General features: G+C 41.4%; 4 protein-coding genes across 12 annotated transcripts in view; 3 read left to right on the forward strand and 1 right to left on the reverse strand.

Moving 5' to 3' along the window:
• Positions 1-5977, reverse strand: part of asrgl1 (asparaginase and isoaspartyl peptidase 1) — a 6845-nt gene extending 868 nt beyond the window's left edge. Inside the window, exons 1-5 of one of the 3 annotated variants that reach the window (XM_012875015.3) lie at positions 5897-5977; positions 3433-3628; positions 1853-1995; positions 1470-1624; positions 894-1015 (exon numbers count right to left, since the gene is read on the reverse strand). In XM_012875015.3, coding sequence (XP_012730469.2) covers positions 894-1015; positions 1470-1624; positions 1853-1995; positions 3433-3619 — 607 coding nt within the window. In that variant the 5' untranslated portion in view covers positions 3620-3628; positions 5897-5977. Of the gene's footprint in view, positions 1-893; positions 1016-1469; positions 1625-1852; positions 1996-3432; positions 3629-3742; positions 3835-5708; positions 5794-5896 lie in introns of those variants that run through there. The other 2 variants (XM_021322783.2, XM_012875013.3) reach the window with 2 other exon arrangements.
• Positions 5978-9334: 3357 nt separating this feature from the next.
• Positions 9335-128672, forward strand: LOC105934839 (regulating synaptic membrane exocytosis protein 1). 6 transcript variants are annotated; one of them, XM_036125836.1, is made up of 34 exons: positions 9335-9521; positions 14224-14298; positions 49405-49612; positions 53759-53770; positions 74963-75028; positions 75340-75602; positions 76774-77453; positions 84326-84366; positions 85360-85473; positions 85554-85653; positions 85788-85911; positions 87921-87938; positions 90059-90105; positions 92776-92891; positions 92974-93104; positions 93293-93464; positions 96199-96346; positions 96625-96681; positions 98041-98206; positions 98498-98602; positions 99667-99726; positions 105308-105397; positions 108021-108104; positions 112274-112339; positions 115250-115359; positions 116022-116137; positions 118988-119148; positions 119233-119447; positions 122175-122207; positions 124213-124378; positions 124844-124956; positions 125087-125188; positions 125319-125458; positions 127314-128672. In XM_036125836.1, exons 1-34 carry the CDS (start codon positions 9361-9363, stop codon positions 127527-127529), a joined length of 4476 nt encoding a protein of 1491 aa, XP_035981729.1. In that variant the 5' UTR covers positions 9335-9360; the 3' UTR covers positions 127530-128672. The 6 variants fall into 6 exon arrangements, with proteins under 6 accessions (XP_035981729.1, XP_035981730.1, XP_012730465.2 ...); XM_036125837.1 differs by lacking the exon at positions 105308-105397 and adding an exon at positions 111953-112009; XM_012875011.3 differs by lacking the exon at positions 74963-75028 and adding an exon at positions 111953-112009.
• LOC110369309 lies at positions 66022-70820 on the forward strand. Of its 2 annotated transcripts, XM_021322791.2 has the most exons (3): positions 66022-66280; positions 69712-69783; positions 70064-70820. In XM_021322791.2, exons 1-3 carry the CDS (start codon positions 66126-66128, stop codon positions 70488-70490), a joined length of 654 nt encoding a protein of 217 aa, XP_021178466.2. In that variant the 5' UTR covers positions 66022-66125; the 3' UTR covers positions 70491-70820. The 2 variants fall into 2 exon arrangements, with proteins under 2 accessions (XP_021178466.2, XP_021178467.2); XM_021322792.2 differs by lacking the exon at positions 69712-69783 and having other exon boundaries at positions 66025-66280; positions 70064-70819.
• Positions 128673-144679: 16007 nt separating the features above from the next.
• LOC105934841 (B-cell lymphoma/leukemia 11A) lies at positions 144680-210677 on the forward strand. The gene is made up of 3 exons (XM_036126789.1): positions 144680-145050; positions 148325-148777; positions 203536-210677. The coding sequence occupies exons 1-3, from the start codon at positions 144996-144998 to the stop codon at positions 205770-205772; spliced, it is 2745 nt and encodes a 914-aa protein (XP_035982682.1). The 5' UTR covers positions 144680-144995; the 3' UTR covers positions 205773-210677.
• The last annotated feature ends 77681 nt before the right edge of the window (positions 210678-288358 follow it).

Below are 288358 nucleotides of genomic sequence, written 5' to 3' on the forward strand. Positions count from 1 at the left end.
GACTCTTGAGAAAGCAGAGCACTCAGCTATAAAAACTTTAGAGCAGACTGCATTTATTGTTTTACAGGTACAGGAACAAAATAAACCAATTTTTTTTATTTTACTTTACAGTCCTAGCTAAAAGAAAGTACAGCCTCTTAAACTTCTCAGAGTTTCACATCTTGCATTGTTACCATGTTCTCGACTTATTTCCTCCTGCTGATGATTTATCAAACAGCCAAAATGGAAGCGCTGTGTCAAAAAACAGGTGTACCCTTGCTACCTCAGACCAATGGAGGATGGAAAGTAGCAGCCAGGTGATGCTGACTGAATGCATTTGATCACTGATCAGTGGAAGCAGCTCTATAGTTTAAGCAGTTGGCTGCTCTGGAGCACACAGGTGTGTGTTAAAGCAATGTCAAGATAGAAAGGTACCAGCCATGATCTTAGAGAACGTGGGAAATTCTGTATCTACAGCTTCTGGGCACTTTGCAGTCATAAAGTCAACCATTAAAACCTCCGTATAACAACGTAACAACGGATACAAATGCTATGCATCTGTCTCACTAGTGAAGGCTGGCCCAAACTGGGTCATCGACAACCCAATGATTCCCAGCACAGCAACAAATTCTGCAGCAGAATGACTGAAACAGAAAAGAAAGAAAGTGTTGCAAATGGTCCAGTCAAAGTCCAGAACTCAAACTGACTGAAAAGCTGTGGTGGGACCTTGTGCAGGAGCAGATATATGAAAATCCCCTTAAATGACGTAAGAAACTAATGAAGGCAGACAGCTTCCCAGAGTTAGCTGGGTAATCGTTCCAGCTAACTCTGGGTGGCTGATCACATCAGCCTTTTCCTTCTGAATTCATCTTTGCTCGATGAAAACATTGTCGACTGCAGGTGTGCGGACTGACCTATGCAGGGGGTGTCACCCACCCGGCCCTCCATCTTGTTCAGCATTCCCCCGGTGGAGGTTGCACACGCCACGTTGCCATCGCCATCGACCGCCACCGCTCCAACTGTGCCCATCTTCCCCCTATCAGCAGAGATTTATTTAGGTTTGGAGAAAAGTTTAAGCTACGGACACTCCACATAATTTTTACATCAGGTTCAAATGACGAAAGGAATTTTCTTTTTTTTAAACAATCGCATAAACATCAAAATTACTGTTATTATCCCTTAATTATCATCACTTTCATCTGAATGAATGTTAAGAGGCGGGAGCAGCGGGAGATATTTCTTATGCTTTTAATCTGTTGCAGTGCATGACTGTAGATTATGTTAAAGTCTATCTTTACTATGTTAGTCCAAGGCCTCGGTTTTGCATTAAACCGCACAGCAGATGTGGCGGAAAACAATGCAGCAACAGGAGATTTTTGAGTTTCCCCAAACACAGATGAATAAAATGAAATCATTATTTACTACGCATGTGGTTAAATGGTATCCCTACATTTGCTTTTAATGAAAGGTAGAAGAGTGTCTAGTTTTACATTTGGCACTCCACAGGGTTGGCGTCCGGTGCCAGGTTCTTTTTCCAGCGCATGCGGGAGTAGTCGGTGATGAGGGACTCCAGAGGCACCTCAGGGACACCCATGGAGCGAGCAAACCGGCTGGCACCTTCAGCCGTCAGACATGCATGGCTGGTCTGAGGGAGGGATCAAAGATCGCATTTGGTAAATACGTTTGCACAGTAAATGATTGCTGAACACACAGACGGGACTTTTAGGCCTGTGCCCCAACAATGCTGCAGCCGTGGCGCTCCTTCTTTCTCTCTTATTTGAAAGAAGATGCAGCATCCCTTTACAGACTCAGTGTAATAAAGTTTTGTTTTAAGCACTATATAAAATAAATAGAAGCACACAGCTGACATCACCTTCTCCATGACGAGCCTGGCCAGCTGAATGGGGTTAGCTATGTTGCGGACTGCAGACACCGCTCCGCTGCTCAGCGTTTTCCCCTCCATCACCAGGGCATCCATCTCCACCTCTCCTTTGACATTCAGCACTGAGCCACAGCCTGGACAGATTGTTTGAGAAGTTACTAACTTTGGGGACAAATCTGCTGCCAACCGTCAAAGGTTCAGGAGGGACAATAGTTTCTTTTTTTTTTTTTAGATTTTAGTTGGCTGCAGGCTCGGATTTCAGTGTTTTAAACCTTGTCAAATGGTGCTCCTTCATGCTGGAACATACGGCAATCATTATCGCAAGCGTGTTGTTCCTCTTGGAGGACATTATGATCCTTGTCTTTTTTCATGGCAGGAGCAAAAATGGAAAGAAGTCCACACCCATGGCTGAAAACCAACCCTGCACATGGATTTTGTCCTCTTTGCTGGTTTTATCAACACAGGGCCGTGGTCGAAAAATCTTGACTTTTCTGTTTCTGGTTTTGATGTTAGTCAAGCTCTGCACTGGTGGCCACAATATTCTATAATAACTCACTCCTAAGAAGGAGACCGAGTTGGAGCTTGTGTTGGAGTTTGCTGTGTTGGAGCTTGCTGGAATCTGTTGGACATCTAGAAGCTTCTCCACTACAGCTTCTCTCATCTTGATGTAGGGCTGGCCTATAAATCGATTTAATCAATTATTCGAACTTACAATGTTTTAAGATTTATTTTTTTGGAAAATCTGAATTTTATTTTTGCCAATGCACTCGCTGGGCTTCAATGAAGAGAACAGCTTGCAATGCTGAATATATGTTTGGGAAAATATATTGTCAAAATATTGTAAAGAGGGAATCTTTTTACCATATTACGAGACACTCCCTCACACATTCCCTCAATTACTTATTTTTTTAAGTTAGTTTGAAGTTACACAAGTAAAGTGAAGCCTGTTTTTACCTCATTGTGTAAAACCACTAGCAGCAAACATCGTTTACAATGCCATCTTGTTTTGTAAGCATGTTTCACAGATTGTATTTAATCGCACTTTAAATTCAGGTCAACTCCCAGATGAAATGCTTCACATAAAAAACAAATAATTTCCTTAATTTCCTTTTGTGAAACAAAAAAATCGATTAATCATATTTGGTATAATAAAACTGGACATTTTATTCTTAAGCCATATCACCCAGCCCTACCTTGAAGCCGTTGATACATATTTTTAGCAGAAAATCCTTGCATGCGAGGCCGCTCTGATGCTAAGCAATAATAGGGTGTAATTATTGAGTACACAAGATGTGATTATTCAAATAAATCCTTCCGTTAATTCAGTGGATGGAGTGATTTTAGCTCTAATACTCTACACACTAAGTGTAAAGCCAAAGCTGAAAGTTTGCAACTGCCACTGGCCAAACTTTGGTCTTTATTTAGATAATCCAACATTTGATAAAGGGTTTTCATCGGGATGGATCAGAGTACACTGCACAAGTTTCTGCTACACAGATAAATAAAATGAGGTGCACAAACAGTTCCTCAATGCATTTAGCTTGTTCTAGTTCTCATTTTTATTAGAATACCTGCATTAAAAGATGGATTATTCTCCAGTAGTGTCACAGCCTCCACCACAGCATCCATACTGCTGCCCCCTCCCTTCAGGACTGCATATGCTGACCGCGCTGCAGCGCATACTCCGGAGGTGGACCGTTCTGAGCGCTCTTTGGGGATGTGACCTGCCCCCCCATGGACCACCACTACTGGCAACATGACGGTCCTCTGAAAAAAAAAGTTTAAAATATCATATTGCAAACTTGTTAAAATTTGTTTTTAAAAATGGAAATTCAGTGACGAAAAAAAAAAAAAAAAAAAAAAATCAAACAAAACAAGCACCTTGCAGTAAAGCAAAGTATCCAAGAGTCGAATGGGAGATGAAGGCTTAGTTCATGCGAACAATGATCCCAAAACACACAGCTATCAAACAACAGCATAGGTGAAAATATAGAGAATGGAGGTGTCGCAATGACCCAGTCAAAGTCCAGAGGTTATCCTGACTGAGCAGCTGGAGCAGGATCTTAAAGGAGCTGCACACAGAAAATCTCAATTTACTCAACCTGCATTGTAAAGAGGACTCACACTCCTCCAGAACGAGATATTGAAGAGGTCACAGAGAAATTTGACTCAAATTACAACACGCAGCCAGGTTGTACAAAAAAATGTGCATCTCAATAAAGAAAATAAAAAAATCTATTTATTTCATCCTTATAAATTCTTTACACAAACATTAATTGTTTATATCTATTAATGATTATAGCTAAAAACCCAATGAAAATCCCAAATTGTGTTACATAATATTCCTTTAAAATCTTCCTTAAACAGAACTTTTACTTTATGGCCACGTTACAGCTTACATAACCACAACTAAGACTAGTTACCAGCAGACCGTCAGTGGCACCCTCCACAAGGATGGCATGCTGATGTACACAAAGCATATTTATGGAAAGTTGGGTGAAAGGAAAACGTGTGACTGAAAAGGGTGCACAGCTAACGCCGATAACCGCAGCACTGAATTAATATGTGCCTACGATGCACCTGTCCTGTACAGCCTTGCAGATCTCTAATTTGCACTTGTTTCGAGTAACCCCTTACTGCAGACCGCAGATCGGGTGTGCCAGTATGTTGAGGGCGTGGCTCAACGTTGAGCCCCACTTGACTCCATTTCGGGCGCCATCTGGTGGCGGAGACCATTCAGCACATTCAGAAACAGCAACGCATCACCTATGGCCAATTTATTTTTGGAATTAGAATACATTTTTTTTTCAGACAGACCAACTAATTCCACCAACTAAAAAAAAAGTGATCGACAAAATTACAAAAAAATCACAATCAATACATGCATATTCATTGGTATGGGCACCAACGCCACCTTACATATCTATATATGAACTTGAAGATAAATAGAAAGTACTAATAACAACAAAAAGATGAATTCCATTTTATAAACCTGAAGTATAACCTCAGATGTGACTTTGATTAGATATATTTTCATATATAGATCTCTTTCTCTCTCTAAAACAATATTTAAAACAAAGTTTTATAGCTTTAGGCTTTGGTCTTGTGGGTTTTTAATTATTCAATTTATGCATATCCCCCCATATGTAGAGACACATAAGTATATTGTTGGATGGTGACACCAACAGTGACTAAATGCACCAACAGCGGACTATTCCACTGTCCCTTCTGCAGCTACAAGGCTGCAAAACCAGTGATGGACAACCATATGAAAGACCATTCCTCAGTAAAATGAGTGGGTAAGTTCTGGTCAGGCCCATTATATAAGCATTTTATTTATTTATCCTTCCTTATTCAGTTTCAGATTAGTTCCAAGTGTTTATGCTTGCTTTCAAAAAGTTGATGGTACTTTTATTTACGTACGCTTATTCTTTGTTCAGACACATTGCTGAAAGCCTGTCCGATGAATATGCATGTCAATTTTGCAACGTTAAGCCACGCCCCGATCTGCAGTCAGGGCAGGGTACCTGCTCGTTTAGGCAGGTACCCTGCTTAAGTCGGAGTCTTTTAGCCGGAGGACGTGGGTTCGATCCCAAAAAGGCGAACCCATGAAGAAAAACCCTGCCAAGCCTGTGTGTGAGTTAGAATCACTTGCTGCGGCTACCCCCAACTAGGAGCAGCCGACAGAACTCGCTTGTTTCGGCGACAGCGGACACACGTCCGCGGTGCATTCAATTGAATCCAACTTCAGCACAAAACGAGACGGTTCCAGCGTCAAGCCGAATATTTGGGCAAAACAATCAAGTTAAATAAAACAAGAACGAGTGATCTGCAATGCAAACCTTACACCAGACTGAAGACTGTCAGATGAAACCTTCCTCTGGGGTTTGACCTAATTCCTTCAGAGCTCCCAAGCTGCAGCGTGATGCGATGCAATAACTGCAGCTCTGCAAATGTTTACATCTACACGAACATAACCTTTAAATATTACCAGACGGGGGAGAATATATATAAATATAAAAAATTTTTTCTTACCAGAAAATTCCAGTGACTGGGAAATTAACCAGCTGGCAGCGCCACATCCGGAAAACCCAATACGGAGGCTTTAAAAATAAAAGCCTTCGGCATCTGGTGCAACTTTTATTTTGTTAAGTGACAAGTTGCTCCTAAGACAAGTTTGTTGAGACAGGGAAAAAAAGTCAGTGGACTTTTTGACAAAGCTGTGCGACTGACTGCTGTAATGTCATACTGTGAGGCAGGAGCAGCACAGTAATCTTCTGTTTAATGTCAGGTAGGGACTAGGTGAGTAAATAAATGAAAATTAATAAATGAATAACAAAATATAACAAGCAGAGGTGCCAAAAGTATTCACATCTATCACTCGAGTAGAAGTATAGATACTGGGGTTTAAAAATACTTATGTAGAAGTATCAACTCAAACCTTTTAAAAAGTACAAAAGTACCGGGTATAAAAAGTACTTAAAGTATTCTATCCTATAACTGTATAGTATGATGTTAACATTGAAAAAAAAAACAGGGATTGGCTGTTTCTTAATTCGTTTAATCTACAAGTCTAAGCTATTGACTTTCATTCGCTTTCAACCCTATCTATGGCCTAATACAAACCCTATCCTAAACCTTGTCATTAACCTTTGAAAAAAAGTCAGGATGACTTATAAAAAATCTTATTTTCAGCGTAGTGTAAAAATATCCAAGAGGACTTTACCAATATCGTGTAATGCAACTTGTTGTATTGTTAAAGTACAAAAATAGCAATTTTCCTTTACGGCTGAAATCTATTATGGATTAATTTTTGTTGATGTCTTCTTCTTTTTATTTGAGTCACCAAGTGCAAACTAAAGCAATACAAATATCTAGAACAACCTCAAGATTGACCCCTGGAAATGCCAAGTTTTGGAGGAATCCTGCGTCTGCATACTGAGCTGACCATGGTGCTGAAACTAATTTCATATAGGGACATTTTCGGCCTGCACTTTGAACTTAAAGCTCTGACCACAGTCATGTGACCAAGAGTTTTAACAGTGGCTAAACACATCAAATTGATGATAAGCCAATATTTAACGTATTTACCTCATGCAATTCTTACATGTCTTGAGCCCCTATGGCTATAATTCACAGCCCAGCTTTAATAAAGTTGTTGACAAGGTAACACTAACACAAATTTAAATCCAAGTTGTTTCATTGTAGTTAAGCTGTCTGGAATCAGAAACTTTTAACTAATTTGTTGGAAATTTTAATCTTTTTAGGTCCATGCATATTGCTACCTTAATTATTTAAGCTAAGCTAAGATTTTAGTGCCACACTCCATACATTATGAACTAACCATCTATCCAATTTCTGTAACCTATCATTTTGCATAAGGGCAATTTAGAACCAAGTAACCTAACAGTCATGCTTTTGAAAGTGGTAGGAATCCAGAAAACCCACATATGGGAGAGGGAGGACATGCAAACTGTGCAATCTGTGCAGAAAGAGCTGAGACTGGGATTTGAACCCAACACCTTTTTGCTGCAGGGCAATGAAGCTAACCCCTGCACCACTAAGCATCTGGGCTGAAATTATAATATTGCTCAGTGACCTACTGTAAATGTCATCCTATGGCCATACTGTATAGTTATCTGGAAAAACCTCACGCTCTCTTTAGAGTAGATTTTCTGCTAGATGAGGAAACGAGTGTACGAGCAAGAGGTTGCTAAAAGGATGAATGGAAAGAAAAGAATAAAAAAGAAGAGAGGGTGGTAAAATGAAGAGGGGAAAAGGGGGATGCGTGTCACCCCAATACACAACGACTTGTTGGAGACAGAGGATTAGATTACATACACTTTTACTCAAATAGGGTTCATACAATAGAAGATAATAATTTAGACTTGTGTTTATTCTTTTAATAAAACATTTTGTCAGTTTACAACTTTTCATATATGTTTTTTATCTTATGTTTCGTATTCACTGCTCGATTGATTCGTAGAACCACCTTTTCCACCTCTTAATATTCTCCAACTTCTTTTGGCTTTCTCCAAACATGATTATTATGGACAATTATTATGGTCTGATCTGTCCAAAATGACCTTTTTCCAGCGGTCCTATGGTTCCTGTTTGAGACAGACTAACACAACATAATGCAGAATTGTGAAGTTTTAGAGACTAAAAATACATGGTTTTGATTTTTTTAGGCAAACGGGTTGAATATGTCTCTATTTACTCCCAATTAATATGATATATTTATATAAGATCTAGTCCAGACGTCAGAAGACTAATTAATATTACAGAACATAACAGAATTGAAACAAAAGCACAAAGGAATGAACTAAGATGAAAACATCTAAGACCCAAGTATCATAACAACATAATACGCTTCACTTAGTTATTGAGTTACTGAAACATTTTTTCTCTTTCAATAATTTTCTAATTCATGGAATTGGACGTTTATAAGACTTTGACATACTTTTATAAGCCTGCGTTGCACTTGTTATTTTTTACCTTTTTTTAAAAAAAAAAAAAGACCAACACTGTTTACTAGATGTGAATAATTTAATCTTATATCCCAGTAAAAACAGAATTTTCACGCAACCTATAGGATAATATTAGAAACCTTTATATAATAAAATATAATAATTTATAATACGAGACTTGTGCGTTGATTTTAGTCCATTGCTTTCATTTCGTATGCTACTGCGCTCTCCAAGCCTCAGCGCATCCCTGAGGTACCACGTATTTCCTGTGTGTGCGCTGGAGACCGCCGGGAGCGCGCATCCTGACGGTGAGTGGAGCCCCCATTCTCAAATGAGGGCTGCGCGCTCCCGCGGCGTGGGAAGTGAGCGCGCTTGAGGGGCTGCGGTCCCATTGACGGTTCCGTCTCCCTGACAGCAGCATCAGCATCAGCATCAGCAGCAGCAGCGGCGGCGGCGGAGCTGCAAAACAAGAAGTTGCCGCCTCGCCCCGCAGCCACAGGAGCCAGCCGAGCGCGCCGATCTCCCCCCCCCACCCTGCCCAGAGCCGTCTCCAGGGACCCCTCCTCCCCTCTGCCTGGCCACAAGGACGGAAACGAGGTCCTCTTCCCCGTGTGCCAGCGTCCCGACTGACCGCCGGAGACATGGGCTCCCCGTAAAACGGAGGTGGTGGAGGGGAGAGGCGGGCGGGTGGGCGGTGGGAGGGGGTGGGGGGAGAAGGCAGCGGAGCAGCAAGAGGGAGGAGAGGCTGAAAACGGCAACAGGAACCGAAGCGCTAAGGCCACAGTCACCGCAGCTAACGCCACCCCGGGTGCCCCCGCCACCGCCATGGGAACTCCGCATCAGCCGCTCCGACCGCCGCTCCATCCGTGGGCCATGTCGTGATCCGTGGGCTCCTCCAGCGGGTTTTTTTATCCGTGATCCCGACCGAGGCGAGAGGAGGGAGGAGAAGGAGGAGGAGGAGGAGGAGGAGGAGAAGGAAGGAAGAGGAGCCGGCAGTGAAGAAAGGTTGTGGTGTTGGTGGCAGGGAAGATGTTCGCCTCGGTGGGCCCTCGGGGCGGCCCGCGCCCACCCGCCGCTCCGGCCATCCCGGAACCGGACCTCAGCCATCTGACGGCGGAGGAGAGGGACATCATCATGGCTGTGCTGGCTCGGCAGCGGGAGGAGGAAGCCAAGGATGAGGCCATGTTAAAGTAAGGGAGGGAACAAAAAAAAAAAAAATCTGTGTGAGTGTGTTAATGTCATTCTGAAGAAGTCCACTACATCAGATCTCCACGGGATGGAAGGTTTCATTCGGGATGGAAGACTTCCACGCTGAATCTATCCACGCATGTGTGTGTGTGTGTGTGTGTGTGTGTGTGTGTGTTCTGCCGAAAACTCCACAGAGAACTCACTGACTCACAGGCTCTCATAGGCTGGAGCTCTGCGCAGGAGGAACCCTGCACGGGGCAGATGGATGCAATCAGGTTCCCGTACCTTTATCCAGCTCGTGAAATTGGCCCCAGTGAGTGCTGGGAAACATTCAACTTCACTTGCAGGTGTACAGCACGGCAGAGGCTGAGGGTCTGCATCTACTCCACGTTTTTTTTTTTTTTTCTTAAAAAAGAGGCAACATTTCTCATTTGTACTTCTTCTCCTTCCGAACAGCCTCAGTCAGGCCCGGAGTAATTGGGTAATACCTCCGCTTTGGATGCTGCGGGGTTGTTGCGGGAGGCTAAGTGAAGCCTGGCATGAAGAACAGTAAAAGTAAAATCTCCCCTCTGTTGGCTTTTATCTGTGCAGCATCCATCTCAACAGCTGCTGTTCTCAGCTCTGGGGTGCGGCTGAGCCTTTCTCAGCCTCATGCACCGTATGTAGGCCAGTGCTTTTGCAACAGACATCTCGCAAGCTGCCACAGAGACCGTCGGGCCTTTAGGCAGCCGTGGGAGAAGGTACCAGAGAGGTCTGATTTTTGAATAAGCGCACCGCTGCAAAATCCACGTAGAAAAGTACGCCGACTCGCAGTCGACGCGCGGAGCTGCAGCCGAAACCGCCTTCTCCTCCAGCGCCAGAAAATCCGGCTGACTGAAACACAGCCTCTCCTGCACAGTCGGCGTACGAGCTGCATGCATAGATGAGCAGATAGAAAGCTAGAACGAACCCACCTTAGTGAGGCGCTCCTCGAGCTCTACGTCCCTGTTCTATTTTAAGCCCAGTGTACGGACTGATGGCCCCGGCACTGGAACAGGAGATCGATTCATTGCATCTAAAGAAGGAAGTGTCCAAACACATAGCTCTCGCTCTAAGTAGCCGTGCATCATTGCCACTTCTGTGTTAAAGAAGCCACGCATGGAGTCGTGTCACAGTGTAGCAGCTGCAAATGAGGCAAGGCCGTCGGCACGTACATGTCCTAACCCCACATTAGCGCCGCCACTGCGTGCTGTCACCACTTTTTTTTTTTTTTTTTTTAGATGGAGATCGCGTCTGCATGTGTGATCGGAAACCGTGTCGGCATTGAAAGGATGCGCTGGTTGGCTAACGTATGTGTGCTGAACACACTGGCTTGTACGGTAGCGTGGGCTGTGATGCAGAGAGGCAGAGTTTACACTACACTCGGCCAGTTGCTATTACATAAAATGCAGGGCTAGCTTACTATAGGGGATTTCGGCTAGGTCACAGAATAGAAATTGCTGCGTGTGGACGTGAGCGTTTTTCTGTTGCTAATTGTCGTGCAGTCAGATAAAGATGAGCCTTAAAAAGACGCCGTAGTTGATCTTGTACTGTACATTGCTACTTTGAAGGGGATGGTTTGGTGAGGAATCTGTCCGGGTCAGCCACACGCCCGGCAGAGTTGAGACACCATGCTCACTCTTTGCTACCCAGACAAGATAAAGGTCAGATCGAGCTGATAGGATAACCTAGGGAAGGATCTTAAATGGTTCTGCCAGCCTTACTTTCAGACCTAACCTGGACTGGGAGCTTCACCTGGGTTCTTTGATGTTAACCCACACACCATGGTGATGGTCTTTCCTAGATTGAGGGGGATCTCAGGTTGTCTATAGTCTCGCTGCCTCACTCCGGGACCCTGCACAAATGCCATCTACGTCTTTCACTGCCTGACAATGAACCCTTCTTGTATCATGGTAGGCTTTTTGCCTACTTTAGTCTTTAGTCTGGGCCAAGCGACTCACCAAACACACCTCTTCCAACATCTGGCTGCTTGTGTAGGTCAGACGCAGACCCCCTTCAGTCTTTCCGCTGTTGAGGTTATGGTTTGCACAGCTGTTACTAAAATCTGGCAAATCTATGGTGACAGTCTTAAGCAGCTTCTACTCTACAGCGGACGTTGAGAATAAAGACCACTGCGGAGTTGGCACAGTCCTAGGTCTCTACGTGCCTGTCAGTGGATCAGGGTTCTGGTTGGCTTTGCATCTCTCCATCTCTGTCCCGTGCTGCTGGTGGAAGGCGACAGTTTTTGATATGGCCTCTATGGCTCACAGCCCAGGACGGCATGGTGTCAGGGGCGGAACAAGTGCTTGCAAAAAAAAAAAAAAAGAAGAAAAAGTAAATGTTTTGCTTATTTACATCTTGACAGGGGAGTACCCAGTCCCTTATTCTGTACAAAATGAAACTACTAACAGAAAAAAAACCTTATGGCTTTACATCTCGGGTGTTTTAGTAAAGTTTGTATTTGCTTCTGGATTCTGATTTGTTGCTAAATTAAAAACAGGACTGCATTTTATCAGCTGGCCCGACCTGAAGTAAATAATTCCACTCCGAGCAGAGATTATTTCGTCCCTATTTCAAGATTTCTGAAACTTTTATACTATTTGTCAAATCAGAAAAAGTCTAATCTCATTCCCGTGACCCTAATATTAAAAGCATTACATCGCACCACCATGAAGGGGCTTGCTCAACGTGGCATTCATGCCAGAACCAACCACTGCTTTTGGAACTTGGGTGTATCTGGGTAACTATAGTGTGGAGGCTCTTTAACCAAGAGCCTCTTTCTGCTTTTAGCCCTACACTGGGCATTAAATATGGGTCTTAAACCACAAGCATTGTTTTGCCATCTTTATGATGCCTGCCATAGCTGTCTCTGTAAGAAGCTGTGTACATGGCGTGGCATACTTCACTTGCATATTTTTTTTATGTTTGTGGATTTCCGAATATCCAAAAAGTTGATGTATACAACCATGCAAGGGGTTGATAGCATCCATTTCAAAATGGCATTGAACATTGCGTTGAACTAAACCATCTCTTATGTTACCATACCTTCTGTTAGTCTCTTTATGTGTGACCCGTTTGCTTCATTTAGAGCATTTTGAAGTGATACATTTGTGCTGACTCACCAAAGAATAATGCGCAAACTCTCAACACTCATTCCTGTATTTTGGTGGATGGATACGAAGTACCGGCCCGGTGCAGTTAGTGTCAGTTACTGTTAATACACACATCCTTGTGAGAACCAGAGCTGTTTTATTGGTGGCACCAGGAGTATTCCTGCACATTTAATGACTACTCATGAATGAACCAGCATAACTTACCTGTAATCAGGAGTTCATTCGCTCTGTATAAAACTCCCTGAGCAGGATCCTTTGGTACGTCTAAAGTTGCTCAAACAGTTTCATAATGACTTAGTGGGTATACCCTCAGTGCTGACAATAAAAAGACACGTCTTCTGTTTTAGACAGCGTGGGTGTTGGCAGGGAAATCTCTCCTGAGTTCCCTCTGTGATCAGACTAATCAGAGCCCGCTGCTCATGTTTATTGATGAGATAGTTTTGAATCACATTGCGAATGTGTCAGTGGACATATTGGGATCGTGCAATTGTTGTCCAAGGCCTGTCGGCGACACCTGCAAGTGTTCCGGCGTTGCAATAGGATCAAAGGGAGTTGGTTTTGTTTGCTTTTTCACACGACAGCTTACAAGGAACGGACGACACGATCCAAAACACCATCACCGATCAACCCCCGATCAAAGTTTTGTGGAAAAAAACTCAGAAGAGTCAGATTTGCAGTCTGTGCATAGTGATGTTGAACAGGTAAAAGGTAAAAAGACTTGTTGTTCTGAACTTAGAAAGGTTCATGTTGCTTATAGGCAGAAAAAAGACGTAATGTACAAAGTGTAAAAGACAGGAGGCCCTCTGATGTCTATAAATAACAATGAAAGACGAAAGAGCTGTGTTATTAGCAACGTAGAAAATACATCTTATACAGCGTGGAAAAAACAGCTATGTAAAAAGTATGTATGGATGTATGAATGTGATTGAAAAGCTATGGTGGTAAGGCTGATAGAGAAACAGCCATTTCTGGCAGAAAGTGTAAAAGACGCCTAAAGGACCGCTTCCACTGATGTCTGAAAACTGTTTCAAAATAAAGGTCTCCAACAATATAGAAAAAAGGCTTCTTGTGAAACAAAGCAAAAAATGATGTCTGCATTAGTAAATGTGGTAAAAAAGTTGAAGTGGATAAGCTGTTTTATTAGCAACATAGGAAAAAAAACCATTGTGCATACATAGAAAAACAATTCCTTCCAGGAAAGGCTGTTGAAGAGTGGAATGTGAGAAACTGGCATTAACCGCATAGTGAAGAGATTTTGCTTATACAGAGGAAAATTCAGATTATGTTGAGACGTAGTGATGAAAAAAAAAGAACTGAAATAAACCTGGATAGACTCATCACACAATCATTCAGAGGACCAGTAATGTAATACTGTAGTTGGACTAATACGGGCATAGAAAGTTGCCTCTGGTTCTCAAAAAAGCTTTAACAGACAATTAATGACAACGAGAAAAACCTGCCCTGTAGTTTGTGTTGAGCTTAAATCCTTCACCATTGTTGTTTATCTTTCGTTAAAAGGACCAAAAGTTACACCGCCGCCCTGACCGTATTTCCCAAAACTTGTGTGTTTCAGAGAAGAGAAGCCGATTCAAGCGAGGACCGTGAACCTGGTAGGACAGAAGAAACCTCCACCGCAAAATGACGTCAGGTGAGTGGCAGAACCTCATCAGCTGGCCACTTTGTACCCACTCAGGTGATGCTTGGCTGTGAAATCCACTTTATACCTCAGGTGAATGGAACATGAGGCCTGTGTGTTTGGTATAAGTACATGCACCTCTAGTTTTTTGCTGAAGCTGCTGACAAAGATCCTCTGAAAGCTGCTCTTCTTCCAACCATCTGATTGGCTTCTCCTATTCTGAGTACTTCCCTGTTCAAGTCGCTGTCTGTCATCTGTTAGACAGCAGCTACAGGACCCCTCTTGCTGAGTTGGACACGGTCAGTGTAGTGAGTCTAGTGCTGGTCCTGCTGAGTCATCAACACCAAGCCAATGCCTTCCTGTAAAGTAGCTGGGTTGAGATCTGGGCTTTCTGTAAGTTTTTCACGAAAGAACAGAAAGAGCTTTGGTCAAGTGTTGGATTACTATGACTGGTATTCCTGGAAACTTGTTTCACATCCGGTTTTAGGGCTGTTCCAAAATTCTCTGAAGATCCGTTGAGTGTTGGGTTGTAAACAGACTAAGTTAAGCGTAGTAGGCTGTTGAAAGAAACCACATCAAAGTATTGACGGGTTCTGTTAAGGAGTGTATCTATGAACCTACGAAGCATTTTTATGTTCTACCTTCTGGTCATGGTTTAGTAATACTACATAACTGGTGAGTCGCTGTGTTTCCATTAATGTTTTTTATGCACATTTTAAAGTATCACATTCGCAAAGGTTTCACTTTCACTTGAGTTTTTTTTTGTTTTGTTTGCCTTGCCGAAAGAAATTAATGCAAAAAATGGGAGATGGAAACACATTTGTGAAATAAGTTCTGATGTGCTGAATATTTTCCTCACATGACTGATCAACTGTTTCCGCTGGCCTCCTGGATTTTCCCATAATGCCCAAAAACACGGCTGGAAGCAATGGCAGTGATTCTCCTGTCCACGGACAGCATGTAACATCGGCAATTCTAGTAGACATGACAGAGCAACTGAAACTTGCACGATAGCAACAAATTCCGGAAAACCTCTAAATTTCTTGCAATTTTTAGGTTGCTAGTTTGAAATATCTACTTCCTGTTTATTACAGCCATGCGTAATGTCATCATCTGATGAAATTCTGATTAGCATAACCTGGTTAATTAGCTCCAAGGCAGTAGATGGAAACACGCCTAATTTTCATTCTTTCTTCTTTTTTTTGCCGTCATTTAAAAAGTTTGTTTAAAATTCACATGACAATTGGATGGAAACGTAGCAAACGAAGAAACATTTCCACTGTTTCTATCCACAATTTTTACATTTTAAATGCTGGTAAGACCTGTGCCAGCTTTCTGTTCCTCACATACACATGAATAGTCGTTCTTATTTCACCATTCCAACCATATTGATTGCCTGGGGATCTCAAAGGTATACATACCTCGTGATAAAAAAACAAACAACTGCTTATGCTTTCCACTTACAGTACTTTTTAACCACTGGCGCCTCCAGAAGTTTTCGAAAAGTTGATAAGAATGGGGTCACTGATCATTTTGGGCCAGCAAAGCAAAATCTAAAGGCCATGACAGAATTTAAGGAGTTATTTTAAAAAAAATATATAGGGACTGTCTATGTGAATTAGCTAAAAGCTATATTGTGGCACGACTTGACATGAATGTTTATGTTTTATGGCACTAGGAGCCGTTATCTGACAGGGAACAGGGTTAAGACAGAGGAGGAATACATGCGGCAAAAGTCCACGTCCTGGGACTTGAACCTGGGACTGGCACATCGACTACTGAGTCATTCGAACATTGGTCGCTCTACCCCTGTGCCACTGCTCCTCCCCATGTTAAAGTTTTAAATTGTCCCTTTATAAATCAAGTCAAAGTTTCTCAAATGAAGTCAAAACCCTAGGATTCCTCAGGGCCACAGCGTTGAAAAAAGAAAGGATCAGCTTTCCACGTGTGTAACGTTTTTTTGTAGCGCATCATGAAAAATCTACTCATGCTTTCTACTTACTGTACTTCCTATGTGGCAATGTGGCTCGCCGCCCAGGGCGCCATCCTTTCTGGGGACAGTAAAAGTATTAAAACACATTTTTATAAAAGCTATTTCAACTGTAAACGAACAAGTATGAATTGCATTATTCACTTGTCAAGTCTACAAGGAGTCGTAGCCTGCCTGTTTTGTGCTCCGTGTAGATCCTGTAAGAACACACAGCCGTGTGTCACGGCTAAATAGTGAGCCTGGAGCTGGTATTGATTTAAAGTTCACAATTAGAACCTAAGCTCAACTTTCCCGTTCATCTGTCAGCTTTCCTAATAACATTACACTTCAGCTTTGAGGTTAGGCCTTCTCTGAAATAAAGCCTCCATCTTTGTTCCAATTAGTCGAGATGGATGCTCGATGTTTTGGTTAGAAGCAATTATTTATTAGGGAACCACTCAGTGATACTCTGTCCTTTACCACTGTGTGTGCACTCTTACGTTAACACAGTTTTTATATCAGTGGTCAGAAATAGAAACTTGATTTGCCAGAGATGCTTGACTCTGATCCTGTTGTTTTGTCCTTTGATGCTGGTCTGTTTGAAGACTCCTGGCTCTTCCAGCTCATCTGTGAATTAAAATGCACGTATCTTTGCATTTTCTTGAAGTGACTCTTATAGCTAGAAAGGAACTTTTTCTACTACTGAATAACAAAGGGTGACAGTTTTATTTATTTTTTATTTTGTTTGAGCTATATGACATTAATGCATAGTTTTAAAAAAAGATATATATTACAGGATAAATTAGATGGTACACATCTTTTTCCTAGTTAATCTCATCATATGGATTATATTTATTTGCTTACGAAAGCTTTCCTGAAAACATTTGCCATGTTTCAACAAACAGTTCAACAAACTGCTGCAGCCTTCAGGTTATAGTGTTTGTGCATGAGATCTTATGCTTATTAGTGTTATGTAGTGTCCTACAAAATTACAAATCACACCTGATAACGATGCGCAACAACCCTTTAAATTACTTTATCACCTTTTTTCAGAAGGATAATGTCATCCTGAAAATTAATTTCAGAAAAAAAACACATTTGAGTGCTTTAATTTAGAGGTGGTCAACTTTCATAGCGGCTTTAAAAACATTTTCTTCAAAATTGGAAAGACTAGAGATTGTGCCTTTCCAAGTTAGGCAGACGTGTGTTGATCTTTATAAACCAGGAAACACAAAGATTTTGATCTGATATAATTGAAAAGTTAATTTCTTACAGTAATTCAATTAAAAAATTGAAACTTATATAATAAGTACAGTGGGTGCACCCAGGCTGACATATTTTGAGTATTTTTGTCCGATAATTTTGATGATTATAGCTTAATCAGAAAGTTATTATATAGGACCAATACAAACAGATGTTTTATACACATGTATTTTATAGTATTTATTTAATTATTTATTTATTTTTATTCATTTATTTTTTATTTTTTTATTTTTTTTGCTTGTAAATAGCTTTATTGTGATTCCTGCAGGGAGAATTTCAAATTATATGGACATTACAATGGGAGAGTAAAGGAAGAACAAGAAGTGAGAGAGAAAGAAAAAAAAGAGTAGAGGTGAAAGAAAGAAGAGATAAAAGGGAGAGAATGATAAAACCTTCTCCGTCTGCTCCATCACCTGGAAAGAGAGATGCAAAAAGAACAGCACAGCCAACAGACATAAAGCAACAGATACAATCGAATAACACCTAGATGCCATTGCTAAATCATATATATTATTATGTAAGCTGACATGTGTAATGTGATATCTGAAAAAAGAAAGTGAAAGAACATAAATAAATAAATAAATTATAAGCTTACTGTATATAAGTCTGTTATAGTATTTAAATAAAGCATTTGTTTTTGAGCAGTTGAGCCAGAAATTACTCACAACCCTGACAGATTTAGATTGAACATAATCTTTGGATTAAAAAAAAAAAAAATCTTTTGGTTTGACCAGCATGTTTCTTATCATTGAGAGTTCTGTTAAAGCAAGAGTGCGATTTTTTTTTAAATTTCCCAAAGTTACTTTTTGAATAACTGCGCATGTGCAAGACCGTCTTGCCAGACTCTGCCGCTCTTCAGGGGGATTGTGTGAATTTTCCCCCCCAAATCCACTCTGGTCTTATTTATTTCTACTGAGGACTTCCTCTTCTTCTCATAAACATGAACGTGGTTCGCGTCTTGTGACTCCTAGCCACGCTCAAAGTCTACGGTGAAAGCAGTGGAGCTACACTGAACGCCTAACCGCTAAGCTAATTGCTAACCTAGCCTCTAAGCTAACCAGATACATGAACACTAGAAGTGCACATGCACAGCCAGCAAGCGGAAACCAACAAGGAAAGACCACAAACACTAGTGTTACGTGAGCGCGTCAGAATGATTGCCATGTGGGACAACCAATAGATAAGGTGATACCCCCAGAACTTGAGGGACAGAGGAGGGTAAGAGAGCAGGACCAAAACTCTGACAAATCTCTGCCCTTCGGACTGAAACTGGTTCACGAAATTGGTTAGAGTTTTAACAGGGCTGCAGCTTCCACAGAGAACAATTCTAACCTCTTTTTTGTGATTAAATAATGTATTAAATGCTTTCAGGATGGAAGGATGATTTTACCCAGTATCACAAAAAGTATTTCTGAACAGGATTACCAACTATAGCCTTAATGTTTCGGTGTCACCCAGCTAGAATGGGTTTGAAATGAACTTTTATTTTAGCCACGAGAGATCTCGCATTAACAGCTCATAATTCAAATTCAAAGGAATCAAATGCTATATCTACTCAATCTATTTATGTTTCTTCAGAGTCATTTTAGAAGGTGATGGCTGTAGCGGTCTGTTTCACAGACATTGTCGAATATTTGGCTCACTTTGCAAAAAAAGTAGAAAAATAGCATGAAATGAATTGATTATGTGTTGCATGAGTTGTACTAGTGTGCAAAGATATAGTTGGCATGTCAGTCGTTTCAAGTTAAGCTGGTTCAGAGCTATGTCTGAAGAACGCCTGACACAGTCGCTCGCAAGCTAACAGCTTTGCAGTTGTCGTCACTGTCTGAAACTCCTGCTTTAGAGCTTGTAAGAAGACACAGGTCTTTGTCTATCACACGGAGATAGCTTGGCTTCAGGAGGGAGGATGTTGGACAAGCCAGCCCGGTCCGGCAACTACTGTATGTGAGATAGTGGTTACCATGAAATACAGCGGCACAAAGCACCAGTTTCATCTTCCCAGAACAAATCACTGGAATGAGCGGAGACAATGTTACTGTTTGCAGACAATCCGCTCTCCAGACTAACACACAGGTGAGGTTAAAATGCAATAATGACTTGTACAATAATACACAGAGATTTGATGTTATTCACAACAAGACAACTTGATGTTATGTCTGAAAAGGGGTAGGAAGAAGCATTATCTTTTTAAATCCTTCCCCAGTACCTCAAAATCAAAACTGTCCTTGTCTCAACATGTCGATGGATCCGTCGGTAGCCCCTGGGCTTTACGCTTGTGTTGAAACATTCAGTGTTCAGCGACAAAATAGGTTCACTATGAAGTTACAAGTTGCTAGTTATATTATTTTTCTACACATACATACAATGAATGCACACACTGTAAATAACACAGTGTACACGTACATATCATACAACAGATGTGAAGACATGACCATGAATAAGTCAGGCCCTCGTGAAAGAAATACGATTTTAGTGAAATATCTTTAAATCTTTTTTTTTTTAACCCTGGGTGTCTCTCTGCTCTGAGACCTTTCCACAGTTTCACTGCTCAGATAGTAAGACAAAAAATGTCATGGCTGAGATTCCAAAGATTTGATTTACTTCTGAGATCATGGCCTCCATCTCTGTCTGAAAACAGTTTCTGTATATTTACAGCCAACAGGCTGTGTCATACTTTCTACAACATTCGTGCACTTTTATGTTTCACCAGATCTACAAACTTTAAGGAATTTAATTTATAAAATAGAATATTTGCATGTTCACCATAGCCAGCATCATAATTAATTCTTATGGCTCTTTTCGGGAGTTTCTATAATGGTTCAAGTGTTGACTTTTTTATAGATTGCTCCTAACTTCTACACGGTACTCCTGATGTGTTATATAAAGTAACACAATATTATTGACTGTGCTGTTTTTTTCCCCTTTTCATCCCTTTGAGTGGTATCGTTAAAACTTTGGTCCAACAAGAACTGTTTTTAGATGAGATTTTTTTTTTAAATCAATGATGTCCTGAATGATGTCCAATTTTCATCAAAATCTGGAAATAAAGTTTTTTTCTTTCATAATTTCACCAGCGTTTACTATAAAAAAGTTGTTATTAAAAAACATAAGTAAATAATTTTCAGCTGTTTCATCGGGAAGATAAAGCTTGGTACTAAATAAAGAACATGACGTTTGGCTGAATAAAAGGGACTGTTACAAATCAATTTGCTAACCACTAAAAAAATACTAAATAATCAGCAAAGATCATTTAGTGAATGTATATCGCAATATGTGAAAATGTTTTTGAAATTTAGAGATGTTTTTAAATTGATTTTTGATCAGAATGTTTTGCAGGTTTTCTTGTAAATTAAGGAAAGTAAATTATCCCAGACGTTTAGCTTTTAAAACAGAGATACTAGATGTGTTCATTTGTTTTATCTACATATAAATATATCTATATCTATACATATATACATATACCTTTGCTAACAATCCTGCTGAGAGAAGCTACTTTTTTTTTTTAATAAACACAGGCGCTTTACAAAGTCAACTCAGTTGAATCGCCCAAACAGGTTGGTTACATTGATTTCTATCTAAGGAAACCCAGCAGATGGCATTGAGTCATTGATTTTCAACATTCACTCCTCCTGGATGAGTGTGTGGCCACAGTGGACAGTCGCTTGTATTGTGTTGTTGACTCTGCAGCAATCCCTCATACCGAGCATGCATGTGGCGACAGTAGAGAGGAAAACTCCAGCAGAACCAGGCTCATTGTGAATGGCCATCTGCCAAGTCGGCAGAGCAGAGACACAAAGGGAGCTCAGAAGCACTGATCTAGGAGTGCTTTCTATGTTAGAGAAAAGAAAAAGGGCAATGGCAGTACTAGCTCCAATAGCTCCAATCAGAAACACTGTGAAGCAAATAAGCTCTACGGCACTTTTCAGGTGTAGAGGATGAACGAGAGCACTAATAGTAAGTCCTAGTAAAAGCTCAGCCAGTAGCTATGTCTATGAATAAACCAGGGCTAAAACACTGAAAGAAAGAGGAAACTGTATCATCTATATGAAAACACGCAGTTGTTGGCAGCAGATGTTATCACAGCAAAACAGAACACCAGGCCAGATGTAGCTACTACGAGAAAAAAAGGAGACACCATGAAGTTAAAAGCTGAAATAACAGCAAACAATACAAAATTGGAGAGTAGTAGGAAAAGGTAGCAGAGTGAGGGAAAGTGTTCTTTATGTCCTACAGCAGGCTAAGCCTATAGCAGCATAACTACAGATATAGCACGGGATAATCTAAACCCCTTTAACTATAAGCTTTCAGTCATATGTAGTGCCTTTTCATATTTCTTATAAACATACATCAGGAAGAGATCAAGTATGTTGCATCTCAACGCGTATTACTGAAGGTCTGGTAATGATTCACAGGCGAGCTTCCTAACGTCTAAGAGATAATGTGGGAAGCAAAAACCTGGATGCCGATAGTCCTTTCCTGCCAAGCGTTTGTCCAGCTGATCGGCACAGTACAGACAGAAGCAGACCTCTTTTGATCTGTTGACTAAGCCGTTGGTAGCCCAAGAGGACCATGAGAGAACACGGCTTGTTTTAAACTTCACCCCTCTGTACTTTTCGGACTTAATCTCAGTGGGTTTCAACTTTTAATAGGAGCAAAACTTCTGGAAGTTTGTCAGTGTGTAGGAGAGCGTGCGTTACTTTAGCCGCGGCCAATCTCCATGCAAAGGCTTTGAAAGACATATTTTAATTGACTGACTGCAGTCTTAATAATTACCCTGTTTATATCAAAGGAGCTTTTCTGAAACGTTCTTTTTTTTTTTTTTTGAAGCTCAAACAATATAAGCCACTGCATTCAGAAACAAAAAAGAAAAATCCTTTTAGCAGGATGTTGACAATCCTGCTCTGGTTATGTCTAAAAAAACATTGCAGCAACCCTGATGATCAGTTAACATGTCCTCCTTCCTTCTGAGCTCATGTAAGGGCAGCGTGGTTGTACTGCAGCGGAAGGTTCAACAAACGTGATTTGCCAGGTGTCTCCTGATAGCAGGGTACCATGGCGACGGCCCAGCGGCCCTGTAGTAACCTCGGCGAGCCTTGGGATTGGCGAGGAGTCACTTCCTCCCTTCCTTCAGGAATTGGCTGCGATCCTGGCCTTCCCACGAGTTTCGGCTCCAGCTGGTATCTGGAAGACACTTGACCAAACTCTCCGTTTGTACTTCTAAAGGGTTTGAGTTCCATCGTTGGTTACTGGAAAATATACAAATTAGGTTTTACATATTGTAATTTTTTTTTTTACGCCAGCATTTTCCTACTGAGGAGAACGCAATAGCTTTGATTCTAAATTATATTGTCATCTAATTATACATTCATTTAAGCATTGTTGTCTATCAGCTATAGCCTCATCACAGAATCTGCAGGCGGGTTTGTTCACATTACTGAATTGCACTTAAAATTCCACCTGCAATCTCATTACACTGTCGTCAGCTGTATGCCATGAAATTTCGTTCTGTGTGCACTCTGTACACACAAAATGACAATAAAGTTGTTTAAGTAAAATGTTGCGTGTTAACTGTGAGAAGCAGGGAATTGTTTATACAACTGCTCCTGGGAGGTTGGACCTTGGATGATCCTACTTTGTGCCTTCCAGATGAAGCAGTCTGTCGCTGAAGGAGCTTCCCAGTGAGGTTATCATGTCCTGTAGGGGGGTGAAAGATGCCCACCTTTGATGATGATGTCTTGGCCGGCAGCCACCTGTCAGCTCCCACTGCTCTGGGTCAATGAGGCGTCCCAGGAGACAACTGGACTCCTAGATCAGTTTGCCACCTTTCTTCCTCTCAGCTGTTTAATAAGCCCCTAATCTGTGACAAAATGTTGTTACCACAACAGAGTAAAACGGAGCTTCCTGCATTTCAAAATCTGCTTTCACCTTTTCTATAATTACTATTATTTTTTTTTAGTTCAGTCCAGTTTTTTGTTCTTCAAATTAACCCCCATATATTAAGAATCTATGGTCTCACTGTCTCCAGAAGGTTCACCACCGGCTCCTCCTTCGTTATCTCCAGGCATGTCCGGTGGTTCCACTGGCACCAGTACGGTGGCCTGCAGGTGCAAATGTGCACCAAACGGCTCAACGTGCCACAAACTGCCAACACGCTGCACACACAAACTCCAATATACACAACTAAAATCCAATTTATTTCTATAGCACAGTTATATAGAATGGGCCAAAGTGCTGCACAAAAAAAGCAACAAATTATAACAATAATTCAAATGTAAAAACAATTAAAAACCTAAATGTGACAAAATAAGACTATAAAGGGAATACCCCAAAAAATCTAACCTCACTGGATAAAAAGCCACAGTGAGTACAAATGTGTTTTAAGAGACTTAAAAACGCCAAGAGTTGAAGCCACAAACACACAAAAAACAACAAATGCTGCAAATACCAAAAAGTAAAAAAAACAAAAAAAAAACGGAATTGTGCCAGGCCACTAGGGGGAGTGACCAAATTTCCAATAAAGACAAATGCACTAACATTATTCATATAAATATGCTGATGTTCTATAATATTGTAAAAGATTACAGCCACAGGTTTTAAAAAGACATGAACGAAATGTGCCGTTCGTTTCTCCCTCTAACTTTCTTCTAGGTATCACGTAAATCTCTTGACTGTGGATCTTGTCCATATTTATTCATATTTGCATCATCAAATACATATCTGGACTAGCTTTCGCTGCAGGTTTTACGCTGCAGGTTTTACACACAGCATTTTGTGTGTAAAACGAAAAAATTGGAACCAAACTAACCCTCATAAAGGTAGAAATGAAAAAATTTGTATACAAAATATACATTATGTCAACTGATCCTATGAATTGTAAACATATTACATATTGCCCATTGTGATGTAATTGAAGCTAGATATAATGCTTGAAAATACACCGCATGAAGTCTCTTAATGGACATAATGAACTTATCGGCTTCTCGAAAGATTGGCCCATTTCGCTTGGATGCATTTTCACCACTTCCGATCACAGCTTAAAAAGAATCTACGCTGGAAATCTGGGAGTAGTAGTCCCAGAATGTAATCCTTCACACCGCTCAGTTCCTCCTAATGAAACTGGAACAGAGGCCAGACACGGCCCGCCCTTGTTTTCCAGCCCAGCGAGATAACTGATGCCCTAACATATGAGATAATAAATTGCATGTCAGTATCACAGACAGTACGGAATTTGTTTTAGTTTAGATTGTAGTGAGTGGGTACACTGTACTCTGTAAAGGCGTGGGTACATGGTAATTAATGTGTGAACACGCACTACCTGTGAAAATTTCGTTTGTTTGTGCGGGGGTATATTCGGGCCCATGCATGTGCATATACATGCTGTGTCTATGTGTGTTTGCATGGCGTTGCCAGGCCATATGGAGCGCTGTCTGGGGAGCACACTACCCACTTAGCTCTGCTGTTGGCTCTGGTGCTCTCTCCATCTGTCCGTTCCTTCTCTCTCCTATCTCTTCTTCCATCGCCTCTTCTTTTATTTTCATTTCTTACAGCTCGGCTGCTTTTTGCACTCTTGCTCGCCCTCACCCGTCAACATCCCGCTTCCCGTTTTCTGTTTGATCACAGCTGCCCGTGTTTGTATGTTAACATTCAAGCATTAGTGACAGAGTCGAGTCTCTCCTCGTCGCTCTTTTTGGATGTCTTGTTGCGATCCGGTACTCCCGTGCATTTTGAGCATCGCCGACGCGCAGATCTGCTCCAGCACATTTCATTGGGCCCTAGGCAGCTGCTGGTCTATTTATATAAGGGCCAGATTGGGAGTTTGGGAACAATACTTACTTAAAAGCCTTAGTTGGGGGAGCCGTTGTTGTCTCATCAACAACAATCCTCTAAGGTTACCTCATAACTGTGAATATCAAACTTTTTAGACTGAGTCCTGCATTCAAGGAATAAAGATTTTCAGGCCCCTCCTTGACTAAACAAGACAAAAATATAGCGGGAAGTTGGATTTTCATTAAAGGAGTAGTAGTGATGCTTTTGTTTACCCTTTCATACATGTTCCAGCTCTAACCTGGGATCATACGATATTGATCATGGCTGATCTTAGCCTCAAAGATAAGGGGATAAGGTTGGTGTCAAGTTGTTTCTTCTGCTTATCAAAAGTAGTCACTCGTGGCTGTTCAAGCATGATCAGGGTGCCTCCTTGGCGCCTCCCTTTGGATATCTTTTACATATCTCCTATCGTTAGACGGAAGAATCAGAACTCGCTTGCTGGGGAGATGTCTGGGTTTCTGTCTTGTACTTTTACCTCCGCGACCTGACATTGGATAAGCAGAATACAGAAATGGTTAGATAGGTGGATGGATTTTCTTGTTTTAGTACCAAAATAAAAGTCCTTTAGTCAAACTTTTTCAAAGCAGAGGACGATTACATAGGAACAACACGTTGCCAAAACAAAACTAGACTGCTCCATTTGCTCTACCTTGTCAGAAATGGCATTAAAATAATGAATGCTAACATGTTTTAGGAAGCATGAAGGTCATTTGGCTAATACATTTGTAAAGTTCAAACACGATTTTATTCCCTAAACCAGTTTAATTGTTTGAAGTGTCACAAAAGGACTGCTACCTGTTTGTCAAGGGGCGAGAGGCAGAGTGTGACAGCTCAGCATTTTGCCTCGCTGTTCCGTCACCATGGAAGCAATAAATTTGCCGATTGTGGAATTAAGAAATAAGTTCAGGTTGCAAAACTGAGAGAGTAAACATTAATATAACTCAAAATATTTTCATGACCTAAAATAAAACATTCAAATGTACAATGACTTCTGATGACGACTTGACTTCTAACAGATTTAACGTAAATTTCGTGCAGTTAACTCACATTTTTCTCACTACTCAGGTGTAAATGTGGATCAGTGTGTAGAGTAGTGGTCTTATCGGTGTGATGCACTGAAGCCCAGGGCGCCTACTGATCTGCATGTTCGGTGTAGGGATGTTTGCGCGTTGGGGGGGGTGATTTGGTGATTGAGGGTCCTACAGACACAGGTGACTACTACATCAATGCGGCCTGCCTACCACTGCTGCTTTGGGGCTAGATTGAGTTTGGATTCAATAAAGTCAGTCAGGATTCAGTCTTCAGGTATCTGTTTTGTAGAGCAAAACTGCCCTGGCGCCTGTTGGCAACTAGTGTTTCTAAGTGGTTTACCTGAAATGTTGTGTCAGGACACATGAATAAAGAAAAGAAGTATGTGTGAAGCGCTTTAAACGGTCTGGAAAAGCGTTGTATGAATTCAAAATGTACCTTTCTGTTTAGTTTTTATTTTCCATTTTACGTCCGAACTATTCTTAATCCTTAGGATCTTTTCTCACATACAAACATAAAAAGCAGTGAAAAGTCCATCCAGCTGGAAAGTTGTATTTTTGGGCAGTTGAGCCGAGTCCTTGGCGACTGCGATGCTGCAAACACTGGAACTACAATAATTATAACTATTCAATTTATCGTGCAGCTCTGAATTTCACTGTTTGAATCTGAACTACCATCTAGACTGGTTTTGAGGAAATTCAAAAGAAAATCTTGGTTTGGTAGAGGAAAACTGCAAGTGTTCAACTTGACAGCATTGCTAATTAACAGTGCTACATATAGGTCTTCTTTAACATCCTCGCATCCATCTGGGATTTCTCCATTGGAGATGTATCTCAGAAGGAGGGGCCTTATTAATAATCCTTGCATATGATTGGATAAACCACTTGTATGTCATCTTTACTGATGTGCTACTTCAATCACTCACATCAAAACCAACCCGTGACGCTGACGATTGTGACGGCAAACCTGGTCGGGCGAAGGGCGAAACCATCGTTTCCACTAACAAAAGCCTTCAAGGCCGTTCTCTGATGTTCTTTTAAAGAATTAATATTCTGTAGTTTGGACAACACTGATGAAATAGCAGCATCAATGTTACCTCTTGCTTCCTCGCTGCGAGCCGCCATTGTTGTCTAAATCCAAACAGTCGCTCCTCTGTCACATCTATGAAAATCCCGCCCGGTGATCCTGATTGGCTCATCCATTTTATGTGGTACTGAAATCCCTCCCAATGGCAGCGAGTCCAGATGGATGTGTGGAGCCCGTGTGGAGCTCGGCGGAACGACGTCCATCTGGCGAGAGTCGGGCTAAAACTGGACATCTTTTGGAGTGAATGTTCATCAAGTGCAGAGAAAGTCGATCCGATTGGTCATGTGTTATCGGTATACAAACTGCAGTTCGGATATAGCACCACACCAACTATTGCATTCAAGCAGTCCTTGTTGTTGCGATTTCACGCTCATTGAGATTGTGATGACTGCAGCTCGGTAGATTCTGCAGCTTCATTTGGTCATCCAGAATTTCTAGGAGGTGTGCAGACCTGAAAGCTGTGGCCGTTGTGCCGCGTCAGCGTGGACGATGCTCTAGCAGCGTTCTGACATGTCCTCGCGGAGAAGATCTGTGGGCAGAACTGGGAAGGTATGCGACTGAGGTGACCTACACACGTTTGGTAATCCTAACCGATCAAAAAAAAAAGTTACATCACGGACGTCCTCCCAACAGGCGTGGGTCATAAGATTGTTACGTCTGGAAAAGAGAAGAATAAATGTGACGGACCGAAATTGCTCTCTAATCACTTTTAAAGTTATTAGTAAATAAATGTCTTTTTTTTTTTCTGACAACAGTAACATCTACATCTGCACACTTCCTGACGTTAGGGTGAGCGTGGCTTCAAAAGAGAGTGGTGGAGGGAAAGAGAGAGAGAGAGAGGGAGAGAGAGGAGTGAGAAATGGAGAGAAAAGGCGAGGATGAGCAGCGAGTGGGTGGAAAGGCAGTCAGAGATGTATACTGAGAGGAAGGGGGAGGTGAGAAGAGTAGAGGGAGAAATGAGGAGAAAAGCAAAGTCTGCATGACAGAGATGGTTAGCTAAGAAGCATACACTTGCGCTATTGTGTGCGAAATTACTGCTGTCAGTTTCAGCATGAGTCATCATCGTTCCTTTTCTAATGGGGTTCCCCCGAATCCTGCGTGTGCTCCTCTTCGGTGGCTTTCTACGGGAAACGCTTGCAGCGCTGTAAATCTCCTCTCCAGGTACCCCGGTTCTCCCATCAGTCAGAGCATGATACAGAAGGAGCAGCGCTTTGGCACACCGACAGAAAACTATCGAGTGAGAGAGGCTGCACGTCCACGCACCCATACGGCGAGCAGCCAGGCCACATCGCAACGCATACATGTACAAATGGAGAGGAAAGCGAGCAGCAGAGAGAGAAAAAAAAACAACAACATTTGTTCTAGCTTTGGTTATCTTGTCAGAGAGAGCATTAATCCAATGATCTGTGTCCAAATAAGTGTTTGAGTCTCATTATACTGGAGCTGTGCATCAATACACATAAAATATAAGTCAGTTACTGAATACTCAAAATTAATTCAGATCCTAAACACTGGTTTTGACATATAATTCATTTCATTCAATTCGGTTTATTTGTTTGGTGCCAAATTACAGCAAATTTCATCTCAAGGCACTTTATAAGATAAACAGATTCAATTCATGCGCAGAAATACATAGTCAGATCAGTCCAATCTAATTATACGGGCAGTTTGATCCCAGTTATAATGCAATGGTGTCAAATTCAATTTTAAATCCCACTTGATAAAAAAAGTTGTCTGTCTAAGGAAGCCCAGTCATTGCACTGAGTCATTGACTTTGCAGCAATCCCTCCAACTGAGGAAGCAGGTGGCAGATGCGGGCGGTTGTTTGCACTGATTTGTTAAGATGAGGAAGGTACATTTCAGTGGAACACCACAAAACATGTAATAATAATAATAATAATAATAATAATAATAATAATAATAAAAGAAATTGAGGTCTTTACACCTCAGTTTTCCATTTTTGTAAATCTCTGTGTGGCCACCAGAAGGGCTGTGGCCTCTGTGGTCTATTTACCTTTTTTAATAACCTTAAAGGCCTTTTGTGCTTAATTGGTGTGATAATTGGTTAGACAGGACCTGAAGCTTGGTGTCAGACGGGAACCCACACCACAACTCAGGAAACGGGAACCCATGCAGCAGCTTAGGGTATTTAATATCATGGAGAGACCCTGGGTGCTTGGAGTCATGATAAGGTCTTAGGTGCAGAGACTGTTGAAAAAGCTCACGACAGACCTCAGGGATTGCAGGCAATGCTGCTTTGGTACCCACCTCGAAGGATTCAGGAACGTGGACTGGAGGCGGGTCCACCTGGACTCCCTCCTTGGTGAGCTCAGGTATGTGAACATAATCTGAGGTATCCTCCGGACCCCCAATGACCAGAACAGGTCCTCCGGAGGAAAACAGAGCAATCTGAATGGCTTGTAAAATATGACGCAAAAAATATAAATAAAGCTTTGCAGCAACTGGACAGACTACATTCAAATTTTCTGCAATCCTAGAGACTCCACATACATACCAAAATAGTTTCAAGGGCCAAAAAAGTGGATTTTACATAATATGTCCACTTGAATGTTGACCTAACATGAAAAAAAAGCTTTCTAAATGCTCTTTTATGTGTACCTGCAAATAAAATAAAGGTTTCATTAACCTCTAACTATGTTGTCAAACAAACAGTGTTCAGTGAGGAACAATCCACTTCAGGCTGGATCTGGAAAGGTAGTTTGGAAGTGTAACTACCGCATTTTCCGGACTATAAGTCGCAGTTGTTTCATAGTTTGGCCGGGGGTGCGACTTATACTCTGGAGCGACTTATGTGTGAAATTATTACACATTTTTACCGGTATATCATTACACCTGTTATTTTCACACCAAACCACAAGAGGGCGCTCTAGGCCTGTGTTGAATCAGACGTAAGCGACGTAGAAGCGGAAGTGCCGCATCTTCTACCTCCAGAGTTAACGGAGTTATTTGAAAGTGACACCGAGGATGAAGATTTCACTGGATTTTAGTTATTTGGAGTGACACGGGTGCTTTGGTTAACTTCTTCGCATGTTATTTATGCTATAGTTATCTGAATAGCTTTTAATATGTTATGTTAACATACCAGGCACGTTCTTAGTTGTGTCGTGTAGCGTAAGCTAACCGTACAATTATTCAGCCTGTTGTTGCCTACGTTCTATTTTTATTTAAAATTGCCTTTCAAGATGACATGTCCCCAAAAATGCGACTTATATTCCAGTGCGCGATATATATATATATATATATATATTTTTTTTTCTTCTTTATTATGCATTTTATGGCTGGTGCGACTTGTACTCCGGAGCGACTTATAGTCCGGAAAATACGGTACATATGTTACATATGTTTAGTCAATATCACTTTAAAATATCATAAATTTAGTACTAAATGCTAATCATCCAACAGTAGACATGCATATAAGCAATGAGAATCACACCTGGAGTCCAACTGTCAGGTTAACCACCCCCTGACTGCATAACGCCCTGGGAGGTGAGCCCTATAAAAAAAATAAATAACAATAGTTTAGTTTGTTTAGATCAGAAAGATTCAAGTTCCATTCCTCACCATCAGACATAGCAAGTTGTGGCGTGTTTAATGACCAGAACGAAACTGGACCGCCCCAATGTTAAGCACTGACTGAGGCTAATTTTGTTGAGTTGTATTTGACAGGCCTGCTTTATTGTCCTGGTCTCATTGCTAGGTTTATTATTTAGGAAAACTAAATAAGGAATAAGGAAGGGTTGAGAGAGAACCATGTAATATGGAAAGCTAAAATTCATTAATACCTTAATTTTGTTACTCTGGACAGTTTTAGATAATAGTTGTTTTTTTTAATTAGTATTTAGTTTACACTAAATAAGTTATCAATTTGTTTGCAACACATATTTCAAGGTCTACTGTCCATGCTTTCAAAAGCATGTTTGATATGTTATTTTTTTTTCTTTTTCAACACTAATGATGATTGGAAATGCTTAGTAAGGTTATTCAAATTACTGCATGAACAGAGTGTTGCCTTGTATTTTTGAATGCATCCTACTTATTCTGCTTGAGATTCAGCGTAAAAGCTCCAATTCCTCTGATTTTGTCTTCTCTGGACAAAACAGGAGCCCAGAGCAGGGTGCGCTTTTATCAATAACTGTCCGGTATGGGAGAAGTTTTCATAATAATCTGAGTCATCAAAGATTTCTATCAGCCTGCAGAGGCGACAGACTGTTTTCTGCAAATAATGAGGTGCTAAAAAGAGTTGAGGAGGCTCTCCATTGCATTCCCACAAACACCTTTTCGGTACGCACACACAGCTGCTGCAGACCAGATCCCTGTTTCTAATTCTGGCTCATATTTTACCTTCCATTCAATTTCACAGACAGCACGAGAGGGAGGAAACTTTTTTAATACTCGTCTATTATGGGACACTCAGCGAGTGGCAATCAATCTCCAAGATGACTTGTCCGCATTAGGTGTTCCTGCGCGTGTATGTGTGCGCGCTAGATTGGAAATAGGAGTGAAATGAGGTTGCGGGAAGAAACATACAATGCTGACACCCTGATAAGTTTGAAAATTGGACGTGGCGGAGTCTGTGGTGGGGTCAAAAGTGAACTTGCTGCTGGAGAACTAATGAGACAGAAAAAAGTTGGTGTTCCGAATTTCTTAATGGCTGCGAGGTGATTTTCTCTGACACCGGCTCATTGTTATTTGATTCATGTCTGCCCGCTTTTTTGAATATCGATCCCGGAACTGGAGGAGTGACTCATACTCGGCCAAAGAGGCCTGAGTCACCACAGGGAAAGGGAGGAAGCTGGCTCCCGTTCCCAACCCGCTGCCGCTCTGCTTTATGAATGCCTGGGACCGGAAGAGGCCTCGCCAACATTTGGCCCTTAAACAACAACGACGCTCAAGGACTTTAGGACTCAGCTATTTTATCTGCCTTATTTTTAGACCCATTAACTGTCACATCAAGTCAGGGGGATCTTTAATGTTTTGGCGGTGTTTTAAGCATAAGTGCACACTTTAATTCAGGAGGCAAGCTGTGGTGGAGGAGGGTCCAAAGCTATTTTGGGAGATTGGAGAACAAATTAATTGTGAGCCTCTTAGAAAGTGGTGAGATGGAGTGGACACACAGTGATGATTATTGGCTCCAACTAACAGCGTCTTCATTAAAACGGAAAATTCACCTAATATTGTTTTGCCATAAGTGAAATGTATCGTGTGCTGTATGAAGACGCATCACTGCAAACTGATTGACTTAAGAAACGACTGACAAAGTAAGTCCAAATTCAGTTATTGCGGATTTGTTTTCAGCTGTACATAAATCTAGATTTGGGCTTTTCATTATCAGGTAATTTGGTCTAAAGTCTTTACTTCCCCTGGGGTTGTCAAAATCACATCTTTAGCTTTTAAAACTATTGAATTATAGTCAATAAATGTGGTCTCTGTGTTCTCTGTGAAGCTAACTGGATAAAACCCCCCAAGGGATGCCTCAAATCAACTGCTGATCAAATGTATCTATTGGCTGATCTTAAATCATCTCTGGAAAAAATCGATTGATTCATTGCAACTGGATCTTTTCAAAATCGAAGTAGAACACTCAGCTGAAGATTCTAAATGTAAAACATGGACACATTCGAAGACCAGTCGGGTCAGTTTGACCTAGTTTTCCAATATTAATTTACTGTTCAATTGTCTGTATCAGATCAGACACATCCGTCCGTCCGTCCGTCCATCCATCCATCTATTAAAGCAATATTTTATTTTTACTAAAGGGTTTCCAATATTTATGTATTGAAATTGCACACTGTCCCCTGCCCAATGTCCCTCTTCCAGATCAAATTTATTCAGTATCAAACTGGTCAATTCAGTTAAGCGGATATAGACTTTGGATGGATGGATGGATGGATGGATGGATGGATGGATGGATGGATGGATGAGGTTTTGTCTGCAGTAATGAAGGGGCCGCTATTCACTCTGATCATGTGGATCAACAATAAACACTGAAAAAACACCTAATCTTATGCCATGACATTTACAGCGCCGGCCGATGTTCACTAATGTCTGCTACATAGATGTGCTACAAAGCCTTTTCCCATCTACTTTAGTACTTTAATTGGTATTTTCATCCAGTGAAGTTCACCAAATTTGCATTTTTTATGTTTATTAGCACTTTTATACACACCCTCTTTATATATAAAAAAAATCCTTGCTCATTTATTCACACCTGCCTAATCCTAGAAGCAGGGTACATCCTGTACAAAACATCACAGGGAAAGATACAGGACAAACAGCCATGATCACACTCACGTCTATGGGTAATTTTGGAGAGACCAATTCACCTAACAGTGGGATGAAGCAACGGCAGCTGGAGAGAACCACCAACACAGATGGACAGAAAAAAACAAGCACACTCCATGCAGAGTGACCCTGGAATGGGATTTTAACCCAGGACCTTCTTGTTGCAGGGTGAGAGGGCAACCAACTGTGTATTTTAAATACAGTCTCTTAAAATTATCAGCCCCCTTTCCATTCAAAGGTTTTTGAGAAGTATAGGACTTTTAAAATCCCAGGTAGGGTGTCCATATACATTTACCCGGCTAATTTCACTTTCCTGGGGCTTTACTTTCTTGGGGCTTTACTTTCCTGGGGCTTTGGTCCCTCAAGCGACCCAGTACTTTGCTCTGGTTTGCCGGGGCTTATTGAGGGGGAAGGGTTGCGTGCAGCAAGAAAAAAACTGTCCGCCACAAGGAGGAAGTAAGCCACAGTAAGTAGCTGACTAGTTTACAAACCTAGCAATTTTATAACTGTAATTTATCACAATTATTTTTCAATGTTTTAGGTGAGAAAGCACACATTAAAATTTCATATGAGTAGTCAGTTCATTAGCATTATGAGTCAATTTTAATTGGTCTCTCCGAGGGGAAAGGCCGCCCCTACTGCGTGTAGTCGCCCAGACCATTTGTGATTTCCCCGCAGACTGGATCTGTTGTGGCTGAAAAGTTAATACAAAGAGTTAACTAAATTTGTGGGGAATATCAAAATATACCAGATATCAAATGTGAAAATCTTGGGTGGATGTTTTTGGCATTTACGTTAATTATAAACTGTTTTACCACGGAGGCCTTTTATTTTCTGTGTTCAGAAACAAATAAATTTCCCTAAGCAGTGACTGACTTTTCATCTAAACATAAATTGGTGGACTGTAAACTCTTTTACTATTTACAAACCGCAGATGGGCGCCCTGTATTTAATAACCTAAATCAGATCGGCACAAGCTGGCTCTGCTTTTTTTCTAGGGCAGGAGGAGTAGAGAAAGCAGAGCTGAATCTGCTCAGCACATATAGCTTATACCTTTCAATGTAGTTTGTAATGGAAAAGGGGCTAATATTGACAAAAATTACCTTAATATTAATCTTTTTAGGTCCAAATCATCATTCTCTTGCTTATCACATTAAATCAAATTGTATCATATCGGCTGATGCAAAACATTCTGGATCTGACTAAATTGAGTGATTAACTGAATCGTATGGGATCGGGGCTTGTTGCTCGTGTGACTTTAATGAATTGGATCTCTTGCAGTTTATTGAGATACCACACTTAACATACTGGTCACACAGCAGAGATATCCAAACCTAGTCCTGGATTGTAGACACTGAAATGGTGTGTTGTAAAACTGGCCGATAAAGATTAGCTATATTCTTTAAATCTTTATAACATGTTATGCTTAGCTTTCAAATGACAAATTATTGCTTATCCTGGTGTGTGTTAGATAATCTGGTGTTCTGTCCATATTGGACTATTGCTTCTGTTTTGTTTTTTAACATGTCGTCTCCATGTTTATTCTCATTTACTGTTTTATTGCAGTCAGTTGTGCCTATTTGCTGTTATTTCATCCACCATCAGGGAATACCTGACTGATGATTTTTTCCATGTAGCGTTTTTAAGATTCTCAAAAACAGTCTCTGGTTTCCAAAAGCCACCAAGAATGAAATCATAACCACTACTTACTGCTGATGTCAGTGAAAAGTGTGTTTGTACTGTAAGGTTGACATGTTGATTTAGCTCAGCTCTCACTACAGCTAACACACGCAGTGTTCATCTGAACCCGTCTGGTGAGCGGGCGACTCGGTCAGTGACCTACATAAACGCTCCTTTCTGCACCTCCATCCAGCTGTGATCACCAGCTGAAGTAAAAAGAAGAACCCATACACCAAAGTTGCATCGTAATCACTCCTGCTTTCTGTTGTGTTTTTACAAATGTCAGAAACTGTACCTTGCAGAATTGCAGAATTGTTCATACATGTGGATCTTGGTCAAATTTTGTCACATTTTAAGTCGATTCAAGTCAAGTTTTTTTGTAGCACATTTCAGAAGCAAGGCAGTTCAAAGTGCTTCACATCATGAAAACATAAAAAACATCATAAACACACTGAAACCATCACTAGTTGTGAGACCTGTACCAAATATGAAATAGTATCAGGTGAATACATCAATACACATCAAATATGTTGGTCAGTGTTCCTGTTACTATGAGCTGAAAGCAACTCTAAACAGGCTGATTTCAGTCTGATTTAAAGGAACTGAGTGTTTCGACCAACTTGCAGTTTTCTGGAAGTTTGTTCCAGATTTGTGGAGAATAGGAACTAAATGCTGCTTCTCCATGTTTGGTTCTGGTTCTGGTTGCAGAGAAGATCCAGAACCAGAAGATCTGAGTGTTCTGGAGGGTTGATGCAGCAACAACAGAACTTTACTGTATTTTGGTGCTAAGCTGTTCAGTGATTTATAAACTAATAGAAGTATTTTAAGGTCTATTCTCTGAGTTACAGGGAACCAGTGGAAGGACTTTAGAACCGGGTCGATGTTCTCTAGCTTCCTGGTTCTAGTGAGAAATGTTCTTCAGGTGGTAGAAGGCTGACTTTGTGACTGTCTTTATGTGTCCCTGAAGGTTCAGATCTTAGGTGATAGAGCAACACAAAGTAGCACATCATTATGACTTGGAAGGAAGATGCCATAGGATTTTTCTTACAAACCCATATAGAGTTTGTCCATTTGTGTTCAGCCCCCTTGAGTCAGTCTCTAGACCATCTTCCCAGTCTCAAGTCTATTTCAGAATCCAGTGGGTTTTCTTACAGTATGGCCCTATGTTTAGCTCCATCCATCTTCCCATCAGCTTAGACCACATGTGTCAAACTTAAGGCCGGTGGGCCGAATCCGGCCCGCCAAGGCAATTTATCCGGCCCCCAAGAGCCAAAAAAAGGCATACCATGTCATAAAGTAGAGTCGTATATCCTTTTAAATTGTATAAAGTAGCTAAAACTGTTCCTCCTGTAGCGAATGTTGATTTTTTTTAACTGTAGTAACAGCCTCCTACCACTAGAGTTTTCCCACAACACATTAAAACAACCCAGAAATGTCCAAAAAGAGAAAAAGTGATGCAGAATAATGAGAGTTTAAAGTGTAACTCACCCCAATATCAAAGTTTTTGCAGATAAACTGTATAAACTGGGCCTAAGGGTGCTACTTTTGTTACTGTGCGTTTTTTATATATATTTCTATGTGAACTGAAATTAAATTCTGAAATCAAAAGTATCATCTCTACATGTGCAACTGGCCCCTTTAATGACCTCATGATGCCAAAGTTGCCCAATACAGAAATAAGTTTGACTCCCCTGGCTTAGATCATTCCTCTCTCCTAGCTGATGCCCCTTCACCCCAAACTTGTTTTATCATGATGTTTTCAAGGTGATGTGCACCGTTGGTTTTCAGAAAAATAAAGGTTTTTATATTTTTTTGCATAAAAAGTTACATTATTTATCTCACCTGGCCAGAGCTTCTTTCACACGCTTATCGCATCCATTTCATGGCTTGTGCCAAACGTTAAAACAGTAATCCTGTGACTTTCTCTCAACAATGCCTTGTTCTTGCCGCTCCTCTGTAAAGGCCAGATTATCCCACCCGAGCTTTGGATCTCTGCAGCTCCTCCAGAGTTGCCATGAGTCTGTCTGGTGCCTTTCTGCTTAATTAATGCTCTCCTTGCTGTCAGTACAGGTGGATGGCTCTCAGCTGTTCCATACCTTTTGGCGGCGTTATAGACTAAACAGCTGGGGGTTCTCTTTTGAAACGGTTTCTTGCTTTTCATGATGCCCTACGTTAAATACAGGAGGACTCTATTTACAAATTATTAACTTTTAAAGGCAACTATTTGCACTGGATGTTTTACAGATAGCATTTCAGATTTTTTTTCTTTTGCACTATGATGCACACTTACAGTATCTGAGCCACATGTTTGTAGTACGTGCACCGCACATTGCAGACTTAAAGAGAAAGTGTGAACTAATAAAACTTCAACACTGAAAGCCCGGTGTGTCGTCTTGGCTGGTCCTTGCCACTAAAAAGGCCTCTGTGGTGTCCAGGTATGAGTTACAGCTGGTCGCAGGTTCTGTCACGGTGCTATAAACGTCCCGCTGAAGCTCTTCCCCTTTCGCTCCCACATCCTTCTTCGCTGCAGCTCCATCCATCTTCTGGAGTATTTCTTCCTTCAAACCCACTTAATATCCTGAAACCAATATATCTCTTTCTTCTGTGCCACAGTCCTGCACTGTCATCCATTAAACCATTAAAAAAACCCACTAGCGGGTCACACCGAGAAAAACTGGGTAAATGGTAATAGACTAGTTTAAAGTGACTCAGTGGCGTGCAGGCTATTGTGCCGCTGTGAATAGTGACCAGAGATAATGTGTTAATACATGGCTCAGGTGGTCCACTGTCGATGCAGCTGTTTTTATTTCTTCCTGCAAACGTTCCTGTGCCACAGGCGCAGGTATTTGTTGAACCTTTTTTTTTTTAAACTGACTTGAAAACAACTTTAAGTTTATTCCATAAATTAATTTGCTAAAAAAAGAATAAGAGTGAAGGATCAAATGTACCCTTCACACTTATTGTATTTGCACCCCTGGGAAAGATCTGTAAAAAGACTTGAATTCATTTATTTTATTTTATTTATTGCTGCAGCAAAAATCTTACACTGAAAATAAAAATTAAAAAACCCAAACTACAGAACATCTGTTCAATGTGGACTAAATCACAATAAATAATATTTACAAAATCACCGCTGACACACTGGTTCTGACGATGTAACGCAAATGTTTTTTTAAACTGTTGCTTTAATTTTAGATCGATCGCGTGTAATTAGTAATCCACGAGTTAGGGTTGGGAGTTACATTTGTTTCCCTGAGATGTAAAAGGGAAGTGACGTCAATATATATATATATATATACACACACATATGTATTGACATATATCCAGGTGGTGATAGCAGCATAAGTCACTTCTTCAGGATTATTGCACAGGTTATAGCACAGTGTATTGAATAGATTATTGCACATTAGTTATTGCACATGCAATAAAATGGACATGGACAATCTGGACATGCAAATGTCCAGAAAACCCTCAGAATAGCTTGGTCTTTGCTATACATTTTAAATGAAAATCTTCTGGCCTTAGCCATAAAACTGGAAATGGATCATTAATGGCCTTTTCGTCGAAACACATCCGAGTCAACCAGAAAAGCTTCACCGGACACAACGTCAACTTTCTTTCATGGCAATTTCTGTCTTCAGGTCTGAGTCCAGGATAAAATTTGCGGGGCAAACTGCAGAGAAGGGCTCATAAAGAACGACCCAGGACTCGGATTTTGCCAATGAGACTAAAGACAAAACGATTTGAAGCCTTCAGATTTGAAGGCTTTTTCATCTTTTCCAGGGTTGTCAATAATCAATTAGCGCTGTAAATACTACCTGTGCTATGATAAATATCCAGCTTTTCGTTTCAAATCAATAGAAAGTACAGAAATTAAGGGTTGCTTATTTCAACTACACCTTTTGCGTCATTTATTTTGAGCCAACACAAAATTCTATACATTAGACCGGGTTAGGGTTACATCATTTAAACCAGTCCATGCAATCTAAAAATAAATGGAATGATTCTTCACTAAGGAATTTAACAATTTTCTACAAAAACTAAAATCAATCCAGCATTAGGAATAGACTGTTTTAGGAAATATTTGGCAGCTCAAATGTTCATAGTGTATCTGTCAACCACAGTAAGATACACCATATAAATATGAAATATTATTTCCATGCTGAAATAAATCAGCTGTTTCAAACATTATCCTCTCATTGTAACCCGGACCAGTTTGCATCATCATGGATCAAACTTTTTCTTTTTTTCTTGTGTGTGTGTGTGTGTGTGTGTGTGTGTGTGTGTGTGTGTGTGTGTGTGTGTGTGTGTGTGTGTGTGTGTGTGTGTGAGAGAGAGAGAGAGAGGCCAGAGCGCAGCGCTTCCCAGCTTCTTTCCAGCACACTTTATGCTAATGTTCTTAAATCATGTGGGCTTTTGTTTGAAAAGTGTATAAAGTCCTGGCACGCACACACACGACCGCTTTGTTTCCAAGCAAGTGAAAGCATCAAAGATTTAGTTGAGAAAGTGATGAGGTTTGTTTGTGTTTGTGTAAGAAACTGAGTAATTATATTCACTTTGCTTTAACCTTGTGCCTTCATTTGAATATACATATTTTCTAGATTTTTTTTTTTAACGAGCTCAGTTTTTTTTTGTTTCTTTATGCCTTTCTCTTTCTGATGTTGCCCTTCTTTCCTTTTCCCCTCTCCTTCCCCTCCCTCCACCCTAATTAAAATCGGCCCCACCCTCAAACCATACATTTCTAGAAGCTGCTTCTCTGCAGCAGAAGATCAGATGGCTTGTTGTGGTTGACTGATCTGTGTCGGGGCGCTTGATGTGTTTCCTGCCTCTGTCAGTTTAGATAGTCTCATTAAAAAGAGCCTTTACGCCATTAAGCATCGGTAAATAAAACTTGCCACCATGTCAAAACATGTTTTGCTTATGCATGTTTTTGACATAGCTTGAGCTTCAGTACAATACTTTGCTATGCTGAAGAGATCATACTCTGAATACAGCGGTCAAATTGACGTTCGGTCTGGAGAATCAGGGAGAAGTCAAACTTAAAGCCCCTGAAAAGAAAACCCAATTCTGTGGCCGATTTCCGATCCGATTTTTGTAAAGCTCTGACCTCCTGATACTGATTTCAGCAATAACGATAAAAGAAAATAATTTAAATTAATAATTTAAATTAGGAACAAGGGTGCTGTCACAGTGCATGTCTGCGTGTTTGTGTAAGAACGAGAGAGTGTACTGTAAGACGTGATTAAGGATCTGACGCTTTAAACTGTTGTTGGCTTCTTAAGTTAGCAATTAGCAAGGCTGGCAATTCCAAACTAGCTGTCGTGAGTTGTGCTTGTCGGCGTTTTGCATTCTGCCACGCCCACCTGCTCCGTTGCAATCAGCTTAGCCTGGACAACTTAAGCAGTCCACAGCCACCATTGGTTCAGTGCCAGATCATCAAAAACGTTTGTCAGTAGGCGTCCAGGATTCGGTCCGTAATCAATCACCAGGTTACCACCTCGATGCCACCTCCTCGATTTCCCTGCCTTGCCTTATCCCTATCAGACTTCTACCAAGCTTCTGAAGCCTTGCCCAGTGTTGGGATGTGTCCGTGCTTTTCTGATTACCTGTGCACGGCCCTCGCCTGTCCCCTCACTGCAAAAAGGGAACTAAAAGTAAGTAAAAATTTCTTGAAATTAGTGTATTTTTCCTTGATTTGAGGAGCTAAATAAGATTATTTGCCATTGGAATGAGTATTTTTACCCCTAAAATAAGATCATTAGATATCCTGCACTTAAAACAAGATGATGGAGATGAAGTGTTCTTATTTTAAGTGCAAAAATCTTATTGCATTGGCAAATAGTCTTATTTACCTGCTTCAATCAAGGAAAAATTTACTGATTTCAAGAAAATTTCACTTACTTTTAGTTCCCTTTTTGCAATGGATCCCCATCAAGCCCTAGTCGTTCTGCCTGATGCCTCTGCAGTGAGTGAAGCCTGTTTTTGCCACCACTAGGCTGTTCCAGCATGCTCCTACAGAGGTTACCTGCCTGCATCCAGCTTTCTGTTTTGAATAAACCAGGCTAGAATTTCAGGTCCACACTCTAGGTTTCTAGACGACAGCAGCTTCTCTGTTCATCCACTTCTGGATGCAGATCCCGATCTTAGTTCTGAGATTTTTAAAAGGCTGCCAAAGAAGTTCAGCAGGATAAAACTGAGCAACTTTGCTGTCCTCCGTTTAGCTTTCCGGTTCTCTGCTGAACGTGTCGCTCTTTCTTGCAGCCTAAATAAACCTGTCTCAACATACCATAAAGAATCCAGTTTACTTTTAACCAGCAGAGTTGTTGGGACTAAACCTACTTTCCTACTTCCTACTTTTTATCTGAGATCTTGGCAAGGAAGTGTCGGAAAAGGCGTGTCCTTTTCTGGAGGAGCCTGTATACTGGAGTCCAAATCCACAGAAATCTCTGTCGGGAGCGGCTGATCAGACCACGATTAAATGTCTGGATTATTACATTTTCCAGTATTACCGTTTTTCGCCGCTTTTCTAACCCAACAGGACACTTTCAGTTCTGAACAATTTCTTTGGGCAGCTCCTTGCTTTTATGCCAACGGCAGCTTTCTAATGCAAAATCTCTCTGAGGTATCTATATGTCGCGCTGTCAGGAATGGTACTGTTGCCCTCAGTTGTAGTAGAGTTTAATGGTGTTAGAGACCCACAAGTCAGAGACCCACAAGCTTATGAATATCAACTACATGAAATGGTTTACACAATGATGTCATGGCACCTTTAAGGGCACCATTTTCAAATGAAACCTGTTACAGAAGTTTTTTTTCTTTCTCTTTAGAGACTATACACTTAAAATAGGGGACTACATTGAAATAAAACACAGTGTGTACACAAGTTCTATATATTTCATAGTCCTATTATCACAAATGCCTCATTGGTTCACCTCGATTTACACACCTTTCAGATTGTGTTTCAGTTTAGCTGTTTCTTTTCCACAACAAGCTTGAGCAGCCCCCTCATTACTGCAGGCAAAACCTCATCCAACCGCTCATCCATCCATCCATCCGTCCATCCATCCATCCATCCATCCGTCCGTCCATCCATCCATCCATCCATCCATCCATCCATCCATCCATCCATCCATCCATCCATCCATCCATCCATCCATTTCCCACTCCTTCCTGCCATCACTTGTAAATGAAACATCAAGTTACTTAAAGTCATCTCCTCCAAGCAGATATTCATCCCCTTTTTTTTAGACCGAGAACCATGTCCTAAAACATGGCATGAGATGTTTCCTCTGTCAGGTGCAAAATCCATGCGGACATGTATGTGAACATAATACGTTCTGTGGGAGTTAATTTAAAGAAAATAAAAAAATAAGTGGAAACCGTAACAACAAAAGTGCAGCATAAGGTTTTGGAAAAAAATTAAAGGACTCAATGAACCCAAGCGGAAAATGACATTGAGGAAGGGCTTCGGTGCCTCTGTGACTGACTTTACTTACATCCAGCCGCAGTGGATTTATTAGGCCTAATACTAGAAAAAGCCATTTTGGATTAAAGCCACGGCATCAGCATAACGCCTCTGAGACAACAAAGAAGCTATGAACCTTCGCAGCAAAACGGCAACCGACCAGACTCAGATCAGGTCCAAGCTATTCCTTGGGCAACCCTTGTAATATTCACCAGTTCAGCTACAAACATACAATCAATCACACAGGGTCCATATATCAGGCCTGGAGTTTATTGAGAGTTAACTCTATTAGCAGCTGAGCAGAGCCGGTAGTTGGGGAATACTCAGCGAGAGTCATGGATCAGGAAGCGATTCCTGCTGAGCTGCAGCAGCAGGTCACCTCTTCGTGACCTTATCTCTCCCAGGAAGTGTTCATCCCTGTGTGGGTTTTGCAGGTTTGCATTTTGTTTTTGTGTTAGCTTTATAAGAGTGTGACAAATGTGTGTGTGTGTGTGTGTGTGTGTATGTGTGCCACTAAGGTGTTAACTCTTCTGGCGGTAGCTTGTATTTTGCCCATTGGATTCTGGGCGTCTCTGAAAGCTGCATTTAGAGGAACGGTGTGGCCTGCTACGAGTACAGCACCAATGCTGAAAAAGCCGAGCTAACAGCTGGATGTTGGATTTTATTTCCTCTCACCTCTGATGCTGGGATTTGTAGTTTTGATTGGCTGAGGTGATGGGCGAGGAGTCGGCACCGCTGAGCCCCAGCCTGTAAGTACTCAACAACAGTGGCTCTGTGAGATTCAGACAAAGATACGAAGGGATCAGGATGGGATCGAACGTCTAATCATTTCTCATGTCTCTCTTTTCGAGGTTTTGTACTCATAAGAAAACACATCCTCATCTCGAGCTAACATGGTTTAAATAGGACTTGGAACTACTCAGCTGTGTTACTCAACTGTGCGTCAGCACAAAGAATTTTACGGGTTGTTTGAGGAGGCTCAGACAAGCTTAGCATGAGATGTGAGGAAGCTTGGTCCAGTTAGTCGCCTCAACGTTTCAGTAAAAACTTGTTGCTCTTTCTTTCCTTTCTCTTTGTCCTCCCATCTGTATTTACTGTCTCCTCAACCTCCATACCATGGAATCCAATTAATCAACTTACTGTAATGCTACATAAAACCAACCAATACACCCCCCTGCCTTTAATATCGATTTGGGGAGTGTCTGCAACGTGGCCTGAAGCAATTTTACACACAAAACAGATTGCATGGAACATTTATATGAAACTGATAATTGTCAACGTGTGATAAAGTGCTATACAAGCATAGGGCATTTACCATTTTACCATTGTCAAAAATAGTCATATTATTATTATTATTATTATTATTATTATTATTATTATTATTATTATTATTATTATTATTATTATTATTATTATTATTATTATTGTTGTTGTTGTTGTTGATTAAGCAAATACATTAGCATTCACATGATGTGTTAAGATCATGTTAAAATGTAGGGTATTTAATGTAAAAGAAATGTGACCATGATAAATAATTCAAAACTTTCTCTAAATTAAACTCAACATATATCCTTTGCTATTTCAACTGAAAAAAAAAAAACTAAACAAAACATATTAGAGGAAAGTATATAAAACAATAAAAACGAATACTGTGTTGAACCACATTTTGATTTAATTTTGAATAAACCAATAAGAAAACATCCAGGTTTGACTAAAAGCTCCTAAAACCTTGCAGAAAAAAACTGTTTTTATCTGATCTAAACCGACTTCAGCTTTGGGTCCCATTTCTAAAGGATACGTTTGGCACAAATAACCCGGTGCCAAAAAGATCAGTATACCCATTGTGAAACATGGTGGTGGCAGCATCATGATCCGGGGTTACTTTTACTCAGGTGGAGCTGAACATCTTCAGTTTTCTGCCAAAGTGCTTGAGATAGAAAGTAATTGTATTTATTAGCATCACAATGAGTACAAAGATACCACCAAGTCAAAGACACATTATCTTCATGAAGGGGAAATAAACGTTTAGTAACTAAAGCTCATAGAAAAGCTGTGGTTTCACCTGATGTGGGCTGTGGACCAGAGATGTCCTCACAATCTGTTTAATTAATTATTATTTTTTTTTTTTAATAAATCTGTTTAATTTAGAGAACTTTTTCCCATTGAAGAGGGTAAACATAACAAAGCAGAGATGTGCTCCAGTTGACACCTACCGAAAAAGACAGAAAGAATGCTGAAACTAATTCAAAAGGTGCTTCAGTTAAGCAGCAGATTAAGGGTGTGCGCATTCACGCAACCAGGTGTTGTAACGTTTTGGTCTTCTTTTTTTCATTTAAATGCTTCATGTGAAAAGCGATTTGAAATCATTTGTCACTTACATCTCAAAAACTTGCCATTTTAACTGGGATGTATCATCATTTTTTAGGGATCGTCATCTTTTATTGCTGTCATGATTCTATGTTTGTATTTTTATGCGTATTTAGATTCTGTTTTGTGCCTTCTTCAGTTCCCTCCCTTAGTCTTTCCCTCAGCTATCGGGTATGCTGTTGATTATTACTCACTGGAAATTTTATGCAGTTGATCATTTCTGTGGTATTTAAGTTCCTGGTTTCTGTTTCTTCCTTGCTGGGTTCTTCATTGTTCTGCCGTTCTGTTCCTCTGTTCTGTTGCTTTCTTCCCAGCTCATGGGTTTCTGTGCTCATTATAAGCTTTTTTCTGCTTATAAATAAATTATATCCATTCATCATCATGGCTCTGCCTCGCCACAGTCGCACATTGGGTCCGCATCAATAGCGGTTCATGACAGTCCCATAATCCCTCAATAAAACTGAATTTCTGACGTTTATTTGACTGTATTTATTCACATGAAAAAAATCCCGCTTTATGTAATACCTCAAGAACAATATGTCTCAAACATTTTCCTAACGTTTTATATGGCTTTTTGTTTCAAAAGCATTGAGGGCCCATCTCTGTTTGTCACTGACGAGAATATGCCAGATGAGTGTTTGTAAGACTCCTTGCTTATATTAACTGTCAGAGCAATAACTAATAAGTTTAAAACTGGAACTGACAAGCAAGGCTGGGCAAGGACCCAAGTTTAACTTGTTAACCATGCAAAGTGAGCAGGATGGCACAAAAAACCTTTAAAATTCACTGCATCAATGAGTTGTATCTATGAGTAATCATCATAGTAATGGTTGACTTTAAGGCACTTTGCACATCTCTAAAAGAAGTGCCCAGGATGTTGGAGAGCTCTGTAGACATTATACACCTTCATTCTGAGACTGTGTTCTTGTGGCTGAATGGCCAAAAGTGAAAGTTGAGGACATGTCATAGGATTTACTTTCAAAACTCACTCCACATCATTAAGAGTAATGCAAAGCCCCCCACAATATTGGATTGCAACAAATTTAAATTGGACCATATCTCAAAATATATAAAAATATATTCAGTTGAATTTGTCCATTAAAATTCAACTTCAGCTTAATTCAGTACCTTTAATCCACAACTGCAAAATTCCACGGAAGAGCAGTATGAATAGTTTTTGATATAAACAACCGTAGCCCTTTTTCCATTGCCACTCAAAAGCTTTGGGCTTTTGAGAGGCCTGGGGCTTCTCCAATTCACAGGTAGAGTTTCTATATATATTTACCTGGCTAATTTCACTTTCCTGGGGCTTGGATCCTTCAAGCGACCCAGTACTTTGCTCTGCTTTCCTGGGGCTTGTTGAGGGGGCGGGGTTGCGGGCTGCAAGAAGAACAGTCTGCCACAAGGGGGCGAGTAAGGAACAGTAAGGAGATGAGATTTTTACAAACCTACCTATTTTATACCCTTAATTTATCTCAAAAAGTAGTTTTAAAATGTTTTCAAAGGAAGTACACTTCCTAACTTCATCTGTGCAGTCAGTTCATCAGGATTATGTATGAGGGGCCGTAAGGGACATTATTCTGAATCTGCTCTCACATACACTACTGAAACGCTACAGGCTCTTAAACTCCCTACTGAAATACTTACTCATAACCTACTGAAACGCTCTCACGCATGCTACTGAAATGTTTTCAATTTATTTCAGAGTATATAGATGGTGTTTCATTAGAAATAGAAGTTGTCTCAGTAAAAATTGAATTTGTAAGGGAAACAGGAAGAGAATGGAATTTAAAAGAATATTAGGAAAATAGAATATAGTAGGTTGAAGATATAGAGCTACACACTCTTGTACAGCTATGCCCCTTAAAGTTGTTATATTGTATAATATTAGGAACAGACAAGGATAGGGAATAAATTGTGATTATTAATAAAGCATTGTTTTCATTTTTACATAACACTAAATCTGAAAATATAATTTAGTACGTGGAACAAATAGAGCTACACTGTCTTGTACAGTGATGGTAAACACCTTTATAATTTTTTTTGCAATCTGCCCATACAAAAGAAGAAGAAAAATCGGACGTTGTCTCAGTAATAATAATTGAACTTTATTGATCTCACAATGGAGAAATTCACGTCTGCATCTTAATCCATCCCCTTGGGGAGCAGTGGGCTGCCACTGTGCGGCACCTGGGGAGCAATCAGGAGTTAAGCGTCTTGCTCAGGGACCCAGAGTTGCCGTGACTGGGCATCGAACCGGGTACTTGCATACTTCTCTGAGTGCAAGCGTGCTGCTCTAACAACTCGGCCATGACCCCCCCTAAATGTAATATCCCTAAAGTGCCACACCGGGTTGTAATCCTGCGACCTCTGGATCCTCTGGATCCTGCGACCTCTGGATTGCTAGTCCCACCACTTAACCAGTGGACCAATCCTCAGCCACTTCTATTACAAGTAGTAGAAGTGTGTGCTTTAACTACCTAGCGATGAACTAATTCTGGCTCAGCAACTAGGAGGAAGCCTAAACAAGACAGCGTCTTTACTGAATAATGTACTAGTGTCTAAAGTGGCTATCAGAAAACTATCAAATGTGTCAACAATTGCCATGCAGCCTGCAGGCAATGCAAGACTCCCTGAATTAATCTGTGTCCTTATTCAGAAATGTTTATTCCGCTGTAGGAGGAAGCTTTTTAAGCTTCCTCCTACTGAGCCACCATCAATTAATCTCAAAATTTTCAAAACGTGCACATTTTCGTCATACTTCCTTATTTCTACTGAAACACCTTCTGCTTCTATTGAAATGCTTTCAATTACAACTGAAAGAAACTGAAAACATTTCCGTATGTGTGAGAGTGTAGAATGTATGTGTTTGAGTAGTGTGTATGAGTGCAAGTACAGAATAATGTCCCTTACGGTCCCTCATACATTTCCCTAAGACTGACTCTTCATCTGAACCTAAATTGGTAGACTGTGAACTCTTTTACTATTTACAAACCACAGATGGGCGCCCTGTAACCTAAATCAGATTGGAGAGGGCTGGTTCTGCTTTTTTTCCACGTCAGGAAGAGTAGAGAAAGCAGAGCCGAATCTACGCAGCGCGTACTTCCTATAACCTATAAAGATAATTTTGCTCCCATTAAAACTACGTGGTATTGTACTGAAAAATCCACCATGTTATACTTGCCATGGATGAGGCAAAACCCTACTCACAAGTTCTAAATTTTAACTCTGTGAGGCAAAGTTTGGATCAGACAGATCAGTCTGTCTACTCCCCCACAGTGTGCACACAGAGAGAAGGTTTATTTTAATTTATTTATACCAACAGGAGTAGAATAGAATAAAGCCCAGCAGAGCCAAGCGGGCAGAATAGGGTAGGGTCGGCGTAAAAGGGGCTAAGGAGGTGTAACATCCTGTTTTATCCAGAGTCCGGATGAGTGTCAGGAGGAAATGGATGCAGCTTCTCAGTCTTCCTTTGTCTGTTTGACTCATGCTGTAATTTTGGCGCTACCCACTGGACTGGAGTGGTACTGCAGTTTTTCTCACAACTTCACCACGCGTCATAAGCTGCTTTGCATAAATGGCCCTTAGCAAATTGAAACACGAAACCCCAAAAAGCCTTTTGATTTACCCCAGGAAACCAAAGCCTTGAACGTTAAATCCTGGTGCTTGTGATGGAAAAGGGGATTTGTTTTGTAAACAGACAAACAAAAAGTATTGTAGGGTTGAAGCACAAGAAGCTTTTCTATGTGGAGTTCACCTGTTCTCCCCACGCATGTGTGGGTACTTCAGCTTCCTACAGTTCAAACACAAAGACAATGGCTTAGACGGGAAGGTGTGTTTTCAATGTGTGTTTCTGTACTATCCTGTGGTGGACTGGTGTCCAGAGTTTATCCCCTTCTCACCCAGTGGCCCGTGGAGATATGTACCAGGCCCTCATCAAACCCTGTGTGGTTCAAGCGGATGTTAGACACTGCATGAATGAATGGAAAACGGATCACAATTGGAAATGTTGGCTAAAATTATGATGCTGCACCTTTAACTAGACCCTTCCATTAAAGAAACACCAGCACTATTACTTTGTTGAGTATTTCTGGGGTCTTCAATCTCCATCCGATGTTCTCCTTTCCAGAGGTATCCAGCAGCACTTGTCCAGCTACAGGGAGACAGTGATCCGGCAGGCCACGGCGGCGGGCTCAGGCGTTCTCCGGGACGACGCGCCAACCTGTGGCATCTGCCGCAAGACAAAGTTTGCGGATGGCTGCGGGAACCTGTGTTCGTACTGCCAGACGAAGTTCTGCGCTCGCTGTGGGGGAAGAGTGTCTCTGCGGTCCAACACGGTGAGAGAAGCTTTTTGTTTTACGCTGATTTTCGTGTGAAACCTGAAAACGACCATCATCAAGGCTGACTGAACTCTTTGACTGACATTTCTCGTAAACATATTTCACATTGCATGCTTCTCTATTTCGTTCTGATCACAACTAACAAGCTGTTTAACAAAACACATCATGATTAGGATTTAGTGAGACCTGGTGGTGAAGTTACAGATTACAAGCTCTCATCATTTAAAACACCACAGTATTGATGGGGGTTTTGTTGATTTTTAAAGGTGCTATGGACTTCTGCAATATGAATAGCTCATTGCTCACAGCTGTCGTTCATAAGCCCAGAAACATTTAATTGATGCACTCACACTAGAAAGAAAGTACACCCTCCTTACATTTATGAAATACTAAAAAATATTTGGTCTTTAAAAACACACAAAAGACCCACACTGTTAATCTTTCTAAAAACAAAGGAGAATTTATAATCAAAAGAGTCGGAAAATGTTTTACAACTTTGCTGTTTCCATAGAATTTCACGGCCAAAGAAGCTAGCAGGGCCAGATAGGTCAAACCACTACTTACAGCTACTTTAGCTAAGATAAGATAAGATAAGATAAGATAAGATAAGATAAGATAAGATAAGATAAGATAAGATAGGCTTTATTGATCTCACATTGGGGAAATTCACATGTCACATCGGCTCAGTAATCAGTAATCATAGGAAGAAGAAGGTGTCAAATAGGACAAGGTGCATCATATATATACAGTGTGTCCTCGTTATACCATGGATCAAAAGGAGTAGGTAAGAAAAATAAAAAAAGAAAAATACAAAAAGAAATAAGGCAGAGGATGTCTTATGTAGATTCACGGTGACTTATACGCGTGTGTATTGACATTCAGGACTGTCTCAGAAAATTAGAATATTGTGATAAAGTTCTTTATTTTCTGTAATGCCATTAAAAAACATGAAATGTCATACATTCTGGATTCATTACAAATCAACTGAAATATCGCAAGCCTTTTATTGTTTTAATATCGCTGATTATGGCGTACAGCTTAAGAAACCCAAATATCCTATCTCAAAATATTAGAATATTTCCTCAGACCAAGTAAAAAAAAAAAATTATAACAGCAAAACAAAATCAAACATTTGAAAATGTCCATTAATGCACTCAGTACTTGATTGGGAATCCTTTTGCACAGATTACTGCATCAATGCGGCGTGGCATGGAGGCAATCAGCCTGTGGCATTGCTGAGGTGTTATGGATGCCCAGGATGCTTCAATAGCGGCCTTTAGCTCATTTGCATTGTTGGCTCTGGTGTCTTTCAGCTTCTTCTTCACAATACCCCACAAATTCTCTATGGGGTTCAGGTCAGGGGAATTGGCAGGCCAATCAAGGACAGTAATGCCATGGTCAGTACACCAGTTACTGTGAGAATCTTATGTCGTCTCTTAACCACTACCATACTTGTGATTTAGTTTACTGAACCAAGCTGAGTGTTTTTCAAGGCTCGGGAAACCCTGCAGTGTTTCGAGTTAATTAGACGATTCAAGTGATTAGTTGAATAGCCTACTAGTATACTTTTTCACGATATTCTAATATTTTGAGATAGGATATTTGGGTTTCTTAAGCTGTAAGCCATAATCAGCGATATTAAAACAATAAAAGGCTTGCGATATTTCAGTTGATTTGTAATGAATCCAGAATTTATGACATTTCATGTTTTTTAATTGCATTACAGAAAATAAAGAACTTTATCACAATATTCTAATTTTCTGAGACAGTCATGTATATTCGGGTGTAGTAGCTACAGGTAGTTATTTGAGCAACTGGATGCACTTAATTGCTCGTTTCAAGCACACGGCACTTGTACGTTTGCTTTGTTTCATTGAACATGACAATGTGAAATTTGTTTTAGTGTTTTTGTTTGCTTTGGGTTAGATTTTGATAATTTCAGAGCCCTGAACCGACCAGATAAATGTTATTATCTCCTGACACAGCACATAAAAACCTGGGCAGAAAGGGGAACTTTCTGTCCTATTCATGCTGCCTTGATCAAAACTTTGAGCATTCGGTTCAGTTGCTAGCCATGGCATGAATCAAGAGTTGCACTCTTTGTCATTTGAGAAAAAACATGTCATAGAAATGAAAGATACCTACACCGATTTTTTTTTTTTTATCAATGAGATAACTGCAGATGTCTGAGTTAAAGGAAAAAAGAAAAACAAGCAATATTCAGTTTGAGAGAGGGGCCGCGATCATTTCTGAGGTGTCTCTGTCGTTCATTTCAATGCTATGGGAAGACCGTCCGCGTGGAGAGACAGATGGAATAAAGCACGCAGCGAAGAGGTGCACAGGGTCGTATTTCTCACTGTACTGTTTTCGGGGGCATTGAAAAGACGTGCAGCTGTTCACAAAATCAAAACTACTGTACGTGTGAAGGAGCCTCAGGTGTTGGAACTCAGGTGGAGGTGATGAGCCATGGCAGGATGTGTGTCACTGTGTCTGTCCTCGACGTTTGCTCTGAACGCGGCGAGAATCGACCACATACAAGAACTGTGTGCGTTTACATGTGCCTCCACCCATGTGCGTGCACATGAGCTGTGCCCGCGTGGGCGTGAATCCGTGTGACCCAAGCCAGGCCCGGTAAAGGTTAATTGGGCATTAGACTGAGCTTTGGACTGAGGGGGTGGTCTACCACTCTGTCTTGGTTTCCCAGGGGTCCGGAGGTGCCCTATAAGCACACAGCGGGGAGTGTGTGTGTGTGTGTGTGTGTGAATTTTACAGTCAGGAGGTGAGGCTCTTCTTTTAAAAGAAGCGGCTGTCTGTGTCTGGCCCCCGTTCCCCACATTACCGTGGTGGCATTTAATGACCTCACACAGGCACAAACACACACGCACATCCTAATTAGTTAGTGGTTGATGTTGGGAGTCTTCATCTGTGAGGATCTGTAAAGGGGAGGGAGCTCCTGCATCAAATCTAACCAGTCGACACGCCTACAAGGAAGAATAAAACCTCAACCTCAGACTAGACACTTAATCCTTTTTTTATAAGATATTTGTTGACAATTCAACATCGTGGCTACCGCTACGGCACCAGGAGTGAGAACTTGCCGGCCTGGAGCCCACAGGTGTGTGCGAACGCCATGCCAAGCCGGGAAGGCAGCAGCAGTGACCTTAGAGAGCAGGCTGCATCTCGGTCTGGAAAGAGTCAGAAGGCCTTTTCCAAACTCTTTGAAGTACGTCATTCTACGTCAGTAATTGAGTTTATCGCCCGGTCGTCCCAGAAGTGCAAATACCAGCAAAGTCACCCCCTAAAAGGTCAGACTGGTTGAGGTGTCGCTGCGGTGACAGTGCGCTGTTTTTCACAGGCGAAAACGGTTGGCAGTGTGGCGACACGCTGCTGAGCCCGTGCACACAGGTGTGACGTCGACACATGTTCTTCCACTTTGTTTTTGTTTTTTTTTTTTCGGAATAAATGTCTCATGTGTGCATTATCCGTAAATAAAATCTATAGTTAACAACCGCTTTCAGAATTCACTTAATTAGTTGATTATCTCCTTGTGTGTAATTTCATCTGAGAAATCCATCCAGTCAGGGGACTGAGTTTTAGATCAATTTAAGTAAGTAAGTACAATTTTGTATAGCAGATACAATCACAAAGTGCTTTACAAAACACAAAGGAAAGGCACATAAAAACATGACATCAAATTAAAAATTAAATAAAAATTAGATTAAAAGCCTGTTTTGTACGAAAACGTTCTAAGGTGAGTTTTAAAATGGTCAACAGAATCCAGACGACTTAAAAACTTAAATTGAGTCAGGCTATATAAATGAAGTCAGGTTATCCCAACAATAACAGGCGGGAAGAGACCTAACCTGAACATCACCCTGGTTACACCATCCCCACACGTGGGCTAAAATGTCCCATCTTGTGCTGTCACGTAAAATCTCAATAAAGCACATTAGTTTTGTGGTTGTAGCGTGACAAAACGAGACTGAAAGCGTTCGCAAGGCACTGGAGATCAACCCTGTAAAGTTCACCTCTGGCAGGGGGAGTAAAGATTGTTCGTGCTTTCATGACGTTTTTTTTTTTTTTTTGCTTGCATTCCTTCATGTCTTTCTTTTCATTCTGCATGCCTGACTGACCGGGCTTCAGGAGGACAAAGTGGTGAGTGCTGTTTTCTCTTTACCTTGTAGCTCTTTGGCCTGGGACCTTTAAGTAAAGATTGATGGATTTCAGCAGTGCAAAACGTGTGTATTTGTACATTTAAGCCGTTTTCCCTTTGTGTGTCTATTGCTCTTATCACAAGTAATATAAAATGTACCTTTCCAGAGGAAATATTTAATGGAAATACTTGTTTTCGGGGCAAAGGTGCAACATGTCGGCTGCCTAATGGCAGGAGATAAAGTGAGAATTAAACTTCTGTTTTTCTTTCTTTTTCTCTTGCACTTTATCGTTATATGGAACAATATTCATGTACAAATGAATGCGGCACTGACATGGTCTGCTAAATGTATTTATAGCAACATTATTGGTGGCATTTTAGCAGGGTGTTTGTGTAGGTTTCCTATTAACTGTAGGAGAGTGTGTCTGCATTCAAAGTAGCGATGATAAGTGAATGAAGAAAAGGCGGCTCAGTTTTGCAGATTTGAAGACAATCATCATTGGCTTCTTTCCTGGGAGGGAAGCTCCATTTCTAGTTCAGCTTTTTTAAAGTGCTGCTGAAACCTTTAGCCTGAGAGCAAAACTGTAAACCTCTCTCAGCCTTCGATGAAAAAAAAATAAAAAAATAAAAAAAACTAGATCAAAAGCAACCAGACTTCTTGTAATTCTTGAAGACGTTGCAACTTCTTCCAGAGGTCAAGAGGTCCAGTTGCTTTTGATTCAGGGTTTTTCTTTTGACTACCCTGACCCGGATGCCCGAGAATCTACACCCGCTCTCTCAGCCTGGTTTCTAGCAATGTCTGCAGAGACCCACATGCTCCTGGCGGCAGTCTGTTTGTGTGGACCATGTGTGGGTGAGAATTAGCCCGCCTGCCCCGTCCTCCTCGCTGCGGGGCAGGAGGCACAGGTAGTTTGGGCAGAACGAGGTCTCCTGCACTGTTAGCCCTCCAGTATTGATCTGAGACAATGACTCCGATCCGGTGGTTTGCTGTTGACTGTAATCGATTAACTTCCCTCTTGAGTCAGTTTGTTTTTTTGCAACAAAATGACCTTTTGACATTTTAATCCGGCTCTTTGCTAATTTCACTGTGTGAATGCAGAGGCTAAATGTCACTCACCATTGGCAAAGTGTTTGTCTTGTTGATACACAGATCCTCCACATTTGAGTAGATTAAGTTGCAGAAATGTCTTTAATGTGCTTGAGTGGTATCCATTCATGGTGAAAGGGAAGGAAACCCTCTTTGAGTTCCTGCATTTTGAATATCAGGGCATGATAAATTAGATCCAGTCTTTAGCAGACTCTACAATGTTAACCTCAAATGTATGAAAACACTCAACATTTCCTCGTTGCCATCATTTATTGAACAAATACTGTGTACACCAATACTGTTTCCCCAGGATTCAATAGGAAAACTAGTGTCCAGGTGCTGCTAATCAAACACACTTGATTAATTGGCTGTCACCGCCTGGATCTTATTGCAGTTTGCTACGCTGGAGCATACGCCAGCGTTTTAACACCATACCGGGAAGGAAAGACATCATCCAAGTAGAAGGATTCAATTGTTGCTGCCCGTTAATCCGTTAAGGGTTTATAGGATAGTTTCCAAATAACTTCAAAGCTATCATTATACACAAAAATTACTATATAGAAGTGGATATTATTTGATACAGATGTCAGGCATCCTAGGAGTGGAGTTTCAAACTATGTAAGGCTAAAAAAAGAAAAAATACCATATATATATATATATATATATATATATATATATATATATATATATATATATATATATATATATATATATATATATATATATATATATATATAAAACCTAAGACCGCTATTCATGGACTCAATAAATCAAAAAATTACACTTTTTTTTTACCAGCTGTCGAGCACGGTGGTGGAAGGTTGATGAGCTGGGCTTGTTTGGCGGCCCCAGGGCCTCGGCGCCTTACAGTCATTCAATCGATCAAGAACTTTTCTGCATAGCAAAGTAATTTTGAGTCCAATATGCAACCATCTGTCTAAAAACGGGAGACTGGGCCAAACTGGGTCACGAACAGAGCAATGATTAATTTTCATCCAGCTGTAGAACAGAATGGCTGAAAGGTAAAAGATAGCTCTGCATAATTTGTTGCTGCTAAAAGAGGTTCTACAATCAGTTTCATAAGCGGGTGTACTTTCTTATCTCGGCACGTCTAAATCTGTTTGTTTTTCTACCCTTTAGGTTTTGTTTAAAGAATTTCACTAAACCTGATTAAGAAAGGAACACCCCAGATCTGAGAAGTGTTTGTCTCGTGACAGGAGCCTGGCTAAGCAGGACTAAAAAGAAATTATACTTCGAATCATTTCAATACTCATAGTATGACACAGAGCAGTCTACGCGGGGGACATGTTTTTAACACCTTCCCCTACTTCTATACTTGTGTCAGGTTGAGAACCTTCTTTGGCCTTGGCTGCCTGCCCTAAAATGAGCTGCCAAATGGGCACTTTGATGATTCTTGGCCAGGCTGGAACATCATTTCTGTCCAGGATTGCTTTGTTGTACTCTACATAGCAGTCCCACTCCCTCTGCTAAAGCTTGGTACAACAATCACTGGCTCGAAAGTGAATAGCTTTGGCAGAACCCAGGCCTTATGTAGCTCTGGCTGCATAGCAAGACGGCAAAACCAGTTGATTTACTGTTTGACATGGATTCATTAAATTACTGCAGGAATGATTAATCCTTCCTTGCAGTGCTGCTGAAAAGTTGTTCTCGCTGATCTTTTACTGCAAACAAACTGAACCCTCAACAGTAAACGAATGCAATGTGGTAAGAGCCAAAAAAAAAAAATGTCTTTCACTTAAATTTTCTGTTCGGAAGCATGCTGGAGTCTGTCTACTGAATGAAAAAATTAACAATAATTGACGTCACATAATTAGTTATGAGACAGAATCATGGTCTCTCAAAAAGAAAAGAGATAAAATCACTCAATCATTCAATCACACAGGCTCTCTGCAACACGAACTGAGTTTGACGTGTTTATTCTTTTCTGAATGTCTACATTTGGGGTGGCATAAAGCAGGAGGTACAATGACATTGTGCTAAACAGTGCAGACTTGACACATCTGACAAGCACGTGATGGGGAGAGCTTTGTTTGGCCCAGAGAGGTAACACCATTGGTTTACTGATCCATTAAGCCTTTAAAATTAGTGAAAATGTGTTTCCCAAAATACTGCATGGAGATTTCCAGCAGATAATATTACCTTTTGGGCAAATTTTCTGTCCTTTGCTGCTTGTGGCAAAATAAAGCTGCCATGATCCCCATGTCTTTGACTATTTTTAGGTTCCTGGGGGTTTTCACGTTAGTTAATTTTCCTTTCATTATGATTTTAGTAGCTTATTCTTATTTGTGGTAAATCCTTATTTTCCTGCCTCCCTGTCCTTAGTTCAGTTACGACTCTATTTTATCATATCTGTTCATTTGCCATGATTCCCTGTTAGGTTCTGCTCTCCTCCTGTCTGTGTCACATCATAGCTCTATTTCCCCCTCTGCTTAGTTACCGCTACACTTTTCACCTGCGCTAACTGTACCAACTATCTTCCCTTCTTTCTACTCCCCCATTTATTCAGTCAGTTCAGTCACACTCATCGTCAGGTCCTCCGTTAGGCCACCCCTGTTTTGGTTCCCGTCTTCTCCTGTTCCTGATCCTCTGTTAGCTTGCCTGCCTGTAAGTTTATTATTAAAAGCCTTTTAAAACAGGTTAGTTATTTTCCATTTTGTTTTTAAATTAAAAAGGTCAAAAAGAACAATAGTCACATTGGCACTGTAAGAACATACGCCCACTGTCTCTTCTTTCTTCGGTTTATTTATTATTAACCCTACAGTTAATCTAGGTCTGTGCACTACAGCTCTTCTCACTGTTGCCATTTAAAAATCCAGTTTGGTTTTCCTTATGGCTGATTCACACAACAGGAGTTTTAGCCCGTTTTCATCCCATCCCGTGTCTCTTGAGATAATCTTAAGAGAATATCCTGCCGTGTGAGGTATGTTAAGAGCAATCTGCTCCGCTCGGTAGAACGTCGTGACCACTCCGACCTCAAATCAGGGATATTCAACAAGTTGGACAGGTCACATTCAACAGGCAGCCTGTTGAATGTGGCGTGTAGCCAATCAGAAAGCGCGGTGAGGGATTCCCCGAGAGAACCCCTCCTCAAACTCGCCTCCGTATCATAGTGCAGCAAGCATAGAGGAACACTGCTGACTTCCCACTTGTCCTGTAGGCAGTCAATTGAAATGGACCACAAAAAAGGGTAAGCTGCAAAAAAAAACAACAAAAAAAAAAAAACAACAACATTGCTCAAGAAGCTGCCTGTTCCCTGTGCTGAATCCAAGCTTATCAATAAAAAGCTGAGTGGAAGGAAAAACTGTGACAAAAACAGATGCACAAGCAACAGTGATAACCATTTTTTTTTTTGTGTTAAGCCACTTCTGGACCAGAGACCACATCAGCAGAGTCTTTCTGCACAGTTTGCGTTTAGGCATACTTTTCAAACAACCAACATTTCAGGAATAATATTTCAGCACCATGTATTTAAAGGGCCTAGATAATACACGTGGTTTCCCTTTTTCAATCGAATTATTACAAAAAAAAGGTCACTTTCTGATGTCATTTTAAGTTATGGTGATGCATCTGTAAATACCAACCCAAGATCAGAAATGTAGGGCTTGACTGAAGATAATTTGCAAAACGGGCACTTAAAACAGGATTGATATCAGCACATCTCTCTGCAGGAACAAGGAGACAAATCCAGTCATGTGTGCAGATAAACTGTCTTATCAGTCTACTAAAGACCATGTGAAGTATGGTTTAGGATTAACTATTGCATTACACATTCTATTGCCCTACTGTAGAATATAAACACCACCGTCATTAACTGCAGTCTTCACTCCAGAACCTCAATCTACTTTAAAGCCTCCCAGGAGGCTCAACCTTTTCATTTATCACACATATCTATTTAACTGGACATCATATTAACGTAGTAGTTGTGTATCACAACCTTTACCCCCTGGAGGCCAGTTGATGGGGTCAGAGGCTCAGTCTGTGTCACGCTTGCTTCGACTGGTTCAGAGAAATGCACCGTTGGGTGAAGCGACGAGCTGTTAAGTTGACACAGATTTAATTTGCTTGCATCTGGGACAAAAACTTAGTCCTGAGCCATGAGACAAATGAGCAATGAATCCCCAAACGGGCTACTATGGTCTTTATGCTTGTGTAAATGTGTATCTATTGATCAAAATCCAGAGGGATTAATGGCTTTGTGTCGTTTTTTTGTCAGGGTTTTGCACAGCAGAAAGCCTGAGCGATGTGTCATCTGCTGTTAATGCCACACCACCTCATGATTACTATTGATCGGCAGTCTTGCGAGCTGTATCTGTCTTCACGTCCGTCTCTCATTGACTAGTCTTAAGGGGGTCATCTCTTTCCCAGTCAATGCTGTACCCACCCTTTTAAAGGCGACACATACACAGAAATCCCAGTTTGTGTCTACCTGTATGGAAAAGAACAGACTGTAGTGCGCAAATGGGAGCTCTCCGTAGTTTTGTTGTCAAAATGAAGTTGTTTTTTTTCACTTGAGTATTATCCTACACACAGCATGCAATTACAATGAAGTATGGAGCTGAAGTCCACATAATAAGCATTACAGTTTTCACTGTTGGATTTTCAGTTTAGTTTTATTTAGGTACTGTTTTCCTGTGGTTTATGTTTGTAATTTAGGTCTTTACTATTCCTTAGTGCTTGTGGTTAGTTATGTTCAGTTGAAATATTGTTCCCAGATATGTCTTCCGTAACATCCTCTCTCAGGATGTTACAGACACAAGACGAGATTAGAAGTATACACAAATGCCTTTTGTTGTTTAGGCCATTTTTGAACCTGGGTCCCAGATTGAATACATTTCAAAACACTAGTCTTGTGTTTGCGTGTGTACATGCAAGTTGAATCTTTTCTGAAACGATGACGTAGTTTCACCTCTCTTCGTAACCTGCATGTGCGTCACTCTCACAAGTAACAAACAAGGCGGTGTTACGTTCATGCTAAGGCAAATATTGGCTTTGTTATGGTTGTTAGTAGCATCCTCAGACTCCATTCTAACGAGCCCGCCCTACACGACGTGTCCCCTGACAACCCACACATAGATCACATCGAACATGTGTAAATGTTTTTGAATGTGTTTGATCCCGCCGCCATGCCTGATGCTTTTTCTATTTCTGTGGCAGTGTCATAGCGCCACCAATGGGCCTGGCATACTTACTACAACATTGTCAGTGGTGCTGTGTCCTCTCGTGTCAATGCGCTTTTTTTTTTTTTTATCTTTTAAGAATATTTACCATGTTTGTCTTTGGGTGGTAGGAACCTCAGTCCCCTCATTTCAAGCTAGCTCACATCTGCACCACATGTACTTAATTAGACTTAACTGGGGCCTCATTTATTGAGCTTCCGTACACACAAAATGGAGCCTGAAACTTGCATACTCACGCAAAAGTTGGGATCTATTAAAAAAACTTGACAGGAAATGTGTGGTCCTGATGTTAACTCTGACCCATGCATACACCAATTTTGGAGACAGGGAAAATTGGCGACAGATGGTAAAGCGGTGAATTGTAGTCGAACTCCTTGTTGAGTCTCTTCAGATGTTAAATTTCAAGCCATATCAGATTTGAATGATAGATCGACTTTATAATAAGCATTCAAACGTGCTGGTGACATATAACTATAAACAAGAACCTTTCAAATAAAAAAAAATAAATGCCCATAAGCCATCTTAAAGGTACATTATATGCTTATAAAAAAGACCAAAAACCGTTTGATCATGAAGAATTAAGGTTATATACACCAAATCTCCATCCTGATAATGTTTTGATGGTCCTTTTTGTGGATAAAAAAAGCGCCAGCACCGGGCGCAATTAGCAGATATAAACAGATGTGGCGCCATCTACTGGCAGTATCGCAGAACTATCATAATGCCGGTTTGCTTAATTAATAAATCACTTGTAAATAATGCCGGACCGAGCCTGAAACCTCTGCAATGCCTCACAGTAAAGTAGCAGCTCTCCATGATTAAAGACCAACCATTATTAATTAAATGCACTGATCTAAAAAAACTTTAAGAGCCTCATATCACAAGATCTACGCACAATCGGCAGGTTTAGGTGTACAATATTTATTGTAAGAGCAATGATAGTGATAGAGGTTAACAGGGCAATATATGACTATTGTGAACTAAAAGACAGATATTTTAACATAAGTTCAGCCGCTTTTACCCAGTAACTTCGTCTTTCAGTTGTGATCCACATCTTGACACCACAAATAAATATTGGACTGTTGATGTCCAAATAAACTAAGAAGTCACCTTTTGGCTCATCTCCTTCTTTACTGGGAGTACACCATCATTACTGCAGACAAGGTTCCCTTTGCTCACTTCTGTCATCACTTCTGAAGAAGAAAAAATGAGAGCAATGAGAGCATTGCTTCCCGTCAATGTCGCCATCAAACTTTACTTTCTTGAGAATGACAGATTGCAAGTTATTGAAACTAAAGCTGATAATTGCCCCAAATGTCCCTAATAAGTAGGTAATATCCAACCTTACGACAGAGCTTATTTTGTGGCCTTTGAACACTGAACCTAAGTGACATATTTACAGTGTGGATCTCCTATTTAGTTGTGGCCCATATGTGCTCTACATGTGTAAATATGACATTGAAGTTTGGATGAAAATTTTGGCATGCATGCGAATGTGTGCGTAGCTCTTTGTAAGACCACTGTTCCGTGGGTTTCTGTACAAATACCGTTTGCTCGGGTGCCCCCAGACACTTTATTTGTGTGTGAGCTTCCTGTTGTTGAGCGTGTGCTGTACAGTGTATATGTCGTGTGTGTGCGCGCTCCGCTCTGGAGGCCGAGCTGAGCTGATATAGTAGCTCATTAGCTGCTGTGAGCGCTAATCTCCTTTGTGGCAGTTCTTCATCCTTAGTGCAAGATTTATTGATGTTCTCGGTTACAGTTTTGTACATGTCGGCGCTGCCATGCGTCAAATTCTCATCGGTGGATGTTACTAACTGATCCTGCACCTTCCATCTCCTAAAAAAAAATAAAATAAACAATGGTCTTATCTGATTGGCATCAGTGCAACAATGCATTTGGTTGTAATAGCAATGATACTGGTGGAAGTTAACAGAGCAACAAGACAATATATGATTACTGGGGACTAAAAAACTGATTTATACAGATGTATATACAGGACTGTCTCAGAAAATTAGAATATTGTGATAAAGTTCTTTATTTTCTGTAATGCAATTAAAAAACATGAAATGTCATACATTCTGGATTCATTACAAATCAACTGAAATATCGCAAGCCTTTTATTGTTTTAATACCTCTGATTATGTCTTATAGCTTAAGAAACCCAAATATCCTATCATACATTTCATGTTTTTTAATTGCATCACAGAAAATAAAGAACTTTATCACAATATTCTAATTTTCTGAGACAGTCCTGTATGTGACTGTGGCACAGTTAATAAAGTGTCTTGCAATTGAAAGGTTGCGGGTTTGGTTCCAGCTTTCCTCTGTCACATGTCCCTCTGCTGGCAGAGGCACTTAACCCCCAGTTGCCTACTGATCTGTGTATCAGTGTGTGAATGTGTGTGTGATTGGGTGAATATGGCTGTAGTGTAAAGCATTTTAAATTGTCAGTATGACTGGAAAAGCGCTATAGAAGTTCAGTCCATTTATATATTGTAACATCTTCCTCAATGTACTTTATTTATTTCACTAATTCCCTATGAGCAAACAACATATTTTGTGAGAATTAAGGGTTTTGTGGTGTTTAATGGCTATGAGCCACAGTGAATTTAATGTAATGTTTGATTTTGGCTTGTAAATTGGAGGAATAGTTAACTGAGTTCAAGTGGTGTGATGATGACTTAGAAAAATGAAAGACATCTTGTATGCCAGGCCATGTCCCTGTAAGTGTTAAAAATCATCATGCCGCCATGCCAAGTGATGCACCAGTGGTGGTAAACCACACCACTGCCACATAAAAGGTGATAAAACACCAGTGCAACACTATTCAGTCATGGTTTTATGATCATGGCTTGTAAATTTGACTTTTTTTTTAGCCATACACAGTATTACTTAAACTCTGTTCAACATCGGAAAGATTCTGCCACTACTTTCTGATTAATTCAGCTAATTATTAAAATCAAATTCTCAGACAGTCACAATGCTGATCCCGATGCACGTGTACTATTCAAAGCAGATGTATATAACTAGCGACACAAATTTCAAAGACACATTTTCCTGAAGGTACATAACTGACATATTTATTGAAAAGAGAACCAACGGAAAATATTAGATCCTAAATTATGTTGCTACAGACTCACAAATGATCTACTTTTCCAAAAAAAAAAAAAAAAAAAAAAAAAGATAACCAACCAGACCTAATAATACAACTGCTGGATTAGTCATTTGTTTCTCACAAGTGCACAGTCATGCTCCTCGACTGATACATTTACGCAGATGGACGTGCACAAACGCGTACAGAAGCAGCAGGAAGCAAACACACACACACACACACACACACACACACACACACACACACACATACATACACATACTCAGGGGTTTGGTGTCCTAGTTTCCATCTGAGGAGAAGCTATTCTCTCTTGCTCACTGTTCACTCCTTCACTCATAAACTCATCTTGCGGGCAGGGGCGAGAGGGGCTTTGATCCCGCTGTGGCCGTGTGATGCATTGCTCCTGCTGTTACAGATGTCGTGTGTGTGTGCTGTGAGCACATGTATGCATCATTTGCTTGTAGCTTTTTTTTTTGATATGTGGGGACTATATAGTTTGAATGTAAGCTTGTTCCTGAACTTTTGTGTGTGCACGTTCACTGTCAGGCTGCTTTTTTTGCCATCAGACTGTGATCTAATACAAGGATTAACATGACATTAAATGAGTCAAATTACTACTCCAAATCGGCATAAGACTGCCATTTGTTCAGCCACATTACAATGCTTTCAATAAAGGTGAAATACTGTGTATTAGCTTTTTCTTGAGTTTTATTTCCTATACATCAGGAAAACTCAGAACTATTATCATGCAGTAGTTTTTAAACAATAAAGCACAATGTTTAACGAGACTCTTGAGCATTGTGGGCATGCAGAAACTCTGAGAACATTTTTCTTCTTGGTTATTTTTTTATTAACTGTATGGACCATATACCTACCTGGCACTCTGTTGCTCACGTCTGTTTTTTTAGCACCTTCAGCCTTAATTCACATCCCACGTTTTAGAGGTTGTGTTTTGCTCACACTACCCTCATCAGTGCAGTGATAGTCACGATAGGATTTTTCTTGTCTGAACAAAAACAATCTCACCGTCTCAGGTCGGTATCAACCGTTTCCACTTTAGTTTTAGTCTCAGTTGTTTTTTTGTTTTTTTATCCAGCCATCACTCGTAGTGTTGCCTTCTGGGTAAATGAGTTATTGACTGTTTTAGGGTTGCACCATTAAGGAAAAGCTATAATCAAGATCATTTTTGTCAAAACGGACGTCAACAATATTAAAGTGATAAATTACTGAATTTGGGAAAACAATGCACTATTCTTCCCAAAGACCAGTGAATTGTCCTGAAACCCTAAGGATTCTCTGTGGGATTTTGGTCAGGCCAGATTGCTTGCTGGTCAAACTTAGTGATACCATTGGTCACTGAGGCAGGTACTGGTACTTTTGGCAATGTGGGCGGGTTCCAAGTCCTGCTGGAAGAAGCACAAGGCCCTTCTGATGTTGTATCGAGTTTAAGAGTGGCTCAGCTAAATTGATGCATCAATTCCAACTCAGGTCCTGGATATGTCTAGGTGTGTGGCTGTTGAAGCTTTGACTCCAACTGCACTTAACAACTTATGTGTTTATTGTATAGGCTTTGCTTTACAGTTCTATAAAGGTTCAAGTTAGTCCTGTTGCTTGTGGACCATTTCCTGCCACACTTTTTCCTTCCACTTAACTTTTTCATAATATACTTGGACACAATGCTTTGTATTAAATTACATAAAATCATTTTTAAATGATATTCTAATATAGGGACATGCTGCTGTATGTTCCCCAGAGTGGCAGAGAAAAAGTTAGCCGATGTACTGTTGAGAGACCACAATAAGGCATTGGTGCCACACGGGCCAGAACCACTTCATCAAAAACACTTGTGGGCCACTATATATATATATATATATATATATATATATATATATATATATATATATATATAGATAGATAGATAGATAGATAGATAGATAGATAGATAGATAGATAGATAGATAAAAAAAATATTTTTTTTATTTTGATCCTGCCCAAGATTAACTTAAAATTAAAATATTGTAATTGTCAAAAAAAAATCAGATGTTTCTTTTTTTTTTTTTTAGAAAATTGGGTTCTGCATATTTTTCCAATTAAAAGAAAGGCATACCACTTCCTAAAATGTTTGGATCAACTGCTTTTTGTTATATTATTTTTTTCTTGAACTAGAAATCTGTTTTGCGTATTCTCAGCAACAAGAACAAGAGACAGTTTCTGTCTTCAAAAATGTTTGCCGTAGTTAACAAATTTTAATAATTGGTTGCACTCCTACTTTTAAAAGGTATATAGCGGCATTATATGCTTAAAAAAAGACCAAAAACGTTTGATCATATAAAATAAGGTTATATATATATAATATGAGTTGCACAGAATCACGTTGCATTCCATTTGCCTCAGAAATTGAAAAGGGAAGCTGGGAATGAGGGAAACCTGAATAAAAAGCATCCCTGCGTTCCACAGTCAGAGAACTTGGGATTCCAAAATAAAAACAACAACAGATGGGCCACGATTGGCTAGCATGTTACCTTCAGTCGTTGATTTGATTGGTTGAATTCTATGATTGACACGTCAAAGATAGAACTAATAGATCGATGGCCACTCCGAGGTAAAAAAAAAAAAAAAAAAAAAAAAAAGACAGCTTCCAGTCCAGGGCGGGCCCGTGTCTGGGACATCTCTGAACCGTAGGAAACATTGTAAATCATCCTCCATGCTTATACCGGAGTCCGCGGGTTCTACAAATACAGTTCTTTCACAAAAAAATAAAAAAAAACATCTATTGGGAGATTTTCGCAAAAGTAAGTCGAGAGACATTTGTTGCTTTTTTTTTTTCATCCATGTCCCCTGCGGGGCTCCGTAAAAAGGTGGCGTTAATGCACGTTGAAGTTGTTTGCCAACCGCCATTAAAACACAAGAAGAAGAACCTGATGCGAAGCGGTGTGAAACGTTGACCTGCGCGTTAGAAGATGTCCAGCATGCGGGTGAAAGGAACCTGGATGGTTGTGGATCAAACCTACAGCGGTCCCACGCGTGCCGACAGTTACGCTGTATATAGTGACGACACGATGTTTCCAGAAGAAGCCGATTGGTCCGCACCTGCGACCGAGTCCTACGCCAACGAGTAAGTGCGGCCATGAAGAGCTGATTTAAAAAAAGGGAGCGAAGATAAGGGGAAATTTCTTAAATAATGTGTTTAAAAAGGCAGCAAAGTGCTTATTTGTATTAGCTTAACGTTGCGTAAACAACAATGTCGTCATACTGGACGTCATTTAAGTCATGGAGAAGTTTTCAGACGGCTTCTGTTACCATTACAGCAGAAATAAAGAAAGATAATGTTTATTATTATTATTATTATTATTATTATTCGTAAGAACGTATTTGTAGGGATAATTCTGCGCGCTGTAACATCCCCACATCACCAAAGCGAGAAAACAAACTATCCATTAAGAGGCTAGTTATGTTAACCGCATAACAAATGGCAGGCGAAACGAGTGACACCGCTTATCTCTTCATCGTGGCGCCTGTAAATAAGTGGGATTAATTACGCAGCAGCTCCTCAAAGCTGATGTTAAAAATCGGAAATTGTGGAACCACGTTTCAGTTGCCCTGTCCCAACGCTCACACTAAACCCTACGCACTCCTATGAAGTGTGCGCATAAGTGTTCGAGTGCGCCAGTAACACTGAGCTATATTATACACTGGAGTGCTAATAGTTAGAACGAGTCGCTTTGAAGCCACCAGCCGCCATATTGGTACTCCCTATTTTTTTTCCCAGTAACTAGGGAGGATTTTCTCATGTTCGGGGGGGGGGGGGGGGCTTAAAACTTTTAAAATGAAATATTTTGCATTATATATATATATATATATATATATATATATATATATATATATATATATATATATACACACACACACAAAAACATATATTTACATATATATAGGGTTGGACAATGAAACTGAAACACCTGGTTTTAGACCACAATAATTTATTAGTATGGTGTAAGGGTCCTTTTGCAGCCAATACAGCGTCAATTCGTCTTGGGAATGACATATACAAGTCCTGCACAGTCAGAGGGATTTTAAGCCATTCTTCTTGCAATTTAGCCATGAAACCTCCCACACTAAAATGAGAGGTGTTTCAGTTTCATTGTCCAACCCCTGTATATACATATATACATATACACATACTTCAGTTTTTTTTGGCAAAATCAGCACACCAGTGTATAATATAGCTCAGTGGCCAGTAACAAGCGTCCAAAGCAGGAGGGTTGGGAGACTTCGGGTGATGTCATCGACTTGCGCCTCTGTGTCGTAACTGCGAGACCAAAAACAACGGGACCGTCACTGTTTTTTGCTAACTTTTACTTTTAAAAAATTATTACAATTGCAACGAACGATCGTTTTGCGGGGAATAATTTACAGGAAGCAAAGTTTGAGAGGATTGGCTCATAGCAAAGCGGGTATTACCACAAATGAGAAATTAATAATGTTAAATATATGCCCAAAATAATTAAAAAATATACATGTTGTGTGCCTTTCATTAATGATAGCACCTTGATGTGACATTGTTTTTTGTTACAGAGAATAAGAAAAATATACATTTGATATTTTTCATAACTATTTCGCTATTGTATTTTTTTTACAATTTCATCTACAGCTGCTGAGGTTAAAAAAAAATCAACATGACACACAGGAAGCATAACTGGTATTTTACTTATTCAAAAACACACTTTTATGTAAAACAGTCAATAAATAGACATGAAACATATTACTTGGTGCTTTCAAATATTTTAAAGTGCAAATACATCAAACAAATTCAGCAAAGCTGATAGAGTAAAATTAAGCCAGCTGCTACAGTTTGGGGAAGTTTTAGTTTTAGAAGTAAAAATAACTGCCGCATTTGTTTTAAGAAACGAAGATTGGTAATAAGTCACTTATTTAAATAAATCACAACCTGGTATTTTATATACTACCCTTGTAAAAATGTCTTTAAATGCTTTTTTTTTTTTTAGGAGTAAAAGGTTTTAAATAGAGCTCATTCTGACCCTTCGCCATCAATGCGGTTTTCAAAGTGTGGATCGAGGGCGTAAAAGGGGCGGGGCGAAATACCAGTCTGGCGAATCGGTTCACACTACGCACTTACACCCTCAGTGGGAACAGGGTATGGAGGGAGACAAGGGTGGAAGTATTGGGACAGGGCTAATAACTGGACCACCGGGATCTCCATGAGCGGTTCCATTTTGCCATATTAGTGCTAAATTATTTTTGGTACACTGTGGCGAGGGGGGAAAAATTGGCTTTAATGATAATTCGTTGTGAGGTTCATACCTTTTTCTTTCCTCCAGTCGTTATGTCTGTGGTGGTATTTCACAGACCCCCAAAAGTATTTAGGGGGTTATTTTCAAAAAACCCCAAAAGGATACACCATCCTGATCGGATGTCCAGGTCAACTCAACTGACTCATTATAATGCTGAGAAGCAGCGGCTCTACATTGAGCTCCTCACCCCATCTCTAAGGTGGAGCCCCACCACCCTCTGGAAGAAGCTCATTTCTGGCACTTTTATCTGGGCTCTCGTTCTTTTGATCATCATCCAAACCACAAATGATCATAAGTGAGGGCCAGAACCAGTTGCCAGAAACTGCTTTTCAGCCAGGCCTGATTAAAAAAGATGGGTGCGGCAAATAATTAAAACTGAAAGTAAGTTTAGTTATAAGTTCCATGTTTGCAAGTTCACTATGGAGCTGACACAGCCTGAGGGGAAGCAGGAAGTACCTTTTCTGTTCAAGTGAGCATCTTTGAATTGACAGAAGAAAAAAAAAAAGATGACCTGTCACCTATAAGATGACTTGGAGCCACAAACACGGCGGAGTAACTTTGGATCGTTCCAGTAAATGCTGGCAACCTGTCAAGGTTATTATTATGGAATGGAAAACGTCAGCTTTTTTCTTTATTTAAAATTTTACAAAAGAAAACAATCCACTTTTTTTTTTCTTTTGAGTTTAAAAAAAGATATTAACACTGACTATAAAGGCAAAATCAGAATAATTAGATTCACATAAGCAATGAAATCACCCCTGATCATCATTATTCTCAGGCTTTATCAATGTAGGCCTGTAACTTGTCACTACTGAGCCTCCCTGTGGTCAGCCATGTTTTCCCCCTCTGTTGCGGCACTTGAAGCACACAGGAGTTGCTGCCCTGCTTCATTACGCACGATCCAGCGGTTGATTTTTAATTTTTCTCCTTCTGTTCTGCTCCTGCTTTCCTAGACCGTTACAGTTCATAACGTCCGTCGTCACCTTTCATCCCAGCTTCCGCCCTGGCCAGACACGATCTCTGCTCCATTTTGCGCGGGACGCCTGTTACGTGCGTAATTTTCGCACGGCGTAATTGTGACCAGTGAAGCGTAGACTACAAATTTAAGACCTATTTATGTGTGTCTTAAAATTTTTAATTATTGCAAATGGAATTTGAGTTGTCGACAACTGCAGAGACCCTGATTTATACTTTACCGAAACGTTTCCAAGCCACTGTCTGCATTTCATTCCAGTTTAACAACAACCCCTGGAGTCACAATATCTGATGATCACTGGATCTGGTGCAACACTGGTGACAGCGACATGTAAGGGATTTTACTCTTGTAGGGGCACGACGGGCGTTATTTTGTGGAACTTTTTTTTTTTTATATCATTTTATGCTGCATCTCAGCTATACATACTATCTGTACCGCTTAAACATTTCAACCAGTTCATAGCTGTAAAAACAATGGGGATTTCTGTTTGAAAAAAAAAAAAAAATTTTTATTGTTTGAACCTGAACCTCCAATAAACCCAAGCGCGTAGTCTCTTACATTAACATCCAGCAATGTGTAGTTCCCATCTACATTCTTTGTCATCACGCAGAGCTCCCAGCTCCAGGTCGGTCACCTGGACGCCGACGCCAAGATACCGAGGAGCCGCAAAACGACACAGGTACAGGGCTCCGAAGTCAGCCGGATCCAGTGGTTCCTGGTGCAACCGGTGGCCAAGAGAAGGCCAACCAAGAGGGCACACGTCAAAGGACGTCTTAAGAAGAAGAAGAAGAGAGAGAGAAAGATGTAGAGTAAGAAGGGCGATGGAAAGAAGATGCCAACCGAGAACCACATCGTGGGAGCACCTGCCTGTGGTCATCCCGCCCACAAGGTGGTACCAGGTTGTCGGCAGTATGCAGTGCAGCCACTGCAAGGCTCAGGGGAGGCACCAGATCACGTCTTGGATGTGCCAGTGTTGCCAAGTGGCCCTGTGCCTCAAACCGTATCGAAACTGCTACACCGAGTGGCACGGCGCGTAATTTTAGCTCCGGGGGCTACTAATCATCCTTATTGAGAAGTTTTTTTTTTTTTCTCTCCCTATCATAGGGTGCATTATTGTTTATGAAACATTTGGTTTGAATGTTGATTATGTTTTCCAACTTCTAAAGTTTGAGTCCTTATGTTGAATATTCTAGTTGAGGATATTGTTCAGCGGTTTAAATTGCTCACAGTTTGGAAGGTTCTCTTAAAAGTTATTCACAATTGCCTGTTGTTAAAAACTTAAAAATTTCATATTTTAATTTAATTGCAATTGTTTTAATATTATTATTTTTTTCTCCATGTTCTTCAATTATGCAAAATAAAAGTTAAAAGTTGAACAAAACATTGGAGTGTACATTTGTTCATCTGGGAACAATTTGTCTTTATCTTTGAATTCATGTGAGGTAACACAACTTTTTTTTTTCCTGCCTCCACATTAAAACCAGTTATGCAAAACATTTTTAGAAGATCAATTTAATTTTAGACATTGTTGTGTCAAGGTTTAAGTAGCAATTAAACAATGTGCCTACTGTGACAATTCATGTAAAAAACATTACCTGATTGGCATCAATTTTTGCCCCAAAGGATGTAACGATGCATTTTTTTTTTAAAGTTCCCTTAACTTTTTGTTCCAATTCAGAAATAAACTAAGGCAAAACCCCTCAAAATTTATAATCCAGCATGGAAAGTTTTAGAACATTGCTTTATAATCAGCATTTAAGCATGTTAATATTTAGCATTTGACCACAAAATCTTTATTAAACAGTTAGTGATGTAGGAAAAGGAGCCTTTATGCTTCCTCTAATGGCTCCTTTAGCATAGGAACCTCACGTTGTCCCTCACCAGGGCTCAGAAGCTCTAACGAATCCCACAATCCTTTGCATGTCATGATTTATACGCACAGCCCACCTCACGGAAATTGACAAAAATGTCCAGAGAGCAGAGCGTGCACACTTTGTAGTTAATTTTCGGAAGGTTGTTGGCCCGGATTAGACTAGAATCATCATAAATGCAGCGACGAAGAGACAGATGCACTAGAAAACTTAACCAGTGTAGTCTCTGTGAACAGATAAACTGCTTAGTTTGTTCACGGAGCAATAGTTTAGCTCTTTAACGGCTACACAGTTGGTTTTATTGGTGCATTGGATGCCACAGCTCGGATCTGAAAAAGACGATGCATCTGCGTTGAAGTAGTGTTAAATACAGGACGAAGAGAAATGGCAGCCATGTTGGATTTTGAGAAACCATCTCAGGAAGAATCTTTAACTTTACAAATCGGAATCCCGACTTCAGGATGCGTTCCTGTTGATGTTTCTGACTCTAAAATCTGAATTTCTCATATCCAGGTTTAAACAAATTGGTCTCTGTTTGAGGCAAAGTCTTGGATCGCTGTGGAAAGTTTGGTAGGATTTTCTAATAAACTTAAAGGACAAATTATAAAATGATTCAGTTGTATTTATTGGATTGTTGGGAGTACCCATAATTCTTCCTCAAAGGATTTTATCTAAAACATTTTATCTAAAGCTTTATTATAGCATTTTTTTCCATGTTAGGAAAGAACAAATCTAAATTGGAGGTTGGATTTTTCTACTTCTCCAAGAGCAAGATTAAGTCACAGCCATAACTGATTGACTTATTTAAAATTATATTTACACACGTTTCCCAGGAGAGCCGGTAACAAATCCTGAAAAGGTGGAGCTCCAACATTAGTTTTTGTATGATTTTTATTTCTTTATTTTAGCCGTTATTGCCGTTTAGCTTTTGGGTTTTGCTCATCAGAGCAGGACTGAAGGAGCTCCAGTTAGATTCCTTAAGAACGTCCCCAGTATCCTGCATCCGTAGACTCGCGCTGCTCGGTGAGCCTGGCTGCCGTCCACCGTGTTGGTCCGGCCGCAGAAAAATCACAGATTGGTGGGTGCTTTCACCAAAGCTATACCGTCCCACATGAGGTGGTGTTTTGCTTTCTTTGTTGTGTGTGTGTGTGTGTGTGTGTATATGCACATGTTTTTGCTCTCTCCCTGGTGGTGCTGGGGTGTTTGGCAGGATAAATATAGCTGCGTTGGTGTAAAGCTGTTTTCTCCTCAGCTTTTGTAGCTTCAATCAAAAGCAATTTGGAGGAGGGAGAAATGGAAGGGGAAAGCAGGGGTGAGGAAGGAGGGACGGTAAGAGGAAGAGTTGGGGGGGTAACTGATGGCAGAGCATTTTATTTTAGCTCTCTTTAAAGAGTCATCGGGGAGTGTTCAGGAATAATGAGAACCCTGGTGGCTGCAGGAGTGGGACTGGCTCAGCTTCTCCATCCTCACTGTGTCTTTATTTCTCACCCAAGCTCACATCCTCAAGCCACCCCGACTTCCTCGCTCTGACTCAGAATGCTGCACTGATCACTGAGCCTCACTGATCGGAACGATAGGGCAGTGACGCACGCAATGGGGTAAACGTGGATACATTTAAAAAGTACAATAGAAATGCAATAAGTCATACTTTTTTTTTTTTTGCATGACTTCAAGAAAAGGGTTTGATGTTTTAAGACCTTATCAAACTGTGCGGTTCCGAACCAGGTCAAATCTAACTACAAGTGTGGAAGAACCCTTTAGGCACTGGCCGGTATGATAACTTGGGAAAAGAAAAACAGCGGTGTGCACAGTATTTACACATGAGGCAAAAATCTAATATGATCTTTCCTTAAAACGGTAAGGAGTGATTCCTCCTAGGAATGCTGTTACATGCTGCTTGTAACTTGCCTGCAGTTTTTAATAACATAGTTACTCCCAAAAAAGTAATGGTTGGCGCTTCTGTATTTTCCCTGCTGTGAATGTCAAACTTTAAAATTTAATCTTCATCTAAAAGAGGGAGATGTATAGTAGCCTTCTTTCAGCCAGCTTGCAGTCAGTGCGCAGCCAAAAATTGGGAGAGCTGTGCTACTCAGTGCTCCACACAGACTGCTAAAACTTTGTTTTCTCCGTTATCACACATTAAAGCTCCTGTTGTTTAACACGTTTTTATGTCTCTTGACACTAGCCTACGTCTGCTGCATTCGAGTATTCAATGACGATGAAGCCACATGTGGAAGCTATGTGGGGGGGAAAAAAACAACACAGTTGCTGCTTGTATAGGTTTTAAAAGGGGAAGGCACAGCCAGGCGCTGTTTATAAAAGTATTGGTTAGCTGTTCGTTGTCAGCGTGACCATCCCAGGAACAGCTTTAAAAAAAAAACAAAAAAAAACACCCAGTTTACCCCATGGTCCTCACTTTACATCAAAGTCTTCAGCTTGGTGGTAAAATATAAAAAAACTATGTTGTCACTCATCTGCAATGACTTAAGTTTGCACATTGAATAAACTACGATACTTTGGCCATAATACACAGTACCGTGTTTACTGACAGTAAAGCATATTGTTTTAAGCATGGTGGTAGACATAATTTGGGCTTTTTTTTAGTAGTCACGGGACCTGGGTAACATGCACTCTTTTAGCTGTGTAAAAACGGAACTAAAAATAAGTAAAATGTTCTTAAAATTACTGTATTTGTCCTTCATTTGAGCAAGTAAATAAGACGATTTGCCAATGGAATAAGATGTTTGCACTTAAAATAAGAACAACTCATCTTCATCTTATTTCAAGTGCAGGATGTCTAATTATCTTATTTTAGGGGTCAAAATACTCATTCCATTGGCAGATAATCTTATTTACCTGCTCAAATCAAGGACAAATACACTAACTTTAAGAACATTTGACTTATTTTTAGATCCATTTTTGCAGTGAGTTGACCATGAACTCCTCTGCCGCCAAATGTGAGGCCTTCGGTCAAACAACTGAAAGTTGGTCCAAACTGAGTCATCAACAGAGCAACGATCCCAAACACAGCAGCAAATCTACAACAGAATGACGGGAAAAGAAATGATCTTAGTGTTGCAATGGTTCAGTCAAAGGCCAGGCTTCGGTCTGATTGAAATGGTGTGGCTGGACCTTGAAACAACTGTCTATAAACTCCATGAACCGAAGCGGCATCGGGAAGACGAATCCTCCACAACAATGTGAGGGTCTGATCAACTCAAACAGAAGACTGCAGAGACGTATCGCTGCTAAAGCTGGTTCTTCAAGCTGTTGGATTGTGGGTTCTTTTCCCCCACAGCTTTTCCATTGTGGCTTCAACCTTGTTTAATAAACAATATCTGGTTAATATAGAGCCATAGAACTTAAAGACAGTGTTCTCTTTACTATAACCAGAAAAAGAGCAAGTGTGTTGCTACAATAGTCGTTTCTGCGATAATTTGCGGACACCCAACAAACCTTTCCTCTGCAAGTTAGTTAACAAAGTTCCACAAGTACATCAGGAGATAAATCTGAATTTGGACACTCATCTGCGCTCTGCAGCCAGCGTACAGCTGGTGTACATATGTGTGATGACAGAATTAGAAAGAGAAGTGGAGATATTATTTTGACAGTAATCCTAGTGTCTTTTAATTTAACAGTTGGCTCTATGTTCCTCATTTGGTGGCCAAAGGCAGCCCACAGTGGGAGAGTCAAGCTGCTCCCTGGTACGTTTGCCATCATTTCAATCTTAAAAAGCTTCCATAAAAGCCTTTTCCCCCCCCCCCCGGGATGACTCGCTGGCACTAGCGGAGCTCTTTAGGAAGTACACTGTTCCATTTCCTGTTTGACAGAGATTGAGGCTCTGCCTCAGACGAGTATGTGGCAAACTAAATTGCTGTATTCGCTTACTGCAGTAAAGCATATTTTCAGCAGCACCTTCTCATCTAAAGTTCTCTGTTAGGGCATGTGCTGTATTCTGTTTTTCACATGTGATCCGATTGTTTGATGGCTGACGGTGTCGTTCTGCCTTTTCCAGGTGATATGGGTGTGCAATAACTGCAGAAAGCAGCAGGAGATCCTCACCAAGCCAGGCGACTGGTTCACCGGCCCTGCTGGGAAGCCCTCCGGTCTCGGTTCCGCTGTCAGCGAGCCGTCTGTGTGCCAAGTGTCCGGAGATAAGCTGAGGTCTCGCTCCCAAGCACCCACGGGCTCTACAGGGACAATCCAAGACCGGGCTGGTGCACTTGGGACCGCCCCTGGCACAGATGCTCGGTCACTTAGCGAGCCACCGCGAGACAGGTAAGATGGAGGACCAAACACCTGAAATATACGCTCCCCTTCTGTATTCTAATGAAGATGGGGAGGGTTGCATGTTAGGTTTTATTGGTTTGTTATGGCTTCTCTATCAAACCGAACAAGCAGTACTTACAGGATGGATAGAGGTGAAATGAATGTGCAATACGTTATACTACAATGGTTTAAAGTAAGCCTACCCATTACCACATCCTGTCTGTGGTAGTTTTTAAAACTGGATCCTGTAAAGATCAGGAATAGATCCACAGGAAGTCATACAAAAATAACTTAAAAATGCATCATGCAGTTGTGCCACTCACACATTGTTAGATCTTTCCGTAGATACAATCTTCAGTGGATACGATCTCCTTTGAGGGTTCTCAAAGGAGATTTGCAGACTTCAAATCCAAGGTTGATGAGTACAATTTTAGAAAAAATATTCAACCAAGTCTTTGACAGTCTTTTTTTTTTTATTTCTCAATTTAATATTGTTTGTCTAGCGCCAATTCACAACACTTGTCATCTCAAGGCACTTTACAAAGTCAATTCAATCAACACAAAAAGAAGACAGAAGCCCTGATCCAGGAATACTTTCTATATTAGAATAAAAAAAATTAACCAATACCTATGCTTAGGAGATTTTGTCAAATTTCTTGTGCTTAAATGATAAAATATAATTGCAGAGTGTGCTGTGTAGGCTACGCCACAAACTTTTTGTCAAACAAAACAAGCAATTAAGAAATGTCTTTTAGAGTTTGGGGAGCTCATAGCAGTATCAGTTGTTCAGTAGTCTGACACAGTTGACGATAACGTAAAATCACACTGCAAAAAAGGGAACTAAAAGTAGGTAAAATCCTCTTGAAATTAGTGTATTATTCATTAATTTGAGCTGGTAAATCAGACTATTTGCCAATGGAATAAGACTTTTTGCACTTAAAATAAGAACAATTCATCTCCATCATATTATTTCAAGTGCAGGATGTCTAATTATCTTACTTTAGGGGTAGACATTCTCATTCCATTGGCAGTCTTATTTAGCTGCTCAAATCTAGGACAAATATACACATCTTAAGAAAATTTTACTTACTTTTAGTTCCCTTTTTGCAGTGCATGTCTTTTTAAGACCAAATTTGATCGCTTTGTTTTTGGTTAATATAAAAATGAATTTGCTCCTCAGGAGAAATGGACGTGGAGGCGGTGGAACGGGTCGGGGGGAGCGGCGGCCGGGCCAGCCGAGGCTGCAAACCCAGGTCTCCATGGATCGAGACCTACGAGGAGAGTCGCGGGAGCGCAGGGAGGGCCGCCAGCTGTCGAAAGTACGGTCCCTGGAGCATGATCCTGTGGGAGAGGGTGTCGGCGTGAGAAGGACAGAGGAGGGGGGCTATCAGCAGGTGGGCAACAGTGGGGGTCCCCTTCGACAAGCGGAGCCATTTCCTTCGGGAGGCAGGGGTCAGCCCGCGCAGGGTCGTGGCACAGGCAACGCGACGAGGCAGGTCGGGGACTCTTCTCGGCCTGGACAGAGGACGGTGGGCGGGGGACAGGCCGTTTCACAGAAAGCCCCTCCTCCTGAACTCAGAGTACCTTCAGTTTTGGGACCCGAGCCGGGTCTCGGCCCGGGCGCTGGGGTGAAACGGACCAAGCGGGACAAGGCCGAAAGCATGCTGCGCAACGATTCGCTGAGCTCCGACCAGTCCGAATCTTTGCGGCCACCTCCACCGCGGCCCTACAAGTCAAAGCGGGGGCTGGGGGCCGGGGGGAAGAGACAAACTAGCGTCAGCAGCTCGGAGGAAGAAGGTGGAACTACGCCCGAGTACAGCAGCTGCGAAGACGCTGAGATCGAAAGCGTCAGCGAGAGAGGTAAGCAGTTTTCTTTTTAACACGTAAAGTCATTGTTTTTATCACTGTTAGATCAGATATCCGGGGCAAGTTTTTATTTTGGCAGAATGTCAATATACGGTCTACAAAATGCTCCACCTCAACTGTTCACTAAAAATACAAACTTGGTTCATCGCAATATTTCTTTCTTTTAATTGATTGACGAATTGGTAATAGAAAAAAAGTAAAGTACCAAAGCCATTCTATATCGCTTGTCTTTTGAGCTTTTTTCTTTGCAGGTAAAATGGCACACGACTCCACTGCCAACTTTTCATTTGTGTTGATTTGTTTTGTTCCATAAAAATGTGAAAATGTTCTTTATACACAATTATGGTATGCTGGTAAAAGAGTTGAAATAAAGCACTCTTCACAGCTCCCTGGGCCAGTCATACTTTACAGAAAAAATCTAATTCAGAGTTTAACTAGGTCACTAAACGTTAGACTCTAGATAACCGAATTAGAACTTTGTTTCATTTTAAAATTAATCTACAATCACACCTACGGGTACATCTCAGAAAATTTTAATGTTGTGTAAATGTGCAATATTTTTGCCAGTCATTTCAAAAAGATAAACTGTTATTTTATAGAGGTTCATTACACATAGAGGAAAACATATCAAGCTTATATTTTCCTTGTTATTTTGATGATTATGGCCTGCAGTTAAAGAAAACCCCAAATTCAGGGTTTCAGAAAATCAGAATATTAAATAAAAAAGGATGTTTTACGCACAAATGTCAGATTTCTGTGAGGTATGTCCATCTCTAGGCACACAATACTTGGTTGTGCCTCCTCTTGCATGAATTACTACATCAATGTGCCGTGGCATAGAGGTGATTGACCCGTGGCGCTGCATGTGTGACGGAAGCCCGGGTAGCTTTGATAGCTGCCTTCAGGTCATCTGCCTTGTTGGTCTGGTGTCTCTAATCTTCCTCTTCGCAACAGCCTAGAGACTTTCCACGGGGTTCAGGTCAGGGGGGGTTTGCTGGTCAATCAAGAACAGGAACACCATGGTCATTGGACCAGCTTTTGGTACCTTTGGCAGTGTGGGTAGGTACCAAGTCCTGCTTGTCAGTAGAAGGTTGCAAATCCTGGCTGTATTGACTGTGGACTTCAGGAAACCCAGTGGGTCAAAGCCAGCAGATGGCTTGGTACCCCACACCATCACCGACGGTGGGAACTTCACACTGGACTTCAAACAATGTGGCTTCTTTGCCTCTCTACTCTTCCTCCAGACTCTGGGGCCTTGATTACCAAATAAAATGCAGAATTTACTTTAATCTGAAAACAGAACTTTGGACCATTGAGCAACAGTCCAGTTCCTTTTCTCCAAAGCCCAGGTAAGGCGCTTGTAGCCCATGTGTAGGGTTAGTCTGTGCATAGTAGCTCTTGATGCACCGTCTCTAGCTTTAGTCCACTCCTTGTTAAGCTCCCTCAAATTCTTGATTGGATTTCCTCTCAAGGCTGCGGTTCTACCTGTTGCTAGAGCGCCTTTTCCGACCACATTTCTTTTTTTCTCACTCAATTTTCTATTAATATACTTGGATACAAAAAAATTGTGTTTATTCTGATATACAGAAACATAAAACACACTTGACTCCCCCAGATTCTCCAGCATACAACTAAACATAATATGGCATAAATTAACTATAAGCCATGAATTAAAATCACACAATGCTGGATAACGTGGGTCCCTACCTGTCCCACAGGAAAACGGAAGAGGAGGGGATGCTGTTTAAATACAGGGGGAACCCAAAAAAATGTTTATCATGCAGACAACAAAGAAAAGGATCTGTGGTCAGGCGGCAAATAATAAATAATGCTGTGGAGTTATTCAATTCAATTCAATTTTATTTATATAGCGCCAATTCATGAAACATGTCATCTCGAGGCACTTTACAAAGTCAAATCAATCATATTATACAGATTGTTCAAAAATTTCCTATATAAGTGAACCAGTTGATTGCATCAAAGTCTTGACAAGCAGCATTCACTCCTGGAGAAGCGTAGAGCCACAGGGAGAGTTGTCTGCATTGTACATGGCTTTGCAGCAATCCCTCATACTGAGCAAGCAAAAAATCAAAAAGAAGGTACAGATAGTTAATCCTGTTATAAACCCAAACTATAACCCATCCCCAACATATTTCATCTCTGAATATTTGAAATGAGTGGCTTCTTCAACCGGTCGTGTCTCCTATGTCTCCATTTTGTCCCGATCTGTAAAGAACTACAGGTGTAGCCGGTCCAAGGTTCTTGTTGGAGAGTTAATCCATGTGTCTGTAGGAAGACCCCGCCCTGTGTGGAAGAATCACAATGGCAACCAACAACTCAGCGTTTTCTCTGACTTCTTCTGATGTTCCTACTCAGCAGCTTCTTCATCCATTTATTAATCCATCATGGCTGCCACCACCCGATCCAAACTTTTTAAATTCAGCAGGAAGGCGACAGGCTCTGTGGAAGTTTGGGTTTTCTGTCAGGAAGGAACAGGAGAAGGTTGTAAAATAGATAAAAAATCATTTTTATCTATTTTACAAAAGTAAGGTCCCAAATTTCCTGTGAGGCTTGACGAAAGAAAGTTGTTGTGCAGTGTTTCTGGGCTGCACCGGCGTTGTGTGAAATAATTAAACTTTGGAAAACAAAAAGATGCAGTTAATTCTGTTTATTTTTGTGACATTAAGATGTTCTTCATCTGTGATTTCCAATGCGGCGTAAAATATTCAACATGGTCAGATTAAAAAAAACAAAAAATTTTTTTTATTGTAGAAAGTCTTGCGTGAAGCATTTTTTTTTTATTATCTTTGTCATGTTAAATTGTTCCCATCAGCCCAGAGGTGGAACAGTCTAACATTATGAGCAGAATTGCTGCAACAGAGGGACTGTTTAGCCTTTGTTAATCCCAGGTTTGACCCCATGTTGTCCCGCGTGACCAACAGCACATCTGCAAGCTTTAAAACACACCCCACAGTTGACCTCAGTTAACTTGGGCCCAAATTTGTTATTTATCCTTTGATTTTTTTTTGTTTGCTATTTTTGGAAGAATTAAATTGAATTCTTTTCTACTTTGAAAATTTCTTTTGTCCTTGTTTGAGTCTGGTCCCTCACACCTTGCAAGGTTCAAGTTGGGCGTGACTTTACTACCAACCATTTAAAGCATATCAGTCTGCTTTCTGTTTCTATAATAAAAAGTTCACATTCTAAACTAAAACAAAAAATAACATGAATTGGAGCCAAATTGTTAGTTTTCTAGCACAGAATTGTAGAGTATACTTGTTATGGCCAGATGTGGCTCAGGATTTATAATTATCTGGCCAATGACATTATCATTTATTTTTATTACCATTTATTACCAGTTCACACATGTACAAAACTACAAATCCCAGAATGCACCGGAGCAAAAAAAAAAAAAAAAACAACAATCAAATTGTGTTAAGGCGTTTATCAAAAGTTTGAAAATGGTGTCACGTTTTGCGAGCTAAAGTTTGAGACAGCCATTTCTGCTGCGGCTCATGTGTATTTGAGCTTTAAACCAGACGTAAACCCACAGGCCGTTTTTGCTGCCAATAGTGGATCAAACATTGGGATTGACGGTCAATTGCTTTTTCACAAAGGGCCAGGCTGGTTTATATATTTTTTTAACACTAAATTGTCATTTGAAAACTGCTTTTTATATTCATCCAGGTTATCACTGTCTAATATTAAAATGTGTTCAATCTGGAACATTCAACACAATGTCTCTTACTGTTACTGTTAGCATCTTACACTAAATTCACTCACACCAGAAGGCGGAACCTATGGCACCCGTGGCGCTCTAAAGTAGCAAACGAGGTGAATCGAGTGTTTAGGATGAGAGTCCCGTCAGGCCCAGGTTTTAAACACACCCCTGTGGCTGTGAGTGGCTGTTGCCTTTTTTTTTTTTTTTTTAGCTTCAGACTGAGATCAGGTCAGCTCTGAGATGTGACTGCTGGCAGCTGAGAAGCATCCAGGCATGCAAATCATGGCAAGATCACTGCAGGAAAAAAACACTCAGACTCACGCTTCCATATGCAGCACAGCATGCCTTTCTCTTTCTTCCCGACACGTGCACGTGTGCTCCTGCATATGCACGCTCACAGCCACGGCCCACTCATCCTCTAAAACCGCAGGAAGGGACGGGTAAAACACTTGATACGCATGACATTTGACTTAATCCTTTTTTCTTTTCCTTAACTTTTTCATTTATTCAAGTCCTAAAAAGCTGTGATGTTACACCAGAAACACAACCTCTCAATGTTTTTTTGTAGTTGTTGTTTTTTTCTTTGTGAGTTTGGCCAAAAGATATTAGCTATAGACGGATTATATCATCTTAAAAGCAACAATTATCCCCTGCGGTTTTACGTTGACCAAGGGAGTTTTCTTTTCTCCTTACTTGAACGATAATGTCTGCAGTTGGTGAAACTGTGAACTAACAGACGTTTATTTTGGCATGATCAAACTTTTTTGTTTTGTTTTCCTGGTTTTGCTTATAATAGCTGAATATATTGTTCTGATCTTTTAATATATGCTTTTTATATGTTTTTTCAAACCAATGTTGCCAGTATGGAAGCAATTTGTCTTCTAATAAGAAGCTCAGTTTATAAACTGGTAAAAAGTTAACCAGGGAAGGCCAGCCAACTGCGTTCAATCGTTGACCGAAGCAATACCTCGTCCTGATCTAGCATGTCGTCGTAGTGGAAATGAGCAAAACTTTTAATAGTAAGAACCCTCCGGCAGAACCTGACCCGTTATAAACAGCCATCTGCCACGTCTGGAATATTATCGCATTATTGTGATTGTAAAAGTTCATATGGCTTTCTTTTAGCAACAGTGGGAGCAATATTTGCTTTTTTGTGTTTGAACTGGAACCAATTAGATTATGTTACAGATTGTTGTAGCTTTTTGAAAATAAACTGAAACAATGCTATTTTAGTTGAGGTGATCATACTATAAAAGTATTTTGCCTATTCTGTCTTGTGTTTCAAGACAGAATAGGCCATTTTAAGAGGAGTGGACCTCTGTTGTGTCATATTTATGCCCCACAGAAAAACTTACAAATATTTTATAGAAATTTGTTAGGAGCCAATAATTGTGGCGACAGTTATTTTGCTGTTAATATGGTCTGGTTTATTTTTCTCTCTCACTAAATAAATGTTTATTTGTTTATTTTGTTTATTTAAGGATCCCCATTAGTCTCTACATTAATGGAGACTATTCTTCCTGGTGTCCACACCACGAAGCTTTACAATTATATCATTAATAATAATATTAATAATAATAATAATAATACAAAAGATCCTTAAGACACAAACAAAGTTTAGTAAAACATAGAATTCAAATCAACCACTTCACTAATTATAAAATCTTACAAATATTACAGAGACATCACGAAACACCTTGAGATGCACACACTAAATTTAAATAAATTCACAGATAGAATTAAAAAAACAAACAAAATAGAGTAACAACAAACTGAGTATACGAATATGTTACTCATTCACTAATAATTAATTACCTATAATACATTTTTTAAGGTTCTTTTAAAATTTTATATGAACAGCAATTAATCTAATTGCAGCAGGCAACGTATTCCTGAAAGAAAGCGCTCTGTTCACAACTGTTTTAGTGAGAGCGTCAGTTCGAGGCAGTGGTAATATAAAAGGAACTACAGTATGTTTATTGTAAGTGGGCAACAACTGTGACAAAAGGCTGAAAGGTTTATGAGAGCTCCAGATTTTGTGAAACACGTGAAGAAGGCTGCATAATAGTCTGTCTGTTATGCATAAGGTTAATATTGGTTCTGAAATCACATCCGTGTGCTAGTCTCGCAGCTTTATTCTAAACCACTTGCCATTTATCCAGATGTTTTTTTTTGAAGCACTTGACCAAACATCAGGACAATATTCAAGTTGACAAAGAACTTAAAACTGCAGCGTTACTTTTCTTATTTCCTGAATCATAAAAGGCGCATTTGGCCAAATTATAGCAATATCTTCGCTCATTTTAGTCACAATTCTGTTCAGTTGTGTAGACCGCGAAAGAGTTCCTTCTATTATGACTCCCAGTAGCTTGGCTTCTTTGACTTGTTCTATTAATTGTTTTTGTACAAAGATTTGCAACCTTCGAGTCTATATATCTAGAACCCAACAGCAAATGTATTGAAAAATTTGTTTTGTTTCTTGAAATGATTTGAGATTGTCGTATCACCAAAAGTATTCATTACTTATTTTGTACCGTCATATTTCCATATTTAGACACAAAAACACAGCCACTCTGCCATGCGATCCATCCATTGTCTATCATTAAGGTTGCGTAACATTACTATAGACCGCTCCAGTGCTTTTCACAGATATGTTCTTGTGCGAGAACCAGGAAGAAGATCACGTTTCATGAAAACAATCTGTATATAACATATTTTATTCTATTATTCTATTTTGTTTTATTTTCTGCATGCGGTTCTCCTTCTTTTAGATCATTTAAGAGCTTTGTCGTTTCCCACGCTCCGTGTTTGTTAGATTCATTCTGACCGTTAGCTTGTTTATTATGTGTTTTTTTTTTTAAATGCCTTCTTCCTTTACATATCAGCTTTCTGTGCGGTTGATCCAACACATCTGACCTGTGAAGTATCCGGGGAGGGATTTAAGCCGTTTAATTTCGTCGCCACCTCTGTGAAACAGTCCTGCTGCTTTGTTGATAAATTTCTAATTCCAGCCCAGACTTAAATATTCAATAAACCTGACCCCTTTCTGTCAGCAGATGCCTTGGGAAGGAACTGTAAGTTACTTGAGCTGCATATGAAAGTTGCCTCGTCTTCAGGCTGTGAAATCGTCTCTTTTCTGTTGCAGGAGACTGGGAGTGCAATCCACATGACCCCACAGGATGGCATGTAAGTCACTGTTGTTTTTCCTTTTCTTTGCTGATAGTTTTGCATATCATTAAATGTTGTTCCGGGGTCATATTTGTGTGACTAGAAGGGCGAGAGGAACACAGGGTCAATATTAAACATAATTATACATAATTACAGAAATATATACTCCTCCACAATTGATTGTTGAAATGTTTTCTATCAAGTTCCACCTTTACTGTCGGCTTCTTGTAGCCATTAATACACTCTCTTCACTTCTCGCTCTTGACGCGCTCATTGACTCATGAAAATGTCGTCGCTAATGTCCATGCGTCTTTGCTCCTCACTCCAGAGGAAGGCCCGCCCGCAGAAGTGAAGAGAATGCAATTCATAAAACTAAAAGGAGAAAGTAAAAAAGTGAAAATATAAAATCTGTAGAAAAAATTTTTATCTAAAAAAAATAAATACAAAGAAATGTTTTTAAAAATTATTTTCTGATAAAATAAAATCTGAGAAAACAGCAGAGTTACTCTCAAAGCCTTTTTTTTTATTAAGACGTTTTTCAAAGTTTAATTTATGGATTGCATTTTTTTTTTCATTTCCATTTACAGAACGTGTTTTTTCTTCTTCAAATTTCCATTTACAAAACATGTGCTTTGCTTGCAACAACATTGGAACAAAATTGACCCCTTATCAAATTATTTAAGTGAGCATATATCTATAAATGAGCTTGTATGTACAGTTTTTGACCTGTGTGGATTAAAGAAAATCTCCTAAGATTTCATTGTGTACTCCTAGTTGTTGTTTAAAAAAACAAAAAAGAAAATTCAATCATAAATAAATTGTGAACTTTAAACTGTCTTCATTCGTTAGCTTGGAGTCCTCAAAGCTTTGGTACTTCCGTCTCTGATATACTCTAACCTGTTGAATTATACCTGGAGTTTTAATCATGTTTATTTTGGCCGATGCTTGATGTCGATTATAGATTTTAAAGTCTTTCCTCTGAGTTTCGCTGTGGCCTTCTCTCCTCTGCAGCATCCTGTAACCTGGCAGCCATCCAAGGAGGGGGACCATCTGATTGGCCGAATCACCCTCAGCAAGAGAACTGCCACCATGCCTAAAGAGGCCGGGGCTTTGCTCGGGCTGAAGGTCAGAGGTCGTCTGTGCAACATGTGGCTAGGACTTTTCTCTCCGAATTACAGCTCCTGAGTCTGTTTGCTCCTCTTCAGGTGGTGGGAGGGAGAGTAACCGAGTCAGGGAGATTAGGTGCCTTCATCACCAAAGTCAAGAAGGGCAGCCTGGCAGATGTGGTGGGACATCTCCGAGCAGGTAGAGACCAAACCCAGCTTTTCTATTTTCTGGTTCAGCTGTATACCACCTCATAAAATATGGTGCCCGACGCATTATTCATTTAGCCTAGAGTTATGACGAGCAATCCCACGTGCGTTGACGTCTGATTTCAGGGGATGAGGTGTTGCAGTGGAATGGGAAGCTGTTGCCAGGGGCCACCATGAAGGAAGTTTATAACATCATCCTGGAGTCCCAAGCTGAACCTCAGGTGGAGCTGGTTGTGTCCAGGCCTATTGGGTAAGTCAGGAATGAAACACTAAAAAACAAGGCGCGACGTATTTTAGAAGAAAAATAAACCTTTTTTTACTGAGTTATCGTTAGTTTAAGCAGTCAGGACCAACGTTTATGGGCATGACACAAATATGGTGAGGCTTCTAGACTGGTTTGATTTTTATAATATTATAATAGAAAGCAGTTAAGTTTCAGTTGTTTGTGTTTTATCTTTGTTTTATTTTGCAAAGAGTTGATATTTAGAGCTTTGTTTCTTTTTCATACCTTCTGCACACTGTTTTTGACGTGTTGGATACCAACCTCTGGGTCAAATCCTGTCTCACGGTGGCCCTTTTTTCACCCCGTTATTCCGTCGAGTAGACGACCGTTTTTGTACCATTTATCTGCCGGACATTTCCGCATTCTAGAGATTCCGCACTGCAAAAAGGGAACTAAAAGTAAGTAAAAATTTCTTGAAATTAGTGTATTTTTCCTTGATTTGAGGAGCTAAATAAGATTATTTGCCAATGGAATGAGTATTTTTACCCCTAAAATAAGATAATTAGATATCCTGCATTTAAAATAAGATGATGGAGATGAAGTGTTTCCTATTTTAAGTGCAAAAATCTTATTCCATTGGCAAATAGTCTTATTTACCTGCTTTAATCAAGGAAAAATAAACTAATTTCAAGAAAATTTCCCTTACTTTTAGTTCCCTTTTTCCAATGTAGGACAAATCCAACTATCAATGTTCTGATCTTTGAGTGATTTATTACTCTGACCCAATATTTGCTCCTGGTCCTGTGTTGATTAAAAGTTAATTTAAGCTGACAGGCGGGGATTGCGGTGCTGAAACCAAACGTAAGGACACTAAAACACCCGAATGAATTCTGAGTTCAACGAACAGATTCAGTTCAGATCCAGAACAATGCACAGCTCTACTCGTTACTTAGGTCCGTTAACTTGCTAGGGTGAGAAATTTCGCTTTGTGCCCCGTGTGCCCTTTAATTCAATTCAATTAAATTAAATTCAATTTTATTTATATAGCGCCAATTCATGAAACATGTCATCTCAAAGAATAGTCAGTCGATTTGATTTGTAAGGTAACATTAGTTTAAATGTTATTGAATGAATAAAAGTCTTTTGGTATCACAAAGACAGAACATTGCTGCATGTTAGTTTTTAATCTTTTGAATAGGTCAAACATGTCACAAACCTGCATACGAGGGCAGTTCATATGGTCTGCATTTTTTTACGTTCACAGGTTAAATGTTCATTATAATAGCTGTTTGGATAAATTCTCTTAAGGAAATCCTATTCTGATGTTTAGACTAATTGATTGCTTTGGCTTTATGTATAAAAGGACTTGTTTATTGAATTCAGATGCTGTCCCGATGCTTTTATTCCATATAACACTACGACATTTCGGTAGAAATCATATTGAAAATTGCCTTGAAGACCAATATTTCCTTGTATTTTTCTTCGAAAATATTCCATTTGATTCTTGCGCCGAGACAAACTTCTCATTTTTACTTTTCAGCGGACCAGCTCTGAGTTAAATATCTCTCTGTATTCTCGCAAACACCAGCAAACACTGCAAGAACTGATTATGAACAAGCACGGCTGAACACTAGCTAAGCTAAGAACAAAGGGGTTGAAAGTGAATTAAACTGCTACATGGATGTAAATGTTTGACTGCTGCATCGGGCTTGTAAAATATGAGAAATAGCATTGTGAACTTACAGATTCTAAATCTTTTAGTTTAATGTATTTTGATTAGATAGAAGATAGGAGTACACGTTTGAATTCTGAGCGATTAAGGGTTCTGGGTGTCAGAATATACCGTATGCTTTAAAACTAAAGGAATCTCTCCCAGTTCCATAAGTATGGTGGTTTTGTGATAACTTATGTTGTTTGGATTGTGCTGATGCTGCATATTACATATTTCCGCTGAGTCAGATTTAACCTCGTATTCTAGCAGGAGGAAAATATTTGAAATTTTGAATCTAATACTTTCTTTCCAAACACTCACGAAGGGTTTATAGAAAATATCAGTAAGTAATTCAGTTTTTTTTTTTATTTGTTTTGTAAAAAGGAACCTTTAGTCCTCTCACTGAAAGTATTTTTTTGGCTTTTCAGGTGCCATTTTGTATCTCCTAATGTACTGCTCTGAATATTATTTAGCACGGCTGGACACTGGTAAAATTTTGAGTAATAAGTAAGTAAATAGATTTTTAAAAAAAAGTTCTCTACTAAGTTCACGTTATGGGATCCAAAATGGCTCCTGGGAAACGTTCATCATTTTAGCCACGCTTTTGCAAGAGTTCAGGTTGCCTGTGCAGAAAATTGAAACCTTCAACATCTCTGTGACTGATGCGCTCTGCTGGAACATTGGGAGTCATACAGCAAACCATTTTACTATCTTTGACTTACATATCTTTATATTTTTTTTTGTTTTGGAATGATCTCAGAAGCAACCCATAGTTCATGAAACACTTATCAGTTTTATATTTGGTTTTTATTTGGAAAACAAATGCATTGGAACGTACAGTTTGGCTGTTATAGTTTTGCCCGGCTGTTATAAATGCTCTGCCTTTGAAGCGTATATACTAGGACACGATTTATACGGGTGCGTTTTACTGGCTGCTGGGTGTACGGATTTAATTATTCTAAAGGATATATATTTAGACTTAATGTCTGTACACTGTACGCTTGTAAAATCCTCTTTTCAGTGCACACAATCTTGGTCAGTAAAGCTAATTCTGATTTCCTTAAGTTCCTCAATAGAATTGGGAAACCAATTTGATTTATTCATTCATAAATAAACTCATTTGAATGTTTTTTTTTGTGGGCAACAGTGACTGAACAGTAAAAAAAAAACATACTAACCAATACTGCATATTTTGGACCAGAAGGAAACCGCTTATCTGCAGAAAATCTTGCTGCACAGCTTAGATTTGCAGCTACGTCCAAACCTTCTTGAAGAATGTTTAACAAGAAGAAGACATCATGATTTCTCAGTGCTTTGTGAAAAGACCAACGCCCCCTACCAATGTTAAGCATGGTGGTGGAAGGCTGAGGGGTTTGCTTTGCAAGCACATAACCTGGATGAAGTCAGAAGGACAATGAGTCCATCTCATAGTTGGCCACCAACAAGACAATGATTGCAGGCACAGCTGCAAATCTACATCCTAATGACAGGAAAAAGACTCAGCGTGTTACAAAGGGCCAATCAGAGGCCAGACTCAGTTTAATTGAACTGCGGTGAAACTATATGACTTAGTGTAAAAGTAAAGGAATTTTGATGGATTGAGATGACTTAAAGAGATGTGCAGATTTCTATATAATCGTATAGAGTGGTGGTTCATGGTTCCACTCAGGGGGCGGGACAAGATGGATTCTCGTGTGTTTATGAACGCACAAATATTGCAAGAATTCAGCTTTCAGGCAAAGGTATCTCACCCCGGCTTCATATAAAACTGACAAAAGTCCAAAAAAACATATAAGACGTAGAAAATACAATAAAAATACATAAGTTTGAAAAATAACAATAACTACATATACAATCAATATTACACATATTGTATGTAGCTAGTGTTTAGCTAATCTTAAGCCTTTTTTTTTACATGGCTTATACGTCAAAGCCTTTGCAAAAAAAAAAAATAAATAAAATAAAATAGGCGGTACTTTCTTTTGACCATTACTTTATTAATCCAACAGCGGCCTCATATTTGACCCTTTTGAAAACTTAATCTGAAATTTAAAATTCACACTGATAAGTGCTTCACAGCTTGCTGATTTTTCTTTCTGGTGCAGTAAATACTGATGTTTCCCATGGGCGGCGGAAGAGGGAGGAAAGGTGCTGTTGACAGAACTGAGCGACTGGATTTTCTGTCCAGTTCTATCTCAGCTCACGTCAAGGCATCCAGAAATGTGTGAATGAGTCAGGGAAACACTGCAGCCACAAGAGGAGCATGCCTCACATCTTCCCCTTTGCTTCTCCATGATACTTTCCATCTGAGCAAAAAAAAAAAAAAACATGTATATTACAGTGCAGCTATTTTCTTTTAAATGCTTGCATGCATTTATTTTGTCAGTTTGATTTCTGATGTTCTGAACTTTCCTGGAGACCTACGTGTGGGTAATGGGTGTTTTGCTCTCCACTCTCTTTCAGTGATATCCCAAGAATCCCCGACACGTCCCACCCTCCATTAGAATCCAGTAAGCATCCTCTCTAACCTGCTTCTTTCTTTGTCTCTTTAAACATGTCTCAGTAGTCAAAATCGTTCTATTAATGTAACTAGTCAACTAACAGATTATAAGATTTGGGCTAATGGGAGTTTGTGTCTTTTATGGTAATAGGTACATTGCATCCTGCCCTGATCCTAACTCGCTGTATCTTTAAATACCATAAAGTAATGAGACAAATCTAAGAACTAAGAAGTAATTCGCACATTTCTTTCAGTTTTGCTCTAACCTTGTTCAAAATAAAAGACAAAAATAGAACTGAACAGCTGGTCCCAATCTAAAAAAATTAAAGAACATTTAACTAATAAGAAGCTAAACACTCCCCAGATGTAACATTGTTCAACTATCAGGTGCTGCTTATTCAAATTCTGATGACATACTTATTTGGGTTGTCAAAAGAAGGCAATAAGCTAACGCTACAAGCTAACGCTCTGACATTGATGCACTAAAAAGATCAGTAAACCTCCTGGATCTGCAACAGTGACGTAGTAAACCTCCCAAATGACATAAGTTAATGCTATCTGTTTAAATATTAGCTTCACGGACAGCGTGGTGATGGAGTGGAGATTCTGTTGTTGTACGAATCAACGTAGGAAAATGATGATCAGCTGACGGCTCTGTATGCTAACAAATAATGAAAGCAATGAAACAAAGCAGTTCTCCCCCTCCATTATTTTTCCATTTAGTTATAATGCCTTTGGAGGCTAATATGGCTAATAATGACACATTATGGAGGTGCCAGGCGGAAGCTGACAATTGGAGGTGAAAAAAACAGTAGCCTGTCGCAACCCACCCACTGTTGCCAACTCCTAAGCTAGGAAAGTTTCTATTGGCTGTCTCAAAAGTCTGATGACGTCATCGCCTAATTTGCATATTTGTTCTTGTACTTGTGACCCAGGATGTAGGAAAGAGAAGCTTTTGGCAAGGCAAAAGCGTGATTAAAACCACTCTAAATATGTTTGGTACTAAAATGAACTTGAATGAAATAACGCATGAATATTTATACATTGCCTGAATCCACACTACATGCGTCAGATTTTACTAAAAAAATACAGTTATCAGAGGCACAAAGTGAACAAGTAGAATAAGCGATTCAAGCTGTGTGTGAATCAAACTCAGGGAATTGTTTTAGTGCAACGTTTTTTTTTTGGGGGGGGGGGGGGGGGGAGACTGGATTAAAAACTAAATTTACATTATATTTATACCCCGCTTTGTAATCCAGGCAGCTTTGTGTATGTTTCATGCATTTTCTATGGGGAGGGTCTCACAGCAGCACAAGCTGCTGCCTCAAGATGGTAACGGCAGTTTGGTGCTTTCACATAAAGTTGCTAAAGTAGCTAAAAAAGTCACTGGATTTGTCACTAGTTGCGTTTAAAAAAAAAAAAAAAAAGTTGCCAAAGGGGTCTGAAAAGTCACTAAGTTGGCAACACTGAGCCCACCCTGCTGCTGGAAAGGATCTCTGAAGAAAATATTCTGCAAAATTACCAGAAAGGCAGAAATTGTGCAGGGGTTGCAGCTGACTATATTTACATGGACCAGAACTCTGTTTACAATGAAAAATGTATGTTCTGTTTGCACCAAATCTAAGCTTGATTTGAGGCAAGATTTGTTTTAGTTTAGAATAATTTTCTATATGCCTCTCAGTAAATACATTTATTTCTATCGTTGGCAGATTGGCAGGCAAATGGAAGCACACAGTTGCACGCTAAAGATGAGCAGTTAGAATAAAATAAGAAAAGTGTTTTCTTGGCTGCTGTTTAGCCAAACAAGGAAGTTACACTTTAATCATATATTTCTCTAACGGATGGGGTTGAATTGTCCCCTACTAATCGGTTTTGCCCTAATAAAGGGAGTAAAAGAGGAGTTTGTCATATTGTAATGAATCATATCTAGTGCTTTTAACCAGAAATAGTGCTGTGCCTTTAAAATACGTTGCTGTTGTAGTGAAAATGGTAACAAGTATCAAGGATTTTTCTTAGTATTTGTGTCTGTTTTTTTATGCCCCGACATGGAGTTGAAAAGCACATGAATTATGTCCCTTTTGGTGTTTCCATATGTTCCACCCTCAGTCTTCACTGTAAAACTTTACCACATTGCTAATTGTTACAAAGCAAGCTGGAGTTTTTCTCACTCCTGCGAGTCGTCATTATCAGGCATTCTAGCATTGCGTTGGTGCGGAGAACCTTAGATATTATCTTCATCTTCTTATTTTCTGTTGTGAAACTTGACACAGAGTAATAATAAAATCTCTTCAGGACGAGGGCGGTGATAGCTTATGATGTATTATCCTTCTGAAAGCTGTGACAATTCAGGACAAATGCTTGTACCGTTACAGCTTTACTCTTTACTATGGGGGTTTGGAGTCAGCGGTTCTTGTGCATTTAATCATATATAGCCTGTGATACGGCATAAAACACACCATCACTGCAATATCGAAGCCTGCATGACTTAAAGTGAGTCATCATGAAAGACTAGGCTCCGTTCTCCTTCTTGAACAGTTTTTTTATGAAAACTACTATTTCTAAATGTTAAACATATTTTGGGATATTGTTTCTCGCCTGCCACTCTGCGTTTTGTGCCACCATTTAAATACAGCTGCTCTCCCTCCTCTTTGGATTGTAACCATAACATTTCTTCTCCTAGCAGGTTCCAGTTCTTTTGAGTCCCAGAAGATGGAGAGACCATCTTTAAATGTCCTGTCTCCCTCCAGTCCTGGGATGCTCCGAGATGCTCCTCAGCTGATGCCCGGGCAGCTATCGGTGAGTTGTTGGCACTGTGACAGTCCTGGGCCGCGTCAGCCTTTTTTAAACCAACGCGTGTTTCTGTGCATCTCCTATCCAGGTGAAGCTGTGGTACGACAAAGTGGGTCACCAGCTAATAGTCAACGTGCTGCAGGCTGCGGAGCTTCCTCTTCGGCCTGACGGACGCCCCAGGAGTCCATATGTAAAGATGTACTTCCTCCCTGACCGCAGGTAGGCCAGCCAACCGTCTCAGGGGACTCACATTACTCACTTTCAGTGTACTTCTTAGGTTTCTGAAGTCTCATTCTGATAGTGTGCAGAGATGGTCTAAAGTTTTATTTTTAACCTAGAGGATACACTGTGCATGTCCTCTGGAAGTGAAATGTTCCTCAGCTTTGTAGCTGTACTGTTTTATGCAGTGACAAAAGCAAACGAAGGACAAAAACGATGAAGAAGACCTGCGAGCCCAAGTGGAACCAGACCTTCGTCTACACCCACGTCCATCGCAGGGATTTCCGCAACCACATGCTGGAGCTGACCGTGTGGGACCAACCCAGGTCACCCGAGGAGGACAGCACCTTTATGGGAGAGGTACCCTGCACAGCACTTTAACGCAAAGTCGAAAACTCCATTTAGAGATGAAGGTTAAAGCCTTTCTTTGATTCCTTACAGTTTGTTCTTAAAGCCACACAGATGCTCATTTTATTTATAGCGTTCTGCAGAAAATGGAGCTCTCCAAAAGTCCCAGCGCAGCATTTAAATCCGCTTGAGGCCTGGAAATGCCTCAATTCTGTACTTTTAAAGCTCTTCTGTTGCAGATTTACTGGTCTGTTTGGGTTCATTGTCCTTTTGATGACCTAGATTGGGCCCAGCTTCAGCTGTCCAACGGACGCTTCATGGACAGCCCTTAGAATCGTCTTGTTACTGAAAAGTGCTATATGAATAACCATGCCTTGATTCATGGTTGATTCACTGGGTGTAAGATACAAAACAATCTCAAATCATTACCCTTCCAACACCGTGTTTGGCAATTGGTATGAGGTTTTTGAGCTTATATGCTGTGTTTGCACTTTCCTCCAGATGGGCAACCAGCATTCTTGTGGTTCGTTGAGATGCAACTTTGTAAACTTCAGAGCAGGGGTCACCAACCTTTTTCAAACTGAGAGCTACTTCATTGGTATTGTGTCATATAATGGGCTACCAGTACTGACCGTTGACCTAGAAGAGTCAGATTTCTAACCTGACTCCGCCAGATGGATTTGCTCCGCATATCCATCTGGAAACCTTCCGTTGAAGTAATTTTGGGAAGGGACGAAAATACTGGTTAGCTGATTTGCCTATGTTGGTGATAGACGGGCCAAATAAACCAATCAGATCAACGAAGCATATGATGTACTAACAGCGACGACGAAAACACAAGCTCTTGCTGAAACGAGTCGGGAGAAGAGCAAAAACATCTTTTCCTCTGAGAAAAGTCTCCAGAGCAGTGTTTTGCTCTTCTTTCAGCAAAGAAATACTCTGTAATTCCGATAAAACTTGCTCGATAGCCGCGCTAACGCTAGTTTCATCGGCTGAAGCCGCCATGTTCTTTAGACTGAACTGTCACGCTTCTCGTTGCGTCACACCTCAACCCGCCTCAAAGCCAACGCTGATTGGACGTTCGTTTGGTGAATGGCTCCAAATTTTCTTTAACGGAGAGTAGCCAGACTGATCTGCGAGTGAAACCTTGAAAGCTCGCGAGATCAGGATGGTCTCACGAGGCTATCAGATTTCACCTTAATGTTATGTCAAATAAACGTATTTTTCATGCTTTGTTATAAATATTGTAATTTTTTAAATCTACATAAATGCAAGTGTGAATAAGCAGGAATAAAACAAAGTTTTAGATGCAGCTGACTGTTGAATGGCGTACCGCGAGCGAGCTATTTTTAGAAACGTAACATCACGATGACGTCACATCACGTGGTACACAGTAGGGCAAGCTTGCATAGTCCGCCGCTGTGTCGCTGTAAAAGAGACGTGCGTTAGCCTTGGTTTTACTCGGTAAACGACTGCTTTTTCCAAATCTAAGACCCTGGTTTTTAAACATTGTTGCTATGGAACGTGCAACAGCGACTCGAGGTACGCTGATCGGCCGCATATGAAGGATGTTTTCTTCAAGACTGCCAAGGAGAAATGCGTGCGCAGGCTACACCGGTGCGGTCAGCCTACACAACAGTTCAACCCGGAAAAAGTTACCAAATTCCCCTACATATGTAGCAAGCATTTTGTCGGAGGAAAGGGCCACAACCGAAGAACATCCTGACTCAATTCCAGCGACATCAAGTAGTGAACAGGTAAGAGTATTTTGGTGGCCGACATGTTAATAATGAAGCGCCTGCTACCATGATAGCATATAGGCTATCATGGTAGCAGGCGCTAACATGATACCCTGCTACCAGGATAGCTTACTCAAAAACATTTCAAATAAGACAAACATTAAACATATACCGATCCCTGGACGGTGATTACAAACAAAAAAACGTCCGACGACGCCATGATCGCCGCGCAGAAAAAAAACCCAAAGCTTACCGTTCGATCAACTCGGCTCGTTTTCCGGTCTTTTTAGCCCTCGACACTCAAGCCATCGTTTGAGCTGAAGGTTGGTGTGTTCTTCGACAGTGCGGTCAGTAATCCGTGCGCCTGGAACATCGTCTTGGGAAAGTTTAACGGCTGCAAAGTCGGTCATATCCCTGGTTCTGTTGTGCGTGTAATGGCTGGTTGCTAAGGGTGTTCTCTACCTGTATGTCCTACCTAAGCGGCAAAAGGGGCATTGCTCTTGAGTCGGTGACGTCACGTGCGCGGTACGCCATTGTGCTTTTTCTAGTATAGGCTCGTGGGCCCCACATGTGGTCCTCGGGGGCTACTTTATGCCCACGGCCCCATGTTGGTAACCCCTGCTCTAGTGAGAAGACTAAAGGATGATGGACTTCAGTGTCTTTGGAAATGACCTAATATCCCCTCCAGACTGAAAGGCAGCAACAGTTGGTTATCTGAGGTCAATGCTGATGTTTTTTCGCTGGCAGGATGTTTCCACGCGCGTTTTCTTCAGAAAAACACATTCCCTAAACTCCTGTTTTCACGGAGCCGATGATCAAAGAGTCCGCATCGGCCTGCTAAATCTCATTTTGAATGCTTTCGTGGCAGCTAGAGTGTTTCACGCCTCGGTGCGCTTGATAGTGGACTGTAACGTTTGAACGTCAGAATGTGTCTCAACATGCAAAAAGCTTTGGTCAAATTGGCGAACAGCCGCAGCGAACAGCTTCTCTTCTTTTTACCTGAACAGATCTTGATCGAGCTGGAGACGGCCTTACTCGACGACAAACCTCACTGGTATCCCCTCCAAACCCACGACGTCTCATCGATCCCGCTGCCCCGGCCCTCCCCCTTCCTGCCCAGACGACACGCAGACGCCCCTGGCAAGAAGCTGCAGCGTGAGTCTGAGCCTGCGAAACTCTTCACACGTGTTTTTTTTAAACCTGTCATATTTCCCATCTGTGTGTGTGTGTGTGTGTGTGTGTGTGTGTGTGTGTGTGTGTGTGGTATTCGTGTTGTGAAGCAAAGTGTGTCACAGGAATGTCTCGGCGTTAATGTCTTGTTTTTATCAGCCTTCCTTGCTGCTTCCTCTCTACCAGGAATCTGTGCATCTGTACGTCTGTAGTGCAATCACGTATCTCTGTGTGCATGTGTGTGTGTATTTATGACTGTTTAGGTTCTCAGCGTGTAACAGAGCCTGAGTTTGATGAGCATACAGCAGTAGTCTCTAAAGGTGGGTGGGGACCCTTTCTTGTGTTTACACGCACAGCCCCCCAAGAGCTTTCAGTGTTTCTTTTTTTTTTTTTTGTTTGTTCGCGTTTAGGGGGTTCTCTTGGCTACTTGCGAAGTGAAATTTTGTTTTTGAGGTTATGCAGACGCATCACAAATATGTCTGGGCCAAAACGAGAGAAAAAAAAGAAAAAAAATGCAATGGAGACAATCTGATTTATATATGGCCCCTGCAAAATCTTTTGTATCCTTAATACTTTGTTGAAGCACTTTTTGATTCGATTCTAGCATCCAATCTTTTTGAGTTCATACTGTCATTGATTATTAAATAATTTACCTCTTTTAGTCTAACTCAAACTCACCTCATACCACTTGGGGTTTGAGCTGGGGTTCCCAAGTCCAGTCCTTGGGACTTGGTACTACTATCTTACAACTTTTAGATGCATCCCTTCTCTGACACCGCTGCATCAAATAAACGACTAATTTCCAGGCCTATGCAGGTCTGACTGAGGGAATTCAACCTTTTGATTCAGTTTTTTGGAGCAGGGATGCAACTAATATCTGCAGGACAGTATCTTTCCAGGACACGCCAGATCTAAGGTGTTATATGTGTCCCTCAAATGGCAGCTGGTGCCGATTCCACTTACTCAAACGTCATTTCGAAAACACTTTGCTGCCATCTAGTGGTCGAAGTCATTCCCAATATTGCTAATTATACCTAATTTTGGACGTTTTTGTGAAATACCTAATATCTATATGCAAATTAACAAGCTCTACCAAGTTTGTCACTTGCTTGACAATGACGATAATAGCTTATGATGCAAACAGTTTGCTGTGCTTTTGTAAAATGTTTTGCCTCCTAACTGGTTTCTTTGACTTTCAGCAGAACCTTTATTGTTACATGTGATGTTCAAGTTGTAAAGAGCTTCAGTCTTGTGGCTTTTGTTTGATTGTTTGTTTCAACATCTCACAAAACTGCAATTTTAACACGGCTGATCCGGTGTCTTTCTATGAAATATATCTTTTTTTTTTTTTTTTTTGTGTTTTTTTGTTGTTGTTGTTTTTTTCTCCTTTTTTCCCTTTTTTTCCCTTTCCTTTTTTTCCCTTTTTTTTTTCTTTTCTGCAAATATCCTGCAAAGCAATGAATGGTAAAATGTCAAAATTGTCACTTTGAGAAGAATCCTTAAGGATGCACAACAGAACACTTCAATCGTCTGAGATTGCTCTGCATTCATAACATTTGAACTACATAAAACAAATGGAATAGATCCTCGTATTTGATGCGAAAACCTTTCATCTGTATATCCGGCTTGACCTCTGATTGGGTATTCCTGCATGTCCATAATCCCACTGTGCCAAGCAGCAGACGGGCGTGGCAGAGAGAGGCAACGGGAATCCACATCCACCCTGGAGGTGCCCGATCAGCAGAGGACGCCTTCCCATCACATCCGCTCCCGCTCCGTGTCCCCGCACCGCGAGGAGCAGGGGCGCACCATCCGCTCCCGAGCGCCCAACGTCCCCACCCAGAGGTCAGAGCCCGAGACAAGACCGTGCATGCTCGTATTCTTACCGATATCTCACACGTCGCCCTGCGGACGGCGGCCACTTGTAAGACAGCAGAGCCGCGACCAAAGAGGGAAAGAGGAGGTTTCATCGGACGCCAGGAAGCGGAGTCCATCTGCTAATGAAATGGCAGCGGGATGCAGAACACGCAGTGCTGCCAGCTCTGCTTTTACGGGCTGAGCCAAATGAGGCTTGCGTCGAGGCCGCTGCAGCAACAGCCTGACCACCAACCTGACCGAGGTCCGTCTGTCTTTCAGGAGTTTGGATGACGAGCTTCCTCACTCTCGCCGCTCCCGTTCTCCGAACCGCTACTGCGACAACTCCAGAGGCCGGCGTCAGGGGGACGAGTACCTGGACGACAGGTTTGTGTAAACGTGTGAACTCTCTCACCCCCGATATGTGGAGCCTTGCACAAGTATTCATGCCCCTTTTTTTTCACATTTTGCCACATTACATCCACAGACCTCCGTGGATTTGCTCAGGATTTTCTTATCCTAAGTAGCACAAAGTAATGCCTAGATGAAAAAATAAAAGCAAAAGGATGTAGGTTTCTAACAAATAGAAATCTGAAAGTGTCAGGCATATATATTCGGCTACCATGAGTATGTTCTTTTCCCCTATTAACTTTGTCTGTTGGCCAAAAGGTTAAATTTTGGTCTCATCGGACCTGTTAACCTTCCTCCACATGTTTACTGTCCACCCTGCATTGCTATTGGCAAACTTTGTAGTTACCGTAACTTTTATGAAGGATTACTTTCAAAAATCCCTTTTTTTTAATCTTGCCACTTCCTTAATTTAGAGGTATCACAGTAAAGGGGTATAAATACAAACACACAGCACACTTTTCAGGAAATTATTTGTGAAGAAACAAAATGGGAAAACGATTAATCCACAGTTACTCAATACTTTGCATTGATCCATCAGATTCTCATTAAAATACAATGAAGATTGTGGTTATGATGTGACAAGATATGAAAAAAAAAAAAAAAATCAGCGCTTTGAATGCTTACAAGGCACCATGGTTAGACTAAATGACATCAATTGTGCCTCCTTTTTTTAAAAAATCTGCTTTTTTTTTTTAGCTGATGATTGTGAGTCTGCTCCGAGTGTGTAGGCGTGAATGTGCTTCGTCTATTTTGCATTTTCTTGCCTTTTATTTAAACATGTCTGCTGTACTTGCGTCTCGAGTGTTTTGGTGCTGTTGCTGTGAAGTGCGGCGTTTTATACTTTGCGCTGCATCCTAAAAGAGAACCGAACGGCCCTGCAGCTAAAATATAATCTGTGCCATTGCTGAATGTGTTGAAAAAAAAAAAATAAGTTAGCAACAATTTCTCTGTCCTGACTCCTGTTCACATCATCTTCTTCCTCTGCTTCTATGACTGTTGTTAATTTCCCCATGTATCATCCATCCCCATGGTAACCACAGTGAGGTCATCTTGATCCACCAGTCAATGCGAGGCAAAAGTGCCGAGTGCCTGCACACGAGGTAAACTGGCCAGTCCTGACACGTCGTTGCCATTATCGGTTCCAGATGAGCCGCATTCTCATGTCTTTGGTGTTTTGTCTCATTCTCTCACTACGTTCACTTTAAAAAAGTGTCAAAGTTGTAACACTGTGTTGAATGTGGTAACATTTTTGCCTCACGTGTTTGCCGAAAATAGCCTAGTTTGCACACGTTTTCCCAACAACAAAATTTAGACTCAGACAGAGACAAGTACAGCTTGCTTAGCGTAGTTTTATCAATTTATCTTATTAGATGCCAAATTGAATTCAGAACCATAAAAAAGATTCCCAGTGGCATTATTTAAAAATAACACACACACACACAACTAGAATCACTCCTAATGATTAGAGGGAATCCCCAGGCTGTTTAGCTGTAGTGCTGCTTCAGGTCCACTAGAGGGCGCCAGAGGCTTTCGATTTCATTGCTCTTCTAAGACCCCTTTGAGGGTGAAGCTTGGAGGGATTATTGAACCCGTTCAGCTGTATGGTCGTGCCTTCAGTTTTACGTTTGACCTACAGGAACTTTACCTATTTGTTATATCATTTGTTGCCTGGTGCATACTCTGCAGCTGCATCCGCAATGGTCTTACTGTGTGAGCATAGAGACAGAAAGGTAAGTTTAGCTCTTGAGAACTCATCTGTGTTCTTTGATGACATGTGTGAGGGAGCTTTTAGACTCCATACACACACACAGATGTGTTTGATGGAGATCTGTGTCTGAAAGGGTCAGGCATGGATGCTCATCTTTTGGCGCTCTTCTTGATTTGCTTTACACCTGCAAAGCTTTGCTAGTGGACTTCCTTCACCTTTAGAGACACGCAGGGTGTCTGTAGAGCATATGTGCAGAAATGCCCTGTTGCTCCGAGGCAAAAAAAAATATTGGACACAGCAAAGTTTTTCTCGGCAGATTTACTTGAAATCCACACCTGATGTCTGTGGGAACTCATTTTCACATATACAAAAAAGTTCAAAGCGCACACTGTCTTGTGTAAGAAGGTGAAACAACACGGTGAATAAGTATTGAGCAGGTGATCAAACTGAGGTTCATAAGGGCATGAAAAGCAAATAAGATAGACGAAAGCTGTCAGTATTTAGAAAGCACCTTGCTCCCATTCATCAGCTGGTGTAGATTAAGTAGAAAAAGCTTGCAAAAAGCAAATGCCAGCAAATGCAAAGAGCTGTCTCAGGGTATTCACAGAATTATCGTAAAAATACAGATGACGCTGGTTACAGATTCATTGCCAAACATCTGAACGTCAAAGTGAGTCATCTTTGCTTAAGAGCAAAGATGACTCTCAGTTTTTCAGTGAAAACGCTACGTATTGCTACAATGCACTCTCACTGCGCTAGACTTCACTTCTTGGGGGGGGGGGGGGAAAGCATGTGGAGGACAGTTTAAAGCTTGGATCAGAACACCGAGAAAAGTCAATGCTTGTCCCCTAGAACTTAGGCAATGTACTCTGGTCAGATGAGAGCAGAATTCACCGCTGGGGATGTTGTTGCACCACAGCCAGTTGGGAGGAGAAATGGCACTGCCCATCACGCGAAAACCACCATACCAGGAGGGAAGTTTGAAGCTAGAAGCTCTTTGTTGTGGGGCTGTTTTTCCACGTATGGTACTGGCATATTTCATGTAGTCGAAGGATTAATAGAGAATATGCAGTATTCCACTGTAAATAATCTGAAACAATAGGTGTCATGATATTTTTCTGGGATGAACCCGGACACAGCACGCACACACAGAGCTAGTTCTTAAACGTGAGTTTATTAAACAGTGTGGAAGATGGATGATGATGGAACCCAGAGTCTTACAACAGACGGAGGTGTAGGGTGCAGAAGCTGGCCGGCAGGAGGAGTGCTGAGAGACTGACGGAACATCAGAGCCGAGACCTTGAGACCAGAACATCAGAGCCGAGGACTTGAGACCAGAACATCAGAGCCGAGGACTTGAGACCAGAACATCAGAGCCGAGGACTTGAGACCAGAACATCAGAGCCGAGACCTTGAGACCAGAACATCAGAGCCGAGGACTTGAGACCAGAACATCAGAGCCGAGGACTTGAGACCAGAACATCAGAGCCGAGACCTTGAGACCAGAACATCAGAGCCGAGGACTTGAGACCAGGACGGAACATCAGGAGTTGAGAACAGGAGTTGAGAACTTGTGAGCAGGACGGAACAGTGTCTTGGGTGAGGCTGGGCTGAAACAAAGCTGAAGTAAAGTCTTCTGGCTGACTGGAACAAAACAAAGCTGAAGTAAAGTCTTCTGGCTGACTGGAACAAAAACAACTGAGCTGACACAAGGTTCTGGCAGAAACTGAGCAGGAGTGAACACTACGGACCGGCAACGAGAACAGAATCAAGTGAGTATATATGGAGGGGATAACAGGTGGAGAGAGATCAGTGATGATTGCAGCCTGACAGGTGAAACCAATCAGGCTGCACAGGGAAGAGAGAGAGGAAGGGAGGCTCAGCATGCAGCCCACAAGCTGCATTCTGACAATAGGTTGGTTAATCACCCGACTTTATTCCAGTTAGTAGTGCCTAGAAGAAGCCCCCAGTACATTCACTGGTACGAATGGGTCGAAATCACACCTGGGCAACTTGTGCGACTAGTTTCTCCATACGGGGGATGTCTTGAAGTTGTTACTACCACAAAAAGGCATTTATACTGAATGTTAAATCCATTTAGTAAGCGTTTTTCTTTGTATGTGTGCATTACTTGAGTTGTTACAGACATCCGGTGTGAATTTCAAGTCGATTGGCTCTATAGAAATATATTCACAAAACTTTGAATACTTGATGTACCACTGTTTTTTTAAGTTCTGATTTTAAAACACAAATTAAATAAAGCTAAAGTGTGAATTCTGCATCAGCTGTGCAAAAATATACAATGCAGTGGTGCCTTGACTGATGGGTTTCAGTCGTTCCACCACAGAGCTCGTAATTCAGATTAGCCACATGTGAAATCAACTTTCCCCATTCAGATGTCTGGAATGGACTCTGCAAAAAAAACCCACTGCAATATCTTTGTCACGTGGTTTTGAATAGGAAAAATGTACTCGTAAATAATGAACAAAGTATTGTCAAGACGCAATACAATAGAAAGTATTGTAATAAACTGGTTTTATTTAGTACAGTACAGTATACTGTACAACATGTAGATGCGGAGGTGCAGGAGAAGGCCTGAAATGAATAACTTACCAATCATATCCGCTGATTTTTGCCCTTTCTTCCATGCTTTCCGTTACTTTCATCTGCAGGGGTTTTTAGTAAAAGCCTGTCCAATGAAATCTGTTTCATCCCCCCTTTCAGAATGTCTCTGAAATGAGTTAGGGAGTTGTCATTAAATAGCCCCGCTCACGCTCAGTTGCAACTTTTTCTTGGAGTTTAATATGGACGCTTTTTCCCTCATCCCCAATATTTCCTTTATCGCTCTTGAAGCAAACCCTCCATGCACTGCTGAGTCTGCAGCTTTGTTGCACCTTGTTGCAGTGTTAGCCGTTGCATTCCCTGCAGCCACAAGCTGGTTTGTAAGCCAAATCTGAGCTCTCAAGTCAAATAACAAATTGACATGTGAGAGATCGCCTCTTGAAAAATGTGTTGGTTGGGAGACTCCTAGGTCCAGGTACCACTGTATACAAAATTAATAAGTCCTCGTTTCTTTTGTTTTGTTGGATTTTTCCATCAACTCTCTCTCCTCTTACTCCTATTCCTCCATTTCACATTTCTATCTGTTCCTTGCATGCTCCTGTTTAGTGACATACTGCCATCTGAGATCACTCTTTTGTTCAGTGGTTCCTTCAAAGAGGTTTGCAGGTAGGTCTATCAGGTGCTGCTTCACTATACTTTAAATCAGTGGTGTCAAACTCAAATCCTCGAGGGCCAGTGCCCCGCAGCTATTAGATGTGTCCCTTGCCCTACACACCTGAGTCAAATGGTTAAACTACGTCACTAGCGTGCTGTCAAGCTCTGCAGAGCTCTGCTAATGAGCTCATAGCACATAGTCCAGTGTGTCAAAGCAGAGACGCATCTAAAGTTACAGAGCACCGGCCCTCGAGGAATGCCGTTTGAGGCCGATGCTTTAAATAAGCACAAATAAATAATACATTTTCTATTTGGATGTTTTCTAACAGTTTCTTCAGTATCGATCGCTGTACCGCACAGTCCATGTGGCTAAATGGAGTGTTACACAGCTAATTTCGACTATTTTACTAACAACATATGTGGCCAACAAATGCTTTTATTCAAAATAACTGATAAGTGAGAAACAACACTAAATATTTAGTACCCTGGAAAGTCTGGTCGTCTCCAGAGTCTATTGAATTCAAGGATGAAAATATCCTGAATACCCTGATACTGTATTTGACCTTAAGCAAAATTCCACAATAATATGATTGATAAAATATGTAGAGACTAGTAACTTCAAGTATTGCTGCTAAGTATTTCTGTTAGCTTTTGAATGCTTTTGTGTAATACAATTTTTCCTTTAAATGTAGTTTTGACACTGTATGCAGGCGAGCCCTCTACTGTGCCTGCTTGGAGGAACAGAATAGCATTGCAAATGTTGGGATAATAGATTACCATGGCTTGTGCCAAGCTTTGTGAGATAAACAGTCTGATCTTTTTTATTGATCTGTAAAGTTTAACAGTGAAAACCAGTGCCGAAACGGAGGGGTAAAAAGCCAACTAGCTACTAAGCATAACACCAAATCTTACAAAGCTGGTGAATCAGCTCTAGCTGTGTAATTTAAAGTTAAACTTTGGATTAGTAGCTGTCTTAAAAGGTATAGTGGACGGTGTTCTTTCGGAATTGAAAGAAAACCCTCCTTGAGGAGTGGAGCAGGTAGGATGGTCATTCAAAGAGTGACTTGAGCGTTTCTTACCTACATTTCCAGAAAAAAAACGTCCACTATACATTTAACAGAAGTCTTTTTCTCGTACTAGCTATTCTGCTTAAACTCAATGTGTACGCTTGGTGAGTAGCTTTCTGACATTGCTGTTATTTCTGATAGTTTCACTGAAACTGCTTCATGTCCTTGAAACTCTTGGTTTTTGTACTTGGGGAAATGGGGAAACTCCTACCCATTGTAGTAGGAGGAGGCGGAAGGCTATGTTCAAACCTTGGCGTGAGTATCTCCACAGCAACTTTGGCATAGTAGAATAGTTTGCATGATTTATTATCAGTTTCACGCTTCACGCATGACAAAAGCTGAGCTGCCATACAACTGAAGGTGGTCAAAGCAACATGGCACTCCATCTTGGGATCTGATCAAATTTTGGTAAGACACAAACAGAAAAAAAAATGCATTTACATGACATATTGAATTTTTTTGCCCCCCAGACTTAGTTTATCAGAAATCAGGCACACTCCCTTCCTTTTCCCTACAGTCATGCTTTAGGTTTAAAAATTTGGGAATGTGACCAAACTTTCTTTGAAAAACCTTTTTTTCTGTTTGTCCATTGTCTCTCTTTGTGTTTGTTTCTGTCCTGTCCTTTCGTCTCCTCTTCCTTTCTCCTTCTCTTCCTCCATTGGATGGCATGTTTTGCTGTGGTGCATCTAGTGATCTCCAGCCATCTTTGGACAGGGTTAAGAGTGCTAGTGCCAACTGTCTCACTCCAGACAATCATGCCCCCTCACCAGAGACTGAAAGGTACCAGCCTCTGCTCCCACCCCATCCTTGTAGTTCCCTGTAGTTTCTCCTGGTTTTTGTAGTCCCCTCCTCTCTGTGTGATCCTACACATTGTTAAAAGTAGATTTCTCCCTTTAGCACTTGCCCCACTCGCCCGTCTGGCACCTCTTTATTTCTCTTGCAGCTCTTGCACATAGACACAGTCGGTAAAGTTGCATTTTAAGTTGCAGAGAGTACAGTGATGGGAAAACTTTGGACATCCCCTTTTGCTTCCATATTGTTTGAGTGGAAAAAAAAGAGTGCTGCTGATTAAATTAACTTGAGTAATTTATCGTCAACAAGTGTGACCGCCTCTTCAAAAGCAAGTTACAAAGGTATGACGGTCTATGTTACCAAAATGCCCAGATTAAAAGAATTAGCAATGTCCTTAGAGCAAGGGTGTTCAACTCCACTCCTGGAGGTCCAGTGTCCTGCAACTTTTATATGTGTCCCTGCCTGTAGACACCTGAGTCAAATTACCCGGCCATTGGCAGGACTCTGGAGTACTTGACTGCACACTGAGTAGGGAATTCAGCAATTTGGTCCAGGACACAGGATCTCAATGATTGGATTTGGGAGGGGGGGGGCTGTAATAGAGAGCTGCTGTTTGCTACTCATCAATCTGAAAAGGGTTGTAAATCAATTTCCGTGCAATCTGATGTCCATCACGTCTAAATTAATATTCTGGAGGGGTAAACATTTAAGACAATTGCCAGTTTTCCCTAGAACCAATAGCCCAGCAAATTCACCACAAGGGTAGGCAATGTAAGGCTCAGAATTATGAGCAAAACGTGTTGGGCACACATGCACGTTAAACATTGACGGTCACAACAATACAATTAATAAAACACTGAACAAGTATGGCTATTTTGGAAGGATTAAATGAGACAGCTTCTACTCTTTAAAACCAACATGGGAATATAACTTAGGTTTGCAAATTTGCATCTGAATTATCCACAGAACCTCTACAACAATGTGACTGGACTTTAGATGCTTCCCCATTATGCACAGCACCATGTTTGGACCACCCCCCCCAGCAAATCAGCAAAAAACCCTCATATCAACTCTCAATAAGGCGCACCGGGTTGTAAGGTGCATTAAATTGCGTCCTATAATATCACTCTACCCCTCCTTGGAGGGAGAGCTATTCGTCTCTGTTGGGAGGACAGAGTAGTTGGACTACACTGCCCTGTTTCTAACATAAATAACAAAATAAACGGAACTTTTATATTGAATTAATTTGGATATTGTTGCTAACATGTACTCCGGGTGCGGGCTGCCTTACATGAATGCACTTCTAGTTTAGCCATTACAGTCAGGCAGTCTTGGAGACAGCTCAGGGGTCCTATCAGGTAGTGACACAGTGTACCGTAATACTCTGAATATACATTGAACGGAGCAACTTTGGTGCTAACCAAAGTCGTACTTACACATGTTAACAGATTTTTGAGCACATTGTACTACATAAAATCAGTCAGTTAGCACAATGGTTATCATATATAAGGCGCAATATCAGTTTTGGAGAAAATGTAAGGATTTTGAATGTGCCTTATAGTCCGAAAAAATACGGTATAACTAATGGGCAACTTTGAGTCAATCTGTCAACCATGAACTCCTTTGTATATCAAAGTATTCTGTAGTCAATTCGTCTGTCCAATGGAAGAAGCTCGACCCAAATTGGGTCATCAACAGGACAGGGATCCCAAAACACAGCAGCACATCTACAGCTAATGTCAGAAAGAGAACAGAGCCATGTTGTTCCAATGGCCCAGTCAAAGTTCGGACCTCTACCTAATTGAAATGCTTTGGTGGGGTCTTAGGAGAGCCATGCAGAGATAAATGAGTGAATGGCTGCAGACCTCAATGTGCAGAAGCAATGTGATAAAGACAAACGTTACATAACGAACATTAATAAGTTATTGATGCTTAGCGTGGTTGCACAAACTATTGAATAATGAGGTGTTCTTTATTTTTCCCATTGCTGTAAATATTTTTTTTTTTTTACAGATGGCACTCAGTGAACTCCGTTGGTTCAGTTTCAAAGCTGCTATTCTGTTTTCTGTTTCTCTGGCTTCTAAATGTCGTTTATCAAATCATGAGCGAGGTTCACAATCCAGTCTTGAGCTTGGCTGTTTGACGTGCCCTAAGCCCGTCACATTTCCGACAAGACCGCTCCCAACATCACCAAGATGCTTTGTCCAAGCCATAGGATGAGATTTATCACAGTGTGTCACACATTATTTGCTTTCAGTCAACATTGAAAGACTTGAGGGTCACTGTCCTTCACTGTGTTTATACTCACCACTAAGCGCTGACATTCACCTTTCGTTTGGTTTCATCATTCTTGAAGTGTCTTGTATGTTTTTTTTCTACCAAAACACAAAGCAGTCTTCTGAACTATTAAAAATAAAACACAAAACATTGGGAAATACTTTTTTTTTGTTGTTACTTTCAGGTAAAGGAACGCAACACGAAGTACTAAGCTTCCTTGCTCTGCTGTATATGCTGGTTGCATTCAGTCTTAAAATCCAGGTTTTTGGTGATAATAGACTAGCTCTGAACTCTGATGTTATGTGGATGACATATTTTGTATGTGTACACGTAGAAAATCTTTCTCCCAATCCCTGCCTGGAAGACGTCCGGCGAGTCCCAGGATTCTTATCCAACATGCTTCCCCCGAAGATGACAGGTAGCCTCGTGTGGATGCTCCTCTCCTTCCTTTTGGAGCTTGACTTGTGCCTTAAAATCTGATGCCAGTATGACCCAAATGATCAAAAAAGGTTTTCTGTTTGATTCCGTTAAAGGGATAAAAATGATGTTTTCACTTTCCTCAGTGCTATGTCTTTGCTTTTTTTTTTTTTTTTTTTTGGTTTGAAATGTTATGAAACACTATTTGTTTTTTTGCTAAAAGCTGACATACACCTCTTTGGTTCAGTTGGCCTTAGTAGGTTCAGGCAGATGTCAAGCTCTACATGATGTTCACTCCAGTCTCCTTGCTGAGAGCTGATATCGCTGTGAATAGCTTGTAGTAAACCTTTACAGACAACCTTTCTAAACCTGTCTTTTCTGATAAAAAAAAAGTATAGCGAGTGACTTTATCTTGTATCCCATACATTAAGCATAAAATAACAGCATTTATTCAGCTGCAAGTTCTAAAGATGTATCGTTTGGGGTGTACCCTCTTCAGAAAACTCACGTATTCAAGTCATATGTGTGGAGGTGAAACCGTTGTCCTCTTACTGTTCGGATGTGTTTAGAAAGTTCATACAATAAAAAAAATTAAAAACAAGTTAGGCACCCAGAACAAATGATCTGATTTGGATATCCTGTGGTGCACAAGTAAAGCAGGGACTACAATGTGACAGATTAAATAAGCAAGGAGCTGGCAGATCTAAACCAGACACCAGTGGGCTGTAGTGGTGGTATCATCCCAGTGGAGCAGTTGCCGAAGCGTCCAGCAATCGGTCCAAAAACTCAGATGATATTGAAACGGTCTACATTAGGTTTGCATGATACAATCTGAAAATCCATAAGATAATCCTATATTTTTTATTTTCTTCTTTACACTGCAAAAAGGGGAACTAAAACTAAGTAAAATTCTTGATTTGAGCAGCAAGTTTGAATGATCTACCAATGGAATGAGACTTTTGCACAGGAAAATAGGAACAACTCATCTCATCTTATTTCAAGTGCAGTATATCTACCAATCATCTTAGTTTAGGAGTCAAAATGTTCATTCTGTCGGCAGATCATTTTATTTACCTGCTCAAATCAAGGACAAATACACTAATTTCAGGAAAATGTTTCTTACTCTTAGTTCCCTTTTTGCAGTGTGATTTGTGTCAGCTATTGTTTACTGGAAGATGGGCGGTAGATCCTGATTTTAGATTTTTACAAATGGTCAGCAGACATGGCCTCATATAGATGTAATGCAAAATATTAGCAGTGCCATATGGAGCGTGAGATGGTAACAGGTTTGGTTTGCACGATACTGGTTGGTGGTATCCTTCAATTGCCCAGGATTTAGAGAGACTGGATTTTCTAACTGCTTTTTGCAGTGAATTGGAAAAAGTGTCAATTTTTGATTTTTATTGTATTTTTTACACTTTGCATGGTATGCACAGAAATCTGGACATTTCGCAGGCGAACACTGTGACATGAGGGCATCCGTAGAGGTCATCACTAACCTTGATGGAGGATGGTCAAAATGTAATCCCCTGTATCAAGTCCTGCTAATGCTGTCCAATGATACGAGCCATCCTCCATAGTGACCTTTTGACTGACTGATGCTTCGGAAACTGCCTGATGGCCCCATCACTCCTCTGGTGATGTCACCATTTATTCTCTCTAGTACACACTGTAGATATATTTACATACCTTTTACTGCTCTATATTACATTCAGATTGTATCCTTCTAGGGGCTTAACCATTTTTTTAATCAGTGAGTCTGTTTACGACTAACTTAAGAAGTATAAGATGAGCAGGTGGGCAGATTTGTCTTGCTGGACTAACGTTGTCTAAATGTTTTTTTTTTTTTTTTTACTTTGTTTAAGCAAAGAAACTATCTTACATCTAAATCTCAGTAAATTAAAATCTCATCAAGAAGTGAATTAATTTCAGTCATTTAATACAAAAAGTGAAACTCTTATAGTAAATCAACATTTTACATGCAAAAGGATATACTAAGTGTTTGGTATTTTTGGTGATTATGGCTAATGTCTGTAAAGCCAAAATTCAGTTTCTCTGAAAATTACCCGGTATTGGGGCCATTAAAACTATTTTATGATAGAGATTTGTTATTCCACTGTAAAGTATGTGCATTTACTGAACAGTTTATGCATTCATTACCAGGCCAGGTGGGTTTACTGGCCAATCAAGTATAGTGCTACCATGGTCATTAAACTAGGTACTAATCCTTTAGGTGTTGTGGGCAGGTGCCAAGTCCTTCTGCAAAAGGAAATCAGCATCTCCATAAAGCTTGGCAGCAGGGGGAGGCATGAAGTTCTCTAAAATTGCCTGAAATGCAGCTGCTCTGACACTGGATTTCAGAAAACACACAGGACCAACACCAACAGATCACCTGGCCACCCAGAACATCAAGGACTGTGGAATCGTCCCAGTGGACGTCAGTCAACGAGGAATCTGAGCCTTTCCGCTCTTCCTCAAGACTCAGGGACTTGATTTCCAAATTAAATGCAAATGTTACTTACATCTGAAAATGGGACTTTGGACCACTGAGGAACATTCCAGTCAATTTTTCTCCTTCGGGTTAGAACAAGAAATGCAATGGTTGTGGCTCTTGTCCTGGGGACAGCTGTGGCTCTTAAAGCAGCTGCAGTCCGCATCTTGTGAGTCTTTAGTGGACTTTGCTTTACGATCCTCTCAAGATTGTTGAGCACGCTTTTCTATCCCGTCTTTTCATTATACTAAACTCCCCTCATAATAACCCTGGATACAGCACTTTAACATCCATCTTTCATAGAAACGACCTTCTGTGGCTTCCCCTGATTGTACAGGTTGACCATGCCTGCTGTCAAATCAGTCTTATCTTGAATTTTGTAGCCCATAAAATGGAATTAAAATGTCTTTATTGAATATTTACTTTTAATAGTCATTATCTTGTTTTGAAATTTTCAGATAAATTGAATTTTGCTGAGTGGTCACTAACGAGAAGCCATTATCAAAATGAACAGAAGCTGGAATGTATCACTCTTGTGTGTAATGACTCTACACGAGTTTCACTTTTTGAAATGAATTACTGGAACAGATAACTTTTGTTGACGTTCTAATCTATTGAAATGCACTTATTTATGCAAGAGAACCAAGCTGTTGTTTTGAGGCATCTCGAGGCGCTAGGTAATTTCCTGAAAGCTTAGTTGCAGTGATGCTGTTGACAAATACAAGATAAAATTGCAAGCTATTCTGGTCCCCTTTTAACTGTTTGGATTCCTGTAGACTGAGGTGAAAGCCGAGCTCAGCGCAGTCTGAATGAACTTGTCGTGCCTTCCCAGGCACAGACGAGCTCTAACCTTTCCTTTCTGCTAGAAAGAGCCGCTGACGTCTTGTGAAGGGTTGTTTGTGCAGACTAATGTGCCAGTGGTGTTTTTTTTTTGTTTTTTTTTTCAGTTTGTAGTTTGATGAGTAGAAGCAGCAGAAGCCTTTGGTTGTGATTGTTGTCGTTTCAGTTTCCTCTTGACTTCCTCTCTTTGCTTCTCGACTCTCCGTGCAAAGTTTGTGCCGCTTTTATCTTGGAGTTGTTGGGACTGGCTGTGGTGTGCGCTTCCCGCTGCGTTTGCTTCTTGCAGTCCACCTTTTTCAGTTCTGGGAATCTGCAGCTTCTGTGTTCTCACCTGCTCCTCTCAGTCTTTTAGAAGTGTTGCTGTTTCTTTGTTGTTGTTTTTTTCACCACCACCCCCCTCACAAGCCCTTGTGCTCAGAGACAATGTGACATCCATAATTCATATCATAAGTGTGGTTGTGTTTTTGTGTGTGGTGGCACGTACATCATCCTTGTCGTCTTCATGTCCATGAATGGAGAATATGGATGCTACTTCCCTCCCAAGAGACTTTAATTCAACTCAGTACAAAGAAGAGGTACTCGCACACTGATGTGCACACACACACACACACACACACAAACTCAGACGAAATGTGATTTCGTGAAACTGTTCCTTCCACCGTACAACTCCTCACAGCACGCCTCTGTTTCCAGATTAGAAACATACAAGAACGTACAGTACTATTGACATCCTGCAGAGGACGGAGAGCTTTAAAATCTTTCTCCCATCCTCACATCCATCCGTTCATGTTTTTATTCTGTTTTGTGTTGTTCCCCTTTGCTCGTCGGCCATTCCCCAGGCAGCCTCGGACCCTGGAAACCCCTGAATGTCAGACTCTTGGCAGGAAGCGGTCTGACAGCGGCAGGTAAGACATGTACTGTGGACTCAGCACATGTCGAACATGCTCAGAGACAAGGCCGAGCCCGCCTTTCCAAAAGTTTGGAAACGGTAACCTCTGAATGTGGCTCGGAGAGTCGTTAATAAGTTTTTTGTCTTTTCTGAGCCTGAGTGTTGACCAACAGAAGTTCAAATGTAGTTTCTGTATTGCTGCTGTGTTACTAGTTCAGTTCAGTTTTATGTATATCATCTCAGTCCAATCATACATACATGCTCAAAGTCAACTGCACACATTTCAAGTGATCCTAGTTATCAAACAATGCAATCAAGTTCAGATTATTCAAATTGGTTAACATGTTTTCTTGCAAAGACAACTAAACCGATTGCATTAAGTTATTCAATTGCCGCGTTCACTCCCGGATGAGCATGTAGTAACAGTAGACTGTCCATTGCATTGGGTGGATGACTTTTTAGCAATCCCTCATTTTGAGCATGCATGTAGTGACAGTGGAAAGAAAAACTCCTTCAGTATGTTACTTGTCATGGGATAAATTAATTTATCCCATGAATTGTGCAGATTTCCGCACAATTCCATTAGGATAGAAAGGAGCAGGCATGCACTACTGAGGAAATGCATTGAATAAATAATAGCCTACAATTGTGACCAACTCTAAGAAAACACGAGAAGATCTTGCAGTTTTATAACCAGATGCATACAGGTTTGTGCAAACCCGATGACAATGTGGGAAGGTATCAGCAATTACTTTAGAGATGCAACTCATTGCCCATTAGTCTGGGAAGGGTAGAAAAAAAAGCCATTTCCAAATTATCCATCTGTCCATCATTCTACAGACAAGAAGTTTGGTCATAAGTGGAAAACACCTAAGAAAGCTGCCAAGTGGACATCCTAGCTTATTTGCTCAAAGGTTAGGCCATTTAGTGCTGAGGGGGAAATCAAAAGTTTCCTATCTAACTCCAGGTCTCAGTTACTGTGTTAAAGAAATGGCTGAATAGGTTTTGGGTATTTGGAGAAATTGAAGAAATTGAACGCTCCTCTATTTAAAAAAATAATAAAGCAACACAGCTTCAGTTTGCAAAGTTGTATCTGAATGAATCAGCAGACCTCTTCAATGAGAGCCTTTGGACATATGTGACCACTTTAATTCAGCTCAGTTCAATTTTATTGATATTGCGCCAATTCATGATACATGTCATCTAAAGGCACTTTCCCAATCAGATTATACTGATTGGTCAAAAAGTTTCCTATATAAGGAAATCCAGTAGATTGCATCAAATCTTGACAAGCAGCATTCACTCCTCCTGAAAGAACATAGAGCCACACAATGTCGTCTGCATTGTTGATGGCTTTGCAGTAATCCCTCATACTGAGCAAGCATGAAGTGACAGTGGAGAGGAAAACTCCCCTTTAACAGGAAGGAAAAACCTCCAGCAGAACCAGAACCAGGCTCAGTGTGAACGGTCATCTGTCTCGACCAAATTTAGGGATGTTAGAGTGAAATATACAGCCCCATTTTGGAGAAACCTGAACACGACACACGAGAAAAGCTGTCAGATAAATTCAGCTTAAATTTACTTCAGATTGCCTCTGCTCACCTGTGGATATGCTATTTAAATACTATTTGACAGTCAGGTTGAGCTTAAACTGTGTGTTTTTATCTTTAGTCTCCCGTCATTTAGCTCCAAGAAAAATCTTTTAAACATTTTTTGTCTTGAGAAAAACATTCTCTTAACCTTATAAAAGTATTTTTTTTCTCTGGACCGTTTTCTATCATCCTTATTAGTAAAATGCTTCACATACAAATTAACAAATCTTTTTGTTCCTTTCCTCCAAGGATTTATTACCTTCTGTTGGAGAACAATCTTAAAAGCAGCTCAAGAGTTTTTAGATTTAATTAAAAAGAGTACCTGAATATCAGCTTTTAACTGCGTCTTGGCTAGGTTGTCTGTTGTGTGTAAACACAGCAAGGATTCGCTGGGAGATCCTTATTTTTAATGCCAGACTGATTTGTGGCTGAGAATTAAAACGTCTTGCTGACAATTGGCAGATACCAGACTGAAATTTAACGAAAGAGCAATCAAAGTTTGAAGGGGTTTTAAAGGTCTTTTGAAAGTTCTGTTTATTTTAACAAAACTTCTATCTTTACCGTTATTGCTCGTCCTTAGCCCTCTCATGAAACCTTAATGTAGGCGCAGAGGTCATGGTGTTGTGCCACGGACTCAGTACCATATGTCATTTTAGAAGACTTAAGCTTTTTGATGTAAGCTCTTCAGGTTTGGGATGTGTGTGTGTGTTACTGTGTGGCTGTTGTTGTTAAACCTCACGGCAAAAGTTAACCATTATATCTCATTCAACATTTGTTGTTTCTGTTGTTTTTCTACATTCCATTACTGCTTTGCACGCAGCCGCTTCAGCATTACTGGGTTTGCATATCACTTGTGTTCTTGGTGCACCGCCGGGCGACCATGGAGTATGCGTGGTAGAGCGGAGGCCAGCTCCACAGCGAGGCGTTCATGGGCCCTGCTGGCCCTCTGTTAGGCGGGACGGAGCTGTCTGAAAGAGAACTGGCGTGAAATCTGGATGCTGGATGCTGCTGCTGCTGCTGCTGCTGTTTTTCTGCCTCTGTGTGGATGTTCTTGTCTGCGTGTCTGGGTTTGTCGATGTGCTGGTGTCGTTTCTCTAACGCTCTGTTGGGTAATAGGAATGCCCTCAACCCGCCCTGAACAAGCTGAACAATCTGTTACCTGTAGTCGTTCTGTTGAGATTTCTTATCTAGTTTTCGGCTCATCGAGCTGTTCTGCTGCTCCTCCGGCCAGACTGCGTAACTTTTCCGCCACTTTTTCCTCCTCCTCCATCCGTCCTTCCCTGTGTTCACTCTTCCTTTTCCTCTCCGTCTGCTCTCGTGTTATTTTGTGTCAGGGGCCATCTGCACAGCGGCGCGTCTCTGTCCTCGGCGGCGGCGGCCTCAGCAGCGCGCAGAGTGAGGCAGCTCCCACAGCTTCCACCCCAGAGCAGCTCCGTAGAACAAGGTACGAGGCAGGATGTGCCGCACACGAAATCTCCTGGTTCTAGCAGATATTTGGCGGATTTAGGTTATTCATTCAAACCTTTAAAGCTTTAGTCGGATGTTTTGAGAAAACTGCGGACTTAGCCTGAAAATTTGTATAAGCACACCTTGCAGGTCCCTCCGCCTTGCACTGCAGCCCCTCCACAGACAAAAAGTATATGTACAACACTGAAACTGAGTTGACTTGAATTACTGAACTGCTGCAGCAATTTAACAAACCCTGACAAAACGGAATATTTGGCATTTGTGGAAGTTGGAGATCAGACCTGAAAACGGCAGAGAAATAGTATAAACACTTGTAAAGAGCAAAACAGGAGGGCACAGAGTACTGCCGAAACACCTGAAAATTTCACTCCAGTTAAGTTGTATCTTAATTCTTGCATTTGTACTCTACACTTCTTTTTAAGAACTACAATTGATCATATTTTAATTGTGTTTTTAAAAGCTTAAGAAGTGAAATCACTCCTGCTAACCCATAGTTCAGAGATTGTGGTTGTGGGACACGTTAGCTGGGTCTGCTCAGACTGTTTGGTTGTCTCTGCAGAGCTTCCTTTGAACTCCAATTAAATGGAAGTTAGTTTTTTTTATTTATTTTTTTGTTTTTTGTATTTTCTGCACATGCAGCCCTGGTAGCAGAGGAGCGTGTTCGTCAGCTCCAGATGAGGGTTCATTCTAACCGGATTTCAGCCACCACCTCCAGCCAACAGGACCTGGACCGGACCCTCCAAAACAAACGAGAGGTCAGCAACAACTGTTCTCTTGCTCAACTATAGGTCTAGAAAAATAATCACTTATTCCATGCAGATTGCATACCTAGGTCCTAAAAGTTAGAGAAGCGGGGAGGGAACTATGAACACAAACGCAGCACAGTATGAATTTTTGTGTATAAAAACCTTGCATCCGAACATATTTTCTGCATGCATTTTCCCTTCTTGTTCTCTGCAAGCCACACCAATTTCAAATAAGTCATTGGTGGTGGAGAGGCATTTGTTCCAGGGCCATCACAGAGGAATGTGCAAAGCGGGGAAAAAGTTGTAAAACATTTAGAAAAATGTGTATTACCTTCCTTCCACTTCCCAGCTCTGCTGTTCTATGTGTTGGTCACTTAAAACCTAAGTGTCGGTATGCACTTTTCTTTTTACTTGCAAATCTAGAGACAGAGATGTGAGTGGAATGGGGCACATCATTTTAATTTTCATAGAGGAAACTTGTTTTCATGTACGAATTTTTAAGATAAAAATTGGCCAATCAAACAACTTACATTTGCATTCAGAGGTTCCAATAAGTGTAGCAGGTGTGATGGCTATAAGCCCGTCCATACTAGTATCGGTATCAGCCGAGCAATGGCCGTTTTTATCGCGTCATGTTTTTCCCCCTTCTAAATCCCTCTTAGGAGTAGGCTTTATTGTTTTTAAAACAAGTCCCTAATTTTTTTTTCCAGAAATACTTTCAGTTTTACAACACTTTAAACACGCAAGATGCCATTTAACTGTCTATCAAACATTGCTTAGTTTCTCAGAAAAATGCTTCGCTGCACAGACACGCTTAGCCCCACCCCCTCATGGCTAGCATCAATGAAAATTAGACATGCCGTCACTTTCCAACGAGGTATGACAAGCTTTTGTTTTTTTTCCAGAAATACTTTCAGTTTTACAACACTTTAAACACACAAGATGCCATTTAACTGTCTATCAAACATTGCTTAGTTTCTCAGAAAAATGCTTCGCTGCACAGACACGCTTAGCCCCACCCCCTCATGGCTAGCATCAATGAAAACAAGACATGCCGTCACTTTCCAACGAGGTATGACAAGCTTTTGTCCGGCATGTCCCGGAACACCTCACCAGGGAGGCGTCCAGGAGGCATCCTGACCAGATGCCCGAGCCACCTCAACTGGCTCCTCTCGACGTGGAGGAGCAGCGGCTCTACTCTGAGTCCTCCCCGGATGACTGAGCTCCTCATCCTAACTCTAAGGGAGAGCCCAGACACACTACGGAGAAAACTCATTTCAGCCGCTTGTATCCGGGATCTCGTTCTTTCGGTCATGACCCAAAGCTCGTGACCATAGATGAGGGTAGGAACGTAGATCGACCGGTAAATCGAGAGCTTCGCCTTTTGGCTCAGCTCTCTCTTCACCACAACGGATCGGTACAGCGCCCGCTTCACAGCAGACACTGCACCAATCCGCCTGTCGATCTCCCGCTCCATCTTCCCCTCATTCGTGAACAAGACCCCAAGATACTTGAACTCCTCCACTAGGGGCAGCACATCCTCCCCAACCCGGAGGAGGCACTCTACCCTTTTCCGGTTCAAGACCATGGTCTCGGATTTGGAGGCACTGATTTTCATCCCGGCCGCTTCGCACTCGGCTGCGAACCACTCCAGTGAGAGCTGTAGATCACGCCCTAATGAAGCCAATAGAACCGCAGCTTGTTATTTATGCAAATTGCTTCTGAGCTGGTTTTTTTTTCTCTCTGAACACCTGTCATTATATTGGTGCAGAAGAGACAATTGACAGTTCTAGGAGCTTTGGATGAAGTTATGAGGCAAAAGCATACAATTTAGCATTTTATTGATATTATGCTGTGCACAATGGTACATTTTAATGATACACTGAATAAAATTTAAGATCAAAGGCTTTGTTATTTGCAGAAGGAGACATACAATGGAAATCAGCACGTTTATTTGACCAGATTACATTTTATGAGGTGGAAAAACACATTTGATATGTTTGGCTAAATTGTGCCACAATTACAGGTCTGCCTGGCCCACTGCTCCACTAAAACCTTCGTGGATCAACTATACTTCAGCTGATTCAGTCCAGATTTGCTGCAGTTATAGTCAAAATATGGATCTATAGAGTCTTAGGTTTCCTCTATATTGTCTAAGAAGATTTTTGAAAGAAATTTAGATGATTCTCATATTTTTTTCTTTTTTTGATCACCTATAAATTAAACACAGTGACATTTGCAATAGTGGTTCCACTGGAAAAAAAATCTTTAATGCCTTACCTTCACATAGATACGAAAAGTTTGCATTTACACTTTATAGCTGTGGAGCTGTACTTCATTTATATCAGGTATGTAATTTCCCTCTATGCTTATGGTAAAACATGTTGATAATCAGCCTACACTGTTTTGTCATAGATTAATATGAACTATTATCTGATTAAAGTTTTCACTTTTATCTGTTTAACTTGGTCCCCATGAAGGTTTAAGAAAGGGCGTGTGGCCTAATTTGAGCTCTTATAACAAACTAAAATCTGGTAAAACAACCAACAAAAATAAAAAAAAACCTTGGGGAGATAAAAAAAAACAAAAGAAGAGAATTCGAGTTTGAAAGCTTCTCACGTCAGAGCCGCCACAGTTTCTCCAAGTGATCCAAAGTGGGAAACCTTCAAGCATTAAAACCCTGTTCCAGAACTGACAGCTTGTCCATGTCAGAGTAACCAGTAGGATATAGTCTAATGTTCTAAGCTAATGCTGTGATGTTATGGTACCCGCAACTTTGAAACTGTACCAAATATGTCAGTTTTGCCAACATTAATCTGAAATACTCTTTTTTTCACATCAAATGCATGTGCCCTGCAGCTCTATAAGGACCAGCGGAGGAGCAGTGAAAATGTATCCCATAAGTCCTCAGACAGCGATGTCAGTGACGTGTCAGCCATCTCTCGAACCAGCAGTGCCTCTCGCATCAGTAGCACCAGCTACATGTCCATCCAGTCAGAGAGACCCCGGGGACGCTTCAGGTGCGCGTACACACACGCCTACAGTCCGACGCGGCCTTTCTGGGATCGATAAAGCGCTAACGTTTCCGAAATGTTGCCCATCAGTCGAGCTGTACGTGCGTCGGGCCGCCACATACTGAAGAGCACCAGCGTGAGCGGCGAGATCTACGGCATGGAGCACGCCGACGGCAGCCAGTCAGACACGGCCCTCGGGAGTCTGGGTAGCGGGATCAAGAAGCGGCGCTCCAGTCTGAGCCAACGGGTCGTTGCCATCCTGCCGTCGAGACGGAGCCGGAGTACATCACAGCTCAGCCAGACAGGTCAGAGAGGGAAAGAAAGAAAAATCACAAAATGGAGATTGTGGAAATCATCGTTCTAATCATGGACATGAATTACGTATAAATCCTGAGCTTGTAATGATTTAGGTGATCTTCTGTTTTTCAGGTTGACATGATTATGCAACATGCAACTTCTATAACTTTAAACAAACAACTATTGGATGCCCTGGTTAAAATTTATTGTACATTTTGTCAAATCTGTGCAGGGTCAAAATTACACGAGTAAACTCAAACTACATTTATATGTACGTACGTTTAAGGAGCATAGCGTACGTGTCAGGATTTTTGCAGATGTCTGCCTCCTCTGGTGACAAGTTGAAATGACACCACTGTTGTGCACGTTCGGGAAATAGAGGAAAATTAATTTCACACGTCGGGCATGTAAGGGCGTGAATGGGAAAGTAAATAATATTTAACTTCAAAACCTGCTCTCTGCATCTTTAACTTACGTATTTTAATGAGTCTGAAGGCGCTAAAAGTTGTGCAGGGTTGCTACACAGTCTACAAAAGTATAGAATGCCATTTCAGTAGTTTTCAGGACTGGAAAAGAAGGAATGAAAGGAAGAGTATAGAAAAAGTACGCATTTGTATTTCCAGACTTTACACTCCTCTATCCCATTGTCCGGATGTTGTGTTTTTTCTCCCTTGTGTCCTTCATTCTTTCTGTCCTTCCTTTCTTTCCCCTCCCTTGTGTCTTTCCTTCCTTCTTTTCTTTCTTCCTTGTGACCTTATTTCCTGTCTTGTCTTCCTTCACTTCCTTGTGTCCTTCTTTCCTCCCTGACCTTCCTCGTGTACTTTCTTTCTTTTTCCTTCTCTCGTTCGTTCGTCCGTCACCTCCTGTCCTTCATTCTATGCATCCTTCCTTGTGTCCTATCTTCCTGCTTTTCGTCCTTCTATCCATCTTACTAGTTTCATAGCTTCCTTCCAGGATTTAGTTTTGCAGACTACATATTTAAAACTGACCCGCTGTAAAAATGTTGAGATTACATTTACAGTTAACTTTAGTTTTTATGTTTTAAGTGCAAGGGACTGGGAGCGCTACAAGGTTTAGCCTGAAAAGGTCTGGGAATTTTATCTGGAAAATGTGTAGGAGCCTGGGGTATTTTAACTAGACAAGGCTTAATAACTTCTGATTAGTTATCATGATTGGGTGCTGCTGGTACTTTGTTTTTGACAGCATGAAAAAGATTTCTTTGACAGAACTAATTGGCTTGACTTACACTCAGAACAAAGGCAAAGTCCAAAGAACTCGGTAAAGATCTAAGAAGGAGAGTTATAGGAGTAGAGCAAGTTTTTTGAGGCCATTTCTACAACTACAACTGTAGATTCAAAGATAATTAATTCAAACTGTAGAACTTATTAAGACGTTGCTAAACTGTGGAACTAGACCAAAACTTTCATCCTCAAATGAAAGGAAATCACCAAAACTCAAACCTACCATAAACAGCTGGAAAACCAGTGTCTGGTCACAGCGAAGCCAGTTTTACCTGTCCCTGGACCAGGATGGTATCAACTATGAAAAAAAGCCTCTGACCAAAAATACACACCTTCAAATCTGCATTCGGAGAAGTAAAAGTGAGACTTCCAGACATAAAGTATAACTCACCCCGTTGTAAAAGCATAACCCCAACAACAACAACATATGGGGAACGTGGAAGGTTCAAGGCAGTAGGAAACACTAAACACTGTCAATCAATGCTCCCAATTCTGTCGACTTCAACTCCTGAGATTAAGTCGCTGCAGTGCGGGGGCGACATCTCACTGAGATGCTTTTATACCCGGACACGGGGCTGTGATGACAAAAGCTAGGAACATTCAACCGCAATAGCCACCGTTCAACCCTAAGACGGCAGCACTAATGGAGTTTTAAGATTAGAATATTGCAAAAACTAACCAAGGTCACATAAAAATGTCAGAAATTGGACAGTAACTTTAAAGCTGCACCCTCATGGCCAGATAATACAGTTCATTTGCTAAAAAGTAGATGTGTTTGGTGAGTTACACTTTAAACAACATTGTATCAGCTCTCAAGCACAGTGGTGGCAGCATCATGCTGTGGGGATGTTTGGTTGCCAATGGTATGTTGCTGAGGTAATGAAGAAGGAAGACAATCTCCAAATTGTTAAACTTCCCCCTAAATAAAGAACTGAGGGGAGCAAAAACATGAGGTTGACAGGCAACTATTAAAGGAAAATTAAGCATGTTAGTCACGGTGTATGTACTATATGTGTTTGAGTCTCTATGTATAATTTTGACTCTGTGAATTAGAGAAAATCCGTAATAAAGTCATACTTGTGCAACTAATTCTGGAAGTCATCTAATCGTTGCATCCTGGAAAAAGATCGATTCAGATCACAAAAAAAATGCCAAATTAATATGACATTATTGCCCATAATGAGCACATGTAATCTTTGGACCGCAGCTGCAGTTAGCTGTCTATTTTTACACAAACTGATTTTATCGTTCTCCAAGCAACCAATCAGATACTGTGGTTGTTGGTACTCAACTTCTCCAAAGGCCAGGGGTCCAGTTTAAAAGAAACCTTTAAAAATAAAAGTAATAACCGCTCTTTTTTGGTCAACGAGTGTCTGTAAAGCTTCGTCTTTTGGTAAAGGGTAATAACGATGGTCACTGAATCACGAGGACGACTTAAAAAGCTGTGAAAGTGTTGTTGTTTATTGCTCTTGTTGTTGTTCTGTGTTATTTCAGAGGCAGCGGGTAAGGCGGCGGACAGACAGAAAGGTAAAGCAAAAGGAAGGAGGTCCATCACTGCAGGGAATACAGCAGGCAGGAAGTTTAGAAAATAAGTAGTAATTTAGATGGGATGATGGGGTCTATAAGATCCTCATGAGTACAGCATGCTGCTACGGTGCACTGCAGTGGACATTTAGGATAGAGAAGCAGCTACATAGATGGAATGAGCGCCTGCAGATGCTGACGTGTAGTTAGAAAGGACTCTGCAAACCCTTCCTGGTCTCTGTCTCTGGCACGCGCCCTTACCCCACCCTCCTGTTATACTGTTTCTCTCCAGTACTTTTTTAAAAGTATTCACTCCCCCCTTTGAACTTTCACACGTTTGGTCACGCCTGCAAACTGTGCCGTGTTTTGTCGAGGGTTTTATGTGGCCGGCACAACACAAAGTGGTCGATAATCGTCAAGCAGAATGTTAACGTTTGCAAAGATTTATTTTCTTTCTCAAAAAGGCATCTTTTTGTGTTCACACTCCTTTATTTTTAGCCCCCCCCCCCAAACAAAAAAAAAAAAAAAAAAAAAAAAAAGAATACGTCCATTCCAACCAAATGTGCACAACACTCTGTTGCATAAAAATAGCACAGCACATCACCCTGGAGCAGTGGGGTCCACACTTTTGGCGCCGCGACTCACGGGCCAAAATGACCAGGTTGAAAGCACTCAAGAGCTCTAATGTTTTTCTGTTAAAAACACAATTTTTATGCTAAATTGTTTTCTTTTCACCTATTCAGAAATAGATTACACATGCAATGATTATAGGTCTAAAAAAAAGGGTTTACCTTAATAGCAGAAATGTTCACAGTTTCCAAACATTAGGGATCTAGAATATTGCTAATAAAAAATAAATAAAAAAATGTCCCAAACATTTTGTATTGAAGAAAATATAAATATGTAATTGAAAATATCATCTTTAGAAAATTACATTTGGCACTTGCTTAAGGGGCCAACTTCATGCAATTATTTAGCAACGGGGGGGCATGCCCACAAAATTATTCCGAGGGTCACAAATGGCCCCGGCCTAAATGGCCCCGGCTTAAACACGCCATACCTGTAGTGATGCCACATGATGTTTTCTGCATCTCGTTGCGGGAACGCCTTCCTTCAGCTGGAACAGGGCAACAGGTCAGAGTTGAAGGGAAGAATGAATTTTAAAGCAACATGTAATCGTTCTTCCCCTTCACAATGATGCACTACTTTGTGCTGGTCTACCACATAAAACCCCCTGATAGCATAATATTATAGCATTAACGTTTGTTGCGGTGATAAAACCAGATGAGAAAGGTCAAAGGACGTAAATACATTTGCAAGGTGTACAAGAAGCCTGAGTGAGTTCAGTCCGACCCTCATCTTTCTGAATCCAAATCCCAGACAAGCTTGAGAGAACCTAAAAACCTCTAACTAGTTGTTAATGGCTGGGTTTAACCCCTTTTTGATTTTTTTCCTCCCGTTTATTTTATTTTTACATCCATGCTGGGCATTCATTTTGAAATGACTGAGCCCCCGCTTCAGTTTTATTTTTCAATCCCCATTCAGTGACCTCATCAATAAAATTACCAAGTGGTCGTTAGAGCGAACAAAAACAATCCAAAGTCTTCTCCGTGTCGAAGTTATACTGCAGAATTGAGTTTTTCCTCTTGATTTTGCATTAAAATTTGTAGATATGTTGGTAAGGTCACCAGGGGGGATATTTAATTTAATTTAAATTTATTTTTATTTTATTTTTTTGCATGGGCCGGTCTGCCTAAAGATAAACCTCAGCCTCAAGTTATCAGGCTTTTTCAAACATATTTCTTCAACAGCTTTGTAAGAAAAAGACTCTGTTTGAGCTGTCAATGCCTAGACCTTTGGTGTTTTCTCTTGTTTCGCCGTCTGAAAACTCGGCCTTGGTTTGACGTTGGCCGGACGTGGCCAGAGGCCTGATAACTGATGATGAGTGTTAGTTTAAAAAAACGCCCCCCCCCCCTGGATTCACGGTATCTCTCTGTGTTTGCCACAGAGGCGCCGACGGGTAAGAAGGTCAGCAAGGCGGGCAGCAGCACAATCCAAAGGAGCGTGGAGACGGGGATGGCGGTGGAGTATCCTCGTGGAGGCTCGGCCATGAACCGCCAGGCCAGCAGGGAGTCCACCGATGGCAGCATGAACAGCTACAGCTCTGAGGGGAAGTACGTGCACGCAACGCAACAAACCTTAAAGCGCAGAGAGAGCTCTGATAAAATTACTACTTTATTCCTGTAATTAGCAAAAAAGAAACTCAGTACATTGTCCTTTTGGTTTAAAATCCTTATCTCCAACCATTGGGATCAGAAAGCTCCATCTCTGTAAAACGTTTTTTTTTTTTCTCCAAAGTAATTGGTTTGTTCATGTTGACATATAAAAACTAATTTAATAGCCTTCACTCGTCACCAGAACTGAATAAAACATGGCCTGTTGATGAGCTTTAGTTATATAACCAGCCTGCTAACTCCACCTGCTGTAATTGAGGATAGACCAGGTTATTCTGGTTTATTCACCCTGATAGCTGATGTAAGTTGTAATGTGAAATAAGCCATTTTGAGTCAGAAACTTAATGAAAGTGGATCATGTCCCAGATCTCCCAACTCTCTCACCCTTTTCATTGCGTGTTTCAGTCTGATCTTCTCAGGGATGCGCTTAGGAGCCGACAGCCAGTTCAGCGACTTCCTGGACGGCTTAGGTCCGGGTCAGCTGGTTGGCCGGCAAACACTGGCCACGCCTGCAATGGGTGAGTCCTCGGTCCTGCAGGGTCGCCGTAGTCAGACGGGTCCCACTTCCACGCTTCGCTAAGTGGACCTTAACATGTCCTGGCATTTCCAAAAAGGCAGTTTTTAAATGTGTCCGCCACTCCTCAACAGGCGACGTTCAGATCGGGTTGATGGATAAGAAAGGCCAGCTGGAGGTAGAGGTGATCAGGGCCCGAGGCCTCACCTCTAAACCAGGCTCCAAATCCCTCCCAGGTGAGACGGTCTCATTAGGAGCATTTTACCACAATTTAAAACCATCAGATTAGATTTTTTTCAGCTGCTCATCTCTTCTTCCTCCCAACTGCTTTCTTTTTTTTTTTTGTTTTTTGTTTTTTTGCACCAGCTCCTTATGTCAAGGTCTACCTGCTGGAGAACGGAACATGTAAAGCCAAAAAGAAAACCAAGATTGCACGCAAGACCCTGGAGCCGCTCTACCAGCAGCACTTGCTCTTTGAAGAAAGTCCTCAGGGCAAGGTGCTTCAGGTAACGTGAAAATAACATTCATCTCAACAACGTTCTGCGTCAGACATGGATTTATTTCAAAAGCCTGACTTTCTTTTGTCTCAATCTCCCTGATTCAGTGTAAAGGGTTTAAGTTTTTTCTTTACATTATTTTCAGGTGATCTTTGATGTAATGCCAGCGATGCATTTGGCAATTTTACTGCAGAGTACAGCGCTTTGCAAAACTATCCATACCCCTTGAATGTTTTCACATTGTCTCGCTAAATGATCACAAACATCGGTGTATTTTGTTGGGATTTTATGAGATCAGCACAACGTAATTCGTAATTATGACGAGGAAGGAACATTTTTCTTTTACGCATTCAGATCTGAAAAGTGTGGCATGTATTTGTATTTAGTACAAGTAATTTCCCCAAGTAGTCGCCTGAATGAGACAACCGAGTCCACTGGTGGGTAATTTAACCTCACTTTAGAGCATGGGTCTTCAATGTTTTCCAGGCCAAGGACCCCAAACTGATGGCGAGATGGAGCGGGGACCCCCTAATTATATATATTGTATAAAATTGTGTTATATCAAACTGGTCCTATAGTGCCATGTGTAAATGTACCTTGTTATTGTGCATTCAATACTAAGATACTCAAATAATACACAGGTTCATATATTCATGTTTTTATTTTAAACGTGCGAGGCACAGTGAGTAGGGTGGCCATGCCACTGCCATTTATAAACATAACATAACACAATAAACTGATACCTGCCAAGATCAACAATGTCTGTCAATTGCATGCAATCATGCATAAAAGCTATTTAAATGGACATTTTTAAAACATAAATGTGAAAAGGAAAATAAGAAATAAGTGATGCTTGTTAGTACCACTGGCATGCATAAACATACCTGTTATATTGCATACAATACTGAACTATTAACATAACTGACAGATTCATGTCTTAATTTTAAATTTTTTTTTTTTTTTTTAATTCAACCAAAACTTTCGCGACCCCCATGCAGTACCTCCGCGGACCCCCTAGGGGTCGCGGACCCCCTGTTGAAGACCCCTGCTTTAGAGCATTAAAGAAAGCAAAAAATATTGTCAGGGCCAAGAAACACAACAGACAGAGGTTTAAAGCAGGGTTGGATTATAACACAATATCCCCAGCTTTGAACATCTCACAGAGCTCTGTTCAAGCCACCATTTGACAATGGAGAGAGTATGGGACATCTGCAAACCCGCCAAGACATGGCTGACCACCTAAACTGGCTGGGTAAGGAGTGCATCATTCAGTCCATGGTGACTCTGGGGGAGCTGCAGAGACCTGGAGCTCCAGGGCCGTTTCTTCAGAGGGCACAGAGCTGGTCGGAGTTAATGGGACGATGGCTGCAGGGAAATCCTGGAAGGGAACCGGGTAGAAACTGCAACAGATGGCGGAGGTTCGCCTTTCCATCAGGACAACAATCCTAAACATACAAGTAGAGCTACAGTGAAAGGGTTTAGATCAGAGCACGTTTAGGTGTTAGAATGGTCCAGTCAAAGTCCCGACCTAAGACTAATAAATGTCGTACACAGATGCTCTCCATCCAGTCTGATGCAGATTGAGCCTTTTTGCACAAAGAATGGGCAACACCTTCCACCTATAGAGCAAATATCATTTTCTTCCTAATCCATTGTTCAACACTGCTTGGGGTTGTGCAGCTACTGAGTGTGAAGCGCTGTGTGTTTCGCGTGTGCTTTGACATCTTTCCACGTGGTGCTGATTTATTAGCTTTACTCTAACGGCGGCCTGGGTTCTCCGCTTTAAACCCACATGATGCACATTGATCCAGTCTGTGTGTCAAATGTTTCAGCTCTTTCTCTCTCTCCGCTCCTCCCTGCGCAGGTGATAGTGTGGGGCGACTACGGACGACTGGACCACAAATGCTTCATGGGTGTAGCACAGATCCTGCTGGAGGAGCTGGACCTCTCGAGCACGGTGATTGGCTGGTACAAACTGTTTCCACCGTCCTCACTGGTGGACCCCACGTTAGCTCCGCTCACGCGGCTGGCGTCTCAGACGTCGCTGGACTCAGGACCACCGCCAGGCGTTCGGTCCTAGTGACCGAGTGGCGAACGCTCACCCCCAAAAACAGCCCTGACCTGATCAGAAAAATGGACCACAGCTACTGGACCACACCTGAGCAGAGGGTACGGACGCAAGCCCGAGGACGCCGGCGAGGAGGCGCGCCTCGGGGGAATCAATGGGAAACCAGACGGAGAGCCAGGGAACAAGCGAGAGAAAGAGAGAGAGAACTAGCAAATCAAAGCTTAGCTGGAGTCTGACAATCATGTCTCACACCTTCCCTCTTCTTCCTCCTTACATCTTTTGTTTTCAGGGTCTTTGCCTTCTTTGTTTTACTCTCTGAGCTGAAGCTGTGGAGCTTTCCGTCCAACCTTCTTCACTTCTCTTGTTTGTTTTTTTTCCAACTCCTAATTTTAAGTGCAGTTTCCGCAAGAGCGCCCCGATCAAAGTGTTGCTCTGCAGCCAATCGGAGCAGGGCTTCCTCCTCCGTCCCAGGGAAGTAAGAAGCAGAGCGTTGGAGCTTCATGCAGCTGTTGGCAGATGTTGGCTGTTGTCTCGGCAGAAGTTAACTCGGGAGCGTCGTCATTGGCGAGGAGTAGGCGCAGCAGTTTGAACACAGGGGAGGTAATCTGTAGGAAGAAAGCAGCACATTCGCATCCATGACGTTAGAAAATGAAAGGAAGCACAAGAAGAAAGGCACGGCTCGTTCGTTTAGACAAAACGACGGAATCGTTTCGATCTGTCGGAGAAGACTGTGGCTAAATATATCATCAGCCTTCATTTCCGACCATCGTTCCAGTTTTCGGTTTACCCCGTAGCTCAGATTTGGTGCCGCAAAGGTGCAGACTCCCGCTGTATAGTTGTACGTTTGATTTTCGAGCGGCACCGAACACAAAGGTCGCCTTCACCCATCTAACCCAGACCTCCTCCCTCCTTACCCGCCCCCCCCCCCGCCCCCTGCTGGAGGGAGCAGCATGACTCGGGGACGCCCCTCCCCCCACCCGCCCGGCCCGGCCCGTCCCCCAAGCTGCATGCACGTTTCTTTCGTTTCCGTTCGTTTCAGTTTTTTTGTTTGTTTGTTTGTTTTGCGTTTACGTTCTTTACCTTTTTTGTAAAGTTGAAAGACGAGATTGAAACAAAACGAAGCAAATTTCAAGAAAAAAAAAACAAAAGCAGACGAAAAAAAAAAAAGACTAGACTACGTGTGTGTGTGTGTGTTAGCTCCACATACTTTTAGGCCAGCTTGTATGTTGCATGTTCTTGTACAGTTTGCTCGTACTGAATATGAATACAGAGAAAAGCCAAGCCATCCCCGCCCCTGACAGGAGCGGACCAATAAGCACGGCGAGGTGGAGGAGGAGGAGGAGGAGGTGGTGGGGGGAGGGGTGGGGTGGGGGTGGGGGGGTATCAGCTGCACTCAGGCCACGCCTACCACGCTGGGACAAAAAATATCTACACAAGGCAGTCTCCAGGAAAATCGTCTTTGTTGAGTTTTTTTTTATTTTTTATTTATTTTTTTATTTCCTCAAACCCGATGAACAACAGTGCTGTTGTGTAGTGCTGAGCATTCCTGAGCCCGTAGGAGTCTAAACTAGTTTCAGACAGTCAGGGCTAGAGGCAGAGATATAGAATGTGTGTATAACAGCTAAATGTATATGAAGTATCATTATGAGTTTGACAGAAATTATAAAGATATAGCTATATGAATACAAAAGAGCGACTCTGACTCTACACTTCCTCAGCCCACACACACACACACACACACACACACACACACACACACACACACACACACACACACACACACACACACACACACACACACACACACTGAGCTTGTACATACTAATCAGAACAAGCGGCTTGAACTGAGCATCAGAACACACACAAACATTCCCTGGTCTTGTTGGGAGGAGTTTGCCTCTGGTGCTTGAGCCGCTGAGCGGCGCCGAGCCACAGGGGGGCGGTAATAGGCCTTTTTTTTGGACCCGGTCGCAGGAAAAAAAAAAAAAAACGAATAAGGAAAAAAGCAGACCCAATTAGAACGTGCCCTCCTCTTAAATCATCCCCTTTCCCTGTTTATGACTATGGTTTGGACTGGACTTCTGAAACGGATGAGAAATCTAGTTTTGCAGACATATTTTGCAGATTTTTGTTTCCGTTCATCCTTGGCGGTGTGGCCGACTGCCCTTTCCTTTGTCAGTATTACTTCAGGAATACTGATTGTTTACAGCCCATGGTTCCCAAACCACGATTCTTGACGAAAGACAAAGTATTCACTGCAACAGTTCTTGTTTGTATAACAGATGTGGCTCTACTGATGTGTATGTTTTATATTCAAGAGTTCATTTTTATTATTTACAAATAAAAGACTGTGTGGAAGAAGAGCCTGGCCTTTTTTTTAATTACCGGGGTCGTTGGAGAGCAGCGGACAGCGGAGACATTTAATCGTTATCACGTTGATTTTGTTACAGTCTCAACATTGACAAACGGTCAGTTACCTGGGGGCAGCATGCAACATGTGGATGAACTTTGGCTCCAGCCTATTCCACAGTCTGGCAGACAGAGTGCCAGCAGTGACCAGTTTCTATTCATGACGTGAGGGCGTGTCCCTGCTGATCTATAAGAGGCTGATACTACCTTTATTCTGGGCTCGTTCTCCATTCCTTTTTCAATCAAGAGCCTGATCAATCAGGATAAAGTCTGTACCATTTCTCTAGCTTGTTTAGATCAAATGTGTTAAAGTATAGTTTCTGTTCCGAGAGTCGTTACCTCCTAAAGAAGTTATTTATTCAATAAAGACCGCCTCTCCAGGGTAAAAGAAGTGGACAGGACCAATAGGCTCCTGACCGCCGGCAGGGGGCCGTTCACAATAACAGCTGGTGTTTCCGACACAACCTGGAAGTGGATCTTTATTTATCTATTATTATTTGGCTTTTACTTATTTATTTATTTATTTATTTATTATTATTTTGCTAAAGGGCCAGAGAAGAGATGACGTCACCGTCGGCAGCTGCACAGGAATCATAAGAGAAGATGCCTTTTAAAATGTCTCCAGTGGCTGTGATTTTAGATCCTGTGTGAGTGGATTTTTGTATTTTTGGAGGCAGACAAATGGTTCAGAATAATTGTTTGCAATCGTGTCGGTAAAAGTTGCGCGTGGTGAAATGCCGAGAGGTCCGGCACCAGCCTAGGGGAATGAGTGTAGAGCTCCCTTGTTGTATGCAGGGGAAAACATCTTTGGCTTGCATACACTATAAAAGCTGTGCCCCTGAAAAAAAAAAAAAACAGGCATACAGTCAGCTTAGGTGCAAAGTCCATGATGTTAGGACAGAAAAACGCTATAATGTCTTGAAGGTTTTTTATCTTTTTGTAAAGAAAATCTTGGGTCCTCGTGCCACCTTATTAATCACGATATCACTGTTCAGTTTTTACTGTTTTAATTACCTAATCTGACTGTAGATATTGGCAACTTTGGGTGGTTATATTTTCACGTTGCCTTTTCCTGTCTTCTAAAGAATGACAGGCATCTGCCTTGCATCATTGGCATGTTTTCTTGTCTTTTCCATTTTGAAGAGTAGGTGAAAGAAATGTCCGATTAATACCCCAGGGAAACGTGGATTGGTAATTAGAAGTTAATAAATGCACTCACATGAAACTTTGGATTTTCCAGAGATGGCTCTCACATGCAGACACTGTTCAGAAGAAGGCCTAGCAGAGACTGGACTTGCTGCTGGAGCTGCTGGTCATCTTCTGCAGTGGTTCCCAACCCTCAGGGACCTGTGCCCTGCATGTTTCAGGTCTCTCCTTGCTATGCTACCACACTGACTTAAATTAATGGATGACTAAGAGGTTCCTGCAGATCCTGATGGCATACATAGCAGGTCGCACAATCGTTTGACTCAAGTGAGCTGGAACAGAGACGCATCTAAAACAAGCAGGACAGGGGACCCTGAGAAGCGGGGTTGGGAACCACTGTTCTACACGACCACCGATCGGTCTGTCACTCATCACTGTGTGGTTTACATCATCCGTCCAAACAACAACAAACTGGGCAAATAAAGCTGATTCTGACCTGCTGTTGTGCTTCTTCCCAGCGTCTACCGCCACCTTGTGGTGTGAGTAGAGATGACAGCCATCAGTCTCAGACTACACAGACATATTTTTTTAAAATGAACGATAAAGGAGTTTAAAAGTGTTGATTTGTCTTTTCACAAAGATCCTGCACTGGATGTAAAGGTGGAACTTGATTCAAATATTTTACCAGATCTGCTTTAATTATGGAAAAGGAAAATAGAGGAAGGAAAATGAGTATTTTCTGATTTTAGTCTTTCTCAAATCATCTAAAAAGTGCATCCATCCATCCAGCCAGCCATCATTCATTAATTTATTCATCTGTCTACAGTCATCCATCTGTTGGTTAATCCGCCAGCCCTTTGAACTTTCTTTCTGGGTGAGATTTGTGAAAGATCCACTTTTAAAAGTCTCTGGGGGGAAAAAAACAGAACTACTTACTTTTCTCTAATGCAGAGTTCTGCTATCCCACAAAGTTAATTTTAGCTACTTATATACAGGAGCTTTTTTTTTTTATTCACAAACTATCTCATCAAATGTGAGGGTTTGAATGTCAATGTGTCAGAACTTTGAGAGCTTCGCCTTTCAGCTCCACTCCTTTACCATGACAGAGCGGAGCCTTACTACAGGACATCCCAGGTGTCCAGGACATCTGAAGCATTCTGCATAATGTCTCCGCTGGACATTTTACACGCGCCTGTGAACCTTTCCAGTGAGAGCTGAAGGTCGTGGCTTGAAGACAGCAACACAACCACATAACGTGCCGAAAGTAAAGAGCAAGCCCTGGGATTCCCAAACAGGACGGCCTCCTCTCCATCACTAATCTTTGAGATGCTGACCTTGAAGCCCATAGAGAGGAGCGATGGCGAGGGGCCAGTCCTGGCCAAATGAGTTGCCCCAAGAAAGCAAACACACCTCTAGGTTTGATGCAGAAACTACAGCATGCAAAGAAAGACTGTATATTCCAGGGGTCACCAACCTTTTAGAAACTGAGAGCTCCTTCATCGGTCCCCTGTCACACGGAGGGCTACCAGTTTGAACAAGAAGAGTCAGCATTCACCAATAAACATGCAATGCTCTTTTTTATTTCGATATTTTTTATTTTTTATTTATTTTAATGCAATTGTGATTACAAAAGCAGAGCAACAGACTGAGATAACATTGTAGATGCAGCTCACTGGAAGGCTGTGCTAATTCTGGAACGGGCTTGAGGGCACCACATGTGGTCCTTGGTGTTGGTGACCCCTGGTATGTTCTGACCCCCTTTAAGGAGCACCTCAAATTTAATTATCTGAATAGTTCTATTAATACAGGTTGTCTGAATGTAAAGAGGTTGGAACAGATTAGAAAAGTGTAGTTTCTATTTTCAGTGTGAGAAGTCGGAATAAATTGCAAAAGAGGCTCGATAGTGGAGGTAAGAATTTCACCAAATTAAGGTCAACTGGTTCCTATTGTACACACATTTCCCTTTATTTATTTATACTCACACACAAAGCAAAGATGATACAAATAAAGTTCAATGCAATGACGTATGATCTTCATCACACATGCAGACGATCCACCGATCAAGATTTAAACCGTTTTGGCGCGTTAATGCCCTCTTGTGGTGGGTTGGAGGAGCGCATTTATAATGCAAACTCAAGGAAATCTCACCTGCAGCACGTTACTGCTTTAAAAAAAATTTCTGAAAGTGAAACGATTCATTACTTGTTCCCCAAAATAAAAGCATCAAGCTTGGTGCATAAATACAAGAGGCCAGTTGCTCCAAAACAGCACGAAAAAGCGGGTAATGACACTCCTTCATTTGCACACAGGTAATTGGGTTTCATCTTTTTTTTTATAGATGGACAAAAGCAACACATTCTCCTTATCAGAAGTGTTTATATATATATATATATATATATATATATATATATATATATATATATATATATATATATATATATATATATATATATATAAATTATTCTTTCTAAGCTTTTATAAATACATCCAGAAATTGTTGAGATGCGGTGGATTTAATCTAAACGTGGTATCAATTTAGATGACATGGGGAAAATAGTCGCATTTAATGTTTTGTGATATTAATTTTGCCACTTTTGATCGGAAGTAGAAACAACAACACGATGAATGACATCCTTCAAATATCCTTTAGTGTCTCTTTCCCTTTGTTTGCTGATTCCCTGGACTTTTTGGACCTGTTATTTTTAAAACATTGCAGACTTTCCTCCAACTAATCCCAGTGTCCTTTTGGGCTTTTCAGAACCGATCTCTTGTTGTGTTTTCTCCCCCCCTTTGCTGCCTGTAAAATAGTCCCACGCAGCTGCTTGAAGACACGCAGACCATAAATCTGGAGCGCTGAAACTCCCCTCAGGGTCCCTTTCACTAAAAACTACGCTTCAATAAACCCACATTTACCTTTTAAAACATTTAATTCCTTCTCATTCCAAACGTTTTCTTTTTTTCGTTCTTTCTTTCCAAAGTGTTTTTTTTTTAATCCTAATTATTTTAGCCTCGTTCTGCAGAGACCTGACCCAACGATTCACTTATTCTAAGCCCAGCGTCAGATTTAGCCCAGATCTTGTCCGCTCCAGGCGCAGTAGCTACTGAGCAGCCTAATCCTGATCCCGGTAGCTCCGGCGTAGAAACGAGGCCTATAATTGAGCACTTAGGTTAATAACATGTTGTCAGAAACTCGGTGAAGGCTCGAGTTTTAGCAGTTAGAGATCTGGAGCGCTCCGGGCTTGCTGGTTAACAGGCAGGCTGAAACAGGAGGGGGGTGTCATGTCAGATTAGATGTGTTATGGGCCCCTCCTTCCCTTTCCCTCTGTGTTAATGGTCTGAAAGGGTCTGCCTGCCTTCATGGCAGCGCCTCAGAGCCCATTAGAAAGTCGCCTCCCCTCGCGTCGCTTAATCTAATTACATAGCCGGCCTTCATCGTCCCCTCACACCCTCCTCTTCATTCTTTTCTTCTTTTTTTTCCCCCTGTCCCCCCGCATTTTTTTCTCTCTCTCTCTCTCTTCATAGACACGCGTTAAAGGATCTGATTTATCCTTCCGCCGCTTTATAGGGTCTAACTTTATTTACACAATCTGATAACTCTGCGGATTAATAATCCTTAGCAGCGACCAGGCGGACAACGTGTGATATATTAGATGGGCTGAATGGAAAACAGTTAATTTACACCAGACTGGCCTTTTTGTTGGCTGTTAGTCATGGAATAGGCCACATAAAAATATAAAGAAAAGAAATGATAGACTGTTGTAATATTTGTAAATTTATATAACAATTAAATAATAATAATAATAATAATAATAATAATAATAATAATAATAATAATAATAATAATAATAATATGATTGTATTAGAAATTATAACAAAATCTTTGAATTAATTGTTACGTATTTATTACACCATAAGATGATCTAATACCGTATATAGATATTTTAAATGAGTCATTGCCATTATTTTAGTATTAATCCCAAATTTAGTTGAGTTGGAGAAGATTTTCAGGCTGATAAATTATTCAATTACTTTTTTTAACTAAACAAACCAAAAGATTCACTAAATGTGTTTATCTTTCATCCTTACACAGACAGAGAGAAAAAAAGGTATTCTAAAATCATAAGGCCTTTCTTTTGTAATTGCCAGTTTTATTTCCCCACGCATCAGGCCCATTTGCTCAAATATGTCTCATATTATTATATATTGTTTTTATTTATTTTTACCTCTGTGAGGCTCGATCTGAGCATGCGGGGCCTTTGGACAGGCTGCTGTGGACCTGGGGCCTGCAGACTTTTCACTACTTCTGCTGACATTGGCAGTATTGCGACACAAGAGGGCGCTAGAGTCCGCGTCTGAAGTCTCCGGCCTGCATGAGACGCTCTGTGTCCGTCAGTGGCGCTCTGCGTTTGTTGATTCGCTACTGTCCAAGTGCTCTCCTTCCTGTTCGAGGGAGTTTGGTGAACACCTCAACTTCAATTAGCTCCAGTCATGGAAATCACTGAATGTAGAACTTTCTGACAACAATTCAATGAAGAAGTTCAAACTTTTAGAGTCGATTTACAACCAGAACTCCCACTTGTACTTTACTGGCAGGGGGTTATAAAACAAGACCAGCACAAGGCAGAGCATAACTGCGAATGTAACATTTTTGTTTTCAGAATAAAATCCTGAAAGCATGTCCTGCCTTTGCGTTCGGCCTCCTTGAGTCGCTGTAACTCAAGCTACAGCTACAAGTGTTTCGGGGTATGTCTCCAGCAGATTTGGCACATATACTGATTACTGATTAATGCCCATTCCATTTGGCAAAATGTCTCAAGCTGAGTCAGACTGGATGGAGAGCATCGATGGACATCAAGTCTTAAGTCTCGTCACATGGACTCTAGAATATAAATACACTTTGGTCTAAACCATTTTGTTGTAGCGTTGCCAGTATGTTCCGCCTGGCTGTCCTGTTGGAAGGTCAACGTCTGCCTCGGTCTTGAATATTTCGCAGCCTCCAACGGATTTTAGCTCCCTTCACCTTAACATCAAATTCTGTCCAGCTTCCTCTTTTACTGCTGAATAAAAGCAATGCCGCGACATTATTCTGCCACGACCATGTTTTTAACGAGGGGAATGTTACGTTTAGGATGATAGTGTGTTGCATGTAGGCCAAAAAAAGAAGTTCACCGCAAGACCAGACCACCTTATTCCAGATGTTTCTTGCCTCACCGGCATAGCTTACCTTAAAAGTCAAACAGGATTATTTTTTTTTTTTTTGCTATTTTAATTTTCTGTTCAGCACAGCCAAGGCCAGATTTTTGCATCTCATGGCTAATGTCTGACAGATTCTTCCACCTGAGCTTTGAATCTCTGCAGCTCCCCCATACTGTAGGCCTCTTGGTGGCTCCCATGTGGACTTCCATGTCTTGGTGGCTTTGCTGCTGTACCATTTTCAAACAATGAACAGTGCTCTGCGAGGTGGTCAAACTTGGGCTATTGTTTTATAAATCAACCCTGCTTTAGATGTCTCCACGCCTTGTAAAAAGGTTCAATGCGGGTGTGAATATTTTATTTATTGAGGATTGTGCGCGCGCACCAAATTTCGTTGCGCCTTTTCTCCTTTACTTCAGGGACAACTTGTCCGATTGCAGACATCGGTTCCACACATCCAAGAGCAGCAAGGACTGCAGGCAGACTGGGAGGTGGAGGCATGTGGGGCTTCTGCTGGGGGGTGGTGGTGCGTGTTGGAGGGCTCAGATAATTTGTTCTATAACCATGTAATCCCGCCCGATTTCATCTAATACCACCGGCCCGACTCAGCTCCGTGTGCGCACATCCCTAGATGCGATAATGGCGCTTCGCGAAAAGAAAGGAGTAAAAAAAAAAAAAAAAATCCACCCACTGTGCTCTCGTTACAGTTGAGCTTTTTGGATAGGAGGGCTGGTGGCGGCCGTGGGGGAATGTGTGTGCAAAGTGTATTTATGTGGAGGTTAGACATTCCTCCACGCGCGCGCGCATGCACGCACGCACGCAAGAAGAAAAAAAGGAGTCTGGATTTATGAGGGATCTACAGTTAATTCTCAGCGGAAATAAAAAACTGAAACCAGAGTATAGTGATTTTTTTCTTTTTAGTATTATTTGCATTGTTTTAGGTATTGCCATAAAAATAGGTCTAAAAAAGAGAGCAGCTGAATACAAAACAAACCATTTCACCAATAAATGAAGACATATGGACATATATATATATATATATATATATATATATATATATATATATATATATATATATATATATATATATATATATATATACGCATAATTTACTTTGGTTTCAGGTTGTCAGTATAATAGTTTTAAATGAGGCTTTTTGTGGCTCCAAATCTACTGTCAGACTTCCAAACATTGTCCCTTTATTCATTTAGTCACTTGGTTTTAGAACTATTTTTTAACTATTTATTTCCTTTATCCTTATAGTTTGTGTGCCACGCCCTTAATGGTTTAGCGCGACTTATTTTTTTGCATGAGCTTAATTTAGACAAAAGATAGAAAAGCAGCGGCTGAGACAGAAAAGCCAAAGCATGACAAGCAGTGTAAAACAAACAAAACAAAACAACAACAACAAAAAAAAACGCGTGTTGCTGGAGTAGGAGGAGGGGTTGTGGTGGTGGGGGGTACTGTGTGCAGAACTGATTTATCTCTGTATCTCCAACACCCCCCACCCCCACCTTTCCGAGCAATTTACATACATTGAAATGCGCCCCCCCAGCCCCCCCAAATTCCCCGGGGCCGCCGTGCGTCGCAGGGGAACGAGAGCATGTGAGCCACCCCTTCTTCGCGGATTTATGGAGCATTATCAAAGTCCTCCACTGTCCATTCCATCACTCTGCGGACGCGCCGCGCGTTTTGGCTTGAGTGCAAATTCGAGTCGCCTGAACGAGCGCGTAAAAATGCTGAACAGGAGGAATAAGTGGCCTACATAAGGCAGAGAGAAGGTACTGCAGCATCACCTCCACCTGAGCGCCCCCCCCTCCCAACTCTGCCTGTGTGTTTCTAAGATCAAATATGAGATATGCACAGGCGCAGCTTCTTCCAGCCACGCAGAGCCCCTGTACCTCCTCCGCGCTCGGCACTTTCTGCACGGCTGATTTATGACGGCACCGGGAAGACGCGCTCTGTGCGCCACCGCTGCCCGACCGAGGGCTCTGCGGGTTTAGCTCAAGGTCCTGCCTCGGTTTGGAGAGAGAGAAAGAGAGCGAGTGGGTATGGTTTTGAGAAGGAAGAGGGGTCGGGTTGAGGGGGGGCAGAAAACAAAAAAAAAGGAGTCCTTTGTCACCGACAGATGGAGAGAGGTCAAGGTTGGCGCTCTCGGATGTGCGAAGAGAGGCTGTTTAAAACGTGCAGGGCCCCATTAAAGCACGGGCACAAAGCAAGGGTGGCACAGGCCAGTTTAATGGCTGCAGTTAAGCAAGTTTTAGGTAAATTCACTCCCCTCACCTCCTGTCAGGATACTGAAGGTGAACGCGGTGCAAGAATAAGGATCAGATATCCGAAACAGAGGGAGCGGGCTGTAATATTTAGCTGTCCTCTGTGTGTTTACCCCATGGTGCGTTCCATTTAAAGAGCGAAGACATATTTAGGTGATTCTTAAACTCCCCCGTCACCATTTAATAGTAATTACTTTTGCAGATTTGGTCGTTTCCTACCCGTTTCTTTTTTTTTTTTTTTTTTTTTTTTTTACCAACAATTCTCCTTGCAAGGGACGTTTTCTACCGTGAAGTGAATATTTACTGTAGATTTCCGTATTCTACTCGTAATCCTCTATGAAGAAATATCTGCCGCTCAGAGTTATTCTGGTTGGATCAGGGGTCATCCCTCCTGTCCCAAACATCCCTGCGTAACTACCGCGTCTCTCTAACTGTGTTTTTACACCATACATACCTTTATTTATCTTAGTTTTTTTCTCTAATTTGGTTTATCCATTTTGTTTTAGCTACGGCAACATACATTCTTAGAAATTAACAAATTAGAAAAAGAAAACTTGTGGCCACATTTGTACACTTACTCTGACTTTAGAAGCATAAATTGGATCTTATTAAAGAAGCATATTGAGAATGAACACTAACTTTTTAGATTTAACATCAGGTGTTTTTTTTATTATTATTATAAACGGGGCTAAACATGAAGACGTGTTCAGGCAGAATGGATTTACACGATCTGCTGACCGCGGTTGCCAGTGGCGGACAGGAAAAGCCCATGATGTGGGGACGAAACGTTCAACGTTTTCGTAGTTAATTCTCTCCATAATTCACGAAAACACTTTGGGCTGCAAAGATAATTAATCCGATGCAGCCGTGGACCACGTGCAAACGAAATGCTTAGTTTACGGGCGCAAAATTATAAGTTGGTGGGTAAGAAATGACAACGCGTGCGTAATTCCAACTCGCGCAGTGCATGACAGGATTGGGGAAAATCACATGAGAAGTTCGTGAAAACGCGCTGACAGCGGTAGACGCCCCCCCCCCCCCCCCCTTTCCTCTGCTGCCTGATAACAATCATTTTAATCTCTCTGGATTTGTGATTCACATTAACGGGTTAAACGGAGTTATTTCTCTTCGTCAATGAATTGCTTTAAATTTGCATGAACCTCCACACCCGCTGAACACCTTCTCCGTCCACGCGCCGTCCACGCACGCGCACAGGTCCCTCTCACACGAGCCACGCGGCGAGTTGCAACCTGCAGAGATATTTGCCTCTCTGGTCATGCATTCTTTCCCCCCTGACGCTGAACCTCCTCCTCCTCCCTCTCTCTCTCTCCGTCCCATCCTCTCTGCCTTTCTCCCGTCACCCCGCTCCACCTCCTCCTCCTCTCTGTCCTGTCTCGCTCGTCCACCACCAGCCTTCACCCCCCACCCCCCCCCCCACCCCCACCCTCCGTCGGTTTTAAGTGTGCGTCCATCGGGCTCCGGGACATCGAGGCGCAGACCCTCAGACGCATCCATCCGCCGCCGCCGCTCCTTCTCGGGTGCTGAAGCTGCTCAGGCTGCCGAATCTCTCCTCTGCTGTAAGCCTCCCGTGTTTAACCCCTTTCGTTCCTTCGTCCGTTCCTTCACAATCCGTCCACGGATCCCCCTCTCTGTGTCTGCTCATCTCGATTAAAGAGGGGAAAAAAATAAAAACGTGGAGAGATCGGAGCGCGCCAAGCTGCTCTGCGCCGCGTTGCGCGTTTGCAGTTTTAAACTCCGCGTCTTACATTACCAAACCCTCTTTATTACAAGCGTGTTTACAGTCTCTTCCCCCCTCCCTCCTCCTCCTCCTCCTCCTCCTCTTCTCCTTCTTCTTTTTTCTCTTCCTCTCCACCCCCACCACCAGCAGCAGCCGCACACCGTTCTCTGTAACGGTGTGCAACTCCAGCCGTAGTCACATCTGAAAGTTATTAGGCGGTCCACTCTCACTACCAGAGTCCGCAGAGGGACGCGGTTTTGGATTTATGGGGATGGAGGAATGGATGACAAAGAGATGGCTAAGCGAATGGATGAATGACAGATAAATGAATGGATGGATGGATGTTAAAGGTGCGGATGGATGGATGGATGGATGGATGGATGGATGGATGGATGGATGGATGGATGGATGGATGGATGGACGGATGGATGGACGGATGGATGGATCTTAAAGGGATAATTTGGTGGATGGATGGTTGGCCAACCAATGGGTGATTGAATGACAGATACCCAAGAAATGAATAGATGATGACAAATTAATGGATGGACAGTGAAATAAGGACAAAGAGATGGATGGATGGGTGGATGGCAAATAGATGGATGGATGGCAAAGAGATGGATGGTACCTTCTCTGAACTGCCACCCTCTTACAGACTCTCCTGCTCAGGGCAGACCATCTGCCTGGAATAAAAGGCTTCAACTTCCCCGACAGAAGAAGAAGAAGAAGAAGAAATAATCTGACCCAGACTCCACGGTGGGACAAAAAAAAAAAAAAAAAAATCATACATTTTCAGATTATCAACTGCAAACAAAATTCAATTTGTTTCTAAAGTGAACATTTAGATTTATTTAGGATGCAAAGGAACTGACAGACGCAGTAGCTGTAACCATAAAGTTTAATGGTTATTTTCTAATGCAGAAAAAGGCATTTTGTGTCTCCTGCTTCTGTCTGTGCTGGGGTCTCATGTTGAGCATCCCGTAGCTACAAAAAAATAAATAAAAATAAAAAAATGCATAAACACAAGATAGTGTTCTGTGATTTCTTATTTGGACACATAGCTAATTGAACTCTACCTGTCCATCAGAACTCTGGTGACTCTGTTGGATAAGAAGCACACTGGACATGACTCTACCTGCCTCCAAAAGGTTTTTATTCCCTTTTTATCTGGTTTATAACTCATTTTATGCAAAGCACATTCCGTGAAAGGATCGGCGTAATTATTGATTTGCTAGTAAAAAATCGTGTTCACTTCACTGCACACAACATTTAAAAAAAGAGATATCATGATTAGGGCTGGTGGTGTGTGAGCTTGGCTTTAAAGGGACAGCTTTGATCGTTTGAGGTGAGGTTCTGCAAAAATGATCATCAAGTTTTCGGTGGATTCAAAAGTCAGCAGGAAGCGAGTTTGTTCGCATTCTGCTGAGTCTTATCAAGGGAGGTTCTCAGATCGTCATTTTCTGGAGTTAAAATGATACGATTCTTCAGATTATTTGTGTTACATTTGTAATAACGCTTCACATTTCCGAAAAAATAGATTTGCCTCGCTCACTGAACACACGATGGAAACACCCCAAAGGAAGCGAGAGCATGTGGGAGTGTGAATAAAACCGCTTCTGTCTCCTCATCCTTCTTCTTCTTTTTTTTTTTTTTTTTTTTAAGCATATTGTCCTTACAGACAGACAGGAAGACTGCTGTCCTGCTCCACTGCAACATGTACCGTAAAGCCTAGCAAAGCTGTGCAACAACATAAACCGGACTACAGCAAATGCAAAAAATTGAACTCAGACCTCTTGTTTAAACCTTCACAAGAGAACGGTGTTGAGTCTGTGGCTGTATTCTCAGTCAAAACACTTCCTGTACAGTGCTGAAGTAACCGTGGCGGCTGATTGGGTAGATCAATCAATCATAGGGCATCATTTCCAAACAGCCGGTGGACCTGGAAGAGCACAGGAAATGCACCAACTCTAACGGTGTCACCAAAATTTGCAAAATCCAAAAGTTTGCTCCTCTCTTGGCAGACCTGCAGCATGCTGTCGCGTCACGGATGACGCGACGGATGGATACGACTGGCGGCCTCCACCAGCGTAGCCTCACATAGTAACACAGACGCTATTCGGCAGAGAAAACATCAACAACAGCTGATGTGTAGACGGTTAGAGGTCGCTAACATCATCTTGTTTCCAACAGCTCTGACCTTTTTTTAGTGTACGTTGTTATAAAGAGCTAACATTAGCTCAGCCGTTCAGTCCCACTGACTTCGGTCCGGCTCTGGGTCATTTTGCCCCTTTACTAATTCATATGCCCATTACATGCTGACGCATTGCCTGAACGCAAACCAACTCGTGTTTAAACCAGCGTTTATTGTTAAGAATTATGACCACTTATAAAGAAAAAAGGGCAAAAGCAATGTTCAAATCTCACATGTACACACATACATTGTTTTTTTTTTTAAAAAACATTGCATTCCATTCTATTTCCATTTATTTCGGTTTTCCTCTCAATTTTGGCCAGTTGGCTCCTGTGAAACACGATCAATGTTATCCCCCAATCCATGTAAAATATCCCCCTTGACCTCCTTTTGATAGTATTCATTGGAGCCATAAAACTATACTTCCTTACCGTATACTATGATTATTACTTTTGAGAAAATAAATGCATCCATTGTAAAGGCCAATACAAAACATCACAATGTGTGTACATATCGTCGTATAAAAATGCCCTGTGGAAGAATGATGTATAACGGAAAGTCGGGCACAAAACGACAAAGTACAAGTGTAGAAAATGGTGAAGGGGCAAAAGGTGGCACCCATCAAAACTACCTAAAGAAACGGATATCCAGCTGTTCTGCACATACCAGTATCAGATGGAAACAGGAAGAGGCAAAACAGTAAAGCGAAGGTAAGGCACGAATTAGCAAAGAGGCCATTTAGCACAATCATGTCGGATTCTCTTACGTATTATTAAGGGCAGGAGTGGATTCTGGGTAGGGTGCCGGGTATTTCACCCCTTTTGCTGTTTCGTAACTGCAGGTTTGGATATTTCATCCTGGATTTTTTTTCCAGGTGTGAATGTGAGCGGTCTTCATTATCGTATATCGGTTTATACCCGCCTTGTGGGTTTTTCTTACCCCCATTGACAACCTTCATTTTCAATAATCCACTCACTGTCTACATTAAGGAAATCCCAGCCAGGAGGTTGAATAGAGTTATTATTATTATTATTGACCAGTCATATTAAACAGGAAACAACCAACCAAAATGGGGAAACATATAGACACATTAAATGAATGAGGTTTAAGCATTTTAATGACTTTTGTGATGATGCCGAACTATAAGGAAAAATCAGCTGTGCCTGTGCTCTGAATACTGATAATAATAAAAAAAAAACTTTAATTGGAATTTTGTTTTAAATAAACAGCTAGACAAAACAGCAGCAAACCAAAAACTCTAATGTGGCCCTTGGCCCCCTGCGATCTTGGGGTGGCCCTGGGTGGTTCTCTCCTGACACTTGGAAGCCGTGGCCTGGATGGGGAAAACCGGCTGCTGTTTGGTTGTTCAACCTGTCGTCCCTGTTCACTGCAGCCACACGAAGGCATTCCTTCCCGTTTCTTCTGCTCTCCCTCATGCTGTGCACGCGCTCTCGGGACACGCGTGGGTCCAGGTGAGCTGACTCTCTCTCTCTCTCTCTCTCTCTCTGTCTCTCTCTCTCTCTCTCTCTCTCTCTCTCTCTCTCTCTCTCTCTCTCACACACACACACACACACACACACACACACACACTCGGATGCAGCAGTGTGCCCTGCTCTACACGCACCTTCCTCTTTCTCTCTGCATATTGCTTTCATTATACATCTCTCTGCCACACACACACACACACACACACACACACACACACACACACACACACACACACACACACACACACACACACACAACTCTCTCTCTCTCTCTCCTCCTCTCTCTCTCTCTCTCTCTCTCTCTCTCTCTCTCTCTCTCTCTCTCTCTCTCTCTCCTCCCTCCCTCGCAGTGCCTCTTGTCCGGCCCCCCTGATCTCTGTGTCCATTGGCTTGCGCTGGGTCTATTTCTCATGTCCAGCCCCCTCCTCTCCCTCGCTCTCTTTCCCTTTCTCTCTCTCTCTCTCTCTCTCTAATGATCGTCCAATGGTGTTGTCTGTCCCTCCTCCCACTTCCCACTCCCACTCGGGTGCCTCGGCCCGGCCCATGTTTTTGTATGTCGGGTGTCCGTCCGCCGCCTGACGTTCAAGTTCGCCGGGAACGTCACGTCCGTGCACTTGAACTTGCACAGCTAAAGAGGGGAGGGGTGGTGTGAGTGTGTGTGTGTGTGTGTGTGTGTAGGGGGGGGTGTGGGGTGGGGGGGGCGGGGGTGGAGGGGGGCTTTTGCCATTTTTTTTCAATCTCTCTCCCCTTCTCTCTCTCCATCCACCTCACTCTCTCTCTCTTTTTTCTCCGCTCTCCTTTCTCAAAAAAGCCATGACGGCGATCCCGCGAACCATCCTCGCCTCCGCGCAATCTTTCTATTATTTCTAATTTATTTTATTATTTTTTATTTTTTTCCCTCCGTCTCCTCCACTTCCTCCGGTAGATGTCCAAGGCGTTGGATGAAGCTCTTTTCTCTCTTTTTTCCCCCCCTCCTCCTCTCCTCTGTCACACCGGCATCTCCCCGATGTGATCCGCGCTGAACGCAGCCGCTGAACAGCCACCATGTCTCGCCGCAAGCAAGGCAAACCGCAGCACCTCAGCAAACGGGATTTCTCGCGTAAGTAAAAGCATCTAAAGAGAGAGTTAGAAACACTTTTGTTTCAGTTCATCCATCTGGGAGCAAAAGGGGGGGGGACAAAAACCGGGGGGGTGTTTGTGGACACCGGACACTCTGACTGGACTTTGCAGCGCCGCGAGAAAGTCCGACACCTCCCGTGCGTAAAAAGCTGCCTTCACGAAACACGGAAAGCAGGACAGAGAGAAAGAAAGAGAGGAAAAAAAAGTTTCGATGGACCAGGTTTAAGTTCTGCAGTTCTGACAAGGCTGCTAAACGTGTCCGCCTTGGATCTCGACTTGCCTTCACGGTCGCCCCAGTCAGAGCGTATCCTCTCCGCGGAGCACCGTGGACAGGTCACGTTATCGCTTCCTGCAGTGCGATCTCGTGTGCTCTGCCTCATTTTGGAAACGAAAAGGGTGAAAACTTGAAAGTGGACTGGACCGAGCGGAAAAAGCCCCTAATCTGAGCCTATCAAAACGATCGATTTATCGACGTGGTCTGTATTTATATGTTTTAACAGTTGCTGCTGTTCGTGTGTGCGTAAAGTTGAAGCCACGTTCTGTCTTTATAAAACACGACTACTTGCTGCAAAACAATTTACAAATGAAAAATGTGAGGAAATAACTTAATTCTTGAACGCTTCAGATATTTTTTTAAGAACGTAATTATCAGATAGCCATTGTGCGTGAGAGGAAAAACAAAAATATCTGACATAATCTGACTTTTACGCACAGCGTCCATTTCCCTTTAAACTTACTTATGTGTTTTGAGTTAATTTATTTGTGCGCAAAGGCTTGGTATGCCGTAGGAGAGTTGGTGCGGGTGTCTTGGAAAGCTGCGAGGCAGTTGGTAAAGTGTGCGCCTGTCTTTGCGCTCCACGCGCAAGCAATCAAGCAGTTATTTAGCGCATCTTTACGCGTCGGTGCTTAATTACCTTTAGAGTTGTTTGACGGGCAGTCGCGTGTGCTTGGTTTGGAGACAGAGACAGAGAAAGAGAAAGTGTGTGTGTGTGTGTGTGTGTGTGGGGGGGGGGGGGGGGTGCATTTCCTTCTGAGAGGGGACAACGCAGTGACAATGACCCTGTGCCGTCGCTAGGAGGCAGAGCGCGATTAGAAAATCCAGCTCCAAACTTGAACCTGAGGAGTTTCACCTCCAAACCCCCCCTCTCCTCCTCCCTGTCTATACGGGTTGATGTTTTGCGAGCTTTTTAGAATAAAGGAAGAGCGTACAAGACGTAAGGATAGGTAGAGGGGCAAACAGAGAGGGAGGGAGTACCCCAGCAGCCCCCTCCCAATCCCCCCTTGCAAGTTCGTCTTCATCACCCGAAACCCACGTTCTGTCTCCGGCACTACTGTTTTTTTTTTTTTTGTCTGTGCATCACTTTTTATACACATGTAGCCTGCGCTCCCATTCTAGCCGTGCACACGCGTATCCACATTTCATTTGTCACAGAACCTTTCAGAAAGTCCAGTTTATGGCTAACGCAGCTCAAATGTCACCTCTCCGGAGTGAAGTATGAGGAATTATAATAAAAAAATCTGATCATTTTATTTTCTCTCACCTCCACATGGCTACTCCCACCTCCCTTCTTACAATTTTAGCTTTAGATGTATTATTTTTAATTAAAAGAAACACAGAAATACATTAGATGTACTTTGTGTGTGTATATATATATATATATATATATATATATATATATATATATATATATATATATATATATATATATATATATGTGTGTGTGTGTGTGTGTGTTGCTCTTTTTAACGGTCTGGAAAGTGATGGTTGTAAATTCTCTTTCGGCATGTGAATTTAGTGAGCAGCAAACATATCCCCTCTGCTCCTCTTCTTGTTTGTTCAGCTCTCTAAAATTAGACACAGATGAGTTGCTTCTGCGCAATTTCTGTTTCACTGAGATTTTTTTTTTCTTTTATGCATTTCCCTCCTTTTCTTTCAACCTAGACGTTCTCTCTCGATTTCACCCTCTTGAGTCGGGAGGTTTTTTTTGCAGCCAGGTTACATTTTCTTCAAACAAATGCGTTCGATGCCACCCCCTTCTTTAGGAGCGTTTGTCTAACTTGCGCAGACCTGAAGTTTAATCAAAGACAGGGGACATTTTTGGAGGCAGCGCTCCGGGAGCTGCTGGGCCGGCCTGTAGAATCCACGTCCCAGTTTGATGTCTTTCAGCACCGTGGCGTCCACAAATTGAGGGGGGGGGGATGTAGTCCACACTCCCACCAACGCAGCTAACCCCCTCCCTTGTAGGTACATACTTTCCCGCAGACACTCGGCCACACGTGTGCCCATACGGCGCTCCATCCCATCTCCCTGCACCCCCCCCACCACTCCCCTCCTTCCTGTTATCAGACCAAAATCTGTATCCAATCACCCAGACGGTGAAAATTAAAATCTATTTTTTGATTCTCAGTGGTTTTAAGTTCATTAAAATGTGAAATTGGCAGATGAGTAAAGAAGGTCAGTGCACATTAGGCTACTAGCGCAGAGTCAGACTCTTCACCTTGGACTGGAAGATTTTCTTTTTAAAGAGGGCCGCTGAGTTTCAGTCCTGCCGCTTTGCCGCTTTGCTCGCTCTGATGCTGTTGTAGCTCCACAAAATGATCCTTCACGTCTACTTCTTCCTCCCCGCAGGAGGGAGAAATCAGGCTCATTCTGGGCCTAAACATCAAGTGAAGCACATGTTATCAAAGCAGAGGGACGACTCCCCCCCCCCCCCCCCCCCCCCACCATGTCTCTCTCCTGTCTTCCCTTCTCCTTTCGCAGCACATGTGCTGAACCGCGCTGATTAAAGGCTCAGCCCGTGTACAAACACGGACCGGCAAAGTCAAACTCATCCACATATTTAGGTTTTTCAACGCATTATTTTCCAAGCGTCCCCCCCTGTCATTGGCTATGAAATTGTTATCTTTAAAGCCGTGTGATTGGAGCTTTGCATCCATTGGGGATATTATTTCCCACCGTTCACTGCTGTGATCTGTGATCCATGTCCATCTTGCGTTGTAATCATTTTTTCCTGCTTTTCATGCGTTTCTATTATTACAAGGCCCCACGTCCTCAGCCGCTTATTGTGCAAACCACATGTGAAGCGTTGTCTCTCTGACTCTGATCCTCTGTGTGACAGCAGGGGGGGGGGGGGTTGGGGGGGGGGGCTGTTTGGTCCCTCTCATCACTTCCCACCAGGAGTTGTATCAATAGGTTGGAAAATAAGCCATTTTAACGCGGGTGTCTAATTTCTCTCTCCCCTCTGCCTCCGCAGCGGCCGAGCCCCTCTCCAAGGCCGTGGTCTCGTCGGAGGAGCTGTCGGAGCGCTGCTCGGAGCTCTCTGAGGACAGCGGCAGCCTCAACGGGCACCATCTAGCCCCCGGTGCGGGCCGGCTGGCCAGGCTGGGTCCCGACTCTCACCCGTCTTCGGAGCAGGACCTCCTGACCTGCGGTCAGTGCCAGGCCACTTTTCCCCTGGCAGACATTTTGCTCTTCATCGAGCACAAGAGGAAGCGATGCCACGGGCCGCCCTGCCTCACGATAGGCAGAGGGCTGGACAAGCCCCCCTCGCCCTCCCCCGGTTTGGCCCTCACCCCCTCACCCGCCCTGAACTCCCTGCGCGGCCGGAGGCCGGTCGAAGTCGGGGTTCAGGCGACGCTGGCAGACGAAGACGACGAGAGGTTCTCAACGCCTCGGGGAATTTGCCCAAAACAGGAGCCCCTCCCAGGTAAACAAAGCAACAGTGCACATCACGTCTACGTCTGTATGAACACAGACGCTCCGGGCCGCAGAGAGAAAACAAGCGACGGTACGTTCAGAGCAGGGGCCGCTGTGGGAACGTGGCGGCACACGCAGAGGCTCTTCGCCCCCTTTCCCTTCATCGCTCAGGCGCAGCTTTGCTGAGGTTCTGAACGGAAAGTGGCTCTTTCTGTCGAAGTCGGGTCCTGTTTTTAGTGTGGCGCAACGAGCCGCCGTGCTTCGCAGCTTCACCCGACCTGCAGCGAACAGGCGCCCACGTTCTGCTGTAAGGGGGACGTCGCAGATGAAGTGTGTTCTGCACCGGCGGGCCGGTCAGGATGTAGTGTGGGTTTGTCTTTGCGTGAGGCAGGGCTTTGTTATTCCGCTGTGTCTGGCGCAGAGTGCGGGGGCCTTTTTTTTCCCTAGTCTGCGCAGCTTTTTCCCCGCTGTGGCCTATTCCCACTGGTCACTGGAAAGGAGACATGAGTGCCCTTGAATTTGTGGTCCCAGGGGTCAATGCATATGTGTGTGTGTGTGTGTGTGTGTGTGTGTGTGTGTGTGTGTGTGTGTGTTGAAGCAGGAGGATTCTCCGACCAGGTGTGTGTGAGTTTCATTCTCGGGAGCAACAGCATTCTGTCTCCTGCACTTGGTGTGCTTACAGTCCTTCCCAGAATGCCTTGTTTTACCCAAATAAATTTAGCCCAGGTCCTTCTCTCCTCTCCGAGTTCACCTTTACGACAAAGGATCCTTCTACCTTTCCGTCTTCAGATCAAACCAGAGCCGTTTCTCGCAGAAGTGCTACGACACGACTAATTATTTGTTACAGTGCTATTTCTCTCTCTCTCCCCCCCCCTCCTCCCCTTCTTCCTTGTGCATTTTAATTAGCGGCAGATTTAAGCGGTGTACTAAATTAGCCGGTGCACGGAGAGGGGGAGATGATAAACACCCATCATCAGCCTGTTCGCTGAACACAGCTCAGGAATCTGAGGAAAATGTGGCCAGCGTTCAACATTTGGAGCTGAGCTCGGTTCCCACGGCTGAAAAGGTAGCAGCCACAAGGAGCGGCGGAGAACGGTGCTCCATCCCCGCGCTTTGCGCTTCGTGGCCGCAGAAACACGAGCTCGTCTTTTAGCTCCTGTGTGTATCCGCCGTCTGTACGTATGTAAAGCACGCACGCACACACACGCGCACACACACACACACGCTCACTCGCGCAGACACTCACCAGCTAAACTGGGTTATTAGAGCGATTTACATCATAATAAGGGCGTCTGGTTTCTTGAATAGTGCTGCGTGTGGGAACGTCTTGGTGGGAACAGCTGTACGCACAGACAGGACAGCAAAACAGGACAGCAGCAGCATATATCTTCCCCAAGCCTGACAACACACACTGAGCAGCGGACAGGACGAGCATTATTGAAAGTTTGCTGCTTTTCTTTTTTCCTTCATGAAAAGGAAAGACAAATCTCTAAATGGCCTGTCTAAGCCGACGTCTTGCCCCCCCCCCCCCACCTCTCCTTTAATTTTCCTTTCTTTCCGTGGAGCATCTCTCCGCAGCGGCACACACGGTAAATCCTTGCAGCACGTCCAATTCGGTAGCTGATAAATAAAGCTAGTATCCCCTCCACCCCTACTCGATCCCAGCTTTCATCCTAATTGACCCCAAACTGTAAGAGGATGTGGGGGAAAAAAAAAAACATATAATGATCTGCTGAAGCTGCGATGTTGGCGATCCAGAAAGTATTCACGGTGATGTAAAAACCTGCGTTGTGACCGCTCTGCTTTTTAAAACTTGACAGAGCCTCTGCACGAGGGCAACAAAAGGGCATCAAGATGCAACTGTTTTTTTTTCTTTTTCTTCTTTTCACTGTAAGGAATGAATATATTCTGGAGTAATAATGCTGACTGGACATCATTTAGGATTTTATGCATCGCCTATCTTTACATTTGCATGCATCCGGCACACTTTTGCCAGTGTACTGTGCAAGCTGAGTGCACACATGCATTTCCAAGAAACAAATGTCTGCTTCTGACTAACACACTTTTTTTTTTTGTTTTTTTTTTTGTTTTTTTTACCTGCAACTAACAAACGGCTCTGGCCTGGATGTTTTCTGTGTGTGTATGTGTGTGTGTGTGTGTGTGTGTGTGTGTTTGTGCATGCATACCGGACCGTTCAAGCCACACACACACACACACACGTGCTTAGCGCTCTCTTGCTTGCCCATTTATTCTATTAATCCCTAACTGAGATGAAAATTCTGATTATAATCCCTGAGGCGGTCCCTCGCTCAGAAACAGCATCGCTAATGTCTCGAAAGAGAGAGAGAGAGAGAGAGAGAGAGAGAGAGAGAGGTCTGTGTGTATGTGAACAGCTACGTCTTGTCCCATTTTTTTTTTTTTTGTTCACACAGCGGTGGATACTAATGAAAAAATTCTTGGATTTGAAGATTGAAATTTAGAAGGAATTCTTTGTGGATTACCTCGACTATAAATACAATTCCTCCCGTCTCGTTTTTCCAAATTGATTTTCTTCACGACGAGGTGCAAGAATCTAGTGGCGACGAGGCCCAGCGGTCTGCATTTTGGTGAAACGTCGGCTGATAAGCTATCTGTATTAGCTCATTAGCGGGGATAGGATCGCTTACAAGAGCGGGATGATAAATCCCCCCCCCCCCCCCCCCCCCAAAAACTTCTCACATTTCTCAACCCAAAATATCCGGTCTGCCATTGCGCTCCGGCCCCCTTCGCTGAACCGCCCTGGCTCGGAGCCGCGCACCACGAGGATTGTTAGTCTATGATCTACTGATTAGCAATTAGCTTATCATCACCAGCTAATGCTGCCCATCTCAGTGCACATTAGTGCATTTTTAACACCCAATCACGGTCTGGCTCTGTTTCAGAACGCTCTCCCTCCATCTCGTGTCCCTCCTCTTCTTTTTCTTTTTCCCGTCTGGCTTGTTTCTCTCTCTCTCTCTCTCTCTCTCTCTCTCTCTCTCTCTGATGCATTAGTAGTCAATGCAAATCCAGGACAGCCAATTGATACTGAATCAATTACAGTATGTTTGTAGGTTCGTGTGTGTGTGTGTGTGTGTGTGTGTGTTTCATACTGTGGAACATCCCGGCGAGTCCAACAAAGAGATTTCACACACTGGCTGCCATCACTAATCTATTGTCGCTCTCCCTTTTTTTTTTTTTTTTTTTTTAGTCTGCCTTTCTTTTCTTTCTTTTTTTTTCTCCACATAAGATTTTATTTAGTGGACTGGAGTGCTGCGCTGCGTTTGAACAGCGGCGGCACGGTGAATGGCCTCTCCGAATGTAAACACGCTGCTGTGTGTGTGTAGAAATCATCAGCGGCAGGATAAAACATGCCGTACGGGCCACAGGGACGATGGGAAAAGCTAATAATCCGCCGCCAAGGCCAGTGGCCTGCATTGTGTTATATATCTGGATGCTGACGTAGACATTGCTGTGAGAAGGTATTTGCCCCACGATGCCCTCTTGCAGATTTCGTCTGGTTTTTTTTGTTTTGTTGTTGCAATTTTGAACAATCAGGCAAAGATAAACTAAATGGAAAAGCATTTTTTTTTAAATGATGATTTTGTTTATTAAGGGAAAAAAGCTATTCAAACTCACCTTATCCCTGAGGACAAAACAATAAAAAAAAAAAACTAACAATTGTTTGCCACTCCTGGTGGCAACAGCTGCAGTCAAGCTTTTGTAACACCTGGCATCACACCGGAGGATTTTTGAACCACTCTTTGTTGCAGAATTGTTTTAATTTAGCCACATGAACGCCAGGTCAAAGGTCACGCTACAGCCACATCTCAGTCGTATTTTTTTTTTTTTTACCAGACTTTGAGCACTCCTAAACCTTGATTTTGGTTTTTTTTTATCTATTCTCAAGCGATTCACAGTGGACTCGCTGTTGTGCTTTGGACCATTGCCCTGCCCTGTGACCAAAATTGTGTGAGTTTAAAGCCACAAGCTATGGGTCAGACATTCTCCTCCGGGATTTTCTCGTAGAAGAGGACTTGTGGTGGAATCAATTGTGGCAACTTGTCTAACCCTAACTCACCTAAACCCCACCCCTGACACCAGCACCGCTACGTTTGACTGCAAGTCTGATGTCTGTGCTCTGAAATTATAATTTATGTTGTTTTAAGCCAGATGGTTTGGCTAGCCTCCCCCCCCTAAAAGATGAAATCATCATTTGAAACTGTTTACTCAGGTAATCTTTGTCTCATTTTTAAAACCTGTTGGATGATTTCAAACATTTAAGTGTGACTAAAAAAGCAAAAAGGGGGAAAAAAAAAGGGACAATTGATGTTTTTCACCAATGATATATTGCATCAATATGTACGTTGACACCATCAACTGTCTATTGTCGCCACATGCGTGTTGGGAGGACAAAAAAAGATTCAAACTGGACTGAACACTTTTCACCAAATGGCATTTTAAACTGAACTGGACTCCATTGTGGCACTATTTGAGCTGGAATGTAAGTAACTCAATTTGGATTGAATGGATTTGATTTAATTACATATCTCTGATATCAATTGAATCTAAAAATGACCTGAGATGACTTTTGTTGTGAACCGCAGTTATAAAAATTAGACTGCATTATTTACTGCTCAGCAAAAAAAAAAAAAAAGAGCGTAAAACAAAGAATACAGGCATCGTGGAGGCAGGGAAGATGGAAAGTTGCTGCTTATGGGTTTAAGAGCAGTGATGAAATGAAGACGAGTCTGTGGAGTCGAGCTTGACTCTGTTTGGTAATTCCTCAGCACTCGCACCCACACTGTTATATAAGACAGCCTTAAAGTGTTAACTACTATAAACCTCGTCCTGCAGCCTCATGCGGCAGGTTCTCTCCTTGAATATTTATAAAGCCGAGGCATCCGGGGCTTTCAGCGACTGGCGCGAAGATTTCGTTAAGCTGCTGGTTTTGAACCCCCGTCCGCTTATAGCGGGCACCTCCGTCTTCCTCTGTCTGCAGCTCTCCTTTCTCTCCCAGACTCGTGAAAGCCCGAGGCCCCCGGGCTGAGGTAACCCTGATGACATCCCGACAACATCACCAGTGTTACTTGTGACTCCTCCAGAGGATCATGCGAGTGATTTCTTACGCTCTGAAAAAGAGAAAGGGCCGAAACAATGGATTCAGATTAAAGCTAAGGCTGAACGTGGTCCTGAGTCTGACCTGTGACTTCTCTGTGGAGTAGCTGAGGGATTCCCTGCGGTGATCATTAGATTCCTGCACACATGCACAGCAGATTGCTTTGATCGTTGTTGTTGTTGTTTTTTTGTGGTATTTTTCTTATAGTGTTGATTGGAATTTATTTATTTTTCTTCCAACAAATCATGTGCTTGCAGCGCAAAGTGATGAAAGGGAAATAAAATGAGGAAAAAAAAAAGTGATCATCAACAGTCGTTAATAATGCATCAGTGTAAAATAACATCTTGATTTGTCAGTGCAGAGGCCGATGCCACGGCTCCAGGTGCACCGCCTGCTCTGAGCGATCCTCGCTCGTGAAGGAGCTAAACCAGGGCTGATTTGAAGAGATGAACGCAAATGTTCAATCGCAACGTGTCTGCGGTTTAAAGTCCTTTTTTTTAACGAGACGCCAGAGAAAAAGCAGAGGGACCCAGATTTTCTCCGTCTGCACGGGGCATGGAGTGATGCGGCTCTGCTGCCTCCGCCCTCCGTTTCTGTGTGTTGTCAGTCAGCGGGCTGAAGGTGGGCTGCGCTTTTTCCATTTGTGCTTTGACAAATCCTGTGAAAATTATAGAAGCGTAACGTAAGATTGTCGTACAGCCAGAGGAAGATGGTCGCGTGAATATTTGGTGATCCGGTTCGTTCTGTTTAAACACTTTTGAACGGGATGCCGGAGAAAGTGACTGAAGTTTAGCCTGTTAAGCCTGTTGCTGCGCACTGACGGTCAGGTGGCTGAAAGACGGCTATTAGACTTCCCCCGTTTTTGCTTACAGAACACAAAAAAATGTTTATGGTCACAAAAAAAAAAACCCAGAGTCATAGTGGGGAAGCTTAACGATTGCCACCCAAATGTCTTAGTGAGGTATCACGGTGTTAATTGTAACTTTTGACAAGATGATAGTGCCACGTCTGTTCAGCAGCAGAGTGAAGGCCTGATGCATCGGCCTGATTACCGTAATAATTCAGCAGCTAATACCGGTTTGTTGGACCTGTAAAAGGGATAATATTCATGTTTTTCCATTGATAACCTATAAATAAATCAAATCAGATACAATCGTAACTGTAACAATCACAATGTTTCATATTGTATCATTTTAGCAGCAGTTGGGATAATAGTTGCCTAGACAGATGACATTTTTACGTCCTAATATACCAGGTTAGAAAACCGTGAGAATCTCATCCCTGCCCAGGACTTGCTGGAAGTGACGCATCACTCGGGGGCCTGGAATAAATAGAAGCAGAACAGGGAATGAACAGCAGCACCGCGATGAAGAAACGACTTGGAGAAAATAAAATAATAAAAAATCCCAGGGAAAGACGTCAGCCTGCCCACACAGTTTGACTGACGGTGGATCTCTCGGAAGAGCGGCGCTGACGCACCAAAAAAGACAGCGACAACGGTCAAGGATGATGACAGATGTGTTAAAAATGAAAACTAAACAGCAACAACACCCAAGAAAAAAAAAAAAAAAGAGACCTCCAAGCCTTTTGTTGGCTGGCTGGCCAGCTTTTCCTAAATAGTGACAGGGCGGGATGAGACGTAAGAGGAGGAGAAGTGTTTCCCCACGGTGGTGGCGGTGTGTCGGTGACGTCGGGTCGACCCGCTCTCTCTGTGATGGAGGATTGTTTATTGATCCGGCTCTTTGTGTTTATGCAAGTGTCTCGATATCCACGCTACATTTACTTCTTGGTGGTGAGAGGGAAAGCTGCTGTTTTTGGCCGCTCTCTCTCTCTCTCTGATTGTGAGGCTGTTTGCTCCTGTGGACACACACACACACACACACACACACACACACACACACACACTGGGGCTGCACATGTAGCTCAGGTCTCTTATTATGTTGAAGGCTTGTACATAAAACTGTTTATACACTACAAAGCTTATTTATATAGGCCACTGGATTACAGACTGGCTTTATATACCACACACACACACGCACACACACACACACACTCTCGAACGCATGCACACACACGCACATAGACGACTTATGCGTCCATTTGTAAGTGCTACCTGTCATTACTTGCATCAGTTGTGTGTTTCAGTGTGAGTGGATGTAGGGTAGCCCCTGTTAAAGGTTGCCAAAGCTGAGCTGGCAGTGTGTGTGTGTGTGTGTGTGTGTGTGTGTGTGTGTTCTTCTCTCTGATTTCGTGTCCCCAGTTTGGCCGAACTGCCACCTCGACGTATGACCGCCCTATAGCTTCTTGTGTGAGCCACCTCTGTGTGACTCAGTCTAATTGTTGAGTTTTTACATCCCGGGGTTCAGTCGGCTTCCTCCTGTCACCGCGACCATCTCCTCCGTTGCTTCTCATCCTTCTTCTTGGCATATTGTAAACAGATGGAGTTTCTCGGTTTCTAGCTTTAACGTGTCGCTGCAGTTGCATCTGAAGCTCTTTACCTACAACCCTGGTTTCCTTTTTCTTTTACAAGATGTAAGGGATCTCTTTTTTTTTAAATCTTACAAGCTGATAGTACAATGTTAGCTTCATTTTCACAATTTCCCATCATATTGACATCAATATGAAATGACAAGCTCAATTATATGTTGCTATAAAAATGTCCCTCTACCCACATCTCAATTGTTTTGTTATCATTTTTACCTGTTTTTTGTATTTTCTTTGTTTTTCCTTAAATGCAGTTTGAATCAGATGTGTATACAGTCCCACTCTGACTCTGGTGTGTTTTGCAACGCTGGCCAAAATCCCAAAGCTGAAAGTACTCAGGGGCCATAATATTTAAAAACGTAAACACATCATTGATCTAGTTGTGAATTTTTTCCTTTTCACTCAGGGATAAACTAAACATCCAGTATTTTAGTGAAAGTAGCGCAATTTTAGTTTTGTCTTAATAAAACAAAGGTGTGTAGTGTCATGGCTGGTTTTAAGTGTTTGGCCCACATGCAGGACACGAACGGCAGCAGGGAATCAGTTTCAAAGGATTTATTTAAGCAGAAAATCAGGGTACGAGGACAGCGGGAACGAAGGCCGACCAGGACGCGTTCAGACGCTGCAAGGGAAAGGGAAACGTCAAAAAGGGGTTGATGGAACCAAACACGTTAGAGTTGGGCATAAGCTCACCACTGGGCGCAGGAAACCGGGCCGGGGAGGATGGGACGGACTCAGCCTTGCCTGATGGAGCTGGTGGCAGGTGTCTGAGTGACCGGCGGGCGCAGGCTGAACGGAATCCGAGCAGCGCCGGAGAATCCAGAGGTCCAGGAGCAGCAGGAGGAACCAGGTGAGTCCCGAGGGGTTCCAGTTCAGACACTTGGCACGGGGAAGGGATCCGAGGAACCGTACTGAGCGGGCACAGGTGACTCCTAGAGAGGGATCCGCCGGGAGGGCGATCAGATGAGACCTGGAGAGCACAGAGAGATGATCAGTTTATCGAAAACTGGAGATCTGTCGAAGACAGTGGCCTTTCGCATACCACTCAGGTTAATACTCTGGCATCCTCCTGCTGTCCGTGCGCAGTTCTTATAGCGCGGCCCGGCGCTGCTGAACCAACCGTAGGTGTGCGTGCCCCGCCCACCAGTCAACCGCAAACACCTGCGGAGGGAAGCAGAGAGGGCAGGGCCGGCAGAAACTGCACGGCTCTGCCAGCTGAGTCCTGACACCACCCCCCCCCTCAACGGTCGCCACCCGGCGACCTTAAGGAGGATGTGGAGGGACGAGAGGACAAGAAAGCATTGATCAGGGAGCTGTCACGAATGGAAGACCCAGGAACCCACGACCGATCCTCGGGACCGCAGCCCACCCAATCGACGAGGTACTGATGTCCTCTACCGCGCCGACGGGAGGCAACGATCCTCTGAACCTGACGTCCGAGATGGTCAAGGGTGGGTGGTGGGGGTTCGGCCGGAGGGCCACATGGACTGGGGAGGACGGGCTTGATTAGAGAAACATGAAACGTAGGATGAGCTCGGGAGTGAGACGGGAGGCGGAGACGGACGGCTGTGGGGCTGACGATGGAAACTATCTCATGGGGACCAGTAAAACGTGGAGACAATTTGCGGCAGGAGGACCTGGCTGGAATGTCCCTAGTGGACAACCAAACTCGCTGACCGGGGTGGTAGGTGGGAGCCGGAATTCGCCTCCGATCAGCGAATCGACGGTTTCTTTCAGCTGACGTCTTCAGCGCTCTGATTGTCTGGGCCCAGAATTGTTTGCAGCGGTTGATGTGAGTCTCGACAGACGGGACCGCGATCTGTCTGTGGTCCTCAGGAAGGAGAGGAGGCTGGTACCCCAAGGAGGTCTCGAAGGGGGAAAGGCCTGTAGCGGAGGAGACATGGCTGTTGTGTGCATATTCGACCCAGGGCAAATATTGGTTCCAGTCAGTGGGGTTCGAGGAAGTGAGACAACGCAGAGCGGTCTCCAGCTCCTGGTTTAGCCGCTCTGTCTGACCGTTGGTCTGTGGGTGGTAACCGGAGGTTAAGGAGTACCTGGCACCAATGGCCGAGGCAAACTCCTTCCAGACCCGAGATATAAATTGAGGACCACGATCAGACAGAACATCCTGCGGGATGCCATGCAGGCGAAAAACATGCTTCACCAAGAGCTGGGCCGTCTGGAGGGCTGAAGGGAGCTTTCGGAGGGGAACGAGGTGACAAGCCTTAGAAAACCGGTCAACAATGGTAAGGATTGTGGTCATGCCCTGAGAGGAGGGCAGGCCCGTGACGAAATCTAAGGCTATGTGGGACCATGGACGTTCTGGGATCGGCAGGGGCTGGAGCAGGCCCGCGGGAGGTCTATTGGAGTGTTTGTTTCGTGCACACACAGGGCAGGAGAGGACAAATTGTCTAACATCTTTTGACAAGGTGGGCCACCAAAACCGCCGGGAGATGAATGTGAGGGTTCTGTGGACACCGGGATGCGCAGAGAATTTCTCAGAGTGTGCCCACTGGATAACCTGAAGCCGCACGGAGGAGGGGACGTAGGTCCGGTTGGGCGGGCCGTTTCCCGGATCAGGGTCGGAGTGCAGGGCTTGGGAGATGAGGTCCTGAATCTCCCATTGCAGCGCACCAAAGGTGCAGGTCGGGGGTAGGATGGGGGGGGGTTCCTTAATGGAGTCCAGGGGCGCATATAGGCGGGAAAGGGCGTCGGGCTTTAGGTTCTTGGAACCAGGGCGGTAGGAAATTGTTAAGTTAAAGCGAGAAAAAAAAAAGAGACCAACGGGCCTGCCTGGTGTTGAGGCGTTTGGCTGTTTGCAGGTAGGCCAGGTTCTTATGGTCTGTCCATATCAACACGGGCTGCTCGGACCCTTCAAGCCAGTGGCGCCATTCCTCTAGGGCTAATTTTATGGCCAAAAGTTCCCTGTCCCCGACGTCGTAATTGCGTTCTGCGGGGGACAGACGACGGGAGAAGAAGGCACAGGGATGCATCTTCTGATCTTGGTCTGAGCACTGAGAGAGCACGGCCCCCACTCCTGTGTCGGAGGCGTCGATCTCCACAACAAACTGTTTGGTTTGATCGGGGTGGATGAGGATAGGAGCTTGGGAGAACCTCTCTTTTAAATTGCAGAAGGCAGAGTTAGCCTCTGTACTCCACTCGAAAGGGATCTTAGTGGATGTGAGGGCATGGAGGGGGGCGGCGATCTGGCTGTAACTATGGATGAAGCGGCGGTAGAAATTGGCAAAACCGAGGAAGCGTTGCAGCTCCTTGCGGTTCTCGGGCACCGGCCACTCGATGACAGCCTTGATCTTTTCTGGGTCTGACCGGACTCGCCCCCCTTCCAAGATCAGACCAAGGAAGGTAACGGAAGGTTTGTGGAACTCGCACTTTTCGGCTTTGATGAAAAGTCGGTTCTCGAGGAGTCGTTGGAGTACGAGGCGCACATGATGTTGATGCTCTGAGAGGGTTTGGGAGTAAATGAGGATGTCATCCAAATAAACAAAAACGAAGAGGTTCAGGAAGTCACGAAGTATGTCGTTTACTAGAGCTTGGAAAACCGCCGGAGCGTTGCAGAGACCAAAGGGCATCACCATGTATTCGAAGTGACCCAGCGGTGTTTTGAAAGCCGTTTTCCACTCATCCCCCCGGCGGATCCTGACCAAGTGGTAAGCATTACGCAGATCTAACTTGGTGAAGATGGTAGCGGACTGAACCGGTTCGAGTGCGGAGGAGAGGAGTGGGAGGGGGTATTTATTCTTGACCGTAATAGCGTTTAGCCCGCGGTAATCAATACATGGGCGAAGGGTGCCATCCTTCTTAGCGACAAAAAAGAACCCGGCCCCGAGGGGAGAGGACGATGGTCTAATCAACCCAGCAGCTAGTGACTCTTTAATATATTTCTCTAACGCCTGCCGCTCAGCTCGAGAAATATTGTACAGGCGGCTGGTAGGCAGCGGCGCGCCCGGCAGAAGGTCGATCGCACAGTCGTACGGCCGATGGGGCGGCAGCGAGCTTGCCTGAGACTTACTGAAAACCAGCTTAAGGTCTCGGTATGACTCGGGTATTAGTCCTAAAATCTCCGGATCCACCTCAGCTGAGGGCTGAGCGGAGATCGGGCTGACAGGGACCGCCGACTGTAAGCAAGTAGAGAGGCACTCAGGTGACCAGGCTTCGATTCGCCGGTCGGTCCAGTTTATGTGTGGGTTGTGCTGTTTCAACCACGGAAAGCCCAGGACAAGCGAAGCCTGTTTTACAGGGAAAACTAAAAAGGTAGTTCGTTCTCTGTGGTTTCCTGAAACTACGAACTCCAGGGGCTTAGTTCGGTGGGTAATACATGGGAGGATCCCACCATTTAGGGCTGAGACGCGGAGAGGGGTGCGAAGGGGCACAGTCTCGAGCTGGGAACGAAGAACAAAAGACTGGTCGATTAAATTAAAATCGCACCCTGAATCTATCAGGGCGGACAACTTAAAGGTTTCTCGAAAAGTAACAATAATTGCGCTAAGGCAAAGTCGTGACGGGGCAGGGGCGAACAACATAGGTTGGTCCGCCGGCTTCCCTGCTACAGCCGGCGGGCCCGTTCTTTTGGCCGTTCGGGGCAATCGTTTATGTAGTGACGGGGAGAAGCGCAATATAGGCACAACCTGGCAGTCATGCGCTGCTGCCTCTCCTCGGGAGTTAACCGCAATCGGCCCAGCTGCATGGGCTCGGGTGGAGAAGGAGGGGCCGCAGGGGGTGGGGAAGCCGCTGTGGGTTTAACATATGCCGAGTCCGGGAGTCGGGCCGTGAGAACTCTCAGTTCTGCCCTTAAACCTCCCCCTTAAACGGTTATCTAACCGGATCGCGAGCGCGATCTGCTCATTTAAGGATGTGGGTTCCTCTAGGCGAGCCAATTCATCCTTTAAAGGTTCATCTAAGGATTGATGAAACACCGTTTTAAGCGCGCGCTGTTCCCAGCCGGCTGCTGCCGCCAGAGTGCGAAACTCTATGGCATAATCTGCGACGCGCCGCCCCCGCTGCCTGAGGGCAAGGAGGCGTCTGGAGTCTTGGACTTCGTCAGATTCCGCCGCAAAAACCATCTTAAACTCAGTCAAGAACTCACTAAAAGTGCAGCCGAATTGATTACAATCGGGGAAACGGGACTCGGCCCATCTGAGAGCTCTTCCCGAGAGTAAACGCAAAATATAAGCAATCTTTGCGTCGTCATGGGGAAACGAGCGAGGACAGCGATTAAAAGTGAGGGAACATTGAAACAAAAAACCTCCACAGTCCCCGCTGTCCCCCGAGAACTTCTCGGGGCTGGGTGAGGAAGTTTCGGAGGTAGGCGGAGACGTTTCGGCTGTCAGAAGCTCAGGGGAGGGGCCCTGGGACGCGGAAGCGACTGGCTGGGAGGTTGCGCTAAGGATGCCTGTCAGCTGTTGGATTTGGGCGGCTACGCCCTGGAGCTGACTTTGCATGGCCATAACGGTGGACTCAAGGCCCCGAATTTGGTCCTGCTGAGCGGTTAACGCTCTTCCGAACGTGTCCGCGGGCTCGGTTTGGCCAGAGTATTCTTCTGTCATGGCTGGTTTTAAGTGTTTGGCCCACATGCAGGACACGAACGGCAGCAGGGAATCAGTTTCAAAGGATTTATTTAAGCAGAAAATCAGGGTACGAGGACAGCGGGAACGAAGGCCGACCAGGACGCGTTCAGACGCTGCAAGGGAAAGGGAAACGTCAAAAAGGGGTTGATGGAACCAAACACGTTAGAGTTGGGCATAAGCTCACCACTGGGCGCAGGAAACCGGGCCGGGGAGGATGGGACGGACTCAGCCTTGCCTGATGGAGCTGGTGGCAGGTGTCTGAGTGACCGGCGGGCGCAGGCTGAACGGAATCCGAGCAGCGCCGGAGAATCCAGAGGTCCAGGAGCAGCAGGAGGAACCAGGTGAGTCCCGAGGGGTTCCAGTTCAGACACTTGGCACGGGGAAGGGATCCGAGGAACCGTACTGAGCGGGCACAGGTGACTCCTAGAGAGGGATCCGCCGGGAGGGCGATCAGATGAGACCTGGAGAGCACAGAGAGATGATCAGTTTATCGAAAACTGGAGATCTGTCGAAGACAGTGGCCTTTCGCATACCACTCAGGTTAATACTCTGGCATCCTCCTGCTGTCCGTGCGCAGTTCTTATAGCGCGGCCCGGCGCTGCTGAACCAACCGTAGGTGTGCGTGCCCCGCCCACCAGTCAACCGCAAACACCTGCGGAGGGAAGCAGAGAGGGCAGGGCCGGCAGAAACTGCACGGCTCTGCCAGCTGAGTCCTGACATGTAGTTTTCCAACGTTTTTGGCAATTATTTTCTGTTTTATTGTCTAGAATTTTTTTTCGTCCATTGTCAGCAGAAAATATGAGAACTTTGCTTCCTTTTATCCAAGTTTAATGAATGGGTGTGCCCTATTCTGTTTTTGTGTAAAACTTACTTCATAGGAAATTAAAGGTAAAATGGAAGTAAACATGGCCAGTGACAAAACAAACAAATTGAGCCTTTTCATTAAAGAATTGCATTTTTCATTAGTTTTTTCTTTATTTAAAAGGGACAGTGCATTCATAAACATTTCAATGTTAATATGCCAGAATTAGCCCGAAGGCTACTTTACATCTGTAGTCCCTGGCAAGTCAATTAGAAAAAAAGCAAGACATCAGAAGACATCAATCAATCAATCAATCGATCAATCAATCAATCAATCAATCAATCAATCAATCAATCAATCAATCAATCAATCAATAGAATAAAAGGCAGTGGAACATTAACAATACAGAACATGATAAGGATAATCTGACATTAGTGATCACAGGTCTGTTTCCCTTTGAGCCATCTTTTACAATTGGTTTTAAGTGGACTGAATGTAGTAGTGGATGTATGTAGTCTCTTATAACAGCTGGGATGTTGTTCCAAATTTCTGTACTCTTGACTAATAACACATGTGGACTAAATGTTGTGCATCTGTGATGTATTACACAGTCAACTCTAGTAGAAGCTCTTGTTACCGTTCCACTAGTGCTGGATTTTAGCTTAATAAACTCTCCCAGAGGTGGTGGAGCGAGTACACTTTTGCCTAAAAAATGACAAAAGTGTTCACTGGAGGTACAAATTTGTATTATTCTTAAACAGTTCGGGGCCACATAAGATGACTCTTGGGCAGCACTTTGGACACCCCTGTGGTTTAAATACCCTCATGTTGATTTAGATGAAGCATTCTTCTTTCAGGTGCGCAACATACAATTGCATAGAATTTTCAAATAAGTTTGCTGCCAAATGTTTCCCCTTATTGTGGACTTTCTCTAGTCCACACAGGGCCAACAATTCTACACACAAACTCAGATATATGTATACACCCTTTACTAGTACTTAGGTGACCGCCCTTAAGTCGGTCGTTCCTCGGCCACACATTTTGGAGCCATCCACGAGCCTCTGGCACTGTTCTGGCAATCCTCCTGGCAGAATAGAGTTTATTTTAATGGTCACACCCGACTTTTTAGTGCACCACACATTTTCAACAGGATTGAAGGAGGTCTGAGCCATTTCAGAAATGTAATGTTTGCCAGCTTTATCGTGGCAAAACCACCTATTATGTTGGGAAAGCCCCACTGTGTCCATCTCAGATTAAAAGTTACTGTTAAACTAAAATGGATTTGAATAATGTGGCAGCAGATCCTCTTTTTTACTGTTCCATCCTCTTTGTGCATGGCACCAGTACCGGTAGCCTCAGAGCACGATACAGCCCCCATGCTTGAGGAGTGTAGTGGTGTTAAATGTGATAGCATCATGTCGACTCCTCCACTGCCATTGTGACCAAAGCGCTGGAAATGGTCTCATCTGACCATAAAGCCGTCCTTTAGAAAGCATTTGACTTCTCTGTGCGGACGTTGGTGTTGATTTTGGAGGTGGTGCTTCCCAGTTGGCAGCCTCAAAGTTCAACGCTAACCACCGCTGGTTTCTGGACGGATTATCAGGTGCGACTCCACATCACCGGCCCCAGCCGAAGTCCCGACTCTTTCTCGATAATTTGCGGCGGCTCATTTGAATTTTAAGCGCTACTTTAATCTTCAAAGCACAGATAGCTTTATGAATATGCATGCAATGGGCAGACTTTATCTCATTACCTTGTTGTAAATTCTAATGACCATTAGGTCCTCGCAGTAATTGCCAATTGTTTTGCATTTTTGATTGGGCTATTACCATGCGCATTGGAGGCGCACATCAGCCACGCTTGTCAGAGCCGGCATGTCAGGAGGTGTTTGCGTGTTTTAATGCTTCTCTGTGCGGCTGTGTGTGTGTGTGTTTTTATTCATTTACGCCTTAGGTTAGAGATATCTCTATATAATATAAATGAAAGTAACCATTTTTAATTGCAACAACGACTAAGAAGGGACCCAGAGATTGGACGTGTTTAATTTGCATGATGTCTCCGCCGTTTCCTCATTACACTTCTTGTTTTTCACAAACACGCTGACAAAGATCACCCAGCGTGAACCATCTGGCTCTCTCCTGTACATTTAGGTCCTGACATGTTGTCAGTGCCCACATCTCTTTCAGTCTCTCTGCCTCTCCTCGAACGTACTTGCGTCAGCTGCAGCTTACGTCCTATATCTTCGGCCATTTTGGAGCCGGCGATTCGTCTTGGTAATTGAGTTTCTCTCCGAACGGGGAAAACTCTTTAAAAAGGGAACGAAACAAAGAAAATGCGCCCCATTGTTCTGTCTTTAGAAGGAAAAAACGCTTCTGTTTCTGCAGGCGGCGCGCGCAGAGTCGCTCTGTTCCGCCTTTTGTGCTCAGATACCTGTGTTACTTTTTTTTTTTGTGAGAGCAGGACAAAAAGAAGAGTCAATAAAGGAAATCAATTTTCTTTTACTAATAAAGCCTGACAATTAAGAAAGTAGGAACAACAAACAAGAAGCAGAGCACAGGCACTAATCTCTTTGTTTTCCTCTTTATTGTCCCCCCCCCCTCCTCCTCTCATCTTTTAAACCTCTCTTCCTAACCTTCAACTCTCACAGACACTCCTGTTATCCCTCTTATTCTCCTGGTTTGTGTACAAGCGCTGTGAGCGAGATATGGGAACCTACGTACCGATGAAAAGGAATTCTTAATTGCAGAGGAATGAGGGCTGTTGCAAACAGTGTTGTAATGGATGAGTGAAAGTGTGTGTGTGTGTGTGTGTGTGTGTGTGTGTGTGTGTGTTTTTGAGGTGCTGTCTCCGGTGAGACTCACAAGGCCTGTTTCCTGAGGTCCCTTTTAGCCTCCTTACAAATACTTCAACACACACACACACACATACACATACACACACACACACACCTCTGGCTGCTGTTACTCACTTCAAAGTTGTTAATATTCAGTTGGGAAACTGTATCCAGAACACAACTAAATTATTAAGCGTATGAACTTTTTAGGCAGTAAGATGAACTGATGCGCCACATCTATGAGATCCTCCTTGTCTTTGCACGTGTGTGTGTGTGTGTGTGTGTGTGTGTGTGCGCGTGTGTGCGTGTGCACATGCTGTCTCCTTCTGCCTAGTGCCTGGTCTTTGGCCAAGGGCATGCATAATTGATCCCGTGCCCACGATCATTTTCTTGATGTAATTGCCCGCGTAAGATATGATGAAATCTAATGGATAATTCATCTACGACACCCCATGCACCCCCCCCCCCTCCTAAACCCACCCCCAAAACGGATAAAGAGCTGCTAAAATGTACCCTTTAAACATTCCTGTCTGAGTCTGTGGGTGTGTTCGGATGGCACAGAGATACTGAAGCATCCGCAGACGCAGGAGGAACAGTAAGAGCGCACAGATATTGAATTAGCTGTTACTCACTAAAACTAACACTCCGATTAAAACTGCCCCTTCGCAAATTTGTGCACGGACCAAAGAAGAGAGAGGGCAGTTAAAGTCAACCCCGACTTACTCTCTACGCAAGATTGCCAAAGTCAAATATCAACTGTAAAGCAAACTGGCATTTAGGTTCCAGCTTGGAAGACCGTCTATGCAGCCCTGAAAGCAAGAATACACAGAAACCACATCTCTGCAGTGTGCATTTAATGCAAATACCTTCTCTTCATTAAGAAAAATTGAAAGACTGAAGGTCAAAACTAAAATAGTACCACATGCCTCTTTAGTTCCAAAATGCTTGCTTGTGTTTTTTTTTTTTAGGTGATAGTTGACTTACAAATAGCCAGAGGCATTTAAGAGATGAGCTTGTCTTTGCAGATTAATGATGAGCTTTTATTGTATCGAAATAAACTTTATTTAAACCATCCATCCTTCATATTCCGCTCATCTAAGACCCAGTCGCTGAGGTAACTGGTTTAGAAGCAAAAATCCAGAGATCTTTTACAGATAAATCCATAAACAAATTATCAGGCAAGTTCTGGGTCTCCTCCCAATGGGATCTGCCCAGAAGGAATCCAGGAGATCCCCTTATCAGATACCTAAACCAGCCCAGCTGACTCCTTTTTATGCAGAGGAGCAGCAGCTCTACTTTAAGCCTCCCCATGGATAACGTAACGGGGCTTTCCTTCTTATCTCCGTGGCCGAGTCCAGCCATCCTGCAGAAAGTTTGTAAATGGGATCTCTGGTGAACACCCATATCTCACAACGATAGATCTACAGGAGATCACCCTGTAAAGTCAGATCTCATGGCATCAGATAAAAACAGCGCTGGACAAGGCCCCAATCTGTCTGTCTTCTCCAGTTAAGCCAGAGATAGACTCCGGTATCAGAAAGAGCCACGGCCTCAGACGCTGACTCCTCCAGTACAGACAGAAGGTCATGCCCTTAAGATGCCAACAGGACCACATCATCTGTTCCCTCTTATCTCCACAACCGCACCTTGAGATCCTGCCTATATAACACCTCAGGAAGGATAAGTGACATGTAAAATATTAAACAAATAAAATGTGAACGTGAAGCAAAGATGCTTCCATAAAGAGTACAAGATCTTAGGTTCAGGCCCCCGCGAAAATCAGCTGTATTGTTACAAAATTCTTGCCCTTCAACTGCAGCTACAGTAAGATGGAGAAACCGAGTCGGCCATCACACGGAGGGCAACTCATCCTTTCCATGCCACACCAAAAAAAAACAAAATCAACAGCTGTGGCATCAGGACATTGACTTTTATATATTTTTTTTGTTAAATTGAGAGTAAAGCACGGAGTGTTAACTTTTCGTGCGCTCTCGCTCCACAAGAAGCGGGAAAGCCCGGTTGAAATCCCACATGCCCCTTTTTTTTCTTCTCTGCTTTTTTTTTTTTATCCCCCTGCAGTTTTCCATTGAACTCCAGATGTGTTTCAACACGCTCTGAACTGCAGTCACCGCTGCTGCCTCCCTCCCTCCCACCCTCCCGAACACACACTCTCACAAAAGCGCACCTTGTGGACCTAACATACTTTTTGGCCTTGGTTCGCTTCATATCTTTTTGTTGTCTCAAGCTCGCTGAGGACGCTTTTTTTTTTCTTTTGGAGGTGCTCTCCAAATGTCGACATGCACATGCAACCCCCCAACCACCCGCACCCCCCCCCCCCACCCACCCAGCACCGCCCCGCCGACGGACCGACGGGACAAAGGACGCACACGCGATGTTTATCTTTGCTGCATGAGGGAAATGCAAGCCCCAATCTGCACCGCCCCGAGAGGTGTTGAGAGAAACAGGGGAACGACCAAAAAAAAGCTAGATAGTGAGAGATGGGGAGATGAGGAGGAGAGGGCACGGGGTTAGAGTGTCCTGGGGGATGGGGGGGGGGGAGAGAAAGAGAGACAGAGGGGTTAGAGAGAGGAAGGAAGGGCTGAGTCCCGGCGCTCTCTGTCCATTAACAGATGAACCTGGCCCACGTCCAACTGTTTGATGAGACGGGTGTCGCGCGGCTGTGTGTGTGTGTAATGGGTGGGTGTTGGGATTTCAAAACAGTCACGCATGCACAATTACATACAACCGCTCCAGCTCTGCATTTTAAGCTGCTGCCGCCGTCCATAAACAAAGCTCTCATTCCCATTTTCATTCACCTGCACACACACACACACAGCGTCCCCCCCACCCCTCCTCTCTCCCTCCGTCTCTCACATACACACTCGCAGAGTTCAATAGAACAAGCTCTGACTAGTTTTGCTGGCATGAAAATCTTTTTTTTTTTTTTTTTTTTTTTTTTTTTTTAGAAAAACAAGGGACAGTAAGGTGGAAGGGTAACTAAAAGGTTCGAAAAGACGCAGACAGAGAGACAAAAACGCTGCAGATTTCCACCGAATCTCCGGAACCTGTTGTGTCCTTCTCCTCAGCGGACTGGGTGAGGGGTAAAAAAAAAAAAAAAAGAGAGAAAAGGGCACAGAGAGGGAGCGACAGATGGGGAAGGTGAAAGCGAGGAAAAAAAAAACAGAATACTCGAGGAAGTAAAATAAACACACTTTCAACCTTCACTTTCAGCTTTTGCTCTTGTAGCCAACTTGTGAAGAAAGTGCAGGAGCTCGCTGATGTTAACAGCAACAAGTCGGGTCACAATGTGTTCCAGGAGGGGGGGGGGGGGTTCACACACAGCCGAGCTGCTGCCCAGGAGGTTCTGTTGGTACGATTCCGCTCTTCTAGTAGAAACCGCTGCACACCTCAAATCTCCAGGGTTAGACTTGAAAATTAGAAGCAATTAAATACATCCGAATGTATGATTGTAATGGGAAAACATCTGGAAATGTTTGTGGGCTATGAATGCCGATGCCAGGCGCTGTGATCACTGTACCACCTTAGAACTAAACCTGAAGGAGAGTAAAATGGACATATTGGGATGTTTCCTCCAACTCTGTATGAGCAAAGCAATGTTATTTTCTCCTCCTTAACAGCCTTCAAATTTAAAGTGTTGATACTGAGGGTCTCATTAATGAAAAACGGCCACCTATATAAACAGCGTCTCCAGCTGCAGCTCCTGTCAGCATGTTGATGTTTGAACCGGATTGAGCTCAATAATAATTACTGCGTTATTACTCCGTGCGCTCATCGCGTGTGTCTTCACAAGAGGTGTAAAGTTTCCTTTAAACTCGAGCCAGAGTGTTTGAAATAAGCTTTTGCTACAGGGTGCATTACGATATTCACACACTTTATCTTGTCTTGATGGCATTGTGGGGACCCATGAACAGAACCTGTTTTGTGGGAACTATCCATTCTGGATACACAAACATGCAAACAACACACACGCGCGCACAAAGTGAAAGCAATGACAGCTACAGAGTAATCACAGATACAATCCACTAAAGAAAAGAACATCAAATTATACTGTTAGTTTTTAGATCATATGTATAGTGACACAGTAAAGCTTGAATAAGATTTTTAGATATAAAAGGCCTGTACAATCTGGACCTGATATGTATCTGTATACTGTTTTAAATTTCTTCATATACATATTTTTTCTTAGCTATTATGCAGTAGGAAGTGCTTTAATGATGATTGACTAGAATATCCACGTTGTAATTTAGAGTGATTTTTACAGTTATTGGAAGCTTGCTTAAAGCGATGCATTGCCTTAAAAAGCCAGTTAAGAGTGCAGCAGTGTTGTGTTGTAGAGAATGCTTGAAAAGAGGCCAGGATGTAATATCATTTGAAAGGATGAATTAACCTAACTTTAACAAACCTATTTGTGTGCATTATCATTTCTATTTTGAGATATTTTTGCATGGTCATGGTCATCGTGTGAGCAACCGATAGGTCAGGTAGCCTCACGCCGACCTTCAGGCTCCGGGTACATGTAGCCTGCACTGTGACCCGGATGCCGCGAACCGAGCAGGCTGAAACGAGCGCAGCAAAGACAACACAGCCTGTCTGTGTAAGAAGCAGTCCTGCAGTCACACCAAGAAATCAATTACTCAGCAGCTTTATCCCAGTCAGCTGAGTGAGGTATCATGGATCTTATTTGGAAGCCGAACGGCCGCTTTCAGAGTCTGCTTTTGAAAAGTTATCTTTTTTAGCTACTAAGGAGCACATATGTACGATAGGCTGTGCTTACACACATACTTGCATCCACACATTTTAGCTCTGCTTTGGGTTCTGGAATACTAATCAGGATCTTCTTACAGGCCGTTTGCTAACTTAAGATTTCGTACTCATAACTTTTACTTGTTTATTACATAGCCCAGGGTAATGTTCTAGACTCCACATGAGTCTATTTTTTTTTAAAAAAAAAACACTGTTTGAAAGTTTCAGTTTAGTTAATCTGCAAACATATTATGTCACAATAAAACTCGGTGCTTTAAATCCTGCCCAACGACTCCGGCTGGAAGCCTTAAATCCAGCTCTTACAGCAGATCCTATTCCAGAGATTTCCCATGCGGGGATTTGCATCATGGTGCTGGCATCGCGGCTAGGATCATTGACCACTGCTGAAAATCCGGTATAGGCAGACCATAATTTAAACATGCACACGGAGGCACTCCCTAAAGGCTTGTAAGTGGTGCTACTTAGCGGTCCAACCTTTGGCTATGTCTGTTGATCCCCCCCCCCCCACCCCCCCTCCTGTCCTGCAGGTTGTTTGTGGCAGCGTTTGCTGCATTAAAAATGAGAGCTGCTTGGCTCGAAGCTACCATATCGGCTACTTTCTTCTCTCCCCGCGCCATAATCTTATGTAAACACAGAAATCAGCTTTCAGCTCACTCTGCCAGATGCAGACCAGCAGCGATGTCCCACTGCGATATATCTCTCCGAAACCTGGATTAAAAGTTTTACAGCAGGCGGGGGGGAAAAAGAGTTTGTGCGGGAGTTTAGGCCGCTTGAATGTGTTGATACAGAAGAATTAAAATAAACGTTACTCAAAAAGGTATTTTATGTCGATATTGCAAGAGGACTAGACACAAGGCTAAAACTGCTTAAAAGGTGACAAATGCTTGCACTCTACATGAGAAGGCTAAATAATTTATTTCTCTTGAAAAGGAATGGTGACAGTGTTATGCTTCTAAGTGTCTAGCCTTCTGAAAAAAATCAACAAGAGCAAAACAAAAGCAACGCAGAAGAGGAACATCTCTGCTTTGGACAGACAAAGATTAAGTGGAACGAACGGAGAAAGATATAAGAAGCATGTTGTGACGTGACCCGTGTCCGGCCCGGCGTTGGCATAAAAGGAGCGCTCCTCAAAGACGCCTTTTATGTGAGCCTGTTTATGTGCGTCTGCTGCTGTCAGTGTGTGTCTGTGCCTGTGAATGATCTATGGTTTGTGTTTATCGTGCCATATTTCGGCCTGGCCTGCCGTCGCCGGCGTATGAATGATAAATTACGGATGTCCGACAGATTCACCCAGGCACCTGTGGTCCCTCGCTCACCGGGCCGTGTAGTAGCTGAGCCGAAGTGATAAACAAAACAAGCAAAGGGAGAGAGAGAGAGAGAGAGAGAGAGAGAGAGAGAGAGAGAGAGAGAGAGAGAGAGACAAACATTAATGTGTATTTGGGAGGCACAACGCCTGTATTGTTTTCATCTTTCAGTTCAAGACCTTTGCTGTTCTTTCAATAACATCTGTGTTTCAAAACAAAGACAATAACAACAACAATAATAATAATAATAATTATTATTATTTTAATAATAATAACCCCACCTCTCGCCCATTGACAGCTGGAGATAGACACCAGCAACACTCGCGACCCCACAAGGGATAGACATATTAGAAAATGGATGGATAATAATAATAATAATAATAATAATAATAATAATAATAATAATAATAATAATAATAATGATAATAATAATAATAGGATACATCTGCAAAGGGAAAATACATTTTCAAATATAATAAATTTGTTCATTATATTAAGCTTTTATTTGATGATGGTCAACATTAAAGTCAAAAGATACTTTTTCCTCTTTCCTCATTCCTAAGTGTTCACATGAAGTGGCTTTTCCAGATGTTCCATAGTGTAACAATGAAGGGACCTCATCACTTGAGACAAAGGGACATGAACGTCCTAATTATTATTATTTGTTGAGTTTAAAACCAGTTTCTGCTTCTACTGAGATTGCTGTAGTGACTGAAAAGCTTCCCTAAGAAGCTTCAATGCCTGTTTAAATCCCTGTTGCATTAGCGTATAAATGTAGTTTTACTGCATTTAGTTCCAACCTATTTTAAAAAAGAGAATAAAATGGACACGACAATAGATCCTAGGGGAACGCCCTGGGAGATTATTATGATATTATTATTATGGAACTGATGTATTGTTTTCTACAGTAATACACCAACTTTTACTAAAGTCTTCTGACAAAAGAAAGTTTTTACAAAAGAAATGTATGACTCGCAAAATGAAATGCTTCTGTTAAATAAAAAAATAATGCAGCACAATGCTTTTTATAATCTGATAAACTGATGATTTCAGGATTGCTGCTGTCATCGTACTACGGCCTGTCATTGTGCCTGAATGAAAGCTAGAACATTTTTATCTGTAGTTTATAAGTAGTTTGTCATTAGCATAGATTAGAGTACTTTAGCTGTCACAGACAGTCGTGTAATTGGGTAGTAATTCAGATTTGAACGTTTCAGTCATCTATTTCCAAAATCAATAAACACAAGATATTTTTTTAGTCGTGAAAGTTTTGAGAATTATTGCGAAAGATGATGTAGGCATTTTAAAAATGGTGCATTTGTCACCTTTTCCATGTTATATCTATTCTATTTAAACCCTGAGTTTACTATCTAACCTCCTCTAGCACAATCAGAATTAGATTGAATTCCACAAAACAGCAACATTTTAAGAAATCTAAACAGAATGATAAACCTTAGTATATAGAGTGTAAAAAGGGTCTAAACCTGTATACAAAATGAAAACGTGTGCTTCTGCAAAAAAAGTGAATGTCTTGAGGTTCTTAGAGAGATGAAATGGATTTCTCTTTCGCTCTTTACCATCGTGTTTTTTGTTTACTATCTACATTTTTACACGGCGCCGTCACGGGTATTAGATGAAGAGCACATATTTTGAAGCCACGGTTTTAGTAAAAAAAAAAAAAAAGGTTTCCTTCTGTAGTCTTCAGGTAATATTGCACGGAAACATCCTGATGTTTCGGCCACCTGCTGTTCAGCTCACGCCCTGAAGTTTAACGTACGGAGAATTTTAAAGGCCGCGCTTTCTGAGTAACCAGACAGTTTCTCTGTTGCCTTCTTTTGAAGCGCCCTCTTCCTCCTTTACCTCTAACTTTTCCATCCTGGTCAACCCGTTCCTTTCTTTTTCTCTCCCTCGCCTGGGCCCTCATCCCTGCCTCCCTCGGCTGCGCTGTTTTCTGGGGCCTGCTTGTCTCGCTAACAGTAAATACCCTTGCTACCTGACACAGATCCACCTTTCTACTTGACCGAGCACACAGCGAAGGGCAACTGTATGTGTGCGTGCGAGGGAGAAAGGTGTATTCTCTGGTGACCCCCCCCCTTCCTCCATGCCCTCTGGTTTAAAGGGACTGAGTGAGCAGACACACACACACATGCTCGCACACTCTCCCTGAAGCATTCCCCCCTTACAGAGATAAAACACAGGTTTAATCTTTGACACAGTGTCCAAACTGGCCTCTTTGCAGGTGAGGAGAGCCTCCTGGGGAGAGAATGTGTGCGAGTGTGTGTGTGTGTGTGTGTGTGTGTGTGTGTGAAGCTGTTAGTTTCATCGTGACCTAAATGTGGAGGACAATAGCCTGGAGGCTGTACGTGCGTGTGTGTGTTTTTTTTTGTGCGGAGACTGTACAGTATGTTCTTTTTTTTTTTTTTTTTTTTTTTTGCTGCCTCTGTGTGTTGTTGTGCCTTCCGTTTTTTTTATTATTATTTTTTCCAAGCGTACTTCTCTGTCCGTCACACACATTTTGCCTGTATGTGATATCAGCCTGTTGTTTGCTTTAAAATAATGCAGAAAGGGTCGGCAAGGGATTCACCTGTTTTGATCAGTCTGAGGAAAAGTTGGAAACTTCTATTCCACAGCTTTTGTTGAAGCTTTCAAAACATCATCGTTATGAATATTGTAAATTAAAACTGACCTTAGCAGTGAGACCGTTTCTAAACCTGTTAAATCTGGAGACAAAACTTTAACGTTTGATCCATCATAGAAACCTTCTGAAGCCCAAGTCTTGTGACAGCTCTATACACTGCAAAAACGGATCTAAAAATAAGCAAAATGTTCTTAAACATAGTGTTTTTTTTTCCTTGATCTGAGCAGGTAAATATGATAATTTGCCAATGGAATGAGTATTTTGACCCCTAAAATGAGATAATTAGATATACTGAGCTTGAAATAAGATGATGGAGATGAATTGTTCCTATTTTAAGTGCAAAAATCTTATTCTATTGGCAGGTCATCTCATTTACCTGCTCAAATCAAGGCCAGATACACTAATTTTAAGAAAATTGTACTTATTTTTAGTTCCGTTTTTGCAGTGTATAAACATTGTTCAACATCTTTTTTTACAAACTAATATACTTGATTAAAAGGTAAATAATTTGAATGGCTTACGATTATATGTTTAATAGCCTCCAAGATTTCATGTTTATAGCTACATCGCTTTACAATAAACATCACCTCAGCTGTGTTTTTTTTTTTTTTGCATCGTCGTGCCACATCACGCCCTGCAGCCCAGCAGACCTTTTTAAGGACATTTTATGTTCGTCTTACGCCTTCTTTAGAAATCAGGCGAGACACGTGTCTTAGCAGCAACCTGTTGTGATTGAAGCTTCAAATAGCCAAAAAGTATTATAAGTACTTGTCATTACTGTAAATCGAAACCGCACATACAAATAGAGTAAAAGACACACAACCCCTGGACTCCTTTACACGTTACGCCGCTTTCACTTCTCCTCAAACTGTCTCATTATTGCCCGCATGATGTGCTTCACAGTGAGTCATAATACCTTCTAACTGAATTAACGCATTTTTTTTTTTTAAATCACAAACTCAAAGAGGAAAAGCTGACACTGAAGTAACCGGAGATGAATTTTCATCGTTTTTGGGTAAATTCTTAGAGATGGGTTTCCACTGCTGGGTGCCTGCGTAATGTTTTGCATAGCCGGTGTGTTTTAACTGGACCTAAATCGTTTAGCTTTACGTAACAGAAGCAGCACTGGTCAGCAGATTTTTTTTGTGTTTTTGGGGGCATTAAAAGGAAACATCAGACACTCACATGGTGTAAGATCATCTGTTAGGCTGCCAGAGGCTGATGCTGAATCACCCTGAAGTGGAAAATCAGTCCCGCTGGCCGAATCTCCCCTAGAACAGACGCAGACAACTGGTATTTAGCTCATCCAACTTCTTCAAAAACCCCAGAAAGTCCGATTCCACTGCAGCTCTCTGTGATGATGATGTTTCAAATGGAGATACTGACCTTTTAGGAATATTTACCATGTAATGCAATTATGCTACTAATGGATTTGGCCCACTGATCTTTTTATGCTCTGTGTCAGTGGGCTAGTAAAACACTGCTGGCTTTATTACAACATTGAAACACACACACACACACACACACACACGCCATGCAGACCAGTCAGGCCCACCGCTCATTTGCGTGTGTATGTTCAACATCTATAATCCTCCCTCCCTGGTGCAATCACACACAGGCTCAAATGCGCATGCACGCACACGCATACACACACACACACACGTGCGTGCCAGACCCCCTTAACCGTGTGTGTCTGCCAAGTCAGACGGCAGACTGCCAGCAGAAAAGGGGGCTGTGATTGGGGTGAAGGCTCATCTGCTGGGGTGAGCCAGCTATAGCCACACAGACGCACGTACACTTCAAAGAACGCACATGCATACTGACCCGCCGCCTGTTTAGATTAATAGGGTTTATTAGCTTGACACGGCCCCCCCCGTCCCCTGGTCGTTGGGCTCAAGCCAGGGTTTCAGGCAGGCTGGTTATTAGCGTGTGCAATGCTAATATTTTTTAGCTGCTGCTGTGCTGCACTCTGCCGCTGCTAATGAGAGCGTTCGGCATCAGGCCGTACGTTTTCACCTCCGTAAAGGCAGCAGAGTTTCGGTTTAGATGCCGGACGGCACGTGCTGGCTGGCGAGTAACAAGAAACTGCATCAAACAAAGCCTAACTTAAAAGTTTTTTTTTTTTTAACTGAACTGCAAGTGTTTGATCTGCAGCGATAGGTCAGTAACACACATCGAGGTAAACAGATGGAGGGTTTTTATATATATATATATATGTATAAATATATATATATATATGTATAAATATATATATATATATGTGTGTGTGTATATATACAGGATTGGAAGACAATAGTCTTTCCAAAAGCCTGAATAGACTTGACAGTGGAAAATTTTTTAAAGATGCATGAATGCTGTCAGCTGAGCAAACGGACTGGGGCTTCTCGACTGATTTATTACGGTCAACTTTTCTGACATGAATTGAAAGAGATGCAGTTGCAAAAGGCAAAGTGAGCCTTGACTGAATCTCTGATCTGATCTGGGTCAAATGTCCCTGCTTGCAAGTGCTTTTTCTACAGCATCGCCTCCGCGGCATTGTCAGCGGACGGCGATGGAGATTACGGAACTAAAAGCGCTAAATGTGAAGGAGTGTCGAAGAAACGGGATTGTTGAAACAGACTTAAGATGTAAAAATCCTCTCTTGAGTTACTTTCCGGGGAAAACGTTCAATAATATCTCGGGTTCTCCACGTTTTGTGTGTGCACGAGCGGTAAAACCTCATCCGTCAGGCGCTGGAGTACTTTTTGTTTTATTGCTTCCTGTATTATATGTGGCTCAGTTTAGAGCGGAGGGCTGCCCTCGCCATAGCTGCTTTTAAAAAGAAGCTGATTGTGCCGTTCGAAAACGCTGTCATTCTATTATAATTTACATATATGAAATAGTGTGTGTAACTCCCAAATGAAGCACTGCTCTTATATACCAATTAATGCGATGTTTGCAACGGTAGTGAGAGTGTTACAGATGAATGGGCTGGGATCCTCTGCACCGGAAGTACTGGACTATGGTCCGGCTGTAGGCACGATGAAATGAATTGTAACCTTAATACTTTTCAATTTATTGGTAGTGCAATTCTCGTCTAAAAGCAACCCACAAAGAAGCAGACATAGGAAAACTTAACAAAAATACTGCAGGCCAGAGAAGAAGCATGGCGTCCTCTGCACAGATGATAATAAAAAGGGGGCTGGAATAATTTTATCCTGACATGTTTCTTTCTTTCTATGGAGAGTTTAAAACCCGAGTAATAAATTTAGCAACGTTAATGAAAATGCTGGATCTTTCCTTGAGGAATAAGCACTTTGAGTGGACCTCGTTGAAATTTAACTGTGGATCCCAGCTCTACACGAGCTCAGAGGAGCGAAGATGGATGGTCGGAAGAAACATTTTAGGTAAAGCAACGACGTGGCACCGGGCTGGTTGTCTGGCTGTGGAAAACCAACCTGCTTCCTCGCTTCTTTTCAGTAGAATCCGTTGAGAACTGACTTTAGCACTGGAAATGCTTTTTTTGTGTGTGTGTGGAAAAACCCTAACTATAAAGAGTTATTATATCCGCAGGGGGAGCGGCCTTTAAAATTCGTCACTCTTTGGATTTTATGAGGTTGTCATTATTATTTTTAGGATTATTATTATTTTTTTTAAATTCCACAGAAAGATAGTCGTCAGCGAGATTTATTTCAATTACCGTTTTCACCTCCATCTTTGACTCGGGCTCATTTTGCCTGTCGTCGAAGCAAAAAGAAGCAAGCCTTCGCCAACTCGTTTGGGAGTCGGCGATTTAGAGAGCATGCAGAACTTTTTAAGAGTCAAGCTTTATCGAAGCAGCACATATTTACATCCTGTATGTTTGGCAATCTGGCTTCTTATTTGTATATGAAGGCTCGATTTAGAAATGATGCTTGGATCAGTGATAGGCCTGACTGCCTACACCTGTCTTGCCAAGCTCTACCGTTCACACCGGTCACTTCCTCTTTCATACTTCTCTCGCGAGCGACGCGCGCACATCTGGCTCCTGGACTGCCAGAAACAGGTAGTGAGAAATGTGAATGGCCGTTGAGGCGAAACATGTCTGTCTGCATTAGGATTGATTTGTGCCTGATTTGTATGTAAAGGAGGCTATTTGTGTCCCTACGTGTGTGTGCGTGTGTGTCTGTAATCTCCACTGCATTTTGTGAGTCATATCGGTTTTGCACTTTATGTTCTGGTTGTCTGGTTTAAATTTAGCAGCAGACCATGAGAAATATTCTCCATGTTTCTTATTTTTTATTGTGGCCACAAGCCTTCTGACACATAGTGCCACTTAGTCACCGCCTTTCACTCCTGATATTACACCATCTTTGCGGAGAGAAAATTCAAATAGGAGCCATTTTAGGGCCAGAAACTGCATTTACAGAGCCGTGATGGGCCTCAGCTTCTTTTTTTTTTTTTTTTTTTTTTTTCCTCCCCCTTCCAAAATATTCCTGCTGTCTCGTTGAGACCTTCAGGCACTCCTAATGGAGCAAAGTGGAAGAAAGGAGGTGGAGGGAGTGTTAGAGCCAAGATGGTATCAGCCAAGCAGAGAACAACAGTTCAGCAAGGAACGACAGAGGCGAAGGAAACGACATATATATATATACACACACACACACACACACACACACACACACACACACACACACACACACACACACACACACACACACACACACACACACACACTGAGACAAAGAGGGAGGGCAGATGGTAAGAAGAGACGTGTGAAAAGCAACAGTTAGCCCGTGTCTTCGCAGTGTGTCAGTCTGGCCTAAATATGGCATGCTTTTGACACTTTTTCCCCTCTTGCACACGCTCTCCCTTTCTCACAACACTTTCTGCACAAAACAGTAAAAAAAAAAAAAGAAAAAAAAGAAAAATGGATCTTACGTCTTCAGCTGCATTCACGCTGCTTCTCAGCTACTACGTTGAGCAAATGTCGGGTTAAAAGCAAACTGTTCACTTGTTTCACGTGGAGCAGACGCATCAGTAGCCCGCCTCCTCGCCTCCCAGACACGTCTGTGACAGTGTGACATTTGAACGATGACCAGCGATAGGTGTTAGGAGCTGCCTGTCAGTGATAAAAGCCAAGCTAATTACTAAAACCCCGAACACCGCATTCAGTTTCAGAACGAAACATTTCACGTAACCTTGGTGGCGACACAGTCAAGCTGTTGGCCACAGTCTTCATAATAATACATATAAGTGGTGTTTTGTTACAGTGTTATGACATTATTAGGAGTGATTGTACAGTAAACATCTGTGGCCCATGATTTTGGCTTCGTTTCCAGGTAAAAAAAAAAACCAAAAAATTAGACCAGACATCCCTTCATCACAGAAATCTTTTCTACAATTTTTGGGCTCATCATTCAGTTTTATATTTTAAGTTAATTTGTGAGCCAACTATACATTTTTCACTTGACTGTAAGTAAATTACACTTTGCGTTATCCTTTTTTTCTAGTCGACGCCAGGTCAGTTTGTAACCTCATTTGCAATTGGGCACAATTCTCAATCAAAAACAATCAAAACAAGTGCTTAAACCATAGTTTAAGCGCTTCTGTTTCATTGGATTTGATCTTTTGGAACAGCGTGAACAGCTGTATCCATCAGTTTTGCTTCAAGAATTTGTCTGAGCAAATTAAAACGTTGCATCAATTTTGATGAACGTTCCTACAAATCTGGAGCTTTGAAATCTATTCATGTATTGGATTTGTCTGGGAAGTGAATGAAATCCCACCAGAGTTGAGTGCGTTCAACTTGTTGATCGGAAAAACAATGGAGTTTTCTGTGAGTTGTTTTGGTTCTTACTTCTAACAGCGGCACAAAAAAGGCATCTCCATTTTATGTGTTCATGCGCTAAAGGAATACAATCTCAAATAAGTATTTTACGGTCCTGTCGCGCTGCATTAAATCGGTGGAAACTATGTTGGATACTCTACTAACTCTACAAACTCGGGGGGGCTGTTCTTGTTGTGTTTCCATCTGGGAACTTCTAAGACTGCCTTACAGAGAAATCACCATGCGTTCTATCTGAAACGTCATTTGCTCTTGGGGTCCCCCTGCTGGCACGGAGGCCTTAAAGCAGCAGTGTCGTTTCCTCATCTCTCGCATTTAAGCAAAGGTACGAACATGTCAAACATTTGGGTTCTTTTGGTTCATTCCTGCATGTGAAATATAACAACACGTGGGCTTCTAAGGCTTTAGCGACAGCACATCAAAAACCCTGGGAAACGTGCTCTGCGAGAGGAACGGCGTGAGCGCATCCCTGATTTACAGCGTCTTGCACTTTCAGCTTGGCGCAAACCGATCTGACGCAGAACAGCGTTCCCCCGTTGCTTCAGAGGTTGACACTTTTTTAAAACAGAGTAAAGTTTGATCGTCGTATTTACAACATCCTGCAGGCGGGTCTGCGTGACAGCTGATTGATAGTGAAAATGGATGAAAATGGATAGTCCTCAGCTTTGCTCTCTTTTTCCTCTTCATTCTTCCTCCTAAAAAAAAAAAAACCTTGCAGAAAGTGCTCTCGCTGTCTCCCTGCCCTGCCTGCGATAAGTGTCCAGGATGTGTTCCTTCAACCCGTATGACCCCTGACAGATAGCACCAAAACCTGATCCCACCCACACTGGCGTGCACGCACAACGCCTCCGTCCCCTCTGGCTCTTCCGCCTCCTATAGGCGGACGTATAGGGAGGTGAAAAGGGGGCGGTTGGGACACATTTTTTTGGCAGTGGTAAGCAGGCACCATACAGTATACGCGCACACATGTTTATATGTAGAGCTGTGTTTCGACTTGATTTACAACTCTCAGCTGCATGGAATGAGAGAGAGAGAGAGAGAGAGAGAGAGAGATGGGGAAGTATAACTTACAGGTAGCAGGGCTGTGGTGGGGGGAAATATAGTGATTGTGCAAGGCTGTTAAACAGAAGTTGGGCAGGATTTTATAGGGTCAGGGAGCAGCTGCCCTGTTGTAAAAATGTAGTTTGTGGTTAGGAAATTTTCATTTGAATACCTGACAGACTGCTATATGGTCTCCGGGACGTGGCTTCCATCAGAGAAACGGGCACAGACTTGATTTATTCCGTCTCGAATCTCAGTCCGAGGGGAAGGGATTTCCATTCGAGACATTAAAAGATAACAGTCCACGGAGAAAATCTCGTTCTGCAAACAATACGTCTTTGGTGGGAACAATCTAAATAAATCGATACGAGGAGTTTCTTAGAAACAACTGGGATGCTTTGCACTTGCATCTGGCGGAATAAGCTTTTTGAATCTATATTGGGGAAATAAAACAAACTTTCAGGAGAAACGCTGATGGATCGCAGCAGTACAAGCGGGTGTAATTAGCAACGTAGAACCCCTGCATATATGTAAAGCAACGTTTTAATCTTGCTATAATGTCTGCAGGGATGCAGATATTACAGGAAGGTTCTGGCAGCATCTTAGAAAACCTCTAACTCCTGATTAATCTTCAAAGATTGTAGTTGTTCGCTGTTGGCACTAAATCAGCAAGGCAATGCTAGAAGAGTGTTTTACTGATGCACTGTAAATAGGTTTATGGGAAATTGTTGTGGCTGTTAGAAGATAAAGTCTTAGTTTCAGGCTTTTTGCCAAACTTATTTAAGTCGATATAAGGAGAAGCTTCACGCTTTCACATGTTTCACATGTTTATTTCATGTTTTGCATGGTTATTCCACGTGTTTTGTGTCCAGAACGTATAACTACAAATAAAAGGTGATAAATGATGTAGGTTCAGGAACATTAGAACACATGTTAATCTATGCTATGGAGACTATATGTTCTGGACCAATAGAAAGTAGTGCATAACTGTGAGAACAGAAATGCTACATCATTATTTTATATATATATATATATATATATATATATATATATATATATATATATATATATATATATATATATATAAAAAGGTAAGGCCTTATAATTTTTACCACTTTTTGCTGCAATTATAGATGCCAGCCCTTTGGGGTATGTTTCTACCAGCTTTACACATCTTTTTTGTTTTTTTATAATTCTTTATTCTTTGAAAAATAGCTCGAGCCCAGCCAGACTAGATGGAGAGCATCTGTGAACATTGACTTTCAAGTGTTGCTACAAATTCTCAATGGGATTTTGGTTTGGACTTTTACTGGGTCATGATAACTGCGTGTCTCACAGGATAACTGCCCCAGTCTCACATCTTTCGCTGCTCCTAACGTGCAGTGGTAGGACTGGCCTGTATTTTGCTTCATCTCTCTCTCTCCATCAACTCACCTTCCCTGCCCCTGCTGAACAAAAGGAGGACCACAGCACGACGCTCATGATATGGGCGCGAGCGTCAGATTTGTGGACTGCACATCTAACAATCCTGCTTTGGCTAAACCCTTCCACATGAGCCGTGGATTTTCACAGCTCCTCCAGAGTTACCATGGGCCTCTTGGGTTTTCCCAGTAACACTATTCCCACCCAGCTTGTCGCTTTAGACAGACAGTCACGTCTTGGTAGACAGATTAAGCTGCACTCTTTTACTGCTTAGAGGACTTCTGATGGCAACTGGTTGCACTGCATTTCATTTTGGGGGTGATTAGAGCAAAACGTGGAAATGCACACCGCACTTTTTAGATTTTTATTTGGAGAAACAAATTGCTTTTGCCTCTTTGTCTTGTGATACTCTGTGTCTATTACATAAAACCCCAAATTGAATAAATTAAAGTGTGTGGTTGTGACTTGACAAAACGTTTTAAAGCTGAAGGATACTTTTGAAAGCTGTGAGTCGCACCTTAATACTGCAGCGACTCAAACTGCTACTGGTGGCTTTTTTTTTTTTTCTGTATGTGTGGCCTCTCCCTCTATGCAGCGGCTTTACAAGCAGGAGACGGCGGCAGGTTTTTCTAATGGCCGACTGACCTTCTCACCAGAAAGTGTTTTTTTTCTAAAGATTGCCTAACAGCTGTTATGAAAATGATGGCCTTGTGGGTTATTAAAAGCTAATGAGGAGGGGAAAGATACCCTGCAGTAAATGTGAGGTGTGTGTATGTGTGCGCTGTGTGTCAAGCCCCAAGGGTACCTGAAGCTCTCCTACTTTTTTTTTTTTTTTTTTTTTTTTGCTTGCGCTCTTTCTCTTTGTTTCATCACGAGGCTCTGGAAATCCAGCTGAAGCACTGAATGGGAGCACATGTGTGTGCATGTAGGTGTTTTTCCTTCGTGGTGACTGACGTTTATGTTTTGTCTTTCTCCGCTGTGCCTCCCCTGTTCCAGAAGGGGGACGGTGGGGGATGACAGGGGTACAAAAAAAAATGTAAGTGGAAAAAAGACGAGGCATAGAGAGAGAGAGAGAGAGGGGTGGGGGGTGAGGGCGATAGTAATGAACAGGTATGATGGTAATTTCCTTCTAGGAAAAAGTGGCGTCACTCAGCATTCAGGTCTAAATCGTGTTCAAACCTGAGCCTCTGCGTTTCCCAGGGCCTGACACCGGCCCCTTTACCCTGAAACCAGAAAGCTTTTTCTATAGAAGCTGCTGTGTCAGATATCTGTCTTTGCTGATTGATTCTTGTCTAAATTCATATAAAAACCCTGATGTTTGCCAGGACTTTCCTTCGGGGGGAACTTCTCTCTCAGTATTAGGAAATGTGGCGAATCAGGATAAAGTGAAACACAGTGCTGGTGCTTCATAAATTATTTGCGGCATAAAATGCCTCACAGAAGTATTCACATGCCTTGAAATCGGTCACATTTTGCCGTATTAACTATGAACTTTTGAGTATTTAATTAGGATTTTATGTGATAGCACAAATGTGTGTAGTGGAAGGAAGGACAGAAAGTCGTTCTCTAATAAAAAAACAACAACTTAAAAATCTGGAAAAAAAAGGGTACTGTATTCACTTTCCTTTAATCTGGAATCCCTAAATAAAATCTTTTCACAATGAATCTAATTAGTAAATCCTGTCCGGCTCTGTGTAATCTAATCTCAGATTAAATAGGAGCTATATTTGGATAGGAGCAAAATGAAACCTTTTTCCCGACATGCAAACCGTCATGTGTGAAGGGAAACCAACGACACATCACCCTGAATTTCTTCACCGTGAAGCGTGGTGGCATTGTGCTGTGGAGATGTCTTTCTTCTGCAGAGACAGAGAAGCTATTTAGAGCAGATGGGAAGATGGATGGAGCTAAATAGGAAGAAAACCCGTAAAGAGGAGGGGTGTCTAAGCACGGCGCAAGAGTGGTACATATTTGGCTCGTCAGCATAAAAAATGTCTTTTTAAGGCGACATTTTCACAGAAAAATTAAAGCCTTAATAACAAATGGAAAGTTTGTTACAGCACACAATATTTGTCTTATACTAACCACGTTTTTTTTCCTTTTCTTTCATTTCGTTTTCACAGTATAAAGAACCACAGACATCTAAATGTGCATCACTCTTAATATTCTGTCTTCTGCAAAAACCACAGTACTTTGCTCCATTGAAACATTCCCAGACGGTCTGCATCAAATCTGACTAAGCTTCACCTTTTTATTAGGAAAAAAAAACAAAAAAAAACAGACAAGACATTTTACTCTCTGGATGTGCAAAGCAGGTAGAAGACATAGCCCAAAAGACCTGCAGCTGTAATTGCAGTGAAAGCCAGGGCCCGTATTCACAACGGTCCTCAGAGTCCTCTCACAGAGCTTCTATCTTAGCCTAAAAATTCCTGCCAAGGAGTCTTAGCTTAAGAGTGATTTAGATCGCTGCTGAGAGCGACTCCGGGTAAGGAGATGACAGAAACGTTTATCTAAAGCGAGGAGGTGTGGTTGACCCCGTTGCAAGGTGCGACGCTGTTTTCTAAGAGATGTGATTGGTCGATACAAGAAACAAACAAAGAAAACAACACGAGTACGCTCCTAGGAAACAATGGAGAGAAATGAACCGATCAGACAGGATTAAGAAATCTCTGTCATGGTGATGAACCTTGGCAGCATCAAAATGTTCGAACGCACCTTATTTACATCCTCATCATTATTTGGATCTGCTTTATTATGTTTATTCACCCTACTGGTCATTTTACTCCATCTATTTGATATTAATGCACACTCACCTGTCAGCATTTTACCGGGATCCCTGCTTCTACAAAGCGGTTGTTTTTGGCAAAATGACATAAAATGCAGCAAAAAAAGGTGGATAAAAACCGAACCGGAAAGAGCAGCAACTCTGCCCGCACAGCCCTGGTAGGAGAATAGAGGAGCATTGAAAGGTAAACTGCGAATAGGCGGACTTTGAAATGCATTGTCCCCGATCAATGCGTCTTTTTCTCTGCTTTTTACGCACCAGCCTGGAAACGTGTGGCTCTGTGCAGCAGTCAGAGAGGGGATGGCATCGCAAAAGAAAACTGTTAGATGACCATTTAGGCTGCTGATATTATGTGTAATACAGAACATACTTTCTCACCTCTTTGAACTTGAATAGAGTCTGTTTTTATGTATATATATTTCTGCGGCTTTTTCAAACTTTTCTAAAGTGTTTCATATTGAAAGCATTTTCTGTAAATATTATAAAAATTCCTCTGCACTCTGTTTATTTTTACATTTCTCCACTTTTTATTTATGATTACTCAACATTTTTTCCTATTATTTATCAATAAAATTACATTAACCTGTCCTTCCACTGAAACTAATGAATTTCCCTATATGGGGATGATAGAGTTTTTCTTATCTGCGTATTGATAATTGGACGATTATGAAGTTTATGTGCTCACATCCTCCACTGTTTAGGTGGTGGATCAGCCAATCAGCTCTCTCTGTTTACACCATCTTCCCTTGTTAAGACAAGTTTAGGCTCGTTAAAAGTCCTCTTCACTGCCATTATAAGAAAAAATCTAAGAATTCAGGAAATTCTAGGATTCTTCCTAAAATTCTTTGTGCATATGGCCACAGATTTATAAGGGACTCTGGAAACAAATGGTAAAATAAAAAATTAACCATGCATTTTTCCCCCATTTCCTAATTGTTTTCTATTTTGTGCTTTTTAATTATATGACAACCCAATAAAAATACAGAAAATTATGCTTTTTACATGACAAAGCTGTATTATGTTTGGAGTCAACTGTACAAATCAGCAGGGTGTTTGTAAAAAAATAAATAAAAAATCTCTGAAAAAGTCACGAAATTTTAAATATTATACAAAGTCAACGGAAACCAAAGAACCCACCGGATGGTCTGAATGGAAAGCAAAGTGTGGACACTCCTCCAAGTTTACCTCGGGGGAACGTATGGTTTGTCAATTATCCCTGTTTGGCTATCCCCCTTCCGACCTGTGGCTGTATTTACGCGAATGCCCATTTTATCCATGGCTTTTAATGGCATATAAAAAAAAAAAAAAATCACTTCCCCATCAAAATGCCCTCTCTTAATAGCTTTTCAGAGTTGTTTGGGAGCTGTTTGGGTTTGGTCATTAGTGGACCATGAGTGTTTGTGCGTGCGTATGTGCGTGTGTGTGTGTTGGATTGTGAGGCACTTTTAGGCCGTCCTAGGTGGGATAAGAGTTGGTTGAGAGAGAGAGAGAGAGAGAGAGAGAGAGAGGACGGGGTGGGGGGTGTGGGTTGCATCCAGGCTGGGCTCATAAGGGCGAGGTTTGGTTTAGGTTTGGGAGTCTGTGAGGTGCAGCACTTAGGCCATACTGAGCCTGATGGGAATGCCAGGCCCCCCACACCACTTACCAAATCACTAATGGAGCATCTTTGGGCTCTCCATCCCTCTTTCACACACATGCAAACTAGACTTCTCTCTCTCTCTCTCTCTCTCTCTCTCTTTCTCTCTCTGACACACACACACGCGGATGAACAGTCGATGGTCAGACACAAGGAAAACACGGTCCGCTATCATTCCTACGACATGGGAAGATAAGCTGAAACATACTTTTTTCAGAATTTGGGAATCTTCTACAAAAAAAAAAAAATACACCTCCAAATAAGCTGGGCGTGTTGTAGCCCCACCCATTAGCCCCCCTTTCCTCCTACCCCCCCCCCCCTCCCCTTTCATTGCTTTTCACACTTCTCAATTATTTACTGGCTTTTTTGTCTTCTGCTGTTGGCGAGGCCCCAAGCTTGTGTCACAGTGTGTTTGTGTACGCAGAAATGAATACCACTTCACACACAAATGCGAGGCCTTTTATCGTTCACAAACACTGTCTGGACCATATGCTCAGGCGGATGCTGACCGCTCACAGGCTCGCCGACTCTGTATTTTACAAGGTTTGATGGGGAGACAGTGGAACGGCAGTGAAAAGATTTGGGGTCCCACTTATTTGTTTTGCTGAACCCTTTGTCTTCCATTATTGTCTAAAATAAAACGCCTTTCTTTGCTGCATATTATCTCCCCTTCAAAAAAAAAAAAAAACAGGACGAAAAGTTTAAAGGTAGACGAAACTCTTCAAACTCATTCAAATGCATATTTTATTTTTTATATAAATAACATTGTGTCACTAGAGCCATGTTGCATCTCCTGTTCCTGAGTGAATTTAGGATAGAGCAGGAGATGCTGCCTAGCCAATTTGATACCATATAAGTCGGAAATGGATTCATTATTGATGGATAAATGGATGGATGGATGGATGGATGGATGGATGGATGGATGGATGGATGGATGGATGGATGGATCCCTGTCCTCCCAACCAAACAAGAAGTGAACATTGAATCCAGCCGGCTAACAAAACAAAACATAAAAAATATATATATATATATATATATTGAGTGCTTACAGATTTGTTTGGTTTATTTCCACAAACTAACTTTGTAAATTTTTTTTAAATAATATTTTTGTAATCCTTCTACTTGGAATTTAGGAAAATGCTGAGCTGCCAAATAGAGAGAAAAATTAGAGGAAACAAGAGGAATAAGAATTGTGCGATCTTTACAAAATTGTATTTACATTTTTCTTCACCTAGGCTTTAATTTGCTACAATATTTATTTTCTTCTTCTTAAAGTTCTGTTCCAAAAAAAAGGGTTGAAAACTGCTGATTTTAACTTTATATTGCAAATTTAGACTGGAAATATGAAAATAGAACAAATAAGGCAGTAGATAAAAATCATGCGTAAGTAAAACGAACAAATTAGTTAGAAGTTCAATAGACATCTGTTACTCGTACCGCTTCAGTTACTCCTCTTGTCATTAGTGTTACTTTATCAGTTGTGCGTTGTGTGTTAGTGTGAACAGGGTCTTCTAGAAATGAAATGGTGGATCTCGACAAGACTAATATAAATAAAGGTGAAAAAATTAAAAAAAAAAATGCAGTTAATCTCTTCCTGAGGCTATAGTTAAAAACAAACAAACATAAAATACACATATATACATATCTTATTATATGTTTCTTCTTGTTATATCTATAAGAAGAAGAAACACATAAAATGCACGTATATACATATTTTATATGTTTCTTCTTATTACATCTATAATAAGAACAAACATATAAAATACATGTATATACATATCTTATTATGTTTCTTCTTCTTATATCTATAAGAAGAAGAAACATATAAAATACACATATATACATATCTTATTATGTTTCTTCTTCTTACATCTATAAGAAGAAGAAACACATAAAATGCACGTATATACATATTTTATATGTTTCTTCTTATTACAGCTATAATAAGAAGAAACATATAAAATACATGTATATACATATCTTATTATGTTTCTTCTTCTTATATCTATAAGAAGAAGAAACATAAAATGCACGTATATACATATTTTATATGTTTCTTCTTATTACATCTATAATAAGAACAAACATATAAAATACACATATATACATATCTTATTATGTTTCTTCTTATATCTATAAGAAGAAGAAATATATAAAATACACATATATACATATCTTATTAGGTTTCTTCTTATATCTATAAGAAGGAGACACATATAAAATACACATACATACATATCTTATTATGTTTCTTCTTCTTATATCTATAAGAAGAAGAAACACTTGACTGTCGTATTCTTCAACACATCGCTCTGCAACACCAAATGAAAGAAGCAACTGACCGAACAAACTTTTGGTCCTGTTTATTAGAGCTTAAAGCATACCGGGTCACGGGCCTAACCAGTTAAACATATGAGAAGAGTGCAGGAAAACTAGCCTATGCTGCTGGGATATTTCTGTTGACAGAGTATGAGAGGGCTGTGGGTCTCCTCCTCTAACAAATGGGGGGGTGGGGGGGGGGGGTTGGGGCTTTTCTTCACTTTGCACACTCGGATGAATTTAAAGAGGCAGGTAAACAGCCGCTCGCTTTGCATTAACTGAGCCATATATTCAGCCTGCCTCTCACTTATTTTCCACCCCCCCCACCTTCCGCCTCTGTTTTTTCCAACTGTCTCATTCCTCAGCTCCTTTTTTGTTCCTTCTCCTCCCGCCTGCAGAAAGCACCGGGGGGTGATCGATAAAACTCTCAGGGTGTAGTGACTGCAGCTCTAATGAATCAAGCCCGCACTTTTTGTTAAGCAGACAAGGCTGTTAACGGGGGCATGGATGTGTGTGTATGTGTGTGTGTGTGTGTGTGTGTGGGGGGGGGGGGACACACTTTATCTTGAAGCTTTTTGATTCGGTAAGACACAGATCAGTGGAAAAAAAAAAATCTTGACTGAAAAAGGACAAAAGTAAAGCAAACCTCGACCTTTTTACGCTGCTGGCAGAATTTATTGGCACAGTCAGACACTGAAAAATTAATAAAAATGTACATTTAAATAAAAATTTATATTTTTGTTCTATCAAAGCTATGCTCATTAATGGTACCCCTACCAATCTCTGGCTACTGAAGCATTTAAAAAATGTTCCCTACTTTTTAACCTTGTTTCTACAAACGTCAGGCCCACAGCATCAAAGGTCTTTTTAGCCGTACTTTACAGCGGGCGAGCTAATTTTTCCTCCATATTGTATTAATGGAACGATGTATGATACCAAACCCAACGGCGGTGTTTCTTCCTGACAAGCTTGATCTTTGTCTCATCTGACCAAATGTTACACTTCTAGTAGCAGTTAGCAAACTCCCCATGCCTGCCTTTATGATTATAGGACAGAAAATGCTTTTTTGTCTGGCACCATTTGGTGCAGGTCTGTAATAGTGAGCTTTGGAGATATTTTCCCCTTTGCTTACCATCGTTCTCACTTGTATGTTGCAACAAAATAAATATCGGTCCTGGCCAAAGTGAGTCCACAGAAACAGGCGTCATACTTACACCCCAGATCAGCGATAAAATGCATGGCTAACTAATTAGGCATTCCTAAAAACTTAAAAGGTGGGGTTGTTTCACTGCTGATTTAATTAAGAAAGTTATTTTTTAATTTAACAGGAGTGCCAATAAATGTGCCGCATGTATAAATCTACTTTTTTGTGTGTTAACTGAGCAAGTTTGGCTTTTTTTTTTTTTAAATAATAATGGTTCAGTAGAGAACAAGCGATGTACAGTATAAAGTATGTCACGTTGCTTTTATTATTGGCACGAAAGGCATCTTTTTCTCCCCTTCCCCTCGGTCTGTTAGCGGTTTATCACACTCAACTCTGAAAATAACTACTTGATATAATTATTTATTATGTCTGCCAAAAGTTGCTTCAGTCCATCCTGCAATCCTCTTGTGGACCGTGTGCTAAAATCGAACGCTTTAAAGAGCCGCCGAAATCCACCCGAGACCCCCTTGAAGTTAAAGCCTTCTCTTACCAGAGAGAGAGAGAGAGAGAGAAAGAAGAATCTTGAATTCCTGTGTTCTCGTTGCAGTTTATAGCGTTTCTCTCCAAGGTCTTACTGGGAGATTGTGGGAGGCTGTTCGTGTTAAAAGCAGGATGGCTTATATTTCCCCTCCTTCCTTCTTTTCTTTCTTCTTTCACCACAGGCAAAAGCTATTGTTATTGCTGATTGCTTATGGTCTCACAGTTGTATTAAATATGTCCTCTATTGATTGGCCTTGTCGGATGAGTACAATTAAAGAGAGAATGCTGCCGTCCTGGGAGGACAGGGTGGAAGGACCTGGTGCAGCGGTGAGATGAAGGCAGGAGAACAGGCCAAGTAAAGGTTCTTTTGGCAACAGCGCGGCTTCTTTGGTCGAGTCGCAGCTCGTTCGCATTTTGCCGTAAAGGCGCGCATGTGTGGGCGGCTGGGTTTGGGGCTTTGGTGATTCAGTGCCTTCATTGGGCTCTCCTTTTCCCCCCACATCCCTCACAGGAAGTTATCCGCACTGTCTCCATCTTTTTTCCTTTTTTTTTTGTTGCTTTGTTGAAGAGAAGTCAAGAACTGAGCGAGAATGGTTAAAAAAGAAAGATGGAGAAAAGGAGGGGTGTGGCGATTGGAGAGAAACAGGGAGTCGGAGTGAGGACAAGCCACCTGTACTCAGTGTGGACGAACAGACGGAGGTATGAAACCAACTGGGTGGGGCGGGGATTAGCTGAAGAGAGGAAGCAAAGCCCGGTGTTTATGTTGTAAGTGTGTGTGCGCGCGTGTGTGTGTGTGCTACGCACGCGTGTGTGTGTGGGCCTCCGGCCAGCTGAGGTGTTTGCTCGGCTCAGAGTGATCTCCCACTGTGGACGCTCCCACTGTGGACACTCGCACACTCGTACACAAACACTGATGACTATATTGTCCTGCTTGGCAGCTGTTGCTGTTCCCTGCAAATCACTCAATACCACACTGCTTGGTGCGGATCCGTGTTGTAATGTCTGTGAGTGTGTGTATGTGTGTGTGTGTGTATGTGTGTGTGTGTGTGTGTGTGTGTGTGTGTGTGTGTGTGTGTGTGTGTGTGGTGACCAACAACCTCTAAACCTCTGTGGCACTGAAGAGAATCTGCTTCCTCTCGGCACGTGTTCTTGTCTTATCAGGGATTTAAGATGTACGGGTCCACGACTGTGTGCGTGCGTGTTTTCCGGACAAAAACGAAACAAATAACGTTGTTCTGGTCAGAACGGAAAGAACGCTGACGGAGTTTTCTGTGTATCAATCGCTAAGGTTGGCGAGGAAACTGCAACGCAGAGGAGATCCACTGCGTTGCAGTTCGCTGAAGGTAGAGATTCTCGTAGGATCTTCGTAGGTTTGGTACCATTTTGGGCCCTTTGCCCTGTCGGGGTCAGCGTCTAAGAAACTCGCATCGCATGTGGGGAAACTTGTTCATGAAGTGAAACTTGGAATCCTTTAGAAACCGTATTCTTTGTTAAAGACGTGCAAGTGACAGTGATGGCATGCTCCTGTGGAATGATGAGCTGGAAGGCTTTCCGTCATCACAAGTCAGACCTCTGAACTTGCAATGACTCAGTGCTCAGAACACATGGCTCTAAAATCTGATGCGTCACTAAACTGATTCAGCAGGTCTGTCATAATGCGGGAAGGCATGCCGGTACAGCGGCTCTTTGATTTTGGCTGGAGTTTGCTGTTCTCTCTGTGCATGTGTGTTATTTCTCCGGGCACTCCGGTCTCTTCCCACAGTCCAAAACAAGCCTAAAATAAGACTGTAAATTGCCCTTAGGTATGGGTGTGGGTCTGTGGGTTGGGCCTTGTACCCAGGCTTTTGCCATTTCACCACTGGAGATAAAAAAAAATGTATAAATAAAAAGAACGAGCCCCTAAGTAGACCAAATGAATGCATCTATACATGCTGGGGGAATAGAAATACATGCAACTCAAGAGACACGACGATACTCAATATCAGGTTCACAAGAATTAAGCAAAATGTTTGCAATTTATTTTGTGTTTTCAGATTAAAAAAAAAATAAATAAATTGTTAATTAGCATATAATGTCCCAGTCCAGGTTTGACTTGTCCTTATATTTAAATTCATTGATGCTTTTCTAATTGTAAAGCAGCCCTAATGCGCATTGAAAACGCTCCCTGTTAGTATTTTCACAAAAGCAACAAATATTTATTGGATCTCAAGTTTAGTTTTAAAGACTCTCTGATCAGTGAGAATATGTTAGATCTTAAACTACAATCAGCATTTTAGTTTAGTGCTGATCGGAAGCTTTAAACCAGACGCACACCTTAGTCTCGTTAGCAGCTGACGGTACTTACAAGATATCCTTGCCTTGCTTGACAAAGTTTCTATTTTCCAAAGCGTCCAAATCTTGGCAGATGAAAAGCCACATTATGTTTTTTCATTAAGGCGACTTGTGTCTGTAGCTGATATGTTTGCTGTTGGTTTAGACCATTATTTTGGATAACTTGCTGAGTTGTATAAACTTTACACCCTGTATATGTTGTAAGGAAGCAGTCCCTAAGTTGTTTTACAGTTGTGTGTGTGTGTGTGTGATGGATTTGACTGCACCGCATTGGACTGGCTGACAACAGTCGGTTACATAAACACAGACGAAGCTTCCACCACGGTTAAATCATCCGTGTGGCTGAGCGGTGTACTCTGTAGAAAGAAAGGATTTGTAACACAGTGACAGACAAAATATGAACGGTTTCCAAACAGTCTGAGAGCACCACAACTGGCCAAGCATTAGCCACTAATGATGCTAACGTTAGCGTCGGCTTTGAAGCCTTCTGGCTGTGTTACGCTAAAGGACTAGTGCGCAGTTTTAATGAATCTGGACCACAGCCGTTTCATTTCTGCTTCGACGTCTGAAATACTTTAACTCATCAAACTTGAACTGGATAATTCTGCACCGAGCAGAGGTAATTGGAATGCAGTTTGAGATCAATGAGACGTATCTTCTGTTTATAAAATGCAAAAAAGAGAATTTTCAATACTTTTTTTTTTTTTTTTTTTTTTTTTTTTGGTGCCTTAGAATGAGACAAGCATGAAAAACTAAACCCGTTGGGATCATTCTACGCTGATTGCAAAGCCCTTAGTGGGTAATCCAGGAAACCGTAACTCTTATTTGTGAAAATGCCAAAATCCGGATTCTTAGGCTTCAAATCTCGTCAAGGCTTGGAGTTGAAATCGCAGCATGGTTTATCTTCTCTTCTCTTGACTTGAATTTATCATCGCATTCCCAGAATGCTGCCACGCAAATGATATAAACGAGAGTTTGTCGGCCATGTTTGTTGACTGACTCTGTCAGCTCAGCAGTCCAAGTCAAGAACTGCTTTCCCACTTCAAAATAACAAGGATAACAACAATGCTGAGACCATAAACATTCATATTTGAGGCATAATGATAACTTTGTCATCATGGCAGGATCTCATTACATCCCTAACACACACACTGCTGTTGTTCAGGACTGACTGTGTGTACCACAGCTTGATGAGTTTTAATGTACAGACCCAGTGACCAGTTGATTCAGACTCCCAGGCTGACTAATCAAACGTCTATCTGACTGCTGCAGCAGTAGTTACAACGAAACGACCCAGCTGCTTAAACAGTGATTAAGAGCGGCGATCTGCAATAAAAAAATGAGCCGAAACAAAGTTCCTTCCTTTGTGGTTCAGCGCCGGTCCTCGTGCTGAGTCACCGGGCTCACGTGCACCGTGTGTGCGCGTGTTCGCCGTGTGGACGTGCGTGTCAAGCGTGCGTGTTCGCATGTCAGGACAGACTCTGCTCTCCCACTCTCTATGTTCGCATAAGTGCTGTAATTTGGATGCTCTGTAATTTCACCATGGCGGTTTGGGGTTAAGTGAATGCTGTCCCTGCCATCATGACTACCGGTCCCCCCCCCCCAAATGAACTCACACAAACACACACTCATGCACACACACACACACGTAGAGGCTACAGAGCATCACTGCAGCAGCGCTCTTGGATCCTTCCTTAAAGGCCGAGCTGTTTGATTACATTTACAAACATAGTTTAAGGGGCCAAGCCGTGTCATTAGGACAGACTTTAAAGAAGACAAAACTGCTCGTGTGACAGAGCTTGTGTATTTGTGAGAACCGCAAAGGGAGGAGAAAAAAAAAAGGGAGAGATTGTCCCACGACAGCTGTAATGGTTGGTTGGCCAACACACACACACACACACACACACACACACACACACACACACACACACACACACACACACACACACACACACACACACACACACACACACACACGCTCATCAGTAGATTGGTGAGAGAGTTGCAAATAGCACAGTCTGTAACACAGCAGGGGTTCAAAACACAGACACATAAGGTATTGATATAACACACACACACACACACACACACACACACACACACACACGCTCCGTATTGATATTCTTGCTCATCACCCTGGACTTGCAGCAGCTCCACGCAGACACACACATCCACGCGCACCTCTGTGCGCGTACGCAGCGTGCAATCAGACCGGCTCGATCATTCATTGTTGTCTATAGTAATCCGAATGTGCTCAAAGTTCTTTTCTTCCCGGATACTCGTTTTTCTAAAGTTTTTTTTTTTTTTTTTGAAGCCGATTTAAGTTCAGCTCGGGGGTTTACCGTGGTGACAGTAGTGTTGATGTTCCCGTTGATTAAAAGTCTGTAAATCTGACAAATCCACCGCTGACCGAACCGCGTTCTTTTTTGAAGATAAAAATATGTTTTTTTTTCTCTCCTTTCTTTGCATTCTGTTGCAGTAACAAAACAGGGGTCCTGTTTTTATAACGACATCAAGATGTTCTTGACAGTTTATGCAATTCTTTATGATTGCACAGACGTGGCCTGGTTTAAATCACGTTTTTAGATCTCTACTTGGGTTTAGGCATAGATACACATCCATTGGTGTAGGTTTAGAGTCCTCCCTGCAACTATTCAAAGAAAAAAAGAGATAAAAATAGGACCATGGATCTGTTCAGAGGGATCATTCTCTGATTGACAACGACAGCAGAGTCACAAGCTAAACTTAAAAAGTTTAAGATGATGTTTGATAAGAGGGACAGTAAAGTTTAGAATAATTTTATGTAATTTTTTCAAAATAAATCTACAAAGTGATTGATTTAATTCAGTTAATGTTTACAATAGATTGTCCTGATTCATAAGGCAAAACAAGCAGGTCAGAATCCTATATTGTTATATAGAATCCGATTCAGTCCAATTTTCTTTTTTAAATTCAAGCTCAAATTCAAGTTAGATGGATGTAATTTTAATCATTACAGAGCAACCCAGGGATACAAAGCTGATATTTCTCTACAGTGACAGTGGACCACTTAGAAACCCACCCCGTGTGAGATACCCCCAGCAGCCTGCAGCTGAAGCAGGCCAGAGAGAAAAGGAATAGATAAAAAAAAAACAAAGGAGCACTTTAGAATAGATAATATATAGCAGTCATAGCTTTTATTTGTTTATATTCCCATAAAGTCATCACCGCAGAGAGCCAAAGGAACACACGGCTCAACAGAACTACGACCTTATATTAGTCGCTGCGACAATGCATTGATGAGAGAGACAAAAAAAACGATTTAATATCTCGCGGGCTGCAGAGGGCTGTGGAAAAGCCAAAGTCTTCCCATTTCAACTGTCCACATTTTAAAGCCACGTTGAAGCGCTTGGCGTCCGTTTCTCTAACCTGTCTCAAACCAATCAATACATTTACTCTTAAAGAGCTACCATTAATAAGCAAGTCCCTGGAAAGTGTTTATGAATATCTTATTGATGGGGGTGTGAATGAATGTTTAACCAACCCCCCCGGGCCATGTGCACGGTGCAGTAATACACCACAGTCAGGTGAGCTCAGCTCAACAGAAGCCGCTTCAGTCATCAAAGAAGCACAGACTGAACGCCGGCAAAGTGAGGAATTTGGTCTTTTCTCCTTTGTCATATTCAGTGCTGCTTGGTTGTTATCGTCTACCGCTTTGCATGCTGTCATATTTTTCATAAAATGGCCGTATTTGAGGAAGTTGCTTTGATCTAGCCAGTAATAGAGGCTGGTTTCCCTCCAAGTGGAGCATTGGTGGGTTTCTAGCTATCCTCGTTGTTGTAATTCGATGGCGTCACTCTCCTCAGCGAGCGGACAGGACACCAGCTGCCGCTGTTAGCAGTCCAATTGTTTGCCGTCCAGTTAGGAGGAACGCTTGAACATAGAGGGAGAGTAAATCGAAGAAGAGAAGGACTCTGCAGATCCTTTATCGCTGGACGGCAAAGCAAGTTTTCAGGGTGGGGGATTTAACTCTCTTCCATCAGTTCAGGGAGTCAAAATAGTAATTAGACAAATGCACTGCCATTAAAAGATGACAGTAGGGTTTATGGAATGGGTTTCTATTTGTTTTCTTCCCAGATCTTGTAATAGTTTTCTTTTAATTTTGACCTCCAGCTGAGTTTTTAATTCACCTTCACAGCGGCATTGTTTTTTTTTTTTTTTTTTTTTTTATAAAGCCTGGGGTGTTTGAAATCGTACAACTAAAACTAAAACATAAAATATATAAAGACATAAAAGAAGCTTAAATCAGGAGCAAAACAATTCTCATATGACAGCAGTTGTGTGTTTTGTGAGAGTAACAACACCGTAAAGAGCAGCAAAAGTTGCATTTTAATGGTTCATCATAGCCAGAATGTTTTATCACAGAATCTTTATAAGTATTATTTATTTTGCCATATTTTTGAAACACAACACTTAAAAATGTGTAATACTTGGATACAAAAAAGAATACTTATCTGCAGTTCTATGTATGACTGGAATGCATGTAGATTATGACAACACAGATAATAAAGGGTTGAAGAAAGCACATTATTACACCTGGGCAATATTTTAGTGTTAAATCACTACATTTTGCTTGATAAACACATGTACTATCTTTTTTTGGAAGGGTCTAAGAACGTTCTGTGTTGCTCATTTCAGTTTTTGTCACTTTGTGCTTTAATATCTGGTTTGTTAGCTATAATAGTTGCTTTTCACTTATATTGTTTTACAATTAGAACAGAATAATACATGACAGAGGACAAAATCACTTCAGACAAATATCACACAGGAACGGATGTCAGCAACGGCATTTCACAGAGAAATACAGAAAATAGTGTTTCTTCGAGTGAAATGTTTTATTTGTCATTATGATTTGAGCTAAATGAAATAACTATACCTCTAATAACTATATTGCAGGTCATAAATTTTGTAAAAAGAAAAGAAAAAAAAGATAATGGCTTTATTGGTATGATTTCCAACAATATAAGCGTGATTAAATAACAAAGAGCCAGTTATTAGAACAAGCTTTGGCTATAATTATAACACATTATATTTCTTAGCTTAAAGTTTCCTTTCTTCAAAGTAACTTCCTCTGGCTTTAGGAACAGCATGGAAGAGCTATGACATGCAAACTTTACATTTTCTTCCTGCTTTTGTACTGAAGTTGGTGACCCAAAACTAAACCTAAGCCCCTCTTTTCTTATGGTAGCATATTTATTCTGCAACGGTCTGGTACCATGGATGTAAGATTAAAGGCAAACTGAGAACAACAAGCTCATATTAGCGCCTTAAATAGTCGGGCTTCTTGCTCAGGTAGCCAGCCTGGAGTCTGCTGCTGTACAGATGCTGCTTGCAGCCTGCCAGCAGTAGTTTTAGTTCAGTGTTGGCTTAGTGAGAGCGATGGATGGCGCTCATTCCGTTTTCACACCATGCCTGTCCGCATTTCTTGTGAACATAAATATTTACATTAAATAATAATGGCAAAATTTGTCTTTCTTGCGAGCAAGAGGAAACTGCACACTGCGTTCAGCCAGCTGACTGACTGAGTGCAGCAACGGGTGGAGGAGGGGCAGCGCTGCCTTAATCTACATGTTGCTGGACATTCTGGCTACGACTTTTTTTCGGCACATCTAACTAAAAGGTTTAGGGGTCTTGATTTCTATCTATTTAAATCTTGATTTACTTTGATACCATGAACCACAAGGTGACCAGAGGTTCATGTTGATGCCTGGACGTGAATACGAACTTTGTTTCCTGAAAGCCGGAAAGTGGATTTGAAATTCCAGACTCTCCAAGACGTCTCACGCAATCCTGTTGTAGAGATGTTACATTGCTGTAATGTCTGATGAAGAGAAAGAATAAGAAAATGAAAACACAGAAAAGGAGAGAACAATTTTCAGGAGAAAGAACCCTGACTGAGACAGCGGAGAGGCCAATATGATAGTCGCAGGACTGTCCTATCTGGTAGCCAAGACCTGGCATTGGTTTCTGTCTCCCAGCTGGTTGGAGAGGAATAATGGTGGCAATCCAGCTAATTTATAGAACAGAATGACTGGCTGGGGAACAGACAGCTTTTCAAGCTGACGTTCCAAGGTAAATTAATTTTAAAAGGAGAAAAAAAAAAAAGAAAACTAAGTAAATGTGTTATGATCTGATGGATCTAAGCAAGTTTTTCCACACAGAGGGGATGCGTTTGGATTTCCAGGGACATGTGGAGTCACGAATTGAACAAGCAAAACAAAATATAGATTGCCCTTTAATAGCCTGCTTTTATTTTACTGACTATTTATGGCCTTATTCTATTAGCTCTGTTAATTTTATTGTTGCTGCTGCCGAGGTGACATAGTTGAAAGGTAATTTGAAACCGTAATTGAATGAATCCATAATTTTGCTATAATTTGCCGGTGGAGATGCATCCCGTGAATTCTGGCCGTAATAAATCTATTTTTGCGAGGCGCGTACTCGGTGTCCTCAGCGTGGTGTGCAAGCTTTATTTCAGCCTCTCGGACAGCCAAAGTGCTACATTTCCTTCGGAGAGGGATTGAAGGAGTCAGGAGCCAGGGGATCCTTGCTGCTGCAGACACACACACACACGCACACACACACACACACACACACACACACACACACACACACACACACACACACACACACACACACACACACACACACACACACACACACATAGAGGAGCTCTGAAACCTGAACCAGGCTGCCTTACTGGCTTCCTCCTCCATCTAGCACCACATAAGTGTCCAGGCAATGCCCTTGGCTTAATAGGGCTTAATGCCTGTGCTTGTCACTGTAGCATGGCAGGTATTGAGTGTTAGGACATTTCTGAAACAGTGCTTGCGTGTGTTCTCTAGAGCCTCACTAGTGCCTCAGAAGCACTGACATTTACCCCAGGTAAAGAACCGGATGCTATTATCTACCCCATCTGCCCTCCCCTCCTTTCTCCCCTCCTTTTTTTTTTTTTGGCCATCTCCATCTATCTGCAGGCTAAGCTCAAACTTTCGAGTTGCTAGAGTTATTTGTCACCTTTATTGAAACTTAATCCAGAGGAATTACCGCCGTCTCATTTCTGTCTTTGCCTTTCTTTGACTCCATCTGTCTTCATCTTCTGCTTTCTCACTTCATTTTTTATTTTATTTTTTTTTATCTTGGAGTGGTGAAGAGTTTGCCTAATGAAGTGGCTGATGGGAGTATATTACAGGGAGACAGAGTGGAGCAGTCGCCTACTCCAACATCCATTAACCTTACAGCTTCAGTCAGCGTAGATTCCGGACTGAGCATCGAGTCTAGCTCATGAGTTGCACGGTTGTGAAATATGTGAAATAGTTTTGTTTAGTTTTTTTTGTACATCTTGAATGGTGTCGGTCTCAATAGACCTGAATATCATAATATTATCATAGTATTTCAGGTTATGAAAACCTTTTTTATATAGGGTCATTGAAAACATAGAGCTATATTTGAAGCGTCTAATTATGTCCTTTTTGATGATCATGACTTACAGCTAATAAACCCCCAAAATGTTGTTTCTTTGAAAATGAGAAAATGACTTGACTTGACACCATATACAAGACGGGTAGGCCACAACACAACAGATCATCGCTAAAGAAGCTAGCAGTGCAAAGAGGGTTGTATCCAGGCATGTAAATGAAAAGTACAGTGGAGTGAAAGCGTGGCGCACAAGGAAAAGGCATAGTTGCAGTCGTGAGAGGATTGTGAAGTAAAATCTATTCAAGTGTTTCAGGGAGATTCAAAGCTATAGATTGCAGCTGGAATGAGGGCTGCAGAGACACCCCACACAGACGTATCCAGGACCTGGGTTATGAGTGTGGCATTCATGTGGTAAGACACCCCACCGAGATAACGTCCGAAATATCCTACCTGAGCGAAGGAGAAAAGGGTTGAACATTTGCTCAGACAAAATCCTGACCAAGCATCCCTGGACATCCTTTGAAGTATAATGATATTTCAGTATTACAAATTGAATACTGTAAATTATACTAACACATTACTAAAAGTCTGTTTTTTAGAGGAACTGAATTTTAGATTTTCATCAGCTGTCAGCCATGATCCTCAACATTTGCAGAACAAACACTTGTATTTTGCTTTTTGTGGTGAATCTTAAATATGATTTTAACTTTTTGAACCAAATTACTAATATAAATCAACTGGTCACTCGGAATTAACCTATAAATTGTCATCAAATTAACATTTAATGATATTTGACAACGGTATTGAACAAATTTAGAAATGGGCTGGTCATAAAACTGTTGTATTATGACCAGCATATTTTAACTCTAACCAATTCAGTTTTTTTTCTTCATATTAGAATACTACTCAGCGCTTGAAAAACTCACTATTTAGTTTGTAAATCTAAATTCTAATTAAAAATGTGGCTAAATGAATTAGCTGCTGTGGAAAAAGTGTGTTGTGATAAGAGCAAGTCAACGCGAGGGGAAAAGATGCAAAATATAAACAAAACCTCTCCTCCCCAAGGTCTCAAATCATATTTCTGGTTAAGATCCTTTGCAAAGAACTCAAGTTAACTTCATTTTTTATGTAGTATATTTACACCAATTTTTTATCTATCTATACATTCATTCACATGTGAAAAGCCACACAGTGTTTTACATTAAACATTTCTGTGTTTAAAAAAAAAAGTTGAAGAGAAGAATCTTACACCAGACATAGAAACGCCCGACACACTAGACCCTCATCTAACTAGATTAATATCTAGTTTATATTAACATGATTACTGTAAACTTAACAAATAAAGTCATATATTATCAGTTTATATATATCCGCCTCTTATTAGCACACACTTTTTCTTGTCTTAAATGCTTTTGGTTAATTCACTACAGAATTGTGTGTGTGCATCTTTAAATATTCTGAAAAAGAAATCACAAATCAGTATAATAGACACTATGCGACAATTATTCAGTGTCTGTACTCACACATAAAACAGCTTGAAGATGAATCAATTTCATTTTCTTGGCTATTCTTTTTAAAAAGGAACCAACAGATAAAGCAGCAATTCCATAGTGATCCTCCTTCATAGAAACAAGCCGAACAAATATTTTAATAAGATCTTTTTCTCAGACTTTGGTAAAATTGTCTCTTTTTGCTTTTGATGTGCTTTTTCATTACGCGCTTAGCAGAAGTCCTCTCTGAACGGTGGCGACGGGGGGTTCGTTTGCCATCTAATCTCATAAACGAGCCAATGGCCATCCATTCCGTCCACTAATGAGATTAGACACGCGTTGCGGGTCGCACCACAGGTCATCGTTCCCGATGCCCCTACAAAAGCAATTATTGTTTTAAATGTTCCTCTCATCGCCTTCTCAAAGCAAGTGTGCATGGCTCGATGAGGGGAAAAAAAAAAGCTCTGAGGCACACTGAGAGAGTCAGATATCCTCTTCATCTGGGGCCTAAAAGGTTTCACACTGCTGCAGTTTTACCTTCCTCAGGCAGCCGAGGTTACTGATTTGCATGTGTTATTGAGCATATGTGTGTACTGTAATATTTGGATTAAAGGCATATGGCCTGATTATGGATCTCAGTTCGAGTGTATAATGATATCTTTCAATATTTTTCTATATTAATTGTGAGTTTTGAAAATGCTGTTTTATCGGGTATGCTATATTACTTATGGTTGTTTGGTAAAAACTTAGTAACATAAAGTTTTTTTTGCATTTGTTGTCTCTCCCGGGGATTTGTGTGTGTGTGTGTGTGTGTTTTTGTGTGTGTGTGATTTCAACAACGTGTCTGCTTTGGTAGATCAGTAAGAAGTAGCGGTCCACAGGGATAGCCTGCATCTTTGTTCTCCTGCTGACAATGGAGGACTCTCAGTCAGTCTAAAGGGAGAAATTATGTCCCAAAGCAGTCTGGGAGAAAAAGCGATACACACAGTTCTTCTCACATGCTACTCATGTGGGGCATGACCTCAATAAGAGCCGCTGTTGTGTTTGCAAAGCCCTCAACACCATGTGCCAACCACTTTTAAACACATCTAGGCCTAAAGTCCAGCATTTCTTTTTTTTGTATTAAAGGGATGAAAGAACTTCAGACGATTCTTCTGACTAGGCTGTCTCACAAAGCAGCGTTAAACAAATAGTCAACATGTTTGTAAATTCTTTTTTGTCTCTGTCCCCACAGGTAAGGAGGAGCCAACCACGTACACCTGCACAACATGTAAGCAGTCGTATGGGAGCGCCTGGTTCCTGCTGCAGCATGCTCAGAACTCCCATGGCTTTCGAATCTACCTGGAAAGTGAGCACGGTAGTCCTCTCACCCCACGCATGGGCGGGCCTTCTTCCCTTGGTGGTGGTGCCGACTGCCCCTCTCAGCCTCCTCTTCACGGCCTCCATTTGCCGCCTGATGCAAGCCCTTTCAACCTCCTCCGCATCCCTGGCTCGGGCTCAGGGGGAAGGGACAGTGTTGGAGCAGGAGGAGCCATTGGCTCAGCCATTCCTGGGGGCCATCATCAGCGTTTTCCCCCAACACCGCCTCTTTTCAGCCCCCCTCCACGAAACCATCTGGATCCCCACCACCTGAGCCCAGAGGAGCTGGCGCTGGCCGCCCACCACCCGAGTGCCTTTGACAGGGTGCTGCGCCTTAATCCTCCTCTGCCTCTAGACCCACCTCCGACAATGGACTTCTCAAGGCGTCTAAGGGAACTGGCGGGTAACACCTCAGGATCTACTCCCCCGCTATCACCCAGCCGGCCAAGCCCCATGCAGCGCTTACTGCAGCCATTCCAGACGGGAGGAAACGGAGGTGCAGGGGGTGCAGGGGGTAGCAAACCACCATATCTTGCTACTCCACCACCACTACAAGGCTCGATGCAGTCGCCTGTGGGCTCACAAACCACTCCTCCAGCCCCTCTCCCTGCAGCAGGACCAGCTTCTTCCTCCAGCACCCAGTTGAAATCAAAGTGTTGTGAGTTTTGTGGCAAAGCCTTCAAGTTCCAGAGTAATTTAATTGTGCATCGGCGCAGCCACACAGGAGAAAAGCCGTACAAATGTCACTTGTGCGATCACGCTTGCACACAGGCCAGCAAACTGAAACGACATATGAAGACGCACATGCACAAATCGTCCTCGCCAAATACAGGCAAATCAGAAGATGGTCTATCATTAGCCTCGTCCCCAGAGCCTGGCACTAGTGAGCATTTAGGCAGTGCAAGCAACGCCCTTAAATCGGTGGTGGCCAAGCTGAAAAGCGAAAACGATCGCATGTTACGAGAAAATGGAGAGGAGGAAGAAGAGGAAGAGGAGGAGGAAGAAGAAGAAGAGGAGGAGGAGGAAGAGGAGGAGGAAGAAGAGGAAGAAGGAGAGGAGGAGGAAGTGCAGAATGGGGAAAGGCCACCAAAGCGAAACAACAGGTATCACTTTGGACTGAACTTGGAAGCAGCTCGGCAGCATGAAAACAGCAGCAGTATTGGAAGTCGACTGGGCGGGGTGGCCGATGAGGTGTCTATCCCTCGCTCACTGCCAGAGGTCATGCAGGGAATGGGTCTGGCCGCCAGCATGCAGCATTTCAGTGAGGCCCTTAACGCACACAAGCGGAACGCCATGGCCCAGAAGAACCACCTGCACCACCATCTCAGCAGAGACCTTCACCACAGTCGGGACATGTGTGATGGAGACTCTGTGTTGGAGACAGAACGTGTACAGGAAGGCACTGTTTCGACTGTAAATGGGCGAGGGGTGTCCCCTAATGAATCTTCTTCAATCGGCCTCTCAAAGAAACTGCTTCTGGGCAGCCCCAGTCCACTTAGTCCCTTCTCAAAACGCATAAAACTGGAGAAAGAATTTGACCTACCTACTCCCACAATCCCTAATACGGAAAACGTCTACTCTCAATGGCTGGCTGGCTACGCTGCCTCTCGACAACTCAAGGACCCCTTTCTCAACTTTGGGGATTCCAGACAATCGCCTTTTGCATCATCATCCGAGCACTCGTCAGAGAATGGCAGCCTGCGTTTCTCGACCCCTCCAGGAGAACTGGATGGAGGAATGTCAGGCCGCAGTGGGACAGGCAGCGGGGGCAGCACCCCCCACCTCGGGGGTCCTGGCAGACCCAGTTCCAAGGACGGACGCAGAAGTGACACTTGTGAATTCTGTGGCAAGGTTTTCAAGAACTGCAGTAACCTGACAGTACACCGGCGCAGCCACACGGGAGAGAGACCTTACAAGTGTGAGCTGTGCAATTATGCGTGTGCCCAGAGCTCCAAACTTACTCGCCACATGAAGACCCATGGTCAGGTGGGCAAAGATGTGTACAAGTGTGAAATTTGTCAAATGCCCTTCAGTGTTTACAGCACCTTGGAGAAACACATGAAAAAATGGCACAGTGACCGTCCCTTGAGTACCGAAATAAAGTCAGAGTAGAAGGCAGAACAATGAGACCTTTTTTCCCTCGCAACTGGGTCGCCAACAGTCAAGTGTTTATTCCTTGCCCTCTTGTAGATTTGCCCCAATCCCAACACTCCCCTTTCACTGACCTGGTGGAAGCCTAAGACCATGTGCTCTGCACCAGCACACCTTGTTTCCATTACCCATCGAATGCATGATCTGTATCGGGGCAATACTCTTGCATTGACGCAAAACTTCGAGCCTTTCTCTTGTGCAATAATTTACATGTTGTGTACTATTTCCTTTTATTGAGTTTTCTTTTTTTTCTCCATTTTTAAGACTTAGTCAGCATGCATAGTATGTTTTTTGCTAATCAAAAAAGAAAAGAAAAAAAAAAGAAAAGAATTTGTCCCTGGTTGGTTAGTTGTTGAGTAAATGTGTTGCTGTTTTTCTCTCATTCAGTTATTTTCTTTTTATTCTTCAAAAAGAAAAAAAAAAGAAATGAAATATACATCCATGCTGCATACATTCTGTAACACATATCATGTACAGCTTTGTTTTGTAACATGGAAAGTGAACAGTCTTTTACTTGACCCTCTTTTTACGACCCTGGAAATGCACTTATCCCGCTCTTTCTAAAAGATGCCATGTTCACACAGGGTTTAAAAGAAGAAGAAGAAGAAAAAAAAGAATCATGTGTTTGGCTCGACTACTAAACTGAAAATGACGACAGCCCTGAAATTTCTTTCAAAAAGACAAAAAGTGTGCTAAGAACTCAATTTGTACTATCATTTGGAGGAAAAAGGAAGAGTGCCTTTGATATCTCAAAACTGCATTGGCCATAATCTTATCTGGTTTAAGTTTGGGGTCACACTAGATGAAGCTAAACGAGTTAGAACACCCAGGATGAGGTCCTTGAATCAAGAACCTGATGGCTCAAATGGACAACTCATGATGATCGGAATCATCATTTAGCTACCTATTACACATAGGCTATCTATAGTTGGGAATTTCATGGCAAGCATGGTACAAGCAGTATTGTGTATATCTGAATTATTTGTAGTTTTGTTTTTGGTATGGAGGAGCTTTTGAGAGAAAGGTAATCTGTGATGAGATGTACAATCCTGAACACGAGGGACGAGCAGCAGAGTGTCAGATGTCTGCGTTAGCACAAACCTACAACGCTGCTTCAGCATGTCAGTGTGTGGAACAATGCATAAAGTAATATTTGAGCTCAAATTGAAGCTAACTTTACTTACGAGGGGTGGAAAAAAAAAAAAAAGATACAAGCTAGACAGATAGAAAGCTAAACAGAACTGGAAGCTATGTACGCGTTACGGGATCCGAGGCAATGTTTTTCACTTTACAATTCTAGAATCAGAACAGGGTCATCTGCAGAGAAACAGAGATTTGCAAAAAATATATGTGTTTTAGGGCTCTCGAGAAACGTTTTAAGGTTAATCAATATGCATACAGTGGCTCTCAAAAGTGTGCACAGTCCCGCTGAAATGTCGGGCCTTTAGGATTTTAAAAAAAATGCGAACGCCATAATTTAATTTACTGCTTTTCAACATGTAATGTGACATTAAGCCTCTGAATTGAATTGAATGAATTTCAGCATTCAGTCTTTGGTTGGAGTCTGCCAGCGCGCCATATCCACAGTCAACATTTACAAACTTTACGTTGCACAAAGTCTTCAAACGTTTCAGATTATAAACCCTCTCCAGATTTGTGAAATTTAGCTCTGGATTTTCATTAAGTCATTTTTTTTTTTGTTGATTTGCATGCTTGGACTTACTGTGATGCTAAAAATGAATTATCTCTTAATCTTCACCCTTTTACCAGACACCTGAAGTGTTTGAGTCAACATTGGCTGGCATTCAGAACTGTTCGTATTTATGCTTCCCAGTGTTTTTTTTTTTGTTTTTTTTTTTTAGTAATGTTAAGTGTTCAATGTTTGGACCATTCTCCAGCAAGCTTTTTGAAGACTTTAGCCAGGCCTGGATGTTTTATTTGATAGAAAAGGGTTTTTTCTTCCCAACAACCCAACTCTTTACTCTAGACATTTGGAGAAAATGGTTGATTTTTGTCACATGCAGAACACAACCAGCACTTGGCAGAAAGAGTACTGCAGCTCCTTCAGTGTTGCTGTAGGCCTCGTGCCAGACTCCCTAGACCAATTCTTATCTTTTATCTCCATCCTTTTTTGGTGAATGCTGCAGTTTTTGTAATTTTCCTTTGTCCCCTAATTTTTCAAATTAACGAGGAGTGTCTTTACCCTGTTATGGTGAGCAGATACAGTACAATCCTCTGGATCCTATTGGTCCACTCGGCTGAATGATGCATTTGTACAATGAGATCCTTTTGAAGCCTTTGTCACATCTCTACAAACTATGGCTTTAGCCAAAGTATAAAAAATAAGAAAATGTCAAAAAAAACTTAAACGGGGCCAGTTGAGCTTTTTCCCGCAGTTAATCAGATCCACTTAAATAATTTCCGGATTGTACCTTATAAGACAAGAAGCTGCTTCAACAAAGTTGAAGTTAAGTTTAAGGGCGTGCAAACATATGTTACCCGGTTGTTGAACCTTGTTCATTTTATACATTTCCTCTCCAGACTTGTTTATTTTTCAGTGGAACTGAATGGGATATGTGTCACATTAAATGGCTTGTACTTGTACATCATAGGTGGAAAAATATTAAGGAAACATTTTTCAGAATGGCGGCGATCACGAAAACCTGGCATTTTGAGAGGGGTGCGCACACTTTTGAGAGGCGATGTAGGTTAATGCAGGGCGCGTTACTGTTTGATTTGTTTCCTGTTGATTTTTTTTTTTAAACCCAAAAGAGGTTTTCATTTAATCTGTGTCATTCATGCTGTTCAATGTAAAAGCACTAAATGTGCATTGTCCCACATCCATGCAGAGACGGTACATGGATTGAGTCTACAAGCTGGATTTGTTTGACATGAAGTGCACTGTTTCAGTTTTCCCAGTTTACAAGTTTACACCGAAGGGGAAAATCTTTGTAATGCTGTCAGATGATGAAGATCCTCTTGTTACAAGCAGTGAAAAAAACAAAACAAAAAAAAGACGCACAAAATCTGTTGCTAACAGCTTCATCATCCCTGAACTCTGTATCCTCGCTATTTCACCCTTCACCGTTTGATAACGCTGGACACCCAAGAACTTACTCTCAGCCTAACTAACCACTGCTCCTACACAGTAGCAAACTAAATGCACTTCTTCTGGCTTAATTAACACCCAGCTTCTTTAAACAAGTTGTGATTTATCATCATCTGAGCAAGTTGCTGCCTGCACAACAGACACTCCGATCTTGTTGCTCACGCCACAAGACTCTGTTTTTGTGAAACTTGTCCTTCAGAAATGGGCATAAAAAGTTTTTTTTTTTTTTTTTTGCAAACTAAATTACACTATATTTTACGGGGGGGAAATGTTTGTTTCGTTACTGCATCTTGATGCTGTTCAACTCTCCCGTCACAGTATATATGAGGTGAAACATTTCAGAAAATTTGAAAAAAAAATAACAACAACTTTGTGTTTTCACTTTTTTTTCCTTTTTTTTTTTTTGCCTTGGTTCTTCACGGCTCTTCAGGTTGAAATACAATTTGCATTGGGGAAAGGATTAAGATTATATATGAATATATAATAAAGAACTTAAAATATAGGAAAATGCACAGTCATGTCGGTTCCTATACTTAAACACATTTATGGTCTACTTTTTCTGTATTTCTAGAATTGTATTTGAATTCAATGTTCACTTAGAGTAGGCACTATAGTATTTATATTGAGGCTCGTATTTTTAACTGTTGCTTGTTCTCTCTAAAGGTATTTGCCATACCTGTTTTGGTAGTGGAAAAAAAAAATCCCAAGCTGCCACGGTATATTTTTTTAATTTGGCAGGATAATATAGTGCGAATTATTTGTATGTCTAAAGAAATAAAATAAAACGATAAAAAAAAAAATACATCCCATAAAATAGCAGCTAAAGCGTGTGGCATTGGGAGGCGTCGCAGGCCATCAGATGGCTGCTGCTTGGGTTCCTGCTGTCCACAGAGGTGTTTGTACATATCTTCTTCTTTTTTTTTTTTTTTTTTTTTTTTTTTTTTTGTTCGCACTTCTTAATCCTCACTGCTGCCATACCTGTATGCAGTACTGAAAGCTGACGTTGGCCTGTTCTGTTGTGTGCTTCTGTCTCTCTCACCTCTCCCACCTGACAACATTCCAACATCAAGATGAGAGGAAGAAAAAAAAAATCTAAAGATAAAAAAAAAAAAAAAACTTAATATGCAGTACATGGATTACTTTAAAAAAAAAAAAGGTTAAAATAAATACGTTTAAAAAGAGATAAAATGTTTTTGCATTTTCTTTTCCATTGCCAAATACTAAATGGTGCTTTATATTTAGATTGGGTGAATATACTTTCATATGCAAAGCATATTTAAAAATGACCAGGGGGATGTGGAGTAGCCTGCTTCAGTTGAGACTTTTTTTTGTAAATGGCAATGCGGAATATTTTGTTATCAGCCTTTTCTATTCCTGTTCTGAGAGCTGTTTGTTGTAACTTGAACATGAACTTTATCTTTTACAATGGGAGCTACTATTTATTATTACCTATACGCTCTGTTTTAAACAGAGACATGGAATGGAGTCATATGTTTTTATTTTTGGTTTGTTTTTATTTTATTCTTTTGATTTGGTTATTCTATAATTTTATTATTATGTTTTCTTTTCTAATGGTGGCCAGTGGTCATTGGACAAAACAAGCTCTATGATTTCTGTTGTACTTGTTTGGGGTCTCTGTTCAGTTGTATTGGGAATACCACTGTCTGTGTTTTCTGGCAGATGTCTGCATAATCCTGTTCACATGCCCATTTTGTCCCTTTATCGAAAAATGATTAATAAAAAAAATGAAAGTGTAATGCATCCTTTGCTTTCATTTACTACTTTGATTAAAGCTGCTGTTGCTTTTTCTTATCTTGCCTTATACATCACTGCTTCTACGAATGACTTCTATATGGACCTAAACGGGAAGAAATTAAGCCCATTTTTCTGAAACTTCAAGACCTGGTGTGTGCTCCTGTTAAACATGTTGCATAAAGAAATGGGATGAAAGGGGAAAATGTACAGTACTACTGTGTGAGGACAGATTTACTTTTCATCACATCAGCATCTTGTGATTTTTTCTTTCCATCTAGGGATTGCCTGATCATGTCGGTATGAAAGCTCAATGTCCAGCGTTTCATTTTACGAGATCACCACATCCAGGTCTTGTTCTTGTGTTCAGGATTTCCCTGAATTGCCTTGGCATCTAGAGCGCTTCTGATTTCTGGACCGCAACCTGGATTTGTACCTTAACCCACGAGTTTTGCCTTGCCTCTGTTTCTGTCTGCCCGTCTCAGCTCCACCGTGCATGACCCAAGCCTGTTGCCTGGACTCTGATCAGGCCTCTGCCGTCCTGCCTGACACACATCTGGAGTGAAAAGCCAACTCCCTTCATTACCAGGTTTACTCCGGCTTGCTCCTGCAGAGGATCTCTGACTGTAATCACTTCACTGTTCAGATCATAGTACTTTCTTCATATAAACGGTATTCCCTCAATCCTGTGGCCATATTCAGTAGGATAATGAGCCCTGTCACAAAGTGAAAATGGGATGAGCTTGACCAACAAATCCAATCCATTAAGGCCCCAGCTCATGACTTAGAGGCCTTAGATAATGCAAGCATCCAGATAACAGCATAGCTTCAAGGGTCTTGATGAATCCTTGGTTCCGTGGGTCAGGGTTGCTTTGGCAGCAAAAGGGGAACAACAACCAATAAGGCAGGTGGTCATAATGTTATGCTCGTTTAGGGTATATGTTATCTCTAAATTGTGACAAGAGAGGTTTTTATACGCTTCTATTAAAATCCGTTGAGATGCTACAGTATCATATGCATAGAAAAGTGATTTTGGAGCATAATTTACTTCGATAATCTATATCTGCGTATCTCACTGAAATACAAAGCGGATACACAAAGTATGGCAGGGATTAAAGAGACACCTCACTGCTTCTTCAAATCTTAGCGTCTGTGTCATGGGTATCAGGGGTGATCTGTCCACATAAACACAGGCTTTCATGAGGACTTACAATGTTCTTTGGACCTCGGAAACTCCACCTCCAGCCTTTGGCCTTGTACTCTTTGAACTTGTGCATGTAAGTGTGTGTGAGTGTGTGCGCGATGTCACAACCTTGCCCAGAGGGGTTGGAGAACTCCTGACACTCATGTGTCTGCATGCAACATCCTATCTGTTGGTGAACACAGACCAGCTGTTTTCAGTGCAAATGTGTGTGTATGTGTGTACACACACTATCTCAGAACACACGCATCCCGTGTGTGAGTCCCTCCTCAAAGTATAGTGTTCCACCGCTTGCTGATAGTAGCTGTCCCCTATGCACACACACATGTGGTGCTCGAGCTCATACAGGCATGTACTTTTACAGAATGTACCTGTGCAAATACCATTATGTCCTTCTGTTTGCTCTGGAGTCACAAAGCCTCATAAAGCTGCCAGGATCAATCAGCTTTGCAACCGAAGGACAGACAGATCTGACCGGTTTGTGTTCAGCTCATTTGAACACCAGCATCATGTGAAGGATCAAGACAACCCATTACACTCAGTTCTTTCTACATACATTTTTGCACATCGTCCACTGTTCTTCTCCAATATCCTTGAAAAGAAAGTGAATTATTTTCAAGTAAACAAAAAAAAAAGTCGTACTCTTCAAACTACAGATCCATTCAATGTCTATTGTCACTTACATGCCTATGTACAGCAGTCACTGGGCAAGAGGTGGGGTACACTGTGGGCAGGTCCACCAGTCCATCACAGGGCAACATAGAGTCACAGGTGAAACAATCATACACACACCCACTCATGCCTAATGGCAATTTGGAGGGACCACTTAACCTAACTGTTTTTGGACTGTGGGGGGAAGCCAGAGTACCCTGAGAGAATCCACCCATGTACAGGGATAACATGCAAACTCTATGCAGAAAGAGTCCAGGCTAGGATTCCAATGCAAGACCTTGTTGCAAACTGTGCAGCCTTACTAACAAAAGTGCCTATTCTAATTAAAAAATGTTAGGAAATGTTAACCCTTAAACCAGGGTTAAACTCTTAGACTGAAATAACTTTAATGACTCTTGCAGCCATCTAACGGCGTCTTACTTTAGTCTGGTTAAAGTTTGCCCCAACTCCTCATTTTCATCTGCGAGATGTTTCAGGAGGTCCTTGCATGTACAGCCTGTTTCAAGTCAACCCACATCATGTCAGTGAGACCAGATCTGGGCCTAACCGGGCCACGGATTCTTGATTTCTTCAGTCTTATACCAGAAAATCCTTGCGTAGTGATTTCCTCTCATCAGTCTATTCACGGTTCCTTGCCATAATAAATTCATCTGATTCATTGCTGGTGTTCCTGATTTATTATTTGTAAAATACCGAAAAGGCCAATTAACGTAATTATTTGTTAAAACCGTTTGCATTATAGCTGTTGTTTTAAAATGAAATGTCTTGACATAAAAAGACATACTGATGAATCTCAACAAATCAAGGAAGGTCAAAAAAGGAAACCTTGTCTACAGATTTAAGAGACACAATGTGTAATATTGTATAAGTAACTAAGTGTTAGCGATACATAAAAAAACGGTTTCAACAGTGAAATGTTATTTAATGGGCTATACCAGGAGAGGCTAAATCCTGTCCTCAAGAGCTGTTGTCCTGTGTGTTTAAGAGGTTTCTTGGGTTCCACACACTGGACTCAAATCAATGTTCAATTAGGAGGCTCCTGCAGAACCTACTGAGGAGTTATTTAAGGCATCAGAATCTACTGTGTTGAACCGGGGTCCGTCTAAAACACACTGAACACAGCCTCTTGAGGAGTGGAGTTGGCTACCCCACGCCTAAACAAACAGAGATAAGGGTTAACTTGTCAGTTATTTAGTCACTGACACCGCCCACGAGGACAATGATACACAACAGGTCACAGGGAAGGAAGCTGGCTGCTCACAGAGTGTCCAAGTACATTTAAAGAAAATTGAGTGGAGGGAAAACATCTGGTAGAAAAGGGAGCACAAGCAACAGGGAGAAACACTGCCTTTAGAGCAGGGGTCACCAACCTTTTTGAAACTGTGAGCTACCTCATTGGTACTGTGTCACACGAAGGCTGCCTGTACTGACCTTTGAAATACAAGTCAGCGCTTACCAATAAACATATTTGCAATGCTCTTTTTTTATTTATTTAGATATTGCCATTTTTAAATCTACATAAATGCAAGTGTGATTACAAAATAGGAGCAACAGACTAAAATAACATTTTAGATGCAGCTCATTGGAGTGCTGTGCTGATTTTAGAACAGGCTTGAGGGTGCCATATGTGGTCCTAAGGGGGCCCACGGGCACCATGTTGGGGGCCCCTGCTTTAAGAGGAACATGAAGCAAAGCTTGGAATTTGGGGAAGGTTGAATGATTAATTTAAATGATTCTTAAAATATTAAGACGAAATATTGTTTAGGCTTTACTGAGATGCATCTATATATATAGGATAGGCCTTCTTGTGCATACGTAAAGGGAGACATGTAAGAAATACATTTTTGTACTGAAATTTGCACCTGTAAACTCTACATAAGAAAGCAGTACATAAAGCTGCCTGCGTCATTTAATGTATCCAAATAAGACAGCCTGCTGCACAGGTTTGGAACCTTCTTTAGACTAACTTTTTTGTTGAAGTTCTAGAAACAAGTGTTTGCTCATCACCTCAGCAACCACGTTGTTATGGTCAAACTTATTATGGTTCAGCCTTTTACGCTACAGTGGCAGGGAGAAAGCTAATGTTGAAAGAGAACCTTAAGTCCTGTTTGTTTGCTTTTGCAAGTCATGCCAGCCAGGGACACAGCAAAAATGTGGAAGAACGCGCTCTGCTCGGATCAGCACAAAACAGACGTTTTTCGCCTACGTGCAAAAGTCGACAGAGATGTCAACACCTCGCATCACCCTGAATGGACATTTGCCGTCATGAAGCATGAGGGTGGCTGCATCACGCTGTAGGGGTGCGTTTGGTTTCATGTCTTTAACCGAGACAAAGAAGGTGTTCAGAGTTGATGAGGAGAGAGATGGGGGCATTTGAAAGCACATTTGTTTTAAGGCAATCAGCCAAAGTCCAATAGAGATTTTGTAGGAAGACTTTAAGTCAAGGTTAACATTCTCTCTCCATCCAATCTGACTGGGTTTGTGCAGTTTTGCAAAGAAGAATGGGTAAAACCTCAGTCTCTGATCATGTAAAACTGGTATAGACAGCAAAAATCTTACTATGGAGTAATTTGTGTTCCCCCACCACACCCAAAATAAATAAATAAAAAAAATAAAGATTGTGGTGGTGAAGAGACAAAAGTTTGGGAAAATTCAGGTGTGTAAACACTTTTGTATTTTCTCAGCCCGGCCCATGTTCTGCAGGATCCTGCTTAGGATAAATTCATTTGATTTATGTAAAGTATGTTCAAAAAGGAAGCATCTAAAACATACAGGGCATCAGTCATCCACGACCCAACGTTTCCAGCCCTGTGATGAGAGGATAAGGTAGAATCTGAACAGAATAAAGCTGCTGAGTTTTTAACTTTACCTGTGAAAAAAAAAGTGTCGGAGTTCCCTGTTTAGATGCCGACAGAAATACCTGTCACTACAAACCATCCTTGGCAGTAAATAGTTAACAGGCAACACCTTGGAAAAAATAAAAGCAATCCCCACTATATGTTTGTGTCTCTCTGTCTCTCCTGTTGTTCCGTGTTAAATTCATTGAGTTGTAAACCCACAAAGCGTCCACACCTTCTCTGTTTTACAGGGAGACCCTGTGAGCTAGTTTATGTTGAAAACATTAGGCATTTGTGGCTGTTATAAAATCTATATGACCATGACCTGCAGTGCTCCATAAACTACCCTGGATTTGTCTTCAGCCAGGCTCAGTTGAACAAAAAAGATATTCTCTATAGACTTTCCAAAGCAAGTTCTCACACTGCTTTTGTCACAGTATGTCCTTGGCGCAGCTCAGTTCCAGTGAAATCCAGATAAAAAGATACGAACATATGTGTGTTTTGTCTGTCCTCAGACGAAGCAGACTTTGTTTTCCCCCCCCCGACATACCGTGTTCCACCACGGAGGTACACGTTGTCAAGGCCGGGCTGTGCCACCCATACAAACCTGAATCCGCTTCTTAACATATTGATTGTTTAATCCAGGCTGACCACAGACGTCTATAGGGAGGCACGGCAGAATGAGAGCCTTTTAATGTATCGGACAATTGAACACAGCAGCACGTAGAACGACCAGAGGGTCAGCTGACTTTGTATAAAGAACTGCAATCAAAAGAAGTAAAAGAATAATGGCTGCCTTTGCCTGTAGAGCAGCTCTTAAGTCCACTGCGTGGGACTTCTTGTTAAGATACTTGTCTAAAAATTGTGGAAGCTTTTTTATGTGAAAGGAAAGTTATTCTCGAGCCTGTAATTATTTCATGCTGGCAAGCTTATTAGGTTAGATGGAATAAATGATGGATGTTTGGCATAGTTAAAGCGTATGCAAAGTAGACAGTTCACCCTTGACAAGACGCAACAAGATATGAAGACATCGTCTTGTCTCGTTTATGTGGGTTTTTTTTTTTTTTTTCCACAATAGATTTTAGAGGGCATAATGTCAAGGAGCATAACGTTCAGTGCTGAAGCTTAACTGCCATCAACACTTTCATTTGTGCCAAATCCTATTTCGTTTATTATGAATCAGTGTAAAGAAACTATAATAGGAATTTATTCAATGTTCTCCTGTTTCATATACTTTCCTTGCTTTCAGACCCAAAGTTAAATGGTAGCTTAGGGTAATACCGTTCAGATAGTGTAGCTCTATGAGTTTGAAAGCAATGACTCCTGTGATCTATGCTACCTACAGTCACGGTAGAAAGAGTATTAACAGGGGTTTGTCAGTGCAACCAACAATGCAAAAGCAGCTTTGGAGGTTTCCTGCTCTGCAGCAGAACCACCATTTGCTGCAAGTGTAGCTCCAAGCCCTTTTGAGCTATACCCCTACTTGTTTTACAGATCTAAGGACTAAAAGGTATTCCCCTCAAGCTCAATCCGACTGGATGGAGTGTCTATAAAAAGTCATTTTCAAATCTGATAACAGATTCTCAAATTAATTTAGCTCTAGACTTTGACTAGGCCATTAGCACAAATGAAAACGAATAGGCATAGATCTAAATCACTCTGTTGTATCTATAGCTAATACGTTTCTGGCTGCACCCATCTTCTCATCAACTCTGAGCAGCTTCTCTGTCCCTCTTGATGAAAAGTATGCCCCACCGCTACGATGCAACGGTGCTTCCAGGATAGCATGGAGTTGGTCTCACCTTCTTCCATATGTTTACTGTGTCCCCCATTTGGCCTTTGGTAGTTCCTGAAGGCAATTTGTTGCACTGGGTTTCCTTGGGCTTACCAGAACACAAGGCATTTAATAATAATGCACCATACACTCTTTTACACATTTGTGAGATAAAACCTCTGTAAAATCATGTATCTTTTCCCTTCAAAAATTGCGTGCTACTTTGTGTTAGTTTACAATCGCACATAAAAATTAAGCTCTGCGGTTGTGATATGTCGAAATGTGGAAAAATTGTGGGGGTATGAATGCAAGATACTGTAGTCAGTAATTAGAAATATTTTTCTTGCCTTTCAGACAACAATGACAGAAAATTGTCCCTTGCAGTTTGCCACAAAACGCAGAGAGAAAGAAAACCAGACCACAGGCACGGAGAACATCTTGAGCATGTGTCTTGCATTTCTATGACCAAATAATGGCATGCTAAACCATACTGCGGCTTTGGTTTTGAAGAGAACATTGATTTAACAAGTGGATATTTGTGTTTTATAGGCTTGTAAATGTGCTCATCCCGAAAAAGAAACAGTGAATAAAACTTAAGGAGGTGAGAGGTCAGAGCTGACGACTTTAATGCTCTATTTAAGTTATGGGGTTGCCAAATGACGTGTTTAGACAGTCCAAGGGACAAATGGAAAATAAATGAGCATTAGTTTAGCTTGTTAAACTTCTGTCTGCCCCGTGCAGTCGCTGTCCCTCTAGTACGCCTTGAGTGGGATTGAAAACTGTATTAAATTCTCACTTTTAAAAGGAATATTTGCTGACTTCTGTTGCTCAATTCCCATTGTTGCTGATATTGTTTTTAATAAAGCGCTATTTGAGTCCGTCATGAGAGAGGCAGTCGCCCGACCTCCTCCCAGCACCAAGTGCACACATGCTCACGGACAAAAGCTGAGCCAAGGCGCAAGTGGTCAAAGTCTATTGATAAGCCATCAGTGCTGGAATGCTGGCTGTATAGAAAGACAAATCAAACAGAGCAGGCCAGGCAGGTGGGCTGATCTGCGTCCATGTGTCGGCGCTGCCTCTGCCAGCTTTGCCAGATGTACCTGAAGGACTGTCCTTGTTGTGGGGTAGACGAAGCAGAATGAGGTGAGTGGAGGAGGAGGGGGGCTGGGTCAGGTCTGCTCCTACAAAGGCCATAGGGTCAGAAAGTAGGATAGAGGAAGCAAAGAAAGCTGCCTCCCTCCCTCCCCTTTCTTACTCTTTTCAGTCTTTCATTCATTCCCTCCACCTCTGAACCCCAGTCTGAAGTTCAAATACATTGTCAAAGAGGAAGGAATGACTGAATGAAAGAACTGAAGGAGACGTGGGGGAGGGTTGGAGAGCGACTGAAGCAACATGTGTCAATTGGCCGCGTTCCTTGTTCATGAGGGTCCGTACATTTTTAACTCCGTTCTTTAAATACCTGCACTCATTTCCTGAGCTTATTTTAAGCTTGTTTTAGGTGACAAAACATCTTGTTTTGATGACATTTTGCCATCAAGCCACCTCAAAACATGGCACAAAAACAGAATATTAAACATCAGTCCGTAACTATTTAAAGACTTGTGCCATTAACTTTGCAGTCGCTGTACAGTATAAACAGCTTAATGTTTTAATCATTTTTGCAAGTTCTTATGTCTTGTTCGACCCATAGCAACATTAAGGCAACAGCAATGCTTAAAGCAGAGATGGAGATTTAGGTCTAGAGTTGCACTTAATTCATAAAGGCAAAGAATCATGATTTAAGGACTTAGGACTTCACTTACACTCGAGTTTTGGGAATCGGATTTCATGAACAATCTTTGTCTCATAATCAGAGGGAATACTAAGCTGGTAAGTGTAAATAATTGTATGTATAATTCATGTTTTATCCTTCTGAGTTACCGTAGTGTTTACAACTGACTCAGTCGGGTTTTAAAAAATAACGTTCCTTACAGTAGGTATGGATTCTAGGAAGGTTACACCGCATGTGCCTTTAAAAGAAGCTAAGCGCTTCAAAGGTAGCCTATTTGTATTTAATATCATGAAAAGCAGCTTTAAGAGAGATACATAAACCTACATAAATGTGTTTGATTTATTAGTCAGGGACATTTCAGAACATTGGCTTAGTAATGGTCCTTAACAACTTGTAGCTTCATAATAATGACCGCACAGATTCCCCTCAAGCTGAGCTGTGAATCATGTGCCACTTTAAAACAAAATATTCTTTTCAAACCTTTGACATCTTATTCTATTGCTGTTTAGCTGGCATCAGCATAAAGCTAATTCTTGTTTTAGGCGTTCATAAAGCTTTACATTCTTTGTCATTTTTTAACAACATGTCAGTCTTTGTTTTGTAATTTACTTTTAATCATGTTTATTTAACGCGTTTATCAAAAAGTGCTATATAGTTACAGAGTAGAACATTTCCAGGAGTTAACAACCTCATCATCCATTCTTCAAAAAAATAATGCACTTCCCTATTGATATGTTCAGATTAACTGTTGTTAACAATAGATTTATTTGAGCATATTTAGCTGCGTTTGTATTATACACCATAACATTTTATGATGTATAACAGTTATTAAACAGTAGCTTTACATGTTTAAGTGAAAGGTCTGTTAAATTAGGCTAAAGTATGATTCAGATTCAAAACATACAACACCTTTCAAAGAATTGAGACAAGGCATGGACTTCAAAAAAATTCATGCGGTCTAATTTAGTGCCTTATAATTTATTAGAGTCTGCTGCTTCAAGAGTTGTTTGATCTTGTTGATTTTGTCTGATTTATTTATTTTTTGGCTAGGTAGAAAGTCCAATAAAATTCTCTCGCCGTTTGTGCAAGCTGCTGTTCTGCGCTCACATCGGCCTCTCCGACTCTTCTCTAACAGCCCCTGACCTCACAGAGCGCAGCGACGGCTGATGGCTGTAAGCGCAACGCCGAGCTCGCATTCTCCAGGGTCAGGACGGGACCTTCCTATCACGCCAGCCTCGCTGGCTGGCCGAGCTCACGGAAAATCCCCGGAGCCTGAGCTGGATAAAAGGATGTCCAGGAGTCCAGGAGAGAGACATGGATTATCAGGGCACGGGCGCTACGTGTGAAGCTGTGCCCCTGAGACTCCATGGCTGTCTTGTGAAACTGAGTTCAGGACACAAAGTTCCCAACACATGCATGCATCTAAAGGTTGTGGAGGTTAATTGCAGCTACATGGATGAGGGGGTTGGGTCACCTTTGTTTGAAAATGTGTGGGACTAAAGGATTGGACGCTACATGGACTGGGTATGTGTGGGAAAGGAATATCCACACACACACACACACACACACGGATGAGACGACGTGTTTGGTTATTATGTCTGGAGCTAGTATGCATATTATCAGTACTAGTGACTCTCCTGCATGCCTATAATCTTGTTACCACACACATACACACACACACATGCGCACACACACTCTCATCCTGTCTTTTTATCTTTTCAACCTCCTTTTCCTCCCGGTCTTTCATATATGAGTGCGTGTTACAGGTCATAGTTCAACCTGTGGGTTTGAGCCTTGGGTTTCACATGACCAAACACCTTTGTTTCTGACTTCAGAGGGAAGACTAAATGTTCCTGTGTGGGCAGCCCAGTTGAGGAGGCGTATCTCAGATGTTGTGTCTAGTTTGGGCTCAGACAACACTACTTCCTACTGGCCAGTCCCCCCTCCATTCCCCCCCCCCCCCCCCCCCACTCCCTCACTCAGGGCTTCATGTCTTTTGTATGTCATGTGATTGCTCAAAAATGTGTGAACATTGTATAGCTACACATACACACAAGGCTGCACAGGCAGAGTGGACTGATACTGGTTTGATGATTTCACCGTTGAACTACAGCTGCGGGGGGAATCCGTTGGTAAATCATGCAGTGAAACCAGCCTCACCCTGCCTGCAGGAAATCCCCTGGAAGATTGATCTGACATCCAAGCTTTTAAATGCCCCATGATGTTGTTCCAAAAAGCAGTTAAAGCAAAACTTTTGCAAAATTCAGCTAAGGTAAATATGGGTGTTTTAAATTGTATTAAATTCATTACTGCCACAATTAATAAAACTATGTACTAAGGTATAAAAAAACAAACAAAAACCCTACAAAGCAATAAAGTGCACAGTGGCATTTAAGGCTAAAGGTCTTCACAGGGCGTCAGGAAATCATTCTTAATGGCTTTTGAAGGACCTGATGGGTCAGCAATGCATTTTGCACTATTCTGGGGATGATAAAGAACGTTCAGTTTTTGTTTTCACTAATAGAAAAGGTTTTACAAATAAAAAAAAACTAGTTTTAAAAACTCTCTAATCGAGGCTGAATAGTCCAGGTTTATCTAGCCCAGGGGTCAGAGACCTGAACTATCCAAAGAGGCATTTTGCCTTCACTCCTACTTAACCAAAGCTGTCTGGAGCCACAAAACATAAAGAGTTTATTAAGCTCTACTGCTAAAAACTGTTTTATGGTAAACAACCTCAACTTTAATGGGGTTCCTTAGGTTTTAGAATTAAAAGGTTGACATCATAAATAAAGCACATTTTCTTAAATGGGACATTCCATATATGTTTGAAATTAAGAGACACATCCAGTTTTGTCTTTCTGAGAAGTTCATTCTATTTTTCTTTAGAACTTAACCTTAAATTGGTTTGCTATTCATTACTAATATGGTGTGTGGCTCTGTTTGTTTTTGCTGCTGTCACACCTGCATTTCCTCTTCATGGGATAATAAAGGTATTTCTTATCTTATCTTAGTTTGCTGCCTACATCTATAATATCATTTATTTTCTGTGTACCATTGATGTCATTCAGATGTGTTTTTGTTTTGCAGATACTACATCCTACAAAGAAAAACAATATATTAACCCTTCAATCCCTTTATTTGTCTGTCTATCTGTCTTCCACTTGTTACCTGTATTAATGGCACCAGCTATCTTTTTAAAAGACATTTGTCTACAACCTCTAACAGTCAGACATCAAACTCACCCATGGCCAAGACCAAAGGGCTTTCCTTTACATCGCACTTTACCTCCCTAAGTTCCCACTTTGAGTCTTAATTATTTTTAGAGATATAATTGCTATGAAGCCCAGTGTGTGATATTTACTCCCATCTAGTGTTGCGCTAAACGAATTTCAAACAAAGGAGAAGCGAGCTGTAGGGCCTTGGCGTTAAGCACGCAATAACTACAACGGAAGCCGCAGAGTCTTATCCGTCTTTGCCTTGAGGACAGAATAGTCGCTGGACCACACTTCCCTGTGTCTAACACGACTCTAAAATAAACTTCACTGTTACATTGGATTAACTTATCTGTCCTGTAGAAAGCCTACAACCTCCGCATCTGTTTTAAATCCCCACTGTCTCATGAATTATCTCCACCTGGTAATAATAGCTACGCCAATATAGACTCTAGTTTTCTCCCGGTTATTACTTCTTTTTCTTTTCTTGGTTACCTTTTCTCCACTCTCGCTGGGCAAACAGTATGAATGGTCCTCCTCTTCAGCAGAAAACAGCAAATAGAATGATCTACGGTCGTCTTAGCTTGGTTTATACTCCTTCACGACAGCATATCTTCATATACAGGTAAAACGCGTAAGGCTAACAAGTTTGTCCCCTTTCGAGAACGAAGGGGAGCCAGAAACAGGGCAGACGGGCTGCGCCCAGACCGTTGGGTGCGATTAGTTCCATCTATGTAATCTCTGCTCTGTTTCTCAAATAAAGTGCTGGAACTTGGTTCTGCTGGAGGTTTTTCTTTCCCGTCAAAGGGGAGTTTTTCTTTCCACTGTCACTTCATGCTTGCTCAGTATGAGGAATTGCTGCAAAGCCATTGACAATGCTGACAACTGTCCCTGTGGCTCTACGTTTCTTCAGGAGGAGTGAATGCTGTTTGCCAAGACTTGATGCAATCTGCTGGGTTTCCTTGGATAGGATTTTTTTTTTCACTAAATTGTATATCTCACCCAATCTCTATAATCTGATTGAATTTGACTTTGGAAAGTGGCTTGAGATGACATGTTTCATGAATTGGCGCCATACTAATAAAATTTAATTGAACTTGTCCACTTCACCGTTTCCTTATTCAATAAGTCTTGGAGGTCAGTTATAGTTTGACTTTCCTTACACAGATTATTATGAGACTTTGGCAGACTATGTAGTAATGAAAGCAATAACGTGTTTTTGCTAATAAAAAACAATTGAGTTACACATTGTCCCTTTAATAAAAATCTAAAGTCCTAAAGGTTTTTTATTTAGCAAATAATTTTTTTAAATATATATTTTTTTCGAATAATGCTTTATCTTACTCAAAGTTGCATTGTGAATTAACTGAACAGATACCAAATGTTGTTTTAGATTTGTTAAGCTAATTTAACCTCCTCCTAAGTTCTTTAAGAGGAATTTTTGTTCTCCAACTTAGATCTTCATTGACCTCTAAAGTCGTTGAATCACTTGTTCAAGATTTGTTTGATCTAGTTGATATTGTCAGATTTTTTTTTGGCTAGGTAGAAAGTCCAATAAAATTTTCTCGCCATTTGTGCAAGCTGCTGTTCTGCGCTCACATCGGCCTCTCTGACTCTTTTCTAACAGCCCCTGAGCTCACAGAGTGCAGCGATGGCTGATGGCTGTAAGCGCAACACCGAGCTCGCATTGTTTTTCTGTGCGTTTTGTGTTTTCTTTTCTTTAATATTAATTTTGTTTAGTAGTTTTAGCTAAGTCTCACTAGCCTAGTAGAGAGAATTTGTTGATTGAAATACATCGTTAATACAGGTGAACAACATTGTATGAAAGCGTTCAACAAATGTGCATTTATTTCTGTTGATAAATTCTTATGCTTGGAGGGAAGTTTTCACTCATTTATTCTATTTGTGTGCAGAGTTTGCTGTTAAAAGAATGCCAGTGCTATCTATTGTCCTAATATTAAAGACAGTTGGGCTGATATTCACCAGACAACACCTGATGGACCGAGAGTTATTTGATAAATATTAAATTACATAAAACACATGTTTAATACACAACAGATCGTTAATCTGTAGTAACATTTATACTTTTCACATATTTAGCAGGTGTGGCATAAAATGCTGTTGACCATAGAACCACAGGTAGTGGCAGGGAATGGACTGTCGCTGTCCTCCTTGCCACAGAATAGTAACACATTTTGAAGAAATATTCTGACACGTTTGATCCGCCCAGTTTTTCATACAACTAAAAGCTACATGGATGAGGGGGTTCTGCCTTGTGTCAAAGCCACCAGGAACCCGACAGATAGCAGTCATGAATAGCTGCTAATGCAGTCATATTATAATCAGAATTTTTTTTTTTTTGGCCTTACTAAAGCACATGCTGCACTGAAATTAGGTCAAACTGGCTTCTGAAACTCTTTGAATCCACTAACTCCTTGCCTTACTAAAGTAGTTTGAGGATATTCTTATTTCACTTCCTTTGCCCTGTAGCAGCATGATTATTTGTCCTCTCAACATGCTCTATTTTTGACTTACAGGTGGAGGGTGAACCTGATGAGGTGGCTTTTTTCTTTATCTGGGTCATCTCATAGGGAAATAAAGAAGAATAAGAGAAGAAGAGGATCCACGATGTAAAGAAGGTCAAGCTCATTAAAACATTTAGAGGTTCTAAGTTGTGTTCTCTTAGGATGTTTTTTTTTTTTACTTAAAAAGCTTGGTATCAGAAGAAACTACAGTAGCCTCCAGGGTTTTGATCAGTATTTAGCAGAGGCAAGCTATCAAGTTATTGTTTGACAACTACATCTATATATCTTGCAGTGTATAACCTTCAAAGAAAAGTGACAACCGTCATCTGTAATTTGGTTTGCCAACATAATATATAAAAAAAATCTCTTGAATTTGTGTAACAACACAGACAAGAAAAGAGGGTACCACTGGCGAGGTATGAAAGACTTCATTAAAGTACCTAAATAAATCAGTCTCACAGTTTACTTAAAAACCCTTTAAGTGATGAACTCTTTACCTCTCCATTGAATTAAAATCACACACACCAAACAAACACACACACACACACACACACACACACACACACGGATGAGACGATGTGTCTCATCCGTGTGTGGATTTCTATAATTTCTCAGGATGAATATTCACTAAAGGGACAAAAATCAACATAGGAAATTTACTCATAGATGATATGGAGGAAAAAATCAAGTTGAATATTAAATAATAGCCAAGTTAAATTAAAGCTGTGTGAAAACACATAATAAATTAAGTATTATGAGCTGAGTGGAAAGAAAGGCTATTTTGTTGCGTAGCTCGGGGTTTTATCTTCAATTTAATTTAAGAGAGAAGACGAAAAGGAGAAAGAAGAAAACAAGGGAAGTACATAATTTCGGAGCCAAAGGGAATCCATCAGATTTCAGGAAACCGGCCGCCAGCGAGAAGATAGTCAAAGAGGCCGAACTGTGGAATATCACATGATGCTTTTTTACTTTTCTTTACAAACAGGGTTGGTTTCTTCAGATGCATGTCTCTACACAGTGTCGTTTTCTTTCTCTCTTTTAAAACAAACGACCTTAGTGGTGTTGCTTTTACTTCAGCATTTCACTTTGGAAAACCTGCAGGTTTTACACGTTGACTCACATAAGAATCAAACTGCAGAGAATACATGCTTAGAAAACTTCCTGAATGCTTAAACACACATCCAAGAAAAAAAAAAGGATTCTTACGGAGCTTCATCTAAATCATACAGCAGAGCAAAAACAATTCAGTGTAGCATACAATGCCAATAGAATTTTAAGGCAATCACAGTCCAGACAGGTTGAACAGACTTCATGGCTGAAGTCTGAAGTCATGGCTGAAGACACACTTTTTTTGCATTTTTAATGCAAAAAAAGCTTCCTGAGAGTTTGGTTCTGCCTTTGAAATAAACCTCCTCTCTCCTGAAAGTGAGCTTTAAAAAGTGACTTTAATCACAACATTGGTGTTTTTTTTATGTAAGCAGTACAAAAACCTTGAGGGTTGAATTTTTTTTTTAATTATTTTAAAAGTTCATTATATTTTTTAAGTAAAACCTTTAAAGGTGCATAGCCACGTTATTTGACTTTTTTATTTATACGTCAGTAGCTCACTCTGGTTGCATACAAAGTTTTTATGAAAAATGATCACCTCCTGCTGCCGTATTAGCTATTATTATTTTGCCATTTATGCTTTTTTTTTAGCTCAATTTATTAACAAATTAAAGTGTTTCATGTTTATTTTTAATAATAGAGGAAGTGCAACACTGTGCATGTGCGCAGGGGATGAAACAAGGAACAGGCTAACGGCTATTAGCATATCCCAGCAAAAATATGCAGAATGGTCCAAGATCCAGTGGAAAAAAACGCAAAAACAAAAGGTATTTCAAGAAGGAAAAGACTGGAATGTTGCTGGGAATACAGTATGAACGTTGGTGTTCACTCAAACCTGCAGAGGCTCAGATGTGACCACAGAGTTGATTAAAGTGAGTAAATGTTCTGATATGAGGCTCTTAAAATTGCTGTAGATCGGTTTATTTAATTAACCGGTGGTCTTCGATCACGCCGAGCTGTCACATTATTGCAAGGCATTGCAGAGGGTCAGGCTTGGTCCGGCATTATTTAACATTGTTTTATTAATTAAACAAAGTGGCATCATGATAGTTCTACAATACTGCCAGTAGGTGGTGACCATCTGTTTATATCTGCTAGTCGTGCCCGGTGCGGGACTATTTTTATCTACAAAAAGGACCATCAAAATATTATCAGTATGGAGGCTTGGTGTATATAACTTTATCATGATCAAACAGCTTTTGGTCTTTTTTATAGGCATTTAATGTGGCTATATACCTTTAATGACAAAATTTAAGGTTGAATTTGACTCAGTGATAAAATCCAGCTAGCAAGGAGGAGCTGTCAACAAGCTCCCGAAGACTGATGAAGCATAAGAGTCACAAACAAATCTTGTTGTGTAACTGTGGTTATTGATTCTCATGATGGCGGCATGTTGGTGACCTGGATGGAGCATAGATGAGTCTGGTAGTAGTTGTGGCCACTTATCTGTGTGTGCTACTCGTCAAAGAGGCTACAATGTGTATCCTGCTACTAACCTGGAATTTGCTGAGAGGATGTCACCAGGCAGCAGAAAATTAAAATTCCCTGTCAGTAAATACCCTAATGCACTGTATGCATTGTCTTTTAGTGTCACAGGGCTTATAGACAGAAATGCTCACAACCCCAAATTGCACATATTACTAAAAATCCAAGAGGGTTTGCAGTTCAAATGCAGAATTGACTTGTGATGCTGTCAAAAATAATTTCTGGCATTGTAGTTATGGATGAAATGGGAGAAGTGTATGTTCTAGTACAGATTTGACACCCATAGCAGTAACATTGTTGTAATAAGAGGGGAAAAGCAGCAGGGAATCACTTTGCAGCCCTGTCTACCATAACACCCAATGTGCTCTATACCTTTGGAGTGCAGGACAACCTTAAGCCGGGCATACACTGTGCGAGTTTTTGCCCTTTTCAGCGGTACGTGTGACATGGAGTCAAACTACAGAGGAGAATCTTGTAGAATTGCCAAGGCAGCGCGTTTCGTTCTAGTGAGCCTCATATTTAACAGTGAGCACCAACACTTCTGCCTTTTTCTTCTTCTACTGTTCACATTTGGCTTCCGGGTGGACGAGTCCGAGTAGCGCCATCTCTCTACGGGGCTGAGTCTGACGTGTGGTTTTTGAACGTACAGTGTGAGCAGCCCGGTCGCATCAGAGCGTCAGGCCGTACAGTGTAAGAACAGATATCGTGAGCTGTGAACTTTTAAACCCTGTGGTTTTGTTGTACAGTTTGAGCTGTATATGAGTACCACGGTTGAAAATATCATACAGTGTATGCCCGGCTTTAACAAAAAAAGAAGCGAAGCTCTCAAGTGACCAGTCTGTCTAAGTCCCAGCTGCCACCTGCAGTCATGAGGTTTGGAACATTTCTGAAATGAAAAAAGAAGCCCTGATACAAGCCGCTTCCCATATAAGTGTTACCTGACTCCGCCAGATGTATTTGCTCCGCATATCCATCTGGAAACCTTCCGTTGAAGTAATTTTGGGAAGGGCCGAAAATACTGGTTAGCTGATTGGCCTATGTTGGTGATAGACGGGCCAAATAAACCAATCAGATCAACGAAGCATATGACGTACTCGTCAACATGCTTCGTCGTCGCTCTGTTACGAGCGACGACGAAAACACAACCACAAGCCAAGCTACTCTTGCTGCTGCAGGTAAAGGCTTGTTAGCTCAGCAAAGAAATACTCTGTAATTCCGATAAAACTTGCTCGATAGCCACGCTAACGCTAGTTTCATCGGCTGAAGCCGCCATGTTCTTTAGACTGAACTGTCGCTCTTCTCGTTGCGTCACACCTCAACCCTCCTCAAAGCCAACGCTGATTGGACGTTCGTTTGGTGAACGGCTCCAAATTTTCTTTAACGGAGAGTAGCCAGACTGATCTGCGAGTGAAACCTTGAAAGCTCGCGAGATCAGGATGGTCTCACGAGGCTAATATAAGTGGGCTAGACTAACCCTTAAAATTTGCTTTAAGAGCTTTGCTTTCGGGGGGAGCTCGGAGTAGAATCGCTGCTTCTCTGCATCAAAAGGAGTCGGTTAATTGGGTTTGGGTATGTGATCAGGATACCTCCTATGCACCTTCCTTTGGAGTTTTCTTGACACATCCCACAGCAAAAAAAAACAAACAAACAAAAAAAACTTCCATTTTCACCTGGAAATTCTTTGAGACCTTCAGAGGTGTTGTACTGTGACTGGTGACATGACTGTCTTTGTTATCCTCCAGGACCTGTTACGCCCATGACCCAGTCACAGATATGCAAAAGACAATAGTTGTATGGAAGGATTTGAAAGAAAAAGTATTTTCAGAATCTAAAAAAAATGGTCAAGTGAAAAAAAATGACATTCCTTTTTTCGCAAGTTGTTTTCGCACATTCCTCAAACATGCAATAATCAGAAAAGTGTCTCACTATTGTGGAAAACAGCAGAACAAAAGAGAACATAATACAAAAAAAAAAACATGTTCATGTGCAGTATGCTACCTGGCCTATTCCCTCTGGCAGTTTTAGATGCAAGGGCTCATATACACACGCACACACAAACACCTGGCCGTGTGCCACTTTTCTGTTCCTGTTCCCAGATGCTGTCACGAAGGCTCTCCAACACAAACAGTGGCCCTAAGCACTGGTCATATGTCCGACCTGTTCTACTTGTCCCTTTGCACCCTTGTACGTTCATAAATTCACACAGACAGACAGCTGTTATCAACCACACCCAGGGACGAGCGACGTGTTGATTGAAACAGGGCTGCTTGATCACTATTGACTGAGCAAAAACACAAGCACTTGCACATACCTCACATAAAGTCGGCGTGGAACTGAGAGAAAATAAAAAAAAACACACACTTAGAGACGTCTCACTGTTCGCCTCATCAACAACATGTCAGTCAAGTGTTTTGTACATTATGGTCATTGCGGGACTGCTTTTGGGAGTGTGCGAAGATTGTCTCAGTTAGCACCTACCATCAGTTTTTAGATGACTGATGAGTTTGGCTCAAGTTAATTTTGGTGCTAAGGGGCCCATATGTTGGGACCTGTGAGGACAACCCAAGCAGACTCAGACATGTGCACACTGACAGATATTCACAGAAAATATGTGAACATTTCCCTGCTTTTATCTCTGTTCCAATCAGTCATCCGCTGAGCTGGTTAAAAAACACAGTCAACAAAGCAACGGCGGACCGATGACAGCGTGAGCAGATTGTGTGTATTTAAAACTGCAGGTGTGAAACTTCAGATGAGCCGCAGCCGACTTTTCGCGCTGTATCCATTCGAAAGCAGCAACAGCAGGAGCTGCTTCAGGTTAGATCATGGATATTTATTAACACTAAAACTGCATGGGCGTCCCCGTTGTTGGCAAATTGTATAAGAACACCTGCTGAAAGTCATTTTCTGAAAGCAATCCCCAGCTATTATCTATACAGATATAAATATTCCCATATGATCTTCTCTGTCTGGGCTAAATGAAATCCTTTTAATTCATGTCAAGTGTCGGCTGTGCAACCTACAGTCGGAAAACAAGTTTGACTTTGTACCAAGGACACAGTCGAAGCCCGATCGGGTTATACAAGAACCAGGCAGTTTTTCGTAATACACCTCGTAAAATGCCTCAGGGCAAATGATTGTAACTCCTCTTCAGATCTGCAAAACACACATGGACTCTTGACTCCATGAGCAACTCTAACTCCGCTGGTCACTCTGGGTGTGTAAAGCGCTTTTTAAATGAAGCTTGATTAATTGGTGAGGGTTCCACGAGAAGAAGGAAAGCAACAGTGCCTCACCTGAGTGCTAACTTTACTATCCGAAAATGCGTCAGCAACACAGGTCTTAAGTTACTGCTCCTACCTTTTCATTTCTCTTCATTGATGATCGCCAACTTGTCGCTCAACTGTCTGATCTAAAATGCATTTCTTTTTATTTAATTAAAAAAAATGTTTTCTGCGAGTTCTCGCAGTGCTGAACAAAACAATGTATGGATTTGTGCAAAAACCCATGTTGTGACGTTGCAATCGTAAACAAGAGGATGTTAGTATAAATTAATTCATATGAAAATGGATTTATTTCTCTGTCACCAGGATTTTATCTTAAGTTCTTACCAACACTGCAAAGCCACACAAGTGGTATTACCAATAGGGTGCCCAATACAGAGTACTCAAGATGGAAAATTGCTTATTTTCTTAAAAAAAAAAAAGGAAAAAAAAGTTGACTGTGTAAAAATTATTACATGTCCAATCGACTACTAGTGATTTAGGGATTTTTTTTTCTCCGAAGCCAAAATATGCCTGCTATAAACCTTAAGGCAAGGCAAGACAAATTTATTTATATAGAACATTTCAGTACAAAGACAATGCAAAGTGCTTCACATGATTAAACTAGAAACGTTCAACTTCTGAAGAAGTTGAAGAAGGCGCCCGCCTGGTGGTGCGCGTAACCGTCAAAGGCAAAGCTTCCGAGTTCCTTGGTCGTAGGCTTTTATCACTTGGGGATTTTAAATCAAATCTTCTGAGTGTGAAAAGGATTTGTCTTCGTCCAAACCAGCCGACAGGAGAAGGTCTACATCCAAGCAGCATGGAAAATTGGTGTTATTAAAACATGATTAAATACTTCAATGTAGCATGAAAAAATTAAATATGTGAATAAAAATGTTAAAGGCATTACAAACTACTAAAGGAAGTACAAACTCTGTCAAGCAGAAGTTGTTGAGACCTTCCTAGAGCTACTTCCGGTTAGCAACATGCTAAGTGTTAGCCGCTAACATGGTTGTGTCCAGTATCACCGGGTGATTGTACTCCGTTAGTTTGGTCCAAATCCTGTACTGGGAAGTTCCTCAAAAAGGGTGCCAATACTTAATGTCACCAAAGCTCACTAAAGGCCATGTGTCAGATTGGCCTCCTTTAGCAACTAAGCCTCACCAAATCTGGGCCCAGAACTCAACATTTGACAAAAATGGTGTGCAGTGCCATTTCCCACAGGTGAGTGGTGCTGTATTGCCCGGGGGGTAGTTCTTGCTGTTGCAATTTTTTCATCATTCATTCATTTATATCAGTTGTTCAAATTATTTATTTGTTACTTGTAAAAAAAAAAAAAATATTGGGTACCCCACGGCGGGTTGCGAACCTGCGACCTTTGGTGCACCAGCCCAACACCTAAACCACTGTACCGAAAAAAAGTGCCATGCTGAGCTCTGCATTTTTGTGAGGTCAACTGTGTCTAGGAAGTGGTTTTGAGAAGTGGTTTTTGGTTAATTTTGTCACCACGGTAACTTTAAATGGCGTCAAGTACAAATAGCACACTTCGCGGCGTCGAGACGCACGTTTTGATATATAGTTTGTGGGGGTACAGCCTACGGTTTGGGCTATATTAACGGTGACGGAAGATTAAAAAACAATAATAATAAAGAAACCCTTATTAGGTGCATAACATAAGGCCTCCGCCATGCATTTTCAATGCATAGGCGGGCGCCTAATTAAAGGACAATAAAACAGAATAAAAGCAAGTTGGAATAAAATGTAGAAACAAAATAAAACATGGGAGAATAGAAACTAAAAGCAAATATTAAAAACAGTTGGACTACAAAGTTAAACTAATTATGTTTAAAACGGTTTAAGTAGGACAGTTGAAGGCAATCCTAAACAAATGTGTTTTTAGTCTCAATTTAAAAGAACTCAGGCTTTCAGCACTTTTACAGTTTTCTGGAAGTTTGTTCCAGATAAGTGGAGCATAGGAGTTAAATGCTGCTTCTCCGTTCTGGATCAACTGCAGCATTCTGATCCACTTTTCAGGCAGACCTTTGAAAACACCGTTACAGTAATCAATTCGACTACAAATAAAGGCCCATTTGACATTTGAACTGAATGTTACTGAAGTATTATTATATAAATCATTTGGTATTTTGATTGTTTCATCAATTGAAGGGTTAATAAAAAAAAATAAAAAATTAATATGCTGTCAGAGTTAGAAGGTCTAGTTTTGTATGGGTCTCTGCTTGCAATATGTTTTGATCGGTTTGGTGATTTTAAACTTCCACAACACGATGCTTTGATGTGTTGGTTCATGTGAAAGGAATCAATCCAGCCGCCAAAATCTGTATGGAGAAAAAGCTGTCTGACGCTGGGACCACAAACGTGTGTGAATGTGTGTGTCTCTATTTGGTGGGGAGGAGGGGGGACTTCAGGTTTTGTCTTAATGTCCTGAGGGCTGGGGAGGTTTGAATGTCAGTTTCTCTAATAACGGGAATCGGTGAAAAGGTCACCCAGAGTCGCCTGACCACACCAACGGGACAATCTGTGTGTGTGTTTTGTTGTGTATTTGACTTTGTGTGTGTTTGTGTGACTTGTATTCTTATTTGCCTTCCGAAAAAAAAAAGTGTGTGTTTGGGTATAAGTGTGTGCGCGTGATATTAAAAGGGGGCGTGGACCGTGCCCGGGGCAGAAATTGATTCTGTAGCAAAGGGGAGGAAATGAGGAGAAAAAGAAAAATGGCAGAAGGTCGCATAGTGTAAGAAGAGCAGGAAAAGGGAACGGAAGTAAGGGAAAGATGACAGGAGGGAGGACGGAGAGGAGAAGGAGCATGTGCAAAAGGATTATGATGGGCAGGGGAAACAAGAAAGAAAAAGAAAGAGACAATCTGGAAAAGAAAAATTAAACATCACAGAATAACATGGAAACATAAAAAGATGGTTAAAATAAGAATAAATATGAGAAAGAAAACCAACAATGAATGAACTGTCGCTGCAGCAGGAGGAGTCTGACAGCAACGTGTTTTTCCTGAAGTCAGGCTATGGACGTAATAGTCTGATGCATAAAGTCACACAGTCAATACCTCATTCACATAATGCTCAAGAAAGTATAATAGATGTGGGTCCTTAGTTATTCATGCAAATGCAACAACAAATGAGTAGATGGGGACACTTCTGATAGAACTCTACACCAAAGCAAGGCAAGAATGACAGACAGAGTATTGATAACATAAAGAGCTCAAAAACCTGTCGTTTTTCTTTTTTCTTTTTCATAATCAGTGTGAAAAGGTGTCAGGTTCCCAATAAACGTCAGCAGGAGTGAAGAGCGTCTGGTGGACCTATGAAAATCCAAAAGGGTCACAATTCTCACTTTACAACACTTGGTGGTGCCTAATAAACGATGTGACCAGACATTTAATAAAGGGCAACAGAATCTTAATCAGTGGCTAAATCCACTTAAGCATCACCTAGCTTTCAAACAAAGTCAAAGCGTTTAACAAGTTCATAGTTTTTTTTATTTAAATTTTTTATTTTTACATTAGGAATAAAACAGGAGGATGATAAATATATGCAATGCCTGACACGCTGATATATACGTTATGATTGTCATGGAAAGAAAGTGTTAGTTTCAAATCTTAGCTGGAGTAATTCTTCATGGAGTTTGCACATTTTCCTTGTGCACATCTACAACTTTCTACTGTAAGTAAATTAAATATATAGCCGAACAAATCTGATAAAAACCTTTAACCTTTTCTATTCTGGGTTTTAAGGGGTGTGCTTATTTTCTTCATAAACAATTTTTGAGAATCTCCATTTTGGATTAATCTTTGTTAATACATTATGTATGAATGTATGTTGGTGTATTAGATCTATCATCAAATATTTGTGATGATAGATTTGATACATTTTGAGGTTGAATTTCATTATTTTAGAAGCCAGTTAAGACTAGAAGGTTTATTTTCTTTTTACAGTTATTGTATGCATTATAAATTACTCTCAGACAGTAGGCATTGATAAATGATTAACCACTGCATTTATGTGAGCCACTAGTCTATGGTATACTTTTATTATCATAAAGTTAAAGTTAAAAACATCCGTACATTGTATTCTGCTTACCTGCGATCGGGTTGCAGGTCCAGGAGGGAAACCCAGATATTCTTCTCCCCAGGGACATCCTGCAGCTTATTCTGGGGAAAACCCCCCAAAGGGAGGCCCCCAGGGGGGCATCCTGATCAGATGTCTGAGCCACCTCAACTGACTCCTTACGATGCGGAGAAGCAGTGGGCCTGCTTCGAGCTACCACCATAACAGAGCTCCTCACCCTACCTCTATGTCTGAGCCCAGCCACCCTCTGGAGGAAGCTCATTTTGGTCACTTGTATCCAGGATGTTGTTCCTTTGGTCATGATTCATATCTCAGGCCCATAGGTAAGGGTCAGAACAAAGACAGACAGGTAAATGGAGAGTGCTTTTTGGCTCAGCTTCACCACAGCAGACTGGAGCAGCGCCCACATTACTGCAGAAGAATCGCCAAGCCATCGCTTGTTCCATCCTCATATCACTCCTGAACAACACACTAAGATCCTTAAACCCCTCCTTGAGGCAAAGACTGACCCCCAACGCAGAAGGAGGCGATCCTTCCTTTTTCTAGTCGAAGACTAAGGCCTTTGAATTAGAAGAGCTGACTTTCATCCACGCGTCTTTACACTTAGTAGCAAACTGCTCCAGTGCACGCTAGGGGTCCTGACACTTTAGATCAGGGGACTCCAAACGTTTTGCCGCATGGACCGAAATTCTCAGGTCAAAAGTACTCGAGGGCCAAAATATAATAACAATGAAATATAACCCAAAAATCATGTTGTGAATTTTTTATATGATAATTTTGATTAAACAAATTATTCAGATTTTCTGAAGGAAAATTATGTTAAATCACTGTAGAGCCATAGTTAAAAACTTGTTTTGCACATTTGCTTTATTAAAAGCAAATTATATTATTTTGGTCTAGCAATATGAGAGCAGGATTTAGGCCAGTATTTCTTTGAAAAAACTTGCTGTGTTTAACTCATTTTGAGAAATTATTTGAAAAAAAAAAAAAAACAGCTTTTATTGCCCAAAAGTTTGCATCTGAGTTAAAGTCCTCAGACAGATGTGGTCGTATTTACTATGAAATTAAATAGAATGTAAAAAGTGTGGTTAATGAAAGATGAATACTTTGTGTTGTACTCAACATTTTCTGTTGTAGGATCGCAGCCTGTCTGTATTTGTTTTACCCTAATAAAAATAAAACGTTTCCATCTCCATCAGTCAAATCTTTGCACTAGACTAAATCTTTCTTGAAATGCAGTTGGGGGGCCAAACAAAATCAGCCCAAGGGCCACAAATGGCCCCTGGGCCGCACGTTGGATATGCCTCCTACAGATACTTTGGATCAGAAATCCCCAAGAATATACTTAGCTTATCTGTTATTATTTCTGTATGTTTGTCAATGTATGAAAAGGTCTAGTCAAGGATTTACTTAGCTTATTGCTTTGTTTTTAATGCTTTTTTTTCTGTTCATGTGCAGCACTTTGAATCGTCCTGTTACTGAAAGGTGTTCTAGGAATCAACCTGCCTTGCCTTGCCATGACTCGCAGAAACCAACAGAATCCCTTCGTCCACGAAATGCAAAGACGAGTCCTTCTGGCCACCCGGTACCTGTCAACTGCTTCAGGAGTCCCCAAGGACAACCAAGCCTTAAAGACCTTCACCAGCATGATGGCTTCCATCACCACTGCTGTCCACCAGCGGGTTCTCTGATTGGGACGTTGATAGGCACCGACAACCTTCAGGCCACAGGTCCCAGACGCCACAATGGAGGCCCTGAACCAGTTAAATATGTTTGAAAATGGATTTGATTGCAAAAGCAACAGCCAAGGCCACTTTAGAAGTAACTTGAACCTTTTTTCATTTTATTTTTACCAGGGGTCACCATTAACCAAGTCTTTTGTTCTACAATAACTAAAGATGAGTTAGTACCAGAATTCTATTGCTTCTTCAGGTCCGGACAACAATCCAGATAAGGACCAAAAGGCATGTCAAGGCGAACTCCGCCCATCCATTTATTTTTTAAGAAGGTTAGCTGAGGTTTAAACCGACAGCGGAGCTCAGTGCAACACGCTGCTAGCAGCAACAGTTGTTGGCATAAAGTGACGATAATGAAAGGGTTTTGCTCATCGCCAGTGTTCAGAGACCCTTGAGTTCATCTAGAAATATAATTTAGACCTTTAAACATGACGTTTAAGAGCTACTGCTCAATAGCACGCAGTTAATAGTCATTAGCCAATAGTCTTTTCAATAAATACTACATTAAATGTTCTTATAAAACCAAGAAAATGATGTGATATAAAAGCAGAAAGTTCTAATCAAAAATATTTATGCTAGCTTGTTCTATTCAACCAAATGTTTGATTTTCCAAAGATTTGGATTTTTTTTTGTTTTACTTTTATTCCATTTTGGCTAATATCAAACATTTATTCCAAAAACATTAGATACAGGGAACAAAAACAACAAAAAAGCCATACAAAAAAAAATCTTTAAAACTTAAGTAGAAAAATTAGTTGTTCAGTTCATTCTAGGTTTGGATGCAGGTGGAAGCATTTTACGGCTGTGCTGTTGGATTAGCACTTTCTAAATGAGCTTTTTGTCCGTGTTACACCGTGAAAGCTTGGTCCATAATGTAATAGAGAGTCAAAGAAGGGAAATTACATTAATATTTGAAATTCCACAGCCATGTGGTTATTAGGCTGGTCTCCTCTGCTTCCACAGCAATACATTAGGCCAAGACAATTGCCATGTATTTTACATGTTCCTGTCAACAGAGAAGATGAATATTGCCACATAATGATGTCCTTTTCAAAGGTCTGGTAGAAGCAAAAAAAAGAAAAGAAAAAAAGGAAGTATATCAGAAAGATGTGGGCTGTGTGTGTGTGTGTGTGTGTGTGTATGTGTGTCAGACACCAGCCTGCTGCCTATCCTCTGGTCAAACAGCTGACCTGATTTGCCTTCTTAAAGCCCCAGAGTTATCTGTCTCAGGAGATCCATGCTTGAAACACGGGTTCGTCCTGCACTATTTCGAATGGACTTAGATGCACACTTGCACATCACACGCACAACTTTGTGACCCCGACTCACCCTTTTCCTCTAAAGCGATTTTGGCCTAAATCCTCAAGCGCCATCTTTTGAGACTCAACCGTCAGATGCTTGACCAGTATCAGGCACGGAGTTCGTTTGGCGGTGTGTATGTGTGTGTGTGTGTGTGTGTGTCTCCCTGCGTGACTTGAAATGCAGGACCATGATGTCCAAGCGATTATCGGTTTATAGGTCTCAGAGTTTGACGCTTAGCGGTTGCTTTGACCCCAAGAGGTTTTTGAGAGAGACCAAATAGACCAAATACCTTTATCGCCTTACACTTTTCGTGGAAAGACACGTGCAGCGATGTCTCGAATACGTTTGATTTAAAAGTCATTTTAATGCACTTAAAGAACTTTGCACATATACGATTTTTGTAAACCGCAATAATTCAGTCCAGTCCTGAAAATCATATTTACTCATCTCAAAATATATGATCATATTAGTGACATTTTAAAAACCTATCCTTAAAAATCTACCCTGCTCCATAAACTTGGCCTGTTTCCATAAGCAGGTTTTTTTTTTTTCCTAATGTGATTGTTGCAGCCATGGGCCTTCACCAATCTTCTCTTTATAAAGGAAAATAAGGTCTGATTCTTGGGGGTGCAGCCCACTGTGGTGAATGAGTGGCAGTGTGCCAAAGCCAATAAGAAGCAGCAGTCTGAGTCAGGGGGAGGGGAAACCCTCATGTTTTATTCATATCTACCCAAAATAATCCCCAGACAGTTGAATGTGATGGTCCATGTGAGCACCCATGTATGTAAATGACTGTATTATAATAACTTAAATTATTATTTTTTTTTTATTTCTATGACAGCAGATAGAATACCTCATATTATTATAATATTACCGAACAGTTTTAGTTACAACTGCTCATGTAATGCAATGTCAGGAGGGGAAAAAAATAGTTTGTTTTCTTTGCTTGGGACAATCTGAAGCTTATCGAAAAGAGACCACGACAGAAAATTCAAGTTCAAATACAGTTAAGGCCAAAATAATTCATGCCGCTTACGGTTTCAGATACATTTTCAGTATCAGCAATATTTTTGTTTAGTTTTATTCTGAAACGGAAACGAAACACAGTTTCCTCTCTTAAGACAATAAAACATCATAAAAGGAGAATAAATTAAAAATAGCTTTCATTTATATTTAATTAAAAGTGGCATGCCGAGAATTACTGAACCCTTTTACTATGATCAATGGAAAAAAAAATGTTTCCTGGCATTTCAGCTGACAAAACCTTCTGAACATTAATGACCAGCTTTTAGGTATTTGGATGATTTATCTTTGATGAGGAGGATGGAAGCCTTTCACGCCATCACCCTAAACTTTAGCTCTCTACAAAGATTTTCAGATTGTCAGATTTAAGACTGGACTCTAGCTGGGGCACTGGCAACAATGTTAATAATACCTTCAGTAAGAAGAAACACGTTAGTAAGATTACACCTTCGTAACAAATCACATCGATATAGTTTGTCTTTACCTGTACTCCTGCTTATTCTTCGCTGCAAACAAGTAGAATGTTTAGATAAAAGAATTAGAGTTAACAAAAGACTGCTCAAGACCTTGACTTTGTTGTTATGCTAAACCGGGGTCAGGTTTTTGGATAACCGCAGTCCCTTCTCGGACTTCAGATGTGGCCTCTTGTTAACACAGACTCCTATTATCATAATCAACAGCCCTCGCCTCTGGTCTGCAATCAGCTAAATCAAGGACTCTTTAAGCGGGGAGACTAGAGTGTGTGCATATTAAACTGGAAGACAACACCATGTTCCAGCGCCTACATTTACAACTAATTTGAATTTATATATATAATGCAGTACAACTATTAATGCATTTATTGTTTGATTCTCAAGTTTCATTTTAGGAGATTCCTGCTGTTGTTGAACCTTAGTTGCAACTTCTTAACTCAAGCCACTCTGGTGTTGCTGTTTAACATTGTGGGAAAATCTCAGTATTTGACATCGCCGTCATCAATAATTCAGCCTTCGCGTTGATTCATTGGACGGCACAGGCATCTTAAAAAACATTTTACAGGCAGCTCCTGGATCTGCAGTTGATCCTGTCAGCACGTTTAAATGAGTGCACACTGTGTTAGGTTGTGTCTATGTGTCTCTCTGTGTCTGCTCTCAATACAAATGACCTTTCAGGACTTAAGGGGATCCCAATACGGCTTTCCCAGACACACTGACCTTTCAGCCCAGACAGGGCATAGGGGAGGTGTGAATTGTGTGCTTTTTTTTTTTTTTTGTGAGCGAGCACAAGTAATGGAGAAAAAAAAGGGTGTCTAAATGTCCCCTTATCATCGTTAAGTAAATACATGGCACTAGGTAGCAACAAATTAAAAACAACACATCCTCAAACTTATTGTGGTCAAACGTTCATGATATCACAGCATATTTGGATTCACTACATTACAATTAATGGCAATAGCAACTTTTGGTGTAAAATGTTGGGGGCTCACTCGTGCAATTAAATATACTTTTCAATGTTTAAGAGTAAGAATTAAAAACATCTTAAAATCTGACAAAACATGGACGGACTGTTCAGTGTCTGAGATCGCTCCATGAAATGTGAAGGAATTTGCTGAATGTGTTAAACGTGCACAAAGGCTCTGTGATAAAATATGGTCGTTCATAGTATGACAGCAGCATGCCTGGGTGTTGGGTATTCATCTTATCCGTGACAAGTTTCCCACGTGTCATAAAATGTCTCCCTCATAAAGGGTTTGACACAGAACTTGACCAAATCCACACTGGACTAGGAGTGCTCCAACCAACCCATTGCAATACCTCTGGCACCATGGCTGACACAAACGATCCATGTTCTCCATAAAAAGAAAAAGGAAAGAAGAAAGATTGCCATTCTTGGTAAGTTTTGCACTCACAGCAAGGCAAACACGCACACCTCCAAACTGTGCATAAGCGGGATGCTGAGACTGGGTTAGTCTGAAAGATTTTGCAGCTGCAAAATGTTTTTGAAAAGAGCACAATCATTGGCTGATATAGATTTAAAATACAGATTTACAGTAGTTGTGGCAAAACCTATAAGCCTTGATGTGCTCATGTCAGAGTGATCAGCAAAAAAATTAAAATAAAATTATGTTGGCCATGATTCCTTCTTATTTGACTTGCCAAAATATGCATCAGTAATGTATTTAAATAATAGACAATATCAGTTTAATGTATGACAAAGACAGGAAAAATGTTCTCACTGTGCCACAGAAATGTAGAGTTCAGAAGTTAGGGCATGTACGTCCTGTGCAAGAACAGACAAAGCGGTTCTCTCTCCCAGGGACTCAAGAACGAAGTGACAACCTTCTGTTCTTGCTGGATGTTTTTGACACCTATTCTGGACAGAACTTTGTTCTTTTGTGGTGTCAGGGAAATATGAAGGTGGTGTCTGCAGTGGAAGAGACCTACGAAGACTTTCGGGGAGTTATGTGCTGCTTGTGAAGTATGAAATATCTCCGGCAGAAAGATCCCTGTCCTTTTTTCTTCCAGCCTCGGGTAAGAGAACTAATTTCTCTGTTCTTATAGAGTGCGTGTTGGCCTTTACACTTGTAGTGGCACACTTTTATAAGTTGAGCTTCTTCAAGTAGAGGCCGTCCAGCTTTCTTAGTAATCTAGCTTTTTTGGCAACATCGATGGTATTGTGAAGAGGAAGACAAATGCTTCATTGCAGCTTATAAATAAAGCTTCAGAGCAAGTTTTCTTTCGGCAAAAAAACGCAATTTATAATCCGCATAGTGGAGGGAGCAAGTTTTTCAGCCTAACACCGATGTCAGTGTGTCATGTCACATCAAAACTGTCATCCATCTAGTGGTAAAACAAAAGGCATCGCTGCCGTGTAGCCGTGCATTCCCTGTGAAAGTCTACATGTTTTTTAAGGGGGCCTTTTGCCTTAAAATGAGCTGGGGGAGGGCCGGCTTCTGTGATGAACCTCCCCATCACCCTCCCTCTTTCTTCGTCTATGTGAAATGCCCAAAGCATCCACGGTGCTGAACTGTCTCTAATCGATTTGTCTGTGAAGGCGAAGCGTCACCCTCAGAGTACCACAATGCAATTCTCTCTATCTCTCTAAGTGACACACACACACACACACACACACACACACACACTGAGTGCTAAATGAAGTCTGAACGATGCTCTGACATTCTTCTTTGGGATAAAGAATACAAAGATACTACTTCACCACTAGCTGGTAATAATGTAACGGCGTCAAACAAGCCGCTATCACTATAATGCTAATGCTAATGAGGTAAAGTTACTTCTTCTTTTCACATTATTGATTAAAATGTCATGAATGTAATAAAATTCTAACACAGATTTATAAATGGTTCTTTTATATTTGATTAGTTCTCATCACACATATCCCCCAGCTTAACTGTGTTGTTTTTAAAAGTGGCATTACATTTCAGTTTATGCAAACTAGCCTTAGTTAGCAATGCTCAGCTATAACTAAAGCCTTCTCAGATGTCTCCCAGTGATGAGGAGGATGGTTTGTTAAGGGATATATTTTTTTCCAGGTCAATAACCATTTACAATGAAGTAGCAAATCAAATTCAAAAGCTGAGCGTATTATTGCATTACTGCGTTGTACGTACGTTCTGACAGAAAAGTAGAGCCAGCTAAATTACGGAATACAGCAGTTTTGTTCATTTGGCCGCAAGGATCAGCAACACCAGGTTAAGCTGTGGGAGTTTAAAATTGAACGATGTAAGTAAAGTTGAGGCAAAACAGATGTGTGCATGTTTTTAAGACAATATTATGGCTGATCTGAACCAAACTCATTTCATGTTACTGTGCAGTCTCAACTATACATTAAATGACAAAACAATATGTAGAGGATAAAATTATATATATATTTTTTTTACCTAGGATTACTTTCCATCATATCGCATAGTTACCCTGGTCAGATGTGCTTGACATGTTCTGGTTGTTAGCACATTTGCAAGGCTGTTATTGATTGTGGACCAACGTCAGAGTAAATAACACAGAATTCTGAGTAAATAGCCATCCAAGGCAAAAATGAAGGCAGAGTAAAGGTTTAAAATAATGTCCTTTTTACAAACAGCTGTAAAGATCTCAATATTTGTTTGAAGTTGTCAAAAATCCGCTTTTGTCCCGGTTGCTCAGACCAGTTTTTTTTTTTTACAAACTGACAATCACAATTAAGTAAATCCAGTTTCATCCCCATTTAACTGGTCTTTGGCTTCCGCGTGTGCGAGTGTGTGTTAAGGTCAATGACTAATTACAACAACCATGTGCCAGCTCGGTAACAAAGTGTTACCTTAACACACTGCTGCTAATCCATGATGGTACCACGCTGAGTTACACAAAGCCAACATTGACCCGCTGTGTACAGCCTGACCCGGCATCTGTATGATTGTGTTTGCGGCCACCTGCTGTGCGTGCATGTGTGCGCGCATGTGGGTGAGGGCATATGGGTGCTTTGTGCGGAAATGTCTGTGTCTCAAACCCCACCCAATGGACAGTGTCTTGTGTTATGCAGCAGGCTCACAGATGGATCAGGCTCATTTACACGTGTTCTCACAAACTCAGAATGAACCGAGTGCATCATAATGTCATTGCAGGGTTTGGCTCAAAGCGTATTCCCGAATATGGAAAAACAAGAAATCTGCATTTACCTGTTACAAAATGTCTAATATCATTTTTATTGAAATAAACCCATATATGCTCCCACTCACAGGTACACAGTCCGCTTATTTCGTTCTGTACGCACTCTGTGCATACAAAATGACAAATAAAGTTGTCTAAGTCTAAGTCTTATTCATTCTCCACAATCATTTTTTTATCAAATGGCCATCAGTGTATGATGTGTCCTTTACAAAAATGACAGACATGCAAGAAGTCACAAAATATTTTGTCCTTTTACTCGGTGACAGTAATACATAAATCACAGTGAGACTTGCCTGTGATACAAGAAGAAAAAGAGACCAAGCTCATTTGGTGTGTGTGTGTGTGTGTGTGTGGATTTGTACGGCCAGCAGGCTTTGTACAGCCAAGCAAGATTTTTCTGAGTGAATTTATTTTAAAATGACAAACACTGAAACATTTTTACCCACTTTACACTAAACAGTGCCCACTACAGGCCATATGGGAAACAAAGGTTTGATTAAGTCCTGAACTTCAAGATACTGCTTCAGTTTTTAAACACTCTGGGGAAAAGAATGCAAAGGAGTGTGTGTTTAACTTCTCTAGTCTAGTCTAGTCTCTCTAAGTTTTACAGAAGTGAGAAGTCCAGTGTGGCTTGCAATCACAACGTGGTTTTACTTAGTTGTCCTGAAGGCTGCTTGATGACAAACTAAGCTTTCCTCAACAGCCAGGCAAGTCTCTCCTGGAATGTAATATTTTGACAAAATCTTCCCGGACCCAAAGTCTCTCTCAGGTTTGGTGGAAGCTCCTGTCTTTCCCATGACTCTAATTATGTTTAACATAATAAACACATAATATCCAGATCTGCAGACAACTGTAGCTCAGTAGTAAGAGTAGTCTTCTTGCAACCTGAAAGTTGTAGGTTTGATTCCATATTGCTCCTGTCACGTATCAGTGTGCCCCTAGGCAAGGCACTTCACCTGAAGTTGTCTGCTGACCTGTGTATTGGCGTGTGTGTTTGCGAGTGCCACGTGGAAAATGCTTTTAATGATCAAAATGACTAAAAAGGTACTACAGAAATTCAGTCTATTTACAGAAATTCAACAACAAAGTCATTGGTATCATCTTGAAAGAGTTACAAAGCTGTTCTTAGGGGTTTAATTCTTTAGCAAACCAGTTATTTTCCACAAATGAAGAAAACACAGTGAACCTTCTCAGCAGTGGCTGGCCGGCCGAAATTACTTCAAGTGAGCATCGACGACTTATCCAGGAAGTCATAAACAAATCTAGAGCAACACTTTAAGCACTGCAGACATTGGTTGTCTCGGTTAAGGTTAATATTCATGATTCAACAATGAGGAAGAGACCGGGCCAAAATGGAGAAAACCGCTGCTTTTGTGGACAAAAATGGACGTCTCACATTTGCAATCTTGATAGCTATCCTTCTTGTTCTGATATTAAAATTCATTAACTCATCTGAAACATTTAAAAGTGACAAACGGAAGAAAAAAAACCCTGCAGAAATCAAACTAAAGCCCAATTTTGAAGAGCATACCTAAGAACGTACCACATGGGATCCAGCAATGCAACTCGTTAAGTTATTTTTGTGGCTTAGAGAAATACGCAAGTGTCTTGTAACCTCACATTATGTTTTAGAGGAATTTATGAAAAATTGAAGGACAAAGAAAGAAAGAAAGAAAGAAAGAAAGAAAGAAAGAAAGAAAGAAAGAAAGAAAGAAAGAAAGAAAGAAAGAAAGAAAGAGAGAGAAATGTGAGCAGGGAAGATAGAGAGCCTTTAATTGCTTGGAGAAAGCATGACAATTGAGAGGGGAGTAGATGGAGGAAAACCTCCAGGAGTATTGATCAGTGGGGCTCTTCCATTTCAGTCGCCTCCAACCCCCTTCTGTGACTCCCCCTTCACCCAATTTGCACCTGTAATTTAGATTGGAATGTGTTTGTGTGTACGTTGAGGTCATTTGGCTCGGCGTTTGTCCTTCACTGTGTGCCTACATCTCTTTTGTATTCATTTACCTGTTAATGCGCCTGTCTGTCACATGTCAATTCTGAGGGACCAGAATCAGCGGAGCCAACAAAGCTCACGCGTTTATCCCTGTGTGAGGAAAGACGGCGCGTGCATCAGCAGCCAAACGTAATGAGTTGTGTTCAAACTGTGATGTTTATGAGCATTTCGCAGTGTGAAGGTGTGTATCGTCTCATTTCTGTGTGGCAGATGATGGGCTTGGTGCTCGTGGCAGTGGGGGGTATCCTTCTGGATCGATCTCCTCCCTCCCTTTTGGAGTGACCCTGTGCCTCCTCCTGCACTTTATCCTGGACATAATTAGACGCTGCTTATGGAAGAAACAAAACATACTCCCATGCAGATAAAAAAACACCAGACTTATGATTAAACTGTGCCGCTATGCATATCCTGAATAATATTCTATATTATGTGTGAAAAAAAGGAAGCGTCTAAATAAGTTCATAGATCCAACATGACAATGATGCGAAAGCTAACTATGAAAGACACAGATAGACAGGTTTACTCACATGCTTACTGCCTCAGCTGGGGGGTCATTGTCAAGGCTACAACCTTCCACCCCTGTCTCAGTCCCAGACTGGATCAATTCCTAACCAGACATAGTCCCACCCCACCCCTCAACCACCATTCTCTCCTCTAGCACAATGACCAGAGCCCTGCTGGTTCTGCAAACAATACAAGACATCTCCAAAAGCTATAAAGACTGAATGCTTGTTAGACAAAGGAGGGAAGAAAAAAGTACCACATATTTCACAGTGGATTCGTTTTTATTGGTTTTCAAGTTGATTTTAGATTGCTTCACATGCAAACTAAATATAAATATGATGCTCAAAAAAATAAAGGAATACTTTAAAACACATTAGATCTCAATTGGTACAAAAAAAATCCTGCTGGATAGTCATACTGATATGGCATGCATAATGTGTTCGGAACAAAAGGATGCCGCGTAATTTGATGAAAATGATCGACTCACAGACGGCTTAATCTGAAGACATTAGGAAGGTGAAAATGAAAGACTGATGCAGGCTGGTCCAATTGGCTGAAATGTCATTGCAGCAACTCAAAATGGGTCCTCGGTAGTTAGTATGACCCACATGTGGTCACATGCTTGTCTGACAATGTCAGGGTATCCTCCTTATGAGATGACGGATGGGGTCTCAGGGTATCTTCTTCCAGATTCTGACCAGGGCACAGCTGAGCTCTTGGATAGTCTGATGTGTGTCCTGGTGGCATCCAAAAGACTTAAACGTGGGGTCTTAAAGATGTTCTACTGCATATTGGACACGGGATCATGGAGACCAGTCAATGTGATCAACCGCCGTCATACTCCTGTCACATGAGGAAGGGCCTTATTAACAGTGGGTCTAATGACTGTCAGGGTGCCATCGTTTATCCTGTACAGGTCTGTGCAACCCTTCATGGATATGCCTCCTCAGACCAACACTGACCTACCACTAAAGCAATGGTCCTGAGCAATGCTGCGGGCAGCATAATGTTCACCGCAGCTCCTGCAGACCCATTCGTGTCCGTCAGAAGAGCTCAGACCGAACCTGCTCTCATCTGTGAAAAGAATAGGGCTCCAGTGCCATACCTGTTAATTCTGGTGTTCTCTGGCAAATATCAGCTCAGCTCCATGACACCGGGCAGTGAGCACAGGGCCTACTAGAGGACGTCGGGCCCTCAGGCCACCCTCATGATGCCTGTTTCTAATGGTTTGGTCAGAGACGTTCATGCCAGTGGCCCAGTGGGGGTCAATTTGTAGAGCTCGGGCTGCACTCATCCTGTTCCTCCTTGCACAAAGGAGCAGACACTGGTCCTGTTGATGGGTTAAGGACCTCTGATGGCTCTGACCAGCTCTTCTAGAGTTATTTCTTCTCTCCTGGACTCTCCTCCATGCTCTTGAGACTGTGCTGGAGACACAGCAAACATTCGGGTATTGACGCACACTGGCCGGCCATCCTGTTGGAGTCGGACTGCCTGTGGAACCTCTGTAGGGTTCAGGTATTGCCTCACGCTACCAGTATGACCCTGGTCAAGTGCAAAGCTATGGAAAAGCAGTCAAAAAAGATGACGAGGGGGGGAAATGTCTGTGGTCTTCACCTTTAAAACCATTCCTGCTTTTGGTTTTGTCTCACTATTTCCCTATTAGTGCCCCTGTTGCTAATTTCATTGACGCCAAAACAGCTGGCACTGATTAACAACCCCCTCTACAATTTAACTGACCAGATCAATATTGCATATATAAGTGACCCAATATTATCCTCTGATTAAAAAGGGGGATGGAGTGAAAGAAGACATGAAGGTAGTTGGTGTGAGAGAAGACGATGCAGAAAATAGGGTTAGATGGAGACGGAGGACTCGATGTGGCGACCCCTGAAAGGCCAAAGCTTTCTACAGAAAGAAGAACAAGAAAATTAAAAAGAAAAGAAAGAAGCAGCTGGAGAAAAGTCTGAACAGTTACATCAAGTCTGTATAGCAATTAAAAAACTAATTAAAATATATAAAAAAACATGTATTCGATAGAAAGCAATATATAAAGAAACAAGAAGCAGAAAGTCTTGCTATAATAACTATCTGTTACTTTCCTATACCTACTTAAACCTTTTAGTTTCATGGGAATAATTATGCCGAATGCAATTTTACGAAAAGATAGACGCGCGGTCATTTAACACATATCCCCATACAAAATAACCTAGATGGGTAACTAAACAAAGGACAGCACATACTGCTGGCATTTGAGCTCCTTTTTCTATTCGGTTCTGGATCATCTATTTATACTTAGCACAAAAATAATGAATTATTCTTTAATCACTTTTTCTTCACTTCCTTGCTTCCTGGCAATCAATCATATACCATTGGAAAGAGTGTTTATTTCCTCTTAAGCATGCAATTGTGTACGTTTGGGTTGAGGGGCAGAGTGGAGTACTTGGGTTGCACCCACAAAACATGCCAGAAACTCTCTTTCAGTGTCTAATAGTTTTTAGTATGGAGTGTTTGATGGTGTCTGACTGCATTTCTCTTACTGAAAAAAATAAATAAATAAAAGCCTTGTCAATCAGAGCAGCCAGACACCTCCTCCTCCATCTGATCACTGGTATGGAAAGGCATTTCATTTTAATTCAATTCCATTCAATTTTATTTATATAGCGCCAATTCATGAAACATGTCATCTCAAGGCACTTTACAAAGTCAAGTTCAATCATATTATACAGATTGGGTCAGATTATACAGATTGGTCAAAAATGTCCTATATAAGGAAACCAGTTGATTGCATCAAAGGCCCGACAAGCAGCATTCACTCCTGGGGAAGCGTAGAGCTACAGGAAGAGTCATCTGCATTGTACATGGCTTTGCTGCAATCCCTCATACTGAGCAAGCATGAAGCGACAGTGGGAAGAAAAACTCCCCATTAACGGGAAGGAAAACCTCCGGCAGAACCCGGCTCAGTATGAACGGTCATCTGCCTCGACCGACTGGGGTTACAGAAGACAGAACAGAGACACAACAAGACAGACAAACAAGCACAGAAGCACACATTGATCTAGTAATCTGTTCTACATTAGATGGTAATAGCGGGTGAGCCGTCTTCCCTGGATGATGTTACAGTTAACAGAACGTCAGACCAGGTGTACCTACTATGAAGATAAAAGAGAGAGAACAGAAAGTTAAAGCAGAAATGACAACACGTAATGCATAATTGAAGAACAGTATTACTCTATAGAGTGAGAAAATTAGATCCTGATGTCCTCCAGTAGCCTAAGCCTATAGCAGCATAACTATAAAGGTAGCTCAGAGTAACATGAGCATGAGAGGTTTGTTGCAAACCACTTACTGTGACAATGTGGTTATGTGGCATGAATAACATGTCAAAGCTGAACTCCCAAGTTTGCAAAGGAGTTGAGGTCAGGATGAAAAGCAAGTCCTTCCATCCTGTCTGAAGGTAGTTTCTGAAAAACCCACCCTGTGGGGGTGAGCATTGAGTCCTGGGAGGACAGAGTTTGCCCCAGAAGAGTGAAGATAAGGGACTTCCACTGCTTGCTGATGTCATATGGATGTATGTCCTCATTATGACTGACTCTTATGTTGAGTACAGTTTCTCACATTCACCTGTTAAATGGCATTGTTAAATGACAAAATCCTGAACAGCCTGCAATGAGTGTGTTGTTACTTCAACTTCCCTCGTCTAAAAAACAAAAAAAACTAAACAAAGAAAAAACATGCAAAACAGGAACCAATTGAAGAATAAGCTGTTTGGCACAGATAAAGAGGGTTTAACAGGTTTCTGACAGGCTTAACCCCCCCCCCCCTACCCAATACTCTATTTTGCTCCTCGACCCAAAAATAGATTTTCCTTGCAAAAAAAAAAAGAAAAAAAAGTGCATAACATTTACTACCAGGAAGGGTTATTGCAAAAAAAAAAAATTAAAATAAATAAATCTCCAAACACAAGTTAGCTAAGTTTAATTAAAATGCAAAAATTTGTGGGCAAACATTTACTTGCAACATCGGGGGATTTGAACTTTGATCTTTGAATATCCTGACATGATCCCAGGATAGGCTTCACATTTAAAGCATTTTGGGATCATCTGTATTGGAAAACTTGCAGCGACTCCTCAACTCCTGATTGTTGCTTTTAGTCTTGTCGGGTGACTGGGGATCAACGGGTATAGTAGTTGTCTCGCAATCAGAAGGTTGGGGGTTGGACTCCAGCTTCCCCCCATCACATGTCGATGCGGCCCTGGGCAAGGCACATTGACAAAAATCTAATGACAATCTAATAATTCTCAATATAAGTAATGAAATTCATAGTGACTGTAAGGTTGTACTTGCCGCCTGTGTCATGGGATAAGCTTGGCTCTATGCAAACAGTTGATGCTAGTAATTGCATTTGATATTATTCAAAGCCAGTTGCTTAGTAAATGAAGCAGGGAACGACTTTCTGTTACAGTTTTTTTCCTGAACACAAGGAACCTGAACTGCACTGAAATGTTATGGGCAAAATTATTAATGAATCATTTTAATTTCATAGAGTAGATGTATATGGCTCTGTGTTCAGAAGCAAAAGGCAGAACTCTGTTAGGCAAAATATCTCACTGTAAAGAAAACAAGTTAAGTTTTATGTCGAAATCTAAGGCCTAAAGCAGGCGTGTCCAAAGTGCGGCCCGGGGGCCATTTGTAGCCCCTGTGCTGATTTTGTGCGGTCCCCTCAATTGCATTTCAAGAAAGATTTGGCCAACCAACACTTTATTATTTATAATTGTTACAGACAAGTTAAAATCTTGCAATTAAATGTTGGGTAAAACACAAAAAACATTTGTCTTTTAATAACCACGCATTCTCTTCAAATTTCAAATACAACTACATCTGTCCGGTGACTTTAACTCAAATGCAGACGATGCACTGAAGTCTGATTGGAATGTATTTATTAAAATTGGCTAAATATAGATAATTTTATTTATTTAGAATTATCATATTTTGTAGAACAGGGAATTTTTTTTTGCAATTGTTGGTTAATTTTTTTTAATTCATTTATGACCCTCGAGTGCTTCTCACTGGACAATACCAGCCCATGAGCCAAAAAGTTTGGACAGCCTTGGCCTGAAAGGATCATCACGTGTGTTTGGAATATGAGAAAATTGGAGGAAAAACTTTTTTTAGAAACAAACTGGGAAAATTTCCCCTTCCCTCATCAAAGATTTAAAAGAGAAACTTTAGCCTTGTGGCTTTGTTCTGCTGAACATTAATACTGCACAACCTGCTCCAATAATTGTTTAGTTGAAACTCAACTAAACAAGCACAACAGAGCTCTTTAAAGCCAGAAAACCTCAGTAAAGTATGAAATATGAATGAAACTCACTTTTCTGACAACAAAAAGAACCTTTTGAGCAAGGACCGCTAAAGCTGTAGGGCACTGCCAAATACTGTCGATGAGTCCATTCACTTCGATTCATTTCAATTTCAACTCAAGACCACTTTGTTAATTCCAATGAGAAAGGGGTTAAATGTGTTGAACAGAGCCCTGTTGGTAAATGTGTGAATGGGAATGCATTGCAGCTTATTGGAGACAAAGAAAAAGGAAGAAGAAACCACACCTTCGAAATAAACAACTTAAAAGAACAGATTTCTCTTCACGCAACAAAGATAGTTGGAAAACACAATTAGAATAGCCCTGAGATTATAAAATAATTTAAATCCTGCATTTAAGGAATGGAGAAGGCTCACCCCTGAATAGATAGCCCATTAAGTTCAGAGATGAAGACACAACATAGTTCAAGGCCATGGATGGGAGCAATAACTCGAGCAGAATCAACAGCGAAATCACCGAGCTAACTAAGGGTGTTGTTTATGAGAGTAAAGTTGATTAGGTAAGAGAATGTTTTCTTTTAGCTATGGCTGCATAATTTGTTTTCTGTGTCTGAGCAAAATGAGGAATACAAGAGACATACTGGGCACGTTTGTTTATGCGCTTAGATAACCTTTCTACAGACTTTCTCGCCTTCACCTGACAAACACCATATAGAGCTTCTCTTTTTAAACTCAGACTCCAGCGGAAGCATTTTTAATTACTACTTCTCTCTTGGGTAGCCATTGCGTTAAACATTCATGCTTAACTATGGTGTTCCAATATGATGTCATCGCGCTTTGTAATGACATCATGTGATGACTTTACATGAACTTTTTTTCCTAAAGTTTAAGCTGCGTTTTGCTACTTTTTTTCTTTCAGTCTCCTTTTTTTTTTTTGGTTTCACACATAGACATGAATATAACTATTGTGAGGTACAAGCCTGAGCACTAACCTGGCCAGCTGGATCGATAATCGGGAATCAAGAAGCTTTATTTGTCATCATGTGTTACCATAATTACATTTTGATGAGGCAGATGCCGGCTTGAAATGCACATAAATTCACATACCATAAAGACACAAGGCATAACCTTTTCTATTTTTTTTATATTTAATAAAAATGTTGAATGTTCTGGCCAACATCAGTGTGAAAATAGTTCTTGGCAGCTAATGGGCTTATTTTCAAGTCAAAAATATGGATGCATGGATGTCTAAACAGACAGTCCCTGAGAGAAGTAGGTGTGCAAATACTCTGTAGCTAGTGAGACACAGTATAAATGATCTAAATCAGATCAGAGACCTGTGTTACCAGTGGTGTGTTTGTAACATGTAACAGACTATGAACTGGGCTGATGGTTTGTTGATTTTCAGCAGGGGGCGATTGCCCTTAAAACTTTTGGAAATAAGCCTTTTTTATTTAATGTCCCTGATTCGTTTCCCTGATTCCCAGTGGGTGAGATCTGTGGCATTACGTCATGCCTTTTTCTGGACTCCTGTAGCATAGACTGTGTCTAGGTCCTGTAGACGGCATCCCACAATCCCCTGTGCTGTCCTCACCACCCTACTAAATCTTTCCTCATCTGATAATGTTTAGCACTCTACACATTATCAGTCTGGGTCTGCTCCCAGCGGATCGGGGAATGGATGGACATTCTGCAGAGCTTTCAGAGCTGCTTGGGCAAAGAGAGACTTGGTGCCCGCATACCAAAGGTTGGTTTTAGCCAATCATGGCTTCAAATGCAAATCTTGTAAGAAGTAGGCGCCATGAGAAACCACAAGAAGTTACGCCGGTCAAAGCATGTCTCGTCATACTTTTAAAGTAGAAATTGTAGATTCTGACTAAACAGATGTGATAGTAGCAGCTGCAAATTATTTTGTTTCAGCTGTGGGCTTTGCAGCTCTTGCCTTCGTCACAGCTCCCAACTCAAACGCTAATACTGCAACATGATTGGCCCGTCCCAAACTGTTGAGGCGGGACAAGATGGATTCTCGAGTGTTTGTGAACGCACAAGTACTGTGAGAATTCACCTTGCAGGCAAGGTTAGCTGAACACGAATGAAAAGGAGAAATTTTGAAAATGATTATATAACGTAAAACCTTTTATAAATAATAAAACTTTAACTCTGCAAGATTGTCTTGCAGGAAAAAACAAATAACCACTAAATTTGAAAATCAGTTTAAACAGAATATTTGGTTTACCCTTGATATATATATATATATATATATATATATATATATATATATATATATATATATATATATGTATATAAGGAGAAGGCTCACCCCTATTTATATATATATATATATATATATATATATATATATATATATATATATATATATATATATATATATATATGATTGTTTCCTTTGTTGATTCTGGTGAAATCACACTTTCTGAGATCTTTCTCTTTACACATAATACATCTGTTTTTTGTTTTTTTGTTAGAAGTGTGTCAGTGGGGCAAAGAGGACTTTTCAGCAGCCTCTTTAAAACAGTTTGGCTCTGCTAGCCATGCAGTTTGTGACCACCCTGCTAAAACTGTTTATTTGACTTGCTGCTTGGAGCTCCGCTGTGTGTGTACGGAGCCTCCTTCAGTGTGTATTTGACTGCGCACGTTTCACAGCTATAATAAGTTTATACATGTGCATTCAAGCCTGTGAAGTCAGTCTAGTGTGGTGGTGTGTGTGTGTGCTCACAGTGGCGTTAGGCCTTGCTTCCTTCCTTCCTGTAAGAGGGTCCCTTTACCCACTAACGCTTGGCTCCTCTGGGATGGCGGTTTCAGTGTGTGCGCCTGTTTGTGCGCACTTGACACTTGGTTGAACAACCTGGTCCTAGAGGACTGGTCTATCATTCTAGTTCCTAATTCTCAGAAATGCACACCCCACCTGCTTCAAATCTCCCAGATACCCCAAATTGAACCTAACGTGTGCTACACACATTGGCTGACCCTCTCCGTCTTTCACGCATCAGTTCTTTGTTTCTTTTCTTTCTTTTTTTCTCCCCCCTCCTTTTCTTGGTTTTTCCAGACTGGGTTATCTTTTACCACTTCTCAATTACCAAACGAGGTTACCTTCTTTTCTGTATGCAGAAACCAAACAACGAACGCACACCTACTTTTTGTTTGTCCGTCTTCTGCAGTCGCACACTCTGAGCTTGTGAATTAGGTTTGTGAAGAGCAGAGGGAAAGCTTCAATATTGCATCATTGGGAGGTTGTGGGTCTGTTTTTGGGGTCAGCGTGCTATCATGTTGCCAATCAGCAAGGCAGCTCAGATCCCTCATCAGCTTTTGATTGCATTTAGAATGGCTAATTAAATAAAATATGACATTATGTAAATGTCTGTGTCTCTGCCATATGGCCTGAGGCACTGCCCCCCCTTCAACCCACCACCCTGCCCCCTCCTGCTCATCTCAAACACACCAGGAGCGATTAAGTGTGCATTGTGATTGAGTGTTTGCATGAATGTGTGTGCATACACAACTGAGGGAGACTAAATGAGGTAGTGGAGGGATAATAGTCAAGGCTAGCTTTGTTCCTACGCTCCTTCCTGGTTTTTGTTTCACTTTTTCAGAATTAGATATCAGGATGCTGGGTGAGCACAAACAATACTTTGATAGCTTCAGAAACTATTATGCTTTAGATGTTAAGAGGGTGACTGCCTAATCTAGGTGTTAGAAACCAAATTTCACAAAACACCAAATTTCTTTTTCTTTTTCATTTCAAATCCTAATTAAATCAGCTAAAATGTACTTCAAATTGTGTGACCTGTTCAACCTGTTCAGTTCAATTTAGTTTATTAGTAGTAGAAACAAGAAGCTTACATACATAGACGGAAATCACAGGTGGTGGTGTGTAATGTAGTTTCATAGCAGGCAGGGCAAAAAAAATAAAAAGAAACACAACCAGGAACATGACACAGTGGAGATCAGAACCGGGGTAGCGTAGCAGAGGACCTAACAATGAGAGCGGCTGATCTGACTGAATAAAAGGGAAGTAGACAGATGGAAACAATGGTAGAACAATTAGTGCAGGTGAAATGTGTAAAGGTAATTAAGCAGAGGGAGAGAGAGCAATGGCCTGGCAGAAACAGGAGAGAAGCAGAACCTAACAGGAAAACATAGTGAATGAAGACGTAAGACTGAAAAAAAAAACGTACTTACAGAACTAAGAACACAAACTGACTAATGACAGAAACCGAATCTAATAGACTGAAAAATAAACAACACTAAAGAGTGAAAACACAAACACAACCGCAGGATCTCCAGGAACCTAAAAATAAGTAATTAAACCCCTGGGGATCCTGACAGTAGGAGGATAAGGCTGAAGTCAGGGTCCAGTAAAAAATTTTCACAGAGGATATCAGAATAATCATACAGATATTATAAACTGGAGAGAGCAAGAGAGAGTGGGACGTTTTCGTGAGAGCACTCCGTAATTCTACAACATAACGGTGCGCTAACTATCCAGCTCAGGTAAAAACAAGCCAATAAAACCTAGCCAAATATCAAATTTAGCCAGCTTTGAAATATTAACCATTGTGCTCATTTCTCATCACTGACAATCTGGACAAAAAGGTTGAACTATCAATTCCCAAGGAGATCCTTGTCTGCAGAGCTACGTTGACGAGTCTTTTCAAAGAGTTGTGTTACGGCCCCTGGCCTCTTGAGACTGTGCAGGCTTCTATTAGTTGTGGAGATTCAGCTGTGGGAGAACACCTATCTGATTGGCTGTCGGGACGCTGCAGAGAGGCTGTGACTTCATTGGACCAGTGGAGGACTGCCACGCCAATCAGACGCTGATGAGGCTCACCTGCACCACTATAAAAGACTTTTGGACTCATTCCTTCAGTGGGGTAGACAGCTAGTAGGAAGCTGCTTGTGCAGTTGTCTTTTCTCCACCTTTGGTGCTTGCGTTTGCATTGGATTGGTTGAAACAGCGGTGCTTGCTTTGTTTGTTAAGCTGCTTTGCTTTGGTTGTAGCTTGACTTTGTATTAGCTCGTAGCTCATGTTTGGGAGATTTTGAGGCTCCCTTTATGTGTACCTTTTATTTTCTTTATTAGTCCTCTTGAGTGGTTTGAGTTATCGTTAACCTGACCAGTAGGACCATTGGAAAAAGAACTGACCAACATTCCAACGTTAACGTTTACAGAGTCTGAATGCTCCGTCACCGCCATCACATCATCAGACAAGACCTACATAGTGTCCTGCAACTTTTAGATATGTCCCTTGCCTCGCACAACTGAATCAAATGGCTAAACTACCTCATTAGCATGGAGTCAAGCTCTCCAGAGCTCTGCTGATGAGTTCATATTGGAGTCAGGCGTGATTAAGCAGAGACAGATTTAAAAGTTGCAGGACACCAACCCTCAAGGACTGGAGTTTGAGACCACTGGCTAAGACTCTTTCAATCAGAAGCTTTCAAGCCTCAAAGCCAGACTGGCTCTGGTTCAAGTTCTGCGCAAGAAATTCCAAGCGCTGAGGGAATCGTTAGAGTACAGCCAGGAACAGGTGCCAACACTTGCCACCGTAAAAAAAAATCTAACGGAAGGTGTAAAAAAAAAAAAACTCACTGAAGGGATGACGGAGCTCTCCAGTGACAACTGGAAAATTATGGAGGCCATACAGGATATCCAAGCAAGGAGCAGGTGGGACAACCTTGTTTTCTCCGGTATTCCTGGGAGCATATAAGAAGACCCAGAGCCACAGTGGCCTCTGGGTCTTTCCTTTAATAGTTGCTGAAAATCTCAAGCAATCCCATACAGACCTCCACATTTCACTATATACATTGTCTAGGAGTGAAGTAGCCCAGCGATTGCCTGCCAAGACCCATTGTAGCAAAATGTGTACATTTTCAACAGAAGGAAGAAGTAAACATCTGCGGTAGGGATTTGCGTGGTATGAACTTGCGTGAACCATCAGTTCCAAAGGAGATCCTTGTCTGCAGGCAAGCTCTTTTTGTTGGGAGGAAGAAGCTCATCGCATGACATGATACAACTTTAGGTAGCATGAAACAGCAAACACAGACTTGATGAGGTGAAGTTTATTAGTATTTACTCAGTATTAGTGTTTATTAACTTTAAATTTAACATGTAAAATATTGTGATTGTGAGTTTAAGTGTTTGGATGTTCAACAAATCGTCACTTAAAGCTGAAGATTTTACTAAGTTCTTGAGAGCGAGTGAACTGATTTGTTTTGTTTTGTTTGTGTTACATAAATGATCACTGCTGTTACCCGCTGGGAAGGAGGAAGAGTTATTATGCACAGCAAAATATTTTCTTATTCATTACATAAGAGAAAAAAGCAAAAGCAAAATTGGGACTAGAACAGAACATACGATTTGTTAAATGAAGTAAGAAAATTAAAGCTATAACCAAATATATCACTACAGGAAAGAATACAATTCACAACAGAGAAATTGCATTTGGAGAATTTAATCCTATTAGGAAATCTAGCAAACCTCTGGCACATAAATTGGGGAAAAAATACAAGGGTAACAATTTCAACAATAACTTTGTGATGGTGTACCAGCTAGTCTGATCTTGAATAAATTAATAAAAGTTTTTATAAAAACTCTATATTCAAATAATATTTTCGATTGTGACATAGGTGAATTTTTAAATGAACTTAAACTTCTAAATCAAATAAGTAACAGAAAAAGGTTCTGGAGTTACCTTTAGCAGCATGTAAACCCATTGATGCAGTTAAAAGTATGCCTAATGGCAAAGCTCCAAGGCCAGATTGCTTCCCCACAGAATCCTGCAATGAATTCTGGCCATTGTAGACTGGTTATTGCTCGGTGCACGTCAGAATCATGTTCAGCAAACCAGCCAGAGCTAGCAAAAGTAAAAAAACAAACAAAAAAAAAAAAAAAACTTAAGTTGAGCAATGCTGTATGCAGATGTTAGAATTAAGACTCAAGGCATGCCAACATATCATGTTAAGGTAGTTAACAAGAATACTAAAGTTACCTATGTTACATCCATTGCTAGTTAGTTCATGCAAGTAATAAACCTAATCCTCTTCTTTAACTTCCGTGCAGAACTTGTGCTTATAATGGCTTTTCACATATTTAAAGTAAATCTTTTGGATGAGTCCAAATGGAGACATTTCATGTTCAGTATTCTCATTTGGCACTTAATTATCTGCTTACTTAGCCTGTAGATGTTTGAGGGTAATTGTTTTAACAAAACCATATTTTGGCAACTAAAACTTAGATTTAGTCAATATATAGTTTAAAGAACTTTAAAGGTGACCAACTTTAGAACTAACTAAAGCATTTTCAACTTTTAGTTCTCTGTCATTTTTCTCTTCATAGTAGGTATACCTGGTCTGACGTTCTGTTAACCGTGGGAGACAGACCACCCATTATTACTATATAACATAGAAAGGATTCCTGGATCAATGTGTGCTTCTGTGCTCTGTGTGTCTCTGCTGTGTCTTCTCTAACCCCCAGTCAGTCAAGGCAGATGACTGTTCACACTGAGCCAAGGATATGTTGAGCATCAAGACCTGCAGTGTGAACATAGCCTAATTGTTTTCAACTAATTGATTAAAACATAGTATATAAAACTATGACAGTATATAAAATACTAAATCCCTTGAGAGTATATAAAAAGGTCATTGTACATTCGTCTTACTCCTTTGTGTAGTGCGCACATTGGGCTCCTTGACAGAAGCATTAACCCTTTAGACAGATTTTGGAAAAATACACACCAGTAATGATAAAACATTTGATGAAACTAATGTAATTTCACACACACGAACGACAGCAGAAACTGCATTGACTGTGTGCACATGTAAAGCAGTTGTTGAGGTGATCATTGCAACAATTAAAGCACAGCTATAAACATTTGTGAGCTGCTAACAGTCTCCCTCCAACTCCATGGACAAGTTTTGCTTGATTGTACGCAGCATTCTGGGCCATCTCATCCCTTTGCAAGGCCGAATGTAACACACGCTCCATGTGTTCTTCACACCAGGCCTGGTGCAGTGCATCTTCCTTCTGCATCTCAGTGCGTATCAATGGAAGGTTCTTACTGGAGGCGCTCTTCCTCTTGCCTGGACAGAAGGAGAAAATGGGAGGTGATTTAAATCATGTACTAAAGCTGAATACAAATATCCAAAGCTGGTGAACTGTGACAATACAAATGCTGTGTTTATGATGAGATGATCAAAAGCTACGCACTATATGCACAGTTGTTCAGCCACACAGTGAGCTGCCTTTCTGTTATGCAGAACAGTTTAGTCCTGTGTGCACCTCAATGCTTTCATGTGCCCTCTTGCTTAGGCACTGACTCACCTTAAAGGTAGAGTCAGCAATTTTTTGGGAAGTTTCCCCCAAGTCCCTTTTTGAATAACTGCACAGAGATCTAATTTTCTTACCCCTTTTTTCTGATTACATAATGTATTTACTACTTTCAGGAAGGAAGGACCATTCCACCCAGTATGACAAAGTGTTTCTGAATAGGATTACCAACTACCGCTCCAACCGTGGGACAATAAAGGAATTCAAAAAAAAAATATATATATTTCTATTCTAAACATCAGCTCACCATTCCCTCGGGTAGAAAACACAGGAAATGGACAGCCATTTTTTTGGAACAACAGAACCACCTGCTATCAGTTCATGTCACGTACTGTATTAGGGTCCATGTAGTGAAATATTATCAGTGTATTGACTTTGCTTTTCTCTAAGCCAAGGCAGGTAATCAAGCTGCAGAAAGTAAAGAAACAAACTGTACAGGGATTAGTTCCAACCATTTGCATTTCCAGCTTCTCAGCAGCGACAGGGACGAATGTTAAAACCACTTGTTGAAGTGAAGAGGATGAAGGAAAACTAGGCAGAATTTTAACTTTCTGAAGCCGGATTTACCCACCACTGCTAAGGCCACAGTTAAATTCTCACAACTCCACTGAGGCTATAAACTGGTTTATCGTTCTTTACCTTTGAAAGCATGTTGTGGGGTTGCGCTGGGCTGTCGGGACTGGTACCAAACGAGTTATCCCCGCCAAAATGTATATCTTCTGCGTCAGGAGCGCATTGAGCTGGAAGAACGAATCCAGACAACTCCGCCTAATTTCCAACCAACTATGCGCTGAAATGAAGATGTTTTTTTTTTTTTAACAAAATATAGGAATGGTGTCGTTAGATTATTGTTCAGTTAGTGGGTTTAAACTGAAAATGTAACACTTGTTAATGCTATTGTAGGGGATTTCTGTCGGTTGAAACTCAATATAACACGTTCTGGGAAAGTAAACGGCTCTGTAGTCATTTTTTAGATGTGTCACGAAAATATTAGCGTTATGTTATTAGATTGTCGCATGTCTGTCTGCTGAAACCAAAAAGCCACCTTCCTGAGTCCATCACAGCTGTCTACTTGTTCGTCTTTTTTTTTCTTTTCTTTTTTTGGTAGATAGACCCCCATGAATGGAACATATAAAACCGATATCAAGTGTGATCAAATGAACACTGACTAAAGTTACAGCCAAAACTATCAATCTAATGAGATTTTAATTCTACCAAGAACCATATTAAGAGATTAACCATATTAGGAAAACGCGATATGTCGCTTTTAAAAAATAGAACAATATACGAGGAGTTTTAAAAAAATCTATTTCATTGTCATTTTATTAGAATGTGATGTTTAAAAATATTTAGACTTCACAATACTGAAGGTTAAAAGTTTCATTGATTTCCAAGCACTCTTGGGGTCGGCAGGCAGGGCAGTCAAAAAAGGTTCTGGAATAAAAAGAATAAAACAAAAAAATATATTCAGAGCGTGTACGACAGTAAATTTGAGCATATTTTAGGGACAACGAGGGGAACTACAAAAAGAGCACAGAGCTTGCATGAGGGGCTAACTAGCACCTGTCTTACTGCAGAACCTGGCTTCAGCTCTAATAACACATATTAGCTCACCGGTGACAATAACCGGTAACACAATAGTTAAATTTTCAGAGTAAAATAAACACCATCATTCAGGAATCCAACACAACGGTGTCACTCCGACCGTTGTCGTCCTGTTGGTAATCACCCTTTATTCTCAAGCCGGCAGCGTTGTAGGTCTGCTCCCTGGTAGCCCATCTCCATTCAGTATCTAACGTTATAATCGGTATCTGCTGCGGCCATAGTGTGTGTTCTTTTAAATATGGTGGGCCTGATTCTAGTTCCGGGGTCGCAGTTGTTACGCAAACAGTGACTCCTCCCCTTAGCCAATCAGAGACAGACAACCTTCTGCAGTGACGTCTCCAAGTTGACTCACTGCACTTGGAACCCCGGGAAAGCAGCTACTAGATTGGTTCCATAGTACTGCAGACATTTTTACAAAATTCATAGTATACGAATAGACTCTTGTATATTTTTGATTATTTATTTTTAAAATCTTTGATTTCTTTCTATCTTTGATGTTTTTATTTTGCCGGCCTTTTCTTAAACTCCATGTGAAATGTTGTCATGTTTGAAATTGTTATCCGCTGTACTGTTAATACTGATTGAATAAAAATGTATACAACAGGGAAAAAAAGTTAGGTTTATACCTGAGGCATTGACAAATATGTATCTTCTGTACAGTCCTAGTTGAACCACCTCAGACTTGCTTCTAAAGCTTATATTATCCATCCATCCATTTTCCAAACCGCTTAATCCCTCATGGGGTCGCGGGGGTGCTGGTGCCTATCTCCAGCGTTCACTGGGTGAGAGGCGGAGTACACCCTGGACAGATCGCCAGTCTGTCGCAGGGCAACACATAGACAGACAGGACAAACAACCATTCACGCACACAGCCTATATTATATCATATCAAAATTTCTATGACTAGAAATTGAACAAACACTATGCAAGGGAATCTGTTGCTCATATATCCCATTTATCAGCCCTTTAATTGAACATCATACCTGTTTTAAAAGCATCGATATCAGTACATCTCTGAGAGCCTGGTTGGAATATCTCAAGATGAATAGTTCTTTAAGTCTCCCATACAGAAGAAAAACACTCAGAACAACTCAGACATCCTCCAAAATGAAAGGGTTCTTTACTTTGCAGCATGGAACAGAAAAGGAATAAATCATTTAGGGGACATATTTGATGGAAAAAATGTCATACCTTTAAATGTTTTAGAAGATTCACATGGCAATATTAAAATAAATTATTTGAATATCACCAGCTAAAATGTATTATTGTGTCCAAATTTCAAATTAAACAAATAAACATGGAAATTAATAAATACAATCTTCCTTAACACCAAACACATCTCTCAAAAACATATATAAAACTTTCAGATGTGGATTTCAGAGATATATCTCACTTCCTATCAGCAAATGTGACATGATTTCTCTACCGGTGCAGATTTTAACTTTGAGAGTAAAATTACTTATTAATCACTCTTACTTCCAGCCCTGTGTGAGCAGGCAGTCTGATCCAGCAGCTCCCCACTAATCCCTGAGTTTTTCTTTTTAAATGTATTTTTTTAATGTGTTGTATGGAAGGTTAAAGGGGATATATCAAATAAATAAATTGAATTAGAAAAAAATTAACATAAAAAATTAATATACTATGAAATATTGAAATGTAAAATGAAACAATGAAATATAGAATGAAATAAATACATGCACCATTAAATGTCAAATTATATCTTTAAATGTATCATTACATGTACCATGAAATAAATAAATGTGCCATGAAATAATGAAATGTAAAATAAAATAATGAAATGTAAAATGAAACAAAGAAATGTACCATTAAATGTTTCACTGAGTAATTAAATGTACAGTTTATTTAATACATCATTAAACAATTAAATGTACCATACATTTATGAAATGTAAAATACAATATTTAAATGTCCCATTAATTAATTAAATATACGTTTTAAATTATGACATTAAATAATTAAATGCCATTTTTGTTAAATAAATTTGTTTCAATATACATTTCATTATTTCACTTTGTATTTATTTATTTCATGGTGTCGCACAGCAGACCCATCATGAAATCATTTAAACTGTCACCTTCACTCATCAAAATCAGTGTGGGGAATTAGAGAGACTCTGGCACCTTATTGGCTGCTTCACACTGAGCAAGACCAGACAACGTCTTCCTGGTTGCATATTGATTCTGTGAGAGCTTCAGGACTGTAAAAACACTGACCAATCGGATGATTGGTCCTGCCCACAGACCCCTCTGTCCCTCAGGATCATTCTGACACGCTCACGTAACACCGATGTGCGTGCACGTTCCTTGTTCGCTTCTGCTTGCTGGCTGCGCATGCACACTTTTAGTGTTCATGTATCCAGTTAGCTTAGCGGTTAGCTTCCGTGTTAGCCGTTCATTGTAGCTCTGGTGCTCACACCGTATGCTTTGAAAATGGCGCAAGAAGCAAACCACGTACAAGTTTATGAGAAGAAGAGGAATGCATCAGCAGAAGGAAATAAGACCAGAGTGGATTTGGGAGATTTTTTAACACGATCCCCCCCGAGGAGCAGAAGAGCAGGTAAGACGGTCTTGTACATGTGCAGTTTTTAAAAAAGGGACTTACTTACATTTCTGGAAAAATTGCCACCATACGTCTTTAAGGCAGTAGTAGCAGAACAGAGTGCCTACAAGTTAACAGGGAAGGAAATTTATTAGATGCATTCAACAGCAATAAAGATGGATTTGTACCAGTTTTAGTGTTAAAGTCAATAGTGATGCAGTTTGTCAGTTGAAATGTAAGTATCTGGTTAGTGCTTTAAACCTTATCCAAATGTAAAAGGCTCTGTCTGCCTTTGTAACCCAAAATGTAAACTGCTTCGTGCCAAAAGGTTCTGTCTTCCATTTTACCAAGTCCAAGTCTGAAGTGCCCTGTTCAGAAAATATTAAGGAAAGACATCTTCAAAACACTGTAGAGCTTGGGTCATTTTTTTTTTACGTTTAGTATTTGAAGAGTGTAATTTCTTTGCTGGTGACTGTTACATGGCGTATATTAGCATTATGTGTGTCAGGATGAGAGTGGGGGTTGGAGAATAGCTGCCTGTCCTAGTGATAAGGCAAATGGAGCAGGCCCAGAGTTACCAGGCCAGTCACAAATACAGATAAGGGTAGATAACATTCACTGGAAGAACTGCTGCAGGCTCAACACTGAACTCTACACAAAACACACAATACTGTTAGTGTTTTTAAAGTGTGTATGTACATGTGTGGTGGGGGCATATGATTCTATAGGCTCTATACATCTGTTTGTCTGGGAGCAATCACTTGGGTCTTTGAGCTTGAAAATTCAGTAGGTTGCTTTGTTTTAGCAAACATTTTTATTTTTTAAAGTGCTTATATTCCACTTGTGCAGAGACTTTGTCACTCAGACTTTAGCTTTAGCTGACGGGGTATGGGGGTTGGAGAGCGCGCTCAGGTACTCTGTGATGCTGAAAGTAGCACGACCAGATACCCTTATAGCTGTTGATGTGCGCAACATTTGTGCTCATTCATAAAACGCTGAAATCGGGGACATTTCCGGGAACAGCGTTATGTGGGACAGGTTGTCCAAAAAGGGAACTGTCCTGAGGAATTAGGGTTGTCTGGTCACTCCACTTTTACCTACTAACGGGTTAGTGCAAGCTAGTACTAGCTGTTTATTAACAATTTACTTTGACCCAAGAACTGATAAAAAAACTAAAAAATCAATAGAGGCAGCAATATTGTATTGTTTTATACATCAAATATGAAAAGAAAAAGACGTCAAAAAAGGCAATCCTTTAGGCTTCAGTGTTGGCCACATTGCAACAGAATCCTTGCCAGGTGGTTTTTGTGTGGCGTCTACATGTAGTCCTTATGCACACATGGGTTTTCTCTGAGTGGTTCATCGCCCTCCACAAAGGTGCATGCTTGGTTAATTAACCTCTGAAAAATTGTCCTTTGGTGGGAATGTGTCCTGCAATGCTGGTTTGTCCTGTGATGGACTGTTGATCTGTCCTGATTCTCGACTATTCACAGTGATGGAAAAAGGTTCTTACTCTTCCACAACCCTGGAAGGATAAAATTGGTAAAAAGAAATTAATGAAAATAATTAATTGTTGAAACCAGATATTATTTGTTCAGTAATACAGGTTACGTTTTTTCATCCTATTGTTTTGCGGCTTTAACACCAGACGTTAGTCCCATTAACTAAAATTTATTTATTATTGTTCCGTTACATCATGAAGGGAGACCATTGTTTTTATTAAGTCTGACATATTTCAAAAAGGACAAATGTTGCTATACTAATGAAAACTATAAACGTTTAACTGACCAGTTTGTGAGGTTTCAAAAACTGTTCACGTTTTTAAAACCTCACAAACTAACCACAATACTACCACATCATAAAATTGTGTCATGAAATGGCATTTTTTTTCTGTTATTGTTTGTACAATGTGGTATAAATAAGCTCTGTGCTAAGTATTTGTGAAACATAGCACGGCATGTTGGTTTGACGCCTTTTAGTCAATTGCTGCCTTGAATACCAGGAAATGACCTTATTTTCCTTTTGCGTGTTTTAATTTTTCTCTTTCCTTTTTCTGACCTGTACTGACCCAAAGGTTGAAATGTCCCTCCTTAGTTGTATGTTGTAACTTTCCTATGAGTTAAATGGTAATCTCTCAGCCTCTCCTTCTTTTTTATCCACACACTCTAACCAGACCACAAAAGCAAGCTGCTGCAAAGAGGAAGAGGTTGTGGTTGGCAATGCACATGCCCAGAGGGGGCCAGGACTGTCAGTTCAGTAGCCTTATATCTGGAGTCTCCCGCTGGGTCGGCAGCCTCCTGCCAGCCCTCCTACTCCACCACTGCTGCCTCTGCTCTCCTGAGAACACTGGGCATTTATGTAGCCACACCCTCCTTTCTCCTTCCTCCACAAACACACACACACAGCAATTAAAACTTACCTTCACATGCATATTTTCATGCTTCAGCACCTTATTTACACACGCGAGCACACTTCCACAGATACATAATGATATGGAACACCTACCTACCACATGTAACTACAAGGCACAAACATTAAGCTGTAAAACATTATGCAAATCCACAGCCAGCAGCAAAGCGTAGCACTTTATGCCAAAGTCTTCTCCGTTTTTTAGAAGATAAACCATGAGAACGAACAGAGAAAACAATTCTGTTGTTTCGCAAAATAGCTGAACAGCAACGTCAATGTACTTGTAACCACTGTAAAGGCCTCGTGCAAGACGAGGTTCTCATAAAACACATTCCCAAAGTCCAATAATTGAATTGAACCTCTCCGGTCAGACAGTGCTTGTTTTAAAAGTGACCCTTTCAATCAAAAGACGAATGTCATTCACCATTGTCAGAAAGAGCGGTTCATGTATATTTGTTCAAAAGAGCATTGTTCATTTCTAACATCACTAAGAATATGCAGAGGAGGGTCGGGTGGGCATAAATTGCACTCAAGTAACAGTAGCACTACTTCAACATATTTTTACTCAAGCACAAGTAAAAAGTAGTCAGCTAAGAAATTACTCAAGTAAGAGTAAAGCATAGTCTGTAAGAAGGCTACTCAAGTACTAAGTACCCAATTATAACATCTGAAATATATTTAAATGTAACTGGACAGACAAAAATATGAAGTTATGTGGAAATTCTGGTATTTTAAAGACTAAAATAAAAAATATACAAAGAATAACATAATTCCAAAGTAACAAATTCAGGCAAAAGAAACACTTTTCTAAATCTTTTTTTCAACATTAAAGTTCAAAGCAATATTTACAGCAGTTAATGTAAATACAGTATCTTAGAGCAGTACAAAGTACTTCCAATGACAATATCTACTGTTTACTGTTAGTTCACTTGACCTACAAATGGCTCACTAAGCTCAGCAGACAGAAAATACAGAAATATCAAACAACAAAACTTGTGTAAAAAAATATGTTTCACCTTGACAAAAAGTGTAGGTGTGTGTCACTCTTGGTTGTTTATTCAGTGAAGTTTCTTACGGTGAGTAGCATAGGAAAACATTTTACTCAAGTAAGAGTAGCAGTATTTTTTCATAATAATAAGTAAAAGTAAAAAATACACTGCAGAAAATTACTTCTAAAAGTACTTTTTTTCCAGAAAGTTACTCAAGTAAATGCAACAACAAAGTCCTGATGATTTGGATATAATGAAGGACATAAAGGAAGCAATAGCTCAAGATTTATATAAAAGATATATCAATAACAAGGAGACCCAGTACATTGGTGTCACCTGTTGATGCTTGGTTCAAGAATCTACCTTTCTTTTGCTGACATCTACAGAAGACTGATTGAAGCTGTGGTGGCTGAGATACAAAAGCAAAATGGTGCAATACTGATTTATTTGTTTATGTCTTATATCTGATGATTAATCCTAGCTTGTTCATTTATATTCAATAGATTTGTGAGAGTGATGGGCATGTGGGTTACAGAAAGAAGCGACGCTGCAACGTCATTATTTAAGAAAAGATGCGGCTTTCATGTACACATGGAAAAATGAAACCACCGTTTTGAAATGTATCCACTCTGGGATTTCAAAAATTATCCCAAAACGCGCATCCATGTGGACACACAACCCAAATGACAAAATACCTTTGCAGATACACCTAATCTTTTCTCCATGGGTTTGGGGCCCAACTCTTTGAGAATTTCATTAGCAGATACTAATCATCAACGCCCTTTACAACTTAACTGACCAGATCAACATTTCAAAAGTTCAACCAACTTGATATTTTACTCTGATTAAATATATTAGTGTATTTCAACAGACTCCATGTTATATTATATTGTATTGTGCTGTATTATATCAGGGTATAATATTTTAGATACTAACAAGATTTACAATATTGATATATTGAAATATAGGATTGCTCATCAAAATCTTTGTCTGACCATATCTGTAACTTCACAAAATATACATACATATGCATATATACCTATATACATATTCAGTTAATCTTCCTGAAGTAACTGTCCCATTTTGACGTAGTTTGATCCACATGCAGGCCACCAATGGCCAGGTAAATAATTTGACTTTCAATGTGCTGGTACATCTACAACAAGCACAGGGGAAGGGATGATTGATGAATCACGAGTACTACAGGCAGCTACCAGTGCATCTGGTAGTCAACACTATGTCAACATTGCCAGCATTTAGTGGAACTCAACAGGGGTTGCATTTTGGGTTTGTTTAGGTTGGTCATACCTTGCCATGTAGTGCATACTTATGGGTTGGTGTCCTTCCATACCAATTGCTTCCAATATTGTGTTTTTCTATTCAGTACACATGTGCCAGGAGATACATTTGACAGAAATAGATGCATGGGTACCAGGTTGCATCAAAATTGAACTGCTATCTAATGTTCAAGTTTCTTTTATATATTTTTTTTAAAGTATATTGAGGATAAAATTACTTTAGACCTGTTAAAGTAAAAGCGCAATTTCTAAACTATGTATTTTACACAAAACCACAAGGAAGCAAAAAGCAATTCAGGTGACGTAGGCTTAATCAGTCAAACCTGCTATTCTCCATTCTTCGTAGTGCAGGAAAAGCAGTGACAGCTGAGGGCCAAGGCACACTAACTCATTGCCAGTCAGTGTAGCGCTGTGTGATGATAATAAGGATAACTTCCTTCAGGATAATGGAGCCGCAGCATATTCAGGCCTCAGTGTGCGCAGTCCCCGAGGATGGCCTTGTCTGCTGTGAATATTCTGCATTTAAATGGTCCATTAGAAGCCAAACAAACACAGACAGACCTCCATACTAATGGCCAACGGGGTCCAGGGGTTAGGCAGGGCACCCGCCATGTCTCAGTGTGAGTGTGTGGATGTGTGGGAGTGACACACACTGTGTCTTAGGGGGTGATATGAGTTGCCAACAGACGGGGGAGAGTTGTGTGTTGGACTGGGAGGCTGATTGTGTGTGACATGGGTCAGGCGGGTGGAGTAGGGGGGGGTGATGGAGAGAGTATGGGCTCTCTGGCCAGAGGGGAATCCTTTTCTCTGTCCCGACGGGTGCCAATTTGCATGTCTGTCCCATTTGTGTGTGTCTGCATACGCTCACTATCTATCTTTTGAATAATACGTCTTTGTTGGCTTGGATGCATTTTTGTGTGCATATATGTGCACATTGCACATCATACTGTCATGTGCATGGATTCCAGTCGGTATTCAACAACAGTGTGTGACAGAGAGTTGCAGGAGTTATTCTAATAAGGGGAGCTCGTGGGCCCTGTGCCCTGGTCAGCCTTCTGCTCATTATTATTATTAATATTTGAGGAGTAGCCTGTGCAGATGCCCTCTTCTCCCTGCACACAGATCCTTATGAAATGTGACAGGCCATGTCCTCATACCCCTCTGCTGTTTATCAAAATATGAAAATTGAAGTGTCTAAACTGTGTTAAAAAAAGACTAAGTAAATTTGGTTTTGAATGGATACAGACACGAATTAAAGTTCTGTAACTGAGAACTTTTTGATGTATAAAAATATAAGAATTTACTAACAGAAATAATTCAACTTCAAGCTAAACATACTTCAGTCAGCAGCTCTTAAACTAGGCTAGTAAACCTTGACTAAACTACAAAGTACTAATATTTAAAGGAGCAGTAAGTGGGATTACACCACTAGGCACTATCTGTAGACCAAAACAAGATTTTTACCTCCACCCAAACTAGAGACAGAGAAGGTGGAAGGTATTAAAAGCATATCCGGTTCACTAATAACCTACAACAGAACAGTTAGCTCAATAGTGTCGTTTTTAAGTTCCACAAAACACCCTTAATTAACACTAATGTTCCTTATTAATGTTTGTAATTTTAGACGAACCCTAGTGGCATTATTGGACCATTGCAGAACTAAGGAAAAAACTGTTATGTTTAAACAACAGTAACTACAGTGTGTTTTAACAAAATTAGCTGTCAGGAAGCTTTTAGAGCTAACGGGCATCCGGAGACCTTTTTGTCATATTTCTATGTAATGACTGAATCGAAAAATACAAAATTTATTGTCTCGTCAGTGTTTAAAACCTTCATTAAAGTTTGTCATAACCTTAAAAAAACATCCTAAAACACATTAACATCAGGCTCAGGTTTAGAACAGAGTAAAAGTACCTCAGTAATAAACAATACCCAAATTGTTTCATCCAAACTAACTTTCCCTGTTTATTTCTGCTGAACCTTATCCTTTTGTGGCTCCCTTATCTGGTTGTTCGGTAGCCTTTGGGTTGACTTCACACACACATGCCACATGTGAAATTTCTCACTCTGAAAACAAGGCAAGGCAAGGCAAATTTATTTGTATAGCACAATTCAGTACAGAGACAACGCAAAGTGCTTTACGTGATTAAAATACAGGAAAATAAAACTGAATTAAAGCAAGTAGGAATAAAATGTAGAAACAAAATAGAACATTAAAAACAGTTGGACTAAAAAATTTTAACTAACGATGTTTCAGTAGAACTGTTTAACTAGAACAGTCGAAGGCAGTCCTAAACAAATGTGCTTTTAATCTTGATTTAAAGGAACTCAGGCTTTCCGCACCTTTACAGTTTTCTGGAAGTTTGCTCCAGATCAGTGGAGCATAGGAACTAAATGCTTCTTCTCCGTTTCTGGTTCTGGTTCTGCAGAGTAGGCTGGAGCCAGAAGACCTTAATGGTCTGGATGGTTGATACACTGATAACATGTCTGTGATGTATTTAGGTGCTAAACCATTCAGGGATTTATAGACTAACAGAAGTATTTTAAAGTCTATTCTGAGATACAGGGAGCCAGTGGAAGGACTTTAGAACTGGGGTTATGTGCTCTACTTTCTTGGTCTTAGTGAGGACGCAGGCAGCAGCGTTCTGGATCAGCTGCAGCTGTTTGATCCACTTTTTAGGCAGACATGTGAAAACACCGTTGCAGTAATCAATTCGACAACAAAGCTCATACTGAATGGGCTTGAGTGATCTGTTAATTACACAGCCCATTCAGAACTTAGTCTAAGCTCCGCCTTCTGCAATAAGTTGTTTTGCCCTTTTTCACTGGTTGGTGGAAATCTGTAGTTCCTGTTGCTGTTTGCATTGACAAAGTGGACATATTTTAAACTATAGGCTATTGAAACATTGAAGTTGTTTATGTTGTCCTCTTTTGGAACTGCCTCCATTAATTTACTAAAGCACCAATAGTTAAGATCAAAGGTGCATAGTGCAATTTTGAAGTTACATAATATTTATTTTCTTTCCCATACATGTCCATACATTTGCCCGACATGAAAAATGAGTTATCCTCTATTTAAGCAGTTGCCGCTATAGGCTGGAATTAGTCAGTTCATGAGTAATTCGGTCCAAATCCTCTTGCCGTTGGTGTGGCGCCATGCACGCTTTTGTTCTGGCTACTTTGTTGAGTCTTAACCAAAATTGATTTATTAGTTAGAGAACACGGCCTAACTACAATCTTTGTAACTTTCTTCCAGACATTACTCCTCCAAACAAAAGACCTTTGCAGTCAAATCGGCAGATGCTTTTCCTCTTCTCCCACGCAATTTCAACTTGTAATTGTTTTAATTTCAACTTGTCACCAGCGGGGGCTAACTTCTGCAAAAATCCTGGAATTTATGCTATTTTCCTTTAAATCCTTCATGCCCCTCGCACATTTTTGTTTAAAGTAATCTTTAATTTTTTTTAAACAAGGTTTGTATAACCATGTCCGGCCAAAAACTTGATTTGGCTTTGTGGAGGGTGCAAAAGATTAGGGTGATGGTAAAAATAACTAAAAAATGTCCTATAACAAAGAACTAGAGGTCATCACCAAAATATAAAAGACTATGGAAACATACAAAGATTGATGGCAATTAGAAAGGGGGGTTGAATTGCTGTAATGCCAATACAGAATTTTTTTACTGATTATTATTGATATGAATAATTTTCTAAACAGAGAGCTAAACAGAAAACAAGTCAACCCCTCTGAAGAACAAAAGTGAATTTAAAATATCAAGAACTGTGAGTGCTTTAGCAACAAAACTCTCCGTTCTGTAAATTAACACCTACTAGGATGGGTTAGATTCACGTGGAGGGAATGGCAAAATTAGCTTGTTGTAAGTGTTGATTTTGTCAAGTTGCAAAACAAACTGAAAAACAGACTGTGACATTCTGTTTTATGGAGGGTGAACTGAATGTTACATGAGCTTGATTGATTTCCAGCCTTTGTCTGGGTAGTTCGTCTAATCTAGCCGAAATTTTCTGCAAAGAAAAAAATAACCCGACATAGGGTAAAATCTAAACATCAGAGAAAGATATTTATAGCTGAAAATGAATGCAAGAGTTCTTCATACAAAGCTTTTACTCATTTGTGGTATATTTGCATATTCATAAGAAAAAATACTGTCATACCCCTTTTTTGGTACATTTCTATTGTTTAGAGCATTGGTCTGTTGAAGAGTCTTTGTTTACTGTGATATATTCAGTTTTTCTTGAGTGCTGAATGCAGGGCATGGTCTCTTAAGGGTTAACAGGAACGCAAACCCACAAGTGCAATTAACTAATTTTGCAAAGAGTACTGTAAATGTTTATACTGGATGCAAAATATGTACAAAATCCAAGGAAAGGTCTGAGTATTGGTTGGGGAGTGGTATCAGGTACGGCAGAACAAAACAAAATGGGAAGCATGTACAGTGTTTTTGATATTTTACATCTTCATAGCGGTGATGCATGCACACTTGTGCAAGCACTACAAAAGATGGGGAAAGTAAGACAGTGAAGTAACAAATTGCAGCAGCAGCAGAAACAAGCTGGTAACAAAGCGAAGGCATGTTATTAATGGAGCATTGTCAAGCGAGGTGTTTATTTTCAACACGTGTGCTAGTTAACGGCAACAAACACTGCCGTGTTATACGCTGGGCCAAAACAACACGCTCTGGGACCAACCCGCGCCAAACAAATGGTGCCTTTTTTTAGTTAATCGGGTATTCATGCAACTGAAGGAAGGAGAAAAAGGAAAAAGGGGGGGGGGGAGAGAAGGCACCGCATGTCCAGTAAAAAAGAAAAAAAAAAAGAAAAGAGGGGATCTTTTTAACACACGTACTGCAGGTGAGTGCACAGGTGCTGATTCAAGCGCTTGGAATAGTCACTTTTTGTTTCAAGAACAAAAGGTTTTTTGGTAAATTTTAAAAACACTAACGTGTATTACAACACTGTCGTACTTTTTACAAGACAACTTCCTAAGGTCTAATGAAAGTGGTTTAGCATCTTTTGACCTAAATAGCCAAGCGTTACTGCAAAATGCTATGTTTAAAGCCATTATTGTGCCCTGTGCCTTAGGCATAGTGGTAAGGAGTCTCTTTCGGGAGGAAGTGGATGTTCTTTAGTCAAGCTGAATATTTTTTGTCAATATTATTCAGTATTGCAGGACATGTTTTTGCAGGATTTAGCTACAAGTATGCCTTGAAAAAAAAACCAACAAAAGCCTGGAGGACTTTCAAAGACCCGCTTCTAAATTCCAACAAAACACAAGTTTTTACAGGCATTTTTGAAACAACGAGTCACCGTTTACAAAGAACATGTAACATTACATTCTGTCTCAGAGTGATGCAGAAAAAACATGTCCATAAATGTGTTAGTTCTGGGCCCAAGAAGATTCAAATTCATTAAAACATCTTCGGCTGATCCAAATTGCAGCAGTGAGAGTTCTGATTAAAAATTAAATGGGCATATAATTTTAGCTTCTCTTCAGCAGCTCTCCAAATCCAGAATGAACTTTAAAAATCTTCTACCCTGATATAAAACTCTGAATAATCAAGCCCATCCTGTATTAAAGAACAGATGATGTTCTCAGAATGCAGGCTAACCTGCAGTTCTTTTAGTCGCAAAAAAATAAATCCTTTTTTAAAACTTATGAATGGCTTGAGTTAGTCAATACATCATACATGCAAGAGACAACCAAAAAACATTTATAACCCTTAAAATGTTTCACATTTTTCTATGTTCCAGACACAATTACCATTATTTTATTTTATTTAATAGACAAACACAAAACCGCACATAATTGTGAACTGACGGGACAAGGATACTGTATATGGTTTTCAAATAAAAATCAGAGAAACTTTCATTGACAGGGCCCTTCTCAGTCAATACTTTCTAAAACCACCTCTCGCTGCAATTACAGCCAGGAGTCTTTCCAGCTACGTCTTCACTGGCTTTTCCAATTATTCTTTGCAAAATAGCTCATGCTCAGTCAAACTGGAGGGAAAGCATCTGCGAACATTTTCAAATCTTCCCACAGAATCTCAATTGGATTTAACGCTGGGCTTTGACCGGGCCATCCTAACAAATGGATATGCTTTTATTCATATCCCATCATAGCTCTGGTTATATGTTTAGAGTCACTGTCCTACTGGTAGGGGAACCCCCACCCTAGTCTCAAATCTCCTACAACCTCTAAAAGATCACCTGCTTTTCTTTTATTTAGGTCCATTCATCCATTTAGGTCTTCCCGTTAACTCTGACGGGGGTCCATGCTTATGATGTACAGCATAATGATGCCTAAACCATGTTCACAGTGGGGATGGTTAGTTCAATGTAATGTTCCTGTAAGGTCAACAGGTTCAATTTTGTTCTTATCTGACCAGAGCACCTCATTCATATGTGTGTGTGTGTTTGAATAGAGATTTATTTGCAGGTGGACAAACTCCTTTTATCGATTTGATCATGTTTGAAAGCAGTTGGATTTTATTCAAGGCGTCTCGAGATATGGGGGCAGAACAAAAATTGCATGTAACACTTTAATTATTGAAATAAGATAGAAAGAAAAGAGTATTTTTCCTTCCACGTCGCAAGTATGCTGCACTCCAAGCTGTTGTATCACATAAAATCTCAATAAAATGCATTGTTTGAGTCTGATTGTAATGTGACAAAATGTGGAAAAGCTCAGGGGTGAGAATATCTTTTTAAGTGTCTGGCTTACTACTATAGGTGCAGCCTGCAGGTCTGAATTGATTAAGCACTTTTTCTTTACACATCCTTCTGCATTTCTGATCTCTATGCATATAAATATTGTTAACTAAATGTTTGTTGCTTGTGTCTCTTGGCAGTTATTTGTAGCCACACACATTATTTTTCCCCTGTGTCTTTGTCCAGTACCCTTCCCAAAACTCAGGTGTATGAGATGCTCATGATGAGTCTGATTCTGCTGGAGGTTTCTTCTTGTTGAAGCAGAGTCTCACTCTCTCCTCCTGCTCGCTCAGGATATCACAAGGCGTTGCGTCACTGTGAAGATTTGATGCAATCTGTTGGTTTCTCGTTGTTAGAACGCGAATACATGACTAAAACAAAACTGAAACAAATCATTAAATGCTTCTAGGTGACAATGATATTGTTGTGTATAAAGCGAAAGAAACGGAACTGAACTGAAGTTAATTGTTGAGAAAGGTAAAGGTAACCAAAGAACTATCAGCTAAGTAGAAGAATCTCTGGTGAAGGTGGGGATGGAAGAGCCATGCCAGCTCTCACGGAGGTCTGATCTATGCCAGGCACAAAAAAAAGTCAATAGCTATGACTGTTTTTTTGGACCGTTGAACAATGAATTGATCAGGTCTACCGTGATGGACCTCTTCTTTTGCAGTTAAACACATAGGAATCAGTCCACAACAGGACCCAACAGCTTTCTGCTGCATGACTTCATGCACCTATCCTACAATTACAGCTACCTGCGAGAGAAAGCAACACAACATAAATTCAGCCGGATTGTAAGAGTAAACTCAAGTAAGATTAATATAATTACTTTAAGAAAACGGTCAAGTATGGTAAAAAAAATAAAAGAATATCCACACTTTGGAGTTTCATCTTTTTTCTAATCTCTCTCTCTCTCTCTCTCTCTCTCTCTCTCTCTCTCTCTCTCTCTCTCTCTCATACACACACACACACACACACACCAAAGACCTAAAGCTCCTGCCGTTCAAACGAGGGAAACCCCCTGTGGCTGTAAAAGTTGGCCTCCCAACCTGTCAATCTCCACTCTGCCCCGAGGCCATACTGAGTCTGTCCGGGGGTGGGATTGATATTTACTGTATCGTCAAACCTTTTTCCACCCCTAAGTTGTTTATTTTCATTTTAAGCTGACATTTTAATACACTGCTGTGCTTGCTTGTCTGATCATTCGCCAAAACCGAAAGAAAAAAAAAATCCCTTCCTTTCACACAGTTGTCAGCTGTAGGCAAATAAGGAGCCCAATCTAAGGTTTTACAAAAACACAAGACCATACTGACTTTTAGCATGTGTAATCCTGTGCATTTCAGGAGCTGGGTTCAAACGTATTTTAATGTATGGATGCTCAACTGGGTGGAACCACCAAAAACATACATTTTTTCCAAGGTTTTTAGATCGTAAGCAATATTTCATTGTCAGTAGCTTTTGCTACATTTGACAGCTCTATTGTAATAATACTGCTTATTTCATCTTGATGAAGATCATTAGGGACATTTTTAGAAAGAAAACAAGTAAAAACTTTACTGCAAAATTAACCTAAATCATTCTCAACTGTCAAGTTGTAGGGAAGTAACATTCCCTAAAACCAATCGGTCCTCTCCATCAATAATGTCTTTGTCACGTTTTTCTCCTTTCAAAGCTAGAGGTACGGTCTGGAACTACTTTAGTGCAGAGTGTATCCTGTGTTTACTTCCTGGTTCCTGAGCCAATCATATGAGAGCTTCAAGGTTTCCCAAAACAGAGCTCAGCATTTGGTATTTTCTGTGGGCAAAAGAGGTGCAGCCTGCTAACATGGAAGCCAGTAAGTGAAGAGGACCGGAAACAGAACAGAATATAGCATCGTGTACGTATACCATCATATACCCATCCTGTGTAAGTGAAAATTCAGTGGGGCTTCACAGCAGCAACTGACCATTAAGAAATGGCTGTTCTCCATGAAGGTGTTGTGTATGTGTTGTTCTGATTTACAACACTAGGTGTCAGTATTACTTATTGCTCCTTTAACTTGCTGTTCTAAACTGAAGGACAACAATATCCATCACTCATAGTCCTCAGCAAAGGTTTTGGCTTAATTTGTGCACATGTTGGATCATCTCAATGAGTTTATTCTGTGGGAAATAATTCCTTTTAACCCTCTGAACAGAAGATTTTATCCCAACTCATCTTAACGCAAAGACGGCATATAAGTTTTGTAGGTTCAATTAACTAGATTTTACTCATCACTTTGGTTTGATCTGCTAAACCAGAAACCCACATTCCTTCTTCACTGTAACTCGAGCCATCATAAAGAATTACAGTCAATGTAGTTTTTACTTACCTATTTTCCTAGATACAGCTCAAAGGAAGGTTTATTGCCAATTATGGCATTAGTAAAACCCACCTAGGACTTCCCTGCAATAGGACAACAACAAATTCTGTATCTTCATACATCATTTCATGAAGCATGAATTCAAGGCTGGTGCATTTACCACCAGTGTTACCACAGCCATTACAGCGGGTTTTCAGCATGCATGCACACGCTCATACCTTAGGGCAATTTAGAGTGACTAATTAACAGTCATGTTTTTAGGATGCATGCATGAGGAGAACATGCCAACTCCATGCAGAAGGACCCCAAGTCAGGATTTGCATCCAGGACCTTCTCTGTACAAGGTGACAGGGTAAAAGCTGCTCCGCCATTCTGGACTATGATCATCAAACTAACAGAGATATATGAGTCTATGAGTAATTAATCTATATTCATGTTTCATTTAAGGAGCTGAATTACAAAATTTGACTTTTTAATGATGACATTTGAAGTCTACCGAGATGCACCAGTAGAGATGTGGGTATCACACCTGAACAGAGAGAGGACGTAAAAATGTAAAATGTTTCAAATGAGGAGGAAATTGCTACTGAAAAGAAGTGTAATTTATTGAATTTATTTATTTGGTCGTTGCACATAATCCCTGTATCATTTAGAGATGAAGTTACTCCTAAACAGGTGATCACAAGATAAAGAAACGCAGCCTAGTTAACTCTGAACTAATGGTTTCAGAGGCAAGGCAAGTTTATTTGTACAGTAACAAGAGAATTCAAAGTGCCGTACATGAACTGAACAGAAGAAAACATACGGAGGAAATAACATAGCAGTGGAATAGTAGCAGTAGGTCAAGATAAATTGGGTTGTAAACCCAATCTAATAAAGTTTCAGTGAACTACAACAGTTTAAATTGAACATTAACATTCAGAGGCAACTAGGTGTTTAACCTTGATTTAAAGGAACTCAGGGTTTCAGCACTTTTACAGTGTTCTGAGAGTTTGTTCCAGATAAGTGGAGCATAGGAACGAGATGCTGCTAATCCACGTTTGGTCCTGGTTCTGGGAATGCAGAGACAGACAACGTTTAGAACACATCATTTCTGTTCAGGGAGCTCATTTCACAAATTACAACAGAGGCCTGCCTATAGGTGGAAGTGTGACCAGCTGTCCTGTGACCTTGTTGGTCTCTGTATTGCTCCTTAACCCACTTTGTCTTTCTTCAAAGGCTGGCTAATTCTTTCCCTGCAGGCAGCTCGGGGCAAACTGGCCCCCACTCGTCTTTTTTTCTGTCCTCTTTCGCACTATCTCTTCCTCCCTGCATCTGTTCCTTTCTTCCTTCTTGGCCACTTGGCAACTCCTCGCCCTTTCCCAATCTCAAATCCTCTTTTTCCTGTATATCCTTGCTGCCCTTCAACATCTTTCTCTTGTTGCCCCCCCCCCCGTTCTTCTTTATTCTCACTCGTATTCCCTCATCTCCACTCTACATTCCAGCTCCCGTGGCCCTTCTGCATTTACTTTTAGCATGGTGTGCAGCAGGGGAGCCACAGGGCCGCGAAATAATTCAAAGTCTTTGCATATTGCAGGCACTCTGGTCAGCGGCGGGGCTCCGTTGCTCTGACACATTAGTTTATCTGGACTGACCCGGCAAACAGCCTACGCTATGACAAATAGCTGCTGCATGAACACACACACACACACACACACACACACACACACACACACACACAGTGATAGGCATGAGAACACACACGCTGCCGCTGTCTGAGGGGTGGAAAACATGTATGCCTGCAGAGCAGACAGCTTTAAAGAAACCTATGACCAAAGAGAAAAAAAAATCTAAAAGAAAATAAGAAAGGAAAAAGAAAAAAAAGAACAAATGAAAGTAGCTGGGGAGAGAGGGAATAAAGATAAAGATAAAAAAAAAACTAAAGAGATGTACATCCCTTAAGGTAACTGAGTGATTTTTCTGCATTGTTTAATTTTTAATCATTTTGCCTTCCCCAGCATTCCTCAGCTCTTCTTTGCATATTCTATATATAAATATATAATTAATGTCTTAGAGGCAGATATAAGAAAGAGAAAATCTTCACCAGCGTTTCAGCATCGTTTGTTGTTCTTGAGAACAAATTAAAGCCAACCATAAAAAAAGTGGACTTGCTGAGGCTAATCTTTTTCCACCCCACCCTTGTCTTTTTATTTGTCTTTTGGCAAAACTTTTTGCAGATCATGCGTTCCTTTGTTCCAGCAGGCGAGGCTTTGCTGGTCATTTCAGCGCATTTGTGGAATAAATCTTCTCCTGAAGGCAGGGGAGCATCTGAAAATAAACCGTGCTGAGACAGGGGAGACGTTATTACACACACAAACAGTGTAACCCTTAATGATGAAAAGAAATTGTCACAAAATTTTTCGTTTTGTTGTTTCATAAATTTTTGGTTATTGGGAATATTTTACAGTACATTTTTTTTAAGTACAGCTACATGTGCTACCAATATGGCTTTTAATAACACAGTTCCAGATTTATCGTTAATTCAAAGTGCCTTCACAATTGTTCTTCCACATGTTAAAATATGAAAATCAGTGTTTGCTGTTTATATATGATCAGGCCCCAGCTCTGTTCTTCAGACACGCTGTGGAATTCCATTTTAAAAAGCTGTATTACTCAGACTGCTCCAGTAGGTGGTGATAATATCAGCATTAGCCACAATTAGCCTAAGAAGAAGAGTAACAAAAGACGTAGCCAAACTTTTGCGAACAATGATTTAAAAAAAAAAAACAGTTTATCATGTTCTTAATCATTTGAAAGTTTCTGGAGGCCGCATCAGATGGAGATGAAATAATCCAGAAAATCAGTTTTTGGTACATTTGCAGGGTCAACGATGTCACAAAAAGTACCCCCACCAATCTTGGAGGACAAATACATATGCAAAAAAATCAGAGAAAGCAAGTATTTAACGTGTGAACTCACAAGAATAAACCAGTTTCGATTTACGGTTATTAGAACATTCACTTTTTTCATGAATTTCCAAAGATGCAATGCATTTCCCAATGTCCTAAACCGTGAATAAATCGTTTTCTGTTTAAATGATCACGACATAGTTGAAACATTTTCTGTCCATTAAACTGAAAAATAGAAATACCGAAAAGAAATATCCTTTATTGTCCCTCAGTGTAGAAATTGAGGTGGGAGGTGTTAAAACAGGGTCGCTTTCTTGCGTGGCGCCAAAGGTGAAATGTGGGCAAGCGTATGAAATCTGGCAACAAATTACAGCTGACAAACGTTCACCGATTCACCTGTTTAATTTCAGAGGCAAACGTTACGTTTGAACGGGAGGATTGGCAGAAACGCAACTGAGAAGAGTTTAAATGAGAAAGACTAAGTCAAAGCACGCAGCTAATGTGGCCGCATTTGCCCGAGCACCTCTCCTATCGGACCAGCTGACTTTTCACAAACACGTATGTCTGCTGCATACCCTTTCCTTTGCATTTGCTTCTTTCTTTGAACTGTTCAAGCAGCGAGGCTCAGGGTGTTAGCGGGGAATTTGTCCGTCTTTGACAGGGCCGAGACGTTTTTACTCTGCGCTCTTTGAAGAGCTTCCGCTTATCGACACCGGGGCTAAGCGCCGGCCCTCTGAGCTCGGGCTCCGGCTCCACTGGGACCAGGTAAAGCTCGCCTGTATCACGATCCGGTCACACACACACACGCACGCACACACACCATGCTTACACATTCTAGCGGGAACAAAATCAGTACACAGACTCAAAAAAGTAAAAAAAAAAAAAGCAGCAGACATTCACTTACACTTGGTCATGTAAAGAAAGCACACATACATTCACAAATGACGCACCCTGGAAGACATTTGCAAGAAAGATATAGTGACATTTGGATATGTGGGGAAGGAGATAATGGGGATGATGGAGATATAGGCAAAAGCACCTACACACGCTAACCTTTTCCCGTTGGAATACAAGAGAGGAAAACAGTAATGCTTGCAAGAGGAAGATCAATGGAGCTTTGTGGCCTCATGGTGCGAAGGAGGTGAGCTGAAAAAGGTGGGATTTTTTTTTTTTATTATTATTATCGGGATCTAATATCCATTGTGGAAAATTGACCACGGCCTCTGTCTGCAAGCTCAAACTCATCAGAGAAAGTAAAACATCCTCTGCTGTTTATGTGAACTTTGAACTGCAGAATTCTTTTTAAGTGAAAAGAAAGTTTTAGTTTAGATTTATCTTCAGTCGCACAACGATTCGTCCACGGCTATGATGTCAATTACATCTCTTTTTTTTCCTCAGAAGATCATTGGGATCCTGATACAATGCAAACCAAGGCTAGAACATTTCCTTCTTTCAAAAGAATGTTTGTCTTGATACGATCAGGTTCAGGTGTTTTTCAATAAATCTCAGCTTTTGTTTAAAGGTCCTTCACCGAGGCAAATATCGGATGAAGGCTTTGTTTAATCTTTGATACTTGGGAAAAAAATAAAATAAATACATGCACCATTCATGTGAATAGAGATAGAGAATAAAGCTTTTAATTGCAATTTTCAAGGTCCTACAGAGACCTGACGGTATATATGAAGTTAATATATTAACTTAAGTTCAGGAGATAAGCCGCGCCTCTAATTACCCAGCAGTCCATACTCAGTTCACCCAACCGTCTCAGTCTGCCACGTTCTCCCAACCCCACCCTACCCTACCCTCAGTAACATTCTCACCTCACCCCTCTTCCTCCCCTTCATCCCCTCTTCATCATCCTCATCCCTTTCCCTCCACTTCATCCCATCATCCTCATGCCTCTTCCTCATTTTCATGAAGGCTTTGCACGGCAGGCCATATTTGGGTGCAGTTAGTGATTTTTCAAATAAACATCCAATTATTGACAAAGGCAATGTTTCCCTGCAAAAAAATGCAATGGCAATGTTGCGTTATAGTTGTGTTTCTCCTTTCCTGGAGCTGCAGTTCTGTTTAGAAGATACAACCACTTATTGTATGCAATGGTTTCACATTGACGTAGTCCTTGATTATTTATTTAAACAACTTATTTTTGGCAGAACTAATATAATAAACTACAGAATCAAAAAATAAGAATTGTGGATTCTCTATTATACACAAAGGCTTAAAATTATACATTGGTTGAGATAAATATTTTATGAAGTGGGTTGTATGGCGGCAGATTATGTCACATGGGTGTTTTGTAGCACAAACATACAGGGTCCGAATCTTGAACCTAAGGAACTGAAATTCGACACAAGTGGAAAAAAGTCTTTAGGATCCATTTTTAAACAACCACAGGTTATCAGTTCAAACAATTTTTTATGAGCACAATTGATTCCGATGTGTCACCACTTTGCCAAGGGCTGGAAGCAGTCTCACACCATCAGATGAAAGGTGACTGGTTTGGATATGAAGGAGCAATTCAACGATTCAGCAACCACCGAGGCTCAAACCTTTCATGTCAGAAAATTGTTGAAGGCTTTCACTGTAATCTGCGTTTTCAGTGGAAAGGTTTTATCATCAGAGGAGGCAAATATTGAACCATTCAGCTACAATGGCAAGAATTAGTTTTTTTGGAAAAGTCAAGGTGAGGCTTAAAGACAAGAACAGTCAGGCATGGAGGTGGAAACATCATACTGTGGTGCTGTTTTGCTGCCAGTTGCTGCCAATATGAAGTGCGAAAGTCGTTGAAAGTATTGGTGTAGGGTGTGCATGAATAAAGGATGTGAAAGTGTTGTAATGTGCCATCAAAATATTATACAAAGTAAAAGATGGCAGCATACCTGTGGAGGAAAGCAGAAGCTAGTTATTTGGAAGTCAGGGTTTAAAAACTGAGTGCCTTACCAGATCATCGGCTGTCTCATATCAGTAATCAGTGTTGCATATGAAAAAAGCCCAAAGTAACCACAAGGGTCCTGCAGGGGTTGTATTAAAAAGTAACACACTATTTTCATCTTTTACCTTTCCGCTCCGATGAAAAGTCAGGATATCTCTAATACCAGATTGATTATATTAAGTAAAAACATTATAGAAGAGTCAGACCTGGTGTTTAGAAATGGTGAGATGGCAACTTTTAACAAAGTGTGGCTATGTGTAGAGGGTATTTCTATGTGGTCGAATAGGAAAGGCAGAACACTACAAATTTGCCATTGCGCGGTGGATCCCTGCTTGGTATGTGGTTTACTGACCCCAATACCTTTACATTCTTCTTCTGAGTATTTGTTGTCAAAGTAAATGTCACACGTCTGCACTACTTGTACAGCAAGACAGGCCACGCAACATGAGTCATCTATGCATTGTAAGCTATGTCTTTGTAGGGGGGGATGAGCAAGCGAAACACGCTCCTACATTTTTATTTTGAAAAATTGTAGCTCGTTGCCCAACAAAACAATTTTTTTAGATTATGTGTTCTGTACTGCTGAGATACATATGTCTGTGGTAAAAAGATCCTTTTTACAAACAATTACAAATGCCCAACAGAAACCATCGTTTTCACATGCGTGTTCCAGCTTTGCAAAAGGGACAAAACCCACAAATACAGCACCGTTATGTATTATTTTACCACATTATTATTTTATGTATTATTTTACCACACACACATCAGGCACTAACCCAAATAACGAACCAGACAAACAGGCAATTTTGCTCCTAGGCGTGGTGAAGACAACTTGTCCAAAGTTTAAACAGAGCATCAGAAAGAAGACATTAGATGATTTGGGTGACTTTGAACGTGGAATTCTTACTGATGCTGGAAGGTCTGGTATGAGTTTTTCAGAAACTGCTGAACTGCTGCGATTTTCCCATACGACCATGTTTCACCTTTACAGAGAAGTCCTGAAAAAGGAGAAAATATCCAGCGAGCAGCAGTTAAATTGATATCTTCATAATCTCAGATCAAAGGAGAATACACAAACTGGTTTGAGATAATAGGTAGGCTACAGAAGTTTAAACGTCCAGTCATTACTGTCAAGGAATGCAGAATACCATCTGTGAACCCACAACATGTAGAACTTTGAATCAAAAGAGTGCCAATCCTGTCAAGTAAAAACAGGAAACTGAGGCTAAACATGCTCACCAGAACTGAAAAAAAAAAAAAAACAGATCAGAAAAACATTTCCCGTTTCGATGAGTCTCGTATTCAGACTGAGTCGGAATGTTGCATAAACAAAATGAAAGCATGGATTCATCCAGCCTTTTTTCATCAGTTCAACTTGCTTCTGGTGGCATAAGTGAATATTTCCTTGGTACATGTTGGGCTTCTAGTATCAACTGAGCTTTGCTGAAACACCAAAGCCTACCTATTGTTACTCACTATGTCCATCCCATTATCATCAGTCTATCCATTGTTACCTCCCATAGAAATCTGGGCCCTGTTAAGAATCTCAGATCATCTTAAACTGCTTTCTTGAAAATGGCAATTCACTGTACCTGACGTGCGTCTTTGTGTTGCAGTGGAACAGCACGTTAGTTTCTGGATGCACACCTGACAAATGTACATCAATTTTGTGACGTTGTCGTGTCATTTTGGACCAAAATCTCTGAAGAATGTTTCACACACTTTGTTGAATCTATTCAATTGAGAATTAAAACAGTTTTTAAACTGAAAGGGGTCCAACGCGGTACCTGCAAGGTTTACCTATTAAAGGAGTCAGTGAGTGACAAGGTGAAATACTGAGTAAATGTAATGACTGACAGCCGAACAAAGCTGAACATGTCATTGACTGCAACACTAAATGTACTTGCTCGACATCTGAATAAGGCATGTCATTTCTTTAGTTTTAGTTTTAGTTTTTTTTTTTTTTTTTGCCAAATGAGTCATTATGCTGTTATTAACCAACCTTGGCTGTAAAATGCTAAAAATTAAATGGCTTAAACCGTTCCCTGAAAGAAGATTAAAGTCCAAGGCTAAAGCCAGAAGAAAGGACGGTAACATTTGATAAAGACAAAGCGACGAAAGGCAAGGTAACTCAAAGAGGAGACGGTAAGAGAGGGATATCTGAGGATTTCATGGAATGATAAAAAAAAACTAGGGATGCTTTAGCATTAAGACTAAACCAGCGTTATCACTATGGAGGAATTTAAGGATTTTAAAACTTCTTTGCCACTGCCACGTTGGAAATATTTTCATGGCTACTAATGGGTATGTTAAAAAAAAACTAACTTTGACCTTCTAATTGCAGCCTTTTCTGATTGGAATGATGCCTTGAAGATAGTGATGGTCCAAAATGAATTTCTCCTTCATTATCTATAATCTGTTCCCATGCTTAAGATGCCAGTGCAATTGAGCTAAATCAGGCTATCAGAGGGGGAGGCAAAAAAAAATAAAAAAACTGAGCAGAGCAAATGAGAGAGAAGGAAAACGTAAAAAAGATAAAAAAAAATGTTCCTACGTCTCTGAGGCCAACTATTTTCGCTATTCTTTCACCACTTCTCAAGTTTCCACCAGTGTCTCTCATTCTCTGTGGTTCCAGCGCTGACCTCGCTCATTAAAGCTGATTAAAACTTTTCCAGCGAGTGCTGTTTGCCCTCAGAAGATGATAACCTCTACAAGGCTGCTACATAAAAGAATAATAGGCAACTACAAAAGAGGGTTGGACAAAGAAAAAAACCCTTTGCCCAAGCCCAGCAAGGCCCCAATTGGAACATTTTAGAAAATTAATGAAATTTTAGATCAAATGAATTATAAATTAGGGAGCTGGAGAGAGGGAAAAAAGATGAATAAGTCATAAGAAAATGTACTCTTGCTATCAAACTGTAGGAACATGTTATCCTCCAGTAGGCTTGGAGAAACAGGGTCAGGTTCTAGCCATGCCGATTGGGAGGAAAACAAAGGTTTCCCGCTCAGTACCACTTTGAAGATAATTGTTGCAACTGTACATGAAAGGGGACTCAGGCCCCAGCCCCAACTGAGAGAGCTCCACTTTGACTCAGTGGCTGTTTTATGTTGTTTTGCTGTTTGCCATTGTGTTTTAGGCGGAGCTACAATAGGGATTTATGACATTTGGGAATGGTCCTTTAAAAAAAAAAAAAAAAAAAACGCATCAAATGCGAGCACTGGCTGAATGTGTCACACTCTGGCTTCTACCATCTAATTAATAAAATCCCTTTTAATGTGGCATTAAAAATAAATTAGAAAGGAAGTCGTGGTGGAGGGTACAACAACTGGTTTATGTAAAGTTAGAAGAGCTGGAAAAGTTGTGGCAGGATTTGTTTCTGTTCTGTGTGCATTGTGGTGGTTGAAGTGAAGTAGCACTAAGAGGCTGAATGTGCTTTTTCACATGCGTAGGAATACATTCTACTGTTTGCGTCACATATGTGTCCAGTTACAGTCGCAAAGAAATAATCATTGTTTTCCATTTATCCTGTCACAGCATTTCAGGTATACTATATAGATAAACTGGTTGCCTAAATATGCCAGGGCAGATTTGCACTACCAACACAATATTTCAAGTCTAAATCCCAATTTAGTGATTGACCTCCAATCAATATTGGATCTAGCATCGAAGTAGGCAGGTTGCATTGATGCAATAGTAACCTGTTTTTGTGTGACCTTCAACAATTTGGATTATTTGTGTATCAGTGCATGTGTATGTATGGGGGGGGGGGGTTTCTCCTTTATTAGGTGCTTAGAAATAAGTGCATTTGTGTTGAGTCGGTGTATATGAGCACCTGGGTTGCAGAGTTCTTAGACTGGTGAGAACGGTAGAGGGCCATGCAACACACAGCACTCGAGAACAGCAAAGGACTGGTGGACTCAGCACCAGAAGGCGGCAGCAGCCACAGGGAGATTGGCACAAGGCATCCTCCAGGGCAGCCATATGCCCCACACAGTGATGGGTCATCAAAGAAGCACAAGAGCAGCAGCTCCCAGGCCAAAGATGCACAGGGTGAGACCCCCGGACTCAGGCACACCGCCGTCTCTCACCAAACGGGCATAACCCAGGACCTAGTCACCCTGGCAGCCCAGGATCCGCGCCGAACCCCAGCAGCAAGACCGCCCAGCACCTAGCAGGTGAGACCACCCCAGAGTCCCCAACAATCCAGGTGGGTACCAGCCCACCATGGCACCTGGAACTTGGAAGGACCAAGATATAGAGTTTACATTACCAGCCCACCCGTTGAACTAACCCTTGGGAGGGATACCCACCAGAGCATAGTGTAGCCCCTGTGGCCCACGGCTAATGTGACATCCCCTTAATCCATAGACCATGAGACAGGACCCCGCTACTTTGGGGGCTCCATGATACTACCCCTAAGCCTGCAAGGTCCATCATTCTACACATCAAGACCCAATTGGTGTGTGGTCTTAAATACGTTTAGGAGGGAAAGGGTGCCAAGACCCTATGGGCCAAGTCCCCCACTTGTTCCCCCCTTGATCCGCCTGTGCACACACAGAAGAGTGAAAAGCTGAGGCCAGATAGTTTTTGATGCTGATTGTGAAAGTTTTGATATGTTGGTTAAAGCTTGAACACGATTTGTTGTCGCAATATGATGATGTATGTTAACTTTGAAGTTGACATCATCATAGTTTTGCATTGCATTGCATTGAAATGACTTGTCATTTCAGCTTTTAACTTTTTGCTCTCTCTCTTTCTTTTCTTCATAGTAGGTACACCTGGTCTGACGTTCTGTTAACTGTGACATCATCCAGGGAAGACAGATCACCCGCTATTACCGTCTAATGTAGAACAGTAGATTACTGGATCAATGTGTGCTTCTGTGCTTTTTTGTCTCTCTTGTTGTGTCTCTGCTCTGTCTTCTTTAACCCCCAGTTGGTTCAGGCAGATGACCGTTCATACTGAGCCCGGTTCTGGTTCTGCTGGAGGTTTTCCTCCCCGTTAATGGGGAGTTTTTCTTTCCACTGTCGCTTCATGCTTGCTCAGTATGAGGGATTGCTGCAAATCCATGTACAATGCAGACGACTCTCCCTGTAGCTCTACGGTTCCCCAGGAGTGAATGC

This window comes from Fundulus heteroclitus, chromosome 22 (assembly GCF_011125445.2).
Source record: "Fundulus heteroclitus isolate FHET01 chromosome 22, MU-UCD_Fhet_4.1, whole genome shotgun sequence".
Taxonomy (NCBI): Eukaryota; Metazoa; Chordata; class Actinopteri; order Cyprinodontiformes; family Fundulidae; genus Fundulus; species Fundulus heteroclitus.

Bases quoted from the DNA above. Each gene is read 5' to 3' on its own strand.
- LOC105934839 (XM_036125836.1), top strand. From the start codon at position 9,361: ATGTTCGCCTCGGTGGGCCCTCGGGGCGGCCCGCGCCCACCCGCCGCT. The intron at 90,106-92,775 runs GTAAGCATCCTC...TTCTTCTCCTAG, and splicing joins CCACCCTCCATTAGAATCCA to CAGGTTCCAGTTCTTTTGAG. The intron at 93,465-96,198 runs GTACCCTGCACA...TTACCTGAACAG, and splicing joins ACAGCACCTTTATGGGAGAG to ATCTTGATCGAGCTGGAGAC.
- LOC110369309 (XM_021322791.2), top strand. From the start codon at position 66,126: ATGTCCAGCATGCGGGTGAAAGGAACCTGGATGGTTGTGGATCAAACC. The intron at 66,281-69,711 runs GTAAGTGCGGCC...ATTTCATTCCAG, and splicing joins ACCGAGTCCTACGCCAACGA to TTTAACAACAACCCCTGGAG. The intron at 69,784-70,063 runs GTAAGGGATTTT...GTCATCACGCAG, and splicing joins AACACTGGTGACAGCGACAT to AGCTCCCAGCTCCAGGTCGG.
- LOC105934841 (XM_036126789.1), top strand. From the start codon at position 144,996: ATGTCTCGCCGCAAGCAAGGCAAACCGCAGCACCTCAGCAAACGGGAT. The intron at 145,051-148,324 runs GTAAGTAAAAGC...CTGCCTCCGCAG, and splicing joins CAGCAAACGGGATTTCTCGC to CGGCCGAGCCCCTCTCCAAG. The intron at 148,778-203,535 runs GTAAACAAAGCA...CTGTCCCCACAG, and splicing joins AAAACAGGAGCCCCTCCCAG to GTAAGGAGGAGCCAACCACG.